General features: G+C 37.3%; 12 protein-coding genes, 1 long non-coding RNA gene and 2 pseudogenes across 26 annotated transcripts in view; 10 read left to right on the top strand and 5 right to left on the bottom strand.

Annotated features, from left to right (window-relative positions):
- LOC136268322 (collagen alpha-1(I) chain-like) overlaps positions 1-9,734 on the top strand; it is a 10,827-nt gene extending 1,093 nt beyond the window's left edge. Inside the window, exons 3-21 of one of the 2 annotated variants that reach the window (XM_066063622.1) lie at positions 938-1,141; positions 1,387-1,534; positions 2,926-3,117; positions 3,169-3,598; positions 3,649-4,107; positions 4,170-4,324; positions 5,196-5,640; positions 5,696-5,851; positions 5,959-6,087; positions 6,201-6,508; positions 6,580-6,736; positions 6,797-7,012; positions 7,125-7,349; positions 7,396-7,569; positions 7,625-7,798; positions 7,866-8,036; positions 8,097-8,270; positions 8,822-8,950; positions 9,464-9,734. In XM_066063622.1, coding sequence (XP_065919694.1) covers positions 938-1,141; positions 1,387-1,534; positions 2,926-3,117; positions 3,169-3,598; positions 3,649-4,107; positions 4,170-4,324; positions 5,196-5,640; positions 5,696-5,851; positions 5,959-6,087; positions 6,201-6,508; positions 6,580-6,736; positions 6,797-7,012; positions 7,125-7,349; positions 7,396-7,569; positions 7,625-7,798; positions 7,866-8,036; positions 8,097-8,270; positions 8,822-8,950; positions 9,464-9,588 — 4,171 coding nt within the window. In that variant the 3' untranslated portion in view covers positions 9,589-9,734. Of the gene's footprint in view, positions 1-937; positions 1,142-1,386; positions 1,535-2,925; positions 3,118-3,168; positions 3,599-3,648; positions 4,108-4,169; positions 4,325-5,195; positions 5,641-5,695; positions 5,852-5,958; positions 6,088-6,200; positions 6,509-6,579; positions 6,737-6,796; positions 7,013-7,124; positions 7,350-7,395; positions 7,570-7,624; positions 7,799-7,865; positions 8,037-8,096; positions 8,271-8,821; positions 8,951-9,463 lie in introns of those variants that run through there. The other variant, XM_066063623.1, reaches the window with a different exon arrangement.
- A 3,283-nt stretch (positions 9,735-13,017) lies between these two features.
- Positions 13,018-22,936, bottom strand: LOC136268389 (WSCD family member AGAP003962-like). 4 transcript variants are annotated; one of them, XM_066063717.1, is made up of 3 exons: positions 22,520-22,936; positions 13,911-14,954; positions 13,018-13,432 (listed from the first exon to the last, which is right to left on the bottom strand). In XM_066063717.1, exons 1-3 carry the CDS (start codon positions 22,563-22,565, stop codon positions 13,089-13,091), a joined length of 1,434 nt encoding a protein of 477 aa, XP_065919789.1. In that variant the 5' UTR covers positions 22,566-22,936; the 3' UTR covers positions 13,018-13,088. The 4 variants fall into 4 exon arrangements, with proteins under 4 accessions (XP_065919789.1, XP_065919791.1, XP_065919792.1 ...); XM_066063719.1 differs by lacking the exon at positions 22,520-22,936 and adding an exon at positions 20,210-20,329; XM_066063720.1 differs by lacking the exon at positions 22,520-22,936 and adding an exon at positions 20,215-20,320.
- On the top strand, positions 22,477-25,315 carry LOC136268390 (uncharacterized). The gene is made up of 3 exons (XM_066063721.1): positions 22,477-22,854; positions 24,957-25,065; positions 25,120-25,315. The coding sequence occupies exons 1-3, from the start codon at positions 22,625-22,627 to the stop codon at positions 25,189-25,191; spliced, it is 411 nt and encodes a 136-aa protein (XP_065919793.1). The 5' UTR covers positions 22,477-22,624; the 3' UTR covers positions 25,192-25,315.
- A 3,823-nt stretch (positions 25,316-29,138) lies between these two features.
- Positions 29,139-56,907, top strand: LOC136268151 (beta-1,3-N-acetylglucosaminyltransferase radical fringe-like). 2 transcript variants are annotated; one of them, XM_066063402.1, is made up of 13 exons: positions 29,139-29,382; positions 29,433-29,564; positions 38,729-38,804; positions 38,865-38,907; positions 46,231-46,311; positions 46,523-46,652; positions 47,286-47,324; positions 50,302-50,390; positions 51,024-51,097; positions 51,149-51,243; positions 54,857-54,942; positions 56,347-56,409; positions 56,780-56,907. In XM_066063402.1, exons 1-12 carry the CDS (start codon positions 29,218-29,220, stop codon positions 56,405-56,407), a joined length of 1,071 nt encoding a protein of 356 aa, XP_065919474.1. In that variant the 5' UTR covers positions 29,139-29,217; the 3' UTR covers positions 56,408-56,409; positions 56,780-56,907. The 2 variants fall into 2 exon arrangements, with proteins under 2 accessions (XP_065919474.1, XP_065919475.1); XM_066063403.1 differs by lacking the exon at positions 56,780-56,907 and adding an exon at positions 56,461-56,758.
- On the bottom strand, positions 56,830-65,000 carry LOC136268152 (uncharacterized). Of its 3 annotated transcripts, none has more exons than XR_010706887.1 (3): positions 64,271-65,000; positions 59,465-59,739; positions 56,830-57,021 (listed from the first exon to the last, which is right to left on the bottom strand). It is a non-coding gene; the product is annotated as an uncharacterized lncRNA (long non-coding RNA). The 3 variants fall into 3 exon arrangements; XR_010706889.1 differs by having other exon boundaries at positions 59,465-59,680; XR_010706888.1 differs by lacking the exon at positions 64,271-65,000 and adding an exon at positions 60,820-60,982.
- A 5,552-nt stretch (positions 65,001-70,552) lies between these two features.
- Positions 70,553-92,383, top strand: LOC136268150 (uncharacterized). 3 transcript variants are annotated; one of them, XM_066063400.1, is made up of 3 exons: positions 70,553-70,723; positions 84,092-84,184; positions 91,226-92,383. In XM_066063400.1, exons 1-3 carry the CDS (start codon positions 70,696-70,698, stop codon positions 92,251-92,253), a joined length of 1,149 nt encoding a protein of 382 aa, XP_065919472.1. In that variant the 5' UTR covers positions 70,553-70,695; the 3' UTR covers positions 92,254-92,383. The 3 variants fall into 3 exon arrangements, with proteins under 3 accessions (XP_065919472.1, XP_065919470.1, XP_065919473.1); XM_066063398.1 differs by having other exon boundaries at positions 70,554-70,723; positions 84,026-84,184; XM_066063401.1 differs by lacking the exons at positions 70,553-70,723; positions 84,092-84,184 and adding an exon at positions 87,486-87,588.
- LOC136268149 (uncharacterized) lies at positions 88,202-90,429 on the top strand (annotated as a pseudogene).
- Positions 92,384-96,195: 3,812 nt separating the features above from the next.
- On the bottom strand, positions 96,196-113,484 carry LOC136268148 (beta-1,3-N-acetylglucosaminyltransferase radical fringe-like). The gene is made up of 13 exons (XM_066063397.1): positions 112,981-113,484; positions 112,790-112,921; positions 111,533-111,608; positions 111,431-111,473; positions 111,074-111,154; positions 110,074-110,203; positions 107,483-107,521; positions 101,669-101,757; positions 100,234-100,307; positions 100,093-100,187; positions 98,133-98,236; positions 97,528-97,590; positions 96,196-96,463 (listed from the first exon to the last, which is right to left on the bottom strand). Exons 1-12 carry the CDS (start codon positions 113,122-113,124, stop codon positions 97,530-97,532), a joined length of 1,068 nt encoding a protein of 355 aa, XP_065919469.1. The 5' UTR covers positions 113,125-113,484; the 3' UTR covers positions 96,196-96,463; positions 97,528-97,529.
- Positions 113,148-129,824, top strand: LOC136268147 (beta-1,3-N-acetylglucosaminyltransferase lunatic fringe-like). Of its 4 annotated transcripts, none has more exons than XM_066063395.1 (13): positions 113,148-113,309; positions 113,975-114,034; positions 114,085-114,219; positions 120,279-120,354; positions 120,662-120,704; positions 121,280-121,360; positions 123,674-123,803; positions 124,259-124,347; positions 125,900-125,973; positions 126,273-126,358; positions 127,077-127,171; positions 127,716-127,778; positions 129,523-129,824. In XM_066063395.1, the coding sequence occupies exons 2-12, from the start codon at positions 113,996-113,998 to the stop codon at positions 127,774-127,776; spliced, it is 909 nt and encodes a 302-aa protein (XP_065919467.1). In that variant the 5' UTR covers positions 113,148-113,309; positions 113,975-113,995; the 3' UTR covers positions 127,777-127,778; positions 129,523-129,824. The 4 variants fall into 4 exon arrangements, 3 of the variants coding, with proteins under 3 accessions (XP_065919467.1, XP_065919468.1, XP_065919466.1); XR_010706886.1 differs by lacking the exon at positions 113,148-113,309 and adding an exon at positions 127,258-127,418 and having other exon boundaries at positions 113,332-114,034; XM_066063394.1 differs by lacking the exon at positions 113,148-113,309 and having other exon boundaries at positions 113,336-114,034.
- A 4,984-nt stretch (positions 129,825-134,808) lies between these two features.
- LOC136268257 (uncharacterized) lies at positions 134,809-137,873 on the bottom strand. Of its 2 annotated transcripts, none has more exons than XM_066063541.1 (5): positions 137,691-137,873; positions 135,742-137,248; positions 135,477-135,675; positions 135,244-135,408; positions 134,809-135,190 (listed from the first exon to the last, which is right to left on the bottom strand). In XM_066063541.1, the coding sequence occupies exons 2-5, from the start codon at positions 137,241-137,243 to the stop codon at positions 134,900-134,902; spliced, it is 2,157 nt and encodes a 718-aa protein (XP_065919613.1). In that variant the 5' UTR covers positions 137,244-137,248; positions 137,691-137,873; the 3' UTR covers positions 134,809-134,899. The 2 variants fall into 2 exon arrangements, with proteins under 2 accessions (XP_065919613.1, XP_065919615.1); XM_066063543.1 differs by having other exon boundaries at positions 137,695-137,873.
- A 37-nt stretch (positions 137,874-137,910) lies between these two features.
- LOC136268103 (TBC1 domain family member 12-like) lies at positions 137,911-144,714 on the top strand. The gene is made up of 12 exons (XM_066063334.1): positions 137,911-138,248; positions 142,726-142,821; positions 142,883-142,965; positions 143,051-143,168; positions 143,229-143,335; positions 143,396-143,464; positions 143,517-143,605; positions 143,746-143,817; positions 143,914-144,042; positions 144,100-144,209; positions 144,289-144,392; positions 144,448-144,714. The coding sequence occupies exons 1-12, from the start codon at positions 137,998-138,000 to the stop codon at positions 144,633-144,635; spliced, it is 1,416 nt and encodes a 471-aa protein (XP_065919406.1). The 5' UTR covers positions 137,911-137,997; the 3' UTR covers positions 144,636-144,714.
- Positions 144,678-146,887, bottom strand: LOC136268104 (methionyl-tRNA formyltransferase, mitochondrial-like). The gene is made up of 11 exons (XM_066063335.1): positions 146,740-146,887; positions 146,631-146,670; positions 146,466-146,578; positions 146,319-146,399; positions 146,143-146,265; positions 145,990-146,092; positions 145,859-145,934; positions 145,667-145,758; positions 145,553-145,616; positions 145,426-145,505; positions 144,678-145,380 (listed from the first exon to the last, which is right to left on the bottom strand). Exons 1-11 carry the CDS (start codon positions 146,814-146,816, stop codon positions 145,243-145,245), a joined length of 987 nt encoding a protein of 328 aa, XP_065919407.1. The 5' UTR covers positions 146,817-146,887; the 3' UTR covers positions 144,678-145,242.
- Positions 146,840-164,612, top strand: LOC136268102 (DNA repair protein RAD50.L-like). Its single transcript, XM_066063333.1, has 42 exons — positions 146,840-146,927; positions 146,976-147,073; positions 147,128-147,313; positions 147,497-147,571; positions 147,620-147,661; positions 147,714-147,787; positions 148,524-148,583; positions 148,633-148,678; positions 148,798-148,866; positions 148,955-149,044; positions 149,348-149,408; positions 149,607-149,684; positions 149,732-149,808; positions 149,864-149,965; positions 150,020-150,089; positions 150,261-150,355; positions 150,405-150,509; positions 150,735-150,839; positions 150,978-151,189; positions 151,237-151,326; positions 151,668-151,760; positions 151,822-151,856; positions 151,902-151,992; positions 156,400-156,532; positions 156,649-156,765; positions 156,820-156,915; positions 156,982-157,190; positions 161,316-161,421; positions 161,468-161,563; positions 161,621-161,731; positions 161,816-161,874; positions 161,970-162,117; positions 162,718-162,845; positions 162,898-162,943; positions 162,999-163,124; positions 163,249-163,301; positions 163,351-163,436; positions 163,682-163,764; positions 163,850-163,912; positions 164,081-164,214; positions 164,264-164,389; positions 164,445-164,612. Exons 1-42 carry the CDS (start codon positions 146,897-146,899, stop codon positions 164,476-164,478), a joined length of 3,939 nt encoding a protein of 1,312 aa, XP_065919405.1. The 5' UTR covers positions 146,840-146,896; the 3' UTR covers positions 164,479-164,612.
- A 453-nt stretch (positions 164,613-165,065) lies between these two features.
- Positions 165,066-224,716, top strand: LOC136267900 (DNA repair protein RAD50.L-like). Its single transcript, XM_066063082.1, has 42 exons — positions 165,066-165,196; positions 165,248-165,345; positions 165,388-165,573; positions 166,192-166,266; positions 166,318-166,359; positions 166,976-167,049; positions 167,115-167,174; positions 167,403-167,448; positions 167,504-167,572; positions 167,628-167,717; positions 170,819-170,879; positions 171,779-171,853; positions 171,901-171,977; positions 172,168-172,269; positions 172,325-172,394; positions 178,660-178,760; positions 178,806-178,910; positions 179,576-179,671; positions 180,684-180,895; positions 180,943-181,032; positions 182,786-182,878; positions 183,315-183,349; positions 183,401-183,491; positions 183,722-183,854; positions 183,906-184,013; positions 184,291-184,386; positions 184,779-184,987; positions 185,592-185,697; positions 185,748-185,843; positions 189,856-189,966; positions 190,416-190,474; positions 190,541-190,688; positions 190,843-190,970; positions 191,978-192,023; positions 192,075-192,200; positions 197,595-197,647; positions 197,700-197,785; positions 198,975-199,057; positions 202,813-202,878; positions 202,925-203,058; positions 224,372-224,497; positions 224,556-224,716. The coding sequence occupies exons 1-42, from the start codon at positions 165,166-165,168 to the stop codon at positions 224,593-224,595; spliced, it is 3,933 nt and encodes a 1,310-aa protein (XP_065919154.1). The 5' UTR covers positions 165,066-165,165; the 3' UTR covers positions 224,596-224,716.
- On the top strand, positions 173,637-174,791 carry LOC136267901 (uncharacterized; annotated as a pseudogene).
- Positions 224,717-228,646: the final 3,930 nt, after the last annotated feature.

Here is a 228,646-nt window from a genome sequence, read left to right as displayed (position 1 = left end):
TGATATATGATATTGTAATATGTCTTGCTATTGTTTGCTTGAGGTGAGGAATTTGCAGTAGATGTAGCTCAGCATGCATGATAAAACAAACATAATAATGATGAATGTGTGTACGTATACTGTTTCCAGGTATTATTTATTGGTGAGTTGAAGCAATAATCTGAGGCATTGAACCATTTCAGTGGGTATATCATATGTATAAAGTTGAAAATACATATAATTTGCTATTCCTTGTTGCCACTATAATACTACATAATAGCATGATATAAAAATTTATTATATACAGAACTACATACATGATAAACACTGAGATCACAGTCCTCAACATCACTTCACCATTAAGTTTTGCTCTTGAACAGATAAACAGTGGTAACACAGTAATTTTACTGAAGTCATATAATACTCCTGTACAGATGAATGGGCCAAGATAAAATAAAGTTAGCTTTCTATATAAGGTTTTGAAGCAGATCTCAGATATGGTAGAAGGTGTGGTAAACTAACCAGACGAAATTTTGGAATATTAATGATGATATAACCATTGACAGTGCAAGCTGTGTGTAACACCTCTATAGCAAGCAGACAAAACTTTTAAATAATGGTAGCACAAAGAGACAAAGAAGACTGGATGGTACATGCATACACCTCTTCTCCAACTTTTTAACTTTAAGTATATATGAAAGATAAGCCAGTCCAGTTCTTAAAGGCATCAATATTTTTCATGTGTGAATTGTTAGATTTGCTAAAATAAGTTGTTGGGAGGCTTCAAAAAACAAACTTTGGGCTTTGTTTATCGATGCTTCTCAGCTGTTTGTAGATGCTAGTTTTTATTTGACACTTTAAGAACCCTATTACAATATACTCTCTGCTACTATATTTATTCAGAAGCAAACTGACAGTTGTTATCAAGCATGTTTTACACATCATGATGTTTCTGTAGGTACAGAGCCTGTTACAAGTACAGCATAGTGGGAAGGAATACATGTCAACTTAACACTGAAGTTTCTATTAGTGAAATTGTTACTATGTTAGATACAACAAGTGTTCCCAACACTGGTGGTCAAATAATTATTGCACAAACTCCTATTGAAGATGATGGCCTATATCCGAGTGACACTGTCTGTTTTTATGTGATCGGAAACAAGTGAGATAATAATGTCTTGGAAGTTTTGCATTTTGTTTGACAAACACAGAGTAGCGTAGTATACATATTAAGTGTTTCATTGTAAAGTGCATATTGAAATCCTAGTCTTAATCTTGAGGTGCTTGTGGTCTTAAATGAAATTGAATTGTTTGTGTTGAATCATATAGGAGCTTATTTTGTAATGTGGAAGTGCTTATTTGTGTGTGTGTGTGTGCGTGTGTGTGTGTGCTTACTTATGTGTGTAGGAGAGCTGGTTTTGTGTACCAGTATGTTGAGGGATTTTTTGGACAAGATCTACAAGGAGGAATAACCATCAGAACAAAACCTAATAACAACAATGACGTACTTACAGTAACTGATGGTAAATGTCACGACTTCTTTGAGTTTCGAGAGGTAAAGCATCTCATGTACAGTTAGTGTATAAATACGTACTTGGAGTATTTGATAAACCTTGACTTTTTATTGAATTAACTACAACACAGTAGGGCTGAGAATTGATTATGATTGATTGGATATATAATCATTCGGCTATCCCTCAAAGTGATTAATAACCAGGCTACATGTGGGCAATAACCGATTAATCAGTTGATTGAATTGCATGACCAAAAGATTGCCTACATTTTGAATAATAATTGCAAACAAATAATTTCAAACAGTATGTCTAATTGATTAACACAATATGGAAAATAAAAGTATAAGCATAAAGTCATTTGGTTACATGTATATATAAGGACACTTGGTCCAGGTCACAGCTATATGAAGTGCCAGGTGATTCTGAAGTATGCTATAAGGTCATCATATCCATTAACTCTATTGTAACTGTATACTGTTGAGTTGTATTGAGCATATATATATATAGAATATATGATCATATCATAGTTTATGTACACCAAAGACTAAAGTGTAGCAACACGGTTAATTGTTAGTTTGTCCTACACTAACTATAAATTGTCACTTAGTTGTTAGGGGATAGTACTTTTATCCGAGGGTGTAACCACAGTGCACACAAAATGATGCATAATTGTTTCAAGAATCAAATTGAGTTATTGTTACTTTTAACTAATTTCAGTCGGTGTGGATTACAAAAAATCCATTGTGATAGAGAGGCCTTAAAATGTGTATTGAAACCTGATGAGATATCCTGTGGGTACATAAGGCGTTTTGTGTGCTCTTATTATAAAAACCTTAGTTTAGGATAGTCATAAACTTTTATACATGGACTTACATTTGTGCTATATTTCACAATTGTGTGGAAGCAATAGCAAATACTATGCTGATCTCTATCACCACATATTGCTCAGACTTGTTGGATTGGCCATTCAACAATGTCATTATCATGTTTCATACAATTTTGATACGTAGGGACCTAATGTTCTTGTGGCTGCAGTACTGTACTTCAAAACAATCCAATTTACAATATTAAGATGTTATACACTTGACAGATTTTCTGCACTGTTTTAGATATCCAAAGATTTACCGTACCGTAATTTGCTTCTTTTTTTTTTTGCTGTAAAATAATTTTCGTATGCAACAACTTGTACGAAAATTTCTTACACGAAAATTTTTTACATAAGATCGAACTAGTTTAATAGAACAGTCATTCACGTAAATGATACGAAAATATTTTACACGAAAAATTTTTTGCACAAAAATAAAGCGAATTAGCTACGGTATATATACCTTTACAATGATAATTAGCAGAAGAATTAGTTAATGCAGTTATCAATCAATTGATATATTTACCTCATCAATAAGCAAAAAAATATATTAAATAATTTTTATAGAAAATTCAAGATGAAAGGTTTGGTGGAATCGATACTTTAGTAACATGTGGCAATCAATCAGATCCTCGTATTCAGTTTTCACTGGATTTACTAGATCCAATGGTTCCAGATGCACTGACTTTAGTCTTCAGGTCAGACAGTACTGTACGAAAGAAAGGCATCTACCTTGTTATTTGTGAGATCAATACAGCTGTAAGGATTGATGTATATGTTATTTGTAGTGTATTTACTATATATTTGCAGTCATCTCCAACTGCACATGGTGGAAGAAGGAGGAGACAAACTGGTGGAAGTGCTCCACAAGGCTTACAAGGCAAACATGGAGAAACTGGTTTGCATGGTAAACTAGGAGAAAAAGGCAAAAGTGGAATTAATGGACTAATTGGTGCCACTGGAAGGAAAGGAGAAAAGGGTGTTGCAGGAATCAAAGGTCCTGAAGGTCCTCCCAGCACTGTTGCAGGGTATCAAGGCCAACAAGGAAAACAGGGTCCTGTTGGTCCTAAAGGTGTATCATGTAAATGCAAGGCTCTAAAAAGCTGTATTCCTGGTCATAAAGGGGACAAAGGCTGGCCAGGACAATATGGTTTCAGAGGTGCCTACGGTAGCCCAGGACCCAGAGGATATCCTGGAAAGCCTGGTCCAAGAGGTTTACCAGGTGTAAGAGGAAGGAAAGGTATTAAATTATACGGCCTGCATTAATAATACAGAGCATATATAATGTAGGAAGCAAGGGCAGTGATGGATTAAATGGATTAGATGGTCCTCCTGGTGAACCAGGCCCACGTGGACCTCGTGGACAACCAGGCCCTCCTGGACCACCAGGATTAGCAGGTTGTCCTCTACCACCAGGTCATGAATTATCTCGTCGCATGACTGAACTGGGATACATTACTGAAGTGACTGAAAAAATCTATCATCATACTGTGAAGAAAGAAGTTAAAAGATCAGTGAGCAAGTTACACAATTATTTGGTAGATGAAATGATAGAGCACAAAGAAAAACTTACACCTACTAAACTGAGTTCAGAAGTTAGCAGTACAAACACACATAGCAGAGACACTAGACAGATTGTTTCATCTGAAGAATGTGGAGGTGTTCCGTTAACACCTGGGACCACTGGAGAACCTGGTATGAAGGGTCGTCCTGGACCACCAGGACAAAATGGTCATCCTGGAAGGCCAGGTAAAGTCCAAACAAAACATAATCGATACAGTATGAGAATATCATGTTTATGTTTATCACAGGTACAGTTGGTGCTCATGGGATAGGTGGTGTGCCTGGTGAACCAGGCTTGCCTGGACAAACTGGATTAACTGGTAATAGAGGATCTCCTGGAGATAAGGGGAAACCTGGCCCAGTGGGTAAACAAGGATTACCAGGACAGTGTGAGTGTTACAAGGTAACAGTGAGTAGTGTTTTACCTTGTACTCATTGGCAATGACAAGTAATTTGGTCACACTCTACTGAGTTGCAGATGTAGTGAGATTGTGACTATATATATATATGTGTGTGTGTGTGTGTGTGTGTGTGTGTGTGTGTGTGTGTGTGTGTGTGTGTGTGTGTGTGTGTGTGTGTGTGTGTGTGTGTGTGTGTGTGTGTGTGTGTGTGTGTGTGTGTGTGTGTGTGTGTGTGTGTGTGTGTGTGTGTGTGTGTGTGTGTGTGTGTGTGTGACCAGGCCTGCAATAACAGGGCATGTGGGTGCTAACTACACCTCATTACACAACAGGTCATATCTCAGTAATAAAACAAACTAATTTCATTCTGTATCTGTGTATAGCCAATTACACGATTATCCAAACCTCTATTATCCAAATACTTGGTTATCCAAATGGTAGAAATGATTGCTCTATTAAAGTATTTTGTCTAAGATGTATGTTTTATTAGAGTATTTGAACAGGGCTCTGTATATAAATAAATTGGCTTTGAATATCTACACTTTTTGATTATCTGAACATCTTGGTCCCAAGGGAATCAGATAATCGAAGGAGCACTGTACATAGTTAATAAGGGATGAAATTACATAACCATAGCACGATGACATAAAGCACTATGGGTCATAAAAGTTTAAAAAGTAGGTAAATTTTATGTGCCCACATGCCCTATTTTTGCAGGCCCTGTCACATATATAATTTAACTGCTAACTAACTATTAGTATAGACTATATATATACTATAGCACAAGATTCGTTCACAACCTGCGCATACATATTGCTACAACACTTATAAATATATTCACTAAAAATGACACAGTAATTAACTTTATTATTGCAGTACAAGACCACATTAAGCTATGGTCGAAGACATACTAATGCTAAGAGGGCTTCTTCCACTGGTTATGGGTTAAAAGGACCACATGGGGATACTGGATCTCCTGGGCTTAGAGGCCCACCAGGTTATACTGGGAAAAGGGGATATACTGGGCGACCAGGACAGAAGGGACCAGTTGGCTATACAGGAGCAGATGGTGTTAGTGGAAGAATTGGTCCTGCTGGTAGCCCAGGACCTAAGGGTTTACCCGGACCACGTGGACTTCCTGGAAACAATGGACCAGCTGGGCCCAGAGGACCACCAGCCTGTCAGTGCAACAACTTACGAATTTTTCTAGACAGATATGGATTTGTAATACCACCAAGGTTACTGACAGATGAAGAAGGTGTTGCACTTTACAATAAAAATGAAGTGAACCTAACTTTTGTTGAGATTCCTTGTGTCAGACGTACGTATGTTTGTAAGAAGCTGTTAAAGTGCTTTTGTACTGTTTTACTTTGCAGAGGAGGATCAATCTATTTTGGGTAGAAAAGGAGAGCAGGGCAGGAAGGGTTATCAAGGCCCACGTGGTGATCCTGGAAAACCAGGGGTAGATGGAATGGTTGGAGCACTTGGCCAGAAAGGAGCCAAAGGAGACAGAGGGTACCCTGGACCCAAAGGTAACAACTGCATATATACAAGTAAATTTTATTGTTAGCTATATACTTCATGCAATGCAGACATGCATTTAGTGTTTAATGATGTCTTACACTGAGATATTTCACAGGATTTAAAGGTAGTGATGGTCCTCCTGGTAAGCTAGGTCTGCCAGGTGTCCAGGGACCTCAAGGATACAAGGGAGATAGTGACTTGTGGTGTATTCTTAACTCTGAAGTGCGTAGTCACCATTCAAAATGTAAGTGAAAAATGATTCAAAAGCATGATAGCTACATGCATTAATCTTAATCACTTGCACTCACAACTATATGATTCACTATTACATATATGCATTTTAAAAATGTTCTCTAGTGGTGCGTACTCAATGTCCCCAAGGATGTCCTAATGGTGCTAAAGGTGTAAAAGGAAAGATGGGTCCAACTGGTCCTAGGGGATATCCTGGTTCAACTGGACCAATTGGTTTTGCTGGTCCTAGAGGTCCTCGGGGCTTTACTGGCTTACCTGGTTATCCTGGAGATGAAGGCTGTGTTGGACACCCAGGAAACAGAGGTCCTCGTGGACATCAAGGTTTACCAGGAGACCCTGGTCCTGTTGGTCCTTCAGGACCACCTGGTCCTTCTGATTCATGTCCAGAATTTGATGGAGTTGATTTAAATGAGGTTAGTTTGCTTATAAGTAGTGCAATCTGAATCATAATAGCAGCTAAACAAACACACTGTTTTAATTTTAGTTCTTTCAACCAACAATGGAAGAAGTAAATGACTTAGAGGAGCTGCTAGAAACACAAGATGCTGCCTTAGCAATGGATCGAATCAATTCATCTTTTCCAGTGCTTAGAGAGCTAGCTAGCTTCATTGCAAGTGGAGGAATAATTCCACGTCCTCCAGGTAAACTTGTTTAGTTTATGTAGTAACAAGTGATCTATTTTAAAATACGCATTCTTTCAGTTATCTGTGCAAGAATTGATCTAGCAAGTGTGAACAATGATTCGGTAACAGTGGAATTTCGTGGTGTAGATCCTTTCACATGTCAACTTGACTATCGTCATCCCAAGCCATGCACCTCACCTATCAACTACACTGGGTTGTCTGCTGGACGTCATAGAGTAGACATCACTGCAAGAAACAAAACTTGCAAAGCAAATACCACTTTTATTATTCCTGGTAAGCTATTAAGTTGCCTTTTCAAGTTTTGCAGAACAGACAGACACCATTGAAAAAGTAGTAGAATAAAATGTTAGAAATATCTTCTGATGAAACATTGTTGTATTTACAGTGTGGCTAAATGTGGGCTCACCGATTGTTAATTGTGATTCAGTCAAGGTTAACTTCTCTGCTAATGGGAGGACAGATTGTAAACTGGACAATGGAAAATTTAGATACTGCAGATCATTTTATCTTAAAACATGGCTAAGCAGTGGTCAGCACAAAATCACCATTAGAGCATCTGATGGACTAGGCAGATACAAAATGGAAATAATCTTATTTACTATTCAGTTAGGTTTGTACAATACTTTCTGCTAGTGTATGGTACATTTATATTGTAGGCAAGCCATACTGGAGTCCATGGGGAGAATGGACTCCATGTACTAAAAGTTGTGGTGGTGGAACATCTCGTAGAAACAGAATGTGTTTATTCCCCAAGTGTCGAGATTACAACTATTACCAATGTGATGGTAAATACTATGAAATACGAAGTTGTAATGAACAGTGTTGTCAAGGTAAGGAAGAATATGAAAATATATATTATAACAGCTTGACTTGTATACTAAATAGAAAAACCATACTGGGGCCCATGGGCACACTGGTCCAGTTGTAGTAAGAGTTGTGGAGGCGGAATAACTTTCAGAAAGAGGCAATGCTATCATTCCCAGTGTCCACACCCTGATTACAAAAATTGCATTGGTAATGATTATGAAGAGAGCAAATGCAATACACAGTGTTGCCCAGGTACATACTTACTGCATACAGCTAAGCATATAGTTAATACTGTATTGTACATTCATTTCTTTTTCAGAGAAATCAAACTGGGCAGCATGGACAGAATGGTCTACCTGTAGCAGCAGTTGTGGAGGTGGACTATCATTTAGAATGAGACATTGTATTTCTTCAAAGTGTCCCTACAGAAAAAGTAATTGTTATGGCAGTGGATATGAAAAAAGAGAGTGCAATGAGCAATGTTGCCCAGGTACAACTGCTGTAGTGATATACGAGTCCACCAATATACCAAACCATTTCTCTTATATAGAGACACCATACTGGAGTGCGTGGACGTATTGGTCTCCCTGCAGTAAGACCTGTGGAGGTGGAATAACTTATCGGAATAGGACATGTTACAAATCAAAATGTTTGCACCCTTCATATCCAAACTGTCCCGGAGATGGTCATGAACAGAAGACATGTAATAGTCATCAGTGTCCAGGTTAGTATAATGTACGTAATGATTATAGGAGTAACTGGCTTCTATCCAAGTGAAAGACTTGCAGGTACTTCAATGTAGTATATGGCTTCATAAATGGCTCTTAAAATTAGTAGTTATTGCCTGTTATTGCCTTTAGTAATGAAAGGTACTTATTAAAGTTTTGAAGCAAACGATACACATATGAATGTTATTCTGGGATGCCTGAGGACATTCTCTTAGCTCTTGGATGCTTTTTTAGACCATGTTCACTGCCAAGTAAATTATTATGTATTTACAAAAGATATTAGAGTAGTTGATTGCTCTATTAGAGTATCTCAATCTTTTGTTACAAGCATTGGCCAATAAAAGTGGAGGGATACTATGTTTTCACTGTCTATAGGCATATGTGAATACTACCACGATGTTCTAGTAAACTATTTGAAGTATGGTTTCATTGGGATATAAGCAGATATGCGAAAAAACACAATAATATCAAACGTCTTTAATGTAGTATGATGCATAAATTGCTCTTTATTGCATGCATGCCCACTATACTTGTGGTCATTTTACAGAGTCAGAAACACCGAGTCTTCACATTAAATTGACAGTCACAAGACAGAAGGGTTGTGTATACATTGGCTATACACTAACTCGCCCAGCTACAACCAATTGTTATATTAATAACAAGCAGTGGGACAAATGTAAGTTTACTGTATACCGTAATCTTTGTTTTTGTTTTGTGATAAAAAATTTTGTGTAAAAATATTTTTGTATGATTTACATGAATGACTGCTCTATTAGAGTAGTTCGATCTTGTGTAAAAATTTGTGTAACAAATTTGTATACAAAAATTATTTTACAAGAAAAAAGCAAATTATGGTATCACATAACAAGCTTGTATAAGTGACGATAACAATTGTATATAGTGTTTGTCTGTTAGAGTATAGTATACATATAAACAAAATAATAATACTCATATGGACATACTGTTCAAGAATTACACATATGTATGTATGTATGTATGTATGTATGTATGTATGTATGTATGTATGTATGTATGTATGTATGTATGTATGTGTGTGTGTGTGTATGTAGATATGTATGTATGTGTGTGTGTATGTATGTGTGTATGTATGTATGTGTGTACGTATGTATGTGTGTATGTGTATATACATAATTATATTATACTCCAGTTACCATTGTATTATTGTTAGGTTATTCTCCACTGGTCTTATGTCTCAGTGAACTCCAGCAAGGAGACCATTTTGGTTATATTAGTGCAACTAATGAAGCTAAACAAATAGCCACTGCTAATTTCAGATTTACCTTGCATGTATAATGTGTGTATGATACTTTTAATATTCTTTTTAAATATATACCCATAATAGGTATTGAACTATTTTTGATTTTGAAGTCATGTATATATGCATATCATCATGTGTGCAGCATGTTAAGTCAACTTTATCAGCAAAATGCAGCAAAATTCATAAGCAATTTCTTATATAAAGATACAGTTCATAGCAGAAGTTCCAGTTGGAAACTTCAGGCAAAATACCATGCAGGTATCTCTTGTACTAGCACTTATAAGGTTTCATTATGCTTTGTTGTGCTAGCTAATTATGTTAATAGCGATAGGCGAGTCAAGAAATGGAATGCAAAGTTATACAGTTCCAAATCTTGTGATGAGAACAATTTTCAGATAATCAGGGCAGCAATAAAAACACAGAAATTTGCCTCATATTAAATATTGAGTGAATTAGTATGGATACAAGGATTGTTTGCCTTCATATTGAGTTGAAAATTTGTCAGTGTGATGGTAAAGATCACACGAACTACAGTGAGGCTTACAGCTATATACATATTAATAACTTCACTGCAGTCACAAATGTCTTCATACTGTGATTATGGACTTCTCTTTACCTTTCATCCTTTGTGGGGTCAGTTTTTCAGGGAAGGGAGGGGGGAATCAGGAATTTGGAGGGTGACCAGATGGAAGTACCAGTTCACAGTTATGTAAAATAGTTTTGACAAAGTTGCTGGACTGGTGAGTCAAACGACAAGGAACTGAGCAGATTGCAGTGCATGGCATTGGGACCCTATGGTAGAGTTAGATATTTGAGTGCTGTGACAATGACATAATGTAATATACCAAGACAATTGCAATCATGTGCCATATGATCATGTTTAGTAGTCCACTGCAAAATTAGTGCCAGAACTGATAAACAATTTGTATGAGATATTGTATTGGACGTAATTGCATAATACCACAAGGCACTAGCTAGCAATGTAAAAACTGAAAGCCAATCTGGGTGGATGTCTTCCAACAACAATGTTACAATTAGCTAGGCTATCTGAGATTTTTTTTTAAGATGCAGAGCAAATAATGGCTAGCTAACACAAAAGTAAAATTAATTCTACTAGTACTACAATTACAGTACCACTACAGTACTATCTGAAATTGAATGTTTGGGGCATTCCTAAAAACAAGGAATTGAATGTTAGGAGCATTCTAGGAAATTTTTAAAATTAGCTATCTGTCTGCTGCTTGTGCATGTTATTTTGAAACTTTGAAGCTGTGCTTTCTGAGAATAAAGTTTAGGACAATTTTGAGAGTTGAGTGTGCTATTTTGAAAACAAGAAGATACCAGGTATACTAGCTATAGGCTAATTGAATAGTGGCCATCATGTGTACTATGTACGAATTTTTGATAGTCGAATATGTACACTAAGAATTTTTCTTAAAAATAGACCACTTAATTTGAGGTTGTGTGTGTGAGTTTTATATAGTTTTGTGCACCATTTTAATAACAAGTACATGCAGTTATCACTCACAATAATTATATATATATATGTATTTTTTTTTTGGGGGGGTGGAGTTTCTCTAGAGTAAACACTGAATGGTTGGTTGGGGGTACTGAGACTGCTGTACTGAGTCAACAGTTAAGTTAGCTAACATCTCAGGGTGGAAGGAAGTGAGGCTTGTGTGAGGCATAATGAAAATACTAGTAGCTAGTCTTGCATGACAATACAGACCCATGTGGATAGGAGATTACAAGGGCAAGTGTGGCACATATTTTCCATTGCGATGCCTGTGCTGAAAGGGTTTATAATACCTCTATTAGTATAGCGGCACAACCAAAAAATCGTGCACTTTTTCATAAAACTATGAAACTTTCCACATAAATAGTACTCCCCATGACATGTATTTTTAGATATAGTGCCATCGCTGATTTGACCTTTGGTGACCTTTACGGCCATTTTTGTACAGAAAATTGACCATTTTTGTCTTTAAGTCCCTGAGGCAGTAATTAACTTGTTAAAACACGATATCAAAATAAATATCTTTTTGATAGAAACAATTTGGTTTTTATTTGAAGTCAATAGGAGAATTCATTCTTAAGTTATGAGTATTTTTATTAGCTGCAAAATTTGATAAATTTATGCATAATTATCTGCCCACATGTAATTCACACCTCAAGGGCAGGTAAATGTATCAGATTTTGCAGCTAGTAAAAATGGTCATAACTTTGTAATGAAATCACCTATTGATTTCAAATAAATTGTTTCTATCAGCAAGATCTTTTGTTTGGTACCATTTTTTAACAAGTTAATTAGTGCCTTAGGGAGATAAAAATAAAAATGATCAATTTCTGTACAAAATGGCCATAAACATCACCAAAGGTCAACTTAGCGATGGCACTATATCTTAAAATGCATGTCACGAGGAGTACTATATGTGTGGAAAGTTTCATGGTTTTATGAAAAAGTGCACAATATTGGCAATTTTGGGGGCCACACCACTACACTATATCATAATAGCTAGTACTATTCAACATTAAAATCTGTGGTCAGACTTTTGTGCAAGGCTCAGTACCACTGCAGCTCCCATCTTGAATGTGATATACATACAGCTATAGTCTATATTACCATGTACATATAGTTCATCCCTTTGGTTTCTACGTTGGTGGTAGTATGAATTGTTGTAGTTCTGCTAGGTAGTATCACCTGTGTTGGTTCTGCTGTCTCCCTCTCCTTGAGGGAGGGATTGGTTTTCCACCTGTCCCTTTGTTTCCGTCCTGGCTGCTTTCAGATCTTATATCCACTATGGAATTATTGAGGTCCCTCTCAACTCCTGGGACTATGTCCTTGTATGGAGTTACAATGGTTTATTGTAACCTTGGTCAACAATTTTTTTTCAGCCTCATTGGGTTTTACGTTGACTGTTCAACTAGCAGTCTGTAGAGCCGGTGAAATAGTAGGATCTCATCCAGCTTTAGATAGGCCTTTACGTGGTCCTTGCTTGCCTTTGCAACATCATTGTCAGCAGTGTTGGTGGCCTGCTCCTTAGATTTTTCCCTAGAGGTTGATTGTGCTATATAGGCCAACTATCACTTTGAAGGACTGCTTTTCTACTGCACAATTCCATTGCTGGAGCTACCAAACTACAGTAAGCCATCCTGCCTTGTAGTTTCCCTATTCTACGAAGTCTATATTTAATCACGCACTACAGTTCAAACACAACCGAAGGTTAAATTAATGTGAAAAGATACTGCATTACCTCAAATTGTGGCCTGGGCGTTTTATTTCTTATCACCTATATATATCCAAACTTAGGTTAATCGGTGTCACACTGCAGGCTTCAGTTGATGTTAAGTGATGTCTATTAAAACTATGAATACTTGAATCTGGCATTTATTGTAGTTATGATGTTTTCTACACTGACTACCAACCACTTATATGAAACTGGCCATAATTTGAGGCAGACCAGTGTGTTACAATATGTATAATCATATCTCAACAAAATAAACATCAATATATACCTAACTATACAATAGCATTTCAATTTCCATAAATTATATTATATTTATGTAATATTTTACCAACTGCTTGTATTTCTCGTAGGATTAGCCGTCTTTGTTCTGGAGTATATGGATCAAAATTTTTATCATGTTTTCGATGAAATGTTTCAGTTGTTGACTTAATAGTACACTGTATGTCACTTTCAGTGTAAGAGACTCCTAAAAAGTCCAACATCTTCCTCAATTCAGTATACAGATTAGTAGACAATCTTTCATATTGGATCACCACTGTAGGAACCTTCACTGTACCTAACCATGTTCGTATATGATGACTCCATGATGTTGCATATTGTTTAACTGTTTCATCCCATCTCTTATTGTTAACTGTGAGATGTTAGAAAAACAACAATATAAATATTATTACACATGTCTATACCCAGTACACAGTAAAACCTGACCTAGTGGTGTGAGGTGCTCTATTAGAGTACTTAGTCCTAGAGTAGTGAGGTGTTATACTGGAGTAGTAATTTTATACACTACTTCAGAGTTATGATCTGAACACTTGATGGTCTCATTCTACTGGTATACAAGTAACACATTATTATGCAGCTCCTTGTGAATACACTATTAGAGTACATAGACCCAGAACTATAGGCTAGTTTTCCATACCTTTTTAGCCGATGAACGATGATCAACCATAGAAATACAGTGTTGTAATGTTGTATGTATAATGTAGGTGGCTAAATAACCAAACACCTAACTGGCTACGTATAATCTATGTATATAATCTTAGTAAACTTTGCATACCTGCATTATTGTATTAATGTACTGACTTTTGAAAACATCCTTAAAAGTCACTCACCAAAACTTTCTCGTGAAGTTGTAATAGTATGTTGTATCACAGGGTGGCTATATTCCTGCAGTATTCTGTTCCATTCAGCCAATATACAATCAAAAGGATTCCTAACAACATACATCACCTTCTCTGGTAACCACCCATGATCTGGGAAGTGTATCTTCATCACAAGAACATTATTGCTCTTAACTCCTTCACCTAACATGCCTGCTTTGATGTAGTTTGGATCACAGTACCAAGCACCAGTATAAATTCCAGTGGTGGTCTCCAACAATTGTCGTATCCATGAGTTACCTGAACCTGGCCAGCTAAGTAATGCAACAAAACCTCTGGCCTTTTGAAATGTCATGTTTTTACAAGTTTGAAAGTGTTTCGGCATGTGCAGAATGCCTCCTTTGACAGACCATCTTAGCAAATTTATACCTGAGCAGTCTAAAAATTGATGCTGTAGCTCAACTGAATAATTCAGGCTAGGCAGTCTAAAGATACTTGCAATTTCTTCAATTTGAGGTGTTGAAAGGGCTTTTGATAATGGGCCCTTGAGGTTTGCAATCAATTCTTTAACATCAATACTCTTGAGTTTTAGGTCATTAATGTTGATACTTTTTACATAAGATTCACTGACAGCGGCACCAGATGGTGTTGATTTATCAGTAGTGGCAGTTGTAGGCTGTTCTTTGATTTTGATTCTTTCAGTGAGTTTGCTGTTTTTACTGACTGTGACATTAAATGGATCAGCAGTGATAGTTTTAAGTTTCTCTTTAATGATTTCACTGGAGTTGTTAGAGCTGACATCTGATTCAGTGATCTTAGCACCAATGCCTTTAAGCCCTATTTGGTTAGTTACTGACAAAGTCTGTATACTACTTTGGCCGTTGAAGATGGCAAGTAGTAAAGCAAGTCCAACAAAAAGGGCAACATATAGTAACATTTCATACAAAAGTCTGTTTTGTGGTTGTACTAAAGTATACACACATTTCCATTCCAAATGATTGCAATCATTCATGATGAACGTAGCTCCAATTACAGTGAGAGCTACATTACTAGTATCTATATCAAACAGTTAGTAAAAATGAGATGACATATGATACAACTTATCCAAAATACACAAGCATTAGTAAGGATATAACTTACAATAATTATATAGCAGTATACAACTTACAATATATAGCAGTGCAATGGTTAGTCCAGGCTACTTTGTTCATGGCTCACTGCATGAGATTTTGGCTATTACTAAAAGTGAATGTTTGCATAATAAAAGCTTAATCCACTGTTATTTGCATAATATGAAGTCATCACATGTTGGCATTATTCTCTGCAAACACTGTCTTCAGAATGGACTGCAAAAATCTAAATCTCTAAACATGATTGTTACTTTATTTGTTTAGCCACAGATAAATAAAATAAACAAAAGCCTATACAGGTATCACCTACAATACAGGTATCACCTACAATACAAAGCAAGACCAAACACAATGAATGATATGTGCACAGCAGTACAAAACAAGCAGCTTAATCACATACAACAGATGTATAAAAGGGATCAACAGGATACAAATAATTTAATACTTTACGTCAATGCTATATACGTATCCTGACAATATGTTAGGGCAATTTACACTGCACCTCCTGCTAACTGACTATCTGAAACGGATGTAATACCAAGATACATACTAGCTGAAATGGATGCAATACCGAGATACATATTCTTGGTAATTAGTTACAGTAGTAAACACTGATAATAAACAGTTAGTGCCTGGTTTTCGGATTTACAGTTTTCCAAACATCAGTTATCTAAAACTAGCAATGATACCTGCTGGTTTTATTGGTACACTACTTAACTAAGCTAAGCATTAAACTTAGCATAGTAGATATTGTTTATATACATGTTTTTGAATCACTTCTATAACTTTTTTTTGTTGTCTATACCTGCTATAATATAGAGAAAACAAAATGGGCTGTTAAAGTTTCAGCCTATACAGTAAAACAATAATAAATTTACAGAGTTATATTAGCTATAACTACACTCATCAAGTTCCTGCGTATATCTGCCTATATATAGATACAAGCAAGAAGCTAAAAACGACAACTAAATTCTACTACAAAGTAAACAAATAATAACTATAAGCTGAGTATTACATGATATACCTAAGTTTTGGTATCAAGATATTGATATTAACATAGTAGTTAACAATAAATTATTAACAGAAAGCTCTTTAGAGCAATAATTTAGCCCAATTCTTTTCACTTATGAATATTTATCCTTCTTTTTTTTTGATCTATGAAAAGTGCTGAAGCAACCCTTCCCCACTTAATACTATGTGTTATCTAGGAAACCACAGCTACAATTGTATTTTAAGAATAGACAATCAAATGGTAGAGCGAACAAGGAGGAGGGCTACAATCTCTTCTAAGGATCACTGAGAGGTGATCAAAATTATATTTTAGGGGAAAGGGTTAAAGCGAAGCTACTCAAAATCAAAATACTTTAATAGAACAGTCAACTAAACTATAAGAATAAGGACAGTGTGTGCTGAAAATTAAACCTTTTTTTGACTTGTGATTTATACACTATATCTCACCATTGTCATTTAAGATGAAATTTTATACCTTTTTATGCACTAAACCACTTTTGAAAGACCATTCTTAGAGAATTTTTTGACTTAATTATAATCCACACAATAACAGCCAAGCTTTTAAAAAAGGTGCAGTCTTTAAAGTGGGTAAACAAGTTGATGTGTTACTTCTAAAAACCAGGCGCCATGCAGCTAGCTAACTCATCTGGAATTTACCAACTATGTATTATTATTATTGTATTAAGTTGTGCAATAATGCATAATTAATTTATTGCAATTCTTGGATTTTGTAATTCATGAAATTTTTGTAATTCTTCAATTACATTGCTATGCACTGCTAAGGAAGTGCTTGTTAAACAAACCGCTTTTAACAACATATTACGCACAGAAGTATCTTCTAAACTGTTTTATAGTTTGACTATCGTGTTTTCCCCACAAATTCTCTCAACAAAGCCTCAAAGCTGCTCTTCATTTTCATTTGCGTATGTCGGGGATACATCCCCTTAGTCTACAAGGCCTGCACTGTTGTTTCCCAATTGTTAAACGCCTGTAAAACCAGAAGGGAAGGTAATTTACAAAGTCTGAGGAGAGTTGCCACACCCGTATTTCAGACAACCAAAAAGAAACAACCACCTCAGAGCAAAGTTCAGTATTATTTGTAATGTACAGGACTCAGAATTGAGTTTATGGTACATGTAAACATGCAAGTGATTAGCTAAATAAGTAATTTTCTAAAAGTGTTTTGAATTTATCCAAGTCTGGTGATGTACTTTTGCGTAAGTTAATACAGACTTCATTTCGCTTGACTTCTTACATAAAAGCTGCTTTTACCACTACTATAATGATTTTGCTCATGTGGGTGCGTACCGACAAACATAGATAGGTACATAGGTAAATACACACACACGTTTTTACAAAAATAATTTCAGTAAACCAGGCACGCGCCCACAGCCAGCCTTCAGCTGGCTGTGGGCGCACGCCTGGTTTAAAAAGTTATGAAGTCAAAGGTGGTGGCTAGAAATGGCTGCAATAATGTTAAAAGTAATAAACATCGTTGCCACATCTTTTTTCACAGCTTGACTGTTTTTGTCTGGATTTTATTTCTTTTGAACTTTATATAGTCAATGGCTGGCTTTGGGATTTGTTTTTACTCACATTTCTTCTTATCTATACAGACACAGTGATGATTATTAAAGACAAAATAAAGTGTGTTGCATGATTTGTTTGTTAATATTTGTTTGTTAATATCATACTATCAAACTGTGTAGTAGGGACCACTAAGGAGTAGGTGTGGCCCACGAAATAATATCACCCAAAAAACAGCCTCAATTTCCCCTGACAATGATGTGGCAGTATTGGTTAGGTAAACTAAGCCTAAAAAAGCTTTCAGATTGACCCGAAACGCTTTCAATAAGTTGCTATGGAATTTTTTTTTTAAATTTAGTTGATGGAATTTTCTAGTGACTGACTGATGCTTTCAGACAAGTGTAACTCGATACTGAAATGGTTAAGGCTACGGGCTTGATTTTTTTCACTGTTTGACATTGCTTCGCTCTGACAGGTGCCTTTTGGCATACCGCAGTACGTATGCATGGATTGCAGAGGTGCTTTTCGAACAGTTCTTGATTTGAAATGCTGCGTAATGGGTTGAATGCAGCTGACAATGAAGCGTAATGGATACTTCACTTTTCAGACAATAATTGGGGTGCGCGGCACCATTTCAGATGCGGTATGCATGGGTTCACCAGTCAAAAGTTTAAAAACAAGTATGCAGAAAAAATTGGAATTTTCAACTAGAGTAGGGACCATAGCACATTGATAAAAAGTACTGAAACAAACTGGAGTAGTGCACGATATTAAATCACGGTAAAACAATAATAAGTGTTATATCCCTACTGTGCTCAAGATACCATAATGGAAGCTATAGGGATATAACACTTCTTATTGTTTTACTGTGATTTAATATCATGCACTACTCCAGCTTGTTTCAGTACTTTTTATCAATGTGCTATATATGGTCCCTACTCTAGTTGAAAATTCCAAATTTTTCTGCATACTTGTTATTGTAGTATTCTAATAGAGCGGCACACATTTATTGAGGACTTAAATAGAATGCTCTATAGCAATCTAATTGGTAGATCTATGAAATTATAAACTTTTACTATTTAAGCTAAAATTTTCATTCATAAAGTACACATTAAGTGAAGTAAACAGCTATGATAACTATGGCTCAGGGGTTAAGGATTTGGGTGTTTAATACGGAGAGGTTCTGGTTCAAACCCTGGTAGCTCTTTCTCCCAACATTTTAGTGCACTTTTTATCCCACGGTAATTGTTCTATTAGAATATCTCAACCCCCCAATTTTACACTCATTTGGCTTTTACTTGTTAACTTTTACTTTTTAACTCTGTAGATGCTATTCGTTTTCTTTTCAAACCATAAAAGACACTGCCATGATGACTGGCCTATCTACATTCCAAATTCCATAAACAATTTTACCCTGCAACCGTGACAAAAGTTCAATTCTTTATGTTAAGGGCACTGCATGTGGATATTTTATCAGATTCATAGCAAACTTAGTATGTGAATTCACCTTTATACATTCTCTATCTGTACCAAACTTCAAGGCAATCGAAGTGCACGTTTGTATTTTATAACAGTTTTTGTAAAGTGTGTGCAAAGATAAATTTTGGTCCCCATAGACCCCTTAAGATAAAGAATCTTAACTAAGTTTATAAGTTTCACAGCCCATATCTTGCCAATACATGGCTGAATCAATTGAAAATTTGCTGTGTGACCTATCTTACTTGGCAGACTATGATGGTATATGCTTTGACCATGGCATAAACATTGAGTTTTCTTTCTATCAATACATACATGGTGTCTTGGCCACATTACACACACTACCATATATCCACAAGTGAATTAGTTTATGAATTAGTTGATTCACCTGTCTAACATCACAGGTGAATTATTGAAATGCAAAGCTGGTGGTAATTCCACTTTGTTTTCAACTATGTTCTACCTGTTATAAAGCATTAAAACAAAAATCAGTATGAGAAGAACCACTGTAATAAATCTGATCACTACAAAATGACAATTGAACACACACCCCTTGGCCAAAAGCCATATGGCTTAGGTCAAAGCAATGTTGAACAGTGAAGGAATAAAGCCCATAGCCTTGCTTGAACTGCTGAAGGCATCAGGTAATTAGGCTAGAAAATTTTTATAATTATGGAATTTCCCTGATTCCTACTAGCTATTAATCACCCCGCCAAGAGTCACCTTGATTCTGGCAGCCTTGAGTGTATGATGCTGGTATTTCCAGCTGTTCAGCACTTTGACAGCCAGTGTTGGGGGTAGTGGAAAGGGCAGCCATCTCGAGGTCCATCTAGCCTAGGAACTGAAAACAGTACTACTGTATGTAGTCCTAAACCATACCCTAACATTACTCCCTGTTCCGAACTCCTGCATTCACGACTAAGCTACGTTGCAGAGAAGCCTTACCAAAATACGCTTGTACTATGACGAAACTATAATTGAAAAGTTGAACGGATTCTTCGTTCTGATTGGACAGTCATTTTTGCAAACTGGCTGCACACTGAACTCGTGTAGCATGCTATGTTTACCAGCTAGTTCAGTTACCCTAGACCAGACCCTCAGTATACCGGCTTTACGTGCAGGGTTGCCGGAGCCGCCAGACTTAACCTATCCCGGCCCTTTCCTAACCTTACTTAACTCTGACGTAATCGTATTTTATCGTTGGTCCACTTTATCATCTATCTGGCCTCAGGCTGTTCTACGTAACAGATCAACAAGCATCGGCCGAAAATATTGGAATAGCAACATAGTGTGGTGCCCAGCCGGGCTCGCGCTAATCTCGCGCATTAGCGCGAGCCCAGCTGGGTACGTAGACCAGTACAAGGACTAGTGAGTTAGTACTTTATTATTATCATAAATCATGGACATATACTTTATAAATCATATGCATGATTTATAAATCATTGACGTACTTTATAAACTATAACATTGATTTAATTATACATGTGATTTGTAAACTATAACACTTATTTGTAAAGTATGAACACTGATTTATAAATTATAATATTAATTTATATCAATGCACTACTTTATAAATCATGTGTATAGCTTATAAATCATACGCATGATTTATAAATCAATAACATACTTTATGAACCATACATGCATAATTTATAAATCATCATGATTTATTGCACACGTCAGATTAATAAATCATAAGTATATTTTACAAACCATCATCACGAGTGACTTAGTTTGGTTATTGTTGTATTTTATAAATCATTGCCATCGTACTTTATAAATTTAACACATACTTTACAAATCACATGTACAATTTACTTTTGTAAACTAGCACTATGATATATAAATCAATAGTGTAATTTAGTAGCCATACGTCGTTGTTTAGTATTGATATATAGTTAGAATTCATATCAATAAAGTATGGTTATAGTTTATAAATAAGGCATTTTTGCACAATTTTGGTACAAACGGCACCCCATAATTATGAGAGGGTGGACCAAGGCTCAGAATCTCGGCTGAGGGGTACTAAAACTGCAGAAGACTAAGCTAATTATATAGCTAATAGCTATAAGTACTGAATGGACAACAATAACGTAGACCTTGTGTTTGATGCTTCATATGGTAAAATACTCAGGTTGTAGATTGAAAGATGAGCTAGGGGTTCAGTAATATATTTTATTTTAAAGGATAGAAGAAGTGGCCCTATAATGGCACACCCATCCACCACACTGTAACTCTAAGCTAAGATGTTCTATTTAAAAGGGTTTTGCCTACACCTATATCTACACTTACAGAACTAAAACAATATAGAACCTACAGAGCAAAGGATAGAAGAGAAGCTATGTACGTGTTGAGCTAGATCCTCAAAAACATTTCAGTAATAACTCATACACTCTATCTTGAAATTCAGTTCATTTGTAGTACTACTTGCCCCCCTAAAAATATTTCAAAATCTTTTCGTTTAAATGCTTGAACAGTCAGTTTAAATTTTCGCCATACATTTCCTGTGGGGAAGTCATAAAGTGTATTGTTTAACCCTTTCCTGAACTTGTAATGGAGCCAAACTACACATGTCTGTTGTCAACACCTTTCTTTTATCATGAAATGTTAATTCACTTGAAAAAAAATCCATTTTTTATTTTAAACTGTTTTTCAGGATCCAGTTCAACTTGTACTATAATGAAGTAATATCTTCAAGATGTAGGGCCAGTATATAGTCTTCCCTATTGTATTATCACCATTGTATTGACAAGTATGCAGTAGGTGAAACATATTAATTTTGTTCACCACAAAGGATACAAAGATTAATGAGATCCAATAAACCATGAATTGAAGTTAGTCTCATATTTACATGTACAAACTTACAGCTAGAAGCAGCTGCAGTTTCAAGGTTACTAGATAACTTCCTCCCTGTCCCTGACTACTGACAAGTGGCACAGCAATTATAATGTAGCATAGCTACCATTTGACATGCAAGGTGTAGTCATTTTCACTCTGCTAGTTGCAACATGTATCAAGAATTTTAATCATCAAAAATTGCCTTGATCACTTGATGTTATTTAAAAAAAGAACCTTGATTCTTGATTGCCAACCATATAAGCTTACTAAATTCTTTGTGTTGCTAAAAGCTGCTTGATTGCCATTTCTTTAATTGCTTGATTCACCACAAAACGGCACCTTGACTGGATCTCAATCGTGTTTCAACAGGCAGTATAGAAGTGACTACCCCTTGACACTTTTCAGCCAGCAAAAACTTAATTTTCATACTATTCAAGGGTCAACACACTGAATTCAGTATTACAATGGGATTAACTTGTCTTCACAGCTACACCATAGGTCACTTATTAGCCATTCATTTAACTGGGTGGCTGTATTACTGCATAATTGTCTCTTGCAAAGCTTATTGATTTAACACATATTGTACACTGAAGATTGTGATATGTAATATTAATCATGTAAACACTAGCCTTTACTTACGTTGCCTTGTTCTATTATCAGTGAACTTTTTTACTTCTTTCATCATTTATAGCATGTGAACATCATTTACAGATAGCACAAAATTTACTAGTCCAATTACAAGCTATGATAAGTAGTGGAAATTCAGGATTACAGCATTGCTTACCTCATGTAAATGCAATATTAAAGAAACTTGTATACACTTGTGATGCTGCTAGCAAGATGGATACTACAGGCACAATTACTTCTTTTGAAGACAAGGAAAATTTTGTTCCTGGAAAGAAAATGGATCTTCAACCACGATATACTGCTACCAGTAATACTGCTGGACACAAGAAAAGAAAGAATGTGTTACAGTATGTCAATGATCAATTTTCTATTTACATACAGTGTGCTTATACATAATAGCTACACATACACACACTAGATACAAACTTACTAACTATACACACACACACACACACACACACACACACACACACACATACACACACACACACACACACACACACACACACACACACTAGTTATATACATACATTTCACACCAGCTATATATATACACACTAGCTACATATGTACGGTACACATCAGCTCTACATATGCACACACATACACAAAGCAAAGCCTGTGAAACATAGCACCAGCACTGGGATCCCTGGCACCACTCAGGAACTTGGCCTTGTGCAGGCAAATCCTCCTGGGGCAGGGCTTGTACCCATGGGAGGACTGTCCAGGTCTCATGGAGAGAGGTTGCAGAACCCGAAGTTCTGTAAACACCAGGTACCCATTGATGCTACAGCTGGGCGGGCTGCTTCCCCAGATGACACCAGTCCACCAGGTCCCCAATATACAGCTGGGTAGACTGGAGAATGAGTAAAGCTTCTTGCGCAAGGAAACAACAACACCAAATTGGCATAAACAGGAATTGAACCTGGAACCTTTCGATTGCCAGGCTGATGCTCTAATCAATTCACAACACACACACACACACACACACACACACACACACACACACACACACACACACACACACACACACACACACACACAGAGCTACATACATACAGTACATACATTAGCTATACATATACTAGTAATGTACTAACAGTATAGTTACACACATTTGTGTGTGCACGCATGTGTGCGTGTGTGTGGCTAGTATGTACTGTACGTAACATAGAGTGCATACACAGCAAGGAGGTGACACACAGGCACTCTGTGTAGGTAGATCTGCGGCCGTGGTCAAGGGTAAAAGCTTCCAACCCACAATCGAAAAGTGTTGAAATACCATTGCTAAGTCACTGATCAAAAGCCAAAAAAGGCTCTTAGTCACAGGTCAAAGCGAAATTTCGGCTGATCAAGACTTTGACTGCGGTCACAGATCTACCTACAGTGCATACCTACATGACACCCTGTACTAGCTACATATGTACAATACATACCCTGTACACATACCCTATACACATAGTAGTTACATATGTTTGTACAGTACTTACTAGTTACACACATAATACATGCTAGCACACAATTTCGGTGTGAATAGAGTAATCATGATAACATGAGTAAATAATAGAGAAGAGAGTGTCCTAGCTGTTTTCACGGTGCTAATTGTCCAGTATGACCACATAATAATTTCAAAGAATCCTTGTGAGTTTTGGTTTTACTCTTTGACTCCTGCTTCTTTAAAATGAATATTGTTAAAATGTGGTCATACAGAACAATTAGCACTGTGGACTTTACGGGCTCATATTTTATGGACTAATAGTGAGTTAGATACTGTCTTCTCCATTATTTACTAATAGTGAGTTAGATACTCTCTTCTCCATTATTTACTAATAGTGAGTTAGATACTCTCTTCTCCATTATTTACTAATAGTGAGTTAGATACTGTCTTCTCCATTATTTACTAATAGTGAGTTAGATACTCTCTTCTCCATTATTTACTAATAGTGAGTTAGATACTGTCTTCTCCATTATTTACTAATAGTGAGTTAGATACTCTCTTCTCCATTATTTACTAATAGTGAGTTAGATACTGTCTTCTCCATTATTTACTAATAGTGAGTTAGATACTCTCTTCTCCATTATTTACTAATAGTGAGTTAGATACTGTCTTCTTCATTATTTACTCTTGATGATAGTTATACATGTATGGACATATTTAATGACTATACGCTGTGTACCTACGACCTTCAGTGCTGGTCACTGTAAACTGTTAATAATAATACATGTAATAATAATGATTGTTATACTACAATGTAATCATTTAAACTTCCACCAGTCTTAGTACTGTGTACTGGCTATAAGAAGGTCTTAAAAGTGCAGCAGGTTTATGCCTGGTGCATAGTTTCACTCTATATTTTCGAGATTTGTTTCATTTGTAATTTTGTATCACATGTGTCTTGTGTTGTTTTGCTGGTTATTTATGTTATGGCTGCCATATGTGACAATACAGCCATGCTGATAAGGAAAGTAAGCAACACAATAAGCAGGTATTGGCAGCAACAATAGATGATGACCCTAGTAATGAGGCAAGACAACAAACAAATACGATTACATGTGATGTAAGAACATAATAAACATATTGGTGTTCTATCATCATGTCATGTGCTGCACAGGATACCACTGAAATGCAGGATGATGTAACTACAAAGAAAGAACGTGAGACTGGTATGTACAAGTACACATAAGCATTACTGTATATGCATGTACAAAGGCATACTGGAAAATCACATAATTGTTTACTAACAAACACACTGGTGTTGTACATCAGCTTCTTGTACCACCCAAGTGTGCACTTTGATTTGCTGTCTACCTGAGACTCTTAAAATAAAAGTGTCTGTGTACATCTAGACACTTTGCTAATGTGTAATACGTTGACATAGTAAATTTTAAAATTTAGACAAAAATCTAATTATTTGTGTGTATACACATACTTTAAAACTAACCGATATACAGTGGCACATTGTCAATAAGCTGATACGTACCTGACAAAAGCAGGTTTTTTTTTTTTTTAATTCTCAACATTTCAGCCAATTAGATGATTAGAATGCTTCATTACAAATTTGGAAAGAATCATACCGTAAAACAGGAAATTTTGAAGAAAGAAAAAAAAATTTGACAAGTTTGACGAATTCGTTGCATTTGTCAAATTTTAATTAATCAAAAATTTAATGTCAATTAGCACCTCAAAACTTACTTAGGGTTTAGATTTGTGATTTCCTGCTTTTCATCAAATTTTATCCATCAAAGCTGATCAATTGTGAATTTGTCAAATTTTCCTTTCATCAATAATTTTCTGTTGTACAGTAACAGACTATACACTTTTATGGTTTCATCATAAGAACATAATGGTGAAACTTTCATGGGGCAGACACAGATATTTGGTTTTGAAATATGTTATGTAGGTCAAGTAGTACTACAGAATGAGATGTAACAAATTTCAAAATGTGCTGCTATAAATCCATCCATGTGTTCATAAAAAAATTGAGCTATCAACTGCATAGGAGATGAATGCGCACATACAGTGTACTGTAAGCATGCATCTGTATTCTTGCTTGACTCAATATACACCTGTATATTGTACACTTGGTGCAACATATTATAGTGGGAAGCAAGCGTGTACGCACCAGATGTGGAGTGTATGATGAGTGTACTACTACAGATGCATGACTGTGGCTGCTATAAGCACTGCAAGGACAAGAAGAAGAATGGTGGTCCAGGACAGCTTAGGAAAGCATGCATCAAGAAAGTGTACACTGCAGTAAACAGTGCAAATTCACAACTGACTGCAGGGGCGGATCTAGGATTTATAAAAGGGGGGGCTAACTCAAGGTACTAATCTCTTGGGTAGAGGTGTGCAAAGCACACTTCCCAGCATGCTTTGCATGCTGGAACTAGGAGGGTCTGGAGGGTATGCCCCTTCAGGAAAATTTTTTAGAAATAGATGCTAAAATACTGCAATTTGGAGACATCTCCACATAAAATTCATAATATTTTCTGCCTGTAGATATTTTATATACTGCCTTTAGATTATAGGTATGGCTCTCTGAAGCATTTTGCTAATGGAAAAGTTTGGGTGGGTACAGACATCCAAGCACCCCTCTCACTATTGCACAACACTGCATGTTAGAATAATAATGTTCAAAGTGGAAAATTTTGAAATTTGAACAATACAAGATTGAATCTGAGAGCATTTTCAATGGAAATCGTGTACCTGAATTAAGTATTGCCATACATATTAACTACACAAGTAGATGAATGAAGCCCTTTAAACAGACCAATGAACTTCATGGTATGTATAGGTGCAGGAAGATTTGGAAAAATTCCATAACAGAACCAACTACATGTTTCCAGTGAATGTTCTATTAGAGTAGTTAGCTGACTGCTCTATTAGAGTATCTCGATCTCGTACACCTCCAATGCTGATCTGGGTCCTTGTTACATAAACTTTAGCATAAATCCACTGATAATACCTTGGAAAGATGTTTATAAGGTGGTTTTATGAGTATTTGTATTATTAGTGATCATATAATTATGCTAAGACAAAATTTCATTATAATGCTCAGCATATTGATCAAGTAAAACCTAAATATGGAGGGGGGGGGGGCTTCAGCCCCCAAAGCCCCCCCCCCCCTGGATCCACCCCTGGACTGTACTTCAAGAAACATCGTAAGCTTGCAATGGTTTAACAAGATGTCCATAATGTCACATATACTCAAGGACATACAAATGCTACCTGCAGTAACAAGTGCAACAACATCATGTTCATTGTTCTTGAACTCAGGTATGTAATAGTTGAAGCTATGTGTGATTGACACCATTTTTTAAAATAGATCCATGCACAGCTAATTCCTCGCCAAAGATGTCCATTGCACAATATTACCAGGTACGTGTAAATGTTGCAGCAATAATATCAATTACTGATTGTATAGGGAATAGCAACAGGCACACTCAACAAGTTACCAACAGCCAACATAGCCGATGATCCAATCCCCTGACAATTTCTCCATCTCTTTAACACTTGCAGTGGTAACTTTAGTGCAGCAGCTCTCTTCCTCAAACGACAAGGAAGAAAAATTGAGAATGTGTTGGGAGATGGGAACTGTCTGTTCTGCTCCTTTGCCTTTACTGTACACGAAAACCAAGATATGCATGCGAAGACCAGAGAAGACATCACACAGTTTATCAAGCAACACAAACACATGTTTCAACCATACGTATTTAACACAATACAGGAACATTGACAGACATCTACACAACATGGCAAAGCCTGGTACATGGGGCACACAGGTTGAATTATTAGGGGCAGCAACACCGCCAATCTAAAAGTGATCTAGCGTATATTAAAGAATATGCGGGCTGAACCCAAACCCTACCTCTAACTGGATTTATACTGAACCCAAACCCTAACCCTAACTTTGGACTACTGATCGTGAGAAATCATTCTTTAGATAGTAGAGGGCGCTTTAGCGCCCTCTACTATCTTGAAACCTCGTGATACCAATTGTGGTATATATACGTGCAGGGGCGCCCGCGGGCATGAAGCGTTGTGAAATTAGTGTAAACCCTCTAGAGCCTTGCAGGGTGTAACTAATCACTGGACTGGACTACTGGACTGGAACACTGGACTGGACTACTGGACTGACATATTTTTGGTTTTTACACATTCTGAGGTTGGTTTTATTGAGTTTTGCTAGCCAAGGGCCTTCAGAGAACTTTCAGTCTGCTACTAAAATGATGAGTGTGAGGAGTGGAGTAAGCAAAAACCTACTTCTAGTGATTTCATCTCTATTTATTATGTTCTTCTACAGTACATATACCTATACTCCTTATCAGTATGCTGCAGGGAATGTGCTAGTTATGGCTAATCAACAATAACGTCTTGGAGATAGTAGCAAGCTTGTAAATTTGGTCACATATTGTAGTAGTACACCAACCAGCACATGTAAGAACTGATCATGATAGCAGAAAATACCTACAGTTGTACAATGAGTTTGTATATTACATGTATGAACGAACTTAGCTACAGTAGTCTTAGGAAGGATAGGTTGTGTCCCATGGGTCTGAGCTATTTAGTTTAAGGCTACGGGTGTATCATAGGTAGTACAAATATAGTAAAATGATTTTTGGTTAGCTATTGCTAGATATTACAATCTCCAAAACACAATACTAAGAAGTGTATAAATGCTGTAGAGCATAACAAGTAGTGAGAAGTCAGTTTTTGCTTACTCCACTCCTCATACTCATCATTTTAGTAGCAGACTGCAAGTTTTCTGAAGGTCCTTAGCTAGCAAGACTCAATAAACCAACCTCAGAATGTGTAAAAACCAAAAATATGTCAGTCCAGTAGTCCAGTCCAGTGTTCCAGTCCAGTAGTCCAGTCCAGTGATTAGTTACACCCAGCCTTGCACACGAAATTCAAAAAGCATGCACGATCATGAAAGCATCGATCCACGCCTTCATTATACTTCTTCCGGTCTGGTCCGTAAAATAGACCTGCTATTAGACCAAGACCTAAATAGACCAAGCTAGGTGTTTAGCAGTGCTAAACACCTAGCTTGCTAAGCAGGAACTTCCGGTCCGACGGTCCGGTCTGGGCGGTCTGGTCCGGTCCGTACAATAGACACCCCCCCATATGGTACGTTAACTGATCATAAATGGTTGCCTGCGAACTTCGGTAAACTAAATAATATTTTGAAAGGTTGTCACTGGCAATGAGGCTTAGGGATAGCTTAACGGAATGCTTGTATCGAGGCTTGTGCATCTGTTTTCTTCTCGGCGGAGGGGCAGTAGTTCTGCTGATGGTCTCGTATTCTCATCGTGATCGTGGTCGTGAGTACGTGCCGAGGAACTTGCCATTGCGGTCTATAAACAGTCAAGTTAGTTATTTTGTCATAAACTAGATGGTGTATATGTTCTATCTACTTAGTTAATAGCAGCCCGGTCTTCACCAGACATCCTATCCAATGTGTACATCTCTGTCAAAACTACTCCTAAGTACTATGATAGTAGACTGAGTATTTTAAAGAAAACATGGTTCCAGAAGGTGGATAAAGAAAAGGTAATGCCTATATAATTGGTAAAGCAGATAAAAAGAAAACAACAACATTAGGCTCCTATTCGGTGATTATTAGTTTCTCATCCAGCTTTTCTAATTATTATGGTGCGGGCGGGGAGGGTATTACCATTATGCCATTATTTTATAATATTAACACACTGATGTACAGACCTTGTCCAAATTGTCTTTCTTTCTTACTACAAACATTTCCTTCACCACTTTTCGTGATCGCCAACTGTTTTTCGACACTCAACTGAAAGCCTGCTTTGATGAAGTCGATAGAGCACGATTGCAACTGGCACTACAGCAATTTGCTAAGGAAAACAACAGTTCCCTGGCGATATATAACGCATTGTAGCGTTCATCAATAAAAAATTATAACAGTTTGGTATTACGTGTTCTTCTGAGCATGCACAGAGTAAATAATGGCTTACTGTGCAGTAGCTTAAGAAGGATGCGGGCGGTGGATGAGAAACTAATAACCACCAAATAGGGGCCTTATTATGTGACCCAATTTTGGAAAACCATCCTTTTTGGCACATTGGTTAATTTTCTCTTTTGTAGCTAAAATGAGTTACTGGGTGTTTATCTATCTTGTGTCAAAATTTCAGCTTGATATCTTGAAGGGTTCCAGAGATATGGTCAATTCACTGTCTAATACGTTTACAAAGTAACTTTTCCTGCATTGAATTCTGTGAGTGATTAAGCATGACAAATTGTGACAAATCACTTTGTTTACAAATAATTCCATTCCTACTGTCTAAAAATATTATAAAGAGACTTCTGATAGTTAAATCAAGTGTTACAATGGTGGATCCAGGATGTCCCAAATGCCCCCCCCCCCCCCCCCCCCCCACCTTGTGGTGGAGCCAGCCATACTTCTGATTAAAGTAGCTAGCTACTAAAATTTATGTCACTTCAAGATCAGTTTATAAACTCATCAAAATATGCACATTATAATAGCATTTATTACAAATCCACTTGAAACCAAAGCAAACCAAAGATAGCTTTGAAATTGTTACCAGCATCTTTGTGTGTACTAAGCGTAATAATTGTCGTGTTGCTGTTGTTTAAGACATTCAGAGCCTTTAAACAGCTTTTAAGACTTCACAACCACCTGAAAAAATCAAAATGGCAAAATTAACAGTGAGACACTACTAAGAGGTGATTATTTGCTGCTTCAAAAATGCAGCAACTAATAAGAGAATCTGGCTCTCCCAAACCATCTACAACTTGGCCTGTTTGTGCCCCTCCCCTTGCCAACTCCTGGATCCGTCCCTGTGTTACTGGTCCTTTTCTTCAATTAAATTCTATGTATCATTGTCTAAGACTTATTCTAGCACCTGAACAAATCACCCCATTTGTAAGTTAACTGGTGTCCCACGTATGGTGAAATCACTACATGGTCTGATAAAATCATCCATATCTCCTACCAGAAAGAAGCTTTGGGTGTGAAATTTCACAGGAAGAAGGCTTAATAGTTGTTTTATCCAAATCGGTCAAAAAAAATTAATTTAAAATAATTGCTGAAATTTTCAATTGAGTTTTCCTGCAAATTTTGCATGTGCCCAAAAGGATGGTTTTCCAAAATTGGGTCACATATAGAGTCAAGCTTGTATAGAGTAATAAATCAATTAGCTACCGAACGATTCTTTTTCGGGACATCTGCAGTTGCCAAACGAATGAACCGCTGAGTTTGATTTTTGCAGCATAGGAAGGCCTAGCCTAGACTATTTTACATACCAAATATCAGCCCGATTGATTTAAGTAGATAGGAATGCGAGGCTATAATAGCTGCATGTCCGGATAAACCAATAGCTAACAGGAGGAATTAATCAATTATCTGGATAGTGGCTCATAACTCCGCAACCACAGGCCTGATTTCCATCAGCCTCCAGGGCATGTAAGTAACATCAGTCTTTGGCTGTATGCTGACAAAAGTTTGGAGTCTTATAGCTATGCTTTAGTTGGCAAATACAGTTCGCTAAATTCGATCAACGTGTTTTGTTTACTATATATATAACTATATACTATATTTCCGGACATCCCTTATCTTGCTGGGGTGTTTCAGCCAGTTGAAGAGTTGACAAGATCTCCAAAGCTACCCAATCAATACAAATACCTACCATATGTATAGTACAATGTGTATATGGTACAAGTATTTACACTGATTAAGTGGCTTTGGAGGTCTTGTCAATTCGTCAGCTGGCTGGAATACAAAAAAAAACTTTAAGATAAGGGGTGCTCGGGAATAGCAGTAAATACTTTAGCATACTGTATCTGCCAACAGCATAACTAAGATTCCAAATTTTTATCAGCATACAACTGAAGACTGCATGCATGATGTTACATGCTCTGGAGTTTGGTAAAAATCGGGCCTTTGGTTGCGGTGTTACGGGCCACTGTCCGGATAATTATTTATTGGATGTAAGAGTACCTAAATAAAATTGAAACAAAGATAACATAACTAGATCTATAACTAAAACAAAAATTACCCTAATACATACAGTGGGACCTCGTTTATCCAAACCCGCTGGGACCAAGCCCTGCTCATAACTTTGGATAATCTGTAACTTTGAATCATCCATTAGAGCATGCATAAATGCAGTCACTTATTCACTATATACCTGTTAAATGATGGTTAACACTGCAATAAGAGCACTTAGCACTTCAATACAAGTAGGTTACCCCACTGTATGCTAGGTTTGGTTTGTGGTCACCACCAAGCTATCAACAAATTAACCAATGATTACCACCAAACCATCATCAACCCATCTAATTACATGCCAAATGTCTTTGAATGGCTGCCCTCCAGCTGGCAAGCCAATAACTGCCTTCAATTATTAGTCACATGCAGTACTTCAGACCCGTTCGGTTAACTGAGTGTCCGGATGTTTGGGGTCTGGATAAACAAGGTCCTACTGTAACTACAACTAAAACAAAAATTAATTACCCTTAATTACAAGTACAATTATGAGAGGGGCTTAGAGAAGGGAAAATCAGTGTCACTCGCACTGCAAAATCCAGTATCTCAGTATCATGCATGTTCAGTATTGGGACCACTACTCTTCTTGTGCTATCTTTCCCAAATATATAAAGTTCAGCATAAGATTATTATGCAGATGATGCATTAATATATCGGAAAAAATCCCTCTAAAGCAGATCAGGATATCTATGCTACTTCAATGGGCATCTACTTAAATGACATTTAATGCACTAAAGAGTGTGTGCTTGAGGATTACAAACAAACTATCCCCTCTTATTTACTCCTACTACATGAACAGTACACCCATACAGCAGGCTGATCATGCCAAATATCTTGGAGTGTCTATAGATAAAAATCTAAATAATTATAAGCACACAAGACAAGTTGTATGTAAGGCAAACAGAGTGAGAGGGTTCCTTCAGCGTAATCTTAAGACGTGCTCACCAGATGGTTAAAGCATCATGCTACTTGATGCTTGTTCGCCCAATATTAGAATATGCCTGTGTAGCCTGGTCACCATACCACAAATCTAATGTACAAGCAATAGTGGTACAAAGACATGCTGCCAGATATACATTAAAAAAGTTTGATAGGTATGCAAGTAGATCGGAAATGATTGGTATACTTGAAAGTCCCACTTTAGAAAGCAGACGCAACACCTTGAGAACTTTATGATGTATAAAACTTGGTAGGATGTACGTACTGATACAATTCTGTTGCCATCAACATTACAGCTAAGAGGACATACTGAGAAACTTCAACAGCTACCCTGTAGAGTGAATGCATATATATGCCTATTACTTTTTTCCACAAGCGATCAAATTATGAAATACTTTACCCCAGTATACCTGATAAGATCACCAGATTTACAAACTTTCAAAGAGAGACATTATAATCTACATTAATTATACCATTTACTTATCACACTTATACACATGTACGACAATACTCATACCTGAGTTCGTACATCAATGGAAAATAAATAAAACGCTTATGTCGAAGCTTGTGCATCTGTTTTCTTCTTGGTGGAGGGGCAGTAGTTCTGCTGATGATCTTGTATTCTAATCGTGATCGTGGTTGTGAGTACGTATTGAGGAACTTGCCATTGCAGTACGTTCAGTCTATAGAGTAACTTACCAAATATCGGATGGACTCCAAAATACTCAAGCTACAACAGGAATTTTTTTAACAACTTAGTTATATGTCTCTAGATAGTTCAAGGCTGTGGGGCCCCGCAAAGTCATTTCCGATTAATTGGTATAATCCAGAAAAGAGATCGATTCATGGACACCCACAGTTCACAAATCACACTCACATCCAATCAACAGTTTTATATCTTCACTTTGTAGAACAACTCATCTATTTTCTAAATATCCCCAGTTTATTTAATCATATCCTTTAAATCACAAATTACAAATCAAATAAAATGAGATGTCACTGGAGTACTAATCACATTATGAATTTAAGTGTACGGAAGTATACGGTGTTTTTTAAAGTATACGGTACACATTTCCCGTAAACTTATTGCAAACAACGTATACTTGATCAAGTTTCCATTTATGGTAAGATTATTACTCCAATGATGTCTCATTTTATTTGATTTGTAATTCGTGATTAAAAGAATTTGATTAAACAAACTGGGGATATTTAGAAACTAGAGTGGCTGTGGTAATTAAGAACCACTTAAGTTAAAAGCGCCACTATCACCTAATATAGTGACCCCAATATTTCATACTACTTGTAGGGAAAGGTGTAACCATATGCTACATTATCCTAAAATTTCAAAAAATTACTTACTATGTATTGGGCGTTTGATCTTTTCACTGAAGCCATGTAAGTGTTGGTATTACGAGTCATATGGAGGTGTTTAATTATGAGTCACTATGTTCATAAGGTTATCATTTCATGTCAAATTATGGACCAGGAACATTGTAATACATCACTGTATAATCACGTGTCCAGGGTGAATCCATCCGATATTAGGTAAATTCCTCTAGCTGTTTGGCTACTTGATTTTAGTAGGTAGAGGTCTAATATTGAATAATCAGTGCCTGAATTTATTAATTTTTTTGTTAGTAATAACTATTGCTATTAAATACAATTAACAATTATATAATGGAGGTAAAACACAATAGCTTGATCAGCTATCCCACCTGTTGCAGAGAAAACAAGAGGAGTAAAAGTGCCATGCTCAACCTCACGAATTCGAGCTTCATAAGCATGCTTCTTCACATTTTTGTGATGATGATTAATGGACCTTGGAGCAGAGGAGCAGTCAGTAGGTGCATGAGGATTGAACACTTTAACATCAACATAAGACCATTCATAGCAACATCTAAACGTGCCCCATCTTCTGTGTTTAGGGTGGCATGATCGAAATGTTCCCCAGAAAGAGGCTGTAAGGTTGGTTCAACCTGCACTTCATGGCACACCTCTGTCAGCAAAGTAGTTGTTAGATCACGTATTTTATTGTGTCTAATAGTTTGAAAGCCACCTTTAGGGAAAAAAAAGCATGTTCAACAGAAAACCTGGCCCCACAAGGGCAATGACTAGGAAGTCTAACAGGATCCCAGCCATACCGGAGAGCAATAGTATCATGAAAAGCTGTCTTGTGAAGAGTAAACCCATGTTCCTGCACAGGAAGTACAGTAAGCCAATTGGAAGCACCCCGTTCAGAAGCCAATTAACTCTAAAGCTCTCTTCAAACTTGGTGGTGCTTGATCCAATAAAGCATTCTTAGTAGAGGTCATCACAACAGACTTTGAACGTTGAACAGCAGATCTCAGTGATAACTGGGTACTTTGAACATCAGCTGAACATACGCCTGTTTGGGACGAAAGAAGTGACTGTAAAGGTCCAGTGACTTTGGTGGAAGCATCATACTCAACAGATGACAACTGAACAGGATTAGTAATTCCCAAACCACCAAGTCTTGCAGGGAGGGTGAGCAAGTTCCTCTCCAAGTCTCCTGGCGGTGATCGCTCAGTTACAGCAGGAATAAATATGTTACAGATACAAACTTGTAAAGGTTTATAGCAGCTGCTAATATCAGGGATGGTCCTAGCAATAAAAAGCCATTTGCTAATGAAGCCATGCGTAAATGCAGAATAGGCAGCATGTGGTTGTAACCTGGCAATAGCAGACAGAAGGGTCAGCTCCTCAATCCATAAATTTACTTTCTGAGAAACATAGTCAGCAATGTAGGAGGTAGTTCCAACTGCAGCCCCCAAGTAAGGCCTACCCTCAGCAGTAATATTAACATTGATGCCACCAAACACTTGAAGTGCCAGCTCCAAATACTGTGGCTTCACCACCAACCATGTCTTCTTAGCATTTGACGAAGGAAATGCAACACAAATACGATGAAGGAAATACATTGCATGCATTGTGATACAAATTGTGATATATTGTGCCATTGTGATACAAATACGACGAAGAAATGTCAATGGAATAAAGAGAATTGTGGACGATATTTTGTAGCTATGGTAGGTACAAGTCAGTGCAAGAAATCTGTCAGTTTATTATGGGTTGGAAGTATCCTTATGTGTGGCACGTGATGCTGCAGTCTCACAATCGATATATGCATCATAGCTAGAGACTAGTATGGAGTGATTGTAGACTGATGCAGCGGCATAGGGAGGGAGGGGGGGGGGGGGATTCCAGGGGGTTCAGGAACCCCCCTGTAAAATTTAGACATCTGCAAGCAGGATTGTAACATACCATTTAGTGTAAAATGAGTGAGTAATATAGCAGCACAACAATTGATAAAGCTTGCATTCAGGGAAGGATTTACAGAGGAAACATGAACCTTCTTCAAAAAGATCGATATACTCTAATAGAGCAGTCAGGTGTACTCTAATAGAACATGCATGTAATTATCCATATGAAGTTTTTCAGACATTCTAACATTAAATGCAAAACTGAGCATGATTTTATATATAGCTTTGGTGTGCAGTGTTTAAAGATATAGAACTTCAGTAATTTATCACTTGTATTGTGCAATATGAATTCATGCTATGCATATTTGTATAGTTATAATGTTTTGATTGTAAGTCATGACATTTGTATCAGTGGATTTATGGTTCCTATACCAGTGAGATAACTATCACTTAAAGATTACTATATGTGTCTCTATGTGCTATGCTGTCTGTTTCCACTAGGTAGTTTTATCTATACTAGCTTCATCTCAGAGGCACTTATATACGTTATAATTAATGTACTTTTTTTGCATAAAATATATCAATTTGCTGAGTTTTGATTCATTAACATATTGAAAATCTTTCAGCAGCTGGGGGCCCCAGACTCCTGCTTCTGGTAACTCAATATTGCTGTTGGAACTCCCCTTCAAAAAATCCTGGCTACGCCCCTGTTTGATGAATGAATGTATGAACCCACACAGGTTGTTCACTGGACTAGGTGTACAGGTAAATGAATGGGCTTGCCCGGGCATCATGTTTGGGCTAGACATGCCCTTTGTATGGCTGTAATATAAAACAGAATTTCAGGGGCAGATGCTGCAGGATTTGAAGGCTTGAAAACAGCCTAAAATTTAGGCTAAAAACATGAAAAATGCTTTAAAAAAAATTAACAATGCAATTCTATACTTCAACTTTTCCCCAAGATTTTTTTAAAACTTATTTTTCAGCAGGGGGGCCATGCTCCCCTTAGAATCGCCTATGGTATTGTGTCACATCAAGAGTTCATAATATTTGTATGGGGGAGAGTGTCTAACTGCCAGTATATGGCCTGTAAAAATACACTGCTACAAATTCACTTTTGATCATATGTACACCTCTAGCTGATTCTATTGATGACAAAGAACTGCATGTTGATAGGTGATGATTGGCATTGATAAGGCCAAGCCTTTCTTCTAAGAGAAGCCTGGTGCATTACTTGAAGTAGTGCCTTTGCTAAATACTGTGTATCGGGTTTTTCTCGCAGACCAATTAACTTGCGAAAATAAAAGCATGTGACACTTAATCTCACGAGGTGACAAATTCACAACATTAAATCCCACGCGATAATTTATTACTCATTGTAATAAGTGTTCGTGTGCCAGACAGAAAGCAGTGAAATTTAGTCATGATTATCGTGTTTCTTTGTATCTATGCTTGTATCCATGATGAATTGATGCAGGTGCTCAAGAGCATATTCACTATTAATAAGCATGTTATCTCTCATTTTTTACCGTGCGGTCATATATATATGTGACTGGATTTGTGAAAAGGGGTCTTCCACACACATCCAAATCTATGAACTTGAGAGACCATAATTTAATGTTCAATTAACGTATAAACCTGACATTTTCTCCATTCATTAAGCTATGTTGATACTCACTACTGACCACTTTTCAAGTTAATAATGTTTTCCAATCTCAAGTTATTAATTTTCAAAGTTGGTATATAAATTGGATATGTGTGGAAGACCCAATCCGGTCACATATAGTGAGGGATGCATTTGTGGATAACTATTTATATTGACTGAGAGTATCAATAGGCATTTTAGGTTGATAGTTTTCCCAAAATTGTTTAAATTGTTTTGTGCTTAAGTCTAATAGATACATTCAGTAGCAAAGGATTGGTGATATTGATAGCAATACTGTCCTGATATTTCTGGCTATCCTCCAGCTCTGTGTTTATTATTTAGGAAATACAGCAAAAGGGAGCTAGTGGAACACAAGACAAAGACGAGTGCTTTATCACTCCGAGATATCTCCTGTGCGCTGTATTTTCGTGTACACAAGCATAGGCACTAGGCAGTGCATTAAGGGATATAATGTTACGCTTTATAATATGCTAGCTTTATACTGAGTTGTCTTCTTAATTTGGAGCGTTCATCTCAGGTACTCAAACTGCTTCGGCTTTCAGCCATCAGACAGACTATCAGTTATCATTGTTCATATACAATTTATTACTAGTCATATAGTGGTCGGTTGTTTAGCAATTTACAGTATGCACTGTTTTTGTATACATCTTTTTGTACTTGTTTAATGTACTGTATCCTCCACATACTGTATTTTCCAAACTGTACTGTATATACACTGTATGGACACAGCACAATTCACTTCAGCATTTGATCCTCCCACACAAACTTTATAAGTCCAAAGCATGAAACTTAGTTAGTTTTGTGTCAGTGTTAAGTTCTCTAGTGAACAATGTATTTGTTGGTTTTGTTCTTATAGTTCACAATAGTTTCAGACCACTTTAATGAAAGTTTTGTTGATCTGAAATTGTTTGAAGAAGAGGTAATCAAAGAAGGTATAGCATGTCTGCCTATGTATTTTACTTATATGTTAGATGTATTTCCTCTTTGTTTAGGATTTCATCTTGTTACAACAAAATGCCAAGTAGAACATCATCGGTATGTGCTTATACATTATACTAGTATATCTTTGAAATGAAGTAGGGATCCAAGCAATAAAAAGTAGTGAAATAAGAGATGAACAATGATATTACAACATAGCTTGGTCGGAAAGCTCTACATTGGCATGTTATAACAATGATTTTGTTCAATACCAAAGTAGGGATTTTCCCACTGAGCTATGCTGTAATACTGTCATTCATTATTGCTTGGATCCCTACTTCATCTTTAAATTAAATTTTTAATGTACTAGTTTTTTGTTATAGCATACAGCTATACACTTGTGAATGTTCTATTAGGGTGACTGCTGTATTAGAGTATCTTGAGTCAGCCTTTCAGGTGTTTCACTATTTTCTTTTTCGTTGTGCTAGCAATACCAATAATAACAAGGGTTGTGTCATCATTCAAGTAAATGGATTGTTAAGAGGTGTGGTCTCGGTGCTCGATCATTATTTAATTAACCAAGATCACATTACTAGGTAGGGTATTGAACCTATCATGAAGTTACTGGTATCTACCGTGCATAAGCACTTGCGACATTTAAACTTTTAGTATGCTGCTCAAGGAAAGTGTTCAGTGATAGGGAAAATGAACATCTCAATATGGTTCATTGCACGAAGAAAGACGAAGACTGAGGATAAAAGGGAAGATAAGACACAGAGGGCACACACTTGTCGGAACCACAAAAGGCACATCCCACTGGTTAGTTTCTTATTGTGGCATAAAATGGTGGCCAACTGTGGTCAGGCAGGCAGGATGGTAGGCAGATGAAATTCGAGTTTTGGTAATTTTTTAAATCCTATATCCAATCGACTGTGTTTTCTTGTTTTTAATGCTGTATTTGATGTTAGATGGCTAATATTATTCTGTAGAGGTGATATTCATCATGTAAGATGTTTCTAGAATGATTTTAGAGGTGGAATTTTAGGTGGCGCATGTCATTTTTGGGAAATCCCTACTTAAACAGTACTACTTTACTGTTTGATACAGAGCTAATAAACCACATCGCTGGTGGTGGATTGAGCTTTTGGGCATATTTTCCCCTACACTTAGAAACTTTGTACTTAAGATACCTGCCTAACTATAGTATGGTCTAGCTGTGTTGTTTACTATAAGGCCATCATTATTTTATTCCTTGTTTCCCGTCACCGCCCGCATCAATTTTTAGGTAGCCACACTAAATTTTAATTATTTGATTATTGATCACGTGAATGCACTATTTAGTATGGAGGGAAGCACAAAATGACTGAGCTGTTAAGGTACACAGCAAAAATAGTGTTCCAATACTACCTATTCTAACTCCGTCTTTATTCAGTATTGGAACAACTATTTTAAAAAACTCCCTATAACAAGACAAAACGAAATCCATATATGACTCTAATGTTATTCACTGTTGGGGGCTGTGGTCTGTTTTTGTTTGAGCCAAGGTAGAATTTTTGGACTATTAGTTCCAACACCTAAACATAGATGGAATAAATACAGTCAGTATTTGTGTATGAATCATGCTGTGTAAATACTTATATACATAGCAGTATGGTTGGAGTCCCTCCACTACTGTTGAACAGGCTGCATAATCTTGCACCTTTCAAGATCGAGATACTCTAATAGAGCAGTCATGTAGCAGTCAACTGTATAATTAATAATCAATAATCACCTCCTGAACGCATCAGTTTTTGCTGCTCAATATAATAATGATGGCCTAAATGAAAACTGGCAAAGCCAAACAAAATTATCTTACTGATAGTTTAGTTTATGGACAAGACAGGAGTTATTGGCATTGATATATACACCAATGTCATGGTTTGGTGCTGTTGCTAAAACTTGAGCTTGTTGCATGTGAGTGTTGTAATGATGACATTATAATGTAATATCTAGGGACCCATGTGCATCTTGTAAACACAATTCTATTAGTAGTGCCAGCATGTAGCTAGCAGCTATATTATAGCTAGCTATGTTGCTGGGCTAAGGCTACATGTGCACTGTCGTGTATTTATCAGATGAATTTTGAAATACATTGTGAGTGTGCCTTGTGTATTTCCAGCTAAATTTTGAATAACCAATTTGTGTGAGACATAGTATTGGTCATAATTGTATGATACCATGAGGCATTAGCAATCTAAAAGGTTTGAGTGGATGTCTTCCAAGAAAAAATTAAATTAAATCAAACATGAGGGCATTTACATATGGGTCCATTTTGAAACAAGCATCTTTCTTATAGATTGAGGATATTACAGCTTGTTGTGCATGTTATTTTGAAATTACAATTTCTAAGATTGAATCGTGTGTGCTATCAAACAATACAGTACATTGGAACCTCTCTCATCCAGACAGTCTGGAACATAGTACTGTGTATCTCAGAAATGTCTGTAGCTAAAACATGTATGCTAATATGCTAAAGTAACTGTTTTAAATGCTATTATTGCAAGCTATATGGTTTATTGAGTAGAGGGGAAGAGCATTCAGGGTCACTCTCCTGGACTGTAAAAATGTTTTATCACCTAGCAACCAAGTGGTAGTTATAAGTAGTAGAATAAACAAGCCACCTAACAGGTAAACAGCAACCTTTAGGGGGACTAGTCCAAAAAACACAGAATACGGAATGACAGAAAAGCGGAATAATGGAAAATTTAATTCTAAATATTATACTACTATTTATGTTCTCTATAGTGTTTACACACTCCCCACCTCATAGCAACTCTTCCGAGAACACTATCACAATAGCAGAACACTAGAGGAGATCATCAGGGCATTCATTAAATAGAAAGCAAACAAAACCATCCACTTTAGAACAAACTAACTAAGCTAAACTATTTTCTAATATATTCTTCAATTATTATAAAGTTCTTCCTGCCATACTTACTTATGCCAGCTGTCACATGAGCGACTGCCCAAATTTATTAGAATTGTGCTGTTACAAATGAAATTAGGCTAGATTAGATTATCCATTTTTGTCAAAAGACATGGGTACACAGAATGCATAAAACCTGCTAATGTGCTCCCCCCCCCCCCCCCCCCCCAACACACACACACACAAACACACACACACATGAGAACAAGTTAACAATTACAATAGATACAAAAATCAAAGCAGTTAAAAAAAATGAGTTTGAAGTAGTCAGTGTTTGACTTCACAGTTCACAATTTATTTTAAACATGTTTGGCAATGAATGACTACCAGAGTTGAGGAAGGTTAGCTAAAGTAGGTTACTCCAGGATAGATTTTTTGGGGTGGAGTGTTTTGTCAATAATAAATTTGGGCAGTTACTCGGGTGTGACAGCTGGTATAACAGAAAGAACTTTCAATTTTATAGCAATTGTGTATTAGAAAGTAGTTTAGCGAAGTTAGTTTGTTCTAGAGCTGATAGTTTTGTGTGCATTTTATTTAATGATTGTCCTGAGGCATTATTCTGCTATTGCAATTGTGTTGTCAGCAGAGTTGCTATGGAGTAAGGAGTGTAAAAACGCTTTATGTACCACTCTGCGTGGGCAGTTCAAAGGCACCGCCAGTGCCATAATTTGTATATTGCACTGCTGCAGACCGCAGCGAGTGCATTATAACTTATAACACACTGGTTGCGGTTTTGTAGACCACAACGAGTGCATTATAAGTTATAATGCACCGACCGCAGTGCAATATACAGATATTGCACCTGGCTGCGGTTTTGTGCAGCATAGCACAAGTGCCGGTGGCGAAGACCACTACGACATCTCACCTAATAGGTGGAAAGACACTACACAGATCACTCGAATTCTTTTATAGCCTGACATGTAAAGGTCGATTGTGGGCCATAACGTCACCAATACGTATAATGTTTACAAGCAGCCAATGGCGATCGAAAAAGCCAACGCGGGTGGCCACAACTCTACTCTACATATATATAAACGTACTTATACACCTTACTAGTCTGGTGCCATCTTAGCCCAGATTAAACTGTAGTCCACTTCGACAATGACTCAATAAAACTAATATATTCTAAATAATACTAACCTTTACGTTCGATTGTGGTAACCAGTTTTGTCATGCCACCAGATTCGAGTTTAGCCAGTGTGAATGGTAAGAATTAGACTAGTATCGTTTAGTAGTTAGGTTTTGTTTACTTAAACCGTCTATTTAGCTGCTTTTTTTCGCTCGAGAGAATCACTATGGTGATTAGTCTGGCACTTAGTCTGTATGGCAATTGAGTGAACACGCTGGCATGCTGAGCACTACATGATGAGAGTCGAACAGTGAATGCAGGTTAGTGATATAAGCGTACTAGCTTTCAATATCTCAGGTGGCTGCAGTACTGCAGGGGGAACGTCATCCCAACGTCCGGCTTGGTTACCCACAATCGATGTTAGAAACCTGGCCTTTATAAGTGTTACAGCTGTCTTGTGAGACTCTCCCCACCTATTAGGTGAGTGGTACATAACAGTTATACAACGTGCACTCGTGCTCTGCCTGTATAAACCTACTTGCCTTCGGGCCTGACGGCCCTCAGGCTCGTGCGTTTATATCAGGCAGAGCACTCGTGGCCGTTGTATAACTATATAATAGAGCATAAGTAAGTTAGAATCTAATTTTCGATTATTCCATTATTCCGCTGTTCCATTATTCCGCTGTTCCATTATTCCATATTCCTTGTTTTCTGGACCCCCACCTTTAGGCTCCCTCTTTGTGCCTTCATCTTACCCAAATTTCATTATTGTCAATGGACTACAAGCCACATGACTAATTTGGGTCATCCAGACAACAGAGGTGCCCAGAAAATAGAGGTCTGAATAAGGGACATTCCACTGCAGTAGGGTTCCCTTGTAAAGTGACCAGCACTGCCCTAAATGCTGCCATCAAAACATGATACGCAGCAAAAGCCACTTTTTCAGAATAGCCTTATTCAGTTTAAAGCAAGAAAACACTCACAGACTACCAGATATTAATTAAAGATCTCCAAAACCTGAATTTTGATCTGCCTGCCTGTCCCACCAAACAAAGCAGCACACAGTCACCGTTTCATGCCACAATATCAAACTCACTGGTGACATGTACCTTTTCTGGTTCTGACAAGTACCTGCCTTCTGCACTTATGCCTTCTTCAATCACATGATAGTCTTCTTCTTCTTCATGCAAGGAAACCATACTGTGACATTAATTTTCTGCATCAATACTTTCTTTGGAGCACTGTAAAAATGACCTAGTGACAGTCACTACATTTTGTGGCAATTCCCAGTGACGGTTACTACTTTGTGACAATGTCAGTGACCTTGCCACAAAATGTAATGATGGTCACTAGGTTGTTTTTACTGTGAGGAACATATTAGATACACTCACAGACTGCCAGATATTAAAATCTTCAAAACTTGAATCTTGGCCTGCCCGCCCGCCCACCCACAAGTCTAGAGGCCAAACAAAGCAGTGCATGGCCAACATTTCATGCCACAATAGCAAACTCACTAGTGGCATGTGCCTTTTTTGGTTCATGCAAGGAAACCATATTGTGGCATTGATTTTCTGCATCAAAACTTTGAAATTCCTCAGAGGAGCATATTTAGATGCCACAAAACTATTTAAAGCACTTACTCCACTGTAGTTGGAGTAGCTAAACAATCGCTGGTCTAACCACAATCAGAACATACCACCTTGCACTTGGCAATCAGAGCATGCCATTATCATGCCCCTTAATAATCTAGCTGCAGTCAACTGCAGTTTTGCTGTAGAAAACTAGATATGGCAAACCATGTGCTGTATAAATCTATTGCTTATAGGTCACTCGAGACAAGCAGGGAGATTGAAATAGTCTAATAACTATAACACACTTTTATAACATAGCTGTGCTATACCAAAAAAATTAACAAACTTGTACAATTAAAAAATATTAATTTAAAAACGAGGTAGGGTTCCAGTGATAAAAAGTAATGAAACAAGAGAGACATGATGATGGTAGCTATTACAACATATATATATATAGCTATATGGGAAAATCCCTATACTTTGCAATTTGAACAGACATTCCAATGTAAGGATTATTCCAGGGTGATGTGATAGCTACCATTTTCATATATCTTGTTCCACTAGGTTTTATTGCTGGAACCCTTATAATACTTTTATTGTACTAGTTGCAAAAACAAACTTATTATTATACTGTTATATGTGTTCTTAAAATAGTACACAAACTGTTGAAATGCCCTCAAACTCAATTGCTGACATTTTATAATTCCCAGTTGCTTAAAAATTTGTATACAAAATCTCAAATTTCCTAGGGAGAAGTCTAAGATTTGTGGGAAATCCCTAGAATAAACACCATGTGGCTGTAAGACAGATTGAGGTGGCATATTGGCGTATTGGGAATCTTCCACAAAGCCTTCTTCAACAACCATGCATGGAGACTTGTTCAACAATATACTTAGTTATTGCTAACATGATTAGGTCACACAACACTCCGCAAAACGTTATACCAACAATAGCAGTGATTTATTCACCCCATTTAATGAAGGCTAGCTTGCATTTACATACAGTATAATATAATGTATGTATTACGTTGTAAAATTATATGTAGCTGATACCCTGCTTGTTGCACGTATCCCTGGGTATATAAACATGTAGTTTTTGGTGTGATTTATTAACTTAAGACAAGACACGTCTGATCTAAATAACAATAAAATAGTTGACAATGACTTTGCTGATGTTTGTGTTGGGTATACTTAAGCTCCGCAATGCAGTGATGGGCTGGAGGAAGTAGTTATGTGAGGGGTGGCTGACAAGAGTATAGAATCTCTAGCAGCAGGGGGTCTGGGGCTGTAGCTATTTTAGCTTTCGTGGTGTTTCAAAGTTCACCAGAATTAATTTAAAGATACAATTTGAAACATTTCAACTAAAATCCCAACTTTTTTAGTCAAAAGTATTTAAAACAGACTATTTGCAGTAAATGAAATTTTGGAAAAGTTTTTAGCTGCTGACTACAGGAGTAGTAAACATACAGCAGTACAAAACAGCCTTTAGACACCTGGAAACACTTGGTACAGTGGTAAGATGTCAACTATCAAAGTGGTTTAATTCCCACTGTTTTTTTTTCATTCACTATTTTTATAGGGACACGTTTTGATGAAGCAATCTATTAGAGTATATCAATCTTTTTCACGGTTTTCACTCCCACTCCAAGAAGGTTAATTTCAGTAAAATACCATTCTGAGGGGGGCTTCAGCCCCCTAGCCCCCTAGCCCCCTAGCCCCCCCTTTCCCCACCTATGCTGAAATGTTACTTGTAATGGTGAAGAATGGCATACTTGTATGGCTGGTTTAGTTATGTATGTACACATGGTTTGTGTAACACTTCATGTTTATCTATAGGAAAGGTTTGTGTTGCAAGTCTGGTGTTGAATATGAGCAATTTTACAATTATTTAGAAAGACACAAGTCAGACTCACAACAGTAAGTTGTTATAGGATATTGCATTAAAAATACTCAGTTAGTATGTTAGTACATCTTCTATTGACACTCCTAAAAGATATATTACAGCCAATGCATACGCAGTATACATGTACACTGCAAGCTATACTCAGACAGTTAAGATCTATGCATACAAATGCTCTAGTGTTATATCATGTACGTCAGTATTAAGTTGTTGCTTTATTTTTCGTAGAGTTCAGTGGTATTGTCATTTTGATGATGATATTTACGTAAATGTCAAGGAATTATCAAATTTACTGTCTAAATATGATCCATCCAAACCATACTACATAGGAAGGTATCCAAGACGATTTGGATTTGCTGTAAGTTTATGCTCTCAGTTTATCCATTAAACATGTTATGTGTATTGTATTTACCATATTGTAAAGAGGGAAATTTGTGTAGAGGATTAATCTCAAATATTTCTAGCCAGCTAGCTGTGTGTTTAGGGTAGATTCAATGTACAGAAACTCTAATTCATAGAAAAACATAAACAGTTCCTCCGCGTTCAAGACCTCACTTTAAAGGAACAAAACAAGGACTATTCAATGCCATACAGTTATGACAGTATGAGAAGGAATGCTGCTATACCAGTATGACACAGACTTGTAAACAAATTGTCACCTATAGACTAGATCTTAATTCATCTCTAGCAAAGAAGTCCAGAATTTTGTTTTAAAAAGTCATCTGTAAAACTTTAAACAATAAAATATTTACAACGTATATTATACCTACAACTATATAGACATTTTTGAAACAATTGTTGTGTAGACTTTCAAAAAGCAGTTTTGTCGATACACATGCAGCTGTATTATTACCAAGTTATGATTTTTAATAGCTGTTTCCAAGAGTAAGTTCTTCTAAACATATACGAGCAAATCTTTCAAGAATTTATGATACAGTCTTCCTAATGCTATTGTGTTGTATAATCTGGCAGAAATTTTGTTCATTTACAGGTTGACTCCTTCAGATTTGGTCGTCTTAAAAATAACTACGTAAGTAATTTTTTGTAGTGATACTTTAGTTTGTATTGGGTAGTGCTAATATGGTGTAGCTAATTTTTTGAATGTATGTGACCTGCTGAGTGAAAACTGGACTGGCTGTTTTCGCAAAATCTATTGGGTAAAAATATGCATACTACATAAATTTTACACATGTTTTAATTGCTTTGGTATGTACTCAAAATACTAAAACCCATATACACCACCAGATTCTCCTGCTCATTAGGAGTAAGAAACACTTTGTTTTGTATTTGTACAGCATACGGTACGTGAGTTATGGGTGCTTATTTATGAAATGGTAATAACAAAGTTTACGTCATCGTTTCATTGCTGGAATGACCTTCTTCTTTGTCCACACAGAGATGTACAGGGAAAACAGTATACCATGATTGATGTGCCAGTTCATGGTGAACAGAAGCCTATCTTTGTAGCTTGTTCCGGTCATGAGCTATGATCGATTAATAAATATCTGTAATTTATTTACCGTATTGTTGCTGTACATAATATTGCCTGTTCCAACTGTCTAGCACTATATCTCCAAGATTATAAATCACAAGAGGCTGAAACTTTGGCTGTCCAGTACTTTGTTACTATAGATAACAGAGAAGCAATAAAATGGAATTCAAAAAAAATGTGCAAAAATGGCCTGTTTTTGCTCAGCGGGTCACTGATAGTAACGGTACCTATACTAGTATGTTGAATTGTATGTGGATTAAATCAATTATGGTCAATAACTTGTTTGCACATTGTCAACTGCAAACTCAACTACCTATCATTAGTATAATCTAGTAGTTTTCGAATTTTTTACTCGAAAGCAAGTCTCCATGACAACTCGGCAGTACTGGCTAGGCATAATCAAGCCCATATGTACTCTCAGTGCAACCGGTAATGCGAGTTTTTATGGACATGAAAGCTAGTGCAAGAAGCTACTAAGGCACTGCCCATATATTAACATCAACAAGCTAGTGGACAAAGGAGGACAAAGGTAAGTCCATGATGCATACATTGTAGCAGCTGTGGTAGATATGAAGGCACATCTTGGACCTAAGTGACATCAAGCAGTGAAGAAATCAACCATCAACCTTACTCTTGGCTGAAGACATCAGTAGAAATCAGATTTAAATGATATAACAGGAACTGTGTGCAATTTCTGAATTGATTGCAGAGACATTTCCCCCATGTGTACAAAGCTGGAAACAAATTGAAATGACCACATGCTCTTTCAGTAATTGATTTGGGTGTCATTTTGATGCTAAATTAATTAATGGCACCATTCTTTGTTTTGGAGCAGTATGCACTGTGTTTAGTCAACTGAACTAAGTTCATTAGTATTCATACGAATTTTAAAACAGGTCAGTACTGCTGACTCAGCTATAGATGACCCACCAACACTGGTAGTAATCCAGATCTGAATTAACACCAACTAAGGTGTGCATCAAAAACTACATTTTTGGCATTCCACTATATAGTGGCTATTTTATATAGCAAAGCAGGTTTTCATGATTTAGTGATCAATTTATTATCCTTCAATGCTGTGAAATTTCAACAAAGAAGGATTATACACAGATGGTTTGCTCAATAATTGGTATGGTAAGGAGTTCGATTACGATATCAGGAAGGAATACTTGTACTACAGTATTTACCTAGATCTAGTTTGTAGGTGATAATTTGCTGTCTGAGAATGGATTTCTGGAATGTATTCAGATGGTAAATATAGGTGTCTTGTTTTAAGATGCGCAATTAAATAAAATTGTTCTCTACGTGATCAAATCCCCCACGTTGTAGCTAATTCATCTCCTTAACACTGCATGGCATTCACCACTGCATGGCATTCACATATTGAGCAGTATGCTGAGCTGGTTCTGTATACTTTCTCTATAGTATTTTTATCATTTGTCAGGTGTGGGCTCCAGACTGTAGGATTAACTGAGAAGCACACAGATAATTAATATCCACAAAGCTATAACTATGAAACTGAAATACAAACAACAAAATACATTTCCTATAGGTGTGCGTGGTTTCATACATACTTGCTATATTACTTTCAACACACCTTACTGAAAAATAGGTGTGTCTCCATGCATGATTACAGACAGCAAACTAGCACCCAGACCAAACACGGCTCACAAAAGAAGCTTAGCTGTTTCAGGACTAGATTATGACACATGTATGTTCATACACCATTAGAGTGTTATGAAATTTATTATATATTCAACTGAATTTTATACTAACTGCCTGAAGTGTAACTCAAGGCTACGGGCTTGGTTTTTTCATCTTTCTATGTCGCTTCATCCCTAGACATGTCTTTTGGCATACCACAGTATGTTCAATGTACACATCATGGACTTACTCCTTTGTGTACCATTTCGCAGAGGCGCTTCTTGTACTGTTCTTCATTGTTTGTAGCACTGTATATAACAGGCTGAACAAAGCTGAAAGCAAAGCGTAATGGCCATTTCACTTTTGAGTCAGTATTTTATTGATAGCCTGGGTGCACATTCAGACGAAAACTTTAATCAAGTCTGGTGCCATCCTTTCTTTTGATGCGGTAAGCATGGGTTCACCAGTCATAATAATGTTACAAAAAGGTAAACAAGCGAGTATAAGAAAAAATTAAGAATTTTAACTTCAATTAGGGATCATAGAAAAAAGTAGGGAAACAAGGAGGTTGCCTAAACCTGTAAATATATGCTAGTGTACATTTAACCCTAATATTCAGTAATAGTTAGTAGACTGAAGTAGGTCCACTAGTATAGCTGCTGGTATAGGTCAGTGACCTCCCTTACCAGGTTTTTTTTATTTCTATGATTCCTATACTTTGTCTACTTGTATATCTACATATGTATAAACACTGTGTTAAAAATTCCTTCTTCCACATTATCGTGATCCTGAAATTTACAATTATAAATTATGTATACTTTGAATTATAACCCTATTCAATCATACATTTATGCATGTATTCTACTTTCAGAATGTAAGTCGCAGAATATTCTGGTATTCAGCTGGAGCTACATATTGTGTCAGTTTGGCATTAATGATGAAACTGGAGAAATATTTCAAGTAAATACTATTTGACTGCAGTACACTTTAATAATTACATTGTGTCATTGATGCAAATATCTCATTCTATGGGCATACTGCTGTTGAAAAGAAAGAGGTGGAGAGTAGAACTTTAAAGATCACAAAGACCACTTTACTCTGTCTGTGTTATGTTTTTATCTGTGTTTACAATTCATCTTAGCAAAATACTATATACTGCTACTTTTCATTAGCATACATGTGATTTCATTTATAAGGAACATCCATTTCCCTCAGCATCACTTTACTTTAAAGTGATCAAGATATATATTTTAACAAAACAGTCAAATAACTCAATCTTTTAGTCACAACTTTTGTCTTACAGATCTAGAGCTTCTATATTCTCAAAAACATGTCCTCTATAATATCTATCTATATATATATGACAGTTAATTTTCAGCAACCTCTTGTTAATAATTCTGTTGTTTGTATTCCATTTGCTTCCTTATAGTTACATAATAGGGTTTTGTGTGAACCTTTCTCAGTTGTCATTTGCAGTGGTTAATTCATAATCCAGAGGTGGTTGCATGAACAGTGGTTGGTGTTATATATAAACACAGCTGACTGCAAACATTTAGGCATATATATAATAACGTTTTTTTTTTTTTCATTTAGTGGTGTGGACAAATTTCAACACACTTGTGCTGTTTCAGAGTACACAGATGACCTGTCTGTTGGTGCTATCATAAGTAATGTAAAATTTGCATTATAAAATAATGTGATGTGATGTACCATAACAGACTTGGTGTTGGGATACAATATAACACACATTGATAACATGTATAATCAAGCTACTGATTTAAAGAAGCTGAGTCCAGAAGCTGTATCAAAACTGGTTAGTTCAATGGATGCTTTATGTTGCTGTAGATAGCTTATCATGAACCCACAGTTACCTATGTATTTATGCCCCCTCCCATTCCAACAGCCTCTGCAGTCTTCTTTATCCAAGCTTCCTTACTGCACACCTGACTGCACACTCACACTGCCTGAACCTTTTTGACAGGAGGAGGGGGAATCATTGCACAATACTGCCTGTTGCTTAGCAGCCAACAAAGGAGACAACAGCTGCTTACTCTCATAAACTAATCTACGTGATTGATGACAGTGACCACAGCCAACTGCCTTGACAATTCCAAAGCTGTTCCCACCCTGCCTCCGCACCACAAGCATCAGCAGAATCTACACCTTTAAGCTGATTGTACAGTTCTCTACAATAATTCTGATGGATTGAGGCATCTGCAAACTTCCACACAGTACACCAACAACAAATCAAGCCTCAACTCTGCTTTAACGTATCATACTGCATCATCTCGTTACAGAATGAGCCCACATCCCAAAATGGAAAGATCTTTCTGAAACCAGGTCCATTTTGCATAACAGAAGCATCTCTATCATCTGGCAAATGTTACTCTCTGTTTAATTGTTATATGTATAAGGAAAAATTAATATCAATTAGGGATCATTGAAAAAAGTAGGGAAACAAGGGAGGTCACCTACACCTGTAGATGTACTTATTTAATCCCTATACCTATGAGTGAATTAGGTTGTCCACTAGTATATCAACGGGTGTAGGTAACCTCCCTTGTTACCCTACTATTTTATAATCCCTAATCAAACTTTAAGTTTTTAACTTTTCTTTTTGCAGCATTATTATGACTGGTGAACCCATGCATACCACATCAAAAGAAAGGATGGCACCAGAGGTAGTGTTTTCAACTGAACGTGTGCACCTCAACTATCAATTACTGATTCAAAAATGAAGTGGCCATTACGCTTTGCTTTTCAGCTATGTTCAGCCTGTTTCACAACGTTACAAACAAAGAACAGTTGGAGAAGCACCTCTTCATTCAATCCAGTCACCATGGAAAATACAGAGAATTCCTGTTTAAAAACATGGGGACGTCATTGTGCTACCACAAATCAACACTTTGGGCTGTCAGCAAAAAGGGAATGGGACACAAAGGAGGACAAAGGTAAGTCCATGATGTGTGCATTGCACATACTGCAGTATGCCAAAAGGCAGTGTTGGGAGTAACGCGTTACGTAATATTATTACTTTTGTGGTAACTAAGTAATATAACGAAATACCCTATAAAAACAGGTAATATAACTCAAGCTACTTTACTTACAGATGTAATGCGTTACCTAAGTAATATAGTTACTGTAACGAGTCTAATATTACGTAATGTTATTACTACAAGTAACGAAGTTACTAATCTCGTTAGTTATCCTCTGAGTAACGCCTAGCCACAAAGAAGTAACGAAGCCTACTTAATGAAGCTTATTCACCAGCTTCTTACTTATAACCAAGATTTGCACATTGCCCAACAACGCAATCGTGTCACGTGATAAAGTGGTAGTTTCACACGTGACAGCTTAAGGCTGTGGATACAAAGTAATATAATATGTAATATTATTACAGTTACTTTATTTTATGAGTAATATGTAACTGTTACTAAATAGTTCTGTTGCAAGTAATATGTAATATGTAACTAGTTACTTTTACAAAGTAACTTGCCCAACACTGCCAAAAGGCACGTTTTGGGATGAAGCAATGTCGAAAAGTGAAAAAATCAAGCCTGTCTTCGCCGTTATCTAGTTATACTTTTCTGAAGGCATCAGACAGGCAGACAGCTGGCAGCTAGTCAGTCAGTAGAAAATTCCATTAAATAAAAAAAATTAAATTTGTAGCAATGCATTGGAAGTATTTAGGGTCATACTGAAGACACTTTTGGGCTTGGTTATACCTAATTAATACTACCAAGGTACCAGGATGATATTGTGAAGCTGGTTTTTGGGTGATATTTTGGTCAGAAAAACCTAAACCTCAAATGATCCCTAATGTACAGTACTACCATACTATGTCTATATGATTGTATGATTTCATAATTGTTTTAGTACTACTGCAATTTGTTGCCCTCACTATATACAGTGAATAATCATGAAAAGGGTATAAGGAAGTGGTATCATCCAAAATGATACCTTCCAGTACGGCAGAATCCCGCTCATCTAGGCAGTCTACAGAGCCATATCCAGGATTTTTCCTACCAGATTTGGTAATGAGTTTAAGTGCAGGCAACCCACTTAACTGGCAATCCATCAGCAGACAGAATGAGGAATTGCATTTAGTAAGCTTGTTGAATTACCCATACCAGATTATATCGCAGAGTCACTCACAGGAACAGCATCAAATTTGTAATGCCTTGAACCTTTACACGTTTAGTTTCTTCCGAAGATCAATCAGCAAATGGAACAAATTATCCCCTTGTGATTGCTCCATAGATTGTTTTAAGACCATATCAATGACTGAAATTATTTAATTATATTCATTTATGAGGTTTACTATTAATAATACTAATAATAATCTGAAATGCTTCAAGATTCATATACTGTTTCAATATATGGTTGGTTCCAACCTAAATGTCAATTGTGGTTTATGGCTACTCAGATATTGCATATAGTGATCCACATACATACTCAAATTCTCCAATTGAGCTACTGTAGTCTTACATTACTCATTTTAAAATTGTATTCCATTATGAATGTTCTATTAGAGTACTCTATTAGAATACATTTGACTGCTCTATTAGAGTATCTCGATCTTCGTAAACTTCAATCCATACCCTTGCTCTCCAAATCCGCCTTTGAGGAATCAATATAAATTTCCTAGTTATACTGCCCTGCCCTGTTCCCATCTATTCTGTATATTTGTGCTGCCAAACTAAGATAGTCCGGTGTTCCTGCTGCAAACCCACAAGGTTTCCAGAACCCCCAAATACACCCCTGGTCTAGTTTGCACTATACTGTCCATATCTCAAAAATGTCAATCTAAGAAATTATACTAAAGTAAAATTTAAAAACAGTGTTGTTATTGCTATTAGAACTACACAGTTAGAAGGTAGAAAGGGAAGTCACTCCTTGCATGAGCATTGATCTAACCCATACTTCATTGTTGTTAATAGATCACAAGCCACATGTCTAATTGTTTGATGAAAATGGTTTGAGTCAGGGGCAGCGGAGAAGGGGGGCAAGGAGGGCTGCAGCTCCTGTGAAAAAAATTATGGGGGGCTTAGCCCCCCTAAAATTATCTGTAGCTGTGATGGAGAGCCTAGCTCAATAGCATCAATAATAATAAGTCCAGTGATCTATCCACTAAGAAGCATCTTAGCAATAAAGTTACACCATTTTATAATGCCGGAAGCTTGGTTTTGAGAAATAGTGGCAATACTTAATTTGTATCAATTGCAAATAACCTAATTTATTTACTTTTAGTATGCGCTAATGATGGCTTTGTACTAGCTTCCTTGTTAGCCAATTGACAAAAAAATCCTGTTCAGTAGTAGTTAATGGTAAATTGTATTTGCCACCACATATTATTGTGGCAGATTCATTAAGATTTATATATAAATTGCTGGTCTTGATAAGGTATTCATACTTTACTTGTTTAGGTCACCGTTGGTTTCTCATCGGGTAAAACTGTAAACATGATTGACCCCCAACCAAGACTATTTACAAGTACTGAAGATCCAACCAGGCAAGCTAGCACACAAATAGTGTATCCCTTGAGTTGTTTTATGTACCAGACAGTATTTATTGCTGTTTGCATGATAAAATGTGGCTGGACCTGTGGAAACAGGGCATGTGGGCACATAGAATTTACATACTTTTTAAAATTTTCATGACTCATAACTTTAAATGCCTTTGTGCTACATGGCCATGAAATTTTTAGCCCTGTATAAGTTAGTGAAGTTACAGAATGCAAATATTCTATTGCACTACTAAGATATTATCTGTTGTGTAGTATGTGCCCACATGCCCTGTTTTCGCAGGCGCGGTCACAAATGATCTCACAGGCTCTAATTAAACACTCGGCTACTCTAATAAACATTCATTTAGACCTTTGGATAATACCTTCGCAACTATGGGAGAACTGTTAGAAGACTAAAGCATATTAATACAGAGAATCCCAATGTTTAGCACTGTGCTCGGTGGTAGTCACTTTTTAAAAGCAACTTGTTACTTATTACGAAAACTATATAGTTACAGTTCCATAATACTCATAAAATGAAGTAACTACAATTATTATATTACTTTGTGTACATGGCCTTAAATTGTCACATGCACAACTATCACCTTGTCACATGACATAATCGCATTATTGGATAATGTGCAATGGCGGATCCAGGATAGGGCATTTGGGACAAATGCCCCTCCCTCAGTGGAAGAGCCATACTTCTTTTGACAGAAATGATATACACCTTGTCAGACCAAAATCAATTTATATAACTGCATATATTATCACCATTGCATTGCAAACTCACCTGAAACAAAGTTAAAACAGCTGTCAAACTGTCACCCAACACCTTCGTTCATACTAAGCACCTCTAGAAATAATTATCGTGTTGCTGGTGTTAAAAACTTTCATAGCCTTTTAGACAGCTCTTAATCATTTGCAAAGGACATAACAAAAATCAACCTACTAAGGAATGATCATTGCTACAGCAACTAACAAGAGAACCTGCTCTCCCCAACCACCTACAACTTAGGCTGTTTGTGCCCCTCCCCTTACCAGCTCCTGGATCTGCCCCAGATGTGTAAATCTTGGCTATAATTGTGTTCAAGAGAAAGCAACTGGTCAGTAAGTTTCATTCATTAATTTGAGGTGGGCTTCATTACTTCATTGTGGCTAGACATTACTCAGTGAATTAGAGTAACTTCATTATTTGTAACCATAAAATTACTTAATATTCGAGTCGTTACTGTAACTTCATTACTCATGTAACCCAATACAATTGTAAGTAAAGTAACTTGAGTTATATTACTAGTTTTTATAGCATATTAAGGTAATATATGCGTAACACGTTACACAATTGACGTGTTACCCCCAACACTGGCATAACTGTACCCTCTGTTGTCCTCTGTCATCTCCTAACTGTAGGTTTTTAACATATCATTGTTTACTGTATAAAGATACATCATGGTGTAATACTGAACAATGAAGGTATGCATCAATCGATGTGACTGTTTACCATTCAATATACGTACCATATAGTGGGTTATTTTCAAGGATAGAAATTTTGCTGATTGCCACCATTCAAAATTGTGAGGCGCTTTTCAGGATGTTTTATGCATTTTAGTTGAGTCCTGAATTTTGAGGGTCAAAAAAATTTTCATGGTAGCTGCCAATCTGCAAAAGTTATCCCTCAAAAAAACCCACACTATGGTAGATTTCTTTTCTGCATGTGTCTTGTAATAGCATATATTTTATTATATCCATGCATGTGTGTATGCTTCTGTGTATACTACCAAAGTGGTTGTTATTAGCTACACCTGCAAGTAAGTGATAGATTTTGCTCACTTATTGTTATTAGGTAATCTGGGAACTACTGGATATATAGAACTTTAGTCTATTTAGCTACTAATGAAAATCAATCAGTATAATTTTATATCATGACTTTATTCATACAAAATATTCATTTAAGAGAATGATAATATAATTAATGATAATTATAGTGTTGCATGTAGTTTAATGAATATATACTGTACCGACTTATGTATGGTCAAGCAATGAGCTTACTGTTGTGCTGTCTTCAGAAAATTTCTGCATCCATAGCTATCATGACAGATATATACATAATTATATGCTTGCTTACCTGCGTAGTAGATACATGATATGTGTGTCACACAGTGCATGTGGGCATGTAGTTCAACTGTGTGTACACAAGAAGTAATGGTTGTAATTATTAGTGCTGAAACGATTATTCAGTTATTTGACTATTCGGTTGGCTTGACACTATTTGATTCATTAACACACTATTCAAATAATTGTTAGCACTTTGTACACTGTGTTCAGATGGAAAAGCCAGCCTTGAAACTTAAGATTATGAATGAAGTGATGTATCTATGCTGTGAAAATTCTATTTTAGAAAAGATAGAAATGGTTCTTAGGCTTTACCTTGCTCCCTAACAAAAGGTTTCAGTACTTATTCAATAGAAGTATAAGCTTAAAGAATAATCGAATATTCGGTCGTTTTGTTCTCAATTATTCGAATAGCAAAAATTGCTATTTGCTTGAGCACTAGTAATTAACAGAATATAAATAATGTATAATTATTACAATCTAGAGTGATATTTGGACTTAAGGTATCCTATATTCATATCATTACTGAAATAAGCTAGCCAGATTTTCCAAACATTTTAGTTAAATATTTAGGATTACCATCATGCTAGTACAAGCAACCAACAAACTTGCACAGCTATCCCTGTACAATAATAAAAGGCTAGCTATGCATATACTGTTGCATTTATACTGATAATAGGGTTGGCCATATCAGTATTGTGTAGCTATTGGGGCAGTACCATGCATACAACCTTGTGTATACAATGTTTAACTACGCATACATAGTAAAACTGCTGTAATAATGTCAACTATTGCTGCAGCTCTACTTTCACTACAAAGTATGCTAAAATTAATTGGTTTTTAAGCTGTATAAGTATCGGTCAGGTGTGCATTACTACACCAGATTAATTGGCTATATATGTTTAATATGCACTATCTCAGATCGGCCTATTGGTCTGCTTATACTGAACAGTACTATAGCATTGTGTTCTGAGCTTGAGTATTGCATGTGTACAAGATAGCTAGTAGCTACTGTGGTATAGTAGTTGCATTATCAATTGAGACTATATACATTTACATCCATTGATAGTGATGGGGGGCCAGTGGCGTGGCTACCATTAAGTAAAAATTGCTCAACAATTCAGGCTGAGTTGCCTGAGTTTTGAGTGGCACTCTAATTTTCTACTCAAACGTTTACTAATACTAAGACAGCATTACTGTACCACACATAATAGAATCTATATGGCTGCAATACTAAGAAGGGCTGGAGCCCACAGTGACAATTGGCTGGACCACTTTTCAGCTACTTGAATTTGTATCAAAAAGATCGAGATACTCTAATAGAGCAGTCATCGTAATGTACTCTAATAGAGCAGTCAGTACAGATTATAGCCACAGTTCTCATTACACTGCTTGGTTTAAATCATTTACATTTATGTTAATTGTCTTTAAATTACTTTTCGATTGTTCCAATGAGTTAACTGCATGGCAGTGCATTGAGCTACTGAATTGATCACATCATGTATTTGCAGTTACAATCAAAAATTAGCTTCCACATGCCATTTCAAAGTACCGGTATATATTTTCAAAAATTTCCTTAAGGGAGCATGCCCTCATACTCCTAGTTTCACATGCAGCTGAATATCACATGAAAGAGATGATCACCAACTTAAATATCACATTAGATCAATAAAAGTATAGTGTGCATGACTATGACCTCGTTTGTTGCAGTCCATGGATGGCTTGACCTCTAAAAGTACCTCCAGAGTAAGTCAGCTGTTTGTGCTGAGTGAAATTAAACTAGTCTAATAATTGAAGCATGGTATACTGTAAGCTGGAGCATTACTTATGACATGTAGAAAAGTGCTCAGACATGATGAGTCTTCTGGAACATCCAACCAGTTAATCAAGCTTGAAAGTGTTTGTGAATCAGTTGAGTCAGACCCTCTCAATTAGGTCAATATATAAACTTTGCCTCGGTAAAACTTTTTCCCTGGCTACGCCACTGGGGGCTACTCTGGGTCAGGAGCATACCTTATTATATAGCATTACTGGGAGGTAAGCACCCTAATTTGGGTTAATTTTACACATGAAACATATAACAGCTTGGAACCCTAAAACTTTGAGGCATAACTTACAAAATCTGGGATCCACTACACAGTAGGATGCTAGCATTTTTATCATGCATGGTTACTTGGCAAAGTAAAGTATAGAACCACCCAAAGTAAAGTATAAAACCACCCACACGCAGTGTTCTTGCACTTCAGTATGTATGCATACGTGTAATGTATCAGGTTAATTAACCAGTGATTTTAAAATGTATCTTGCTAATTATATTAGCACAGTACACTGCCATATTTTGCAGCTTATTTCACTTACTGCATGAATGATATAGAAGTTAGAAGTGCTGACAAAGTATTTCATGAAAGCAACTTACTATAACTTAACACTCCTCAGTTAGCTATCAGCTATTCAGTTCTCTCAACTCCTCTGTGTTTGTACATGTCTTTCTCATTCTGGGACATTCACCACCCTGATTTCTCTCTATAGTAGGTTGTTCAGCTTATTTTTACTTCTATCTCAGTATTTCCTTCACTCTCAGTATTTCCTTCACTTCTCAGGTGGGTGGCTGCTGCTGCCAGTAAGGCGGAGGCTACAAACCATTCACAACCATGGAAGTTGTGAGTCATTTGGTGTTTTGATGTATCCACTCTAGTTACAAAAATTGCAGACTATATACAACTGTTAAAAGTTGCTTGTCCCAAAAGTTATAGCCAGGGAGTCAACTTGAATGATTAGATTCGCAAGGATTAGATCAGTTAATAGCTAGCTAACTATATTATTATCATATTTTATAATTGTAAGATTCATATGCATGAGCATAGTACAATGATTCAAATTAAATTAGAATGTAAGTAAGCAATTAAGCAAATTAATTAAGGTGACGCTGAAGTAATCAAATGAAGCCTTACAAGGCTAATGGGACATCATGTTTGTGGCCATGCTCGAAAAAAACACGGAAAACTAGTAGAACAAAGTAAAGCGCTTCGAAATATTGAAAGAACCAACTCTATTAGACTGTCAGGCTACTATTGCTGATACAAGTAACGATATTCACGTACTAACTTCATCACCTTGTCAAAACTCTGGTAACTTCACGGTGAACAACACCAGCTGTCATCGCGTGATTACTGCTTTATGGAACGCGCCCTGGCCAGTTACACCATAGATAGTATACGTAAACATGGATTAGAAACGCGCAATACAATAACTGTGCCCCTATCTTCGTTACGGTGCGCGAAAAATTATGGTTAGTACAGCTGAAGCGTTTCGCATTCTTGTGCTGCTACCACAAGATGTCTGTTGTTTACAGCTGGATTAATTACCACCTACACTAACTGGAGGTTGGACTTGTTAGACACGTTGACTCCTAGCAAACAGTAGGGATACAAAATTCTCATTGTTTAAGAGGAATATGGTGTTTCGGAACAGTTTTGTAATTTCGCTGAAGAAACTGTAACCTCAACATCGTTTCTAATCTGTTGCCTGCACCACTAGTAACAGGTAGAATGTTATTAGACTACTTAGGTATTGTTGCTTTACTGTATAGTTCCACTACTTCGATAAAACTATGCCAAAATAGGCTCTAAGTTTTGTAATTATTTTGCCCACGCAAAGTAAAACTGTAGTTAAACCTTTATTGCAACGTGCCAAGCATTTAATGGGTAGTGCAAATGAAGCCATGAAAAGTTGGCTAAAAGCTATGCTGCTGAAATATTCGCTAATGCTCACCTGCCACTATCCACTTGTCACCAATGGTATTCCCTCCAACATCACCACACACCTGCCCGCACACCTGTATTCTTGTTCAGTACATAAACGCAACACACTGACAAAGTAAAAGAAATGTCTACACTACTAAATAACCGGCCTGTGAACAGCCTGCCAACATTTTGACAACTAGCGCACTGTAACGAGGATAGATGAAATATTTTAATGCGCATTTCAAATCCATGTTTACGTATAAATTATTATCTATGGTTACACTGTCTTACAATTCGTGAAATAACTCCATATTTGATGTACCATAGACCCTCAAAATTTGGCAGAGGCACTGGTGAAGCGTTTCTTTACACTGTCTCTGATCCACCTTCTTGTTTGGCCCCCAAGACTGCTTCTTTAGTTGTAGATGAATCTGCTGTATTAATATGTTTGAAGGGTTTTCCTCGTGGTACCAGTCCCGGTGCCTCTGGTTTACGGGCACAACACCTTCTTGATGCAGTCAGTGGCCACACTGCACCTTCTGCTGAACTTTGCCTTACCACCCTCACTCGTCTGATGAACTTTTTGCTTTCTGGAAAAGCTTCTCCATCGCTTGCCCCTTGGTTGTGTGGTGCCCCTTTAACAGCTCTTCTGAAAAAGAACGGGGGTGTTCGCCCTATTGCAGTTGGTGAAATTCTTCGTCGCCTTGCCAGTCATCTGTGCTGTCAGTTTTCTCGTCCCTTTCTCTCTGACTTTTTCCTACCTTATGGTCAAGTGGGTGTTGGTATCCCAGGTGGTCTTGAGGCAGCTATCCATGCTGTCCGTCATTCTCTTTCCCAATTTGGCAATGATGAATCTCTAGCTCTACTCAAAATAGACATGAAGAATGCATTTAATGAATGTAATCGCTCAGCTTTTCTTGATGGTGTGTGTAAAGAGTTTCCAGAGATTTCCCCCTGGGTGTATTGGTGCTACAGTCAACCTGCTGAGCTGAGGTTTGGCGACAGGCGTATTCTTGCTTCCACAGGTGTCCAACAGGGAGATCCTCTTGGTCCCTCACTTTTTTCTTTGGTGTTGGTGCAATTTCTTCGTTCCATCTTTTTAGTGAAACATGTCTTCTTAACCTGTGGTATTTAGATGATGGCACATTTTTAGGTACTAGATCTTGTCTTCACGCATTACTTTCACATTTTACCGAGTCGGGTCCCAGTTTTGGTCTTTACATCAACCTATCCAAGTGTGAACTATACTGGCCTTCTGGTGACAGTTCTTTTCCTAACTTTCATCCTGCCATCAAGCGTATCAACCCCAAGAACAGTGGTTTGGAGCTTCTTGGATCTCCTATTTGGGGACCTCCACAGTTTTACGATGCCTTTTTATCTCTTCAATTTGATAAAATAGTTGCAATTCAGGATAAATTGGTTGACCTCGAGGACCTCAAGTAGAGTTGCATCTGCTTAGGAGCTGTCTTAGCGTTTGCAAGGTCACTCACCTTTTACATTGTGTGCCATCTTCCTCTTTGGGCTCCTTTCCCTCACATTTTGACCTTAGGTTGCGAGAATGCCTTAGTAGAATCTTGTGTTGTAGAATTTCTAATAGTAGTTGGACACAAGCCACCTTGCCATTTAGGTTAGGAGACTTGGGCCTACGTGAATCTGAGCGTTCTGCTGCTCCTGCATTTGTGGGGTCCTGTAATTCTGCCAGTATTTTAGTGTCACGTTTAGTGGAAACTTTTGTGTTTTTATGCCATTTCCCGGGGAGGATTGTTCCTTCGCTTTCTTCGAAGGTATGTCTGTTTCTGTGTTGCATAACTCCTCTCAAACTGACCTTCAAGCCATTTTAGATGATTCACTTTTTAAACAGCTTGTAAGCAGTTCCACTATTCGTGATCAAGCACGTCTGCGTGCTTTATCACATTCTTCTGGCACCAGCAGTGGTTGGCTTAAAGCACTTCCACAGCCTGCTTTGGGTCTAGCTATTCCTCCTCACGATTTTACTATAGCTTTATGTTTGTGGCTTGGCATTCCTTTGTTCCCTTCTTTACCACTCTGTACTTGTCTATCTGTCATTGACCAGTTTGGTGATCATCTGCTGGGGTGCTCTCATGGTTCCTTGAGGATCCAGCGTCATAATGCTTTAGTGTCTGTTGTACACCATGCCTTGCTCCAAGATCACCCTGGTGTTCTTAGGGAGCAAGGCATTTCATCTGACCAATCTTGTCCTGGCGACATATACCACCCTGACTTTCATCTTGGTCGTCCTGCCTATTTTGATCGCTCTGTCAGGAGTACCACTCAGTCTGCAGTCATATCTTCTGCTTCTTCTCAGGCTGGGGTGGCCACTGCTGTTGGTGAGATAGCTAAGGACAACCAACACCAGGACATTGTGAATGATAATGGAGGAGATTTTATCCCTCTTGTATGTGAGACCTTTGGTGTTTGGTCACCATATGCCCTATCAATTTTAGGATCCATAGCTGACAGAACAACTGTTAGAAACGGTTTACCTCGAAAGTTTGCTAGGCGCCAACTTCTCCAGCAACCGTCTGTGACTTTGTGGGGGTACAATGCGAAAATGATACTCCGCCAGTATTTGCTTACTGCTGAGGACGGATTTCCTGACTTTGACATTGGTTAAGTTAAGTATGTAGGTAGTAATAAGTATATAGTTAGGTAACAAGTAGTAGTATGGTGTAGTTTTCAGTATGTACGTGTGTTATGTCCAATATTCAAAATTACTATAATCTATTCCAATGATTTTCTTTGCAGGGGCTATGGAAAGATTTTTCGCGATTCGCTGTTGACGGGCGTGATATCACTTGTTGAAAAATGCGGGTTGCATTTTAACCAGTTTCCACGTTGTTATCGTTAAAAAAGGTTCCATAGAGTTGTTCTACAAGGTGAGAAACCATAAGAGCCAAGGCGGCTTAGCGCTAGGTTGTTTCTGGGGTGAGTTATTATTTAAATCGGCTCGTAAGTTCAGAGTTTAATAGCCACGAAATTAAAGCGGGTGATTTCACGGAACTTGGCATGCTAAGCTAGCTACAACATTACAGGCATAAGAACCCTTTAAAAGTAGACTACATGGTTCACAAGCGGAGTTCTCCACCACCCTAAAATAGCTAATTAAGCGCGTGGGCTAATTTTAATCGTGACAAATGGGCATTGTACGGCTTCACATAATTACTTCAGCGCCACCGTAGCTATAAGTAATTAAGCAATATAGCTACACTCAGCTTACTGGACTCTCAGGCATTATGCTCTGTGTCCAGAGGATGGCACTATTATACAGTGCACCCTATTATTACAGTGGCGTATCTACAGCAGGGCTTAATTTGTAGGGCCTAGGCTCGGGCCTAGGCCCTGCTAAATTTGGCTAGTGCCCTATCAAAACTGAAGACTACGAAATCCACAATCACCAGCTTTTCATGGTTTATTGCATTATCTAACAAGTGAAACTTATTCTATACTAAATTACTCACCAAACTATCGGTATTGAGCTGTCACCATAGATACTAAATACATAATGGATTGGAAACGCAATACATTTTACGGTTACGGGCTCGATACGGTCACGTGATGACATTTACGGGACACAGCAGCATTTTCAATAGGCACAATACATTTTTGTCGAATTCGCCCAGAGTTTTCTCGAAAACAGGTGTCTTTTTTAATTCGTTCATCCTTTTTTTAGCACTCTCGAAGGTATGAACTTTTCTTTAGAATAGCATGTATCGCTAGACTTGTTTTCACAAAGCCAGGAAAACCCCCACAGCCACTACCGTCATGTAGCCATTCTTTCGCTTCGCTTACGGAAAGTAACTGCTGTACAGTGCTAAAAATAATTATTTTGTATTCATTACGATGTGGCGAAACTGTTCAGCACTTCTAAAACTTCGTACGTAATAGCTACGCCCTATGCACTAAAACCCCCACAGTAGATTTTGAACACAAATTTCGCGTTCCTTCCTTCACACCTTCGGTTGTGCGAAACGACTAACCTTCAGTCACAAACCAATAAATAGCTGAATCATTTAGCAATGATTTAACGCTTTATAAAACCTGTAATAGTAGTCTCAGTGTTAAGAACAACTGCAGTTTGTACACTTGGTAACGTTGCCATAAATCACGTGACCGTATCGAGCCCGTAACCGTAAAATGTATTGCGTTTCCAATCCATTATGTATTTAGTATCTATGCTGTCACGAAGCCAATAATTACGACGATTCTAATTAACGCCCACCGATTGAGCACGTGATCAAATCACTAAATTTCCAGTTGTTGGTGATATTGATAAGGACTTGTAGTTTATAATCGTCATATCTATAGATCCTTGTAAGATTTGTAGCGTTTCATCATGTGTACAGGTGTGTAGCAGGGACTAGTACTGATCCAGAGGGGGTGGCTAACCACCCACCATGCATGGAGTTGCAGCCACTCAGACATGCATTATTTAATAATGCTGAATATTACTGATCATGAACCCTCTTTCGTTATATCAATATGAACTAAATCCCTGCATTGCATCAGATTCCAATGCTAGCTGGCTATATAACCTTACAGTAGATGGTAGCAGTATACATGGATTTATCTATGATCTGGGCAGTATTAACTATCATCAGGAAGAGGACTTCTTGAAGGAAAATATGGGGTCTGCTTTAGGGTTGAGTCAATTTTGCTTTTATGCCTGCAGCAAATCACCCTAAGGCTGTGGAATAATGTGACTGCCTCAAAATTAGTTAAATTTTTAAGTTGGCTAAGTAGTGAAAAACATTCTGGGAATATAGTTACAGTGGAACCTCTCTTATCCGGGAGGTCTGGTACATACTACTGTCTGTATCTCATAAATGTCCGTAACTAAGAATAGCATGCTATTATGCTAAAGTGACTAATTTAAAAACAAATATTGCTGTTATTGCTATCAGTTATAGCTAGCTATGAAGTTTATTGGGCAGAGGGGAAGTCACTATAGAGCATTCATGGTCACTCCCCTGGGCTGTAAAAATGCATTATCACCTAGCAGTTATTATTAACAAGCTACCAGACAGGGAAACAGCAACCTTTAGGCTCCCTCCTTGTGCTTTTATCTAAACCAAACTTCATTATGGTCAATAAACTACAAGCCACATGACCAATTTGGGCTGTCCAGACAATGGAGGTGCCTGGATAATGGGAGTGTATAAACAGTGGAATGGACTACTGGAATGGTGGAATACTGGAATGGTGGAATGGAATTTTTTAAAGTTCAATATCATTTTTTACATCCAAATAAGTACAACTCCTCCCCTTATGTAAGCAAATAAATAGGATTCCCCTTGAAGTCAGCTCTTTTAGCATACTTTTCCTCACCATTACACTTGTATGACTTATAACTCAATACTTTATTACTTGTCTGAAACTAACTGTGGTTCAGTTCAGTGTGCAATGTGGCACTGCCACAATGAAGTTTGGCTTAAATTTTATTTTCTGACATAATTGTGGGAAAGACTCAATGTAAATGCTTACAAGATAGTCGCATTTCACTTTTCCCAAAGATTTCGCTTAGGTTCCTAGGTTAATGGTAAACACCTCGTACAGGCTCTGCCTTCTGTGTTCACCCTCCAGTGCCTAACTGATAAAGTTGATAATAAATAAATGAATACTTCATTATACAGTGAATGCACTTTTACAATGCATTCATGTAATCAGCTAGCTAGCTAACTTTTTATCATTTGGGAACAAGGGTTGAGTCAGAAGTCTTCTTGGTATTCCCAATAAACTGCTATTGTGCATGTTCATAACTGACTTTACACTACATTATATTGGTAAACTTTGCGGTATATGGTGAGGTGAATTATGCTGAATAAGCTGACTTCAAGGGAGACCCTATTTATTTGCTTACATAAGGGGAGGAGTTGTACTTATTTGGATGTAAAAAATGATATTGAACTTTAAAAAATTACATTCCAGTATTCCACCATTCCAGTATTCCATTCCACTGTTTATACACTCCCCTGAATAATAGAGGTCCAGATAAGGGAGGTTCCACTGTATAACCTTTAAGGTGATGTTTCTTCCCAGCCTGTGGGGCATGTCATTAGTAGGAGATGATAGTTCATATTTAGTTATTCAATGGAACAATCATCTCCTACATATGTGACCGAATTTTGGAAAATCACTCATATGGGCACATTTGACACCTAAAATATTTAATGATCAAATCACAAACTTTATAGTGCAAATCTACTTTTTGATGAATTTAAGCCATTCTCAATACCTTAAATTACAAGAAAATTCTTGAAATATTTTCAAAACTGTTCCCTGCTCTTATTAGCAACCCACCAAACATGAAAATTCTAATTATTTCATGCGCACCCATATGGGTGATTTTCCAAAATTCGGTCACATATCACATATGACAGAGAGTAATGTGCAGTATGTGCACAGGTGTGTATTACAGTTTGTTTTAACCACTGGTGTTAACTCATGATCAACCTGTAATGGGATTACAAAAAACATTAGGCCAGGCAAACTTGCCAGTGATTATTGGTCTCTCATCCACAAAAAATTCACATTTCCATGTGGGTGGAGGTCATTTTCCATTATTCATTAGGTAAAGAAAATACTCCAAATCAATTAAGCTGTCTGTTATAAAGGTTAACTAAAACCTTTTAAGAACTATTATGTATTAGCTACCACCGTTTCTGAGGTGCAAGTGACATTTGTTGTGCTGTAAAATGATAACCAGCCTTCTTAACATCAAAATACGTGTGCACGTGATTGATAACAGCAATAATGAAATTAGAAGCGGTGGGGTAAAAGGGGATGCGGGCAGGGATGAGAAACAATTAATCAAGTTTGCCTGGCCTTATTATGTTCACAGGGGCATGCTACATGTGCTTCACTGTACAAGCTAGATAATAATATTGTCAGCCCTTCTTCCCTGATGTAACTACCAAGGCATTCAAGGCTCTCATCTTAAAATCTGGGTCAGCCACCCACCTTGGTTTATTTCTGGATCTGCATGTTAATATGTCCATAACATCATTAAACTTAAAGTCACATTCTAGCTGCCCATCCCATATTTGTGACTAATGTGATACAATACGTTACTTGGTTAAACACATTCCTCCCAAATTTTGACGGTAGATGTGGTACATGTGTTGGGTGTAACATAATATTTCTGTATAGTACAGTATGGCCACTTCATTACGTACATATCAAATCATTATACAGAACATGTTTCTCATAAATGTGGTTTATAAACACATCCTTACAGCCACATACTTTTCCAGGTAACAGGTCCATACCCATATGATACAATTGAGGTAGAAACATTATAGGTAGTTCAAGGAAAACAAAAATACTGATTAGCTGTTTACTGACTTGTTCATTCAAGCGACATTTTAAGACTGAAATTTATTAACTGAACATGTATCTACTGGCACAATGATTTTTTATCATAATATTTTATCTGTAGAGGTACATATGTGACCGGGCCTGCGAAAATAAGGCATGTGGACACAAACTACGTTTCTTCACACAACAGGCCATATTTCAGTACTGAAATACACTATTTGCATTCTGTAACTTGCATCATAAAGGCAATTAAATGTTTACTAAGCACTGAAAATTTCATTGCAATAGCATAATTGTACAAAAAGTTATTAGTGATGAAATTTTGAAAAATTAGGCAAAAATCATGTGCCCGCATGCCCTATTTTTGCAGGCCCAGTCACATATTATAATGCATGTCAGAGGCAGTACACTTGCATGTACTGTAGAAAGTGATTAGGAACTTACTGTATACCATATGTAACATCTAAGTATTAAACTAAAAAGAAAAGACCACATCTATCAATCCTAGTTGCTAGATAGCTACATGTTGGAATAATAATCTGACACATATTGAAATGTTAAACCAATCTTTCATATAAATCTTTTTTTTAACAGCACATTGTAAACATGTGTGTATATATTTACATAAGGTTCTTGGAACCACTGTATTATAATATATATATATATATATATATTGAAGAAAAAATTATAACAGTGGTTTCTATTAAAGAAAAAAAATATTTTTGTGGCTAATGTTGATCATAACCACACAGATACAAATCATGACTATTGTAAAAAAATACATATGTTGATAATCAATCATTTCTATTGAAGAAAAATATAATAATTATTGTGTCTAATATGTTGATCATGACCACACAGTCTGCAATACATGGCTACATATTGCAGACTGTGTGGTCATGATCAACACATTTAACACAGTGATATATTTTTCTTCAATAGAAATGATTGATTATCAACAGTTGTATTTTTTTACAATAGTCATGATTTATATCTATAGCTACATACACAACAGTTATTGTAACAGTTATTACACCGTTCAAGACTCTATGTGGATGTAATCATTAATTATACTGCTCTGCTTTGTTTATTGGCAATGTAATCGTAGGTATGAAGCATCCAAAACACTACAGTACTTAATCTCACAAAACATATTTATTATTTTATTATTATTATTAGCACTTTACAGTGACCAGCACTGAAGGTCTGACAGCAACATGTGTTGCAGCCTTAGAATTACCTAACCTAATTTCAGGGAGGTGCATTTGAAGACATGAAAAAGTGTTACACTAACTCAAAACTTCCTTTTGGAAAAAAAGGAAGTTTTGATGGGACACAAAAATAAATTACTATAGTTACTTAAAATACTAAATTTACTTCCCAGTGGCATACTAAATACACATCAAAAACAAGTGATGTCCTTATAGCTGCATCAGTGCCTGTGTAGGTGTAGCTAGTCTAGTGTTGTCTTGTTCTAATGCTGTTAGTGTTACTGTACAATCTGAACAGGTTAAATAAACTACTTCATGAGAATCTAAAACCATGTTTTTTGTAGCTGAAATGGCCTCAGATGCCATTTTTCAGCTGTTGAAATTCAATTTTTTTGGGGGGAATGCCCCCGCCCTGCCTTCAGCAACATATACAGTGCCCAAGTTGTGCTCTACCAATAGGGAAAATCTAGATACGCCACTGCCTATTAAACTTTGCATGCCAGCATGGTTACTGTAGCACTTGAAAGTAGTCTAGCAAGTTAAATTAATAAGTTGCATGCGGTATACAATTGTATAGCTAAGTAGCTATTATCAGTCGCTAACTCAGGCTAGTAGCTTTAGCTAGCTTGTAGCTACAAGTTATTAATTATAGCTAGTTAAATGCTTCTAAGATCAACAAAGTACTCCATGCTTCTGGCTATAGGGGTGCTTCCAGCTTTTAAAAATGCGATCATGTGATGCCATGCGTTAAGTTACCAGTACACAGGTTCTAATAGTTCTTGCGCGTCGACAAATTTAAAGCGGAAGTCACGTGTGGTAATTACAGTTTGAAGTTCAAAAATAAATCGATTTGATTGGTCGAAATTCTATGCACGTGATTTCGCTTGTTTTTGTTGTCGCGCAAGAACTACAGTCTATTTCAGGTTGGTTGTCCACGTAAGCCAAATGCAAAAATATCACGTGAATAGAAATAACCAATGAAATTTCACGCCAGGCGGACGGCGCTAGTTTAAACTGAAGGCTACTGATCTCATTGGCTACTTTCAAGCACGTGACTTAACACTTCGTTTCTCTAGTCAACCAACCGGAAATAGACTGTATTACTGCGGTTCTAAGAGACCTTGCGCGACAACAAAACGTCACGTGCGATAATTATAGTTTGAACTTCAAAAATGAATTGATCTGATTGGACGAAATCTTGTGCACGTGATTTTCATTTGTTTTGTTGTCGCGCAAGGTCTCTTAGAACCGCAGTAGAAGCTGTGTATTAGAAGCTGTGTAAACACGTCACGATCTGCAGCGGAAGCACTTGTTGAGCTTGAGCTTTTCTTAGCAAACCGGCGGAATCTAAACAGCTGATGTTTTCTCAACGAAGATTAAAGCAAGGTACGCAATATTGTGTCTATTCGTGCTTGGCCTAGGTGGGCATTTGCTTGGCCTGGGTGGGCATTTGCTTGTCCCGCCCTCAGGTGCATGCCTATATGTGACTGGATTTTGGAAAAACGATCCAAATCGCACATTAGAAGTTTCGAGATAAACGGTTTTAAAGAATTGAAGCCAACATAACTCTCCAAGGATAGCAAGTACGCGTATGAAATTTACACAAAAGATGCATCAATCTGTTACCTTTCAAGCCACTTCCAGTACTTGTAGCTGCTTGTACAGTTTCCCGCCAAATAAGATAGAAAATCTGAGCAGTTGGACGAGCGAAGTAGTATCACGAGTGCTCACAAAAGGGGGGTGGCGGGGAGGGCAAAAGATAGGCCTCAAAATGGAGGCAGACCACGATTGGAGTCCGGACACGAGATTACAGGGCTGTGCTGGCTCCTTAGTGGCTGATATGTAGCAAAATCTACAGAGAACACGTCTGGCCAACATTATAAGGCTGTCCACCAGTAAACCACTGATTCTTGCCAAGCCAGGTCCTTCACAAGGCCATTTGGGCACTCCACACCACCCAGAAAAGACGTCTATTAAAACCAGCGTCGTGTAGTTTGAGTAGTGCTGAGGGTCAAAACTTGTAGTACGATAGTGTAGCTATCCACTGGTGGTGTTAGTTTGATTTTGCCTGATGTGCAATTTGGTTCGGTTCTGTAAAATCTGGTCACATATATATTCTCAGTTTAGCGTAGCCAGACCCTTGCTCCCGAGGCTCTGGCCTGGTCTGTGTCAATACTATAGCACTTGAGCAAATTGCAAGTACCAATCTGATTCAAAGTTGATAAGGTTTCTCTGCAATGCAGGGGCGGATCTAGGATTTATAAAAGGGGGGGGGGGGGGGCTAACTCAAGGTACTAATCTCTTGGGTAGAGGTGTGCAAAGCACACTTCCCAGCATACAAAGCATGCTGGAACTAGGGGGGTCTGGGGGCATGCCCCCCAGGAAAATTTTGAAAAATAGATGCTAAAATACTGCAATTTGGAGACATTTCCACATAAAATTCATAATATTTTCTGCCTGTAGATATTTTATATACTGCCTTTAGATTATAGCTAGGTATGGTTCTCTGAAGCATTTTGCTAATGGAAAAGTTTGGGTAGGTACAGACAACCAAGTGCATGATGCACCCCTCTCACAATTGCACAACACTGAATATGTGCATGTTAGAATAAGAATGTTGAAAGTGGAAAATTTTGAAATTTGAACAATACAAGATTGAATCTGAGAGCATTTTCAATGGTAATTGTGTGCCTGAATTAAGTATTGTCATACATATTAACTATATACACAAGTAGATGAATGAAGCCCTTTAAACAGACCAATGCACTTCATTCTATGTATAGGCGCAGGCAGATTTGGAAAAATTCCATAACAGAACCAACTACAAGTTTCCAGTGAATGTTCTATTAAAGTAGTTAGCTGACTGCTCTATTAGAGTATCTCGATCTCGTACACCTCCAATGCTGATCCAGGTCCTTGTTGCATAAACTTTAGCATAAATCCACTGATAATACCTTGGAAAGATGTTTATAAGGTGGTTTTATGAGTATTTGTATTATTAGTGATCATATAATTATGCTAAGACAAAATTTCATTATAATACTCAACATATTGATCAAGTAAAGCCTAAATATGAAGGGGGGGGGGGGGGGGGCTTCAGCCCCCAAAGCCGCCCCCCCCCTGGATCCGCCCCTGCAATGCATGACTGTGGATTCTTACTCGGGGGTATGAGACCTCTACAAATCAGGTATGCCCTTCAGCTAGCAAATAGCGATTCGCCCATGAAAGTAATTAATGCTACTTGAAAACAAGTCTCAAAAACCTATTTATAAGCAATACAACTAGCTCACAGTGATACAATACTAGTTTTTAATCATCAACTAATGTCCTTCAGAACCCAGTAATAGCCTTACCAATCACACTATATGGCAACTGATTATGTGTGACGTTTCAAATCACAAATCAAGTTTAAAATCATGAAATGATTTCAAATCACGTACAGATTTGCAAAGGTGTCGCACCCCTCGCTTCTTACCATTCTTGGTAACAGCTTTTAGTCACATTCATGATAGAAGCACACAAGGCTGGCTGTGCACAGACAAGTGCTAGTATTGATACAGACCAGACCCTCTAACTATATACACATGCCCAACTATACACATGCCTTTTCTTTTGTGTGTGGGGTGGGCTTAGCCTACATATATGTTATATGCAAGTCACATAGACCTGTGATCCAAAACACATTTCAGGCATAATCATTAAACAGTACAGTAGACTGTTTAAGTAGGGATTGATGAGAGGTAAGTTGTGCACGGTACTATATGGGCCTATGCACTTCCAATTTTGGCACAGTATGTACTTTAATGAGGTGTTCAGGAACTTAATAGCTAACTATATAATTTAAAATGAGATAATTACACTCATTAATTGGTCAGGTATGTGTTGTATTTTCTTTAATTATCTCATCAATGTTTATATAGCAGTATTATTAGCTATATATGCTGTGCAGCTGTATTGTAAACTGATATTCATCATCAATACTTAAATCTCTGCAGACATTCCGATCTCTACATGATCAAGATCCTGTTGTTCTCCCTATATAGTTATAAAAATTATGCAGTTTAAAACAGTACACCTATACGCTACAGCTGAACTTAAAAACTCAACAAACTAGTATATCAAAAATTTTAAATTTATAGATACAGTAGGTATATCTCTGCTATAAAAAGCACTGAAACAAGGATTGTCAAGCTACAATGATGAATTTAAATTACAATCAAACAATACAACCGATGATCCCTACTGTGGTTAGGTGTCATAATGATAGATGTTGGCACCCAACCACAGTAGGGATGATTGGTTGTACTGTTTGATTGAATTCACCATTGTAGCTTGACATTCCTTGTGGAGGAGAGAAAAAAACTGTAACCTGTAAAGTAATAAACATTCTCAAAAGGTGATAACAATGGTTAATTAAAGATAGTTCTAGAACTGACCTAAAGTTATAGCATAAATAGACAGACTCTTTATTTTATTATTGATGTTACTTTGCTGTATGTGGTGATTTGCTTAAAGAATCGATTGTTAATCTGTCAGTAACTTAGTAGAGAAAGAGACTCAGTATAGACAGTTGTGTGGTCTCAGGACCACGTTGTTTCAGTGCTTTTTATAGCATAGATCCCTACTTTATTTTTAAATTCAAAATTTTTGATATACTTGTATACTTTAATTTTACTTTCATAGTAATATGGCTATGGACACATTAGGGAGGTAGCTATGAAGTTAAAAAAAGAGATACAGCAAGTCCCTGAGTAAGTAGGGAGACTAGGATACTAGAGTTTAGGCCACTCAAAATAAATTCTCTGTTTGCATTATAAGATTGGTAACTTTTCAAGTCATTATTTGTCTGGCAGAACCATAGAAAGCTGCACAAAAGCATGCTTAAGCTTCCATTTTGTAAGTTGCGAGAATAACACAAACGTGAATTTGTGCCAACTTGATAGCACTGCTGACACATGAGCTGACACTGTTACAAGATGGCTTTTTACTGAGCCTGTACAATATGCAAGAATAACATTGAAGAATATTGAATATGGAATAATGGAATATTTAGACCTGATAGTAACCAGATACAAGCAGTGGATGGGAAACAGGGAATTTATTTGGAGTCGCCTTAATTGTTACTTACACCTTATACTATCTGTAACAGTATGGACAGAGTATTTGGCTATGCATATCAGGACACCACTAATTGTAGTCTCACATAGCCACACTGCTTTTTAAACCAGGTGTGCGCCCACAGCTGGCTGCAGGTTGGCTGTGGGCATGCGCCTGGTTTACTGAAATTGTGTGTGTGTGCGTGCGTGCGTGCGTGTGTGTGGTAAAAGCAGCTTGCACATAAGAACGAAATAAAAGTAAACTGAAGTCTGTATGAAACTTCCGCATGAGTTAACTTTGCTCTGAGGTGGTTTCTTTTGTACGGCCTGAAATACAGGTGTGGCAACTCTCCTTAGTCTTTGTGAATTACCTTCCCTTCAAGTTTTACAGGCATTTAACAACTGAAAAACAATGGTGCAGGCCTCATAGACTACCAGGAATAGCCTATCCATTCAAGTTGAAAGTGGGCATGTCCCCTATGTATGCTAGAAAAAAATTGAAGGACAGCTTTGAGACTTTGTCGAGAGAATTTATGAGAAAAACACGATAGTTAAACTATAAAACAGTTTAGAAGATACGTCTGTGTGTACATGTTGTTAAAAGCGGTTTGTTTAACAAACAATTCCTTAGCAATGCATAGCAATGTAATTACAAAAATTCCATGAATTACAAATTCCAAAAATTAATTTGATGTATTATAGTTACATTATACACAGTTGGTTAATTCTTAGCTAGCTGCATGGCGTCTGGTTTTTAGAAGTAGCACAACATCAACTTGTTTCTCTTTGTCATTGCTAGGGAGAAAAACAGGGTCTGGTCTGGTTCAAATGTCACATTCATCTTAACACTACCCAGATAATTGGGTAGTGTTATCCAAAGAAACATGATGCATTTTCAAGTAATAGCCGCTTGCATCTACAAAATACAAGCGTTTACAAGCATTTACAATCCAATCACTGTCTAAAAATCTACTAATGATTGAATCAGTTATAAGCCTTTTAGTGATTCTTGGGTAAGCTCAGTCAATTATTGTTGTTATATCACAAGTACATGGGGCCATGCATTAGTAGCTACTGCGTACTTGTGATGTAACCTTACATGTGATGTGTCAAGACAATTGTGGGATTGAACCAGACCAGGCCCTTTTTCACCCTATCCAATGATAAAGAGAAAAAAAGTAGTTTGGCCATGCAAGACTAGACATCGTTGTGCTTAAGCCACAGAAATACTGTAAATTTTGCAAACTAATCTGCAGAGCTAGTTCACAGCACTTTTGTTTCAGTGAAACACCAATGTAGTGAGGATTAATGGGTGTCAAGAGGTTGGAATGCCATTAGAGTAAATATCCACCCTAAAGTGATTTTCAACCTCAAAATTATGCACTTAAATTTCCTCTAGTTTCCTTCTGCTAAGCCCATTTAAATTGCCATTCACTGCTCTTTCCAAATCTAAAGAGCTTTCTTAACTCAACAATGTAAAAGATTCATATACATATTCTTAGTAATATGGTTTTTTTTTAAATTCTTTCTTTTTTGTTACTTGCCCTTTAATTTTGTGTATCACAATTACCCAAGTTCTAGTCTGGAATCTGAGGTATATATCTATCGTGTCATGGTTACTATACCACTAATTGTATGACACCAAAATGCTCGGTACAAAATTTATGGGGGAATTTGCTACACTAGGCCATTTTGACTTACCAAAATTCCATGAATTGGGCTTCTTCTAGCATCATTGTGCTCACAGTGAGTTGCTCTACATGTATCACACTCGGAAAGTTGCTAAATGGACATGAGGTAGGAAATACGCAATAATTAATTCCATTTTTAATCATTTTCAAGAGAAATGTATTGTTCCAGTTGGCATTTTTGCCATTGACATAGTATAGCAAATGTCCACAAACTTCTTCATATGAGGTACTCATGACATGCACATTGGAGCATTGAACTTTTGTACACATACAGAAATTCTTTAATAAAATCTTGATAAGCTCTGGGTTAATTCTAGAGAGCCATTCATGCTTAAAGTATTGCTGTGCATGACGCTTCATGCCAAAACACTGTATGAATCTCACTCAAAATAACCTGCGTATTCAACCACCAATTTTGGCATCGTTTTGACAAGCTATAGTTTACATTATCAGTGCTCACTATGTGTTGTTAAGAATAGGCCTTAACAATCTAGCAGGACAATCCTAACATGTCACGAGATATACATTAATCTATAAGAATCATCAGAATTCTCAATAAGAAATGTATTGCAGATGATTGGTTCCTTTCATTGTCAAAATGACAAGCGGATTTTCAACCGTCATTTGGTATTATCCTATTTGCTAAGAGCTGTTCTCTCTCAAGGTACTTGCGAACCTGTAATACGTATTTTGACTGAAAAGATACGTGAGTATAAAGTGTCAATACAGTAGAAACTATTCAGTTTTATAGTGAACAAATCAGTGCACCTGGAGCAAATCTCCACAAGCTACTCCATATGCAGAGGCGTAGCTACTATGTAGACAAGTGAGGCAGTTGCCTCACCAAATATTAGTGACTGAAATGAGTGCTACATTGGACCTTTTAGATGCATTGATCATGAAAGCTTGCATTAACAAAGATTATAATGCTAATAATGCTATTTAGTTCAACTTATTGTACATAGTAAGAGTCCATCCAGGGGCAGCTCCAGGGGGTTACTAAGAAACTGATTAAGCAAAATCGATATACTCTAATAGAGCACTCATCCTAGTAGAGCACTCACCCTAATACAACAGTCAAGCAAATTTTTGATATAATAGTTTTGATAAACTACTTAAATTGCTTTCACAATCAAGCTCAGGTCTAACTTTCCCAGGGGAGCATACCCCCAGACCCTCTGAATTGACATGTTTTGCATGCAATACTACCATATACCAGTGCTTATATTTCTGAAGACAAGGTCCAAACTAGCTACATACATAAAATACCATAATATGTGCATTCTTTGCAAATAGTAGGACTAAAATTACCTTCAGATTCGATCTTGTAACTATTTTTCAAAAATTTCCTGGGGGGCATGCCCACAGACCCCTAGCTGGACTGCTGGAGCATGCTATGCATGTTGGTTGTACTAACACACAGAGACGTAGCTAAGGGGGGGGATTTTCCCCCCATCACTAAGTGTTGTTTTTCTTTTAAAAACCTCTGTCACAAGTTTACCAGTATTAAACTCACACGCAAATAACTATAAATTATGTGCGCTACTATGCGGTATCACCAGGGGTTGCTAGTGAATGCGCACACACAACATTCAACTCGCTCCTGAGTCCACTGAATGAAAATATTAGAGACATACTTCTATATTTAGCCTAGATTACTTGCGTGATAGAGCATTTTTGAATCTAAAATGAGTGACCCGCTCTATGTGACTTCTCCGTGGCAGAGTCACAACCCACAAGTGACAAAGGAGACCAGATGATTCTACGAACCTACTGCCTATGAGGTGATAAAGTGTTAGCTAAATGTACCAAGTTTATTTTCTCGAGTCAATCTCACTGGACCTTTGTACAGCAGTGCAGTCTATTTTTTTTACTTTGTCAGTCAGTTAGGCGGATCAGTCACAAGCTTACAAGTTCTGCTAGCAAGACAGGTGGGATTTTGTGCAATATGTGGCATTTGAATTTCGCCGAGTGAAGTGAGTAAACACACATCATCCTGTCAGCAGTGTGCTAGGACTGAGCACAGTACATAAAGTAACTTGTATTTGTACTAAAAATATTAACAATATACTATAGCTCTACCGAACTGTGGATGAATTTGTTGGAGTACAGTTGTGGCACGTGCGATGATACTCAACAAATATAACTCCATTGGAAGCAATCAGTACTGAAATAGTTATGTAGCTAGTTGTTTAAGCTGTAGTAATACGACACCGTATGTTGGCTAGCCCACCATTGCCTTTTTTGCAATCATGAACGATTTTGGGTGTTTTGTGGGGGCATGCCTGCCCCTCCATCACCTTCTGGCTGGCTACACCCCTGCTAACACACTAGAGTGCATGCATGAATCATTATAAGCATTGCAAAGATCTGCCTCACCTATTTAAAATTTCTAGCTACGCCCCTGATATGTATATGACTACAGCTGGATGTTGCACCAAGATCATGATTTATGCCATTGTCGTTGGTGTAGCTAGCCATGCACAATCCACTGTGAAACAAATTAGCTTCTTGTAGGTTCACTTTATCATTGATCTTCAGACTTAGTCTCAAAACCAATGTGTTCTAATCTATTTACATTAACATGTTTATTTGGAAACCCTATATCATTACCTATATTGAACCACAGTATATTAAGTCCATACCAGAGCAGCAATGATGTTGTGTACCACTGGGTACTTGTGTACATATATTACTATTGCTGGCCACAACATGCTATACACTGCCTACAGTTGGATATACATAATATATATCAAAGCTGTATAGTACAAAGTACATTCAATTGTAAAGAAGCAATACACTAGTGTTTGTTAACTCTGATAATATCTTAACAGCTACTGCACATGATAACTGACTTGATATACGTGTTTAATACCATGTAATATCAAGCACCACACCAGTACCTCTTACTATCATGTTAGCTATCCTTAAATGGATTTATAAAAAGTAAACAAACTAGTGTAATATATATATGTATATTTTTAAATAAAATATGGGAAATAGAGATCACTGAAAAAACAAAAGAAGCAAGAGTCGAACAAGCCAGCATGTTAAACACACAGAGATCTCTATTTGGACTCAAATGAATACAGAAGCATTTTCAGTACTTATCTGCTCCTGATTTATGGAAACTGTTGTTTTTCCTTAGTCTCTACCATATCCATTGAGTCTGAATAGAGATCTGTGTGCGTTTAGCAGTTAGTCAGTAGAAAATTCCACTGAATAAAAGTTTTTTTAAATTTCTAGCAGCAATTATTTAGGGTCATGCTGAAAGTATTTTTGGGTTTGTTTATACCTAACCAATACTGCCAAGGTGCCAGGATGGTATTGTGAAACTGATTTTTGGGTGATATTTTTGGCCAGAAAAACCCAAACCTTCAGCTGTGATCTTTAAGTATATGTTAAAGCATAGCCGCGAGTGCTATATGAAAAATAAAGTACGAGGCGCGCGGCCGAGTACTTTATTTTTCGTATAGCACGAGCAAGGCTATGCTTTAAATGATTTATGGAACTTTCTAGTCGTGTAGCTTCACCATACACTAGGACTCGTAATTAACAAGCGTTGCACGAACTATTAGCAGCCTAAACGCACACAAACTAGTTTAACAAAGTAACTCACGCGTATTTCACCATAGTTTGGCATGGTAGACGTTCATCGCGTCTTTTGGCAGGTTTTGCTCACAGCCCACAATCGATTCTATTGCGAGTCACATGGTGAAGTATTTCCGTGATATCTCCAGGAGTTGTCCGTTTACATTAACAAACGTAACAGCAACGTTACCTTCTCCCACCCATCATCGAAGCATTTAGGTATGTCTATAAAAGTAATCCAGTGGTAGAACTCGTATTGGCTGGGGTGATTGATCACTCAGCGCGGCGAGGCTATCAGCCTTCACCGGCTTGGGTGATTAGTCGTACTGGCGCGAGCCCCGTAGGCTATTAGCCTACACTAAGGCACGTGGGCAACTGTGCTTTATTGCCCACAAAGAGTGCTTTATTGCACCGCAAAGAGTGCTTTATTGTGAATAAAGCACTCTTTGCGGTGCAATAAAGCACTCTTTGTGGTCGATGAAACAGTTGGCCGGCTGAGAGTGTACTTTATGAAATATAAAGTACACTTTTCCCTTTGATCTCGCCCACGCAAAGTTCTATAATATACAGTATGGTAGCAAGAGTTCATAATATAAAAAGAGCTCTTTTTTTTATATTATGAACTCTTGCTACCGTACTGTATGATATACCATCCAGTAATGTGGTATGTAAGTAGTACTGGCTAATGATTTAATGATAAATGAACATGTATGTAGATTTGGCCTGAGTCAGCTATGGTGACATTAAGGTATGCCAAAGTGTTTAATAGGAAGATGTTAGCCAGTGCCAACATGGCTGTCTAGGTCTACAGGGAGTGATGTAGTAGGGCAAAAGCCACAAACTGAATTGATTTTCTGTTTTTTATCAGAAATTTCCGAATGTAGAGTGTAGGCAGGTAGGTCATTACTATTTTATCCCTAGTACTTGCCACAATATAGCTAGCTAAACTTATTTTCATACCTCTATACTCTCCAGGACCTGATAATCTTTGCATAACAGGCAATTTTATCACTAACTCAACATAGCTAGTTTGGTAACAACATGTATGTAGCTACACATAGTCATCCTTTGTCATGTGGTTAGTTTCACTCGAGGATTAACTTCTTACTTGTAATATTCATTGCACCAATCTTTCACATTCTCTTGTCTACATTGTGCAAGGTAGCTACTGTATGAGTGCAGCAATCTTGAAAACTGAACTGCACATCAATATTTGGTTAATCAATATCTTTAATAATGGGGAAATACGTGCAACGGTGAAAATACATGCGGGTGCTGATGAAAAACAGAAAATCATGAAATAGTGGCCTATCAACCAGCTACCATGATGGTTTAACTCCCTGCTAGCTGCAGAAACAGGAGTACCCAAGTGTGATTTCTTCATTACAATTGGTTCACAATCACATCCTTTCCCTTGATGTTTACTCAAGGGCATAGCCAGGGAGGATCCCCCTTTCAGAGGCAGATTTTTAAAAAATCACATCAGATCTTACAGTCCTGGAGTTCTCCGCTAGCTAATGCTAGCTAATTGCACACTGGCGCTCCTCTGTACTATACTTTTGAGGGTCTCATTGCAATAATGCTGAACTATTGTAAGTCATCAAGATCTATTGCATCACGTGATCAATTGCGCACATTATATATGGTGGGAATGATGAAGGGCTGTTGGTTGGTTGAGACATATTACAAAGCAGCAGCTGCGATAAACTTGAGTGGTTGTGTTATACATGTGTCAGGTCAGCACAAACTATGAATAGTTGATGTATCTTTACCTGATGAATGGTTTGTATATTTGTCCTGGGCATGTGATGTCTCAAATATATTGGAGTACAAGCCAAGTCTGAAGTTACTGACTGTCAACAGGAAGACCGGCCGAGAATAATGTATACTTGGAAGAAAGTATTGCCAATTAAGGGACTGAAGGTGGAGGGCCAGTCCCTCGTACTAGGAATTGAAGTTGGTTGTCGGCAACATGTTGTCTGAAAGTGAAGATTAGTATTACAGTTTGTATAAGCTGCATAAACAGCAGTGTATGGGTTTTAACTAGTTAGATGCACAAACAGCACCTATTAATGCTACTGCCTAAGGGCACATTTTGTGTATGCATCATTTTCGTTCAAACGTGGTCTAGGGGAAGCAACCAGGTGTAAAATCTGAAACCTCTTCAAGAAAATCCTGGCTACTGTACTGATATGTTAATAGTGTCTCATAACCTATTAATTTCTTTGTAGCTTTTGCCATTATATACATTACTCTATACTGTAAAAATTTAGTAGTGAATTGCTTTGCCACAATACTCACTACTTTTTGTAGTGAACGTCACTACTTTTTGCAGTGAGCGTCACTACTTTTTGCAGTGAACGTCACTACTTGGTGGTCAATGTAGTGATGTTCACTACAAAATTAGTAGTGAACGTCACTACACAAAAATAGTGAGTATTGTGGCAGACATTAGTAGTGACGTTCACTACATTTAGTAGTGGCGTTCACCAGTTTGTTGTTACTGTGTATAGACTTAGACAGCCATACTGCATTGGCTCTTCACATTCATTCTCAACATCTGTGTTACACACCATGCTCCATGGGCTTGCCATGGTCTCTTGGATCATTGGGGTAGGGGCTCGCTGAAATATACCTTTGGTATTTGTGACAATTGCAGCAAAACCTGCCTAATTTGCACAATAACTTCCTATTTTTTTTATTTTCTCAGCATTATCTCTAGTGTCCAAGGAATGGATACTGAGAATAAACTACAGACACTTACATTCGCAGCTATAACTTCCGTTTGCACTAATCTACATCACTGAAATTTTGATTAAAATGTTCACTGTGGATTGGCAAATCAACCAAGATATAGTTTTAGCCCTGTAGTCACTTGCGCATATATGTAGGAAGGCAGTTGTATTGAAGAAATGTTACGTCAGTTGGTATCTGAGCATACATGAAATTTGTCCAGACTATGAGCAATGACTTTGATCCAGTCTAGTACAACAACCAAATAAGATTTTAGGCTCAAACTTGGAAGTCTAATTGTGAAGGTATGTCCACACAAATTTTCACATGATTCCATCCAGCAGTTTATGAGAATGAGTGTCTGAGTATACTAGTGTCCAAGAATGGATAACTTACTCTATGACTAAAGTAGGAATTAAATATGCACTAGTATAGCCAAGGTGTAGATGAGACCTCCCTTATTTCATAGCTTTTATTTTTAGGATCCCTACTCAAATACAAGATTCTAATTTTTTGTGTAATATTATAGAGATCTCTTTATAGGTAACCATCTCAGCTAAAACCTACCTAGTTTGCACAACTTCCACTAGACAGTAGGAAGAGTGAGGAAATCAATTTGTACAGCAACTAGCTATACTGAAAATAAACTAGGGCACTTCCATTCACAGCTATAATTTCCATTTGCATTAGTCTACAGCATTTGGATTTGGCTTAAAATGTTCACCATGGACTAGCAAATCAACTTCTAGCCCTGCAGTCACTTGCACATATATATGTATGAAGGTAGTTTCATTGAAGAAATGACAATGATCTTGCTTATATCTACCACATTGTAAGCAAACGCATGTGACGCACATATTGTTTGGATTACATGAACAAAACAAAGATTTTCATTCCATGAGCAGGCAAATATGATATGGTTTTAACTGATTTGAGTCTTGATTCTTTGAGTAATAGCTCGATTAAACTTGTGTATGTTTTCTTTGTAGCATACGTAATTTTTATAGGCAGGATTTTGCTGAAATAGTCACACATATTCTAGTCTAAATAGCTACAAGTTTGCAGATTGTGGCAATTTAATTATATACATACACTTCAGCCCAAAACTTTGCTGCTTTATGATGATCTGTAAGCCATTAACACACTTAGCAGATTTTGGGCACATTTAGAACAATTTACACTTTCTGGTCCTGCTACTTTGTATGGTCTACTTCACAGTCGTGATACTATTTCCACTTCCAATGCCACTAATCAAATCTATCACCTAAACTCATGAAGTGATTTTTGTACAGGTAGCTATATATGAGTCTTATACTTAGATCTAGTCAAGTTACAAGTATATAGCTGCATTGTTATGTAATTGTACATGTAGTTATAAGTACTGTAATTGTAATTATTGTATGTGTGTTCTGGCTGTGGATGACTGCCCTCATGCAGGCAGACTTAAAGCCTATTATTAGGGTGGTTCCCTTTGTTACTGATGACATTTCCTGTTGGTGTATATACATCAGGTCTATTTTATATACCAAGAGTTCATAAGCTCCCAAAGTGGTACTCCTATATGAATTTATTTTCAGAAAACATGCTGAATTTGTAAATGAAGGACACTGGAATGACTCGACAATGTGCTTTGTTCACTACAGCGATCATCATCATTTATTGCATAGCTGGGTGGGGGTGGTACAACAAACAGCGGACATCTCCAGTTTTACCACGTATTGAAAGGAATTCAGATGGTAAGTGTACACATGCTAACACAAGCACATGTAATACCATATAATTGTAAATTATACGTATAATGTTATGTGTACATGCACAAGTACCGTGGACAAATGTATCACTTACGTATGAAAAGTAGCAGTACAACACAGGCCTAACTTACTGGAAATCTCTATTGAAAAAATAAGTTTTGCTGTATATAACTGTCTTAAACATCATTTTCTGGTAAACTTTGTGTATATTGTGTGTCACGATAGTACCACAATATAAAAACGATTATATCATAATCACAATATAGAAATCTATCACAATAAACCACATTATGATATATTGCACAATCTTATACCAAACAGCACCCTTTTCACAGCTTGGCTAGTGGCATAGTGTGAGCATGATACAATTATTAAACTTTCCACATAAATTGCACCCCTTATGACATTTATTTTTTGATATAGTGCCATTGCAAATTTGACTTTTGGTGGTCTCTACAGTTGTTTTTGCATTCATTTTTTCTTTATCTTCCAGAGGCATTAATTTACATATAGTTAAAATGATTTCAAATTATAGGTGAAAAAAAATAAAACAGTTTGATTTTTATTTAAATTTTATTTGAAGTTAATAGGTGATTTTATTTCAAAGTTATGACCTTTAATATCAGCCATGAAATTCTATAAATTCACCTGCCTATTGGTATATAATTTATACCCCAAGGGTCAAAGAAGTTTATGCAAGTTATATAGGAGTCTATGGAAATTATAAACCCGAAGGCCTGAGCCTGTAGCACACAAGAGCGAAGCAAGGGCACTACCAAGGGCTTGAGGGTTTATCATGTTGTGCCTGTATAACTGCTTTAGACTATATTTTACATTGTAGTCAAATTAGTTACCACTTCCATGGCTGTTTCTGCTGTAGCATCAGTATAAATGGCTGGATTTTTCATGATAATATTAGTGCCATGGCTACTATGCATGCTCACATGACACAATTTAACACCTTATTATATTTACATCACCGCAAGTTAGTAGTGCGTCCTCATTGGGCAAACCTAGATATTGCTTTGAAGGGCATGGAGTATGTCAGAAAACAAGGTGGAGTACATAAGATTTATTACCCACCCAAAACAGCCTATTAAAATAGAGTTCAATAAAACTGAGGATAACTGTGGAGTGAAATGAGCTATTCACTTCAAACAAAAGTCAAATTGTTTCTTGATCAACACCTTAATTTGAAACCATTTTTTATATTCCAGTGGAAATGTAGTGTAAACAAATGCTGCTTGCATGAATTCTCAGAGAAATTGTGCCTAATTCTATCAACTTGAAGGTATCCATCAATGATTGCTGTAGTTGTGTGACATCAAAATAGACCTGCTACAAAAATACAACCAATCACCATGTATGTATGCAAACTAAAGTAAATAGTACTAGAGACAAATGGACACTGTATAGTGTACAATATATGTCAAAAAGAGAAATTAATAAATACCAGAACCTATATGCAGAGGTGCTATCTCAATGGCCAGCATACTATTGATACCAATCCTCAGTGAACCACTACAACTCATAACACTGACAAGTGACAATAAGGAGTCACCAAACACTATTGACAATGACTAAAAACTTTTGCAGTAAGGTAAGTTACAGTAAAAAGAAAATGACACTGCGTGGTAATCTAATAGTACAGTAGTACTGTTTAGGTAGGGATTGCACCAATATTAAGCACAGCCTGCCAGAATGCTGCCCTGTACTAAACACCCTAGTACAGGGCAGCATTCTGGCAGGCTGTGCTTAATATTGGTGCAATCCCTACCTAAACAGTACTACTGTACTATTAGATTACCATGCAGTGTCATTTTCTTTTTACTGTAACTTACCTTACTGCAAAAGTTTTTAGTCATTGTCAATAGTGTTTGGTGACTCCTTATTGTCACTTGGCAAAAAGTCGAATAAGTGTTATAAACCCTAAATTGAAATTTTAAAAATCCGATTTTTGGTCTGCCTGCCTGCCAGCTTGATCCCGGTCACAAGGCTAGCACCAGTGGCATGTACCTTTTGGGGTTCCAACGAGTGTTTGCCCTCTGCATCAGGAAACCATATTGAAGTATTAATTTTCTGTATCAACACTTAGACACCACAAATTTATTTACTGGTAGACATTACTGGTAGACACCGTACCTGCACGATAAGATTTTTATGGACTACCGTACACAAGGAAATTTTGATGTCAAAAAAAATTGACGAATTTGGCGAATCGGTTTAATTTGTCAAATTTAAATTTGTCAAATATTTATAAGCGCCCTTAAAAGTACAGGTTTTGCCTACAATTTCTTGATTTCCGTCAACACTTTATTCGTCAAATCTGCTGAAGTCTGAATTCGTCAAATTTTTCCTGCATCAAAATTTCCTTGCGTATGGTAACTAGGCCAATAATGATTAAGTGACATGCCCCTTTACAAACTAGTACAGCTGGACCAATAACGGTCAAGGGACTCACCTCTAAATGATCTCTACTTATAGCGATTGACCATTAGATGCACATTTTTTATTGGTAGCACGGTGAAAACAAAGCATGTTATAATTACGCCCCTTAAATATTGTGTCCAATATAGTAGTCACCCTAGCCATGTTCAATATTCTAATAAAGTAGTCACATGTGCATATCATAGCTGTATACGTGTAGCTATAGCTAACGAAAAACTAAACAGATTAGTGCATTAAAAAATATTAATGAAGTAGGGATCCAAGTAATAAAAAGTAGTGAAACAAGAGCTAGATGAATGGTGGTATCACAACATAGCTTGTGGGGAAATCCCTAATTTGGTATTAAGTTATAACATGCCAAAATAGGGATTTTCCCATAGAGCTATGTTGTAATACCAGCACTGATCTCTTGTTTCACTACTTTTTGTCACTTGGATCCCTTTAAATTAATACCTTTTAAAATATATTAGTAGTTTATAGTGTTGCATATTTATCACTGACAGTACATGGTTTACTGGTACAACCTTAATAGTGAAGAAGCTGGTTTAATAGTTATACCACGGCTGCAAGGGATTTTGCTGATATATACACCCGCAGCCCTCGGGCCTGCGGCCCTCGGGCTTTGGGTGTATATATCAGAAAAATCCCAAGCAGCTGTGGTATAAGTGATATATACCACTTGGGGCGCACTCACCTAATAGGTAAAAGAACTAACGAGAACTCATCCCATTTGTTTTATACAGTAGCATCTGAAAATCAATCGTGGTTTTAAAAGCGTGGGCTAATAGCCATCAAAACGTTGTCCATACATTAAAACGTCATTAATACGTTACTATGCTTCAACACGCTATGTTAGAAAACTTGCGATTGTGGGATTGAGTTTATATTGTTACCATTTTTGTACTAAGTTAAGCCAACTAACTTCGCTATTGGGACAGTAAGTAAGTTATTATATTAAGTTAAGCACTTAGGACTGTAAGTTACTAACCTATTTCAATGTAGCAGTAGTAGCTTTGCTGTTCTGTGGTCTGTTCAAAGGCTGATACGCGGTGGGTAGAAATACGCATCCACAATCGCCCAAACGATTATTTTATACCTTCAGTATCCTTTATAGTACAGGCATTTTAACAGGAATATTGGGTCAACCTTAAACTAATTGCAACAAAAGCAAACTCAACAGATTTTGTTTCCTTATTATGTCCTCATTGACAGAAAAAAAGTCCTAAGGAATCCTCCTGGGGGAACAATGTGAAAATCATTGAAATAGAAACCCACTTTTTTGCTTCTTAACGCTTTTATAGTTTCACAGTATTTATTGTTATATCTCAGCTAGGATGTTACCTGTATCAAAACTTAATATACCATTATAAAGCTCTTGCAAAGACAAATCTTTTGGTACTAAAATTATCACTCTAGGATAATGTGTTAACAAGTTATAATCATATACATTGTATCTTGAGTTTGCCTACTTTTTGTACATGTTTTGCAACGTTAACTACTGTGGTAACACCTTATTGTCCATGAGGAAATCTTCCAGAACTTCAGCTTTGTGGATTCAGTACATGAGCATGATGGACATTTTACGCAAATTTATCAGAGCAGAGCGTACAGGTAACTGGGAGTTACATCTGCAGTCCATCCAAGCTATGCTTCCATACATGGCAGCTTCAGGTCACAACTCCTACACTAAATCTGGCATGCTGTATTTGCAGCAGATGTCGACCCTCCCGACTCAACATCCCAATGTTCTGCAACATTTCAGTGAGGGATTACATGTGATCCGAAGAAGCAACCGTCTGTGGGCAGGCCTTTCATCTGACCTTGTCATCGAGCAAGTTTTGATGAGAAGCTTAAAGACCAGTGGAGGTCTCACACGTGGACGTGGAATGACTGAAAATCAGCGTCTATTGTGGCTGCTGTCAAGGCCTGCCTGTGGAGAAGTTAATCAGGCAATGCAGGATCTCACCGGGGTTAACAACAACACTGGGGAGCAGAATAAGGATATGACAACAGCAAGACAAGCACGTGACTGGAAAGACACATTAACTGTACTCCAGTATTTGCAAGAAAGGAAGCCATTTAGCATGGACCCAAGTCTGAGAAGCATTTCCACTGGAGTGCATGCCCACCCCGCTGTCAATGTTGATGAAGCAGCAGCAGTCGGGGACATGATATTGACACAAATGAATGGGACTACACCTGCTAAGTATACATTTCAGAAAAAAAACCAGGTAGTCACTCTTGGCTTGAAGTCATCTTCTGTCAAGATTGATGGGGATAGAATTCAGATTGACCCACTGCTTCTCTTTCAAAGACTTACTACTGTCATGCAATCATCAGATGATCTGGAGTTAGCCTTCAAGCATGAGTTGTGCAGCTATCCACCTGCTCTCTTTGATTCCTCTCTTTTGCTCCATGAAGCAGACAAGCCAGCAGTTGCTGATGCAATATGGAAGATTTGTGAAAGTAGTGTCCCAGTAGATATCCCAGATGATGGCATTCAGTATGTCCTGGATGGTGGAGCACTTTTACAACGCATCCCATGGTCTCGCGGTTCTACATATGGAGACATCTGCCACCAGTACACAGAATATGTAGCAAGAAAGTACATGGATGCCATAGTTGTATTTGATGGCTATGAAAATATTAATACAAAACATATGACACATCAGAGACGATCCAAAGGAAAGGCTGGTGCAACTGTGACAGTTGCTGCTAACATGACCACTACAATGAAGAAGGACCAGTTTTTGGCCAACCAAAAGAATAAGCAGCAATTCATTTTTTTGTTGAGTGCAGAACTGGAGAAGAACAACTGCAAAACTTACCATGCACCTGGAGATGCTGATCTTTTGATTGTTCAGAAGGCTGTTCAATCAGCTACTACCAGTAACACTGTGCTAGTTGGTGAAGACACTGACCTCATTGTCCTGCTCTGCTACCATGCAAGACTTGATTCCCATGACCTCTTCGTTCGTCCTGAGCCAAAAAAAAACACAAAAAAGCTTCGTGTCTGGAATATCAGAGCCACAAAAGAAAAGCTTGGTCAAGACATCTGCAACAACATCCTCTTCATCCATGCTATTCTTGGGTGTGACACAACATCACGTCTCGACGGGGTTGGAAAGGGGACATTCCTTAGCAAGTTCAAAGCAAGCAGTATGTTCCGTGAGCAGGCAAAGGTGTTCCATTCTAATTCAGCTTCCACACATGATGTGATAGATGCAGGAGAGAAAGCTCTAGTACTAGTCTACAATGGAATGTCAACTGACACATTGGATTCCCTCCGACATAAACGATTCTGTGAAAAAGTAGCTTCAAAAACATCCCATGTAAAACCACAATCATTGCCACCAACTTCAGCAGCAGCAAAGTACCACAGCCTTCGCGTGTACCTTCAAGTTCAAGAATGGAAAGGATCAGCTGCAGAACTTAATCCCATAGACTGAGGATGGCAGGAGTGTGAAGAGGGATTTGTGCCACTTCAAACATCACTACCTCCTGCTCCTGAACATCTGCTACGGGTGATTAGATGCAACTGCCAGACTGACTGCAGTACATTAAGATGCTCATGCAAGAAACACAACATTGAGTGTACTCTCGCTTGTGGTAACTGCAAGGGAACTGGGTGCACAAACACATCTTATGATAATGATAATGAACCTGTTGAGTAGTTATACACAGACTGACATTTGCTACAATCTCTTTGATTGATATCACCTGTATTAATTATATTATTTTGATAATAACTTGTTAACACATTATCCTAGAGTGATAATTTTAGTACCAAAAGATTTGTCTTTGCAAGAGTTTTTTAATGGTATGTTAAGTTTTGATACAGGTAGCATCCTAGCTGAGATATAACAATAAATACTGTGAAACCATAAAAGCGTTAAGAAGCAAAAAAAAAAAGTGGGTTTATGTTTCAGTGATTTTCACATTGTTCCCCCACGAGGATTCCTTAGGACTTTTTTTTCTGTCAATGAGGACATAATAAGGAAACAAAATCTATTGAGTTTGCTTTTGTTGCAATTAGTTTAAGGTTCACTCACAAATTGACTGTACTATTAGTAACAACCAACTAGTCTGTCTTAGTCTATTTACTAAGCTTAGCAACTACTACAAAAACGAATCCCACAATGCAAAGCTCTATGTCGCTCAATATAACGAGTCAAAGCGTCTCGTTTCTTTGAACTGGCTGGGCATCAAAGTCATTGGCAATCGCTTTCCCATGATATTGCCCGGGCAATATGCAAGTTAAATACCGAGCGGCGCCTTTGAACGCCCACACTAAAGTGGTATATTTTGGGATAATACGTGTTTGGGCAGGAAAACACTAACCTTCACATTCCCTGCTATACTGTTACAATTTTTTTAGTAAGGCTTGCATATCATCTCAGCAAATTGTATAATGAAATCCAAAGGGGTTTCCTGAAACCCTTGGAAACCCCCCTCTGTACGCCCCTGGAATTACAACTCTTTGTTGACCCTACTATTAAGGGTATTAGAATATTACTTTTCATATTTCACGCTCTTCTAAAAAGTAGCAACAATTAGAATTTTTTTTTAATTATGTAGCTGCTTGCAAGTACCCTTCATGTGACAACTACACAAAGCCAAACTGCAATAGAATTTCTTCAATTCTTAGTGACTATGCTGAGCATCACAAGCAAGTGGTAATGCAAAAGAAAAAAGGAAAGTTTCTAAAGTTTGTTTGCAACCGTTTGTGTGGTGGCTATGGAAACAGAATATTGGGAATTACAGTAACTCTACTGCTTGCAATTGCTAGCAATAGAACTTTCTTAATAGAAATGAATCATCCTTTTAACATCAATGAATTGATGCATCCAAATGCTATCAAATGGAACTATGTTCCCCCTCAAGTACTCATAAACACTAGAGTGGATTTTTCACTGGTAGACAACCGCCATAGAGTAAACTGGCCAGAATTTTCTAAAGCTATTTTGGATGACACTAAAGATATGGTTGCAGTAAGCACTAACTATGGATTTGAAAAGGTTTTCCCATTATTTGAAGACTATTGGATTAAACTGCTCAAGGACCAGTTTGGCATTACTAAAACTGACAACAACTTCTCTTTTGGGTGTGTCACACGTTATTTGTTTGTATATGATAAGATAGTCACTGATGCCATAAATAAAGAAATGCAAGATCTTCATTTAACACCTGGACTATATGTTTCAGCACACTTACGAACTAAACATATCACTGGTGATGTACACCCAGCAGTATACAGAAGTCCCATACATCATTTTCAATGCTGTATTGCAGTAGCAAAGAAACTAAGCAGTGGTTCCAAATTCCCTGTTTACTTTATATCAGACTCTGAGTGGGTAGATAACCTTGCAAATGAACTGTATAGTGGTGACATTGTTACCAGTCCTGTCCACAAGATACATGTTGATCGAGCTAAACAACATGGTTTGTCAACAGATTCTCTGATAGATGGATTTATTGGAGCACTAGTAAATGTAGAGGTAGCTTCAAGGGGTGCAGCATTTGTAAGAACAGGCAGTTCTTTTGCAGATGTGATACAAAGTATTGGACAATTTCCCGAATGCTCTGTAATTTGGATTTCTGTTTAAATATTATAACTATCACTGCATATTACAATATGTTAAATAGTCAGTGTTGTATTTAGCTTACTATTTAACACTCTACAATACTTTTACATTTAAACATTTTGTATATACTTTCAGCTAAAACTTCATAAAATCAGCTAAACAATATACTGTGTCAACACTCAATAGTGTGTGATTTGAAATTTTGAAAGTACAGAATTTATAATGCCAGGCTGCAGTGCATGTTTCATCAATTAAAGGCTTCCAGTTAACCCTAATCCTGAGCTTGTAAAAATGTTACAACAGGTATATACCAGTTTAATAATTAGATTAAACATCAGAAAGTCTTACTATTTCCCATTTATATCAGGAAGACTGAAGTGTATGTTCTGACGGTGCATAAAGGTCATGATTGATGTTCTAAATACACAAAATATAGTAATATATTATAGAAAAACCAAATAATTGTCCAGCTAAGATTATTCTCTTTGCTTGTGTCTAAGAAAATTTGTATTATGACCAGTTCAAATGTTCAGTTCAAGTTGAGTAGCATACTCTGGGCTGCATATTAACTGTTAACATAACCAGGAAATTACTGCTCATGCTCTCTCTATAAGGCTGCAAAGGTATTTCACAAAATATATCTATATCCTGAGTGTTATGCTCCTTTGCGCCTTGTGGTGCTTATGAGCTCCTGCTGATGGAAAGCACAACCTCTTAGCTGTACTTCAGGAACATACATTACATATCATGGTGCAAAGGTTTGAGCAACTGAGATCTGACAGTGCATATCCATCCTGACGTGATGCTGTATCCACAGCTTTTATATAGTAACACATTTGGGGCACTCACATCTCGGTGGGGTTTGACTGAATGCTGACCAGACCTTGTGCTACATCATGTAAATTGGGTGTTGCTCTCCCAGAGTGCAGTCCATTATTTTATTGAGTATGCATAATTTTGATGGCAGGATGGTCAGAACAGCACCGACAAACTCAACAACTTATACAAGGGAAAACAACATCAGCCAAGAGAGGCTGTTCTTAAGCTGTGCCCTGTGACATAACGCACAACACAACACACACAAGAATGCACATTACAACAGAACAAAGCTACAGTTAGGTACATGCAACAAACTAAGCATTACATGCAAGGCACAAAAAAATACTATGACAGTTGCAGCATCATAATTATACAATGCAGCGATTCCATGATCTCTTCCCTTAATTTGTCCTTATTCCAGGAACATAGATATTTATGACATCTTTTTGATGTCTTCATTTCTATGGCAAATAGTTCCTGTACTTGTGTGGTGACACAATAGTCTCATGCAAACACTTGGTAGTAACCTCAGAATGCTGCCTCTTAAATCTTCAGCTCCCAATATAATTATTGTTAGAGAGCTGGATCTCAACTTGAGATATTGCTCATAGTTGTTTAACAGTGTTTTGATTCTATCATTTAGGACCTCTGATTTCTGTTGTTCTGCAGATAAAAGTGCTTGTACTCATTCATTGTCAGATTTCAGTACCTGAATTTCTGATCTCAGTTTTGCTTCTAATTGCTGCATGCTTTTGTTGTTCAGCAGACATAGTCAATAGTAATTGTGCTATAATTTGTTGAATCAGTAGTAACAGTCGGGTGTCTTTGAATTCTCACCTGCCAATTTTTAGCTGTTAATCTCTTGTTCTTCTCCTGATCTGATATTTGTAATCAATGTAATGTCTGCATGATCTTTACTTCAGGAAAGGTTCTCCATATTCGTCTACTGTTATGTTGATACTAGTCTTAATAAACTGGTGGGTGAGCAGTATCAAGTGACATTGAAATTAGTTGGAATATACAAGTAATGGTTGGGTATATTCCTTCATCCTTTATACACACATTTATGGTTAGCTATAGACCATTGCCTTCTTCTGGTCATGAGGAAGTTGCAATTGCTCAATGTGTATATATATAGAAGTTCTACTAAGTCCAGCTGGAGTGGATGCACAACATGCTGCTGGAGATGCTTGCATGGAGTGCTGTGTCACCTAGATACGTAACATAATCCATACATAGAAATAGCAGTGTCATGTATATATGCCTAACCACTCAAGTAGCTAATATACAACAAAAGCACATAACAACTCTAAAATATTAGCTGTATATGTGTGGGAATTTCAGTTACAATAATGCTATGCATATGACCAATGGAGTACATGTGTGTGCAAACCAATGAGGACATGACTTGATAGTTGATAAAACACAGCATAATTATATTGTAGTTAAAGATGGTAGCTAAACAGGCCTGCACATGTAACAGTAGTTGAACATACACCATTAAACTCACTGCATTAAGGCATAGCAACAGATCTGATTACACTATATTTATACATGTAGCTTACTGAACTAAAAAACTAAACGCTGGGACTTGGGATCAGCAATGTCGTGCTAGCTATTTGGACACAATGTAATATGATATCCAATGCAAGCACATCCAACTTGAAGTTGTGTAATTTACTGTAATACACCTACACTCCTGCAGTAGTGCAACAGTTAAGTAATCCTGTACATGCTGGATTTCATTGCCCTATGTGCAGAAATTCATGTATAGTGTACTTAATTAGTGCTGGAAAAAAAACAACTAAACGTTAGCTAATACTCAGTCATTTTAAAGCAATATTTGTCGTGCTGGCTATTTAGACACAGCATAATATCCCAAGTTGTGTAATGTCTCCAGCAGTACTACATCCTGTACCTATCAGCTAGTTAATTAAGCCTGCCCTATACAAACGTGCAGGATTTCATTCCCCTATATTTACACTACATGCAAGCAGTTAGTGATCACAGTAAGGATACTCATTCAATGTTGAAACAAAGTCTACTCTATAGACATATAGTCTCATGTATTTCCAGCAATAGCTCATTACAATTATCCTTATTTCTGTACAAAGTTGATGTTAAATTTACACTGAGAGTTAAAATAAAATGGCACACATTCAGAAAAGAAATAAGGTTCAGAATCAGAGAAGAAAAATTACATGAAAAATTTCTTGTAACAGAAACAAAGATGGCACTAAAAAGGTTGCCAGAGTGAAAGAAAATAGAAAACAGCCTCTACTTGAATTCGAAATCAGGACCCTACAGTTTTGAAGCACGTGTCCTGACCACTAAGCCAATGGTCTAACATTAATGGTAAGCTCTTAAAAACCATCTGCATAAGTGGACTGGCAAAGGTATTTACTTGTGGTTTACAGAAAGAATTCAAGTGAGTTTTTGCTCTACGCTCTTGCATTAAACATGCTGTAAATGATAAACGACAGCAGTTAGAAGCTTCACTTAAATGAAAGCTTATTCCTAGATGATGAGCACTTTGTTTGGTGCCTAAACCACTTTGATACTTACAGCAACTAGCAAGAAGAATGTGCGAACTCAAATGGAATTTAGACAGACAGACAGATGGCTTTTCAGCTTTATAATATAGAAGATACTGCCATTGTGTATAAAACAAAAGTGTATGAATGTGCTATGAAAGTATAAAGTTTTGTGTAGTTAAACCGAGGAGAGTGTCCTACTTCTGTATATCCCCTTACGAGGGCATAATCTAAAGTGACGATGTAACATATCATGATCAGCAATCATAAAAGTATAAAAATTGGTAGCACCGTGCCACACATGTGAAACTCAAAACAGCAAATGTCCTAGCAAGGAATGCCTATCCCAGGAATGCCTATCCCAGGAATGGCTATCCCAGGAATGCCTATCCCAGGAATGGCTATCCCAGGAATGCCTATCCCAGGAATGCCCATCCCAGGAATGCCTATGTTATGCTTATGTTCTATAGCAGTTCTGTGAGAGCTCAAAGTAGTTCAGTTACCATCAACATTGATAGGTACGGATTAATGACATCACCAGCTATACAAAAAGAAATGGGCAAATTCAGAAGAGCTACATCATCACTTTACTGTATGCAAGGGTATATGGAAGAAGGACACTGTATGATGTCAAGTATTGTAACAGCAAATATGCACGGGATAATTAATGTACACATCTACAGCTACACAATATGTATATCATTGTAATATATATAATTCCATGGTCTTGACCTTTCTATATACATCACACTCCTATCTATAAATGTATACCAGTATATGTGTAGTGGAAGTCTATATACAATTTGAGAAATATGAATTACATGAAATCAACTAAATACTTATTTATATACATGTCCAGTCGGTCCTGTAACAACAACCTATAAGAAATTTAACAAACACCATAATTTAATAGATCTTTAAAAAGCATAATTACACATGCAATTGTACACAAATTGATACAAGCTGAGCAAATAATATCAGTAACTGTTGACTAACACAATTTAGACTATGGTATGGCTCATTTACAGGGTTACTAAATCACTTAGTCACCTGACATGCTCATTTAGTCACCTACACATGTTCATTTAGTAGCCCGCCCTCAAGCAATTTTGTACATGATAAATAATTATAACATGAAAGGCACACTGCAGTACTTGATAATACTGTAACAGTCTTCTTCTCCATGTTCCACAAATAATTCTGGACAAATAGTAGACTAAACCGGCATATGTACTGTAGCTCTAGCCATTACTTTGGTTACCAGTCGAATAATTATTTTTGTGGGCGCTGTAAGGACTTCAGGAAGAAACCGTTCTGTTGTTCTGCATTGCTCTTTCACCCCACACTCATGCTCTGGCTATAAAGGTACGTACTTTAAACCATAGTCTAAATAAGTTAGACACCGCGACCAACGGGAACTAAGCGATTTAGTAACCCCTCTGGCCCTTAGTAGCACCCTTGCTGCGCCCGGGACGCTACAGCCTTGGGCCATCGGGGTTACTAAATCGCTTAGTTCCCTTGGTCTTGGTGTCTAACCATTATCTAATTGACATAGTGTAGCACACATACTGTAGACGCACTGCATGTACATCAAGAATAAGTAACAATAACTTTGAGGTCCACAAAAATGGCTGTGTAACATGATTAAGTTCATGGTAGGCACACTAAACTCTGTAAAGCCAAGCTAGGGTCAGTGTGCCCGGTGGAGGTAATGGGGTATGTGTGCTTCGGCCATCTCTCTCAAGTAAGGAGTAGTACCACCCTACATTATGTAGGCAAAATGGATTGACAATAACTATAAACAAAACTTTGAATAGTGAATAATAATAAATGAAAATTAAAGGCCATTTATATAAGAATTAGCCAGCTAAAATATCCGTAATACTTTATGCAGCCATTTTATTGTTTAATTATTTATAAACTTTTAGGAGTTTGCACATACCTTCATTGTCCAGTATTACACCATGATGTATCTTTATACAGTAAACAATGATATGTTAGAAACCTGTAGTCAAAAGTTTTTAAAGTATAACAAACAACACAACGGTACAGTGTGTATCAAGAGTTCATAATATTCGAATTCTTGTGTGTACTAATTATGTATGGAACATTTAAGTCGTTTGTATTAGTTCAAAAAATGGACATGATGAGTCTCTAGACACTCAATACCTGTGTAACCTAAAGACTTACTCTCTTGGTTAAGCCAGAACTCCTTGATAATCAGTGTCCCAACTCTCAAAATGTACACTTCACACAGGCTTATACTGTAACCCATTACACATACATGTGTTTTGTATATGAATAGTCAGCATTTATGGCTATCCACTTATGCATGTATGTAGCAGTACAAGTATGGAAGTCATATGAGCTAATGGACTACATATAGAATGTTTACGTAAAGATGCACAGTGTAGAATTATAGTTATTTTAAAATGGAGGGAACTACATGCTTCACACGATAATACAACAGATTATACAGTTAGTAAAAGGGTGTGGTTACATTGTACATGCTACTGGCTGCAGCAGGAAAATTATTTGTTAACTAACCTGGTTGGGTCTTCAGCATCGGTGAATAGTCTTGGTTTAGGATCAATTTTGCTTTCTATGTGGAGCTTATTAGGACTCTTATGTGATCTGTAACCAACGGTGATCTACAAATACATAAAACATAGAAGTTATATACCTTGTCAACTGTAAAGGTACTCAGTAACATAGTTCATATGTATTGGATTTTAATCAAGCATTACCACTTTAAGTAGTTGATAGAATCACTATTGAAATTTTACATTTACAATGCTCATTTTTTTGTTTGTTTCTTTCTTGAAAATAAAGACACACAATTAACATACAACAGATCTAGATATCCAAATAATGTCCCATGCAACTAGCACAGTCCTTGTAATATTTACATTTCTATAGTGCTACCACCTTGACGATCACCACACTTCATCTTAAAGTATTGAATGTTATTCAGGTATCAAACAGTACTGCAGTACTGTTTAGTAGGGTTCTCTCCTAAAGTAATGCATGTAATGAATGCATTACTGAAGTAAAGTAACTTTTTAAAATTTATTTCTTAACGTTTTACAGCACAAGTGCTGAAGGTCTGTACAGCCTGTTTAGAGTTGTTACAGAAAGTGTGTTTGAAAAGGTGGAGAAAGGAGAAAAAATCCATGACTGCACCTAGGCAGCCTCGAACCTGCAGCCATCTGATTAATGCTCAAATGCTTACAGGAGTCTGCCAGGCGGTCAGGATGTTTTCTATTTCATGTATATGTATCCAAGGAACTCTAGAGAGTGACGTATTATCTCATGTGGAACCAAATGGAACTTCACGGATATTAGTTTATTTATTAAGGCTTTACAGCACAAGTGCTAAAGGTCTGTAGGACACCTGGTCCTATAGCAACGATCTGTTGCATATTCTAGTTCAAGCATGTTACATTATTACAATATTACTAGTGCTGGGCGGTATTGAAAAATAGGAAACGGTATACCTTCCATAAAAAGTATCATGGTATTACTAAATATCGCGGTATTAATGGTAAAGCCATTGGTATTAAAGTAACTGCCATTTACCTCAACAAAAGCACCAAATACCCATGGTAGCTCAGCAAACCTCAGGTACAAATTACTAGTTTGGTTAGCTGACTACATCAGCACCTGCCTACAAACATTGTCACATATCTGGTTACCTTCTAAATATGGGATGAAACAAGCTTACAGGGAGGCCATAGTGCCCAGACGGTATGGCGGTATTAAAAAAAACAGGCGGTATCAAAACCAGTATGACTTACATATCACAGATTACTAACAATACCGGTATATCGCCCATGTAGCTCTAAATATTACATAATACATTGCATAAGTAATGCGTTACACCCAACACTGTCCATTAACCTGTTGCGTAGTGAACATAAAGTAGCTAAGAAGTAGTGAAACAAGAGATATGAATGATGGTAGCTATTACAGCATTTTTGTGGGAAAATCTCTACTTTGGCATGAAACAGATTGTGATAATATGCCAATGTAGGGATTTTCCCACAAAGCTATGTTGCAATAGCTACACATTCATGTCTCTTGTTTCACTACTTTTTATTGTTGGAACCCTACTTCATTTTTTTTTAAAATAATGTACTAGTACTTATCTTTCACAGTGACCAAATTTCAGAGGCTATATTTACTCTGTGATTATTTTTTTTTTGCAAAACCAAGCCAGTAATCAAGAAGATTCGTTTCCAGTGTGAGACCAGATCTCACAAATATTAAGGAAATTAGGATGCTTGGTAACATAGTAATGTTGCACATAACGACAATTCCAATTGTACAGTGTACATTATTTTCTATATTTGGAAAAAAAACCTTTACAATACTGTGTACTATCATCAGCAAGTACAGTAACAGAATATTAACACTTATCAAACCATACATGATACAGAACTATACAATAGTACAAACAATACACCCGTGCCCATATAATAGGTAAAATATAACTTGTTGCACTTACCAGTTTTGATAGAGCTTCTGGGCTCAACTCCTTCAAACTTGTAGCTTGATTATACATGTTATCAATGTGTGTTATATTGTATCCCAACACCAAATCTGTTATGGTACATCATAACACACAATAAAACAGTATTCACATTACCTATGACAACACCAACAGTTAGGTCATCTGTGTACCCAGAAACATCGCACACGTGTTGAAATTTGACCACACCACTAAAACAATGACATAGATAAAAACACATGGGGGTATGTAATACTTGTAGATGCATAAATACATCTATACATGCAATTTTAATGCTTAGCAATATATAGGAAGTACAAGATGGTGTTGAAGACACTTGTACCAACTGCCTATAAAAACAAGTACAAAACAATTAGCTGTAGGCAGAGATGGGGTAACGCGTTACATAATATATATTACAATTCACGATTCTGAGTAATATAACGCGTTACTTTTGGAAATGCAGTAATATAACTTTAAGTTACTTCTGGAAACTATAATTCATTACTAGTAACGAAAGAAGTAATATTATTACACAACGAGTAGCTGGAAGCGAAACGTAACGAGTAACTTTACCGCGATGTAACGAGTGATACTACGAGTAAAGATGAACAAGTAACGCATTATAAATGGATTTTACTGCCAATTATCCATTCCACTATTAATTAATCACCTTAATCCATTAACCTTTCTTCTATAATGGCGCTCAGGTGTTGCACGTACACGTGACTGATGTGCATCACGTGACTGCACGTGGTTTATATGTTAACTTTAACTTAGCTGTCTTAATAAAAAAGTAACTTAGCATTGGTAACTTAATATTTGTAGCTAATATTATTAAGTTAGTAACTTAATATGTAATATTATTAAGTTACTCTTTATTCTAAGTAATATGTAACTGTAATATATTATACTGATATAAAGTAATATGTAATATATTACTTTCATGAAGTAACTTCCCCAACTCTGGCTATAGGGCAGGACAACAGTTGGTGGAACATTTATTAGCATGCAGTTGAAGGAATTTTATGGTGAAGTTTCAATTCAGATGAACAACACATCCATCTGTCCAAACTCAATAACTATGTATACTCAATATATATTAGCCACATTAGTACCACAGACTAGCACTTACGTAGACATGGTTAAAATATACACTGTCCTATAGTACTACATATTAGAAGAATTGTACTATCTATCTATCTATCTATCTATCTATCTATCTATCTATCTATCTATCTATCTATCTATCTATCTATCTATCTATCTATCTATCTATCTATCTATCTATCTATCTATCTATCTATCTATCTATCTATCTATCTATCTATCTATCTATCTATCTATCTATCTATCTATCTATCTATCTATCTATCTATCTATCTATCTATCTATCTATCTATCTATCTATCTATCTATCTATCTATCTATCTATCTATCTATCTATCTATCTATCTATCTATCTATCTATCTATCTATATAGTACTTATATATAAAGTGTGGACATGTGAAGACTCATAGGGAGACAGAGTCTTGTTGAAATGTAGAAAAACAACACAAAACATATAATCACTTGAAATATTTCTCCAGTTTCATCATCACTGGCAAACTAACACAATATGTAGCTCCAGCGGAATACCAGAATATTCTCCGGTTTACATTCTGAAAGTAGAACACATAATTATATGCATTTAGCTAATGTCTGTGGAAGAAACCATTGCAAGAAGAAATGTAATAAACACTGTAAACAGTGCATTATACACAACCCAGTATGTGTATGCATACATTTAATATGGTTTGAATGAGTTAGTGGTTATAAAACTAATAATAAAAGACACACAATTCTTTGCAGCGTAGCATATTGGTATATCACCATGTAAGAAATAGTACCCTACCTAAGGTTATTACAGAGTTACTGATCTTGAGTCAGCTCTTGTTCAAATTATGGCTTAACATGCAGGCCCAGTACAAACATCATAAGACATGAGAACAAGTACACAATCTGTAACATTTTAAGCAATGCTACATGATTACCAAAGCCCTGAAGCAATAAACAGATAAACAAACCATGCAGTGTTATGCTCTTGTGTTTTAGTTGGTGGGTGTTCCATACTTACCATAATATAACGAATAGCACTTTACAAGGTACATACATACTTTTAATAAACATTGACGGTTTTGCTCATCAACATGCAATTATATCCCTTCAAAAACACCTTTGCTGTAAAAAAAGGCGCATCCAAGAAACTACAAGTATCTGTAACCCCATGTAAAAACAGCTCAACTGTAGAAAAAACACTCCATGAAATTAACTAGTAACTGAAAGAGCTGATATCTGGAGTGGCCAAGAATCAATGCTACTACAACTGACTATGATCACCAAAGATTTACCAAGTCCATGCAAGAATACCTTGACTGTAAATCAGGCAAATAAAAGTAACTGGCAATTAAACAGCTGATATCTGAAGCGGCCAAGAGTAAAGTCAACTTGATACAACTAACTGCACTGAATTGTTAACTTGAAACATTGAATCTTAATCATTCAACTGTGTTCTATACATTCACCCTTGCTACATCCTAAATTAATTCTTTGTAGCTCTACTTGGCTGGTAATTTGGCCGCCTTTTTCAGTAGTCAGTGTACAGAAAAAAAAGGCGGCCAAGTTACCAGCCAATTAGAGTTACAAAGAATTAATTTGGGATGTAGCAAGGATGAATGTATAGAACACAGTTGAATGATTAAGATTCAATGTTTCAAGTTAATAATTCAGTGCAGTTAGTTGTATCAAGTTGACTTTTATTCTTGGCCGCTTCAGATATCAGCTGTTTAATTGCCAGTTACTTTTATATTTACCTGATTTACAACCAAGGTATTCTTGCATGGACTTGGTAAATCTTTGGTAATGATAGTCAGTTGTAGTAGCATTGATTCTTGGCCACTCCCTCTTTCAGTTACCAGTTAATTTCATGGAGTGTTTTTTCTACAGTTGAGCTGTTTTTACATGGGGTTACAGATACTTGTAGTTTCTTGGACGTGCTTTATTTTACAGCAAAGGTGTCTTTGGAGGGATATCACTAATTTTTGTCAATTATATAATTTACAGATTCAATGTTCAAGCCATGAGGGTGTATGATGAATTCTGCCTTGTAGAGGTGTTGCGACCCAACACAAATCTGCTGATAAGTGATGAACATATAACATACAATCCTACAGTAGTTGTTAATTTTTATTAGGACAAGAGCCAGTGGAAATTATTGCAATTTACTGGTCAAGCCAAGTAATGGCTACAGTCAGGGTTACCAAAGATATGTGTAAAGCACTTATTTGCAAAGCATGCTTTTCTAGGTGATCTTGTGAATGCCATCATCTTGAAATAGCAACTCTGAGATTACATCTTGGATCTGGGAGACAGAGATGTAAATATTCAGCTAAATTGCTCTATGACTGTTCTATTAGAATATTTTATTGCCTAACTGTTCTATTAGAGTATATCAATTCCGAACTTATCAATGAATAAAACCTGCTATGGCTACTGCCATAGTGGCCACAGTGTCCTGAGAACAACTTAACAACTTTGTTTGCCACTAGTAGAGCAAGATGCTTTGCTGAGGGTTATGAAAGAAATCACAAACATCATACTATTATTTTTATTTCACTACCGCATACAAACACATGCTTATTTCACAAGACACACACAAAATGTGCAAACACTATACATGCATGTTCACACACATACACCACATATCGGTTGTACATGATTTAAGCAAGTTAATATCACATCTCTTGAAATGCTCTTGTAGGTGAGCTGGTAGTGCCCTTACTAGGTGTTAAAAGTTCTTGCAGAAACGAAAATTGTGTTGTACATTCTGTTTAGTGTCCATTTACTCCATAGTTAAGCCATGAGGATCTACCAGCCTGGAATATTGAATTTTTGTACATTCTCTGTTTAATTCGGTGCCTGCTAGATTGTGTCGTCAGATATCCAAGCAAGTGTCTTTGGTTTTGCGACCGATGTTCCAGGTTAGTTGCATGTGTGTTTAATTTAAGGTAAAGTTCAGTGCATGTTTATTCATTTACAGGTCTCACTGGTGTGTGCATAATGATTAATGAAAGCCACAACATGTACACAAGCTCCATGGTGCATTAATGGAAATAAATAAGTTCCACCTGACTGACAATTATCATGTGACCTATCTAGGGGAAACCTCTTGGAAGTCTCTGTTCAGTAACACCTCAAGTGAAAATTGAACACACGTGATAGCCGATTTGTATAATTATTGATGGCAGTCCATGTCTTGAGAGGGAAGTACGATAATATAAATTAAACATTTCTTCAGCAGTGCACAAACACAAAAAACTTCATGCAGCAGCGCACAAACAATTGACAGTTCACATACCGCATTGTAAAGCCATGACTAAGAAAAAGTTCCATCTCATGGAAAGTCCCTGTAATACCTCAAGTGAACACACGTGATATGTGGTTTATATTAATTATTGATGGCAATCCATGTCTTGAGAGGGAACGAGAGGGAACGAGAGGGAAGTACGAATGATAAACATTTGTCATGTTGTAACTGGATTGGTGAAACGTACTTTAATTTGAAACCATCGCTTGCCCAGAAGTCGAATGAATATTAAAGAGCCAAGAACTCAGGCTCTTCGTGGAGGTTCAGTCACAAAAAGAGGATGGAGGTTCAATAACGAAACAAGGAGGGGTTCAGTAATGAAAGGAGGAGTGAAGAAAGATGGTACCACATCACTTCACACTGATTAACTGCGTGCCAGTACTCCAGGTCAGTCTGTGTACTAAGGAATTTTGTATTACCTCAAGGGTGTCATGAATTTCCAGGTCCCCAAATGTGTCATTTGTGTAAAAAGTGATATAGATTTTAGGCGTAATGTATTTAATGCCCACCTGTCAATTTTACAGGTAATTGGTCATAGCATGCGGTTCTCTCGATCACTAGCAATACCAGTTATGATACATATGTAACTTAATTGACAACAATTTACATTCAGAGGAATTTTATAATGTTATGTGTGTTCTTGTAGTTCTCAGTTGTCAAGTGTATATGGACTGAGGTAACATCAAGGACGTTGTGGATCTCCAGGTCAGTCTGTGTACAAAGGAATTTTGTATTACCTCAAGAGTGCTATGAATTTCCAGATCCCCAAATGTGTGATTTGCGTACAAAGTGACATATATTTTAGGTGTTGCGCCAAAAATGACTGAATTTGTGCATTACAATCAGGAAGGAGAAAGTTACCGAGTGTGGTCTGCCAGATGCTTCTGTTACCTCAGCAACAAGATTCATCTGTCCTGGTACAATCTCAGTTGTTTCCTGATTGTACGACCAAACTACTACCCAGATCAACGATGAGATTCATCTGGCCTGGTAAGATCTATCAGGATGAGGCGTACAGTTGTGATGTGACTAAACTAATTTGTAGGTTACATCACTATCCCAATTTTATTGTCAGAATTTTATTGTTAATATCATAAACAATTAATGTGATGTATTTTGTTATGTAGCATGAGTATTAAGTGACACGCATGATGAAAGCCACAATGGGAGTGACTGCTTGATGTTAGGGTGGATAATGCTATGTAAAAAGCTGGTTTGTTTGAGTACTACCAGAAGTTTTACATTTTCAAGTCACAAAGGTTAAGCAATTTTATTTTAATACACGATGTGTGGTGTGGCAATACAAGAATTAAGTTTGAAACACTCTAGTGCCGTGATTGTATGTTCTTCACGCTTTCACACCTTGTTTATAAATTAAACGCTTGCATGAGGTGTGGCACTAAATGGAATTTAAAGATTTCTGCTTAAATCTGTGTAGGGAACTTACGGCTCTGCACGCTTTTACAACTTGTTTATCAGATATTTTGGCTTGTGTCCACATCATATCTTTAAAAGTTATTCATATCAGGAAGTTTGGCTCAAAAACGGAAGTTTGAGGCCAGCTGCAGGTGATAAGTCTAATTATAATCAAAGCAATTTAGCAGCTGCAATTATTTTTACTTGTTATATTTCATTGATTAAAGACTTTACTGTTGCTATTTTTCCACTTTTGTAGGTTTTGAGAGATTTCTACTTAAAGGAGTCATCACAGACTGTCTATGTTGCGTATAGTGTATTCATGACAGGTGTACTGGAACATTAGACATTTAGTACGCATACAGAACTTCTTTAATAAAATCGTTTTAAAGCTCTGTATTAATTCTAAGGAGTTATTTATAGTTAAAGACTTGCTGTGCGTTACTACTCAGACCTAGCCAGACGGAGTCCATGCCAAATCGAAGCAATAATCTCGCTCAGAATCGCGCACATATTTAACCTCCAACTTTGCCATTGTTTTGACGAGTGATAGTTTACGCTATATGTGCTCACTATGGCTTGTTGGAATCGCTCAAGAATAAGCTAAAAGAATCTAGCAGCGAATCCGGGATAATCCAAGCATGTCACGAGATATGAATAAATTTATTAGAATAATCAAAATGCCCATTGGAAATGTATTGCAGATGATTGTGTTCTTTTATTGTGAAAATGACGAGCGGAGTTTTCGTGTACTGAGCTTCACTTGGTACCATCCTGTTCGTCAAGAGTTGCTCTTTCTCATGGTACTTGCGAATCTGAAATTCGTCTTTTGAGTGAAAAGATATGTGAGTACAAAGTGTCAGTACAATAGAAACTGTGCAACTTATAGTGAACAAATCGGTGCAGCTGGACCAAATCTCCGCAAACTTCTTGATATGGTAGGGATTAGAGGTTAGAACGAAGAAAATATGCGTATGGACAAACCATAATTAGATAATGTCAGTGCTAGATGGACTGTGCAAACACGGGTAGGTTGACTGGTATAATGTGATGGTAGGTGTAACACAAGGTTGAGAAATAAAGCGAAATATGTCTAAATATGAGCCTAATACCAGTTACAAGAAAACTACTATGACAAATAATTCTTTTATTATGCAACACAATACAAATCTATTGAGAGGTATTGCATAATCCAGGGCTAATATTGCAAAACCGTCCCTACACATAAATAATTCACAGTAGTGGCCACACGTCTTTTAATTGGGCATGCGCTTCATAGTTTCTTGGCCACGCGCCTCACTACCGTGATACATTTACACTACAGTTTACTCTGATATGCATGGTAGTGTAAATAAGGTGTTAGATGTGCTTTGTACTAAAATTGGCAACTTTAGTAGTTAGCATAATATATATCTGCCAGTAATCCAATTTCATATTACTGTTATTAGATGAAAGTGCTACATGAAATCCACTAAATTAAACATGACCACTAAAACAAAGTAATAGTTGTGTAGCACACAAACACAATATGATAAAATACAGTTAGTATGTACTTTACTACTTACATAATTAGCTTTGAGACGATTAAAATTGCTAGCATAAACCTATAAAAGAGTTATAAGTAGCAAATCATTTTTTAACAATAAAACCAAAATAAATACTTCGAGACATACAATCCTGCAAACACATTACTATCGCACAGTGATTGTATACATAATATAATGTCAAGTACAGAGACAATATAATCTTAACACATGATAAAATCAAGACATACGTACATTTTTATTCAGGGCATTACCACACTGACTGAAGTGTATACAGTAGGGTCTGCATAGTGGTAGGGTGTTTATTTCATGTGGTTAATTGTTGATATTAGAGACACGTAGCTCACTTGAAAATACGCCAATTAACTTACTGTGCAAGTGTATACTTGTACTGACAGATTGACCACAACACAGTCTTTCTTGTCCTACCTAAAATCTTATTGTTTGTGGCTTTATTAACATAAATTTATCATAAATAAACTATTGTGATACTGGTCTAGCCAAAATATAATACATAACAAATCACAAAACTAGCCAAAGTAATTGCTGTATGGACAAAAACTTAATGGCAGCTAAATTTGACGTGGTCCATGAGATAAACACTCAATGACCACAAAAATTGGGCTTGTCCCACACCAATAAGAATCTCAAATATTCTATGTGGTCATATATATGTATGTTCAACAGTGTCACAGATTTCAGAATCATCCCTATTATATACATGTGGCCAAATGGACAAAATAAATGACAGCACTGAAGTGCTCTTAGGCATTGCAGAGAATGCGAGTGGAAAGAGAAGCACCAGAAGAAGTGGAATTAAGAACAGCAATGCAAAAGGCATAACAAATAGAAATATCTAAGGGGTCCGACACTTCTGAAGCTGAGTACAAGATTTCCTGATTTCCAAGTTGATTTCTACTGATTTTCATTGATTTAAATTACAGTATACGGGAAAATCTTTCTGATTTGCACAGAAATGTGGAGGTTACAGGCTTGATTCTAATTTCATACAAAGATTTCTCGAAGTGTTAAACCCCGGAAACATCAGACCAAGCAGAATTAAAATGAGCTACAACATGGCAACATGACAGGCACAGGAGACATTGCTTATCTACAGAACAATGTCACAACAGTGAAGAACAGTTTACAATGCCAATCCACTCAAAGTAATAGTGGTATTCTCAAATAGATTATGGTACCTGTGCCACCAACATTGTTCAGTTAAATACTGCTCCACAATGTCATGTCTAGTGACAATAGTTAAAGGAGTCCTGTTGCAATTCACTTGTGGTTGAGCTTGAAGCAAGTGCAATCTTAGGCAATCTTTGTTCTCTTCAACTCATCTACTCATGACATAACTTCTGAACAGTCTCTTAACAGTAATTCAAAATTACCCATCAAATTCTAAAGTTTCTTATGCAACTTGAGACACGCTCATATCCCAGTGAAGCCATACTTCAAAGAATTTACTGGAACTGTATAATACCATGTTGACCAGTAAGGTGTTAAACACCAAATGTGCAATATTGGAAATCAAAATGCAGTATCAGTGTTTATGCGAGCTGAAAATACATCAAAGTGCCCACAGTCTTTTTGTCCTCACTAGGGACTCACCGATTATGCTGGCATAATAATTAGCATAATAGGTGCCTGAAAGCATTGAGCATAATGTTAGCATAATAGGCAGAACACTTGTACATTACCATAAATTCTTGCTTATCAAAATACATATCATTGATATACTCTAATAGAACAGTCAGACAGCTGACTGTTCTATTAGAGTATATCGATCTTTCTTGTGACATGCACTTTTGACAAGCAAGGATTTAGAGTCTCTGCTTCAGCAACTTACTGTTTTCCCATAAAACGCAAATTTACTAGAAAAACATGGGAACTGAGATATAAATATTGAGTATAATTTGAGCATAATAGGTAAATATTGAGCATTAATTTAAGCATAACAGGCAAAATTTTGAGCAGTGCAGCATAGCATAATAGGTAAAATAATAAGCGGGTCCCTAGTCCTCACTTCACCTCTGATGACTCAACTGAGATATTCTACTCCTGCTGTGATACAACTATAACTTAGACTCTATTTAGGCTGTTTTGGGTGGGTAATAAATCTCATATACTCCACCTTGTTTTCTAATATACTCCACGCCTTTAAGCACAATATAACATATGCTCAAAATCGGGTTTGTCCAATCGCTATGCATTATTCACGTGCAGTAATTTAACAAGCGTGATTATGTAGTCACGTGAGGACACATAGTTGCCATGGCGCTAGTATTATCGTAAGAAAACTAGCCGCTTTTTCCGAGCCTACAGTAGAAACAGCCATGGATGAGGTAAGTAATCTGAGTGTAATGTGAAATAGAGTCTAAAGCAGTTATACGGGCACAATGTGGAGTCTATGAAATTTATAAACCCTCAGGCCCTTAGTAGCGCCTTCGCTTCGCTCATGCGCTACAGTCCGGGCCTTCGAGTTTATAAATTTCATAGACTCCACATTGTTCCCGTATAACTATTATATATCCCCACCATGACCCATGCATCCACCAACATGACCACATACAATTAAATCTAATCACTGTAGTTACAATATAGCTTACAGGAACTCCAACTGGTCTTGGATACCTTCCAATGTAATATGGTTTAGTGGGATCATATTTAGACAGTAAATTTGATAATTCCCTGACATTGACGTAAATATCATCATCAAAATGACAATACCATTGAACCCTAATCAATACAAAAAACAATGTATCAATTATAGAGGTTGAAAGAAATAGTAATTAAAATTTCTTGGCCATCGCTACACAGACACAGCCAGCAACAGTTAGAATGTTTGTACAAATCAGGAAAATTTCAACATTTGAAATATTCGTCATTTGAAATTTTCATGCAACATATTCCGTCGTTTTATAAAATGATGAAACTTTATTATGGCAAATTTAAGGTTATGTAAATCCAATTAAAGATTGGCAAGTTACAACATGAAAAAGTAACAAGTGTGCCATCTAGATATACTCAAAAAGTGGTCACAACAATCCACATATATGCAACAAATATTACTTTGATATGAAATAGTTCATCTGCAGAAAAATAGAAAAGACAGGCAAATAGCTAGTCTCAAAGTTGGCCACCTATCTAACCCTACATAGCCAAGCTGTGAAAAGAGATGCTGTCATCAAAAATATGCATGAAATCAAAAGGTTAGTGGCTACAAGAAATGACTGCAGACAATTTTTTTTTTATCGGTACAACTTTGCTGACATTAATATCACTGCTACCATTTCTTTGCCACTAACTTTTGATCACACATCCTTTCAAACTGGCATGTCCTCTGTTGGTGGCCCCATCTTTTCTTCACAGCTCGGCCATTGTGGATTATATATTCACACTAACCTAGCAGATAATATGTAAACAACTCTATTTCATGACTGTTACAATATATTAGAATACTGACTGCTCTATTAGAGTATATTGCAATTGTATGTTTCCATCAACATGGAACAAATCATAACACATTGCCTCTTTTAAGTTCATAATTTTGTCAGACACACAATTTATCACAAACTACATGCAGTAATTTGTCTTAAAAACACTTACTGTTGTCCATGTGATTCGTGCCTTTCCAAATGATTGTAGAACTGTTCATATTCCACACCAGACTTGCAACATAAACCCTTCCTATAGAGGTGAACAAATTTTAAAGGCACATCCACACACAGTGTAGGATACGAGAATGATATGACAGTTCTATGATGTATATTCACATGTGTACATGACAGACAGTAATAAGGGGGTATAAGGGTATAGCAGAACAAGGCAACAGACATAAAATGTTCTAGGGACCATACAATACACACAATCTATAAGACACAACAATGATGAAATGATGTGCAATGTACGCATAAAAAATGTATTTACACATTTAGTTAATACACATACAGTACGGGTACTTACGCTTGATGCTCAAGTAGGCACTTTGCTGTGACGATATGGAATCCTACATGAGTTATATCCAGAAACAAAGTTACAGCACATGACAAAAAGAAAATGGCATACCTTCTTCAGTTAATTCATCTTCAAATTTTTTGAAATCCGGAGGACTATCATTAACATAGTCTGAAACTATCATAAACTATAGAACAAATTTGTCAACACCTATACATAAAGGCCACTCCAAATAAATTCTCTGTTTCCCGTCCTCTGCTCAGGCATATTTCCATGTGGGCAGGTGGTCCATTTCCATTATAAGATTGGCTGCTTTTCAAGCCAATAATTGCCATAGCAAACTACATAAAAGCATACTTGAACTTGTATCTTCATCTTTTAAGCAGCAAGTATAAATTTGTGTTGACTCAATAACAAACTGACACTTTACAAAACCGTTTTAAATAAGGGCTGTACATTATGCAAAAAATGGAAAATAATGGAAGAATATGGATTATGGAATTAATAATGGAATGTGTTAGTGCTGACAGAAAACAGATGTGGGCGGTGGATGGGAAACAGGGGGGGGGGGGGGGGGGTTGAAGTGGCCAGAACAGTAGCACATGATAACATAATTTGAAAGACTCTAATAGAATAGTCAATAATCCTAATAGAGCAATCACATAATGGTAGCTCATTATTAGAGTATTCAATAACAGTTTGTATTAAAGTACTTGACTCATTTGCACTTCAGTGACTTTTTTCTTGGTACAAGATTTTGTACTGGATAGAACATTATGGTATTTGGCATAAATTTCTAAATGAGAACTAGGTAATTCAATTATCAGTAAAAAGTGGAATCAGTACAACTCCATACTGGCAATGTATTTGATCTATAAGAGAGCCCTTGAAATTCCTGTCTGTTAACTACAGGCTAATCACGTATATCTCTTTTAATTTACCATAGATAATAAATGGCGTATAAAATCTATGCCATTACCCACCTTAGTTAATTTTATCACATGTCCTACCTCCTTTTGTTGAGAATTGACTTTTATATAACTATATTATGTAATATACACATTCATGTGCTGGTCACATGCTATAAAATGATTGGCTGTAAGTTCGTTGTTTTGTAACTTTGAAGTGAGTAGCTAAGTGAAACGCTCTCTACTTTGAGTACGCATTACGAGATTTGTTAAGCTTACCACTTGTATTACTACACCCTTGACTCTGACTTTAGAATTAGTAGTTACTACAAGGGGTAAGTTCATAGAATAGCATTAAATTAAGGATGAATCTGACAAGTTACATGATTGTAAAAAAATAACTCTAAAATTTTGTGGCCAGGTGATTTTATCTGTCCCCCCCAAGTTATTCAATATATACCTTTTCTTTATCCACCTTCTGGAACCATGTTTTCTTTAAAATACTCAGTCTTCTATCATAGTACTTGGGAGTAGTTTTGACAGAGATGTACACATTGGATAGAATGTCTGGTGAAGACCGGGCTGCTATTAACTAAGTAGATAGAACATATACACCATCTCAGTATAGTTTATGACAACATATTAACTAACTTGACTGTTCATAGTGACGTGTAATGGCACGTTCCTCGGTACGTACTCACGATCACGATGAGAATACGAAATCAGCAAAACTATTGCTCCTCCGAGAAGAAAACAAATACACAGGCATTCCGTTAAGCTACCTCTAGGCCTCATTGTCTATAAAACGCCAACCCAAGTAACTACCTTTCAATAAAGATATTACCGGTATCTCCGTTTACAAGTTTTGCAGGAGGCGTTCCTGAGTCACGTGGATGCATATGGATAACTGTGGATAGAGTGGAGTACCGGTAGTACATGGAGCGTTCAACAGATCTTCAAAACCTCGAAGTTCTTAACAGGTACAAAATACTGTTTAAAAAAAAAAAAAAAAAAAAAAAAAAAAAAGAGGTATTCTGTAGCGAAACTAAGGCTCCAGAAAATCCAATTTCGAGTTTTATTAGAGTCCGAAATCTGATTCGCGGACACTCCTGCTGGCTACAGGGAAACCACGAACAATAATAATTATTTTTAACGCGCTTTAAGTGCTACAATAATCTTGGTGCGCTTCATTCTAGGGTGGAGACTCAAAGTGGCCGCGTCAAAATTGGGCGCGCGGAGGTGGGATGGGTGGATCAAGCTGTTTTTCGGCGCGCGGAGGTGGGATGGGTGAATCAAGCTGTTTTTCGCTGATGCTGTCTTTCGCTGATGCTGTTTTTCTTTGTCTGTCTTTCTTTGTCTGTCTTTGTCAGCAAAAGCTGTTTTTCGCTGATGCTGTCTTTCGCTGATGCTGTTTTTCTTTGTCTGTTTTTCTTTGTCTGTCTTTGTCTGTTTTTCTTTGTCTGTCTTTCTTTGTCTGTCTGTCTGTCTTTCGCTGATGCTGTCTTTCGCTGTCTTTCGCTGTTTTTCGCTGATGCTGACAATGAGGCCTCGAATGAGGCTTAGTTTAACGGAATGTTTGTGTGCCTGTATTTTTCTTGGAGGAGTGACGATAGTAATGCACATGACATATATCTCGTATTTTCAGCGCGAAGCCGTTGTTGCATCGATGGACTGGTCACTGCAGTACATGTATATAAACAGTCAAGTTAGTTATTTAATGGTCCATAAACTTTATATCATGTCCTATTTACTTAGTTAAATCTAGAAGCTGTCGTTTCACCGAACATATTATCCAATGTGTACATTTCTGTCAAGACTGCTCCCAAGCACTATGATAGAAGACTGAGTATTTTAAAGAAAACGTGGTTCCAGAAAGTGAATAAAGAAGAGGTATATTCATTGCACACACTGATAAAAATGAAGGGGGGTTGGGTTCTCAACTCTTTGGCTTTCAATTCAATTTTAGGCCACTCCAAAATGATAAATTTCCTGTTTCCCGTCCACCGCCCACATCTGGTTACTGTCAGCTCTAAATATTCCATTATTTTCCGGTTATTCTTGCATACTGACAAGCTTAGCAAAAACATTGTCAGCTCACGTGTCAGCAGTGCTATCATGTCGGCACAAACTTCACGTTTGTGTTATTTTTTGCAACTTGAAAATGAAGGAACATGCTTTTGTGCAGCTTTTTATAGTTGTGCCAGGCAAATATTGGCTTGAAAAGCTGTCAATCTCATAATGAAATAATGGAAATGGACTGCCCACCTGCATGCAAATATGCCTGAGGTCAGGACGGGAAACAGGAAATTTGTTTGGAGTGGCCTTAAATATGAGCTTCTGTCCACTAACTGGACTACTCACGACTGCCAATTGATAGTAAGGGCTTAGTAAATATTAAGGTATTGTACCTTTGGTTATATAGTCAAGTTATTCACTAGTATATTCTCAATAAGCAACCAAGGTGACTTAAGTTTATGAATGCTTTTAGGGGTGACACAAATATTAAATTTTAGATATTCGAATATTCTTCAAATTAACAAACAAATTATTCTTTAAGAATTTTCTGAATAAGTAGGTGCTTGAAAGGGACAAAATCACTTTGATTACTACTAAAACTTTAAATATTAAAAAAGAAAAGTCCTTTACATGTATTATTAAGATGAAAAATTTTAAAATAACAGCTTTCAGTTGTCAAAATGTTTTCAAGGTTAAATGTGTACATTATTCGATTAACAAATATTTAACGTATAACAAATATTTCAATAACGAATATTCGTTTCAGCCTTAATTTTAACTGTGAAACTATGTTTTTCATGCATGTTTAGGGGAGTTTCCTGGGGTTCCAGAAACCCCCTTTAAAATTTGAACTTGTAGGCTTGCAGCAGGAACACCAAACCATCATAGTTTGGCTGCACAATACAGAAAAAGGGAATAGAACACAGCAGTATGTAGCTACAGTGTGTTTGGAAAACTAAGGAGAGCAAGAGTGTGAATTTAACTACAAGGAAAACATTAATGAATACCGAGATACTCTAATAGAGCAGTCAAAACTACCCTTCATAATGGATTGCAATTTAAATGAGTAATGCTTGAAACACTTGAAACCTAAAGCAACAGTTTTGAGTTGTTTGGGGGAAGTTGGATATAATATTTGTATCACTACAGTACTCCTGACCAGCCATAAACCATAATGATAGGACCTAAAGGGAACTAGGAATTGAAAACTAAGCATATAGCATAATAAATAGTTTGTATTATTCATTTAAAAATTGTTAATTTAAAAATGAAGTAGGGATCTATGCAATAAAAAGTAGTGAAACAAGAGATGAATGATGGTGTTACAGCATAGCTCAGTGGGAAAGTTCCTACTTTGGCATTAAGCAAAATTATTGTTATAGCTAATGTGCCAAAGTGGGGACTGGTTCCCACTGAGCTCCATCATTCACCTCTTGTTTCACTGCATAGATCCCTACTTCATTTTTAAATTAACAATTGTTTTAAATACTAGAGTTTGTTTAGTTTTTTTGTTGTAGCACAGCTGGCTACAATGTAACTTGCGACTGTTCTATTAGAATATCATCATACATGACTTGTATTAGTGGGACTGTTGTATTAGAGTATATCTCAAGTCAGCCAAAAGGTGTGCAGCTAGCTAGATCAATAAGGGGTGAGGTTATCTTGTTTACTGTTAAGTATGGTATATATAATTACAGTAGCAGTATAGACACTTTTGTACGTATAGCTAGGTAGTTAAATTTACTGCCTTAAAAATTTGTGTTGTTTTTATTGAATGAAATATCAGCATTTTAGTGTCTATTTTCAAAAAAAAATTCCCTATGGGGAGGTATACCCCCCTAGTTTCAGCATGCTTCAAAGCACACCCTGATGTCCACTTTTTCTTCTAAAAGAACCTAAAGTCTGGCTACGGCCCTGTGAAACTTTGTTCTGGCAACTTTTAGTGTATCTCTTTTTGTTATGTGTACTATTTCTTTTTCTTTCACTGGTGATTCTAGACTTTACTTACAGGGGGGACGGCAATGTTGTTGTATACACAGTAATGCTAAATGATTTGAAATAGCCTACACTCCAAAGCCATCGCCAATACCTTAGATTGATCCTACTATTTAAAGTTGTTATTTATCTTCAATTAATACCTGAACAATATTTACCCTCACCCGCAAGACTGACATCAACTAGATCAAATCATCCTTGTAAATTTTACCACATTCAAATCTCTTGTGATATACACTGTACTTACAAATTCTCCTTATCCCCCAGAACGATACCTGAATGGAGTAGTCTCCAAATTAGTGTTGTTCCAGTATCAGCTAGTTATTACAGTTCTAGTTCCAGTTTTGGAACCATATAATCTTTACAATTATAGTTCCAGTTCTAGTTCTGGAACTATAATCTTTAGAATTACAGTTATAGTTCCAGTTCTGGAACCATAACATTTAGAATTACAGCTCAAGTTCCAGTTCTGGAACCAATTCTAGTTCCAGTTCAGGAACCAATTCTAGTCCCAGTTCAGGAACCATGACATTTAGAATTATTCTTCAGTTTCTAGAACAACACTTATTTTTAACTTTAAGTATTACCAAAAGCCCATAATGAATTATGGACACTCACTATTAAGTAATATATGCTAGTCTTGCCCGGCAGGCTTAATTGTTTCATGTATGTAGTTAATACTGTACAGGAATAGTTATCAACATTATTACACAAACAACTATAACACTAGCAATATACAGAGTGGTACTAAAAAGACCTGTAGCTAATTATCAAACACTGAACCAGACATAACAATGTGATTGAGCCAGCATTGCATTTGGCATTCTCTTCTAATATTATAGCTAATCAGTTGTTTCAAGCAGTGTTTTAATACATGCATACATGGTTGTAATACATACAGCTTTTATGAAGTTATATACTACATTGTGTGCTTTTGTCAGCAGATAAAATTCTGGTCTTGTAAAGAGCATAAAATCTCATTAGCAAACTGTATGGTTATGACCAATTCCAGTTCCAGTAAAATTTCTTTATAGTTCTAGTTCTAGTTCCAGCTTTGAGGAAAACAATATTATAGTTCTAGTTCCAGTTCCAGTCTTAAGGAAGGCAAAATTATTGTTCCAGTTCCAGTTCTAGTTCTAGTTCTAGAACTGGAACTGGAATAAAAAGGGAAATTATTTTAGTTCCAGTACTGAGAACTGGAACAACACTACTCCAAATCAATAACATCAATAACCTATCCCTTAACAACTAACAATGCCCTTCGACGTCACCCCTTCCCCAATTTTTTTTAATGCCTAGCCACTGTTTACCCAGTTAAATAATCATGTATATTTACTAACCACTAGGGTGTAGCATGCTTATATTTTTGTCAATAGATTTTGTTTTATTTATTCTCTATGGTTTTTATTCTATCACTCGTACTGAGACATACATGTACACACATTTGGCTGTCTACTGTACTCTAATTTGTGCATGTGCATGCGTATGTGTCAGCATTGAAACCGAGTCGGGTCATCCGGGTCACATTTTCTCTGGGTCATCCGGGTCCGACCCGGTTTGCAAATTATCTGGGCCTGACCTGGATTGGATCACGTGAGAAACGAAATTGTTCGTTTGATGACGTGGAAACTTATAAACGCTAGTCACGTAGCTCCTTCATGAGCCACGCTCACTCATCGTATTACAAACATACACTCAGCCACGCCCATTAATTAGTAAGTGCAGTCTGTAGCACGAAACTGTGTCCATTGCTGTCTGCAAGCTTACGTGGAGCCACACCCACTAATCGATTATTGTACAAGTTGTATTTAGTCTAGTCTTGCAGCAGGATAAGTACTTTTGTGAGCCACACCCACTTTATATTGGGAAATTGTAATACTAGGTATGCACGAAGCCACACCCAATTGCTGTCTGTAAACTCACAGTAGCTACGTGGAACCAAATCCACTGAGTGATTTAAATTATAAACTTACCGGCTTAGTTATCACATAACTACTCGTTTACTCAACACGAATCGAACGCTCAAAATGTAGTCTTGCTCACTCGAGACTACCCGAAACATAGCTCTTATCACACGCCTCGGCTTTAATTAATCCGGGTCAAATCCAGGTCTGACCCGGATTGCTATCCAGGTCAGTGGGTCATCCAGGTCAGCAGTAGTGACCCAGTTTCAACGCTGGTGTGTGTGTTAGTGTTATGTTTGTCTGTATCGGAGACACATTTTCGTACGATTTGTATATAGTAGTTATACGGGCACAATGAATGCTAAGCCCGAAGTCTTCGCATTGTGCCCGTATAACTGCTTTAGACTCTATTTTACATTATACTCAGATTACTTACCTCGTTCACAGCTGTCTTGTTACATCACTACACGTGAAAAATGTATACCGATAGAATAAACCTAGAGTTTGAACATATGTTATATTGTGGCTGAAGGCATGGAGTATATTAGAAAACATATGAGATTTATTACCCTTCCAAAGCAGCCTAAATAGAGTTTAAATCATTTTAATAGGATTATTTTGTGGGCTTAGTGTTACTTGATTTCAGAGAAATATTTAAAATTTTAAAGCACTCAGTATAGGAACATGTACAGAAGTTGCAGGGTTTTTTTTTGTATAAGCTTGCAACTTTATTGCAGTAGACTGTAAGAAGTCACATATTACAACTACAATACTATATATAGTAGCAAGGACAGCTACTCTGTAGCTACTCTGGTATTTGCTGTCCTTGCCACCCAGTAGAACTAACTGAATCCCATATGGTATTATTTACAGCTCAACCTACTTAAGATAGCTTGCAGTTATCAAAGTACAGTTGTATTAAGACCTTCTTCAGAAATTTTACTAGTTCCATTCCATGTGGCCCACAACACAAGTGTTCATACAGTATGCACTGCTGCCTGCTAGTTTTCTCCTACGTAATTGCTCTAACTACATAACAATTATTGACCCTGACTTTGAATAATGGCTACCCTATAGGTGTACGGAAGTTGGTCACTCTTCATCAAAGATCAAATATCTCATGATCTTAAAGAATTAAGGTTCAACCCATATAACTCAACATCTCAGTACCATTTAAAGTACTCCAATGTACAAATTGTACGTATCCCCAGTTCCCAAGAGCTTCTGTCCACTAATTGGACTATCTTCTGTAGCATAACAGTGCCATGTAACACTTTCACACCTCAAATCAAAGGAGCCGCCCAGGCTACATAGCCCAGCTAACCGGGCTACAACTGGGCAGTGATTATATAGATGTTGATGTTGAAATCAATTGTGGGGATTGATTAATACTCACGTGATTAGGGTGCATGACTTGGATTTCGCCATGGAAACCACTCAGATGGAGAGTGTTTTGTTATCCTCGCCATCCTACGAGTTGAAAAACATTGGGCTAAGGTGAGAACTAGCGCTATAGCTTATTCACTGATCGTTTCCACATGTTTTCGAATATGGACATGCCCCCATCACGAAGCTATCACTCTGCACAGAGTAACCACTCTACAAGCAAGCTTACCTATCTAGGCCTTTAGTGAACTCCATACTTTTCCATAAACGATTCAATAGCACTGATTAAAAGATTAAACTCACGTAACCGATAATTTCCGTGATATCTCTAGGATATGTCCGTTCATCCTAGCCAGGTACTAGCTGCTGACCCATAATCAAAAATTTTAGGTATGCATATAATATAATACATCCAGTGGCTGCACTTGTATTGGCTTGGGTGATTGATCACCCTGTACAGGCTATCAGCCTAATAAATGTTACATATTAGCTGTAATACGGGGCATTCAGGCTTTGCCTGATATGTATGCCCAACTGCTCGAGGGCAGAGGGAATACATATCAGTCAAAGCCCTCATGCCCATGTTACAACTATTACATGTATACTAACTGTTTATGCATAGATGTTGACAAATTTGTTCTCCTATAGTTTATGATAGTTTCAGACTATGTTAATGATAGTTTTACTGATCTCAAACAATTTGAAGATGAATTAACTGAAGAAGGTATACCACTTTTACTACTAGATTTTTTGTCCTTGAAATGTGCAATCATTTCATACAGATGATGTTACTATCAAATCATACACCTTTATAGGGACATGTGCAATGTTTCATGCACCAAGTATTGTTTCATACAAGATATAGTCATGGCAATAATCCGTCTATAAACAGTTTTCACGGAGCTTCCTCTAATATATGCGTTTCATGGACAAAAATTCTAGTGGTGTTTCTCTGTGTTATATGTTACCTTTTCTTTCTGGTTAACTCATGTAGTTATATGTTACCTTTTCTTTCTGGTTAACTCATGTAGGATTCCATATTGTCAGGGCAAAGTGCGTACTAGGACATCGAGTGTAAGTTCTTATACACCTGTGTGTATTATATACATGTTAGTTGTATTTTGTTATCATTGTGTCTTAGAAATTGTGTGTGTGGCCCTATAACTTTTACCTTGTTCTGCTATACCTATGAGCACATGGATTTTAGAATATATTTTAATTTTATTTATTGCTCTACAGATCAATTAACACATGTACAAAAACATTAAAGGAGAAAAATCACTAATTATGTACTTATAACCAATTTACTTAGGTACTACGAAATATAAAAGTTACACGAGTGGGGAAGCTTACTACAATACAAGGATATAATATTAAAGTACAAATTAATGTCAAAAGTGTTTAAAATTGGTTCCATAGAATTAACCAGTTTGCGTTTGATAATAGGGAGGGAAAAGGATAAGTCAGTGATTAGTATGTATTTCACAATCTAAAGACATGTGAATTAGCACATTGTCAGAATTTCTGTGGCATGACTTGCTGTTGGAAGATCTGGTGCTACTATATACATAATATGTCATCTATAGAATGGTCTAATATTGCTATAGTCTGTTATTGATATCCTTTTAAAATTGTTTATCTATATATAGGAGAGACTTGTGTTGCAAGTCAGGTGTGGAATATGAACAGTTTTACAATTATTTGGAAACGCACAAATCACATGGACAACAGTAAGTACAGCAATTCACTATTGTGTACTGTGTGTACAAGGTCATGTTGACAAAAAATGTTACATAGATAGGTTATATTATATGGTCCTAAAATGCTGGTGGAGGCAATGTGTTTTTTTTGTTGGAAAATTTTCACAGTTTTTGCGAATTTATAAGAATTGCCCCTTCAAATTATTTACTCAATGTTTAAAGCACATGCCAAGTTGTAGCAGATTGTTAGTACCAATAGCTACTTGAAAGCATTCATTGGCAAAAAGTCTTGCAAATTGATTTAAAATACTGTAGTGCCCGAAACTGTAAAAAGGCTTTTAATGCACATGATAGGTAGCTTTGTTGTCAGGGTAGCAAATGCAGTACATCTAAGCATGCAAAAGAGTCTCCATATAAACTCTGATGAACAAGAAAATTCCCCTCAAAATTAAGGATGTATCTTTGAAAAACTACATGGTATATCTCATTGAATACTAACTTCTGGGAGATAAAAAATATACATTTTTTTTGTAAAATTGATAACTTTAGTTTTGCTTGTGGAAATATGCTAAAACTTGGTGGAATATATCACATTATGTTTGAACAAAGTCATGTGGTCACACCCACTCTGTGACAAGAATTGTGCACCTGTCAACATTTTAAAATGATCTTTGAAAATTTGTACTTATTTTGCTAATAACTTGAAAAGTAAAATAGGTACAACTTGCAAATTTGATACACAAGTTGATGGACAACTCTGCTGTACACACACCAAACTTGAAGGAGATTGACCACTCCTTTGCTGAGAAATACCAGCCGCAATCTCAATAAATAGACATTTATTTTTGTAATAATAATCAATTTCATTGCATATAATCATCACAAACGCTACAAACTCACTACAACTGTTATTTGGCATCAGTAAGATCGTTTAGGATGGTTAATTCTTGATAAACTTCATCACAATCATTGAAGAGTACAGCAGCGTTGCCATAAAGGATGCTCGCGACTATGTCTGCTAATGGTACCATTTTCGACTAAGCTACTTGCTTCTCCGCCTTCTTTGGCCTCATTGTAGTAATTAGAATGCTGCAGTGGTTGTATTTCACCAATTGTGATTGGTGTCAGGTAGCGAATCCGCCAAGATGAGGGTAAAGACTTCAATTCGCTTCATCCCAAATGGCTACATTTTATCACGGATCTTTTGACCAACTTCATGGTGCTGTATCTCTGGAACACAATGTTGTACCACCATCTTGTTGGAAATTTATTTATCTTTCAAATCGTGCCTAGTATAAGGGCATAGGGTGTTCGGTTTACGGCGCTGTGCGTAATATTTGAACTCACGTATTTTACAGGTCAGTATGACCCGCCCTAGTATTTAATGAGATATAGAAGGTTTTACACTGCCAACACTATTCAAGCATGGCTGGTGGAAGCATGGTACCACAATCTACTCTAATAGAGCAGTCAGTATTTTAATGCTATAGTATAGTGGTAATACATTGCTGGATTACCCATAATGTCTAATCCAAAACAGTCAAGCAATGAAAAAGAGTGTGGCCATCAAAACGTATGCTACATAGTTAGAAAAAGATGTGATATGAAAGGGTGGCAGCCAATAAATGGCTGCAGCGATATTGATATCAACAAAGTTGTATCAAATCACTGCAGCCATTTCTTGGCCACCACTTCCTCAATAAGAGTAGCTAGATAGTGCTTGTTCCATGTGCTTGGTTCTTGTCTTCATAATATAGTATGTTTATGCCATTATAATCTGCAAGAAAAAAATTCAGATATCTTCCATAAGCGGTATAATAGTAAATCACACATGTGAATTTTAGAATATTAAACATAACTTTCTGGCCCTTTGTCTAATTCATGCAAGAATTGGACCATAAATGGTTCAAACTTTGAAGTACCGTAAATCAAATAATGTGTGCATTAGCTATGACAATATTTCTGAAGTGTGCAGAAAGAGATACAAAGAAACTTGAAGGCATGTATCTTGGAAATGGCTAGGCAGATTCAATGCAAATTTGTAATAGGAGGTGCCCCACCCCAAGGGAATTTCCTCAGCAAGATTTTTTTTTCATGCAGGCACTACTATATACCAAGTTACAGGTGTGTGAAATTACATGTTTTTAAATTACTCCAGTGTAATACACACTTGTCTGTCACCAATTATTGGTGGCCTTCATTTCCTGCCTTCATTTGCTGCATGGCATACTGCTGTGTGTCTCGATCATGACCTATAACATTTTAATCAGTGTTTTGCCATATAAATTGTAGTCAAGCCACTTTTAACCATTTTACTTACAATTGATGCTTTTGCTTGGTTAGAGTCCAATGGTATTGTCATTTTGATGATGATGTTTACGTCAATGTCAAGGAATTATCAAATTTACTGTCTAAATATGATCAATCCAAACCATATTACGTTGGAAGGTTTCCAAGACCAGGTGGAGTTTCTGTAAGTTATACTGTAACTATGGTGATTAGATTACAATTGTATGTGGTCATGTTGGGTCTGTGTATGCGCACGCAAAGTGCCTATTACCTTTCAGTTTTGATTATTGGGATTATTGATGGTAGAAAAATACATGGACCATGTTGGAGAATCTATGAAGTTGTATAAGAAACTTTAGAATTTAAAGGGTAACTTGAAAGTGCTATTAAGAGGCTGTACAGAAAATATATCATGAGTAGTGAATGATTTTAAGTGGCATTCTGTGGTCATGGAGACTAGAAGTGTTCCCTTAAGTAGTCCCACAGCAAAATTGTCAGTTAAAAGATTTCATATAATAGTAAAGCAAGGAAGACCTTCTTATAGTCACTGATACTACAAGTACATACTATGCATTTAGAACTGCCTGCAGTAATTGTACCTATGCAGTATGCTAATACATTTATGTGCTGTAATTTCAGAATGTAAGCCAGAAAATGTTCTGGTATTTAGCTGGAGCTACATACTGCATCAGTTTGCCATTGATGATGAAACTGGAGAAATATTTTAAGTAATTAGATGTTTGTGATGTTGGTCAGTACATGTATACAGTCAACTGTCCACTTGCACAACTCCAGTATCGCTTGCATTGCTAATAATTTTCCTTGCATAAAAGTCTGAACATTTCTTTTCTTGACTAAATAAGTGACAAAACTGGAAATATTATACTATATCCTGTCCTTGACATGACGTGTTGCTGTAGATAAAGTATTTTCAGAGTCAATAACTGAGGGACTCTGGTCCCCCTTCCCTTAGACTCTATTTAGGCTGTTTTGGGTGGGTAATAAATCTCATATACTCCACCTTGTTTTCTAATATACTCCACGCCTTCAGGCACAATATAACATATGCTCAAAATCTAGGTTTATCCAATCGCTATGCATTGTTCACGTGCAGTGATTTAACAAGCGCTATTATTTTGTCACGTGAGGATGCATAGTTGCCATGGCGCTAGTATTATCGCAAGAAAACCAGCCGCTCTTGCCGAGCCTACAGCAGAAACAGCCGTGGATGAGTTAAGTAATCTGAGTGTAATGTGAAATAGAGTCTAAAGCAGTTACACAGGCACAATGTGGAGTCTATGAAATTTATAAACCCTCAGGCCCTTAGTAGCGCCCTCGCTTCACTTGTGCGCTACAGCCCGGGCCTTCGGGTTTATAAATTTCATAGACTCCACGTTGTGCCCGTATAACTATTATTTATCCCCCTCCTCCGTTTTCACCATTTCTTCATAGTACATAGACATTTTATACTGTAGATGGACAAGTCTTTATAAAGGCACACAGTAAAATCTGCCCTGTAAACTGTAGTCTTATCAAGAATTCATAATATTAGTGTAGAGCTACACTAATATTATGAATTCAACACTCACTGCTTTTAATTTAACCCTCTGTATTATAAAACTGCAAAAAGTAAATTTCATATGAGGTGTGTGCATGTGTGTACTTATGTATGTATGTATGTATGTGTTTATGTATGTACGTACGTATGTATGTATGTACGTACGTACGTATGTATGTACGTACGTACGTACGTATGTATGTATGTATGTATGTATGTATGTAGTATGTATGCACGTAAGTATGTATGTATGTATGTATGTATGTATGTATGTATGTATGTATGTATGTATGTATGTATGTATTATGTATGCACGTACATATGTGTGTATGTATGTATGTATGTATGTATGTATGTATGTATGTATTATGTATGCACGTACATATGTATGTATGTATGTATGTATGTATGTATGTATGTATGTATGTATGTATGTATGTATGTATGTATGTATGTATGTATGTATGTATGTATGTAGTATGTATGCACGTAAGTATGTATGTATGTATGTATGTATGTATGTATGTATGTATGTATGTATGTATGTATGTATGTATGTATGTATGTATGTATGTATGTATGTATGTATGTATGTATGTATGTATGTATGTATGTATGTATGTGTATGTATGCAAGTATATATGTATGTATCACCAACTATTGTGTACATGTTTGGTACACGCAGTTCCATATTTAAATGGCTGCCACGTGATTGTTTATAGTGGCATGGACAAATTTCAGAACACTTGTGATGTTTCGGGGTACCCAGGTGATATGACGGTTGGTGCTATCATAGGTAATGTGAATACTATACCATACAGTGGGATATGTGTGAGGTCCAAATTTTGCAAATCAAAGTTTGTTTATCTTACAAAAAAATTCTGATAGCAGACTCTATATTGTTTAGTGAGCAGGCTATACCTTCTGTGTTCTTAAGTGTTTGTAATTTTACCATAACATCCAAAGAGATGCATAGAGAATTATGGAGAAATATTTATGCTGGAGGCTGTTTTAGCTGTTTTGCAATAATATTGGACTTTGCAACAATAACCTGCTGTATAGAATAGTATGGTGTGTTATGATGTACTGTAATAGAGTTGGTGTTGGGATACAATGTGACACATGTTGATAACATGTATACTGATTTGAAGAACATCAGTACAGAAGCTCTATCAAAACTGGTGAGTACAACAATTTACAGCTACTTTACGTGTTATATGGGCATGGCTGATTTGTACTGTTTGTACAGTGAGTGAGCCATATCATATACAATGCGCTTATACAGGAACTAGAAATGTCAAAATAGAATACAAAAATAGAATCTAATTGCCTTAATAGTTGTGAGATTCGATCTCACACACTGAAAATGGGTAAAGTTTGCACCATGAATGACAATACAGACAGTGCTAGTGCTATCTTTCTATCGAGCATTTTTAAGTATCATTGATTTCAACTCCTTAATCTATCTCCTCAAGAATTCTGGTATAGCTGTTGAGAGCTTACAGATGAATTTCACCTCATACAGTATATCTTTAGTATGTGAAGTGCACTACAGCCAGTATGGCAGCTGCCATATAAGTTGGCAAGTGTGGATCTATCTCTAAAAGAACTTTAAAAATATACCCCCCATAACATCACTTAGAATAACCTGCTATTTATAATCACTTCCACCGGTCATGAAATAATACTACAAGGACTATACACTACAAGGACTATGCTAGTCTTATGACATCATTTCCAGTCCCTGGTGTAAGTTGTGTGTGTATTATGTTTCAAGAAATCAAAATGAGCATAGTAAATGAAAAATCTTAATATTTATGTATCAATTTCCTGGCACAGTGTGCCTGTACTTAAGGATTACTATAATCCTAAACTTCTATGTTTTTTGTTTGCCTATAGATCACCATTAGTTTCGGTTCACTTGATGGGATCTACACAGAAAGCAAAATAGATCCTCAACTAAGACTATTCACAGATACTGAAGATCCAACCAGGTTAGTGTTTGCTTGCTGCAGCCAATAGCACGATGTAATCACACTTTAAATGAGAACTGTAAAATTAATTATGTGTATGGTTATAGTGGAACCTGAATAGTATGGACATACTTCAAGTATTGGGACCAACCAAATTCCCTGATTATCAAGGAGTCCTGATTTTCGCTTTTACTGTGAAACCTGTGTATTATGGATACCTTGGAACCAGCCAAAAGTGTCCTAATCATCAATGTATCGTAATTTCCAGGTCAGTTTACATCAAGTATCCAGATTATACAGGTGCCTTCATTTTCAAGTGTCCTGTTGACAGGTTCCACTATAAACCAAGTAAGAGATACTTGGTTTCTGGGATTGATTGTCTAGAGTCTCATTGTGTCCATTTTTTTTCAGAAGTAGTGCAAAATGACCCTAAATATTCAGTGCATAATAATGGTATTTTTATTTAGCTAGTATACACAGTCATAAACTGTTGATCAATACTCTACTCATTGTAGTATGTAGCCATGCTGCATATTTGTTATATTTAAAATTTTTTTGACTACAGGTTTCTAACATATCATTGTTTACTGTATAAAGATACATCATGGTGTAATACTGGACAATGAAGGTACAAACTCAATCTGTTTTGACAATAATTATAACCAAAAGTATTAAATAGTGTATTACCTTGCGAAAAAAAAAGGCTGCATAAAGCATCTCACTTAGAGACTTCACTAAATTCTAGTGTTAACATGGCCACGTGATAGATTTTCATTCTTATTCACCATTCAAAGTTTAGTTTTGTTTGTATACTTGTTATTGTTGCTCCTATCATCCTATATTAGGGATTTGAAAGTATTGATATATTGCCATGATACAACAATATATTACAAAGTGGTGCACTGCAGCGTTGAAACCGGGTCACTACTGCTGATCCGGATGACCCACTGACCTGGATAGCAATCCGGGTCAGACCCAGATTTGACCCGGATTAATTAAACCCGAGGCGTGCGATAAGAGCTATGTTTCGGCTAGTCTCGAGCGAGACTACGTTTTGAGCATTCGATTCGTGTTGAGTAAACAGGTGCGGATCCAGACTTTGGAATTGCAACTTCAGCCTAGCTATAGGTTGAAGACCAAAAAAAAAAAAAGGTCATCACCTACTGACAATAGCTACCCCTCACCATAGATACCCTCAGTTTCGTGCTACATACTGCGCTTACTAATAAATGGACGTGGCTGAGCGTATGTTGGTAACGCGATAAGTGGGCGTGGCTCACGAAAGAGCTACGCAATAGCGTTTATAAGTTTCCACGTTGTCAAACGAACAATTTCGTTTCTCACGTGATCCAATCCGGGTCAGACCCGGATAATTTGTAAACCGGGTTAGACCCGGATGACCTGACCTGGTTTCAATGCTGGTGCACTGATATCATATGTCACGGTCAGATTTCTTAAAAGACAGACAGAGTATCTTCTCTAATCTAACTCCACTAACTTAGTAATTTGGTTGTAAACTGGCATCTGCATTTCAATATTTTGAGAATTTATGCCAAGCATATAATGCTCAAGTCAATGCATCCGATATATTGCGATACACAATGTATTGATTACTCTCTTGCATATTGCGATACAATGATGTATTGATGTACTGTATCATTCCATCTCTATCCTTTAATATACTGTCTGTGTCAGACCATTTAGTCAAGCTATAGACTACTCCAGAGGGCCAGTGGTGGTAATAACATGCTACTAAGTAACACATTATGTACTTTTTTGGGCTTCTGAGTAATATAAAGTGTTATATTCATGGTGTGGTAATATAACATAATCCATTACCCAAAAGTATTTAGTAATGTACAGTAATATTATTACGTAATGCTCTGTAAGTTAGTAATGGCTTGCAGCTAATAACTGTAATCATATATAGTTAGGCATGAGTGATCCAGTCCAGCCATTTATATATAAGTATGGCTGAGCCATAGAGCTGAACTAAAGGTAAGAAAGTAGCCCAGGCAGAAGTGTGAGGGGACTTTTACTGTAGCTGACTAGTTGGCTTGTCTCACCTTTACTTAAAGATTTTCACTTAGGCTCCTAGGCAGCTAGGCTGGTGGTAAACACCTTGTACAGGTTTTACCTTCTGTGCAGTGCCTAACTGGTAAAGTTGAAGCACACATGGTCACATTACCTCCACTAAATAATTCGCTAACATACACCCTAGCTATATAGGCTATCCATTGACTGGTTTATGCAGTATGTTTGTATTAGTCAGGGTTACTGTATGCTCATTAGTTCTTTCTCAGTGCTACTTTTTTATATCTACATAATACTAAAATTATGAATTTTTATAATCTACCTTCAATTTGTTTTAGGTATGCAGTTGTTACAACAGCCACTGGATGTGTTGTCAGTCTACTGCAGCAAAAATCAAGCAAATTCCACTATCATTGTTTTCATATTGAATGTAGTGTACTCAGATTGTATACAGACTTCTTTGACATGTATGCAGTTATTTATATTCAGACTTCAGTGTGCCCGGGATTGAAATCATCTGGTTTTTCATCCCGGATCATTATTACCAATTTGTCACACAGATGACTCAGTATAGTTCTATTCTTGTAACTACTTTCAAAAACATTAACAATTGTGTTTCTGTACAGTATACACCAAGAAACACACCCACCAACTAGGCCCAGCTAGTAAATAATGATGACTAAAGCTCTCCAACAACCAAAATAAACCACTATCACATATTGGCATTCTCAAGAAATGTATTGTGAGTGCAGGTGTATTTTGCTATCCCACCTTTTTTGAGGGGATAGCAATGATCCAGCAAATACATTTGTGTTGGAATCAATGGGCCCACATGAGACAATTAACCTGCATGGGTACTTGCCTGTATATCTGTGATTATATGTTACAGTAATTTGTTGCATAAAAAAGAAAAGTCAAGTGTTTAGTGACCTTTGGCATTATTGATGTGAAAATATGTATAATGGACATTCCAAGTTACTTATACATCACATAGGGATATGTGCATGTGTTCACCTTATGTATGGGATGTGGCTGTTATACCCTGCATGCTTTGAATTGCAGCTATACACCCCTGTTTGTTGAGATACGTACATTAAGTTTGCTGCAGTACTTGGCAAACAATGCGGGTTAATGTACTTGATGCAAATGGTTAATTTGATTATGCAATATACTGACATATGGCCATTTCTATACTGCTAATAATGAACCACAATAACAGCCAGGTAATCGTAATAGTCAACTATACAAGTGTACATTTGAAATGTATACATGTACCTGGTTTTCACTTAATCTGTGAAAATATAAAATTAATGTATAATAGTATTTTTGCTTTCTGTCAGATCTCAGTATTCAGTCAATATTGCTATGCCATTGTTCAACTACTGTATGTACACAAGCCTGTTTACCACCTATAACTGTACACTCTAAGCCATGATGTAAACTCTTTAAAGACACATACAGTCCAGTGATCATAGCACTCAGTGTAGAAATTCCCACACATAACTAACATACCTGTAGAGTGCATGCGTGTTTTTGTTGTGTGTACTTGAAATTTGTTGTGGTAAGGCATACCACACTATATACAGATCACATGTTGAAAAATTACCTGGAAAAATTTGCTTTCAGTGTATATTTTCAGGTCTATCTTCATTACACATAGGTATTTGGCCACTTAAAACAGTATTACAAATAAATTAGATGTCTAAACTGTATGACTAACCAGGTAGCAGACCAACCTTGTAGTCAGACTAAAATAATGCCGTAGGTTATCTAAATTTTTAATTCACTATACATTGAAATTTTCATGGATTTGGAACATTTGTTGCAGCTTTAGTATGTATTGGAATCTGCATGTAGAAACCCTATGATCTTGCATTATTTTACCTGTATATAGGTCCTGGAACAAACACATTTGTTTCTAGAAGACAACTGCAAGCTAAATCATAAATTAAATTGCCACAATACATCAAATAATTTAGTTACTAACCAGCAGTGGTGGTGAGTTTGGACTGAGTACATTGGCCTCTTTTGTATATTTAAAGCAAGGCATTGGGTTTCTATTTAATTTTGGAAGTTACAGTAGCTTATGTGCGAAGTCACAAAAGATCTGAGGCTGGTTTATTTGCATGGCATGCTGAAGTAAACCAGCACATAAACAACAAACAAAATTAAACTGCAGTAGTTAGGTGTGTGTGTATATCACATACTGAAAGATACACCAACCATATAGAAAAATAATTTTGCTTTCACTGTGTAGTGTTCATATATTAATTAGCATAGCTTACATGTTTTTTTAGAATTATATGCTATATTCATTGCACGAATGCATGTTATTAGATGCACTACACACATATCTGTGTAGCTATACTGGCAGTTCTACAGTAGAATATAACACAATGTCAACATAGAGCTGAAATTTTATTTATGGCTATAGTATAACAAACATGACTCAACAGTATATGTAATAAATTTCTTATTAAAAGTGCCATGCCTGTATGGTGTATACCAGCAGTGATAGAATAATACAATACTCTTGTTCAATAGTAAGGTGCGTATACACAGGTTCAATTACTCTGTTTATAGTCATGCAAATAATGTGACACAACCCATAAGTATGAATTGCAAGGAAGTATGATGGAGTATCATGCAGGGAAACAATGACGTTACAAAAAGCCAGGTGCATGCATTAAACAAAGAAAATTATAATAATGTAAAAATGTATGATACTTTGCATGTCCTCTAGTGGTGTACAGATAAACTATCACTGGAATTAACAAGAATCATCTACAACACTGCCACAGTAGTAATAGGTGTGTGTTCATCACGTACCGAAAGATACGCTGACCATATAGAAAAGTATTTTTCTTTCACTGTATAATGTTCATGTAATTGTTTGTTAGCATAGCTTACATTTTTGAGAATATATCTATTCATTGATTGCATGCACTTTCTCCGGAGGGATATATGGCTGTTTGGCATGGCCGGCTTTATGTTATGTGAAGTTACACAAACATCTGCAGCCAGTCTTTAGTGTATACTGTAAGGCTATGTAAATGAATTCATAGATGAAGGAATAACACAATTTATTGATAAGTAACTTGATATAAGATATGAGTGCTACAAAAACTCATATTAAAACTGAATTTTGTAATGTCAATATTGTTGTGGAAGTTCAGGATGCAAAGTACAGTGTTAATTTGTGGTCATAGCGATCAGTTACGTCCCACAACCTGATTTATACTGTACTCAGGCTTTTGTTTTTCACTACAAAGTCAATATAATAGATACCTAGTGTGACAAAGTTTCTGCTTTAACATACACATTACACATACTAAGCATACTAAACATTGCTTCATATAACTAGAAATTTCAAATATTAGTACACATTGGTATCATTAGTTTTTTTGTAATTTAATACTCATACACAGAAATTCAAGCTGCATATGTTTACCTCCACTATGTGTGTGATACATTAGCAGCTGCAGAGGCTGATCTAGGGAGATGGCTAACTATATACCCTCCTTAAAAACAAAGTACAGTGAAATGCATAGAGCACTTTCAACTCCAAGAGGCAACCATAATATTGATTTTCAAGTTGATGTGTACATGAACAAGTCAATCTGATTGTCAAAAAACAATGATGTCACTCTATTTGGCTTAAATTATGGTTCACTATAATTTTAAAGGCAAGCTGCATGGATATCTCTCATATTTGTAATGCATTATTATGTGTAGAAATATATGACACAACTGCATGTGCACATTCAGTGGTGATGGTTGTCTATGCAATGTGGGACATCGTATTTAGTATAACTCTACAAAGCTACACAATTCACACAGAAAAATTGTGAAGTGACTTCTTACACTGTGCTCTTCAAATTGTAGGTAGAATGAGAAGGTATAGTTAACCCCTCCTGCAGTGCACTGCGGATACAGTTTCAAAACACATATACATCCCACATACTGAGTCAAACTGCATGATTTCATCAGTAGTGTATTTACAAACCATGGCCAGTTAGCTACAACTTCAAGTTCCTCAAATTAGTCTCAGACATCACATATAGCTAGTACTTCAGTGGCAAGCACTAGTCAAGTAACTACGTGGACATCTGCTTTTGTGGTGTATCCATTTGAAACCTTTAGTGAGTAGAATAGGTGAATCCAGCCTATAGGGCATCACAATCCTACTACATTATCATTATTTGTGATATAGAATGGAATTTTTCAAGAGGATTGCAGCAGCTTCTATACAGTCTGTGCTTACATCACTCCATGGACGGTAGACCTTTGCAATTAAACAATAGTAATAACTTGCCTCTTATAGTATGTACTATGTACGCATTGAGCTGGATCCCCCAAAACATAAATTTTAATACTCATGGATGTAATTATGCGCAATCTTGAAATTTGGCTCATTTGTAGTACTGCTTGACCCCCAAAAATGTTTCAAAATCTTTTCAATCAAATGCCCGACACAATATTTATGATCAGTCAAAATTTCCACCATACATTTCCTAGGTGAAATCATAAAAGTGTGGTATCCTTTCCTGAACTTGTAATGGAGCCAATAGCAAACCACACATGTCTGTTAGTGAGAGTTTTATTGTCACCACTAATCATCTGGTTGGCCAGAATTCTCATAAGAAAAAATCCACTTTTCGTTTTTAGCTGTTATTCAGGATCCAGCTCAACTTGTATATACTATAGCATTATAGCTAAGGCAGATGTAATTAATATTGCAGATATATTCTTGATCTGTAAAGCAATAGTGTAGCTTCCTTAGTGAAAGTTTTGCAACTATCATTTCACATGACATAATTGACTATATAAGCATTTACCTATGTAGTGTGGCAAATGTAGCATGCATTGTTGGCAGTTTGATTGTGTTTCTCTAGATCAGCAGATATTGAAAACTAACATAGTTGACTATGTTTAACAGTTTGGTCAATTAGAGCATTCTATACTCAAGCATCCCCCACAAAGCTTTCAATTGAATTCACACTATAACTATGTCACACTCTTTATGAGGTAATTAGTTTACTTAAGCGTGTGGGAGATAAAGGACTGGACACAATCCTTAGTTGCTGTAACTTGGCACACCTGGCTTTTTGAATAGTCCCGTATCATCTTAATGTCTAATCACACTTACTTATATACTAATGCTCAGTTGTGAAACGCTTTTTATATTTATTCTGGCAACCTACAGTGTACTGCATATATTGGTGAAATTGCTATGCAGTTATCAGGTTACTATTACATAGCTATGAATTACTAATTTATGGTGCTTGTATCCTGCAATTTCTCCACATCTTTATACATGCATGTAACTAAATTCATCATAGAGCCATGATTACAGGTATTAAAGTGGCTATAGTCTGTGATAAAGGTGTATTGGTTACACCTAGCTACAACATGAAGCTGTATGACAGAATAGCTATATCATTATTATATTAATTGAGGCACTCCAAGTGCAGATAATTATAGTGAGGGACAATTAGGTGGACAAATCGTTAATGGTATGTAATAGCTACTGAACATACTGTAAAGATAACTATGTGATATGTTATTGAAATTATCGTAAATCATGCAGTTTATAAAATAGTCTCACCCAAATTTGTGTAAATCTCAGTGATTATTCATTTTAGGTTGCAATGAATCAATCTTAAACATACAAAAAATGGAAAAATATGATTACATATAATTATAACAATTACATTATGTGATTACCACACCCTTAAATAAAACATTACTTGAGTCACAGGATGACTGCAAAAGAATGGGCCATAGGTATGCTTTGATTTTGTGATTATCTGGATCAGAGGTGAAGAAACGAGTATGATAATCAGTGATAAATAAAGTCTCTTCACAACTAATTGTCATTGGATTCCATTGGACAGCAAAAGCCCATGCAATCTGTATACAATCTTCCATAAAGGCTTTAATTGTAGTTGCTGATTTTACTGCTGAAGAAACTGAATGCTTTGTCCATAGTTGATGTTCTAGAGTCTATAAAATATTGTATTTGACATTTTCATGTAAAGAACAACAATAATTCTTACTTGTAGAATGTTGAGTTTTTTGGGACTGCAGTCCTTCCGAAGGTATGCGTTGATAGATTTTTCAATTTGCAATGATGCAGCTGACTTTTGTTCAGTAAGGAACAGTACTTTTTTCCAGTTGGTGTTAATATCTTCTAGAGTAGACTGAACCAACTTACAGGACATCTACAGTGTGGAAATATCATATCATGCTTAGCACTTTAAACAGTTATATATATAATATAATATAATACCTGAATAATGTCAAGTGGTATTGTAGATACTAGATCGTCCTCCACATCTTGTTCTTCAAGGGTTTCTATCACCTCTACTCTTCCTTGACAATACAGTTCTTGGTACCGTCGGATCAATTGTGTGGGTCTGTTAGCACCTAACGACAGATCTTCAAACACAGTGCTGCCTTCTAAGTGCTTTTGGGCTTGTTCCGACAATCTAAACAATGTAATTATATTATATAAGGTTACATAAGAATTCTCAGAAAACCAACTGATTACTCACCTATCAGTCAAATCCTTTTCCTTGTTCTTTAGTTGCTGGATGGTTTCTTGGGCTTGCTGTAGCTCAACCTTTATCAGTTCCAGTTCCTGAAAACATGAAAATTCATTGCTGGTGGTTGACTTTATGGTCGACCTTCTTGAAGAAGAAAAGACATCAGAGTTTTGTGTGGTTTCTCCTGAGCCAGTTCTGAACAAAGGAGTAGACTTGCTAGTAATGCTACTACTTGAAATACTGCTGAGTGATTTAGTGTGTGCTGTTGATCTTCTGTGCACAATCAATCCATTATTAACAGGTGATAAGTTACCCTTAATGGCCAATGAATCTACTGACATGGCACTGCCATCAAAACTAGGTTGAGAAAGTAAGGAGGATGAGCCCTGCAAAAGATCACCTAAGCTGGCTCGGTGAATTCCATTAGTTGAGCTGCTCTTCACAGAAGTTGTAAGGTAGATGTCAGTTAGCTCAACTACATTTGCCCCATCTACTTCAAGTTTAAGTTTCTTTAATGCATTGGTGACTAGTTCCAAAGCTTGTTGATGCTGTTTCAGGCAGATTTCTACAGGCATGTCACCACTGATGTCCAGCTCATTTCTAAGTTGTCCAAACAGAGTGATTACCCCTTTGTCTCCATGTATTCTTTCCATCAACATTTCTGACAGGACAGCAAGGTTGCCTTTCCGTCTGGTAGGCTGAATAGTCCGTAAAACTGCCTGGTTATAATACAGTCTCTCCTGCATTTGTAATTGTGTTAGAGGTGGCGTCACTGGCGGGGGAGAGGATTCTCGGCCTTGTGAATCAAAATCTTGTCCACTGATCAACATTTCAGAAAGTGAGAATTTCTCTTGTGTTGTTAGATTGTCTAGATTAGTAAGAGATTCTTGGAAATCAAGTATGCTACTGCTCACTTCATTTCGGATTGCATCTTGTAAAGGAATCATAGCACTTTCTAACTGCAGTGGGAAGTGTTGCATAAGAGCATGCACAGCCAAATCAGTTTGCTCTTTCAATCCATTAAATCTCTCCACAACTTCAGGATATTGTAGGTAAACTTTTCGTAAAATTTGGTGGATCGCTGCTACATCTGTGTTGCTGTCTTGGGTAGAACTTGCCCGATAGTGCAACATCTTATGTGCACATTGCAAAACTAGACTGTCATAAACTGTGTAGACACTTTGTGGTGCAGAAACATCTTCAATGTCATTTATCTTATCAAGCAATACCTCCCAAACTGGTAAAGACTTTGGCAACAGCAACTTCATACACTTTAGTGGGAATGACGGTACACATTTCAGCAAATAATCAGCCTGCAATGTAGTAATTACTGCAACTGCTGTTCTTATGTCACCATTGTTTAATAGCATTTCAATCTTTCCACTGGTGACCTCATAGGGAGACTGCTGCATTAGTCGCTTCTTGTTGATCATAGGAGACCCTTCTCTGGAATGAACGCCATTTGGTGAGTTGGACACCTTAGCTGAAATAAAATGTTTGACTTTGATCATCGTTTCTGTAGATAAACAAAATGACACAATTGTGAACCACATTTGATGAATTAAGAAGCAGTTAATACAATGAGAGTGCACACCTGTCCATAGTTGTTAATGCCTACACAAACTGTGTGATTGCCCACTTAACCACAACTCAGTACATAATGCAACTCAAACAGGGAACACGCATGAGAAATGCACACCACCCTATCCTATTGCAGATGAGCATGCAATTAGCTATTTCTTGGCAGTCTCAATTACTGAAAGCCATTGAGTATAGCAAACAAGTTGATATTGAGTTCTCAGTACAATCTAGTTTTGTGATACTGAGTCGCGCAGTAGCTAGTGATCTACAGCAAATTAAGCTGCTTTCTTTATGACTAGAAATACTAAACTATTCGTATCAACATATATCGCAATTGTGTAGTCACAAAGCGACACAGCAGCGACGATGCTTTTTACCTACTATTTGTCGTGCCGACGATCACAGAAAGCAGCTCTGTGCCCAGTGAAACGCAGTCCTTCTTGAGTCTTACTAACAGAGCAGAAATAACGAATACTGGTAAGACAGGCGCAGTCGCCCAACTTTTGTTGGAAGCTCCTCCGGATAAAGCAACTCCACCTACTCAAATGAAGCCATGTAAATACAGGTGCGCGCGCATTAAAATATATTTACCATTTTAGTTCACGCGCCTAGCCGAATGGGCATTAATAAGAACGTAACGTTTCCTTTGAATAGTTTTCAAAGCACCGACTGTTTCCAGGTATTATGGACGAGGAAAGAGAACAAGATACTAGTCTAAAACTTAGGGAAGGCACACCAGATCAAGGTACTCTTTCGAATAGGTCTGACTCCAACAGTAGTGTTGACGACAAAGAAATAAGAAACCATTCTATCATTTCTGGTGATTTGGAATCAATTGACTTAAATGATACCTCTACTGATAATTTACCACCAACCGTAACTGACTCGCCTACTAGTGTACATTCGAGCAGTAACCCGTCAGGCAAAAAGAAAAGGTAACTTGAAAGTGTACAATTAACTGTACGTTAAGTACTACAGAAGCTGCAAGCACGTTGCTTTGTTATTTATACTGCATGTTTTGTTATGCCATGCATGTATTTGTTTGACTCGAATGTGATCTAAATTACTAAAAGTGACCAACCGCCATCGATACATTTGGGATTAAATGGAAACTACTGCTGTTATTTTTTGTACCTATAGAAGATTCCAGTAATTTACGAGAAGCCGCTTACTAACCTGTATACACTAAAACACTTTCCTGCTTGGGTGTCTACAATTTTTTGTGAACGTGGTCATTACGTATACAGAACATTTTAAAAATAATTGGAGGTTGGTGGTTTGCTACTAGTGTAATTAAGAAAGGAAAGTTGATAAGAAAATAACATTATTTTGCAAGAAAATTTGGATCTAAAGCTGTGATTTTTTTCCACGACAAAGCTATGGTCCGGAGATTCCTTACACACCTGTTAACAATATATGTGTGCTTCGGCCCAGATGCTACCCCATACTTCGGACGCTCAGGCGTTTTGCGGATATGGAGAGTTTGCATATATGGCTTCTTGTGAATTTCTGGAATCCTCTATTACTTCAAAACTTGACAGCTTCAATGGATAACTTGGCAGTACCCAAAAGTTGTGTTTAGGGATGGGCGGTATTGCATTTTTGAAGAACAGTATGGTATTAGGAAAAATACCTCGGTATCACTAAATACCTTTTAAACATGGGTAAGCTATGATTTGCACTTATACCCACATTGTTTTAAAGAAACAAATGAAACAACAATAATATTGTGCCACAAAGTAAGTTTTGAAGTGTCCCAAAAAGTAAAAAAAACATTGTGAATACTTTAACATGCACTCATTGCTCTGAACGCAGCGTGAACATGGCTGTATGGGGCTTGACTTCATGTACGTATGGTCACCACTAAACCACCAAAAATTAATTACTACATCAAATGCGGTATTCGGTATTTTTAGAAATCACTTCGGTATCTGAAAAATACCTTTATTGACTACTAATACCTAAATACCTCCCAACCCTAGTTGTGTTATACAGATTTGTTTATTTATTTATGCGTAGAAAAGCCATATTTAATGACCTCACTTTTGGCAATAAGAAATAAGGTCTGTACACACTAGTGATTCTACTGTGTAATACAACATAGTATCACAAACTAGTAAAGTGTAGCTTACATGGAACAGTTGTATTGAAGAAAAGTTTGCATACGGTCATTGTATGTAACAGGCACGCATGCCTTAGCTGTCACAGCAAAACGTGCTAAGATGTGGAGCACGCAGATAGGGGGCATATTTATACCATTTCTGCATAGTAGCAATAGTCTAACTGTGTCAGTGACATTAGTTTTCTAATTATTGTATGTATTAATTATGATGTGTCCAAGTAGTTTATAATAATGACACTGAATTAGTGCCCACAGCAGTAAATACAGGCTATAATCTGTCTAAACAAGCTTATAGAAGTGGGTTGGTTGCAAATTATTCTGCTGTAAATTGGTTATTATTTCACTTTTGAACAGTTTACAGTACTACTATATCTATCCATATAATGATTTCCTGTAAGTGCTGGCATTTAAATGAGCCTGGCATGTATTCAGGTCCAGACAGTTTATTTCTTAGCACAGCTGGGTGACTGAGGGTGCTTATATAACTAACATATAGTATACATAACCACACTTACAGTTTGGAATCTTCACTTGAAACAATGTATATAGATTCTTGTAACTATAGTACCTTTAATTGCATATAGTCACACCCACACACATATAATTTGTTAAGGCTTTACAGCATACATGCTGAGGGTCTGCAGGAATCAGCTCATGTGTATGTTATTATCATATCAATTGTGTCATAATTTTCATATCAATAACATTTTGTCTGGTAGAACCATACATTTCAATAACTTTCGTAAAATTGCAGTGAAATGTAAATAAACAGTGTTATTGTGATGAGTGGGGAGATGGGAAGTTCTACGGTCACTATTGGTTACAAAAGACTATGTGTTGACTATTTATTTGCATACAAATTTGTGTGGCATTTCTTAAGCTACATGCGTAGTTCCCTGTGGTTCAGTTCTGTGAAATTTGATACCTGTGAATAGTTTGAGTGTTCAGTATTGTACTGCTATTGGGCTATTAATATTTGTATTGGCAAGAGGTATTGTATATGGTTGCATTCAAACTATAGATACGGAAATGATGTTGTTGTAGGATGATTGTTTTCATAAAGCTTGTCACTACGCATATATGTCTGATTTGAATTGTCAACTCAACTGATCCTCAACACCACCATGTTAATTTCTGGACTACGCCATGCAGATTATGTTCTAATTCTTGTGAAGCACTAGTGTATATAAGCTAATTTTATTGCCGCAGTATGGTCAGGTTGAAAGCAGTCCAGGCAGGCCAACAAAATTTGGTTTATCAAGCTACACACAAAACATAATCCCATATTCTCTTAGCATAATCTATTCATATCACACGCTGCAGAATACAAGGAAGAAGTTATTCTCTGTCAAGTCCAACTGGTGTGGGCAGATCAAGGGATGATATGACCGAGGCAACAACAGTGATCCTGCAGGCCATTTGTGCTTTTGTAATTGTTAGCCTTGAGCAAGTGAATGGTCTGCCATGACCTCATGCGTGTTGCAGAAATAGCTACGTAGATTAACCTATGGTACAAGATCGCAGGAAATCAATGACAACTTTTGACTCACTTTCCCAGATTATGGTTTTAGCTAGCTGACCAAGGGAATAAAAGGTTGGGAAATGTGTATGGTTGGTCTTCAAGGGTGCAAATAAATTGTGCAGCAATTTGTTGCAAAGTTGGTCTGGTCAAACCAATTTTTGCAAACCCAACCAAACCAGATATGGTTTTGTTTTTTTCTGTGACAGTCCACTATACAGCTGAGTTCTGAGACACAATGTTACGTTGTGCAGTTGGGAGTCTTGTTTTTGGAAACAGTTTAAAATAATGTGCATACTTTTACAAGTATACATGTAGTACATGTAGTCTGGAGCCTACAAGCTTCCAGGTAGTGTTGCCTTAATTTTTCATGAGCTCCTGATTGAGTAGTATGGCTGTGCTTTTTGTAAAAGAGGTTATTGTAATCACAGCTTCTTTATTCTGTTGGCAACAAGTGTAACTAAAATCATAGTCCTTTATTGGCTATTAAGGTACTAAGAAGACATAATCGATACTTATTTCTAGGCAGACCCACAAATACAGAGTTTTTGTCTGGTGCTAGAGTGTCTGCATACCATGGTTAAGTCTCATCATGCACTGCTCACTGTGATTGCTTGTTTGTAGTCTCAATGGTCAATCGGTTACAGCCATGATTATACTTTGCATGGATTAGATCATTAAGTCATCATCACTCTTGAAAAGTTTGCTTTTAAAAAACGGAATGGTTTTATGGGTACACTGTTATATATCATACTGTATATTGTCCGATTGAGTGTGCCTACTTACTTTTGACTTAATAGCAACAAAATAATACCCTTCCCTTCATGTACACCACAGTTTGCTATGATATCATGCGCTACTGTACATGTATGTTGAAATAAATGACTCATTAGTATTGTGGTGTTCGTGGGCAATATAGTTATAAAAATGATAAAAATTTCTATTGTCTGATGTTATTTTATGCTCTGTATGACAGCAACGTTGTGAATAATCCATGTGTGTGTTATGGTAGTCTGCTAGGCTGGTCTTCATGTACACGATGTAAGTGTTGCATGTGTCGCTGGCTGAAGAAGCCGGGTTCAAATATACGCATGGGCTCAACTATATGCTGGTCGTTTCATCTAGGGTGCACACCTAGGTTCTGGGTGCTATTATAGTTCTTTGCTGTCATTGTAATAAATGACAGATTGTGTGTTTTGCTAGCCTGTTTGCATGTGATTCAGAAGGTTCCTAACTGTACGTCTATTATATTACTGCTCTTACTACTGCTTTGCTCAGTGTCTGGTGCACACTAATTAATAATTGTCCAGGGTTGAATAGATGCTGGGTAGGTCCAAATACATATGAACCTCTATAGGAATAAATACAACACAGAATAGTTTCATGATGGAAAAGGTATTACGTATATCTTTATTGGAGCAAATGACTTGTTTTGTCTCATCCCTGCTTTATCACGTTTTACTTGCATGTTATTGGACAGCTAGTGCTCACAATTTGTGGAGTCCCTGATCTTGTCTCAGAAAACGTTGTAATGCATGTACCAGCTAGCTAATATCAAAGGAGCCATGTTTAAAATTTAAGCAATGTATACAGTATCAAGAATTAATAGTACCGTTATATTTAATATTCATTTGCTATATAATTGATCAACGTAATGAATACATTACAGTAAGCAATAGCTACATGTGAGGTATGGACTGTTTACCCCATAAAGTGAAGATTTGTTCCCAGGGTTAAAAGAGTGTACTGTCATGAATGTGTTTGTGTGCAGAGCACTTTTGAACTTTCTGAAGAGCCCCGATGCCCATACTAATACTATGGTGGCAGAGACATCTACAATGGGACTGATATTGGAAGGTAGACCAAGGTATGTCATTATGTCTTGGAAGTCCACTGTTTGAATGATTGTTGTGGTTACATCTTCAAAGTGACCTACCAGCTAAATCTGATGCTGAAATTAAGAAACACCAAAAGATGTATGATGCAATGATCAGTCAGGCTAGAAAGAAAGGTGTGTGTGTGTGTGTGTGTGTGTGTGTGTGTGTGCGCGCGCATTTGTAGTGAACCCTGTATGTATTATCTGTGACTATTTCTAGAGTTAAAGGTTGCAAAGCAGAAATTAAAAGAAGAACAAAGCCGGCGTAAGAAAGATGAAATCACTTCAGTCCAACTGCACAGGTGGTCAACAGAAATCCTCCCCCACTGGGAAACCATGTAGGAACTAATCACATGATTACACAGTGACTGTTTGTCACCTTAAATATACTTTTGTAGGAAAGACTCCAAGAAAGTCCAGGAGCTGTGGTGGCAAGGTTTGCCGCCAGGTGTAAGGGGACAAGTATGGATTAAGGCTATTGGAAATGAGCTGAACTTATCTAAAGGTGTGGACACAGGTCATGCTCATGGCATATATAAATGTACGGGTTTTGTATATACATTAGAGCTGTATGAGATCTCATTGAGGCGGTGTAACAGTAAGCTTAGTGACGATAGCCGACCCAGGAGTGGATGTGAGTTGTACATATTTGGTGACTGGTAGGTTTCATAGTCCATGTCTTACAGCTACTAGTAGTATCAATAAGGAGAACAGCATAGAAGTTATCCACTTGGATATATTGAGAACATTTCCAACACTGTGCTTTTTCCAAGAGGTAGGCAATGCATTACTTGAATTTTAGCCTTCTGTAAATGTTGTTGTACTGTAGTGGTATGAGAATATAAAGTATTTGTATTGAGTGTGCTATATAGTAAAAGAGCTGTTTTATGACATTGCACGTGGTTTGTTTCACAGGGTGGTCCTCTATATAAAGTACTACACGATGTATTAGGTGCCTACGTTTGCTATAGACCAGATGTAGGATATGTGAGTACTTGTTGTGTTTGCTGGTACATCTGTGCTGTAATTTTTATTATCACTACACCTTGTTCATATCCTCATACTTCCCTCTTGTGTTTTTAGGTACAAGGGATGTCCTTTCTTGCTGCTGTTCTACTGCTGAACATGGAAGGACCAGATGCTTTTATTTGTCTAGCTAACTTGCTTAACAAATCTTGTTATAATGTATTTTTTAGAGTTGACTATCAGTTGGTTAGTTATGATTACCCCCACTTGGTTGGTTGTAAAAACTTTTTAATGTATTTTTAGATGCGACCATACTTTGCAATGTTTGATTTGTTCTTGTCCGAGCAGTTACCAAAAGTATATGACCACTTTCATTTGCTGGAATTCAACCCAGAGTATTACTTGATTGAGTGGTAAGTTGAACTATGAGATTGTGTAGTTAGGGAGTTTGTGGGAATTGTTACAGCATTGTAATTGGCTATTTTGTTTCAGGATATTCACACTGTACACGAGGACACTGCCATTGGATGTTGCGTGTCGAGTGTGGGACATGTTCTGTAGAGATGGAGAATCTTTTCTTTTCCGTACAGCATTAGGTAAAACGTCAAAAGTATAGATATCAGTGTAGTCACCACTATTGTGTATTTATAGGTATTATTAGGATGCATCAAGCTGAGTTGCTGCTTCTCCACAGTATAGAAGAAGTTGGACAATTTTTAGGCCACCTTAATGGTGACTTGTCGTCAGACCAATTGTTTGCTCACATAACATCAATTCACCTTACCGATAAGAAATTTAAGCATGCACTGGCACAGTTTAGTTCACTGAAAGATTCTTAGCATCAATTAATGCTGTTGTATTTAAATGTATTTTAATTGTTATAGCAACGAAAGATTTTTATATTATGTACACCTACAACCAAGAGTACTCTTGCTACAACATAATACATATGTACACAACAAGAAGGGCAGTTAAAACAGTCAGGTTCGACCAATAAGCATTTGTTTACTAAAATTAAAACTGCACTTCCCATAACTGTTACAAATATTGTTCACCACATTTCCAGGCCACCTGTAAGATGCTTGTTAAATGGTTTGTTATGACATTCTAGACTAAGGAGGACCAGTAATTGACTGATAACTGGGAAAAGAATTTACAAACTAGTGTACCCCATATTGTGATAAAGGACTAAAATTGATAACTTTTAAAGCAGCACTAGCTCTTTTTTGTTAACTGTTTAGTGGCGAGACACACCTTTGTGTAGGATTAGTTTGTTGGTTTGTAGGTGTGCAGTTTGAAATCTTAATGGCAGCATGATGTAATAGCCTTTGTTCCCACATGTAACTAATCGTGTAGTAGGTTAAATTTGATAGCTTAGTGGACAATTCTGCAGTTTATAAGCAGGCACATTACAGACTCCTCCATAAAAAATATAACTGACTCTTATCAGTTTCTCTGTAGGTTTATTGACTCCAAAATTACAGTTTTGTTCTCAAAAGCTGAGATGTAGCCATTGTAGAATTCTGCAGCAGTGGTAGGTCTCCTTGTTGCCACTTGTAATCTGGACACCAAAATATGTCCTTGCTGAAACAACAGAAGATAAGGAGACGGTTAATGGAAAATTCTAACTTTGAAATGAAGAGTGAATAATTGTGAACGACGATTATATGTCAACATTCCAGGTATCTTGTCATTGGTTGTAGTCCAGTCTATGAAATCCATAGTGCATTAATCCATGTTACAAAATAACAATTACCTTTATTGGTATGAATTTCCACAAGCCGAACCATTTTTGAGCCAAACTGAACCCAAATTCCATACTGTTAATGTCATGAATCATGATTTGACTTTTTAAAAAGTTGGGACTAACCTCCACACCAATTGCTCTATATATACGATCGCAATAATCTGCTGTCCATATGTTGAACTTAATGTGTCCCATCTGTTTGGTCATCTTAGATGCTGTGTATAAGACCAAGGGTTCATAATACTTGTATTGCCCCCATACAAATATATGAACTCTTGATACGACTAAGAGATATTCTTGCTTAAAACATCTTACCTAGAGTGGCTTGTTTATCATCCTGCATTTGTTTGTTCGCTTCAAAATGATCTAAGTCAGTTAAAATTTCACATAACTATAAACATAACAATCATAATTGTTTTGATCACATAAATAATACACACACATACCATTTTACTCCCTAAGTCAGCTAGCTGATCAGAAAGTAACTCAGTTGTAACTGATGACACAATTTTATGCTTCCTTTGCAACAACACCGGCCCACAATCGAACCTTATAAAGGCTTAAACCCATTGCTATTCTACACACTCCATTATCCATACTTGTTGGACGATAACTCTACCACCGTACACCCACTAACGGAATCACCGTTGATCACTGTGTGGTGTAATGGGGCAGCACCACGATACTTAGGCAGCAAGGAAGGATGAACGTTAATACACCCCCTACATTTGTTTAAAAAATAAATATTGTGTATTATATTGAACACTTAAAGTACCTTGGAAACCATTTAATGATCTTATGAGGCAGTAAATATCCAAAGGAAACCACCACACCTACATCATAATGGCATACCATTCTAATAAAATACACAATGACACATGTACAGGGTAAAGATGTAATATTTTCTGATGTTATCACCTACTGATTGACATCCTGCTTCACTTTGTCATAATAAAACACATCTAGATTATTATCCTTGGCAGATAGTTCCACTGGAGAAGGTTTGATAACTAATTTACCCTTGATCTTCAGAGCCTATTAACATTTAGTTGTTATACTATTAATAGCAGTGCTTTAATCAAGTTACCTTTTGTGGAGGGCATACAACATCCAGTTTCTTAACTACACTGTAATGGGTATAAAGATGAAGTCAGAAAGTGTGCACAAATTTATGGTGTTGTGAATTCTAAGTTTACCTGTTACGGTTAGAAAGTAATCCTTGCAAAACACGTGCTGAATACTTATCCGTACCAAAATACAGACACCTTAACATTGCATTCCCACGTGCACGCGTCGCGTGGAAATATCACAGCCCACAATCGATACCAAAAACGTTGAGGCAGTCGAGCAAGCATGTCTATGATTGAAAAGCTCCTCATTCAAGGTACTGTGGATATTATTGTCCCCCCACATTATTAAGAAAACTTTAAAGGTGTCCGGTGCTATGCACCTGGAGAAGACCAGCGTGTAGTGATCACGTTCCGGACACCACTCACTGTCGTTTTTGGCGCCAATGGAACCGGGAAAACAGTAAAAAAATATTTTTTAATAAGTTGCACTTGTGTTACTACACAATTACTGCAGACTATCATAGAATGTCTCAAGTACATCACTACTGGGGATATGCCACCTAACAGCAAAGGAGGTGCTTTTGTTCATGATCCCAATATTGCTAGGGAACGGGAAGTTAAGGCACAAGTGAAACTGAAATTCAAAGACATCGCTAAAAATCAAGTTACTTGTTCCCGTTCACTCCAGGCCATCCAAAAGGTTGAGTTTTGTGTCTTGTTTTATTTAGTTGTGCAAAATGTTATAGCCACATACGTGTATTTGAAGTGGTAAGGACAACATGTATAGGTACAAGTTGTACAATGATCGTTGAATAGTACTGAGTTATTGTACTGACTTTGCAAGATTGCTTATAGTAGTGGACAACGATATCTTTGCTTTTAGGTTGTTGCAGGCGCAAAGAAAATTGAGACAAAGACAATTGATTCATCAATGGAGAAGATTGGTGAAGATGGGCAGGTATAAAGGCTAGCAGCTCATGTAAAAGTCACATGGTTAATGTTGCAGAAAAGAAAAATAACTTCACGGTGTGCTGAGGTTGACTTAGAGGTATGTGTGTTTCCCATTTAGTCTATATACTATGTTACTATGATTGTGGTAGATGGCTCGACATTTAGGCGTATCGAAAGCTGTGTTGAATAATGTAATCTTTTGTCACCAAGAAGACTCAACCTGGTATGTATTTAGAAACACCGTTGTGTGTTATATTGACTACTTCATTGTATTAGATACCATCTTTGCACCTAGGCATTCTTGTTTATGGCTGTTGGTAATGCTAACATGTTTACAACTGTTAGCCCCTATTATTCATCTATTCTTTGTGGTAGCTGTAGATTTTCATCTAGCTTTTCTATAAGTGATGTATCTAATTTAAACTTTAACGATAGTGCTTGGATAAAGTAAAATTGAGGCGCTACTACAGTAGTAACACCAAGAGTTAATACTTGTATGGGTAATTCATGGTAACACTGTATTAAGCTCAGCACCTATTTCTGTTGTTAGATGCTACACTTAAAAAATTAGCCTTATGGGCTTTAATGTGCTATTGTATGATTTTGATTTACATGTGCAGTCATTGATATCAGGTACACGATTGTGATCTTAGCTGAAAGAAGTATGTGTCCTGACGTCAGTACAGCTGTGTGTATTGTCTGTGTATTAATTTATATAATAAATTATTTAATGCCTGAGTTATATTTGATGGTTGTAAGCAGACCCTTTGATGAAAATATTTTTTACCCCTCATGTTATATGCACTTAAATGTTGCCATCCGTAAAATGGGTAGCTTGTGTTAATTTGTCTACATAGTTTATGCCCACCAGATAACAGCTGGTGAATAGCAATATTAATATTTTGAAGTATTTACATTTATATTACCGTCCACATATCCAAATAATTCTTTGCTTACAGGCCTCTTAGTGAGGGAAAAGTATTAAAGACAAAATTTGATGAAATATTTGCTTCAACACGGTAAGCTGTTAAGTGCTTGAAACATAATTATTATGTGTTTGGTGTTTAGCTACACTAAGGCATTAGAAAATGTCAAGAAATTTCAGCAGGAACAGGTATATGTGCGTGTGCGTGTGTGTGTGTGTGTGTGTGTGTGTGTGTGTGTGTGTGTGTGTGTGTGTGTGTGTGTGTGTGTGTGTGTGTGCTGCACAAGTTTATATATCGAATTACACAGAATCAAGAGTGTAAGGTGTTTAAAGTAGATATGCAACATTTACAAAAGCAAAAGGATAAAGCTGCTGAGGTATGTATCATTGTGTGCGTGCGCGTGTGTGTGTGTGTGCATATTCAACAATATAACCATGTACACTTTTTACTGCTTTAATTTATAGCTTCAGGTAGATCTGTCAGAAGTTCAGGAGAAGGTCAAGTCATCACAGACATCTATAACATACATTAACTCTCAGCTACAGCCTATAGAGGTATGGAGTTGTACACTGCATTGTAACATAGTTGATTATCCACTATTGTATAGTATAGCCAGGTTGCTTATACAGAGTGAGGATGTTTCAGTTTTTATATATAGTGGCTAATGTTGTTTGTGATTTACAAGGCAATATACAAAATGTTGACTTCCAGTAAACATACACAATATACAGTGAGGAAATGCTAGAAAAATGTAGTTAAGCCTTTACCGAGTAAACCTGATTAAGTGAACATATCATGTCATGACAGACAACAGTTCACACATGCATAAATCCACCGACATGTATTTTGTGCTCTAGGAAAAATTACAGAAGTTGGATGATATGTATACTGAGTTTGCTGAGAAAGAGAAAGCCATCGGTAAGTCCATGCTTGTGGTGTCATTATGGATCATACACACACACACACACACACACACACACACACACACACACACACACACACACACACACACACACACACACACACACACACACACACACACACACACACACACACACACACACACTCACACAATCATGTTTGTCGGTATTGTACATACATTGTTCCACATCCTAGCTGGGTTGAAGAGTAAGAAGTCTCAACTAGAGCATAACCAACGTCTGCTGCAACAGAAGATAGGTCATACTGTGACAGGTATTACATATGGTAATAATACTTTATGTAGCTCATATTGTTAACAGACAGCCCTGATGAAGTGCAACGCAAATGTAGGGACCATAAGTCACAACTGGAAAAGGAAAAGAGAGACTTACAAGAGGTTGGCATATTTATGTATGCATGTACATGTTTATAATCATGAGCACAATGGTCAGGGTGAAGTTAGTATAAGACAAATGGATACTGAGAGGAGGGAAATGGATGAAAAACGAGACAAACTATTGAAAGAACAAGGAAAATTGCGTTCAAGAGCTGAAGTATTCCACACTCTAAATTCACATTCAAAACGTCCACAATTATTTAATTTTTAGGACAACCAGCAGAGCATAAAAGATCGAGACAATCTCATTGGCAATCTTTCTAACAAACATGGGATTGAAGGTAACTCAAGCCATCAGTTTTGCCATATATGGAAGCACACGATTAATCAGCCAGACAATGTGTAGTTGACATTATCTTTATCTCATTACTTAAATACACAATTTATCTCATTACTTACAAACACAATTGCTGTAATGTTTATTTTGTATTACATTTCTATTGCATTTTCAGTTAGTGGACATCATTCTCAAACAAGTTCCGAGCAGTTTCTTTCATTGTTGACTCAGCAAAGGAATTTAAAAGAGCAGTCATGTCAAAAAGAAATGGTACAATAAGTTATGTGGCTAATTTCAAAGTTAGTATGTCTTCATATAGGAGAAATACAATGAGCAAATTGCTAGCTTACAAGAAAAGTTGGATACTTTGAAAGTTGAGCAAGCGAAGTACTCCCAATCCAAAGATATGAAGACTAAACAAATGGTATATGCTTAGCCATTTATGGGATATTTAGAACCGCTAAGTATTGTGTGTTGTAAAACTTAGTAACCTATCCTGTCCATTTAAAACTATCTTTATGGCTTTCTGGCATGCACTGTTTTGTGTTCACAACTTTTACCTATTCAAGAGGTTTACACAGTGGACTTCTACAGCTAAACAGATAAAAGATTTTATATGTAATAGTTATGATGCTGTAATTGTATGCAGGAGGAGAACAAACAGAAGAGAAGAGAAATTGAAAGAGAGCTGAGGCATATTGCTGGCTTGGATTCTACAACAATAGAAGCTGTTGAGAGGCAACTAAAGGCAGCAGTACGTTTATGTACATACAGATGACAGGGGTGGCTACAGGCTTTAAACATTTCCTGTTTTTTGTTTTAGACTTTATGTGATAAGCATTTGTTATATTGAATTTGTACAATTGATCATTCACATTATGTGCAATGATAGGAGAACAATCTCAAAGAGTTTCAGGAACACACAGATATTGGTTCACTTGAAGCAGAATATGATTCACTACAGAAGCAAAAGAAACAAATAGATGTCAGAGTATCGAAGCTGCAGGAAGAACTGGACAAGATAAGCCGACATGCCGCTCAGAGAGGTGCCCTTGAGACCCTGAGGAAGAAAAAGGAAGAGGCTGAGATGAGAGTCAATCACCTGTAAGTAGTGTATATTACATGGTTCATTACTCATGTTATTTGTTTAGCATGTCTGAAGTGGAAAGAGATTTGGAGTTAATCTTTGATGTGATTCCCATGAAGGAAGAACTCGAACGCAAACTATTAGCTGAGAAACAGTACGTACAGCAGTAACTAGGGGTGTGGTAAGGAGCTTTTAAGTGCCAAAGGAACCTTGAGGAGTTTATGAGCTTCTGTTTAGAGTAATAATGTACAGTGTAATTTGAGGCTGTTACTGATGTGGTACAATACACAATAGCAGTTGTGCCATAAGTGGTAAAATGTTTTGCATGTTGTGACATTTTTTAAAGTAATGTATATATAAATACGTATAGCTACTACCTCTTGTATGTGACTATCAGTTTATACCACACACCACACAATGACTTAGTCTGTATGTACTGTAGTAGGTGATCATGATGTAGACGTTACTGTGTTTTGATTATTGCGTTAACTGTAGGTCACAGGAAAGGAGGGTGAGGGCTGCTCAAGAGAAGGTACAGAAAACTAGAGATGCCAAGTCAAGGCTTACGTACAAGAAGGATGCATTAAAGTTAGTAATACAATATAGATTCAAACACAGTACAGAGTAAAGTACTGTGCATTTCTTTTAGCAAAGAACTAGCAAGTCACAAAAAGAAGGAACAGGGTTAGTCAATGGGGAGGGAAGCTAACAACTCACTACATCTTACAGACCTACAGCAGAGAATTAACCAGGTGTGTGGTGAGAAAGAGTATCATTCACTTGTGGAGGAGGTGCAGAAGGATATTGAATCCACTCAAGAGTGAGCCATACTTAACTGTCATCTCCATAGTGATGCATTTGTTAGGTTGTACTGTTGAATGATAAGGTCATTGTATTAATTAACACTGTGAGGAGTAGATCAATGTATTGTAAAACCTTCAATGACACTTTTAATGGGTTGGGAGCTGGTACCGATGTAGGTAAAGCTCCTGCAAGCCTTCTTAGGTTGTTGTTCTTCAGATCCTTCAAAGCACCCCACTCTCCCATGGACAGCACATCTAAAAGAAAGATGTGATGTGATTCCAGCATGGCAAACCATAGGTTTTTGCTTGTAACCACCTGACCCATGAGATTACATATCCCAGCAATCCATCTGTTACTTAAGTTAGGCCTCCCCAGCACTAGGCTGACATTACACACATCCTAGCACTCGGGCTAACACATATAACATTGAACACATCCCAGCACTCAGGTTGTCACATATACAATTACACACATCCCGGTAGTCAAACTGTCATATGTAACATTGAACACATCCCAACTCTCAGGTTGTCACATAAATATCAGCATGATTGTGAATTGTCTGCTTTAAAGTCAAAGTGGATAGCCAGCAGATCTGACAGACTGGCAGTATATTTCCTTGCCTTCCTGGCAACACTGTACAGCACCTTTAGCAACAATCATTGCATCTCTATGCTGCTACATCTCTTCTAGTGAAGAGTATAGAGCTGGGGCCATGATGGTACAGCAGTATTCCTTTGGCAGCTGTTTTTGCTGTATGTCAGAAAGCATGAAGGATTAAGTATGGAGGAGGGAAACCCAGTTGTATATTTCCCAATAAACACATCCACTGTAGTCATGTTTGGGAACCAAAAACATGGATTAAACCTTGTTAACTGTGCATTGAGGTGGTCTCCAGAGCCAGTCAATATAAGCGAAGACTTTAGGTATGACCATTCAGTTGTCTCTATCTTTTATGCAACTAAAATGATCAGCCTGCTGGTTCTCTGTATATGACGTTCATTCGGGCTCAATCCGAGCAAGGTGTTTAGTTGCTATGGCAAACACTGCCAGAGCCTCCTCTTGCAAACGAGGTTTGCTACCCTCTACCAAGACATATCGATTGTCTGAGAACCACCTAATTTGGTGTTTTTTAAAGCTGGGATACAAATGACTCTAGCACCTTCTGTACTACTGTCAGCTCTCTCCAGATTGAACTTTGTGCCATTTCTGCTATACATTCTCCATGCGCTATGTGGCAGCTGTATTGCTAGCATCGGAATAGACTACATGTACCGCAGAAGACTGTACCAGATTTCTTGGTCGTTGACATGATATGTTTGGCTAAACCAAAGCTATAGCCTCAGATATCACTGTAAGGGGCTGGCTCCACAATATCAACCAAAGCCTTGCTATTTACTTTTACCATACTTACACTGTTATCGCTATCAGAGCTCACAACATTCTCATTGGCACGTACAATATCAGGTGTATTGATAATTGATTATATTAGTATGATAAGGATACTTTTGACCTCGGCAGTGATGTTAAGATTCCACAGTGGAAGTATGAACCCACTGGTCTGCTATGCACTGAAGGGAGTGGAGGAGGTCCATTCATCAGGCCTGCCTCAGGTTGCCTGAACTGTACTCTAGGCGGAGGAAAAGTGCACCACTGGTCGGCACTGGAGTGCTGCGGCAGTGGTAAGGGAGGCAACATCTTTAGATTTGCCATGGCATTTGCCTTCTGTTTCTCACAGAGCACATCTGCTCTGCTGACTTCACCACCTTCCATTGTTTGTCTTCCTTTTTGCTCCCCATTAGATCCTTCTTGTAAGCCTCCGCAGTCCTCCAGTGGTGAATTGATCAGTTAACTATTTGTATATGTTTATGCCATTCGTCAATCAAGTCTGGACCTTGTCTTGTCCTTTTCTCCAGTGTGTGCAAGCTTCTGTAATTTCCTAGCTGTAGCCTCCATGATATCAGCATTAAAAGTGAACTGCTCCGGGTGCCCCTTTTTTCCAGGATGTTCCCTCCTTGCCCATTTGATTGCTCATTCTGTAGCATCTTCCTGTGCCTTGGTGATGTCCTCCTCCAGATTCTTAAGGTCACACTGGGTTGACAGTAGGTTCAGAGTGCAACTGAATGAGGTTGTCCAATTTTTCTTAGGTTGAGAACATTGTTATAATGCTGTAGTTTACACTTAAGAATTGAACTTGCCTTGACACAACAAAAACCTCTGCACACATGACAGCATGTGCATCAACTATTCCATAGATTATAATATACTCTAATAAAGCAGTCACTCTTACACAGCAACCAGATGAATTTAGTGGTATTCTACAGATTTTTGCAATTGAATTCGTCACTTTTGCAGTAGAATTCAGTACTTTTGCAATTGAATTCATCACCTTGGCAATTGAATTGACGCACTTGCAGTAGAATTAGATGCTATTGCATTAGAATTCGTCATGTTTGCAGAAAATTTCGTCTAACCAAGAACACTATGCAAAGCACCTGAAACGATTGTTGACTAACAAGAACTTATTTCAGTGCTTAATTTGTCTGCAGCACACTTGATAAGGATTCCTACCACTGTAGTTCACTATTGAAGAAAATTATGCTGTCTGGTGCGCAGCCGAATTGTACACCTCTGAAAACGCTAGATATTCAGTTATTCCTTAGAAATGGCTTCATAAAGACATGGATGCATGCCAACAATAACTTACTGAAAAGAAATTCATTTCTATCTTGGCATGTAGAACAAACTATCAGTCATGATGAAACTTGCCAAGGCAATGAAATTGCAAAAGTGACGAATTCTACTGTAAAAGTAATGAGTTCAATTGCAAATGGGATGAAGTCAATTGCAAAGTGACGAATGCAATAGCAAAAACTTGTAATATAACTGGGTAAAGGGGGCATACTCTAAGTATGAAATTCCTGATTTCTTGTGACATTTGAAGCCTTGCAGGTTTGATTAATATTTATTACATGATACTTATATCTCCGTATAGTAGGGACCACAAAGCTGTAAGCGTGGCCCATGAAAAAACATCACCCAAAAACCTGCCTCAACTTTCCTTGTCGACAATGGGGCATTATTTGGTTAGGTACAACCAAGAGTTCATAAAACTAAGCCCAAACAAGCTTTCAGATCAACCCAAAACGTGTTCAACAAGTTGCTATGGAATATTAAAAAAATTATTGAACAGAATTTTCTATAACTGATTGCATGACTTGATGCCTTCAGACAAGCCAACAAGCTTGATTTTTTCACTGTTCGACATCACTTCAGCTCAAGAGGTGCCTTTTGGCATACCGCAGTATGTGCAATGCATTCTCATGGACTTACTAGTGTCCTCCTTTGTGCCATCTTTGCTGACAGCGAAAAGTGTCAATTTGGCGATAGCACGTGATGGCTTCCCTTCGTAACAGAAATCATCCATATTTTTGATACTGGCTACTTTGATTACAGAGTAGGGACCCGCTAATTATGCTGGCATAATAGGTGCCTAAAAGCATTGAGTATAATGCTAGCATAATAGGCAGGACACTCATGCATTACCATAAATTCTTGCTTATCAAAATACATATCACAGAAAAAGATCAATATACTCTAATAGAACAGTCAGAGAACAATCAAACAGCTGACTGTTCAATTAGAGTATATTGATCTTTTCTGTAATGTGCATTTTGACAAGCAAGGATTTAGAGTCTGTGCTTCAGCCACTTACTGTTTTCCTATATATAGTATGTTTACTAGAAAAACATGGGAACTGAGGTATAAATAAATATTGAGCATAATAGGTAAAATAATGAGCTTAATTGGTAGGTCCCTATTGCAGAGGTGCTTTTCAAACAGTTTTTTATTCGTATTGCTGTGTAACAGGTTAAACATAGCTGACAACGAAGTGTAATGAACACTTCACTTTTCAGACGAAAGTTGCTATAACTGGGGCACGTGGCACCATTTTTTTCTTTTAGTATATGCGTGGATTGCAGAGGTGCTTTTTGAACAATTTTTGATTCGTAATGTGTAACGGGTTGAACATAGCTAACAACGAAGCGTAATGGATACTTCACTTTTCAGACGATAATTGACATAGTGGGGCGTGTGGCGCTGTTTCTTTCTTTTGATGCAGTATACGTGGGTTGAACTGGGTTCACCAGTCATAATAAATATTATTTACACGAAAGTTAACAAACAAGTACACAAAAAAAATTGGAATTTTCAACTAGAGTAGGGACCATAGCACATCGATAAAATGTACTGAAACAAACTGGAGTAGTGTATAATCACAGTAAAACAATAAAAAGTGTTATATCCCTACTGTGCTTGTGTACTTGTGACAACACACACCTGACCAAAATGTTCTGATTGAGGATGCTATTAGTATTAGATACCAGAGGATGCAGTGTAATGGCTGTATTATATCTCTTGTTAGGGACATTGTAGCTGTGCAAGGGTCTGCTCCATTCTTCAAGAAATGTGTGGAGAAGGTACGCACATCAAAGAAGTGTCCAGTGTGTACCAGAGGATTTGACAGTCAATCAGACGTAGACAAAGTCATCACCACAGTAAGAGCAGAATACTTGTATAACCTGTTATGTAACTTGTATAACCTGTTATGTAACTTGTATAACCTGTTATGTAACTAGTATAACCTGTTATGTAACTTGTGTACTTTATGTAGTTGACCAGTAAAATGAATGAGAGTGTGCCTCGTATCATTCCTAAACTTCAAGAACGCTTGCAAGGGCAGCAAGAAAAACAGAGGCGTTTGCAGCAGTTAAAATCCTCCATTGATGAAGTGTGTTAAATTTCTGTCTACTGGTTAATGTGTTAGCCCAAGGGTAAATTGTAGTTGGAGAGGCTGAGTTCACAAGAAATTCCTGCTAAGAACGGAGCCATATCATCAACTAATCAGGAACTTCAGTCAGTTGAAAAAGAACTGGGGAAGGTTATTTCTTTATCCTAGCTGTGGCTACCTTTTGCTAAAATATGAGGTTCATGTTTCTCCTTGTAGTTGGAAACAGAGTACACAGCACACAAAGAGACTCTGGAACAAATTCATTCTGTTGAGCCAAAAGTTTCACAGCTGTCCTACCAACATCAAGATCTGAAGAGACAGGAACGACAAGTTGCAGTGGAGGAAGCTAAACTGGGAGATGGCGGAAGTGCTGGACGTAGCCATCTTGTAGTTAGAAGAGAACACCAGAATGCTCTACAAGACCAGTAAGTGTAGCGTGCTGATACAGGTATATGTGTAGAATGACTATTGGGTCATTCCGTGTCAAATCAACAAGATTTAGGGTCACCTCTCGGATTTTGACGAAACTTGGTGTGTTCGTAGTACCTATGGTGCTTACCACTCATGCAAACTTTTAGCTCCATACATTCCATAGTTTCTGATTTATGACCACAAATATTTTGAATATTTCATGAAAAATTGGTCCATCTCTAGTTACAAAGTCAATTGCAACCTTGCACTGTGTAAATATTTGTAAGCACAATTTTCAGTGATGGAAGACTGTTGATTGACCTTTCCAGTGATCCCTAAATTATGGGATATCTACTTAATTATGGTTCAAAAGTACTTCACTGAAAACTTTAATCCCTTATATTTTGAAAAATGCTGCTTGAAATTTTTCGAATTCTTTTGTGAATAATGATTGGGTCATAGTCTATGTTTGATAAAATTTTTGTGGTGGGACCACAATGGGCTCAAGAGATATAATGAATTATGTTGTGGTATGCGGTGGAATTTCTGGTCTATTATTGCTGTATTGGAGTGTACACCTCCAATGACCACTCGCAACAAGGCCATGCCAAGTTTGTCTTACAGAGTGAAGGTGTCTAGGTACATTGCAACTTATATTAGTGACCACCTGTATTGAAAGGCCATCTATGTGCTGCAGTTAAGTTATACTTCTTTAATGTATAGCACCAAAGCATCAACCCTTTCTAGTAAATCCAAAAAATTAATGGTCCTAATTATACAGGTTGACTATAAATTACAGATCTGACCACCATGTGTCCATGAACATTATGTAAATGTACCATCTCTTCACAAATACCTTCTTTATTAAGTTGAATACCACTGTAGTGGACTTAGCCATATTTAAGTTGCGTACGTGGCTACATAGATACATAGAACAGAACTCCTCAGAAGGGATACCTGGGTACCTTGATAACCAGGACACCTGTTTATACACTGTACTCCCACTCTAGCGGTGCACATACATTTAGACCAAGATACTTCTGTGGCTTCTGTAATATGAACACTTTATTATGGTCCTAGCAATGGAGGGGTTTTACTATATGCATGTATTACTTGTGCCTCAATGTGTGAAATTAATTGCTACATTACTTTACATTCATGACCACTTTGAAGATCAAGTCATAAACTCATACACATACTCATATAGGACATGCTGACCACATACTTAACATTTACCTGTACTGATCTTCAAAGCGTCAACCCAAAATACTTTGAAAAACCATTTTAGTAATTACAGTGCTATAAATCACACATTGAGGTGCAAGCAAGTATTACTAATATAAAAACTCTTGGTACAAGTAATGCATCTACCGTATATAGTGTAACTATTCTATTCCCTGGACCATTGATGAAGTGTTCATTTTTGAGAAACCACAGACTTGTCTTGGGGTCTAAAATGTATGTACAATTATAAAGTAAGATCATGAGGCTATTAAGGTACCCAGGTATCCTTTTTGAGGAGTACCTATGCAGCCATGTACGTAACTTGAATAGTGTAGAGTGGGGATATGTATATGAGTGCACTACGGTGAGATTTTACTTAATAAATAAGGTATAACTGAAGAGATGGTACAACATTAATGTGTTTATGGACGCATGATAATCTCATTTATAGTCAACCTGTCTAATAAGGATCATTTTTGGATTTGCTAGAAAGGGTTGATGCTTTGGTGCTATACATTAATATCCAATTAAAGTATAACTTAACTGCAGCACATAGATGGTCTTTCAATACAGGTGGTCATTAACACCGGTTGCAATGCACCTAGACACCTTCATTCTGTAAGACAAACTTGGCATGGCCTTGTTGCGAGTGGTTATTGGAGGTGTACACTTCAATACAGCAATAATAGACTGAAAATTCCACCGCATACCACAGCATAATTCATTATATCTCTTGAGCCCATTGTGGTCCCACCACAAAAATTTTATCAAACATAGACTATGACCCAATCATTATTCACGAAAGAATTCGAAAAATTTCATGCAGCATTTTTCAATATATAAAGGATTAAAGTTTTCAATGAAGCACTTTTGAACCATAAATAAGTAGATATCCCATAATTTAGGGATCACTAGAAAGGTCTATCAACAGTCTTTCTATCACTGAAAATTGTGTTTAAAAATATTTACACAGTACAAAGTTGCAGTTGATTTTGTAACTAGAGATGGACCAAATTTTCATGAAATATTCAAAATATTTGTGATCATAAATCAGAAACTATGGAATGTATGGAGCTAAAACTTTGCGTGAGTGATAAGCACCACAGGTACTACAAACACACCAAGTTTCGTCAAAATCCGAGAGGTGACCCTAAATTCCTTGTTGATTTGACACGGAATGACCCTATTATCTTATATTAGACTACATTTCCTTGACAAATTAATCCCTTCTCCTTTTAAAACCCATCTGTATAGCAAGCTATTTTGACAGAAAAGAATTACATTACTGCAATATTTGTGGAAACTTTTGTTGCAGTACCTAGCTAACTATCAACAGTTTCTCTACCCTAAAACTTTATAGATTACTTATGAGCTATATGTGACCAGATCAGTGAAAACTCGGTATAATGTTGCATTTTTTTGAATTCTTTATTATTACTAGCTATTTAAAAAATAAAAATTTCAAAAGGAAGTAGGGGTTGATATAATATACATGCTACATTACTTTTTACTGCTTGATCATTTCTCATTTCAGCTGTAACATTTTTGAGCTTGTTTCCTTACTTTTTGCAGAATGTATATTATATCAATCCCTACTTCCTTTTGAAATTTTTAAATAGCTACTTTGTTTACTTTTTTGTCTAGCTAGCTAGCTAGCTATATTATACTCTTTTTGTTTTCCACATAGTATGAAGCAGCTATCTTTTACCTTCGTATGCAATAAGCGCCTCTAAAATAATTATCGTTTTGTCTTTTAAAACTATTACAGCAACTGTTTAAGGCTTCAGCTGCATTTCTAATGGCCTAATATGTTGGTGAATTCACAGTACAACATCGCTAGCGAGTTCACCATTAAGAGTGGAGCCCTCGCTTTTAGAAGTCTGGATCCTGAGGTGGATCCGCCTCTCAAAGACATTATTAGCTAGCTACCTCACGAAAAAGCTAAACTGGTAACTAAGACTATATAAAACGACTACCTAGTGTTAATAAATGCTAGAGACAACTCCTTGGGTACTACACCTGTTCACCCTCATCTTACGCATACGTATTCATACTTCGTTAAAATCATGCGTTTGAAGTTGTGGCACGTGCCGCAGCTATTAATTATCCTTCGAGAAGAACAAAGGAACGAATAAATGATGAAAGCAAACAGCATGGTACAGTAATCGGAACAACAGATTCGTGAATCTGCCGTCATTACCTTGGCTGCCTGAAATTTCTGGAGCCGTACACCTAGCGCTACAGGTCTTACAGCAGGCAGGCTGGCAGACAAAATCCAGGTGAATTTCGAAATTTTTAAAACTCACTGTACATCGAAACATTTGACTTTTCACTTTGTTAAACCAAGGTACAGCATCATTATAACAGTACTAACGCATTCCAGGTGGTTTTTTTGGGTAAATCTTATTGCAAGGCCGTTTTTTAAGGTGCAAAAATCCACGAAACCATACGATTTCTTACCAACCCCTACTATACAGTACTATCGTACTGTATGATAATCTACATGGCTAAATGTATGCTCAGGCAGAGATTCAGCTTTGTATGCCAATAACTTTTGCAGTCACAGCCCTACAAAGTAGCAACAATATAAAGATCAATTTGTACAGCAGGAAAATAAATTACAGGTGCTTACAAAAACGATTGTAACTTACGAACAAAATAAAATGATTTACAATGTTGCAACTTGTACCATTGTGTTTGTCACGATTAGAGTAATTCATTGCTGGTTAAGTTTTTCGGTGTACCACCATTCTTCACTTGTATACAGAGACGAATCAGTGAAGAAAGACCAATTGTGTATGATCATTTCAGTTTATTTAGGCCAACTAGGCCACTTAGTTTACACATACAGCTAGTGTGTATGTTAGGGCCCTAGTGTATGTAGTATGCTAATTCTCTGCATAATAATTCTGTAGGGATGAAGTTGAGAGAAAGAGAGAGCACAAACACAAAGAGATTACTGACAGCAGAAACCAAGGAATGGTACTAGAGAGAGAAGTACAAGAACTAAGAGGGAAAAAGGTTACAGTTATAGTGACATGATATATACACACCATTTGTATTACAGCTCAGCATCACAGAGTCAATGAGAAGAAGGGATGGGTTAGTTGAACAGAAAGCAGGCTTGGTGTCGACAAATGAAACTCTAGAAAAAGAAATAACGGTAAGCAATACAGTCTTATAACAGCAAGTGTATATCATTGTATATTTCTACTATTAGGACATTACTCAAAAGACTAGAACACTACATAGCAAGTTAAGTTCGTTGGCAAGCGAAAAACAGACAGCTGTAAAAGATAAGGAGGAAGCTTATGTTCTTAGCAGAACAGAGGTATGCAGATGTGGTAAAGAATGATTAGTTAGTAGGAATTCCATTGTTTGATTGTCTGGTGTTTTATTCTATATTGTGGTGCAGGTTGATGATATTGATAAAGACGAGAAAGAACTGGGATCACTGATACGAAAAATTACAAAGTAAAATGTGTTTATCATTGTAAAGTATACCATATCTATGTGTTAAGATAAATATAGTAAGACGTGCGTGCAAACTAGCTGAGCACTTTCTTCAGGTACTGCCAATCTGGAGAAGAGAAACTACTGGAGCAGTGTGAGAGTGAGATGAGTGTATATCACAAGAAGACCAGTGAGTACACCCAGAGGAGGAATGAATTACAGAAGAAAGTTGATCAGTTACGGAAGCAACAAGCCAATGCACAGGTAACTTGATTATAGGTAGCTAGCCTTCCAAGACACAGTAGAGAATTTATGCACGTGATACAAACAAGAGTTGTGTAATTTTTTAACATTATGGATGCTAATGTGGTTCAAACACTACATAAGTGAACATCGTGTATGTCTCTGTAAATATCGTAGGTCCTAAAATGTTCATATAAATTAAACTTTTGCTAGAATTCATAAAAGTTTTGCTTTATGGTGTTCTTATTGTACCCAATGGTAGCAAAGATAGCAGCACATTTGTGATGTGAAATGTTTCTGATGATGTGATTTGCAAAAGTTTGGTTGTGCAAATGTTTATTTACTTTTGTGCTGCATTGTAAAGTAAAAAAAAAAAAACTCAACAAGGAGTAGGGAATTGTTGTATTACAAGTACACAGTGAAACAATGATAAGAATTGCCTGCCGTGAAATCATTAAATTTGCATATATATGCTTGACCAGTCACTTACGTATTGTAAAGTTGTTAATTTTTACACTGTTAAAATGTGCTAGCATCGAACTAAACATTTACACCTCAACTCTTTATACTCCACATTAGTTGTGTGGATATCCAAGTACGTAGTACATGTTACTATTGTAGATCAGATTGAGGGAATATGAGGATACCATCCAGTTCCTTAATCAACGTAAAGAGATCAGTGATGTTGTTAAGATGATACAACAACATGAGACAGAACTCAGGGAGCTTGGAGTGGAGGATTATGATAGGTTTGTAGGACCACTAAAAAGCAAAGTCCTATAAATTATTGTACATTTGTAGTGAGTACAACGCTATGAAGAATAAAGCAGACCAGCTAAGGAAACAGGTCAGTGAAGCAGTAGTGGTTATGTTACTTTCAGTGTTCTATGGTACACGTGTAGCGAGCTCATCAAGAGGGGCATAAGTTAGGTCTGGAAGATGAGACGAGACGTATCCAACGAGATCTTGACAGTGACTTGTACAGAGATGCTGACACCAAATATTTACACAGAGCTGGAGACATTAAGGTGTGTGCATCTGTTGTGTTGTATCAGTAAAATCAAGAGTTGATAATATTAAGATTATTATGAAAACTCTTGGTAAAATGTAGTACAATGTCAATGGTGCTGTGGTATTATGCTATATTTTTAGGCTCTTGAAATGACAAACTCTGACCTGGATAAGTTCTACAAAGCACTGGACAGGTACTGTATATGTACATCAACTGGAATTGTGCTATTACTCTACTCCCAGAGCAATCACTCAGTACCACAAAGCTAAGATGCAAGAGGTCAACAAGATCATACAGGAACTCTGGATCAAGATATACAAAGGAGGAGGTAGGAAGATTATTGTGTATGTCCAGAGGATATTATGTGCATGTGTGGTTTAACTGACAAGAAATTTAATTTGGTGTATCTGTCAACCTACTCACCAAATTTACAACATGGTTATATATTAAAATCACCATTTCCTGCCAATTAAACCACATTTAGGGTATAATATCTAAATTATCAGCCAGGAATTGGCCAAATGTAAATTTGCAACATGTCAAGCAAAGTGATCAGTTAATATTGTTCTACAGACATCGATAACATTGAGATAGTTTCTGATGATGAAATTGAAGGAAGTTCAATAGCTGCTCGTCGTCGTGTGTACAACTACCGAGTAAGCAATTTTATCTTGTAAAGTCACCAGAATCTTTAACAACGGTGTTGATACATAGCTAATCAGATAATGATTATTTTTTAAGGTTGTGATGGACAAAGGAGGAGCCAAATTAGATATGAGGGGACGATGTAGTGCAGGCCAAAAGGTAATTTTTAAATTGATTTTTGAACGTGTAGTGAGTATGTATTTGTGCATACCATATAACTGTTATGGCATACTTGCCATGTGGGCTATCTGTAGCTGCCCAGTGCAATAATTATTGATTAGATCTTAAAACTAATACCAACTATATAGCTGGCTTTTTTTTCTTCAGATGTTGGCATCGGTGGTGATCCGTTTGGCTCTTGCTGAAACGTTTTGTCTCAACTGTGGTGTACTGACGTTAGATGAACCAACCACTAACCTTGACAGTGAAAATATAACAGCCTTGGCTCAAGCTCTGGCAGAGTAGGCGTTATGTCTAGTTACGACCCCATAACATTTTTTGTTTGTCCAGCATCATCGCAGCTAGAAGGGAGCAAGCTAATTTCCAGTTGGTAGTTATTACACATGATCAGGAATTTGTAGACATGATGGGACGTTCTGACCATGTGGATGATTATTTGCTCCTCAAAAGAGAAGAGTAAGACATTTATAATTGTGATGTGGAATTATTGAATACTTTTTTTTTTAAACAGAGAAACTACTATTGTCCGAAGTTGCAAATTTTAAGTGCAAAATTTTGACACTGATGATACCATCTAATTAAGACATAATAGTGATCCTGACGGTGACATTATACGAATTTTGTAGATGATTATTGTGTGCTCAACTGATTGAAATATGAAAACACTTAGCTAATTCCATGTTGGATTATGTATTGGGACTAAGACTGTCAAGCTTAGGAAAGGTGGTACAATAATATGAGATACCATCTATAGTTATTGATCTTTATCTCAATCTTTTTTGTGGTACCTGTTCCCCCACTTGCTCCAGTTCATGCATGCATATCTAGACCACTTTCATTAATAATAATAAATCCATTCATTGGTGCAGCTAGATCTACCAAGAGTTAAAATCCATTTGGAGGGAATTGTATATACACAAACAACAAATTAAAGAGGTGATACTCTTCACAGGCTTACTGTTAGCCTCCTTGCAGGTCCATAGAGAGATAGTTGTCTAAAATGCATTTTAAAGGATAGAAATCACGTGAGTCACCGATATGATATGGTATTGTAAATTTGTATACAGGTTGAGTTTTAGCTATTACACGGTATAAAACAAATGCACGGTTAAAGTACATTTGTCAAGGAAGAATTCCGTATTTCGTGTTTATTGGACAAACGCGCATCCACCCGCGCAATTCACGCGCACAGATTCGTTTTGAATTTCGAGAGGCGGGCGTCGAAACTAAACATGTCTATGCTAGAGAAGCTCCTCATTCAAGGTATCGTAACTATAAAATTAGGAAGTCTTAATTAGTTACCAATATGAACAGGTATCCGGTGTTACGCGCCTGGAGAAGATCAGCGTGTAGTCATCAACTTCAGGACACCGCTCACAGTCATTTATGGCGCCAATGGCACTGGCAAAACAGTAAGAATTATTACTTTACAATCGTGTTACACAATATTATAGACCATCATTGAATGTCTCAAGTACATCACCACTGGGGATATGCCACCTAACAGCAAAGGAGGTGCTTTTGTTTATGATCCCAATATTGCTGGGGAACGAGAAGTAAGGGCACAAGTGAAACTACAGTTTACAGATCTTGCCAAAAATCAAATTACTTGTTCTCGTTCACTTCAGGCTACTCAAAAGGTGAGTATAGTGTTCGTAAAGTGTACATGTGTCTGCATAAGGTGAAACACTAGTCTCACACTACGTATACCTCACCTCCTCTTTTTATTTGTGACATTGTTGGTTGGCAAGTTATTTAGGATCTGATGAAGTTCCATAGACAAGGTTTTGTATTTCCACCAAATGTAATGGATTTTCATTTGCCATTTGGCTATTTGTTGGCATGGCTGAACAAAAGCTTTACTGCAAACCTTTGAACAGGACTTATACTGTTACTATGAGGTATTTTCCCTCAACTGCAAGTGCAACTTTGTCTATAAAGCTTGACCAGACCCTATCTCTGATCTCACCAATCATTATCTATGAAGAAGGAGCTAGTGACTCTGGCCAAGTACACAAGACTGGAAAAAAAACTGTGTGGTAAACATTAAATTTTTATAATTATGTGGTAGTGGCAGCTGGAGCATGAGGGCTGGACTTACCCATGTTTACAACTTGTAGTGTTCCTTCCATCTGCCACAAAATACATTTTAGCTACACAAAAATACTGATAAATTAAGTTTCATGTTTACTTTTAATGTTAAGGGCACACCCTATCAAACTTGTGTGTTGATAAGTGTACTGTGGACCAACACACAGGTTAGTGGAGGTACAAAGAAAATTGAACTCAAGACAATTGACTCATCAATGCAAAAGATTGGTCAAGATGGACAGGTATTAAGTAGATTATGTATCACAAACTGGTATAAAGAGATTGACTTTCAGAAAAAGAAAATAACATCACGTTGTGCAGAGATTGATCTTGAGGTGTGTGCATATGTGTAGTGTAGATCAGCACTGTAGAGATTCCATGACAAAGAAATTTTTGTGTGTCACATGTCATCACCATTTTATGTCAACGCACAGTACCTTGCAGGGCTTCATTTATGGTTTCACTCCCCTTAAATGAAAGTTTGAGATACACCATTGCGCACCCACCCCTTGCTCTTATAACCTTATTTTTCCTCCTCTTGAATCATTTCCTAAATGAAGGCCTGCCTTGTGCTAACCAAATAAAACTTTAGCAACAGCAGCCTAGTTTTGAACTTTTAATATGTTGTAGTAATAGCACTACATACTTAATTATGTTTATTGTACCACGAAGAGAAGATTTTATGTCTGTAAATACACCAAGAGTTGAACTCCACATTATTAAGATAACTGATCATACCGTATCATGAAATTATATTAAGACGTATACCATATATTTCACTGTCCACTTTTAACTTTGAAATTGAATGTGATAGTATACTATTTTGAGGGTTTAATTTGCTCTTATCAGCAATGGTGTGTTTTCTGCATGTGTTTCACAAATTGTTTGGTGTTGTATTTGAAACTTTTAAATCTTAAATTTTGCTGTTAGTATGAGTTCTCACTGTTTTAGATGGCTAGACATTTAGGTGTGTCCAAGGCTGTATTGAATAATGTCCTCTTCTGCCACCAGGAGGATTCATACTGGTATGTTGCAGTAGATGTTGGTCATGCTGTATATGAATAGTTCACTTCAGTAGTCATTTTTACAGGCCGCTCAGTGAGGGGAAAGCATTGAAAACAAAGTTTGATGAAATCTTTGCTTCAACACGGTGAGAATTAATATGGTCCATATTGTGCAGTAGTTTTCTCTGACATTGAGTTACATGTTTTGTCTTATGAACAACCATAAAATATGTTGCAATTCATTCTGCTAAAGATTTTATTCTGCATCCATGCGTGTATGTGTCCAGTAAACAATTGGTGCTACACTATACTTGACTTTAATGCTATAATATGTATCTACGTAAATTGTTTTAATTCAGTGTACTCACATGTAGCTACTCCAAGGCATTAGAGAACGTGAGGAAGTTTCAACAAGAGCAGGTATGATATGATGTAATCGTGGTTACATGACTTTTAAAATTATTCTTTCCCATAGAGTCAAATGTGTAAAGAGTTTAAAGTAGATCTACAACATTTAAAGAAACACAGAGAAAAGGCTACTGAGGTGTCTATGTACAAATATGGGATTATTAGACATCTTCTGTGTTTTGTGTGTATAGCTAAAAGGAGACTTATCAGAAGTACAAGGGAAAATACAGTCATCTCGTGACTCCATTTCATATATTGACCAACAACTAAAGCCGATAGAGGTTGGTGTACCACACACAGTTCTAGATCATAAAGTATTTAGGACATATCTCCTCACACTTTAACTATGTATGCATTACTGGTTCATACATGACCCAAGTTAGTCTCACAATCCAGCCATTATTCTTTTTCTGTGTGGGTGTGGGAAAACCCATCTGGTAATATCCACCACTTTTTGTCAACACTGCCACAATTTTGGTAGAGCAGTTCAAAAACAGTTGGCACGTAAAACAATGCTACACACTCAGGATAGAATAACTGTTGAGGGATACACATGATGGGAATATGGAATTCCATTGTGCCTGTCAAACAAAATACTGGCAAATGTTATCAGACGTTTTTCTCCTCCCCCAAACACACTCTTTAAACATCTGGCTCATGAGACTAGACCCAAATGTACATACTATATAATAGTTAGACACCAAGACCAAGGGAACTAAGTGATTTAGTAACCCCAATGGCCTGAGGCTGTAGCGTCCCGAGCGCAGCAAGGGCGCTACTAAGGGCCAGAGGGGTTACTAAATCGCTTAGTTCCCGTTGGTCGCGGTGTCTAACTTATTTAGACTATGGTTTAAAGTACATACCTTTATAGCCAAAGCATTAGGGTGGGGTGAAAGAGCAACGCAGAACGGCAGAACGGTTTCTTCCTGAAGTCCTTACAGTGCCCACAAAAATAATTATTCGACCGGTAACCAGAAAAACGGCTAGAGCTACAGTAGATACGCCGCTTAGTCTACTATTATTCGCAGAACACAGAGAAGAATTGTATTACAGTATTATCCAGTACTCCAGTGCACCCTTCGTGTTATAATTATTTTTCACGCACAAAATTGCCTGAGGGCGGGTTACTAAATGAACATGTATAGGTGACTAAATGAGCATGTCAGGTGACTAAGTGATTTAGTAACCCTCTAAATGAGCTGTACCATAGTCTAAATGTTTGTTGATGTGTATCAGTTGCTACTCAGGGATGAATTGTAGTTCAGTATGATCTCCATTAACCAAACCCTGAACAGTAGAATTGACTGTTTTATTAGAGTATTTTGTCATCAAGTGTGCGTTCTATTAGAGTATATGTTTGTTCTATTAGAGTAATTGAGCAGGATTTTGTGTAATAACGTTATTTGTCTGATCAAGTTCAGTTATCTGACCACTTTTGTGATTGACCTGGCACAGTCACAGTGTTAGGATAATGGAGGTCTCACTATAGCTGTGCTACACACTCTAATCACCTACCTATAAAGCAGTTCTGTTCAACACAAGGATGGATGATTTTAGGTAATAGTCATGCAGTACTGAGTAATAGTCCTATGGTGGGAGCATATCACAATTAAGGTTCTTGGCTGTATGTACAGGTGGTGACTGGTAAACTCTATTCCCATTTCTCCAGCTTATAGCCACTGTAAAAATTAATCCAGGAAATAAACTACATAGTCTATTTCAGCACATAACTAGATGCTGGATGTTGCTTGTCCCTCCTAAATCAAACAGTACAATAATACCATTTAAGTAGGGATCGCGGTGAAAATTTTGCATGCCGCCCAAAATTCTGCCTTTAAAATTACCCTAGAGACAACTAAAATCACCTTTACGAAATAGTACTAGTCTATATAATATAAAATATAACAAAACGCTTGCAGGTGGAATTTTTTTAAAGTTGCCAAAACTCGAATTTTAGTCTCACTGCCTGCCTGCCTGCCTGCCTGACCGACCACAGTCACAAGGCTATAGGCCAAACAAAGCAGAGTATGGCCACCATTTTACCCCACAATAACAAACTCACCGGTGGGATGTGCCTTTTGGGGTTCCGATGATTGTAGGCCCTCTGTGCCTTGTCTTTTCTTTTATCTTCAATCAGGCTGTTTGTCTTCTTCATCCAATGAAACCATATCAAGGTGTTAATTTTCCGTATCAACACTTACTTTCAGCAACATATACCGACGCCACAGAATTATTTCAGAGCTGGATTTCAGAAGTGCTTCAGTCCTGGCACTGTAATAGATGTACTAGCTAGATATCTGCAAGTTTGCAATTGAATACTGTTCGCGATAGGTTGGCAACCACGCCCATCAATTATAGATCTATGTGGACTAATAGCGATAGAGTACGGGGACCACACCTCTTAACAATCTAGCGGTTTACTTATCAGTAAACAAGATGACCTGACCCCTATTGATCTCACTAGCTGCACACCTCTTGGCTGACTCAAGATATACTCTAATACAACAGTAAACAAACTAGTATTTTATAGGGCTGAGCGATTGTGACGCTTTATTACTTTCATGATTGTAGGATGCTACATATCACGATTATGATAACTATCACGATGTTATAACTCACATGCATCAGCATCATGTATGCACAACTTTATATGAATTATTTAATACAAGGTGAAATTGTGTACAACTGTTCACGTAATGAAGGCCATAAGCATCAATACAAACAGCTAATGAGTCATATGTATCTTAGAATTCAATGACATCTAACAGGTAAGTTTTAAACTACATAGTAACAATTATTCACACAGTGAACTGTATCGGGCTTGTTTCCCTGAGCGTGTTGTTCCTCAACAGTATGTGACACTATTTTGAATTTACTACTACACATTTACATGTGATGTCACAACATCATGATTATTTATAACACGTATCAACATCACGATGTTCACAGACAATCACGATTAATCCCACAATCGATATAATCTCCCAGCCCTAGTATTTTTTAAAAGTTGTTAATCTATGCAATATAAGTAGTGAAACAAGAGATGAATGTTGGTATTACAGCATAGCTCAGTGGGAAAGTCCCTACTTTGGCATGGAGCAAAATAATTGTTATAGCTAATGTGCCAAAGTAGAGACTTTCCCACTGAGCTATGCTGTTATACCATCATTCATCTCTTGTTTCACTACTTTTATTGCATAGATCCCTACTTCATTTTTAAAGTAACAATTTTTAATTTTTTTAAAAATACTAGTAATACTATAGTTTTATGTACACCTTGTGTGTGTGTGTGTGTGTGTATCATTAACCTGTAGTTTACATGTCATGATCAGTTGAACTAGTTCCTATATATAATTCATGTACATTCTATTTGTCTATTCAGGATGAGTTGAAAGAGTTGGATGACAAATACAATGAGTTTGCTGATAAAGAGAAAGAACTCAGTAAGGATATGATTGAATATTGTATAATTACATATTGTACTTTGCATGAGAGGATCAAAGCAATGCCGCGTATAGTATTGTCCATGCAGTACTTATTAGCTGCATAACTGTACTGTATGAGTCATACAGAACAGTTATGCGCCTAATTGGGCAAATATAGCACACTTGGGCAAATACAGTACAGTTATGCGGAGAATTTATTTAAGGAATGTTACGAAAACAACACACTGTAAATCACTTAAACCAGCCAAACTGATCCTACCAGTTTGTTCTATGGCTAGAAATAGATTGCATAAATACTTATTGATCATCTGATCACAAAGCAACTCCATTAAAACAGCATAATTGATCATGTGCATGACATTGTAAATCGCTAAACTAGCCAAAACTAATCCTATTAGTTTATTCTACAACTAGAAATAGATTATTCAAACACTTACTGATATCCTGATCACCGAAAATCGCAACAGGTTGAGTACTAGAGAAAATCACTCCGAGCCAGACGACCAGGGAGTACAATATAACACTTTAAGCACTGCCTGTGCTTGTGTGTACGAAAGATACAGTACTTGGAGGTTGTCTTGAGGCAAATACAGCCTTCACCTTGTGCTGTATTATCTTCTCGACACACCCCCTCATGCTGTATTTTCTGTACACATGTGTGGCGGTGCTTTAGCTATAACATGTTTATAATGACACTACAGTGGAACCCTTCTTTGAGTTATAGGCCTATGATTTGCTGTTATACCATACAGAGGTTTTCCTCGAAAAAGATCTGAAATTAAGTCAGACACGTTGGGACCAAAAATCTTTGTCCGTTTCATTTTTTACAGTGTTCTAAAGTTGGGGAGAGGATATTACTAATATAACAGTTTAGTTTGCTCTCCAATATATCATAGCTACTCTCAGAAGTAAGAAGGAACACTTAGAGGAAAGCCAACGCTCACTGGAGGATAAGATTGGCACTGTTACAGGTACCACACAATGTAAAGTAAACAGCTATACTGAGTATACTGAACAGCTAGTCTTGATGAGGTTAAACGTAGCTTGGAAGATCATAGTTCACGGTTGAAAAAAGAAAAGAAAAAATTGCAAGAGGTCTGTATTTTATATGTTGTAGTGACCAGATTTACACCAGTATTAAGACTTTACAGCACAAATGCTGAAGGTCTGTAGGACTCCTGGTGTTTAAAGTATAAATTTTGAAATTGTTATTTGTTCGTATTGTCAGTGTAAATAGCACTGTAAAGAAGTATTTAGTAACATATTTTTTTACTAAATATTTCAGTGTGAAGACAGTATAACACAGTTGGATACTGAGAGAACAGAAGCAGATGAGAAACGAGACCAATTGTTAAAGCAACAAGGAAGGCTACGATCAAGAGCAGAAGTGCATAAACATGGGCATGGTTACTTGAAATATAGTGAGCCTCTTATATTTTCAGGACAACCAACAGAATATTAATACTCGAGATGATCTTGTCCACAATCTCTCTAGTAAACATGGAATTAAAGGTAACATATATTACTTGTGTTTGATTTGGTGATTTAACCGCATGGTGAATGATAAATACAAAATTAATATTACTGTAAGGGGTGGTCCACAATTTTCAGCTTTTTTGCAAGCGTACAAAGAGTATCTTTTTTCTAACCTCCTCCCCCCTCCAGCCAAAAGTGTACTATAGACCGGTTGCAGCGGAAGTAATTACGTAGGCGTGTCCATGGAAATTGTTACTATCTGCCATCTTTTGGAGCAGGCATTACGTAGCGACGTTTACTATTTCGCGTAGTAACTAAGTAGCTTGTAGTGCTATAGCAATTAATAGGTCCATACACCTGAAGATGCCCTATACTTGTTGTGTAAAGAATTGTCGTAGTCGTGGCAAACGAGATAAGGTGTCTTTTTATGCTATTCCGGCGGAAATAAAGCACCAGGGTGATGAAACAAGAAAGCTTTCTGTAAGAAGACGGCTAGAGTGGATAGCTCGAATTAACAGGAAAGACTGGGAGCCAATTGAGCACACAAAGGTCTGCTCGGTTCATTTTAAGACTGGTAGGTGCTGACCTGCCAGGCACAAAACAGTAGCTAGCTACATAAAACAGTCCTGACGGCATTGACTGTATGATAGGCTAGCTGCTGACAGTCTGGTATGCCTGAAGGGAATGCACAAGCAAACTAACTTAAATAGTTTGCAGCCTAGCTATATAGGTATCTTCACACTACCACTGAAAGAAGTACTCAGATCACACTCTAGTAGAACATTCATATGATGATTATAGTTAGTCATTCAAAACATACATTCTTTGCTCTACATACGTAGATCAGTCAATTGTGTCTCATGTATGTACCTAAGTTTTATGCATGCCTACTGAATAGCTAGCATACATATACATATCACAATCTTTAATTTTATAACTGAGTATATCATTCATCATAATTTTTCATGCTGATTCATTGTGAAGGAAAACCAGCTGACCTATACGATGATACAAACCCAGACTGGGTACCTACACAGAAAATAGGATACAAGAGTGGCCACCAACCAGATAATGACAGATATTGCCGAGCAATGAACAGAAAGAGACATAGACTGGAGATGCAAGCTGAAGAAGAGAACATTATTGTTGATGATGACTTAAAGGATGGTAGTATAGCAGATGATGATGATGATGATGTAGAAGATAATACCTTGGAAGATGATGATCCAGAAGATGATGGCATGGAAAATGATATCTTAGAAGATGAAATGAAAGCCACTTAAATGACACAATGAAAAATACAATGGTTAATGCCAGCTGTCAGACTGATACCGAAGTTGTAGTCATTGATAAGCAATATTGGGATGATTTACAACAGCAAAAAACTGTATTGGAAGCTGAAGTCGAAAGATTACAGGAGGTAGTTAACAGGGTACAGTTGATGATGCACATGTCTTGAAGTTATATACTGGTTAGTGTGCATGGTGTGTGTGGTGCATTGTTTTAACAACAGGTTTTCCTGAGTGGTGCATTTTTCAAGCATTTTTTGAATTTATCAGCCCTTATTTACCTACAAAATCAAAGTTAACAAGGTTGTCTCAAGTTGTGATGTTTTTAATGAAGCTACGATTAAACCTTATGGATGATGATATAGGTTTCAGATCTGGAGTACACAAGTCTACTGTGTCCCGAAATTTTCACCGAGTATTGGACGTTGCATATGCAAAAACAGCTTTCCTAATTCATTGGCCAGAGAGAGATGTTTTATGGATGACAATGCCGATGTCATTTAGAAAATTCTTTAGGAATTGTTGTGTAATAATAGACTGCAGTGAAATTTTTATTGAACGTCCCACGGATTTAAAGGCACGGGCTCAGGTGTAGAGCAATTACAAACACCATTCCACAGATAAATTTCTAATTGGAATTACTCCTCAAGGAACTGTTTCGTTTATTTCAAAATGTGCCAGAGGAAGGATGAGTGATAAGGGGATAACTGAGAGGAGTGGATTAATGAAATATCTCTTGCCAGGCATAATAAAGTAAATGTTTGCATAGTCATGTGCACTGATCTATGTCTATAGGTGATGTTGTACTGGCAGATCGTGGATTTACTTGTGAACAGAAAGCCAAAATGGTTTTAGCTGAGGTCAAGATGCCAACTTTTACAAAAGGAAAAAAATAGTTAGAAAAGAAGGGTATCGACTGGAGTAGGGAACTTTCAACTGTCAGAATTCATGTTGAAAGAGTTATCGGATTGTTGAAGCAGAAATATACAATTTTGCAAGGAGTGTTGCCAATTTCTCTTATTATAGATGAGAAGGACACTGAAAGTACTGTAGATAAAATCATACATGTGTGCTGTGCATGTGTAAACTTGTGTCCATCTGTAGTTCCTGAAGATTAAATGTATACGTGTTATGTTTTTTTGAATTTTGGCAATCTCCGACAAGAAGGGCAGTACCACTTTCCTTTTAGTTCCTGATCTTCCAAGTGTAAGCACGTAATGTGAAACCACTTTATTGTGCATTTTTTATTATCACACATAACCATCTCCCCATAACTGGATTCATTGCAGTAACACCTTAGCTTGTCAGGATCATCATCGTTGGGTTTAACATGGTAATAGGTGTTGAAAACTTGGATAGCAGATTCTCTTTATCAAGCTTTGGGATGGCATAAGCTGATTAGTGACAACTGCTGCCTTGAAGTTGGATGCTGTAATCCGACCAGCACGATGTAAATACCAAGCTTTGTTGGAGGATTGGCTTCTTGTATGAGATTCCACTCTATCTGCTTGCTCCCTTGTAATCTATATAAATAATGGTACATCATCAGAACAATACTTAACTACAGCTATATACGTAATTATCATGCAGCTATAGCATACCTTGACAGGTGAAAATACTGTCTCGCATTCTTTTAGTAGTTCAAGGTACCCATTTGTTAGCAAGCCAGGATTGTATAACTCTGACAATGGCTTAGGATAACCTTCTCTGTCCATGATAGGAACAAACCTATCTGCATGCATATGGCTTCACCATTTTAAATATTCCAGGCTTTCTTTTTGACTGATATGCAGTCAACACCTTCTGTTGTCCTTCTTCACTTGCTGGTTCACGAAACATGGATGGTGATGGTGATTGCTCAACAGTTGATGAGCCAGTTGACAAAGAAGGGGGATTTGCTGATAATCTTTGTGACCCTAATGATGATTGATCCGGGACATGTGCACTAGGTAAGGACATTCGTTTGCTACACATCTTACTGCCAATGAACTGAATGTCTGCAATAAATGCTGGCTTAACCTGTAAGAGTTTTGAAGTTTAACATACCTACTTACTTACATTACATGATCTACATACTTCCTGTTTGCAGTGGTTCCACATATATGATTGAGATGTACATGATGACATGCCACTTTGCCGACGTATTTCTGCTGCACATATAACTGAAGAGAGTATTGCTGCTATGTGTGAGCAAGCCTCCCCAATTCTGTATAATGTATACATCTTATAAACATTATAATGGATGGCTAAAAACTTACCCAGCCATACACGTGCAGTGGGCTGCCATTATTTCTCCCGATGGTTCCATGGCCACCCAGGGTATCAAGCAATTTTCTGAAAACCTCTGAATGGCTTACCTATATGTACATTATTCATTTTGAACTTGGAAACAGGTAGTAAATTAAGTTATACCTTTCCCTTCATTATGAATCTCCTACTACCTCCTACCATAAACTGGTGAAGATGCAGTTCATGGATCCAGTCAGCTGCCAAAAACTTTCCCCTTCCAGCATTCCTTTCCAAGCCTATTGCATGATATGGATTGGTTAGTGCAAAGTTTGGCTACTATTACAACAATCTCAGAGTAATAAAGCCTCAGCTGCAGAACAGAGCTCAGTGAGTGTTCTATTAGCTAGAAAAGTTGATCAGGCCTGAAAAATTTTAAGCTATAAAAATATTCAGGTTTTAACTGTTTTGGAATTATATCACATCTTGCAGATAACTTCAGATACAATCTATGGCATCTCAGAGGTGGTGCCGGCCCAAGAGTTTGGATACTGACTCATTAGCTGCTAGCTAAGCCAGACTAGCCTAGGCCTGTTATATGGCAAGTTCATTGGAGCACACCTTAATTCCTTCACCAGTGTAAAGACTTGGAGTTTTGGTCATGTAAAGCATCATATCACTCCATGTAATGTCAGGAATCACATCAGGGTTGCTATTCCAGTGTGCCAACTTGTACGGATCGATTTTCAGCCCGACTTTGACTACCTTAGATTCATATCGTTCCTTAGCCTCATCTGAAAGCGTTGAATAATACTTGGAAGTTAGTTCCATAGCTCTAAGCACTAAAGTTCTACAAACTTAGCTGCTACTTAGTTACTAGGCGAAATAGTAAACGTTGCTACGTAATGCCTGTCCCAGAAGATGGCGGATAGCAACAATTTCCATGGACATGCCTATGTAATTACTTCCGCTGCAACCAGTCTATATAAATGTTGACACATGAATGTATTGTATAGCAGAACAAACACACGGATACTTTAATATCACAAAATTCATGTATGGTGTTTGTTTTGTCTTTTAGGCAACTTATCATTTAGATGCTTTTGAAGCTGATACCCTGAAGGAAATGTTCCTACACACAGCAGGCATTAGTATTAACCTGATGCACATTTGCAAATGTGTACATACACATCATAGAAACAACTTGTTCTTGGCTATCTTCGATGTGCTCATACAAAACCATATCACTGGCAGTGGCAACAGCAGTACTAGTATGTAGGGTGTTTTCACCATAGTCTGAGGTGGACTGGAGTCAGGAGTTGTGGGTACACTCTGTAGAGACAGGTTTTCTCTATGGGCAACCCACAACTACCACAACTATGTAGTGTGAACAAATTAGTACCCACATAATCCAGCCTCCCATACCCAATAGTATTCCTAGACCCACAACACCTTCTGCAGGTACAAAACAAAAGCAACCAGTGTAGCTAGATGCTATTCGTTTATCAGTGTTAATTGTTAGACTAAGACTAAAGAGAAATCAGTAAGTACTGTTATAAAACCTGTAGTATGTGTTATCACGCTGATAACTGTTTTTACTTGTAGTTTGAAACGTGAGGTTTATCTTTGGCTTCAGCTTATAAAGCCTCATTTCATTGGTAGCTAGCCCTAGCTGGCACTGTTTTCCAGAGTTCGCCAAAGCACACGTGTTGGCTTGGGCCCATGCATTAACAGCATGAGCTCACTTAGTCCACCGTTTAATTGGATACTGAATTGTATGAAGTAGTAGTAGGGCTCACTAGAGCCTTATCACTGCATTTGGATTTCTTGCTAACTCACGTGTTTAGCATTTAAAAAAAAGCATACATGTGATTTTACCCCCTCCCCCCCTAGCGTACGGTTTGTACACTCGCGAAACGGCTGAAAACTGTGGACCACCCCTAAAGCTATTATTGTTGAAGATAAAATTTTTTGCTAATGACCCCTTAAAATATGTTATATACAACATTAAGACACACATGGTAGCGTATCATGTGGCCAATAAGCCAGTGCACGTGCCAGCACGTAAACAGGAAGAACAAAGACGTGATTTTTCACACACCATGCTTTGTTTGTTGTGGCTTAATAGAGTAACTTTACCATGGAGTTGTCTGCCTGGTAGGGCAATTCACATATCATATTTCAGCAAAAAAAAATTGCACAAGCCATTCCCAAGATATGAATGACCAAAGATTTGGGGGGTTTCTCCTTATTTTTGTACACTTCACAGAAACTGTTATAGAATGCAAAGACATCCAATTGCACTGAAATTTGGCACACACACACACACACACACACACACACACACACACACACACACACACACACACACACACACACACACACACAAAAAGGGGCCCGACGGTGAATGTCATTACCAATTTTCGTGTAAATCTGATAAATTTTCACAAAGTTATTTACATTACAAATCAATCTTGTCATGCATGCATGGTAAACCACTTCAAGAAATAAGTTTAAAATTCATCTGTAGATGGAGGAACTATCATAAAACGCTTTTTGGTGGTTTGAAAGGAAACTGGAAACAATAGCCATGGAATTATGGCACAGCTACATAACAAGTCACTCTATGAGAGCGTTTAGCTCCACCAAAAAAGAGTTGCTTCCATTTCTTGGCGACCATCTTTGATTTCACAACTTTCTTTTTAAAATTTTAACCCTGGGAGGTTGCACCCTCTTTTTTTTCTATTTTGGCATAGATTTTTAATTGTTGACATTTTTTGTTGTAGTTTCAAGAAAAGGTTGTGATTCTCAATTAAATGCTGAACAATTCCTTTCATCATTGACTCAACAAAGACAGTTGAAACAACAAAATGCTCATGCAAAACAGGTGTGATGTGTAATCTAAATACACATTTGCACATGTACATTATAGGAGGAATACAATAAGCAGATTGCTGGTCTACAAGAAAAGTTGAACAATCTAATACTAGAGCAAGCCAAATACAACCAGTCCAAAGATATGAAGACTAAACTAATGGTACAAATGATTGTATTAAAGTCAGGATATTGTTTGTACAGGGGCGGCTCCAGGGGGGTTTTTGAGGTTTCCGGAAACCGGTCATGTTCAGATCGAGATACTCTAATAGAGCAGTCAATTACCCTAATAAAACAGTCAAAGTATTTAGAGCAGCAGTCTAGCAAGTTATAGGGACTTTTATGTACTTATACATAGTTAGTGGAGGGCAGTTATTCTTAGCAGGCAGTTACCTTTTTTTTTTTGGTCTTCACCAAAAGTCTAGCTATGCTCTTGATCAGAGACCAGTCACCAAAAATCCTGTGTTGAACATGATCAAACTGCAAACTGGTCTATACATACATACAGACATGTCCAGTAAATTTAGTTGTTGTGTGGTGAGGCACATGTAGCCAAGTCGATGTCACAACTGCCTAATAGAAATCTTTCGACTGCTTCATTTCATACCTTATATTAGATTAGGACTATCACACTTCACTACAGGCTATAGGAAAGCTTGTGATAAATTCTACAGTTATGTATGTTACATTGGTAACACTTACAGATTAGGTAAAACAATGATCCATACAGTAGCTCAGATAGTTCAGCCTATACAAATTTGTAATTTGATTGTGTGGTATGAATGTCATGATCGATGTAAAGTTCAACATGTCCTGTGCTACATGTAGGAGGAGAATGAAGTGAAGAGAAATGATATTGCAGAAGAATTGAAGGACATGGATGCTACCAAAGTAGAAGCTGTAGAAAAGAAACTACAAGAAGCAGTAAGTGATAATACAAAGTTAGTGTAAATGCTTTGTGGAACAATACATGTTTTTAACCAGACACATGGGTATTATTTTTTTGTATCTCTTCTCTTTGTACCACACAAATAACTGTCTGATTTACAGTGGATCCTTATCCAAACACAATTGTTCCTAGATGCCGTCTAATGGTGGCTTCGTGAGCATCCCAGTAAAAAAGCAGAGTTATATCAGAAACAGAAACTAGACTGGCTATTCTCTTGTCTTTTCAGCATATTAATACTTTATGACGTTATGATAGGTGAATGTAACACTGTAGTGGTTACGCTATCCATACATGCTGTAACAGTAGAATTGAAAACATTTGTATTGTGGCAATTATATGGATTCTTGCTAAATGCTTAGTTATAAGCGTACCTAATTGTGCAACTGCTCTATACACAAAGTGCTACACATTTCTTATGTATCCTTGAGGTATACAGTCTGTAGGTAGTGCTATAGACTCTTTGGAAAGAAGGTTAAATAGCAGTGATACAACTAGCTGACTCAAGATATAGAATAAACAATGCTGACTGAAACAGTAAACTGACTTCTTCTGGCAGATTCGTAAATAGGCTGTATTTTTGTTGCTCTACTTTTGCTGTCATATTGCTGCTGTCTAATGATTAATAATATCTAATCCAGGGCTTTGTACATCACTATTAGGCATTTTCTCTATGCAATTAGTATGAAAATTCATGTAATATTTATGGAAAATTCATACCACCATAGTATGAATTTTTAAAAGTGTATGAAATGGTGCCATGAAAATTTTTCATATACAAGCTTTGCATGAAATTTACATGAAAATATTGCAGTGGTATGAATCTAATTCATACTATGGCGGTATGAATTTTCCATGAACATTACATGAATTTTCATACTGATTTCAGAGAAACGCCAAGTAGTAATACTAAATGTCCAATTGTACAGTTATATGTGCAATTTGTCTGATTCTTTATTAAGTTTCTTATACCTGTTGTGTTATATGCAGGAAAGCAACCTCAAAGAGTTTCAGGATCACACTGATATTGGTTCACTTGAAGCAGAGTATGAATCACTACGGAAACAGAAAGAACTAATAGACACTACAGTGTCAGCACTGCAGGAAGAACTGGACAAGCTGAGCAAGCATGCTACTCAAAGAGGTGCCCTCGATATTCTGAGGGAGAAAAAGGAAGAAGCGGAGACTAGAGTGAATGAACTGTGAGTACACCTACACACCTTGTTTGTGATTTTACACACGTACACAGTATGGATGATGTGGAAGGAACCTTAGAGATAATCTTTGATGTGATGCCTGCAGTGGAAGATCTTGAATCTGAGTTATCCACTACAAAACAGTAAGTAAAGTATCTTCCTTAAAAGTTTTAGAAGGAACACTCCTAACATTCCACAAGAAAGGCTGCTGCATGTTTTTGTTGACTTTTTGTTTTAATGCTGCTGAGTGTTTCTGTGTGGCGATCAAGCAGACAATGAGCATCCTCACTGTTAGAAACCTTGTTAACTAGTAGTATAGAAAAAATATTTTAGTTTTAGTTTTGATTAGTTTAGCAGAGCTTACGTACTTACTTTTAGTTTTAGTTATCTTGGTTTTAATTAGTATACTATAGCAATATACTGAGGTTTTAGTTGTAGTCTAGTTTTAGTATTTCTCTATTTGATTACAACACAAAGTAATGCTTGTTTTTTATTAACACTTCGGTTTTCAAAGTGAGTCTGTTTCTCTTTGTAGAGGTACATTCTCCTGCAGTAGAAAATACATGTTCCACTGGTGCAGATGATGCTGGTATTGATAAAATATCCAGTGCTATTCTTTATACAATTCTTTTCGCTGTAACCAGTAAACAATAGGGCTGTCATCTTCTTGCATTACTTCACAGCTAGGTGTTAAAATATATACTTATTGCCATAACTCTAAGATGACAATGTACAACTAAATAGTAGAATCCAACTGTCCTGAATTTATAGGTTTGCAACAAACAACTTCTAGAATATTCTAGCTTACAGTAGAGCAAGTTACAGATGCCATAAATGTTTGTAGGTGCCACAACAAAGTATTTGTTTATAAAGCAAGCATATGTAACTGCAAATGGAATGCTGAGAATACTGACACACAAAATTTGTTTTATTATAATGATACTAATAATCATTGTATGGACTGTAATGAAGCTTTTGCAAGTGTAAACTAATATTATTTTTGGTAGTTTTAGTTTTAGTTTCAATTATTTTAGTTATAGTTTTGATTAGTATTTATTAATGCTGTGGATATTAGTTATAATTAATAAACTAAAATTGAAAATGCCTAACTAAAACTATAGTTATAGTAATATACTAAAACAACACTATTGTTAACCTATAAAGGTGTTGCATGGTAAACAATAAGGCTGAGAGACCATTCAGCCAAAAAGCTTATGTAGAGATTGCAAACGAAAGAATTGGACTAGTAAAAGCAGATTCCCTATCCAGAACCACCTCTAATCCAGGATCTTCACCAATCAGCTGCTGCTGCCAGCTATCCATCCTCTCCTCTTTTCTACCTTGTAAGATAGAAACATCCGGTAAACAAGAAAGCTAACCGTAACCCTGACTTTTGCCATCTAGGGTTTGCTGCATGCCTCCCAACCCTAGCTTGCCTCAAACTCAACCTTACCTTTGTACAACTAGTGTGTTTGATAGTTGTTCTGGTTGATGTCAGTACATGTAGCTTGTAAATCAAAATACAGTAAATTCCTCTGCCTCGTCTAATGTGATGTGTATCCTGGTGTTCCTGGTAGCTCACTCTGGCTTCTAGTTCCGAGCTGTACGTATACAAAAAAAAAAGAGTCCAATGGTCTTGCTGCCACACTGTCTTGCAATAATCTGACATACACTTTGTTACAATTAGTCCCTGCAACAGACTGCTCACCAGATATCCCAGGCCTTCCTTGGAAATCTTCAGGATTGGACATTTCATGTTGGATTACTACGGCGATGTGGTGAATGGAATTTGTGAATCTACACACACACACGCACAACACACACGCACACACACAAATATCTCTTAGTCACTTTGTAAGTAAAGTGCTTGGAAAATGTCAATGTGTTATCTTTTAGGTCAAGTGAAAGAGACTTAAAAATTGTTCAAGAAAAGCTGCAACAAGCTCAAGAGACGAGGATAAGGATTTCAGCTAACCAGGATATGTTAAAGTTTGTTACATGTATACATACATACTGTGTTGAGAAGTTGTGTACCACAAGTATATGCTAGCTTAGCAGTTAATGGCCTGTGCCGGTGATGCTAATTATTTTCTGTATGTAAAGTTTATGAATACTTTCAAATTTTCCTCTCTTTATGAGGAGTGTTTTAGTGAGGTACAGTGGATCCTCAACACATTGTTCCTAGAGAGTCAATAGTGTTAGATATGTGGATTTGTTGTGGACAACTGAAGCCAATTGAATTATCTTTTCAATTACTCTAATAGAACACACACTATATTAAGGAAATACTCTGAATTAACAGTTACTGTACTTTTGACGATACCAAAATCGAAGCATTCAGATAACCAATAATCCAGTATATTTATATGTAATTATTATAGCAAACTGTCATTGGATTTACATATGTGTTTCTGTGCACATGTAGTAAACGACTGGCAAGTGCCAAGAAAGAGAAACACAGTTAGTCACTGCAAATGATTGTACAAACTTCCACATAGATGTGCTTCACAGGTCTTGAGCAAACAATTGCACAAGTATGTGATGAGAATGATTATCATTCACTAGCGAAGGAAGTACAAAGAAGTGTTGAGTCCACTCAAGCGTAAGTCATGTCTGTCGTATTTGTTAATTCAATTGATGACAACTTAAAATCACCTAGAAACACTTACATATTGTAACATTCACGTACTAGTCTAGGAAAAATCCAATTATACCACCCCTATGGGTGTGTCTAGGCTTTTTTCAGTAGGTCTCAGTAACACATTGATTATATAATATAAAAAAAAGCATAAACAAAACATGGGATTGAACTTATTTACTGAATATTTGTAGCGACATTGCAGCAATCCAGGGGTGCATTCCTTTTCTAAATGAGTGTTTGGAGAAGGTACAGATACTGAAGAGGTGTCCAGTGTGTAGTAGAGGTCTTGATTGTCAATCAGATGTGGAGACAGTGATTACTATGGTAAAATGAATACAGTAGGTCACTTGTAATGTTGGTGTATACTATATGTAGCTGACAAGTAGAGTTATTGAAAGTACACCTCATGAGCTTCATGAACAGTTGAAAAAGCAGCAAGAGAAGCACAAATGTCTACAAGAATTGCAGCTCTCTGTGGATAAAGTGTGTTAACTTTGCTACGTATAATGCCACTTCCATTATCCAAATACCTGTGTGCCAGATCATTCACAAAATTGTTGAATTTGTTCAGATTCCTTTACTGTATATGATTATTCACAGCAGTATGCACTGCAAGTGACAAAATACTCTAATAGAACAGTCACCGTATTGTTTGGATAAACCTAAGGTAGATAAATCAAAGTCTTACTGTATTTACCTCAGTTTTTTGTTGTACAAATCCTGTTTACTTGCTGCTAGAGTATATAATGTGCATTTACAGTTGGAGAAACTAGATTATGATGATATCCCTTCTAACGATGAAGCTCTGTTATCAACTAACAAGGAACTACAATCAGTGGACGGGGAACTAAAGAAGGTTATTTTTGTAAATATTGTTTCACTGTTCCAGTTTCTTTTGTTTACATTATTTGTTTGAGATTATGAGAACTATCGTGATGCTTTCCTTACTATTGCACACAATGACACAGTTCTGCTGTAGTGTCACTTTCTCTGTCTTGCTGATCACTTGATGGAACATGTAGCTACGTAGTCACCAATAACTATAACTGGCTGAACCAGATGATGTTAGAATTGTAATGTGTCTCACAATCACTGACTTACCTAACCCATTTAAAAGTTCTATAGAATCATTCCAATAGTGAACATACTTACACTTGTTAACGGAAGCTCTAATTAGAGTAATTCAATCAAATTTGTTTTCAGAGTAGTTCATTGGATAAACTGCTTGTATGATATTTTTCTACACAGCTGAGAGCAGAGCATTTACTATACAGAGACACTTTGGAGCAAATCCAGTCTGTTGAACTAAAGGTGTCACAGCTGTCCTACCACCATCAGGATTTGAAGAAGCAAGAACAACAAGTAGCAGCAGAGGAAGCTAAGCTGGGAGATGGTGGAATTGCTGGACGTGACCACAGTGAGGTGGGCAGGGAACAACAGAATGCTCGACAAGTACAGTAAGTGAAGTGATCTGTTGTGCATCTTTCAAATTACTAACATAAGGAGTATACTGTTTGCTTTAGGTCTAGTATAAATGCCTGGTCCTGTTTAATCACTTTGGCTATATAGCATCATAACAAATAAATGCCAGATCTTAAATGAACACCTATAATTTATAATGCAGTTGTAATTTCTAACAATTTCATGCGGTGTCTTGAACATTTCATAGACTTCCTTTTAAGCTTGAATTGAAAAATGTTTAAGGAGAATACAACACTGCATGAGATATGAAGTTGATTCTAAGAAATATGTAGCTGCTGAGCCCTTATATAAACATCTGCCTTGTTTAGTGACCGGGATGAAAAGCTGCTTGGAAGGAACAGACTCTTGGGCCATAATTTGAGACAATCCAGTAATTATTTACAAGGTGTTTGTAAATTTTGTAGCTGGACATGATGTTCACAAAGAAAAACATTATACTAGTATGAATAGTCTGTTGTCAATGTTATTCCTTGCTATACCTCCTAATGGTTTTTCATTTCTTACTTAAATTTTACTGTAGAGCAGATGTGTGCTGTGTATTGCATGTCACACGTATTGTATATACAATTACGTTTGTAGGAAAGAAATCGAGAGAAAGAGTTATCAGAAGCACAAGGAAATTGCAGACAGCAGAAACCAAGAAATAGCACTAGAGAAAGAAGTGCAGGAATTGAGAAAAGAAAAGGTTAGATTGATGATGTCAATACACACGACTTTTTAAGTTTGTACACACAGTTAAGGATCACAGAGTCACTGAGAAGGAGAGATGGACTAGTTGAGCAGAAAGCAGACTTGATGTCAGCAAATAAAATGCTAGAAAAGGAAATTGTGGTACTTATTGTTATAGATTATCATACTGTACAATAGTACTGTATTAGGGATCATGAAGGTTTGGGCTTTTCTGGCCAAAATTTTTACCCTAAAACCATTCTCACAATACCTTCGTGGCACCTTGGCAAGCCCAAAAGTGTCTTCAGTACAACCTGAAATGCTTCCAAAAATGACTGCCTGACTGAATGATGTCTTCAAACAAGCGCAACTTGGTAATGGCCAAGGCTACAGGCTTGATTTTTCAGTGTTCGACATCACTTCAACTTTTTGGCATTCCACAGTACATATAATGAATGCTTCAAGGACTTACTCCTTTGTGTCCAATTTATCTTTGTTGCAGCGAAAGGTGTCAATTTGCAGTAGTGCCATGTAATGGTCTACATTTGACAGGAATTGTGTTTTTCATTGTGACTGAATTGATTGCAGAGGTCCTTCTCCTAATGTTTTTCATTTGTAATGCTGTGAAACAGGCTGAACATAGCTGAAACCTAATTGCCACTTTGCTATTTCAGTAATTGATAGGTGGAGTGCATGTTCAGACAAATCTTACTACACTGATGCTTGAACTACTATAAAACTGGAGATGTGATTGTTTTAGTTTAAGAAATAACCACTATTAATTTTTGCATGTTGCAATAATTTCATTTAAAATGTAGCCATCTGAGAAGGAAAAGCCAGCTCTTCCTCACAGCATGGTGATGCAATTGGATGTTCACTCAGTCCGTACTGCAAGTTTGAAATTAATCTGAGGTTATGTGCTATCTGGCTGGTGACGATGAAATATATCACGTTGATAATAATGCAAAATTCTAAGTTTAGGTTGCAGTGCTACCTGAGAAGAGACAAGCCAGCTATTCCTCACAGCATAGAATGTTCACTCAGTTTGTATTGAAAGTATTAACCTGAGATCGTTTGCTGTCTGGCTGGTGGCGATAAGTTAGCTATACCCACAAAATCATCATGCTATTATAGGTGTGAATTTCATCACTACCAGCCAAATAGCAAACAATCTTCAAACTTGCAGTACAAACTTAGTGAACATCCAATTACATCACCATGCTGGGAGGAAGAGCTGGCTTCTCTTTTCTTAGATGGTACAGCAGCCCAATTGTATTTTTATCGATGTGATAATTTCATCGCCACCAGCCAGATAGAAAACAAATTTCAAACTTGCAGTAGGGAGTCTAGGGACTGAATGAACATCCAATTACATCACCATGCTGTGAGGAAGGGCTGGCTTATCTCTTTTTAGGTGGAGGAACAGCCCAAGTGTTCTTTTTTCAACATGACAAATTCATCCCTACCAGCCAGATAGCAAATAATTCAAACTTGCAATACAGGTTGAGTGGACATCCAATAGACCATATGCACTGCTGAAAACATTCTATTTACATTAATATGTCATGGTGGTGAATGAATGCAATCCAATGCACGTGGGAAAATTCAAATAGACCACTTACCAGTATTTCTTCCGGAATGATAGATTCCTCTACCTGTATAGCAGATTAACTAAAAAGAAGAGCCCTGACCATAGTGTTAGTGGCAAGTTATAGCTTGAGTTGCAGTTACTACCGATACTTTAGTATGAGATTTGTGATATTTGTTCAATGTCAAAAATTCTCAGGCATACCGCAAATCAATGCAAATTGATCATTTTTCATGTGATAAATAATCAAGCATATGGTCCATGTTGTGAGGAAGGGCTGGCTTCTCTCTTCTTAGATGGCATGGCAACCCAATTGTATTTCTTTGTCACCAGCCAGACAACAAACAACGTTAACCTCAGATTAATTTCAAACTTTGCATCATCACTGCTTTCATCCTGAAGTTCAATGAAATCTGGAAAGTTAACCGCTCCTACTCCGTACTCAGGTACACCATGGGATCCAAATAGTTTTGAAAATCCATGGACAAAAGTATCAACAGGGTTATGTCTACCTTCATCAATTCCTTCTCTTTCATTTGCCAGTCTCATCCCTTTCAAAAATGCAACACAAAGATTTACCCCCAAGTGCATAGCACAAAAGTTTTCAGAAGTTCCTTATACCAGTTGATTGATTTGAACCATACTTGAGTTCATCTTGCCTAATGTCGTCTTGCAATAAACAGTTCAACTTTTTGTGTGTGTGTGGCAACACTGTTTGTGGTCAATGATGTAAATAGAGTCCAGTTGATCGAATTGGCATTCAAAGGTTTGGTTGGTTGGCTGCTTCTCTTAGTTTGCTGTGTTCCTTATCAATAATATCAATAATATCAATGTGAAGTACCATCTGTAACTTCATTTACTAACCCAGTTAAGGCAACAGCATTCAATTTTACTTGGTTTTTAGTAGAATTTAAATTGAAATGTTCATTAGCTGCTAGTTTTTTTACACAGTGTGTCTGCTTTGTGGACCGTTGTAACTGTTGTAAGTTCTTCTTGTCTCATATAATCAGTACAACTCCTTCTTGGTAGTTGTAAGGTTGAAACTTCAATATCTGGGAGGAAACACAGAAGCACTGACTCAGCGATGGCAGCTATTTTGACTGCTGGAACCAGAAGACTGTAGTATAGCTTTCTAATTGAAGGAGAATAAAATCTGCCTTTCTTTGTCTCAAAAGAAAAGTCAATTATATTAGATTGTGCTATGCTGTGATGTTCAGCAGACGTAAGTTCAGACTATATAGAGGTAATTTCAGTTTTTGATTCTTCATTCTCTGTACTGATGTTATTCAAAACATTTCAGAATCCATATAATCTGAAAGAATCCTTTCACAGGAATCTTGAGCAATTTTAAATGTCTTCAGGCTTTTGCATTTGCAATTATTACCTTTCAGCCTCATCTCTTTCTTCCGTGACATGATACATGATATCATCATTTCTAGTGGTTTTCAACTCTCTGTTGTGACCTCATCTAATTTCTAACAAAGTTGATTAACTCCTTTTTCTCCAAATCACAAGTAAGCTTACAGATTTCAGTTTTTTGTTCATTTATGGTACATCTTAATGTTCTAACATGCTCTTCCTTCCTCTTTTTGTGTCTGTCCACATTTCTTTGACAATAATGAGGATCACTGTCATTGCCAATATTAGATTGAAGTGTGTGTAGTTAATGCATTGTGACTGCCAGGTGATAAATGTCGTTGAACTGAAGCCTTTGCAGACAGCTGCTTTACCATCTGTAGTTGTTTTCCACGATAGGCATTGTCTGCCCTAGGGATATGGTTTTTTAGAGATGTGTCAATTCTGGAATACAGATTTCCCATGGAGGTATTGGTGTAATATTTTGTTGGAGGTCACTGTTAAAAAATGAGGGATCCGTTTTGCATCTGAAATTTCTGTGGATTTTAAAGACTTTTCTGTACACTTGTTTGTGTACTTTTTAAATAATCATAACTAGCCATAGTCATTCTTGATCACTGAAAAGTCTTTAATCTGTTTGTGAGCACATGAGCGTATTGTACAATTTAAAATCAACAATTTCTGTTCATAAAATCTTTGTTTACAGCATGTTCTTTACTTATTATAATTGATGCTGTACACTTCTGTATCAATTGCCAGTAGTAGAGGCGTGGTCCAAATAGTATGCAACTCAGTAATCATGGTCTTCATGGAGTGATTCCATGGAAAGCCATCAACAATTCACATGAAGCATTCAAAACTTACATGGTAGACCTGTAAAAGAAGCTTAACTCCAGGTAAGACCATTATGCCATCTTGGTTGTTTTGCCAAAAGGCATATCTCCACCTGAAGAGCCATAGCGGTAGCCACTTTTTCTCTATGCTTGCCTGAATGCATCAGACAGTCAGTCAGACATTAGAAAATATGCTCTTTAAAAAGTTGTAGCAACTCATTAGAACCATGTTGGGTCATTTTGAGGACTTGTTTGAGTCCTATCTAATTTATTGTCCACTAGTATATCTTCAGGTGTAAGCAACCTCCCTTGTTTCACTATTCATTACTATGATCCCTAATCAAAACTTAATTTTTCCTTATACTTGTAGAATGAGTGTGTAAACTTATTTCAATAGGAAATAGATAAGAAAACCAAAACAATGCGGAAGAAACTCAAATCTTTGGCAGCTGAGAAAGAAGCAATTGAGAAAGAAATGAAAAAAGACTGTGGTCGTAGCAATGCTGAGGTACATATTGTATGTTTTTGCATATGTAGTAATATACAGTGTAATGAAGTACATAGCTTTGAAGTAATGTAAATTGCTATCTAAATGTCCACTAATCCCCAGCGAAACCCATTGTTGGCTGGTTTTGTTCTGCGATTATTGAGACTCACATAATAGTAGTAATCAATTAAATCAAGTGGCGCACAAACCATTACACGTTTTAAATTATGAATAGAATCCAATAGATAGTAGCATATAAAGATTGATGGTAACTAGAAGTCCTAGTTTTGAGGTACACGTTTAAATGCTCACAAGACTTGTTTGTTTAAAGTACATAGAATTATACCAGCATGATTGGCCAGTTCCTATATAGTGTGTGTGTGTGTGTGTATGTGTGTGTGTGTGTGTGTGTATGTGTGTGTGTGTGTGTGTGGCTATGAGTGTCTTGAAAATATTTCCTACTAACATAGGTTGATGATATTTATAGAGATGAAAGCCAACTGAAAGTGCTGATACAGAAAATAAACAAGTACTTGTATTTGTAGAATTTACCTTGCCAGTATGCAACCGTTATGAATGTTTCTGTATGTGGCAGATATCACCAATCTGGGGAGGAACAGCAGTTAGAACAGTGTGAGAAAGAGATGGCAGTTAATGATAAAACAACCAGTGAATACAATCAAAAGAGAAGTGCTTTACAGCGTGAAGCTGATCAGATGCGGAGGAAACAAGCCAATTCTCAGGTAACTTGAAATTAATGATTGTATTGATGGTCTGACTAGTGTTTTCATGTACGTATTAGTGAAAATATATCACACAGTATGGTATTACTGTATAGTTGGTCTTGCCTTTGATTTCTATTAAAGCAGTGCCTATTGGTACGTGTTGTTATTGTAGGTCAAATTGAGAGAATATGAGGACACCATTCAGTACCTCAAGCAACATGACGAAATTAATGGTATTGATGAGAAGATACAAGAAATTGATACATATCTAAGAGAGCATGGGATGGAAGATTATGATGGGTACCCTAATATATTTTTGGTGTGATTATATATATATACCACTCTGCGTGGGCAGTTCAAAGGCACCGCCAGTGCCATAATTTGTATATTGCACTGCTGCAGACCGCAGCGAGTGCAGATATTGCACTGGCTGCGGTTTTGTGCAGCATAGCACAAGTGCCGATGGCGAAGACCACTACGACACCTCACCTAATAGGTGGAAAGACACTTCATAGATGACTCGAATTCTTTTATAGCCTGACATGTAAAGGTCGATTGTGGGCCATAACGTCACCAATACGTATGATGTTTACAAGCAGCCAATGGCGATCGAAAAGCCAACGCGGGTGGCCACAACTCTAGTCTACATATATAAACGTACTTATACACCTTACTAGTCTGGTGCCATCTTATCCCAAATTAAACTGTAGTCCACTTCGACAATGACTCAGTAAAACAAATATATTCTAAATAATACTAACCTTTACGTTCGATTGTGGTAACCAGTTTTGTCATGCCACCAGATTCAAGTTTAGCCAGTGTGAATAGTAAGAATTAGACTAGTATCGTTTAGTAGTTAGGTTTTGTTTACTTAAACCGTCTATTTAGCTGCTTTTTTCGCTCAAGAGAATCACTATGGTGATTAGTCTGGTGCTTAGTCTATATGGCACGCTGGCATACTGAGCACTACATGATGAGAGTCGAACAGCGAATGCAGGTTAGTGATATAACCCATAGAGTACTAGCTTTCAATATATCAGGTGGCTTCAGGGGGAACGTCATCGCAACGTCTGGCTTGGTTACCCACAATCGATGTTAGAAACCTGGCCTTTATAAGTGTTACAGCTGTATTGTGAGACTCTCCCCACCTATTAGGTGAGTGGTACATAACAGTTATACAACGTGCACTCGTGCTCTGCCTGTATAAACGCACTTGCCTTCGGGCCTGACAGCCCGAAGGCTCGTGCGTTTATATCAGGCAGAACACTCGTGGCCGTTGTATAACTATATAATATATTTACTTATAGTAAGTATTATACCATGAGGATTGATGCTGACAGACTGAGGAAACAGGTTAGTAGTGCAAGGATATAATCTATGTATACCATATTTGTGACACAATAGCGAGCTCATCAGGAGGGTCAACAATTGAGCCTGAGGGATGAGGCAAGGCGTCTTCAGCGAGACCTTGATGGTGAACTCTATAAAGATGCTGATACCAAATACTTACATAGAGCTGCAGACATCAAGGTACTATATGTGGAATAGTTGCATCTCCATTGTAACAAATTAGATGTTTGTCATCCTGTTTTACAATGTAATACACACTAATGAAAAGGAATAGCTTGTAGCACAGACTTTTCTGTCCTGTGGCCCTAGAGAATGTAACCTGTAGCTATTGAAATTAAACTGGCTTTGTACTGTACTATTGATGTCTACATATACTAGTATTTTTTTAAAAATTGTTAACTTAAAAATGAAGTAGGGATCTATGCAACAAAAAGTAGTGAAACAAGAGACGAATGATGGTGTTACAGCATAGCTCAGTGGAAGTCCCTACTTTGGCATTGAACAAAATAATAATAGCTAATGTGCCAAAGTAGGAACTTCCCCACTGAGCTATGCTGTAATACCATCATTCATCTCTTGTTTCACTACTTTTTGTTACATAGATCACTACTTGATTTTAAATTAACAAATTTTTAAAATATTAGTTAGTTTAGTTTTTTGTCGTGGCACAGCTAGCTACAATGTAACTTGTATTAGTCCACTTGTATTTTTCACATCTGTAGGTATGGGGAAGGCAGATACCATCACTTATAAACATCTTTCCCATTTGCTCAGTGAGAAGTGGAGTTCCCCATATTCTGTGGTTATGGGCAGGCTTCACTGTAGCTTGGGGTTCTCCTTGCTGCGCTCTTCAATAATGTGTATCAGGTGATTGCATTCTAGATCCAAGCGTCCCTGTGTGCCTCCAGCTGTCGACCTTGCTGTTGCTGAGGGTTCATCTGTCTCCTTTAGAACAATAATGTTTTTGTATTGTGCTTGCTTCTTTTTCTTATACAAATATGTCTATCAGAACAATGTAACTTGTAACTGTTGTATTAGAGTATATCTCGAGTCAGCCAGCTTGCTAGACCAATAAGGAGTGAGTTACTGTTAAGAAAATAGCTAAATTGTTAAGAGGTGGGGGTCTCTGTACTCTTTGCTATTAGTCCACCTTGATCTTTAATTGATAGGCATGGTTGCGAACCTATCGCGAACGGGATCCCAATTGCAAACTTGCAGATATCCAGCTAGTATATCTCTTATGGTAGCACCAGACCTGAAGTGCTTCTGAAATCAAGCTCTGAAATAATTTTGTGGCATCTATATATGTTGCTGAAAGAAAGTGTTGATACAATTAACTCCTCCATATGGTTTCGTTGGATGAAGAAGACAAGCAGCCTGATTGAAGATAAAAGAAAAAACAAAGCACAGAGGGCCTACACTCGTCGGAACTCCAAAAGGCACATGTGGGATGTATCCCACTGGTGAGTTTATTATTGTGGCATAAAATGGTGGCTGTGCGCTGCTTTGTTTAGCCTCTAGCCTTGCGACTGTGGTCAGTGAGGCAGTGAGACTAAAATTCGAGTTTTGATGATTATTTAAAATTCTATATCCAGCCACCTGTAAGTGTTTTGCTATATTTAATGCTGTTTTATATATTATATGGACTAGTACTATTGCGTAAAGGTGATTTTCGTCACGTAAAATGTCTCTAGGATGATTTTTAAAGACGGAATTTTTGGAGGCAAGCAAAATTTTCACCAGGATCCCTACTGAAACGGTACTACTGTACCGTTTGATACTACACTTGTGGTGGAGATCAATAGCGCTGCACTGTGCTATATAACTGATATAACCACAAGAAACTGGTATATAAGTGATATAACCACAACAAACTGTGGTATATAAGTGATATACCATGCTTTGTGACTACACTTACCATTATATGGCGTAACATCACACATTCCATAAAATTCTTACCAAAATTGTAAACAAGTAGTGTATAGTCGATGGACTCTTGTCTCCTTTGGAATAGGGCTGGGACGAAGCTTCGAATGCTTTGTGGGTTCGAAGGTTAAGTAAACTTTTAATTATAAAAGTATCCTTCGAAGCTTCGTAATGCACTTATAGCCTACGAAAGAATTACAAATAAATGTCGTTATCTTTATTGCAGCTACTTATTCCTCTTGCGTGATCAATGTTCATCTCTTCGCAATCGCCGTGTGCCACGCCCACAATTAAACCATTGCAGTTCAGCTTGCTACCATAGTTGCAGCCTTACAAAGTGATAGATAATGCATGGAAAGCGTACTTTTAGCTATTACTTGGTGTTTACCTGTGCATGATTGTAGTATAGCGGACTTGCCCATTTGCAATCGATCGATCGCGTCATTCAGTACTGCTGCTATGCTCTTTCCAAATGCTTATATACAAACTTATTAAATAGGATTAGAAGGTAAAACCTAAGAAGTATGTGCATAAATACAAGAAAACCTGTAACTTGAAAGCTAACACCGAAGCTTCGAATGTTCGAATATTTTATTAGCGAATATTCGAAGGTAAATTTCAATATTCGTCCCAGCCCTACTTTGGAATATATAACCAGATGGGTCTGAAACTGACGTCTGATCCCAATGATTTCTACTGATTTTGATCTCTAACACTAAGAACGCGTATTGTTTCACAATAAATTGCTATCTGTAATTGTTTCATCTACTGGTGTGTAGAATATACCATGATTACTCAGGATATAACAAAATATACGCACTCTCCCTTGAGCACTAGTGCGCTCTTGAGAGTTGTGCATATATTTTTGTCATATCCCTCGTAACTGTGTTATAATTATATACAGTAGTATAAATAGAGCTGAAATGAATATCAAATTTTAGTTTTAAATGGTAAAACAAGAGAATAATTCGTAAATAGATCTCTACTAAAAACAAGTTGGTGTAATGATACTTTTAAAACCAGGCACCCATGCAGTTAATACTACTACCCCACTCTAACCAAATAGTAATCAACCATATATATAATTGTAGTTTATATTCATGCTATTGTTATTATTAGACAATTGGATTTGTAAATACTGTAATTTAGCATATTTTGTAATTCATGGATTATTTTGTAATTTGGTAATTGCATTGCTATGCACTGCCAGAGGAGGTCGGAAGCGTGCACGTGAGCCCAATAGCTTTGTATTGAAAAGCATACTGGACGTTTTTGGGTACTGAAATACCTCCCGTTTGATGAAATACGACAGGTACATGGCATTGGTACAATAAGCCCCGTTAAACCCCACTGAATAAGATAGTTTTTTTAAAACTTGGGCTACGTATAAATCACGTGAGATCTTGCGCCAGGCCACGGATGCTTTAAATGTCTTTGTTGACGAGCTAGAAAGACATAGATAGGAATCCCACTCGAGAAGAACAGTATGAATAAACACCCAAGAAGTCATCCTATGTAGTGTACTTCACTAATACATTAGTGGCGTGCGCCCTAGTCGGGATCACACAAGACTAGAAAGACAAAGAAAGCCTCCAGATGAACAATAGCACCAACTGGCCACCACAAAGAAGCTGGAAATGAGATTCTCACAGCCAACATTCAATGCTGCTGCCCTCCTTCACGCTATACCCTGCCTTGCAATCTCAAAAATGCAATTAACTCGAAAATTTTTTTGTAGCATTTATTACACTTCCGACCTCCTCTGATGCACTGCTAAGGAAGCGTAACTGTAACAAACCACTTTAAACAGCAAATTACGCACAGAAGTATCTTCTCAACTGTTTTATAGTGTGTCTATCATGTTTTCTTACACAAATTGTTTAGAGAAAGCCTCGAGGCTGCCCTTCATTTTTGCTTCGCGTAAGTACAGGTAATGCCCCCCTTTCAACATGAAGGATACGCTATCTTTGGTAGTCTAAGAGGCCTTCAACATTGTTTTAAAGGTGTTAAACGTCTGAAAGGAAAGACCGTTCATGAAGTATATGAAGAGTCACCACACCCATTTTTCAGACCGCCGAGAAGAAACCACCTCAGAGCAAAGTTTACCTGTGCAGAAGTTTAATACAGACTTCATTTTGTTTTTACTTCTTACGTACAAGCTGCTATTACCATTTATGATTTTGCTCACATGGGTGTGTACGGACAAACAGGTAGATAGATAGGTAGGTAGATACACACCCACACACACTTTTCTGAAAACAATTTCAGTAAACCAGGCGCGCCCACAGCCGGCTGTGGGTGCGCGCCTGGTTTAAAATCAACAGTACTAATACACTAAAAGAGTATAGAATACATACATACTGAAATATATTCAGAAGAAAGAGTGTTGCAGTTGTAGCTATATAGTCATTACATTGTTTTAGAACAGCGGCACATGTAGAATGTTCTAGAACTTCCCTTATTAGATGCAAATATTTTACTGCACCATAGACTTACAATAAAACTTTCATTTACAAGTAGAAATTAAGGAAAATAGATAACTGGCAGTAGCAGCAGTGGTTGAGATCTTGGGAGTTTAGGTGTAGAAATCCCCGGTTGAAATTGTGTAAACATATTTCTTTCTGCAACCCATTTTCAACTAAATTCATATTACCCATAGCCATAACAGAATATTACACTTTTAATTCACATGTTGCCAATAGACCTTCAGGACTAATAGTTTTTAAAATAATTATTATACAATCAACACTACTGGATGTTTTGTCCATGAAAATCCAATGAAAAAAATGTCGTGAAAAGTAAAGTTTTCATTGGGTGGCACCAATGAAGTTATAGCATTTTAATTGGATAATGTAATGAAAAACCAATGAAAATGGACCTTATCCACAATGACGTCAAAGCACAAAATGGTGGCCGATAGTGTGGGCACTTTTGTACAGAGGATATTGGGAGAGATGGCGGTTCGCTATGTTAATGTTTACATACTGCAGCAAGAGGCAAGGTGAGGCATACATACTTAATTACAAGACAAATGCATGTGGTATTGCATTGATAGCAAACTTAAGTCTGGTTTCGTCTGGTGGGATTATTTCGCATCACCACATCATGCTAACTAGCCTTTAACTTTTATTATCCAATAGTTCCATGTTGTGAAATCCGCAAACAAAGCTCATTTTAGTGATTACGTATGAAGTGCCCACACTAAACACGGCCATTCTGTCAATTATGATGTCATTGCGGATAAGGTCCATTCCATGAAAAGCAGTTTCACAGAGTTTTCAGTGGTAATTTTTCATTGGGTTTTCACTAAATTTTCCTATGAAAATGCTATGAAATGGCCCCAATGAAAACTTTATTTTTCACAAGGCATTTTTTTCATTGGATTTTCATGGGCAAAATCTCCAGTAATGCGAGTATTAAGAATAATATGAAAAGCAGTCAAAAAATGATTGTTATTGCATGTGGCATAAAATGTAAGTCATATGCTCTATGATTTAGTGTCTAATTGCATTATTTTTAAAATATGCATTGAGACTCTTCTGCTAAGATATTTTTAAAATATTTCTAAAATAATTTTTTTAATTGTAAAGAAAATCCCTACTATTAAGTACTACTGTGCTTCACATTGGCAATACTAAATTCTATTAGGCTCTTGAGGTGACAAATTCTGACTTGGATAAATTCTACAAAGCACTGGACAGGTAAAATGTAACATATCTTCTGTTCTTGCTACAATTGAGAAATGACTTCCAGAGCAATCACTCAGTATCACAAAGCCAAGATGGAAGAGGTCAACAAGATCATACGAGAACTCTGGATTGATATTTACAAAGGAGGAGGTACAAAAGCAACTTTTAAAAACTTGGTATACTCCCAAATATCAGCTATGTACATGACATTTGCCTGGATTCCTCAACATGATCAGCAATGCTGTATGCAACCAAAAAATACCTGTGTGTAAAAATTCTAATAAGTATACCCAGCCCAAGGTTCTTCATGATTCTATAGAAACCGACGCGAAACTGAGGTTTCTAAACTATGAAAAGAACCAATGACATGGTTCCTAACCGACTTAGAACATGGTTTGGTGTTTAAACACATTATATTTTTGACAATCAAAAGCACGTTTTCATAACTAGGTTTTAAGTACATTTTGTGCTAAATACTACACTGTGAACATGCTTGGAAGTCTGAATAAATTACTCAGCAGGTTTCTAACCAAGGAGGTTTCTAATATGCCAGGAGGTTCTTAGTACCTCATTAAATATCAAAGATCAAAACATACTATGCTAAATGGGGGGGATTTGTTTTCTGAATGGGTATAGAGGTCAATGGTGGATCCAGGATGGGGCATTAGGGGCAAATGTCCCTCACCTTGTGGAGGAGTCATACTTCTGATTAAAATGCTAAACTTTGTCAGGCCAAGATCAGCTTATAAAACTCACGAAAATATGCACATTTTACTAGCATTTATTACAAATTCACCTGAAGCCAAAGCTATGAAGTTGTCACCCAGCAACTTCGTGTGTACTAAGTGCCTCTAAAAATAATTATTTTGTTGTTTAAAACATTCAGAACCTTTTAAACACTCAACAACCATCTGCAAAGGTAAAAATCAACAGTGAGTTACTACTAAGAGGTGTATTATTTACTGGTTCAAAAATGCAACTAATAAGATAATCTGGCGCTACTCAACAACCTACAACTTGGCCTGTTTGTGCCCCTCCCCTAGCTAAGTCCTGGATCAGCCCCTGGAGGTGTTTCAAAAAATTTAAAACTTTTCCCCTTAGTTAGTAGTAATCATGCAGTGCTTTAAGCTGATGGTAACTTGATTGTGTTTATAAACTCTGGTGAAGCACAGCCTTGGTGTTTTAAGGTTCATGTATTGCATTGTTTGTTTAATAGTATAATATAGAGTCTGTTAACATGGAATAAGGCTGTCTTGAAAACCAATATCATACTAGAATATGTGTATTGTAGTACTGTGGATAGCTACATAGTCATCAACTGATTGTGTTATATTTTCAGATATTGATAACATAGAGATATTGTCAGATAGTGAATTACATGGAAGTTCTGTTACTACTCATCGTCGTATATACCACTACAGGGTAAGTTATAATTTATGTGTACTCTTTGTATTATGTACATACCCGTGTTGCTACGTACAGTAAATAATTGTAAAAGCCTGCACACTTTATAGTATACAAGTACAAGGAAAAATTAAAGTTTTGATTAGGGATCATAGAAATAAAAATTTGTGAAATAAGGGAGGTCACCTACACCTGCAGATATACTAGCGAACATTTAATCCCTAATTTAATCTATATAACCATGACTGAATTAGGAATCAAATATCCATTAGTATATCTGCAGGTGTAGGTGACCTCCCGTTTCACTACTTTTTATGTCTGCGTTCCCTAATAGAACTTAAATTTCTAAAACCAGGCATGTGCCTGGTTTACTGAAATTGTTTTCGTAAAAAATGTGTGTGTTGTGTGTGTGTGTGCCTGCCTGCCTGCCTGCCTGCCTGCCTGCCTGCCTGCCTGCCTGCCTGCCTGCCTACCTACCTACCTACCTACCTACCTACCTACCTATGTTTATTTGTCCGTACGCACCCATGTGAGCAAAAATGTTTAAAATGGTAAAAAAGCAGCCAGGATGTAAGAATTGAAAGCTAAATTAAGTCTGAATTAAACTTCCACACACATAAACTTTGTTCTGAGGTGGTTTCTTCTCGGTGGTCTGAAATACAGGTATGGCAAGCCTTCATGTACTACTTGGACAGTCTTCCCTTTCAGTTTTATAGACGTTTAACAACTTTAAAACAATGTTGAAGGCCTCTTAGATAGCGTATCCTTTGAGTTGAAAGGGGGGCGTTACCTGTACTTACATGAATGAAAGTGAAGGGTAATCTTGAGGCTTTCTTTATACAATTCACATGAGAAAACACAATAGACACACTATAAAACAGTCGAGAAGATACTTCTGTGCATGATTTGCCATTTAAAGTGGTTTGTTATAGTTACGCTTCCTTAGCAGTGCATAGCAACGTAATTACTGAATTACAAAATAATCGATGAATTACAAAATATGCTAAATTACAGTATTAATATCTAGCTGAATTAATAATAACAATAGCACAAATATAAACTAAATCGTATACATGGTTGATTAATTTCCTAATTAGTTAGTATTAATTACATGGGTGCCTGGCTTTTAGAAGTAGCATAACATCAACTTGTTCTTGTACTTGTTTGTTTACTTTTTTGTAACATAGTTATGATGGTGAACCCGTGCATATCGTATCAAAAAAAAAGAAGGCACCAGACTGATTGTTTTGGCAGGTTATATAGAGCCAGTATTGGTTTCTTCACCGGCATTGGGCTATAAACACCAAAAAACCTAAGTAAGTAGAAAAAGCTATAGTAATGCAGTTTACCAGGCACTCTCTTTCTCTCTCTAGTCAGTCCAATGCATCATGGCACTTCTGGCTACCCACCTCTTTTAGTTTCTACCTTATAAGTGTGAAACCAAAGTTTCTATAATTTTATATTATACTAAAGTAACGTAGGTGAGAAAGAAAGTATTAAAGCTGAACCTAACATTAATTGTGGTTTGCCTATTAAACATAAGGATGTCTTTCAATGTCTGTATGAAGGTAAGTTTATGGTGAGTGTGAGGCTTTGCCAGGACAGTTTCATCACTCCCCCTAACCTTAGCTTGTCTCAAACTCACCTTCATACAACTAGTGTGTTTGATAGTCAAATATAATGGATAGTCAAATAGTTATTTTAGCTTGTAAACCAATACTAGCACAATATCCACTTTGTAATTCATCTGAACACATGCTCCAACTATCAATTAGTGAAAAGTGTAGTTGACATACGCTTTTTTAGTTATCTTCTCATTACATAGTGATACAAATGCAGAACAGTACAAGAAGCACCTCTGTAATCAATCCAAAAATACAGGCGATTCCTGTTACAAACTTATCAGACGTTACCTCCAATCACCACCTGTCAGCAAAGAGAATTGGTACACAATGCAGGACAAAGGTAAGTCCGTGGATGTCTACAGTCAAAAAATCAAGCCCATAGCCTTAGCCATTATCGAGTTACGCTTGTCTGAAGGGTAATAGGCATGTAGTTAGTCTGTCAGTGTAGAAAATTTCAATTTGAAAATAATTTTGTGACAACCTATTGGAAGCATTTCGGGTCATACTGAAGGCACTTTAGGTCTAACCAATATTGCCAAAGCACCATGAAGGGATTATGGAGCTGGTTTCTGGTTAATGTTTTTTTGTTGTTTTTTTTTGTGAGAGAGAGAGAGTGCAAACCTCCATGATCCCTAATATACAGTACTACGTATACCGTACTGTATGATGCTCTTTGTAGAATGCCTATCCTAATTTTAACAGTATGTATTTCCTAATCATTGTGCAAGGAATCCAACTTTAAATCAGACTACTTACAAGTGGTTCAAAATTGAAAGTCTAGAATACAGTTTGACACACTGAGCATTAAAACTGTAGATAGTACAGGGGGTGCATGTACATACTTGTGTACTTTAGCATTTTATCACGATGGTAATGTGAATGAAAAAATCATCAGCCTATCTATATCAAGTACAAAAAAAAATTTGGATTTTCAACTAGAATAGGAACCATAGCACATCAATAAGGAGTAGTGCATGATATTAAATCACAGTGAAAACAATAAAAAGTGTTATGTCTCTACTGTGCTCAAGGTACCATAATGGAAATGCATAGTAGGGATATAACTCTTCTTATTGTTTTAATATCGTACACTACTCCAGCTTGTTTCAATACTTTTATTGATGTGCTATGGTCCCTATATACTCTAGTTGAAAATTCCAAATGTTTTTGTGTACAGCAGATCCTCGGTTATCTGAACCCCAATGTGTCTCAGGCAATGGTAAAGGTGTTCAGATAAGTGAATTGTTCGGAGAACTGAAGCCCTTACATTTATATACAGCGCTTTGTTGAAATACTCTAATAGAACATACACTTTAATACTCTAATAGAACAGTCATTTCCAATTTTGGATAACTGAGGGTCTACTGTACTTGTTTGTTAACTTTTTTGTAAAATAAAACTATTATGACTGGTAAGCCCACATATACCACATCAAAAGAAAGAAATGGTGCCGCACGCTCCAGGTATCAATTATTGTCTGAAAAGTGAAGTATTCATTACGCTTCATTGTCAGCTATGTTCAACCCATTACACAGCATTACGAATCAAGAGCTGTTTGAAAAGCACCTCTGCAATCAAAGTAGCTACTATGAAAAATATGGACAATCTCCATTACGACAGGTAGCCATCATGCGCTACTGCCAAATCAACACCTTTCACTGTTAGCAAAGATGAATGGGACACAAAGAAGGATACTGGAAAGTCCATGAAGAATGCATTGTACGTACTATGGTATGCCAAAAGGCACATGTCCGGCTGAAGCGACGTCAAACAGTGAAAAAATCAAGCTTGTAGCCTTAGCTGTTATTGAGTTACACTTGTCTGAAAGCGTCAGTCAGTTAGTCAGTCAGTCAGTAGAAAATTCCATTTAACAATTTTTTTTTAAAATTCCATAGCAACTTGTTGAAAGCATTTCTGGTAAATCTGAAGGCTTGGTTGGGCTTAGTTTTACCTAACCAACATTGCCTCATCATCGTCAAGGAAAAGTGAGGTTGGCTCTTGGGTGATGTTTTTTCATGGGCCATGCCCCAGACCTTTGTGGTCCCTACTATATAGTGCTATCATACTGTATGATAAGACCAATCACTATGTGTATAGGTAGGCAAATGAAGTGGAGAACTCTTTCTCATTTCCTTATTACAACATTAGGTTGTTATGTACAAAGGAAGAGGAACTAAGATGGATATGAGAGGACGGTGTAGTGCTGGTCAAAAGGTATACCCACAATGATAAGCATTGTCATTGAAATTTTCTCCACCAGATGCTGGCTTCACTTGTAATACGTTTAGCATTAGCTGAAACGTTTAGTCTCAACTGTGGAATATTAGCACTGGATGAACCAACCACCAATCTTGATGAAGGAAATTTGACTGCATTAGCAGAAGCTCTCAATGAGTAAGTCATCCTGTGGAGGATACAAATATTGATTCGGCATGCTAAGATGAATCCTAAACATTGTAAACCCACAGGTGTGCACCCTGCAGCTGGTGAAGATCAGCTACAGGGTACATACATATCTGATAATGAAACTGGTTTGCCAAAAATTGTGTGTCTGTATACATGTCTGTCTGTCTGTCTGTCACGCAAGTTTTATGTTAATAGAAGCCAGTGTGTGAGAAATGAAGGCTATAGAGAGCCTGCCTGAAACCTTATCCCAGACCACAAGGGTTTGGTGACAAAACTCTTGGTTCACTCTTTGAGTATTTGATTAACGTGTTCAACATACAAGTCACAGGGAATGTTGTAGCCTGGTTTTCCATTTGTGTGTGTATTAACAACCTGGACCAAACCAACTGGTAGGCTAACCTTGGTGGTAAAACCTTCCTGTTAGCTAGAATGTTGAATGCTTCTATGGCATAATTCCACCTATGTATGGCTTTAAATAATAACAAAAATACTTCCAGCACAATGTAATACGTTCTCCATCACCCTCCTGTATTGCATCTTGATAATTTAAAAATAAAAACCCAAGAGATAGGACTTCACAGCCATATTCATAAATGTGATCTGTGCTACCATCACAAGGTGGTTGTGAACTTTTACTACTCTGGAGATAAGTGACTCTGCAATGTCAAGTAAAAATTTCTCCTTTTCAGTAATTTATTCCTGATTCCTGCACGGAGTCAGGTACACTACTTAAACTATCCATTTTTAGTTGATCCATTGCAGCACACAGTATCAGGGCTCTATGATAAAGAATTTCTAAGTGTCAAGACACATTTTCTGACAAACTTGCAGTTGGTTGGACAAACATGTAGTTGACTGGACACACCAGCACACTGTATAGATAAAAATGCACTGCACTTTGCTGGTTGTGCTGCTGATAGTCGTTTGTCATAGCCACAGAACTGCTATATATGTACAGTACCTTTGTGGGGTTTCAGTGCAGCAGAGGGGTTGGCATTGGTATAATTTGTGGTCCCACCCTTGGTTTGCAAGAATGTAGCATCTAGCAACCAACTGGTAGTTATTGTTAATTAATAGAATAAATAGTCATGCACAGCTCAGGCAATAGGCTTCCCCTTACACTTTGAAAGGACACAATGTCCTGCCAAATCAATTTATGGTTAGAAAATGGTTAATTTGTCAGGAATTTGTCCATTATTCATAAGCCCTGAGTATGTGACCGTGAACTACTAAAGTAAACAAGTTGATATTGTGCTACTTCCAAAAACCAGGCGCTAGATATATAGCTGGTAATAATGCAATATTATGCATAGTTTTGTAATTTCAGATTTCGTAATTGGTGAATTATTTTGTAATTCTCTAATTACATTGCTAAGGAAGCGTATTTCGAACAAACTGCTTTCAACAACTTATTACGCACAGAAGTATCTTCTCAGCCATTTTATAGTTCGTATATAGTATTTTTCCTACAAATTCTCTCTACAAAACCTCAAGGCTACCCTTCATTTTTGTACGCGTACATAGGGACATGCCCCTTTTCAAGTCAAAGAGATATGCATTTCCTAGTAGCCTAAGAGGCTTGCTACGGTGTTTTTTGGTCATTAAATACATGAAGAGCCCAATGGGAAGGTAGTAGGGCTGGGACGAATATTCGAATGTTCGATCAATTCGAAGCTTCAAGTACATTCGAAGTCACGCAGAACTGTTCGAACATGTATGTAATGTATTATGATGTCATACACAATAATATTACGTATATTAATTGAAATGTTACAAATAATTATGGTATAATGGCGGAGGGTACAAGTAAATCTCGTTCTGATGTTTGGAAATACTATAAAAAGATCAAGGGTGCTCCAAGAGCTAAGTGTACTATTTGTAAACAGGATTTTTCGTACAGAGGCGGAACAACTAACCTTAGACTTCACCTGCAGGCGAAGCATAGTCTTATATATGCACCTAGAATAGTGAGAAGACAAGAGAAGAACCCGGTACTTCGAAGCAGATATTTTCTCGAAGCAGCAATATTGTAGTGAAGCCAGAGCTAGCGCTACTACAGAAAGAAGTGTTAACATGATAGCGATCGATCTAAAACCAATATGCATGGTCAAAGGAAAAGGGTTTCTGAAACTGATGGATTATTTGGAGCCCAACTACAAAGTTCCCAGCAGAAAGTTCATTACAGGTGTGATACATAAAAAGCACGGAGCAGTGAAGGAAAAGTTACAAGACAAACTAGAAACAGAAGCAAGCTCAATTGCTCTCACGACAGATATTTGGACAAGCTCTGCCACTGAGGCATATATAACTGTCTCGGTACACTACATCTTGACGGAGTGGAAGATGATCTCTTGTGTGTTGGAAACCCCAGACATGTCTGAAAGGCACACAGGGCAGAATATAGCAGACAAACTAATGCAAATTGCGGACAACTGGGGCATCAGTGAAAAAATTTCTGTCAGTCCATGATCAAGCTTCAAACATGGAAAGCTCTTCAGACATACTGGAAAGTAAGCGAGGGTGGCAGGAAATGAAATGTTCTGGACATTGCTTGCAGCTTTGTGTAAATGCTGGATTATCCATTAATACTATTGAACGTCTAACAGGAGCTGCCAGTAAGTTGGTAGGACACTTCAAGCATAGTGTTGTGGCTAGTGAAGAATTGAAAAAAAGGCAAAAGCAAATGGAGCAACCAGAGCTCAAATTAATACAAAGTTGTACAACATGATGGAATTCGACTTACTATATGTTAAAGAGATTGGTTGAAACAAGATGGCCTGTTTCAGCAGTACTATCTTGTGAACAAGTCACTAAAAGAAAGGATCAATACTTAGACCTGAAAAGTGATCAGTGGACACTTGCAGAAGAACTTGTAAAGATACTGAAACCATTTGAAACTGCAACCACCTTCTTTAGTTATGAAGAAAACTCATCTCTTTCTACTACGCTACCAATTTTGTTAGGCTTAGTGGAAGGTCTCAGGAAGGAACCTGAAAGTGAAACTGAAGATCCATCTCCTCCAGCTATAGAGGAGTTCAAAAGAGTTGTAGCAGATGAAATTACTAGGAGGTGGGATCTTGAGCAGCTGGAAACAAGTGACCCAATTGTACTTGCACCATTGGTAGACCCAAGGTTTAAATTGATTCAGTCATTATCTGAAGACAGCAAGGAGTGTATTAGAGCAAGTATAATTGAGCAGATGGACAGTTTCGGTTTGGCTGTAGCTGTGACACCTTCTGGTTCTGAAGATTAGTTACAGGTAGTTGAACCAGTTCAAAAGAAGGCAAAGAAGCTTACAGCTCTTGATAAACTACTTGGTCCTGAGAAAGAAGACGTCTGTGTAACAAGCCAAGCAGAATTAGAGCAATATTTATTGGAAAAAACTGTTAAAAGAACCACAAAGCCACTTACCTGGTGGAAAAATAATGAAAAGAGATTCCCAAAACTTGCAAAAGTTGCTAGAGCTTTGTTAAACATTCCAGCCACAAGTACCCCATCAGAGAGAATATTTTCAGTCGCAGGTTTAACTGTAACTAAATTGCGTAGTTCTTTGAAGCCTGAAAATGTGGAGTCACTTATCTTTTTGAATAAGAATTTGAAGTTACTTGACAGTTAGTCAGTACTTTGTCTATCAGTTTTATTACTTTGGTAAGTTTGGTTTTATAACTTTATCACTTAATTCACTTTCATGACTTGTATCTTAACAGTAACATATTTGAACCATAGCTGTGAGTGTAAAAGCTAATGTATGTATCCCATGTTCTTATTACTAAATTAACAAAAAAGTGACTTCCTGTGGAGAGTAGACAACTTGACCAGATTGTTTGGCTAGTAACCTACAGGGGTAGGAAGAGCATTACAATAGTGACAAAACCACCACAACATACCTGCAGCTGGTTACCTTGAACTAGTAACTTTGAGGGAGTAGGGTGGCATAACAATACCACAACATGCCTGTCTGGCAATCTACAGGGGTTAAGCTACACAAACAATACATAAACAACACCACTAAAGACTAGCAAGTGAATAATTAATATTCGTCCCAGCCCTAGAAGGTAGTTCACGAAGTTTGTAGAGTCACTACACCTGTATTTCAAACCGACGAAAAGAAACTACCTCAATGCAAACCTTGCCTATGCTCAAGTTTAATACGGGCTTCATTTAGTGTTTAATTTTCATAGGCTGACTGTTTTTACCACTAAAAGGATTTGCTCACGTGGGTGCGTACGGACAAACATAGATAGGTAGATAGGTACACACATACACGTTTTTACGAAAACAATTTCAGTAAACCAGGCGCGCGTGCCCACAGCCAGTGTGCCTATAGCCGGCTGTGGGCGCGTACCTGGTTTAAAAAGAATCCTGGTATGCATTAAAATTGTCCTTTGGTTCCTTTTTTACATTTCTTCAACCAATCACATTTTGTAGTTATTGCATTGTGCTATAGTCATTTTGTAATAGGTCCAAACTGCTGCACCGTAGTTTCACCCATATAGCCTATAGAATGGACAAACACTTAAGTGCTGTGATATTCAATGTATATATGCTTACTTTCAACACAACCACTTCAGTGTGCCAGTCTTCTGCTACAGGATACAAGCCTTCTAGCCTTTGTACAGAATTTGATAAACAACGTCTTATAGTTTTGCTTCCTTGATAACGTACTACAGATAACTGATCCACTCCAAAGAGCAATGAGTATAAAAGCTTTTCTTCGACATCATTTTCACGTGAATTAACCTGAACAGATATGACAAGACTCTTTGATGGCACATACTTGTGCAAATTCAGTATTACATCTTCATATTTTGCTTAATTTTTCAGCTGTACTCCAAGTGGAACCTGTAGACTGTTACAGCGCATGTCTATGCACGAGAAACAATCCAAAAGCTTACAACTTTTGACGACATCTCAGCAGAATATTAATGAGGTATATAGTGAGTGACTGAGGCTCCAAAAACTTTATATGAAAATAATCCATATTGCTACACAGGATTCTTGAAATAAAAAAAGCAAAATGGGACTTTAGCTTAGAATAATCATCATTAGATGGCAAAAAGTCTTGTAATTCTAAAGTTGAATGAACTGTGTGTTGGTCCAACATGCAATAAGTAGGCATCCTGTCTTGAACTACTAAAATGTAAAAGTAGTGCAGAGTTTAGTTTGGTGATTAAAGCGCATATGCCTTGGCTTAACATCTTTGTCACATATGTCACCAAATAGCTTAAAACTTGAGTTTTATTTCTGAAGATGTGCTGCTTGTATATGCTGGAGAGGAAGTTGAAAAACCTGGCGTTAATGGAGATAATGGTGGCAGGGAAAGTGAACGTAAACTCTGATTATTATTATCCTCATATTACAGATTCCTCCATCGACTTCACCGTAGAATCAAACTGTAGGAGCATACAATAATTAATAAGATACCTATAATTAGAGGTGTACCGATATAAGAAAACTAAACCGATCCGATACCGATACAATATGGATTAATCATTTTCAAACCGATACGATACCGATACGATATACCGATATAACTAAGTGTAGCTATTTATGTTTGAAGAACCACATATGCCATGTTTAACTTTATTTTAGCTACTGAAGAAACTACTGAAGACAGTCTTAAGATTATTGGCTACTAGCATTGTTACCTGCCCTATGTGCAGGTATGGGTTATGTATGATTTGACTGTAATATTTAAAACCAGCTCAGTTATTTCTATCCCATTGTGCAGACAAAACAAAGAAAAATGGCTGTTTAATGGCTGGGAATGATAGGGCTTGAGCAGCAATATAAATGCAATTTACAGCATATTTCTGAGGTGTGAATAAACACAATGTATTTGCTGACAGCTCAGAAATGTGCAATTATGGGCATTTTGTGGGCGTCTGGATTCAGTGGAGTGGAATGGACTGGAATGGTGGAATGGACTGGAATGGTGGAATGGAATGGAATAGTGGAATGTAAGTAATTTCAATTAGTGGTCACCTCTTTTAAAAGACTACCTTCTAACAAAGACCACCTCTTTACAAAGACCATTATCTGAATTGTTGTTTTAGAGCCCTATAAGACAGTCTTATTGATGAATTGTGTGCCACATGTTATGTCCCCTAGAAAAGCCAGTCATATCTGATTATGATACAATACAGTAATAGCTATATACCCCATATAAAAAAACAGCTTGGCTATACAAAAAAAATATGTGTCCACGAAACTAAAAGCAACTGGCAACTAAAGGAGCTAATATCTAGAAATGAATGTCAATATTATACTGGCAACTAAGTATAATTTACAATAATCTTTGTCCTTTATCATTGACTTGTGCAGTCTGACTGTATTCCTAATTAATTCCCTGTAAATCTAATTGGCTAGTAAATTGGTACCTTTTTCAATAGTCCGGTGTTGTAGAGGAGAAAAAAGGCAGCTAGTTCTAAGTCCTTGAATTAGGTTAGGTAATCCTAAGGCTGCAGCAAATGTTGCTGTGAGACCTCCAGTGCTGATCACTGTAAAGTGCTAATAATAATAAAATTACTAGCCAATTAGTGTTACAGGGGATTAATTAGGAATGCAGCAAGACTGTACGAGTGAATGATGATGGACCAAATTTTTATAAATTATAGCAAGTTATTTGTCAGTATTTCTTAGCCTCACCAAATAATAGCTCCTATAGTTGTCAGTTACTTTTAGTTTGATTAGGACGTCACTTTATACAGCCAAACTGTTTTTGCATGGGGTATATTGCTGTATTACAAATCAGATATCACTCTGATTTTTCTAGGCATGTGGTGCACAACTGGTCAATAAGACCATTCTATGGGGATACACTCTAAAACAACAAGATAGCAGCATTTTAAACATTAAAGTAAAACGGTCTTTATAAAGAGGTGGTCTTTGTTAGAAGGTGGTCTTTATAAAGAGGTGACCACCAATTGAAATTACTAAAGTACCGTTCCATTCCATTCCACCAGTCCATTCCACCATTCCATTCCAGTCCATTCCACCATTCCATTCCAGTCCATTCCACCATTCCAGTCCACCATTCCAGTCCACCATTCCATTCCACTGAATCCAGACGCCCGCATTTTGTAGGGTACAAACAACTAAGGTCACATGAGGTCCACTTGAGGCGTTAAACTGCTCACTGGGGTTCACGTGACAAAAAAATTTTTTGAGGTGGGTACACAGGTTCTAATAGTTCTTGCGCGTCGACAAATTTAAAGCGGAAGTCACGTGTGGTAATTATAGTTTGAAGTTCAAAAATAAATCAATTTGATTGGTCGAAATTCTATGCACGTGATTTCGCTTGTTTTTGTTGTCGCGCAAGAACTATTAGAAGCTGTGTATCATATTCACGTGACATTCAAATGATCTAATCACGTGCTAGTAATTGTCCTCCAGCAGCAAGTATGACCTCAGTGTAACCTCAGTCAAAGTTGTCTTCAATCTCCCATCAAAGGTGGTAAATAGCTGATTATCATCACATCCTTTAATAATACTACCAACTCCATTATCCATGTCAAGCAGCAATAAATCATACTATTACCCTTATCACCCACATGCAACATTAACACTGGATTGTGCACCACGAAGTGTGGGCTACTGTCATTGAACTTTAACAACACTTACAACTACATACACCAACTACTACCTAGGTAACTACAAACTGGAGTGGGGGCTTAGCAGCAACTAATAATAAAGAAAAATAATAAATTTGGAACTGTCCAGCCCTAGACAGCCCCAGGAAAAAACCTGGTAGGCCTATTATTGTTTTTTTTTTGCCTACCAGGAAAAACCCAAAAATACTCCACTCGTGTGTGTATGCACAAAACTAAGTTGTCCAAAAAACTCCAGTTGGCACAACATTAACTACTGATGAATCCACCTACAGAGATAGTTGGAAATCACGCTAATTAAAACATTACACTGGGAGGGTGGGCGGATACTCCACTTGTCTGAACATCTGTAGAATATAATAAACCCACTGCCATGTGAGTCACAACTGACAGAAAACACAATTACATCACAGCCGATACATTGCTTACCATGATACATTCCTTACCACATCCACATGAGCTGACCCACAATACTACCAGCACCAGCACCAGCAGATGGGTGTAACTACTTAAACAAAAACTTCAGTATAAACTACATTACGTGTTTTGCGATCCTCCCTAACTAATAGTGTCAAACAATCTGGGGAGCCTACTCTAGACAGTGCTACATAAAGCATTCCATGTGTGTCATATCTACACAGCTTTGAATGTCATATCTCGTCAGTCATATCTACTCCTGCAGCTTTAAAAGTTTGGCCCTGGCTTTTGTTGACCGTCATTGCAAAGCAAAGAGAAATAGGAAACTGCACACGTCTAAATTCAAAAGGCAATGTAGAGTTGCTAGGAATAAGTGGAATGCGAGGGATGATGATTTCATGGCCTGCATGCTTACCGTGGGAAATTTTGGCTTCTATACTGTTGGCAGAAAGTTTAGTGATCACGCACCTAGTACCATTGGTGACTTGTGGGGGGTCCAAGGAACGTAAAATTATAATTGGTGCACCAACTTTCAATGAAAGTAAGTGTGGAGGTAATCCTGAGACTTCTAAAGAATTTAAAAACTCTGTTGGAAACTCAACTGCCTGGGATTCATCTGGCACAGAGTCCAAGGACTTGTACTGGATGCACTCACCAGGCAATTTCTCCACCAGAGTTGTGTTGATGGTGCGGGTAGTTTTATTAAGAGGAGCCAAAATGCAACGCTCCGATAACCAAGCGATGTTTGTGAAGTTGGAGAGCAAGCCAGGATAAACTCTGGACACCAACTCATCGATGTCGTGTACAAAGGTACCCATGGTCTCAGGTAGCTGGACAACATCAAGAGTGTCATCCTCAGTAGGGAACTTGCCATCTCCAATGGCTAACAACTGGTCAGCAAATTGTCCAGCTGCTTGGTCCCCACAAAGGTACACTCTCATGTTAGTGTGTAGATGTTTAACAACCACACTGTCCCACAGTTGTGACTTCTTCAGACAGGCATCCACTATGTTACCTCTGGTGCCACGTTGAATAACTGGGAGGATTTGTCTGAAGTCACCACACAACAACATACAGATTCCTCCCATTGGTTGGCTGTTACCTGTCAGATCCCTAAGAGTGCGGTCCATAGCCTCAAATGCACGTCTGTTAGTCATTGGAGCCTCATCTACAACAATGGCTTTGGCTTCCTGGATGACTTTGCAGAGTGCAGTTCCTCTCTTAATGCTACACATCGGGATATCCATTGCATTCAAGTCAAGTGGAATTTTGAAGGTACTATGTAAGGTGCGACCTCCAGTTAACAGTGTGGCAGCTATTCCGCTAGATGCAGTGGCTAATGCTATTTTACCTTCAGATCTAAGTTTGGCAAGAATAAGGTTGATTAAGAAAGTCTTACCTGTTCCACCTGGAGCATCCAAGAAAAGCATACCTCCCTCATTCCTATCCACCATGGAACAAAAACACTCATACACTTCACGCTGGTCTGCTGTAAGCAAAGCTGTATTATGATCTACGTATGCTTGTTGTTCCCCTTGGTCATAGTCTATTTCCCTGCGGTACACTCTTGCAAACCTATCATTCTCCACTCTTTGTGGCTGAGGTAGGCCATACTCAGACAGCTGCCTACTTCCCATGGAAATGACTTTCTCCTGCAAGTCATTGAGTGCCAAGTTGAAAATGTCATCATTAAACTCCAGGTGTTCATCTCTGTGTAGGGTACGTTGGTGATATAAGAAATCTTCTGCCATTGCTTCCTTGTGGTTGTCATATATCTCCAGTGGGTTGGATGGTTCACACCAGGCCAGTATCACTGCAAAGAGGGTGCGAAGACTTGCTGGTGAGTTGCTGACTGCCGCCTCCTCCATAGCCAAGTGATACTGATTGTCATCTTCAAGAAGATCCAACTTGAGGCATGCCTCACGGAAGGAACTACAGAGATCACCATCAACAGTCCTCAGATCAGCAAATGACTGTGGACCCTTAACATTATGCAACAACAAACGTAGATAAAAGCATTCTCCTTGACGTGGGCTGATGGTGTAGACCCTACCTAAGGCTTGAGCTTGCTTAACACCAGGATATCCAGCCACATGTGTTCCCTGTTTTCTCCTGTGCCAAGACTTGTTGTTCCATGTGTAGTACTCTGGAACATCAACATACAACAATGTCTTGGCAAAGTTGTCAACTTGACATAATGTGAAAAATTCAGTCAAAGTGGTCTTTGGAGGGTCTCCCGAAGCTTGGCCCCTCGCGGTGTCTTCAGTGAAGTAAACTCGCTGGCCATTTTCTAAATGAACAGCAAGTTGCTGTACAGTAGGGAACCTCTCATGGATGGGGAACTCCAGTATCCTCCAGGCAGCTTCGTGGCTGCTGATGTAGTGAGCATTCTGATACTCAGAGATCTCATCCACCTGATTTGAGCGCAGAGCAAATGTTGCCTGGTCACAACCTTTGTGTACATACTTGAGTACGTACTTGATGGAATTGATGGACATGCACAATTCAACATTGCAGTGGCAGTTTAAAGCTCACAACAAAAACTTGTTGTACGGCACTACCCACCTGTTGTCAATGTCCTGAGTACAGCGACTGCCTCGTACATTCATGGTGATGGTACTTACCTGTCCACCATCTTCAGGATTTCTCCTCCTGTACATTGGGTAGCTATCAGTACCTTGTTGGGTCTCAGATATGAATGGTTTTGGGTATTTCTTACTACAGTGGCCATGCTCCATGCAAGGAGACGTAGGATTGATGCTACCACAGGGTCCATGCACCATGTTGGACATTACAATCTGGTGCAAGTCAGGGTCAATAGCCAGGTCAGGGATTTCAGCACATACGATGTCATCAATCTTATCAGGTGTTATCTTGTGTTCTGGAATTAACCACACCAAGAAATGAGCATGTGGTAGACCACGCTTTTGCCATTCTACTGAGTACAGCCAAGCCCGTGGTTTTCCAAAAATCATATCGGTTTTTAACATTTCTAACATTTTCTTAATCTTTAGTCTAAACACTCGAGCCACTAAGTCTGGACGATCCTTGGGCTCCTGACCTGGAAGCAAACTATTTTTAATTTCAGGCCAATTGGGATTACATGTCATGGTTATAAACAAATCAGGGTGACCATATTTCCTAACGTAAGTCATGGCATCTTGTTGGCGCTCATGCATGTAGCGTGGCCCACCTGTGAATGTCGATGGAAGGATAATCCTACGACCTACATTGCTAGGGTCCCCATCCCCATCTATGATTGCATCTCGTAGATCCTGATAACAGTCAGCACGGAGTGCCTTCTGCTCACGTCTCAGAAATTGTAACCGTTCAGTTTCAATTTTACAGTAGGCATCTACCAAGAACTGTTGGAATAGTCGCTTAGCCCTAAGCAACACAGATACATTTTGCCTTACCATGATGTGGTAGCGGTAATACACTAAAGCCGTTAATTTTTTGTTATTAGCTAGTTTTAGGTTAATGTGCCATCCATCAGTACCGTGAGAGAAAATCAGTGGGTACTGCAGTGGATCATAGCCCCTGTGCAGTTCTGAAATACTATGCAAGCCACCATCCCTGTAGTGCAACACTATGTCTCTATTGTTTGCATTTTCATTAGGCATCAACACACCTACCTCATCACACATGGGACTATTGTACCTCCTGGAGTGCTCACCTGTAGGTCTCTTTGTTTCATTGATAACAATTTTAATATTTATTGGCTCATCCTGCTGGTCAAATATTTCTTTAGCCACTTTAAAAAGCTGTACATAGTGGTTGTCATGATACAATAGGTGATTAATACCACTAACAATGTCTGGCCTTAACCCATCAACTATTTGACACCTAGTGGCCACTTGAGATTCCTGATTGTCAATGAAATAAATTTGACAAAATTTTGGGGACTCACCTGTTGAGGGAACCATGCTACCAATACGATGGTATACCTGACCCTGTATTTTAAAGGAGGGGTTGAAGCCAGGGAAAGCTATCTCATTACAACCAAAGCTGGTCATTTGGAATGCACAATTATATTTACGTATGTTGTTTAGAAAATGTTTACCATCACTATCTGTACCCTCATACAGGTGCAGTAAGAACGGCTGTGGTTGAGGGAATGGCTCTAGTTGGACATTACCTTTTGAACAACAAAGGGACTCGGTTTCCCCAGGAAACTTTAATGCATCACAATGTGAACATTCTATGCTAAGTGTGCCTACATCAGTTGTGCTAAAGAAATTGTGTGGCTGGTAATTAAGGCCTCTAAAGCTAGGGTGTGTGCTTGCATGTACCTGATGTCTTTCTGTGTTCTCCATCTGCTGCTCTTGTGCACGGTATAGTGGATCAGCTCTTGCCAGCTGGTGCTGTAGTTGGTCGTGCTGTCGCTCCTCCCTCCTTGTAGTTGGCTCTAGGCGGGCATCTCTTCGAGCAGCTGCATCTCTTTGCTGTTCTTCGCTTCTCGTTACCGGGTCTAGACGGGCTTCACTTCGAGCAGCTGTGTCTCGTTGCTGTTCTTCACTTCTCGTTACCGGATCTAGACGGGCTTCTCTTCGAGCAGCTGTGCCTCGTAGTTGTTCTTCATTTCTTGTTACCGGGTCTAGGCGGGCTTCTCTTCGAGCAGCTGTGTCTCGTAGTTGTTCTTCATTTCTTGTTACCGGGTCTGGACGGGCTTCTCTTCGAGCAGCTGTGTCTCGTAGTTGTTCTTCATTTCTTGTTACCAGGTCTAGACGGGCTTCTCTTCGGGCAGCTGTGTCTCGTAGTTGTGCTTGCCATCGTTTATTCCTGTCTTGTCGTTGAATTTGTTTGCGTCTCTTTGCCTGAGACGCGCGGAGTGAAGACGTTGATCGCTTGAGCTTTGGCATTGTACTGTACAACACTATTTGAAACGTATGTAAAGCACGTATTGATTTGCTACAACAACACTCGAGTTGCCAGATGATGGGCGTTTAATTTCGCTGAAGTCCCGCCTCGATACGTGCTTTGCATGCCAAGATATGATGAGCTAAAAGTCGTGTTTTAAAAAGGTGTTCACAAAAAGGTACTAAGTAGAAAGAAAAAAATCTGTCAACACGTGGATTTGAACCCACGACCTCTTGCACGCTAGTCAGGCGTTCTACCACTTGAACAGTATGTGCTGTGGTTTTCAAAGGAATGTTGCTCAAGTTTTCTCTACACCTTGGCCTTCTACGCGCTGTAGAGACCGAACGGAAGCACGCGTGAACTCGTGATAACAATCTTAGAGTAGGCGGATGATGAGCGCTTCATTATCAGCACAGACTATGTCGATTCGCGCCAAGTCTGGTGAGTAAGCAGCGTGACCGTCAGACAGACAGACATTTTCAGCTTTATATATATAGATGCTTGGTTACCCATGGTGGTGTGGCCTCTATTGACAGCTCAGACTATAAGGCACCCACAAATATTTTAATACATGCCCCTGCCAAGATTAGTCCGGATTACTCCGCATTTTAATGGCTTGTAGAGATGGCTGGTTGTTTTATGCTGTGCTCTTGGTTCATCTTTTTGCTGTTTCCCCAGGCTCATCACTATGAGTGTTTGTTGTATGATTGGTAAGCTTTGTGACAACAAAACAGTAATTATCCACGCACTTAGATGGCTTCGCGTAACGTACTGCTTTTAGACAAGGAAGATAACTACTGTTTCCCGCCCTTGTTAGCTAAATAGTAGGGTTTATAATATGGCTTGATCATTGGACAGTGTCCTCAAGATAGTTCAGTTGTATATCGGTGTATCGTATCGGTTTTTAGCAGCAATATCGGCTCCCACTGATATAGTAGAAATGTCTATATCGGCCACCGATACGATATGTATCGGTATATTGGTACACCTCTACCTATAATAGTAGGATCACTAGTACTCATAAGACAGAAACCACTCAACTCTGTGACACCGAACGTATAAAAGTTAAAACCAATATATATATATAAGAAAAGGTTGTGTTACTAATACCAAGAGTACATAATAAAGAGGAGAGTATCTAACTTCAATATGCCCTATCAAGAATGAGTGCGGGTAGTAGACCTTTGGCTTCTTATGGTGGTGTTGATTATTGTATGGTTCACAGGTGCAATGCGCATTGTTCGCAAATTACAATGTGGTGAAAAACGCACGTGATTAGAAATGGCGTTAAAGTCCAGTAATGCGAGTGATGAAATATCCATCGACAAGTAGAAGCTGAGAAGTGGAAAGGCCACTATTGTTGATTCTACTGCCACGCGGACTCGCAATCGGGTGAAGTCTAGCTCTAAGAACTCCAAACTGGCAGCTCCTACTGCTGGCAAATCTCGATCTGGCAAGCAGACACGCAAGGATGCAGAATCCGTCAATGCTGATGTGCAACCACCAACCAAGCGGGAACACAAGAGGGGAAAGTCTAAAGATATCGACAAGTCATTGGCCAGTCAACACCCTACAAAGAGAACTCGGAAAGTACTGAACAAGAAAGAGAGGCAAGGTTTGTGTACTTTTTTGAACGAAGTAGATGCATCTGTTTTGTTTGATGCTGCACGAGTTAAACTGAGTGAACAGTTGTTACCAGAAGGCCTTGGGGAGTTCGTAGATGAAGTATTCAGGAATAAGTAGTTAATTCAAAGTATTTTAGTGTACCACAGAGAACAATTCATGGAGTTGTTTACTGAATGTCAGAAAGGAACAAATTCGTTTTTTCGTTTTTACGTTTTCAGTGGCATCAGCACTGCAATGCCTTTCTCTTGGCCAAAGAATATTCCTTATCAGTAATCCATCTTGATAAGTCTGGTGAAACTTCAGTTGCCAGTCTTAGAAAGCAGTGGTTGGACTTTTGTGATAACCATTATATTGAAATCAACGACAGCAAAAGAGTAATGATACCGATATCTTCATCAGTATATGAGCTTTTGTTGGAGTGAAGTAGTGATTTTCAGAACAACTTGGATGCCACCAGTACTACGAAGGAATCAGCACAATTGCCAGTTGACGGTGATGATGTTTACTTGTGCTTCAGGGGTGCTGCACTCTGTGATGTTACATCAACATTGCAAACAGATCAAGAGTTGTCCAGATGCACAAAGAGACTTTCTATCCCAAAAAATAACCATACTGCAGACCATAAACATGAAGGATAAATCAAAGCTACCTCAGTACCTCATGTATCGTGATAATGCATTGTAGCATTATGAGCTAGGTGAAATAGCAGGGTGAAATAGCAGGCTGCAATTCACAGAATCAACACGCTTGAATGGAAAGTGTGTGATCCGTGCACTCTTAATGTGGAAGCTGATTGCCTCATGGTATTCAGACATGTATTGATCATACTGAGGCCCCGGACAAATTTGTATTGAGATTTATCACCAATTGACTTGCACAAGGAAGCGATGTCCTCAACAGTATCAAAGCTTTCTTTTTTCCAGAGTCTCATTAGCATGTGTACACTGTAGACGTTATACCGTACCTGGGCTTGAATCTGTGGCATAACTCCCAAAGGCTGGTGGATGAACAGTTGGAGTGGAGTAATCAACAAAACTGGCTGGGAATCACCTTCGGCACCGTCGATCGATACACGTGACAACACAAGAAAACTCTGGGAAAAATTCGCTTACATTGTCCTGTATATCTTTCAGAAATTCTATCTGCCTTTCAATCGATACAGTTGATACGATGTCATTTTCAGAGCTATTGTCTTCCATGGCATTGGTGTCAGGTACTACACTTCCGAGTTCCGTTGTCAACTTCTTCCTCGCACAGTTCCTCACTGGGGTGGCATTCAACTTGTGACGACAAAGGCAGAGAATCGTGACTGCTCAATCGCCTCGGAGTATCCATCAACTCCCTTCCAGTGGCTGGTGCGGCACTTTCTCGACGTGTTAATAACCATTGTTAACATCATGATCGCTTATGTAAATATACTACTAAAATCGGAAAGTCTACCCGCACTCATTTTCGATAGCACATATTGCAGTTAGACACTCTCCTCTTATTATGTACTCTTGCTAATACCATACCTCTACAATTACTGTGTAGATTCTGTCTTCAAGAAAAGCTTCAAAATCTTCATCTGATTCATTGGCACTCATTGTAGATTGAAGATGTATGGTTGCTGCATCATCTTCGTGATACCTGACTTGATGAAATGACAGCTGTTGTTTGCAGCAGACTAATAAGAGACAGTTATATCAAGCAACAAGTACACCAAAAAATTTGGAATTTTCAACTAGAGTAGGGACCATAGCACATCGATAAAAGTACTGAAACAAGCTGGAATAGCACACAATATTAAATCACAATAAAGCAATAAGAAATGTTATATCCCTACTGTGCTCAAGATACCATAATGGAAATGGACAGTGGGGATATAGCACTTCTTATTGTTTTACTGTGATTTAATATCCAACTTGTTTCAGTACTTTTTATCAATGTGCTATGGTCTCTACTCTAGTTGAAAATTCCAAAAATTTTGTGTACTTATTTGTTAACTTTTTGTAAAATACAATTATTATGACTGGCATACCACATCAAAAGAAAGAAATGGCACCACGCACCCCAGTTATCAATTATCGTCTGAAAAGTGAAGTATCCATTATGCTTTGTTATCAGCTATGTTCAACCTTTTACACTGCGTTACGAATCAAGAACTGATCAAAAAGCACCTCTGCAATCAAAGTAGCCACTATGAAAAATACAGACGATTTCCTTTTCAAAGGGAAGCCATCATGTACTACCATCAAATCAACACCTTTCACCACCAGCAAAGAAGAATGGGACACAAAGGAGGACATTGGAAAGTCCATGAAGAATGCATTGTATGTATTGCAGAATGCCAAAAGGCACGTGTCTGGCTGAAACAACATCGAACAGTGAAAAAGTCAAGCCCGTAGCCTTAGCCATTATCGAGTTACGCTTTTCTTAAGGCATCACTCAGTCAATTAGTCAGTAGAAAATTCCGTTTAATAATTTTTTTTTAAAAATCAGAGCAACTTTTGAAAGTGTTTCAGGTCAATCTGAAGACTTGTTTGGGCTTAGTTTTACCTGCTTCATCGTTGTCAGGGAAAAGTGAGGCTGGTTTTTGGGTGATGTTTTTTCATGGGTCATGCCCAAACCTTTGTGGTTCCTACTATTGATAACACTACTACAAAACTAATTTCTTCTCTTACAGAGCCACTGTAACACATCATCATCAAACTTTTTAGCTAATCCATCCATTGTTTGATACACAGTATGCTGAGAAGTGCATACACCAGCTAGTTCGTTCAACCTGTGATACATCTAAAATTTAATAAGAATGTATTATACATAACTGCATGGCTATGCTGTTGATGATATACTAGTTTAGTGCAATGCCCAGCATAAAGAATTACAGATATCAGACACAGAATCAAAGTCATGCTATCTCTCTTTATATGGCAAGCAATAGTATACATTGTTCCAATAGTAATGATTTCCTGCTCTTTATTATGTATACCAACAGTAAATCACAAAAAAACTGGCATGTTGTTTGGCTTCATCAACTGTTAACTGCCAATCAAATGTCAGCAGTGCTTTATCTTCAAAATAGAAATCCACTGTAACTCATTAATGATTTTGTTAGCAAGCACTTTTATCACTGGCTTTAAGTAGTACAAATGTGGCAAACAGTAATGAGTAACTGATGATGCACTTCCCCTGACTACTAAACTAGTAAGATATCTTCTCCTTGGAGTATATAAGTTGATAATTGTGGGTAAACAGTGCTTAGTATATACCTATAAAAGTCTTTTTAGGTATTAATTTATATAGGTACTTGTCTTCATGCTGGCATTTTTCTTGTGGTTCTTTGTTGCCCTTGGGTGTTTTGGAAGCCATTTATGTGATGGCGTTGACTGAGCAATTGGTTCTTCCTGATTTGGTGTTAGTAACAGCTCAGAACCGAAAGGAGGAGATGACTGTGAACTGTATTGAGGTTGAGTTGGCATTGAAATGAAAAGAGGAACTGACTAAGGAATGGAAGGAGCCATGATTGGAACTCAACTGTGACTGTGAATGAGTAGGTGGAAGAATGGGTTGTAGAACAGATTGAGTTGATAGTAAACTGGGAACTGTAACAACAATTTGTGGGTCTCAGCCAACACTGCATACTGAAAGATTTTGTGCACAGCTTTCTGACCACATTGTCATAAAACACTCCAAGCTTTCAGAAATTTTGCTTAAGTGAAACTTCTTTGTTGTAAAAATTACTTAGATGATTCCAACAATTTTCAGATAAATATGCATCAGAGGTTCATCTCTTTGAAGTTTTACTATCTTCCGCTGTTATCGTTTCATGAATTTCACTGTTTTCCAGTCTTAACATACGTTCTGCTGCGTAGTAATTTGCCGTAATATTGCCTCAAAACAAACCTGCATTTTCTTTTATTAGTTAACACTCTTCAGCGTTTCTTCACTGTAGGAGAACCAAATCCCAAGCACAGCTGCAAGGAGTACTCCATCATAGATATACATTAAAGGGGCAAGTTTGGTATCTATCTCGGTATCTATGGCTCCATCGTCAATGGAGATTGAATGTAATGCATGATATAATATCTTAGTTTACGTAATGCATGATATCAAAAATATTATAAGGCTCATGTTGCAGCCACAGTTTGTATTGCATGTCACCAGACATTTGTAGTCTGGGGGCAAGACTATGTCTGTACATGCTGTGAACCACTTACTTGATGGACTGTATATGAACATCAGCACTGACCTTATAGGTTACCAGAATGACATATTCTTTTGAGCATGTCCCTCCGCCACATGTATGATATAATGAAGAGCAAACTCAAGACTCTGTTGAGGAAGAAAACATGATAGACAAACTGTGTATAAAAGCAGTTGAGTAGTTCTGTGCATTGCTTTGTGATTTGTTCTAGTTACACTTCCTTAGTAACAAAAAATTGTAATTGATAAATTACAAGATTACTAGTAATTAAAAATCTACACATTTTGAATTGATGCTGTATATGTTGTTACTAAACAAAAGCAAATCATTAAATGTGATTTTGGAAACCGATTTAAATTGCACATCTGTAAAGTATATATAAGGAAAGATTAAGAATTTTAAGTTCGATTAGAGATCATAGAAAAAAAGTAGGAAAACAAGGGAGGTCGCCTACACCTGCAGATATACTAGTGGACATTTTAATCCCTTCGTTGTTTACTTTTTTGTAACATTATTATGACTGGTGAACCCATGCTTACCACATTCAAAGAAAGGATGGCGCCAGAGGTATAATGTTTTTGAATGAACATGTGCTCCAACTATCAATTACTGACTTGAAAGTGAAGTGGCCATTTCACTTCACTTTCAGCTATGTTCAGCTGGTTTCATAGCGTTACAAACAAAGAACAGTAGAAGAAACGCCTCTGCAATCAATCCAGTCATCTTTTAAATACGAACAATTTGAGGGAAACCATCAAGCTCCTACAAATCAACACCTTGGGCGGTCGGAAAAAAGAAATGGGACACAAAGGAGGACAAAGTTGAGTCCATGAGCAATGCATGCATTGTACATACTGTGGTATACCAAAGGGCACCTGTAATTTCCCACCAATTAGGGTAGAAAATCGAAGTATCACAAGTGCTCAAAAAAGGAAGGATGGTGGGTGGGTGGGTGTGTGGTGGGGTGAGCGAAAAACTTCAAAATGGAGGGGGCACGATTGAAGCCCCATACACAAGAGATTATAGTGCCATACTGGTGGTTCCTTAGTGGCTAATACAGGGTTCTGCCCACACAGGTCGGCAGTGGTTCAAAGCGACCAGTACCTCTAAAAACCGACCAGTACCCTCTTAAATCCGACCAGTACAATTCTTACATATATTGCTTATACATGTACAATATACCCTAATATAACACACAGCTTATCAGTTCATGTTAACTTTAGGCCACTACTCAGGAATTTCTGGGCAGAACCCTGCTAATATTCAACACAGAAAACATTTGGCCAACTGTAACAGGCTATATACCAGTGTACAATTAAGCCAGGTCCTTACCAAAGCCAGAAGTTGCCATTCAAGCTTGCCACACCACCCAGAAAGGATGGCTCTTACAAGCGGCCTTGAATAGTTAAAGTAATGCTGAGACTTGAAACCTATGGTATGGTAGTGTAACTACCTACTGGTGGTGTTAGTTTGATTTTGCCTGATATGCAATTTGGATCAATCTGGTCACAAATTAATTAATAGAATATTAAAATTGCCTCAATTAATGATATTGGAGTAGCAATGTGCAATATTAAATAGGGCAACTGTTTTTTAAAAGTTATTTTTGTACTTAATATTATCATTTGTTGATGAAAATTACATATCATCATTGCCAACACATTTATCACGGTAGTTGATTTTATATAACTGTGTATTAGTTAGAATTCGAAACACAGGTAATTTATTAACCTGAAGGCCCTGTGTTGTGGTGCCCAAACGAAGTACAAGGGTCTGAGGGTTGTGTTTCGAAGTCTATCTTATTTAGACCACAGCTTGTTGTTGTATCTTCACAGCTGCTTGTGACACTGGTGTCATACCCAAACCCTGTATCCTCAGGGGTGGTGCTTATTGATTAGAGATTATAAGTACTCTGGTTGTCTGCCCATGATCATCTGTCGTCTGCCCATAAATCGACAACTTTTGTCGCACGTTAATTGTTGTTAACCAACTTCTAAGAGGTTGAAGCCATTTGTGATACAAGGCATTTGTTGACTTCATAGTATCAACAAATGCAAGTGGCATTGACCACTTGGTCAGATCAGTGGCAATGACGGTCATTTCTTCTCTGTTATCTCTTGTTCTCTCCCCGGACAAGCCCCCAAATGTAACACCTCAGGGTTACTGACGACTCCACTGTAGTAGCTACCACTTAAAATTGGCTAACAGTAATTAACATGCAACAAAAATTGTCAGTAAATGGTATGGACAGATGACCAGACTCTTCCCGATTGGGGCACTTACAATCCCTAGCACCACCCCCAAGTAAATATGGTCTGGGTATGAGACAATTGTGACATGGCACTCATTAGTAGAAACAAGCCCAATACACATTGCTCAAATCAGTACGGCACTTGTTATCTAGTTAAATTCCCATGCATTGCCAATGTTACAGGCACGTAATTGCCGTATTTTGTATCACCCCAGAGACAGGAAGGTATCTATAGGGTTTAGATACCTGTAAGTAGCCTGAGTATTTTATCTTGCTGTGTACTTATGTATGATTGAGTTCATATGAGGAAAGGTTGTCAGTAATATATTAGATTGGTTGTTGTTGATCCAGACTTATTAAAATCAGAAGGGAACAATCTAATTTCCAACTTATGATCATTACACATGACAAAAATTTTGTGGATTTGTTGGGAAGCTCAGACCATGTGGATGACTATTTGGAGCTTGAACGAAAAGGGTAAGGCACAGAAGAAAAACTGAGCTATTCATTGATTTTTTTTTATTTTTTGAAATAGAGACACTACTATTATTGGATGCCACCCTTATTCTCACTGACTTCAAAGAAGACACTAAGTTGAACCTTTGTAACTACATGTACAGTAGAAACTAATTTTTAAGAGTATTTCAACATGTTTTTATCCCACAGTGCATCTGTTTTTTACATTATGAACATTATACTGGATATTTGTGACTTGCATGGACATTTCTTATCAATAAAGTATAAAATATAATATTGTGGACATGTTTGCCTAATCACCTCCTTTATGACAATCACACATTGCAAGCATGTGAGGACACTAGCAATATGCCATCACTATCTGTACGGGGCTTAGGAGGTGGAGTGCCTAGCAGCATACTACTGTGAAATCTTCTTACCTATAGTGATACTGCCATAGACAACAAGTTTGTCATGATTTAAGTTTGGTGAATCACAAAAGTTTGGCAAATTTACCATATAATACTAACATAATACTGAATAGCTGATTGGCAAATAAAGTTTGGCGATTCTCAAACTTTAGTCACTCCAAACTTGCATCAGTTGTGGTACAGTAATAATAATAAAATGCCTGTACCAAGTATGCTTTAACAGAATGTTCTATGAAGCACCAAGTGAAGATCTTGAGTGTAAACAACGAAGTGTTTATGCAGAGTCTTCCATGTAGGTAATCAGTAGCAAGATTCAATAAATCCATATGGTTATATATCTGTAATCAGTGTTTCGAATACTGTGATTTTGAGACAAATGGGACTCCATATACATAATTACATGGTTACTGCTTTAACAGGGCCACAGCCTCACATTTCACTTAATAACTTCAGAGTAATGTATGCATGGACCTTCAAAATTTTGATATAGGGGTATCAAGAGAAGTTGAAACTACATTTTGCATGATACAGATTGTTACAGTCCAATGAAAACAATAAAAATCAGACTTACAGCTACATACTGGTAAAGGGAAGAGTATAGCTAGATTGATATACTCTAATAGAACAGTCACTGATCCTAAGGCCATCATATTAAATTCCTTGTTTCCCGTCACTGCCCGCATAGATTTTTAGGTAGCCGCACCAAATTTTAATTAGATCACATGTATGCACTACATGATAGAAGGAGGCACAGAGTGACCAAGTTTTAAGATAAATGCATTAGCTGTGCATATAAACATAGCAAAAGGTTGGAAGTCCCTCCACTCTTGCTCAACAGGGTAAAGTCCTGGCAGCCTTCAAGATCAAGATACTCTAATAGAGCAGTCAGAGACTGAAATAACAAGAGTCAAGTGTATAATTAATAATCACCTCCCACCTACATCAGTTTGTTCCTTGGGTGACAGGAAACAAGCAATATAATAATGATGGCCTAATAGAATGATCACAGTTGTATTAGATAGCTATAGGCAATCAAGATACAATTTTCTAAGGGCATAGCTATAATGGGGCAAAATATGGGTACAAATAGGAAAAAAAATTGGAGCATAACTGACTCAAAAGCATAATAGGCTCAGGAGAATCCAAACACACACAAGGAAATGTGTTGTTAATGGAATTTGTCATGTATGACAAATATTTGGGAGTGTATAAACAGTGGAGTGGACTACTGGAATGGTGGAATGGAATTTTTTAAAGTTCAATATCTTTTTTTACATCCAAATAAGTACAACTCCTCCCCTTATGTAAGCAATTAAGTAGGATACCCCTTGAAGTCAGCTCTTTTAGCATACTTTTACTCACCACAGCACTTGTATGACTTATAACTCAATACTTTATTACTTGTGTGAAACTAACTGTGGTTCAGTTCAGTGTGCAACATGGCACTGCCACAATGAACTATATGGCTTAAATTTTGTTTTCTGACATAATTGTGGAAAAGGCTCATTGTAAATGCTTACAAGACAGTCGTATTTCACTTTTCCCAAAGATTTTTGCTTAGGTTCCTAGGTTAGTGGTAAACACCTCATACAGGCTCTGCCTTCTGTGTTTGCCCTCCAGTGCCTAACTGATAAAGTTGATAATAAATAAATGAATACTTCATTATACAGTGTATGTACCTTTACAATGCATTCATGTAATCAGCTAGCTAGCTAACTTTTTATCATTTGGGAACAAAGGCTAAGTCAGGAGTCTTCCAATAAACTGCTATTGTGCATGTTCATAACTGACTTTACACTACATTATATTGGTAAACTTTGTCTACGGTGAGGTGAATTATGCTAAATAAGTTGACTTCAAGGGAATCCTATTTATTTGCTTACATAAGGGGAGGAGTTGTACTTATTTGGATGTAAAAAAAGATATTGAACTTCAAAAAATTCCATCCCACCATTCCGGTAGTCCATTCCACTGTTTATACACTCCCCAAATATTTCTGGGCATGGAAAGTGTTGGCCAGTACATAGCTATAACTCTTCAGATGACTGACCATCAGCACTTAGAAGGTGGGTTAAAAAATTCTACTCAGTCCCACAAATCTAACAAGCACCACAACTTTGAACTGATTTTTCAAGTACAAAAATGTTCTGGATATGAGGGTTCTAGTATTTAGTCGTTAGCCCATGACCATGTTTAGGGATATTATAATGGTGTGCCGCATATATGCATTTTTAAAAGCCGTTTCCACCGACTTTGGCATTTAATGCCTATAGCTATAAATACTAGTCTCGCGTAGCCAGACTATTTTCTTTAATTTTGTGTGAGCCCGCCCCCACACAAAAGAAAGAAAAAGGTCTGGCTATGCGAGACAACTATAACAGGAAAATATGGCTTCTCAAATCAGGGGTGGAACACAACTTGATGGGTATAGAGTACAGTAATCTCAGCTTTCTACTTTATAATATCGTATCAGGTAGGCGGGGGTAACTTCGTGAATTTTAACTTTGATCGGCTGTTACTCCTCAATGGCTTAACCGAATGCTTTGAAATTTGCTGTGAAGATACGCTAGTATATAGCGATTAATTTACCAGTGTCTAGCTTTTCTGAGTTTTGCAAAATCATTAGTTTTTCAAGAACATGTAACACGATTTTTACTTAAAAACTTAATAGGCATACCAAAACCTACTACTAATTACTTCTAGAAGGAAAATTCCTTCCCAAATCAACCGTCTGTTAAGTACTGCCTATTCTAATCAACCGAGATTTTATTATCCGATCCATACAAATTGTTCTCTAACTTGTCTTCAATTATATCGGCGTAGAAAAGCACGAGGAACAAGCTAAGCATTGTGTGCAACTTCTTTCTGACAACAAAATCGCGGACTCTATAGGGAGAAACACGAGAATACGTAAATTCACGAAGTTACCCCAAACGCGTTTTTTTGACACCACCGGATGTTTAGTGCTATATCTCTTCAGCAATAAGCTCAAATCTCTTGTAAGTTGGTATGCTGAGAGTACATATGTACGCGCTAAACATAACGAACTTTGGTTAAAATCGATTTAGTAGATCGAAAGTTATAAACGAAAAAGCAAAGTATTCACGAAGTTACCCCCGCCTACCTTAGCTATGAAATGCCAAACCCTACAAGTTAGCTCCTGACATGGACTACTTGGAGTACGTACGGTATTACCATAGATTAAATGGTAATACCGTACGTATTACCATTTATTTGCATCCTTAAATGTTGCAAATGAACAAGCACAGACTGTTTCTCATGCACCAACAAACCCAGCTGAAATTGTAGACGAATACTTAAACCGTGAAAGGCGTAAACTCAACCTTGTTATTTATGGGTTACCTGAAGCTTCTGCTACTTCAGCTCCTGATCGACAACTGGCTGACTCAAATAGTTTCACTGAACTTGTTGGCTCTGAATTCAAAATCAGTAACTTGGAAAATAGTAAATGCGTCCGCCTGGGTAAACCAAAAAACGATAAACCAAGGCCTTTACTTGTTACAGTAGCAGACAATGCTATTCGTAGACAAATCTTGAGAAATGCAAAGCACTTGTGTCACAGCAACACTTATAAACGTGTTTTTATCTCACCTGATCTAACTCTCCAGGAGAGAGAGGCAAACAAACAACTACGCCAAGAGCTGAGACGCCGAAAAGATGCTGGAGAATCAAATCTGATAATTAAGAATGGCAAAATTGTTTCTAAGCAATTAACTCA

The sequence above is a fragment of the Dysidea avara genome, chromosome 10 (assembly GCF_963678975.1).
Source record: "Dysidea avara chromosome 10, odDysAvar1.4, whole genome shotgun sequence".
In the NCBI taxonomy this organism is placed as follows: Eukaryota; Metazoa; Porifera; class Demospongiae; order Dictyoceratida; family Dysideidae; genus Dysidea; species Dysidea avara.
This window is presented reverse-complemented; position numbering and strand designations above follow the sequence as displayed.

Excerpts from the sequence above, each read along its gene's own strand:
- LOC136268147 (XM_066063394.1), top strand. The coding sequence starts at position 113,735 with ATGCTGTTTTTCTTTGTCTGTTTTTCTTTGTCTGTCTTTGTCTGTTTT. Across the intron at positions 120,705-121,279 it reads TGCGTACTAGGACATCGAGT|GAGAGACTTGTGTTGCAAGT; the intron begins GTAAGTTCTTAT and ends ATCTATATATAG. Across the intron at positions 124,348-125,899 it reads AAACTGGAGAAATATTTTAA|TGGCATGGACAAATTTCAGA; the intron begins GTAATTAGATGT and ends GATTGTTTATAG.
- LOC136268104 (XM_066063335.1), bottom strand. The coding sequence starts at position 146,816 with ATGTTAAGGTGTCTGTATTTTGGTACGGATAAGTATTCAGCACGTGTT. Across the intron at positions 146,266-146,318 it reads ATCATTAAATGGTTTCCAAG|GGGGTGTATTAACGTTCATC; the intron begins GTACTTTAAGTG and ends AAACAAATGTAG. Across the intron at positions 146,093-146,142 it reads GTAGAGTTATCGTCCAACAA|GTTCGATTGTGGGCCGGTGT; the intron begins GTATGGATAATG and ends AGCCTTTATAAG.
- LOC136267900 (XM_066063082.1), top strand. The coding sequence starts at position 165,166 with ATGTCTATGCTAGAGAAGCTCCTCATTCAAG. Across the intron at positions 165,197-165,247 it reads AGAGAAGCTCCTCATTCAAG|GTATCCGGTGTTACGCGCCT; the intron begins GTATCGTAACTA and ends CAATATGAACAG. Across the intron at positions 199,058-202,812 it reads GTCGTATATACCACTACAGG|GTTGTTATGTACAAAGGAAG; the intron begins GTAAGTTATAAT and ends TTACAACATTAG.
- LOC136268102 (XM_066063333.1), top strand. The coding sequence starts at position 146,897 with ATGTCTATGATTGAAAAGCTCCTCATTCAAG. Across the intron at positions 147,572-147,619 it reads AGATTGGTGAAGATGGGCAG|AAAAGAAAAATAACTTCACG; the intron begins GTATAAAGGCTA and ends TTAATGTTGCAG. Across the intron at positions 161,732-161,815 it reads ATGTTCTTAGCAGAACAGAG|GTTGATGATATTGATAAAGA; the intron begins GTATGCAGATGT and ends ATTGTGGTGCAG.
- LOC136268148 (XM_066063397.1), bottom strand. The coding sequence starts at position 113,124 with ATGAGGCCTAGAGGTAGCTTAACGGAATGCCTGTGTATTTGTTTTCTT. Across the intron at positions 107,522-110,073 it reads CAAGACCAGTTGGAGTTCCT|GTTTATGCTAGCAATTTTAA; the intron begins GTAAGCTATATT and ends ACTCTTTTATAG. Across the intron at positions 100,188-100,233 it reads AACTGTTGGTGTTGTCATAG|ATTTGGTGTTGGGATACAAT; the intron begins GTAATGTGAATA and ends GTACCATAACAG.
- LOC136268103 (XM_066063334.1), top strand. The coding sequence starts at position 137,998 with ATGGACGAGGAAAGAGAACAAGATACTAGTCTAAAACTTAGGGAAGGC. Across the intron at positions 142,966-143,050 it reads CAGTCAGGCTAGAAAGAAAG|AGTTAAAGGTTGCAAAGCAG; the intron begins GTGTGTGTGTGT and ends GACTATTTCTAG. Across the intron at positions 143,606-143,745 it reads CACTGTGCTTTTTCCAAGAG|GGTGGTCCTCTATATAAAGT; the intron begins GTAGGCAATGCA and ends TTTGTTTCACAG.
- LOC136268257 (XM_066063541.1), bottom strand. The coding sequence starts at position 137,243 with ATGATCAAAGTCAAACATTTTATTTCAGCTAAGGTGTCCAACTCACCA. Across the intron at positions 135,409-135,476 it reads TACCACTTGACATTATTCAG|ATGTCCTGTAAGTTGGTTCA; the intron begins GTATTATATTAT and ends TCCACACTGTAG. Across the intron at positions 135,191-135,243 it reads AAAAACTCAACATTCTACAA|ACTCTAGAACATCAACTATG; the intron begins GTAAGAATTATT and ends AATATTTTATAG.
- LOC136268389 (XM_066063717.1), bottom strand. The coding sequence starts at position 22,565 with ATGATGAAAGAAGTAAAAAAGTTCACTGATAATAGAACAAGGCAAC. Across the intron at positions 14,955-22,519 it reads TGATAATAGAACAAGGCAAC|ATACTAGTAATGTAGCTCTC; the intron begins GTAAGTAAAGGC and ends TGTTTGATATAG. Across the intron at positions 13,433-13,910 it reads AACTTCACGAGAAAGTTTTG|TTAACAATAAGAGATGGGAT; the intron begins GTGAGTGACTTT and ends AACATCTCACAG.
- LOC136268151 (XM_066063402.1), top strand. The coding sequence starts at position 29,218 with ATGAGGCTTAGGGATAGCTTAACGGAATGCTTGTATCGAGGCTTGTGC. Across the intron at positions 50,391-51,023 it reads AAACTGGAGAAATATTTCAA|TGGTGTGGACAAATTTCAAC; the intron begins GTAAATACTATT and ends TTTTTCATTTAG. Across the intron at positions 51,098-51,148 it reads GTCTGTTGGTGCTATCATAA|ACTTGGTGTTGGGATACAAT; the intron begins GTAATGTAAAAT and ends GTACCATAACAG.
- LOC136268150 (XM_066063398.1), top strand. The coding sequence starts at position 84,046 with ATGAAGGACACTGGAATGACTCGACAATGTGCTTTGTTCACTACAGCG. Across the intron at positions 84,185-91,225 it reads TATTGAAAGGAATTCAGATG|CTGCTTGCAAGTACCCTTCA; the intron begins GTAAGTGTACAC and ends TTAATTATGTAG.
- LOC136268390 (XM_066063721.1), top strand. The coding sequence starts at position 22,625 with ATGATAAGTAGTGGAAATTCAGGATTACAGCATTGCTTACCTCATGTA. Across the intron at positions 22,855-24,956 it reads AAAAGAAAGAATGTGTTACA|CCATGCTGATAAGGAAAGTA; the intron begins GTATGTCAATGA and ends GTGACAATACAG. Across the intron at positions 25,066-25,119 it reads CAAATACGATTACATGTGAT|GATACCACTGAAATGCAGGA; the intron begins GTAAGAACATAA and ends TGTGCTGCACAG.